The sequence below is a fragment of the Camellia sinensis genome, chromosome 1 (assembly GCF_055761805.1).
Source record: "Camellia sinensis isolate YWXY chromosome 1, ASM5576180v1, whole genome shotgun sequence".
Taxonomy (NCBI): Eukaryota; Viridiplantae; Streptophyta; class Magnoliopsida; order Ericales; family Theaceae; genus Camellia; species Camellia sinensis.
Genome location: NC_138961.1, coordinates 151,623,648 through 151,903,212, shown reverse-complemented (window position 1 = coordinate 151,903,212; position 279,565 = coordinate 151,623,648). Strand labels below are relative to the sequence as shown.

The 279,565-nt window shown below is 39.5% G+C and overlaps 6 protein-coding genes and 1 pseudogene across 7 annotated transcripts; 2 read left to right on the top strand and 5 right to left on the bottom strand.

Moving 5' to 3' along the window:
- Nucleotides 1–57,502: 57,502 nt before the first annotated feature.
- Nucleotides 57,503–57,964, top strand: LOC145820356 (putative mitochondrial protein AtMg00820 pseudogene; annotated as a pseudogene).
- Nucleotides 57,965–64,940: 6,976 nt separating this feature from the next.
- Nucleotides 64,941–85,253, bottom strand: LOC114272855 (uncharacterized). Of its 2 annotated transcripts, none has more exons than XM_082887339.1 (7): nt 85,078–85,253; nt 79,883–79,941; nt 72,953–73,071; nt 71,422–71,570; nt 68,337–68,484; nt 68,088–68,247; nt 64,941–65,345 (listed from the first exon to the last, which is right to left on the bottom strand). In XM_082887339.1, the coding sequence occupies exons 2-7, from the start codon at nt 79,893–79,895 to the stop codon at nt 65,254–65,256; spliced, it is 681 nt and encodes a 226-aa protein (XP_082743465.1). In that variant the 5' UTR covers nt 79,896–79,941; nt 85,078–85,253; the 3' UTR covers nt 64,941–65,253. The 2 variants fall into 2 exon arrangements, with proteins under 2 accessions (XP_082743465.1, XP_082743469.1); XM_082887343.1 differs by having other exon boundaries at nt 79,883–79,938.
- A 16,660-nt stretch (nt 85,254–101,913) lies between these two features.
- LOC145820355 (uncharacterized) lies at nt 101,914–102,369 on the bottom strand. Its single transcript, XM_082915733.1, has one exon. The coding sequence runs from the start codon at nt 102,367–102,369 to the stop codon at nt 101,914–101,916; it is 456 nt and encodes a 151-aa protein (XP_082771859.1).
- Nucleotides 102,370–103,873: 1,504 nt separating this feature from the next.
- Nucleotides 103,874–104,857, bottom strand: LOC114272897 (uncharacterized). Its single transcript, XM_082915729.1, has one exon. It carries the CDS (start codon nt 104,855–104,857, stop codon nt 103,874–103,876), a length of 984 nt encoding a protein of 327 aa, XP_082771855.1.
- A 7,376-nt stretch (nt 104,858–112,233) lies between these two features.
- On the top strand, nt 112,234–113,043 carry LOC114272943 (ubiquitin domain-containing protein 7SL RNA1-like). Its single transcript, XM_082887326.1, has one exon. It carries the CDS (start codon nt 112,234–112,236, stop codon nt 113,041–113,043), a length of 810 nt encoding a protein of 269 aa, XP_082743452.1.
- An 11,822-nt stretch (nt 113,044–124,865) lies between these two features.
- Nucleotides 124,866–141,467, bottom strand: LOC114272854 (transmembrane 9 superfamily member 2). The gene is made up of 7 exons (XM_082887325.1): nt 141,062–141,467; nt 131,621–131,661; nt 130,957–131,542; nt 130,708–130,845; nt 130,447–130,603; nt 128,422–128,906; nt 124,866–125,417 (listed from the first exon to the last, which is right to left on the bottom strand). Exons 1-7 carry the CDS (start codon nt 141,205–141,207, stop codon nt 125,198–125,200), a joined length of 1,773 nt encoding a protein of 590 aa, XP_082743451.1. The 5' UTR covers nt 141,208–141,467; the 3' UTR covers nt 124,866–125,197.
- Nucleotides 141,468–169,313: 27,846 nt separating this feature from the next.
- On the bottom strand, nt 169,314–188,670 carry LOC114272853 (glutamate decarboxylase). The gene is made up of 9 exons (XM_028214551.2): nt 188,489–188,670; nt 188,024–188,255; nt 187,799–187,905; nt 187,472–187,676; nt 172,620–172,820; nt 171,460–171,674; nt 171,098–171,351; nt 170,571–170,623; nt 169,314–170,033 (listed from the first exon to the last, which is right to left on the bottom strand). The coding sequence occupies exons 3-9, from the start codon at nt 187,885–187,887 to the stop codon at nt 169,569–169,571; spliced, it is 1,482 nt and encodes a 493-aa protein (XP_028070352.2). The 5' UTR covers nt 187,888–187,905; nt 188,024–188,255; nt 188,489–188,670; the 3' UTR covers nt 169,314–169,568.
- Nucleotides 188,671–279,565: the final 90,895 nt, after the last annotated feature.

Genomic DNA, 279,565 nt, shown 5'->3' with positions numbered 1-279,565 from the left:
TCTCTCTCATTATTTTATTTAGCACTCTCTATGTCTCCCGCACAGTTGGATAATAAAGTTTCAAGTACCTACTATTAATTTTCTTGGGATGCATATATCCATTCAGATTTCTCAGATGGTATGCTCCCCCAGGCAAAACTCTATGAATTTGATATGGTCCTTCCCAATTAGATGACCATTTGCCAAACTTATAGCTTTTAATTCCTATTGAAAGTATTGTCTTCCATACCAAATCACCTTCATCAAAACTAATGTGCCTGACTTGCTTATTATAGTTTTTGGCTGCCTTCTTCTTTTGGAAAAGAATACTATTTAATGCCAAAATTCTAGTTTCATCCGCATTTTCTAATTCCATGAACATGCTTTGATGGTACTGCTCATAAGTTAACTGGTCCTGGCATGTTACCCTCAAGGATTTAATATTAATTTCCACAGGCAACACTGCATCATGTCCATATACTAAGGCATAAGGAGTGATTCCTGTACTTGACTTTGGAGAAGTTCTATAGGCCCACAACACATCTAACAACAAGTTATGCCAATCTCTAGGATTGTCTTCCACAACTCTTTGTATTCTTTTTTTCAAGGATTTATTAGATGATTCAGCCTAACTATTTATTTGTACATAATAAGGGGTGGAATTAACAAGGCTAATTCCAAACTCTGCTACAAAAGATTTTATCATCTTTCCATCAAATACAATCCCGTTATCTACAGTTATGGTCTGTGGGATGCCAAACCTATGGATCAATTCCTTGATAAATCCAATAACTTTAGTTTGATCTACAGCCTTATAAGGCTTAGCTCCGACCCATTTAGTGAAGTAATCTGCGACCACTAGAATGAAACAATGTTGCTTCGAAGAATGTGGACATATTTTCCCTATCATATCCATTGCCCATCCTCTAAATGGCCATGGCTTCACTACTACATGCAAATCAGCTATCAGAACATGCCTTATCATGCCATGCTTCTAGCATGCCTGACATCTTTTTGCATACTCTATGCAATCCTTTAAGATGGTTAGCCAATAGTAGGAATGCCTTCGAAACAACCATCTCATCTTCACACCAGGCTGATGGGCACCACAAATACCTTCATGCACCTCAGCCATAGCAGTCAATGCTTCCTATAGTTTACACTGTATAAAAAGCATTGTTATACACTATATATTGCATAGACTGTAATTTAATTTTCTTGTTGGCCTTTGAAGATGGGCCAGCTAAATATTGAATGATTGGATGTCTCCAATCATGCTCTTTTAAGTTATTCTGGTTAACTTCTACCATGATACCCCTTTTAGCCAAAGGTGGTATTAACTTCTGGTATGTTGCTTGACTTATTTCCACTTGGGTATTCCCATTTCTTCTGAAATTCGAAGCCTTTTGGGCCACATCATTGGCCTTATGGTTCATGAATCTTGGGATATAAGTCACATTGGCTATCTGAAACTGAGAAAGCAAATGCAGTGCAGCAACATAATATGGTAACATGCTTGCACTTTGACACTTAAAGATTCCTTTTACTTGGTTGATTAGCAATTGGGAATCTTCAAATATATTAACTACATGAGCTTGTAATCCAATAAGTATCTCAAGTCTCATTACTAAAGCTTCATATTCAGCTTGATTATTGGAACAAGTAGTTTCATTCCCTCTGAAACCATGTGTGGTTTCTACCCCCTGTGATGATTTAATTATAACACCAATTCTAACCAAACCACTAGCTTTTGATTCATCGAACCACATTTTCCATGGCTCAACATTGACCATACCAAGGTCCATTATCTTTTGACTTTCTGTTTGACATAAATGATCTACCAAGAAATTAGCTAAAACTTGTCATTTTACTACCTTTTGGGAGACATATTCTAGATGAAATTCTGATAAAATTAATAGCCATTTGCCAATTCCTCCTCTCAACATAGGTCTAGATAACATGTACTTAACCATGTCCATGGTTATAATTACCAAGACAACAGTAGGCAAAAGATAATATCTTAATTTCATTGTTGCAAAATACAATGCAAGGCACAACTTTTCTACAGCTGAGTATTTACATTCAAAAGAATTTAAAAACCTACTAAGGTAATAAACTGCTTGTTCTTTTCCTTCTTCATTGTCCTGAGCTAGGAAAACTCCCAATGAATCTTCTGCTGCAGCAATGTATAACTTCAAGGGCTTCTCGCTCCTTGGCGGCATCAACACTGGAGGCTTGGCCAAGTAGGCTTTAATTCCTTCGAAATCAGCTTGATGCTCTGCTATCCACACAAACTCCTCTTTATCTTTTAACTTTAACAATGAAGAAAATACTTTAGTTTTCCCTGCAGTGTTATAAATAAATCTTCGAAGAAAATTAACTTGACCTAGGAACTTTTGTACTTTTTTCTTACTTGATGGAGGTTTGGCCTCAATGATGGCTTTAGCTTTATTCTGATCAATCTGTATTCCCTTCTTGTGCACTACATACCCCAAGAGGTTTCCAACTGATACACCAAAAGCACATTTGAGAGGATTAAGCTTTAACTTGAACTTTCTCATTCTTTCGAAAGCTGCTACCAAATGAACCAAGTGTTCCTCCATCTACTGGGACTTTACAACAATATCATCAATGTAACACTCTAGGTATCCTCCAATAAGATCATGAAAGATAGTATTCATTGCCCTCTGATATATTGCCCCAACATTCTTAAACCAAATGGCATTTTCACCCATTAAAAGGTGCTAATATTCCCAGGACACCTGAATACTGTCTTGTGGACATCCTTCTCTACAATGCAGATATAGTTGTAACCAGAATGCCCATCCATCATAGACAAAATCCTGTGCCCTGTTGAACTGTCCACCAATAGATCCACTATAGGCATGGGGTATTCATCTTTTGGAGTTGCCAAATTCAGATTTCTAAAATCGATGCATACCCTCATCTTGCCATTCTTTTTAACCACAAGCACAATGTTAGACAACCATTCAGCATACCTGGTTATTCTAATGAAGCCGGCTTTAAGGAGCTTAAGAATTTCCTCCTTCACTTTCTGAACCACTTCAAGGCTCAACCGTCTTGGTTTCTACTTGTATGGTTTGAAGTTAGGCTTCATACGTTGCCCCTCTTTGACAGAACTCAAAAGTCGTGATTGACAGGAGTGAATGTCAAAGCCCAGAGACGACCCATTTTTGACAAGGCCGAAGACTTAGACAAACAGGCAAGATAACGAAGGTGTGCCCGCAGGCATGGGGCAAGATGCAAAATGATATGCACAAAGCCGAACGTAACTCGTGATCATGCAAAGCAGCAAGCTGTAATGAAGTGCACACGCAACAGTTTTAAGCAAAAATGCAAAGCAACAACTACATTTCATGCAGTTTAAGAATGCGGAGAATTATTCAATTCTCGCCACGTCTCACACAGAGAAGATACAATACTTGCGCGATTCGTCTGGTTGCACCAGCTTCAAATAAACCGTACATACAATATCATGCCTGCAAAAGAGAGAAACTTAACAAGCACAACATAGTTAGCAACACATGTTCAACGCTATATCGAACGTAGACAAACAGGGTGCCGATGGGAAAGTGCATCGCAATGCGAGGAGAAATGTGCGCGACAACGCAAATTAAGCAAGGAGGTATGAAAATATCGGTGAAACGTGCACAATAATGTAAGTGACGTGCATGGGGATGCAAGTGGCGTGCATAACAATGCAGGATAAGTGCAAACTCGAATGCATGTTTGACACGAAACAATGAGCGAAGAAATGCCAGTTTTGACGAGTGCGACTCAATCGCGACCTCCGATTTACCTCCCGGAAGGGTCATAACATACTCAAAAAGGATACATCTTGCTCTTGACGAGTGATGATGAAACACGCATCGAAAGCTGGAGTTGAAGTTCCCGCGGAGTGATTTCGCGACGGACAGTGCACTCTTCTTGTACTTTCTCGGGTGCCGAGGACTCCGATCACTGCCAAAATTTGCAGAGACCCTGGAGACCATCTTGGGAACACCACCGACCAGGTTTGGTGAAGAGGGGTGGTCGGACTACCAGAAAAGGTGGTCGGTCGATCACCTAGCCCAAATTCGGGGCAATTTTGTCCTTTCACCCTCATTTCTTTAAATACACAAAGCCAAACACTTCTTGCTCATAACATCATGTCCGAAATCAGTCCCTCTCCCTTCCTAGAGTATTTTCCCTCTCAGATCTATGCTCTATACGCGTTTTCCAACGCCCCACGCAAAGTTGTTTCGCGAAAACTTTCAATTCTCTTCACTTTGAACCGATTAGATTTTTATTTCGGAGCTCTTTTCCTCATTTTCACCACTTGGGGTAAGTTTGTCTCAACATCTGGAAGATTTTCTCAAGAGTTGACTTTTGTTGACTTTTTCATTTCCCAAGAGTTGATTTTTGTTGACTTTTCTAATTTTGGCTCATTTTGCTCATTTTTGCTCCTTTTTGCAGATTTTTCAAAATGGCCGGTCACTTTCCTGAGGGTGGAGGTCCTCCAGGCGCCGGAGATGACCCAGATATTATGGCTCTACCTCCGAGGGTTCAACCATTTATTCCTGAGAGGTACGACCCTCCGACACATGTCCTTCCTCGGGCAGTTTTCTATCATTTTACGGACTTCGACGATCGAGCCCCTATAGTTTTGCTATTGCGGGAGCCGGAGTCCCATCTCTCTCATCAGGCACGAGAGGTATGTACTTCACTTTTACGTTTTCCGCAATGTATTATGCATTTTCCGTGCATTTCATGCTTTCGCTATGTTTATCTGCTCATTCTAGCACACAGCTTGTTCTGAACACTTAGTCTATAACACAGCATTTCGTTTGCATCATGAACACACAGCCCAATCACTTGAATTTCTGAACACGCAGCCCCCATATTGATTGTGAACGCACAACACACACTTGTTGAGAGTAGAACACGCAGCCCAAACTCTGAATTTCCGAACACTCAGCCCAAATTGAAGGTGAGCACACAGTACACACTTGTTGAAAATAGAACACGCAGCCCAATGCTTTTGAAATCTGAACACACAGCCTAAGTACTTGATGTTGAGCACATGGTTCAAACTTTGAGGTGAACACGCAGCCCACTGATTTTGAAATCTGAACACGCAGCCCAAATACTTGATGTTGAACACACGGCTCAAACTTTGAGGTGAACACACAGCCCACTGATCTTGAAATCTGAACACACAGCTCAAACACTTCTATTCTGAACACACAGCTCGAACTTTGAAATGAACACACGGCCCACTGATTTGAAATCTGAACACACAGCCCAAATACTTGATGTTGAACACTCGGCTCAAACTTTGAGGTGAACACACAGCCCACTGATTTTGAAATCTGAACACACAGCTCAAACACTTCTATTCTGAACACACAATTCATATACTTCAATTGTACGCAGCTCACAGCATTGTATCTGATTTGGTTTGCACACAGCTTATACATGTCATTTGCACGCAGTTTATTTATTTCATTCTGAAACTGAATACATGTGTTCATTATGAATGCAGGTGTCTTCTCATATCATACGAGGGAGTGGTACGCAGAGCTCCCGGAGGTTGTCCGCAAGTGGGTTGACCAGGCGGGGTTTGGACCTTTCTGTACAGGGATATCCCGCTACGCTGCCAGTAGGGCGTTGATGGGTGCGCTTGTAGAGAAATGGTGGGACACCACCAACTCCTTCCATTTCTCAGCTACCGGGGACATGACTATGACCCCATTCGACTTCGTTGTATTGACAGGCCTCGACATGGGAGACTGGGCGATCCCTTATGATGAGGACATGGGCGAGTGGGAGGCTGCCTGGATTTAACTATTGGGAGCTCGTCCACCAGTCGACCGATCCTCGGGTCGAGTCCGGTACACCTGGTTTTCTTCATATTTCAGACAGAGGGAGCCCGAGACTCCCAAGGAGATAGCACAGTACACCCGAGGGTTTTTGACGTTCCTCTTCGGGACCACTCTGTTCTCCGATAGGCGGAACACCGTTGGACTATATCTTCTGAGTGCCCTGGTGGACCTATCGCAGGTTAGCCAGTATGATTGGGGTGGCGCCGGCTTAGCTACCTTTTATTGCTACATGAGCGCGACCTCCCGCGGACGGGAGAACATAGTCGGTGGCTACTGGAGAGCTTGGGAGGTACCTTCTGCCCTCTTGATTTACTTTTCTGCTTTTCATTATCTGTACATTGCACACACGACACACTTTACATTCTGTACTCACATTCTGCACTCAGCATTCTGTATTCGGATTCTGCGCTCAGCATTCTATATTCTGATGGCTTTTGCCCTGTTTTTCACAGTTATAGGTTTTTGCGTACTTCCCGACGCTAGCCCTAGAGCTCGAGGTGGAGGCGCCCCTCATGACCCCCTACTCGCTTGTTTTCGAGGGCTAGTACCGGCCGAGACCTCGGGAGACTCTCCCCTACCTGCGGCAGTATTTCGACACGGTGCGGCCGACAGAGGTAACTCAGAACTCCCAGTTTTCCAAGTTTTCATCTTTGATTTAGATTGCACATTTATGATTTCTAATCGGCTTATACATTTGTTGTCCGCAGATCACGTGGCAACCTTGGGTGCCTTTGGGTGGGGACCTCTGATTTCAGCTTGCCGGAGGATGGGCTACTTCCCGGTACAGGGTCCTGTTTAAGGGGCCGGTCGGTAGGGCCTGGTTCCTGGGGGAACGCTTCATGTGCCAGACGATGGGCTACCCTCATCAGGATATCCCCTCAGCACCTCCGGTCGATATGCGGGCTACCGGGAGGCTCACTCCCCAGGAGGTTATCAGTGCCATGCTGGGTACTGACGTATTGCTATATTTGGAGGAGGGGGAGTACGCGACCTACCGTCACACATACTTGATGCCCCCGTTGACAGGTGTCCATACTCCCACGAGGAGGTCCGCTGACATGCCATCTTCGAGTCGAGCCCGGGCTGCAGGTGCCCCTTCTTCTAGCAGAGCTGGTACGTCAAGAGGTGGGGGTGGACTAGTCCCTCCGATTCCTCTGACTTATCATCATGCCGGATGGCCTGACATTCCAAATGAGTTGACGGGTTGGCGATACGGGAGCTCCTACCCGATTTCGATAGAGCCTCCTATGCCTGATCATCGATACGTCAGTGATCCTGACTCACCACCGGTATGCTCCACTGCTTTTCATTTATCACTCAGATACTTAGGCATTCATTCAGTCCTTGATGATTTGAGCTTGTATGTGCAGCCACCCAGAGAGTACATGGAGGGGAAGCTCGGATTGGTGGCCTCGATCGAGGGCATGGTCTTGCGGAGAGAGGCGCAACTGTCCATCATGGGTTTCCAGGTACTCTTTAATTTCCTCGCATTCATCATACTTCTGATGACATGTTGAACTTGAACATCTTACTGCATTGATTAATTGTATGTGTAGAGCACATCTGACACACGCCACATTCATGTACTGTATCTGCATGCACCCACTTCATGTAGTTTTCTTGCATCTGCATCTGATATACATTCTTTGGCTGATGTATTACACTCTTTCTTTTCAGATGCCTTCGCTACATACCGGACCACATGCCGGGCCATCTAGGCCTTCCCGAGGAGCTGGGCCATCTAGGCCTTCTCGAGGAGCTGGGAGAGGGGAGTCGTCTCGCAGACGAAGTGGGTGCAGAGCACATATCATAGATGAGGAGTCCAGCGAGGAGGAGGAGTCCGCTCATCCTCAGTCAGAGACATTTGCCGGCAAAGAGAATGACTCTAAATCCGGTTCCGGTTCTGGAGATGAGGCCAAGGAGGATCCCGAGGATGACAGCTCTGACTCAGATGGCGATGATGGTCCTGAGGCTGTTCCGCAGAAGAGGACGAAAAGGGCCTCTTTTTCTTGCGCTTGAGAGCACAGATGTTCCTGCTTTATTTTCCTTTTTTACTAGTAGTTGTCGCACATTGTACATTATTAGGCAGTTTTTATTTTCAGAAAAACTTGTACCCTTGTTGTAAAATGTTGTAACAAAGGGAGCATGATGGAATGAAACAACTTTTGTAAAAAGTGTTGTATTTTACGTTCTTGCATCGCATCGCATCATTTTACAAAATGGATTGAAATGAATTGTGCATTTGAAAATTGCCAAGTCAGGTAGTGAACCGATGCAACAAACAAAGCAACTTAACTTACTAAGAAAGAACAGAACCTTAGCAAGTTCACAACTCGATAAGCAAGACACAACAATGTTGATTGAACAAAGAGTAACAACTCAACATACAAAACTCAATGGCTCGACAAAACTTAACAACTCGATAAACTTAACAGCTCGATAAACAAGACAACAACTCAATAAGCAAAACAACAACTCGATAAGCAAGACTTAACAATAACTTGATAAACAAATACATTTCAGACAATCTGGGTGACGGAACGCATCCGAAACGGAGGAAAACTCGTACCTTCAACACCCCCAATGCATGGAAATGCTAGGAACTTTCTTCTAGAAGCTAGAACAAGACCAAAGCCACCTTCCCCTCTATGGCCGACCACCTAAGAGAGCTGGCCGACCAGCTTTTTGCATTGGAGGGAAGAGGGGTGGTCAACCTACCAAAAAAGGTGGCCGGCCAACCACTTAGCTTGGCAGCCACCAAATTTTCGACACGTGTCACCCGAACAGTACCTTATCCTCTATAAAGAACCTAGCGTCATGGTTCATTCATTTCATCTCAGTTTTGCACCAAAATAGAGGCATTTCTCATCCAAAATCTCACAGCTTGGATCGCTTCCCTAGATGGCTCGAAAAAGTTAAACTTCCGGGGCTTCGACTTGAATGCGCTATTCACGCTGGGCCGTACTCTGCTGCATCTTCCCTTCCTCCATGCCGCGGCGAGGTTTTGGAATCCGGTAACACACGTCTTTAGCTTTAGTGGGCAAGAGATGTGTCCTACTTTCGAGGATTTCCAAGTTTTGATGGAGTCCGAGCGTAATGAGGAAATCTTGCCTCAACTCCGATTCGGCCACGTCGAAGCCTTAGGACAAATGTGCGGCCTCTCTTTACATGATGCTCGGTCATTGATTCATGATGAGGAGCTGGACATCCCAAGCTTGGTTTGCCGGTTTTCTGATGCTGGTGACCGCGACGACCATCATTGGCAGGGCTATCGGCAACATGCGCTTTGCCTATGCTTGCTATCTCATTTCTTACTCGCCTTAGGTTCTGGAGGATCCAGTGTTCGGTTGATTGAGGTTGCCCAAGGTTTGAAGGAGAGCAAGAGCTGTATTACTATGACATTGGCCAAGACATTGATGGGCTTAGACGCTTTTCATCGCCGGGAGATGGCTAGGCTTGCGGGGAGCCCACTACTATTGCAGGTAATGTTTCCCACCCAATCTCATATATGTATTGCTCACATCACTCGGCCCTCAGGCTCGATTTTTCTCACAAAATCCTTTTCTTTCTTTTCTCTCATCATACATCTCTCTATTCTTTATTCTCTCATTTTTCAATCCCTCTCCAGGTGTGGTTAATGGACAAGTTACAGATTGTGAAGTCTTACCCAGCGTACTCAGCTCGCGGCTACTTTTTTCGACAATGCCTGCTCGATGCCTTGGATGAGGAGTGGTGGTACAACTGGATGTGCAGTTTGTCTGCAAATTGCATCGCTTGGCGCTGCCCTTGGCTCAATCTGCCGACGATGAGTTACAACATGACCCGTCAACCTGGGATTCAATTGATTGGCCTGACTCATTGTGTGTTCTACTTTCCTTTCCGGTTCCAACGCTAGTTTGGCCATGATCAGACTTGTCTGCCAGAAGGGATAGAGTACCCGACTGCATTCCCAGTCCGAGGCGCACAGCTTGCCCGATATACCACAGCATGGAGGACGAGAGAACTCTTGGCCCCTGCTCCCACTTTTAGTTGCACTTTGTCTAACGAGTGCCTAGATTGGCTTAATGAAGAGGCACAGGAAGGACCCACTTTGGCATCAGAGGCTTCGACCAGCTCTGGGAGGGGGCGCAGGAACACCTGACTCATCTATGCCCCGGATTTATTGCTTTATTAGTACTTTCAAGTTTTCTTTATGAATGTAATAAAAAAAGCAACTTCAATTTGTATGCAAGAGCAGGAGAGCTCTGTATTGAAATCAATGAAATTGAAGGTTGTGGGTACTGAAAATTTTCTGCTTTGGTCCAAAAATGGTCTGAGTTGTAAAAAGATTAATTTTAAGCAAAGGCAACTCTTATTAAAACTTTTCAAAACTATTTTCGATATGGATCGGAATTGGACACGCCTGAAATCTGTCACTGAGATGCACAACCTCGGATCCTAACAACTGGAAAGTTGCCCCTAGTCTGAATAGTACCACAACACTTCATGGCAACGGAAAGTTGCCCCTAGTTTGAAAAGCACTGCACCGGAGATCATAACCGAACTCTTGAATGCGGAATAAACAAAGATGACCGAGATGATCAAATGGACAAAGTTGATCAGGGAAAAGTTTATGGCTGAACTTCAGGATGAAGTTGCCTACGTATCCCAAAGATGGGAATCAAGCCTTACGTAGTTCAGGCACAGGTTCACTCGAGTATTTTCGCTCTCCTTTTACGCTCTAACTTTTGCCAAGGCCGCCCTTTGCAGGTTTTCAACCTTGCGAGCTCAGTTTTTGTAATTTCAAATTTTCTATGCTCTAACTTTTGCCTAGATCGCCCTTTCGGGTTTTCGGCCTAGCGAGCCTCTCAGGGGTAATATTTCTTCAACTTGTCCATGTTGATCGGTTGGGAGAACTCTAGGCCATCTAGGTCCATCAGAACCATAGCTCCACCTGATCAGATAGACTTAATGATGTAGAGACCAGTCCAATTAGGTCTGAACTTGCCCCTAGGGTCATGATGGGAGCTCGGTTATCCTTGAGCACCAAATCTCTTTCTTTTAGATTCCTAGACTTAACCTTCTTGTTGAAAGCCTTGGCAATTCTGCGCTGATAACCTTGAACATGGTACAGTGCATTCAGTCTTCTTTCATCAAAGAGCATGAGTTCCTCAAATCTGCTCTGCTGCCAATCTGCTTCGACTAACTGACACTCAGCCAGTACTTGCAAAGACGGAACTTCGATTTCAATAGGTAGAACGACCTTCATCCCATAAACCAATGAATACGGAGTCGCCCCAGTAGAAGTTCTAATTGAAGTCCGGTAGCCCCACAGAGTAAACGGCAGCTTATCTGGCCAATCCCTGTAGGTTTCCACCATCTTCTACAATATGTGTTTGATATTCTTGTTGGCGGCCTCGACCACTCCATTGGTTTGCGGCCGGTATGTAGACGACTTATGAAAAGCCACATTGTATTTTTCCAACAAATCAATTACTTCCTTTTTGAAGTGGGAACCATTATCTGAAATGACCTCGTTTGGGACCCCATAACGATAGATGATGTTGTTTCTGATGAATTTTGCAACATGTAACGCCTTCAACACCGCATAGGATTGGGCCTCAACCCACTTTGTGAAGTAATCTATCGCGACTAGGATAAACTCATGCCCATTCGACCCCTTTGGAGTGACAGCCCCGATCACATCGATTCCCCAAACCGAAAATGGCCATGGCGAAGTCATATTGTACAGCTTCGATGGCAGGATGTTCATGCGGTTTGCATGGATCTGACACTTGTGGCATCGCCGAACAAAACTGATACAATCCTCCTCCATGGTGGACCAATAATAACCTTGTCTGAGGATCTTTCGTGCTAGCATTACTCCGTTCATATGCGCACCGCATTCCCCTCCATGGATGGCCTCCATCAAGCGTTTTGATTCTTCAGCTTCAACGCATAGCTTATGCATTCCCAGATGACCTCTCTTATACAATTTACCTCCACAGATGATGAACTGAACGGCCATTCTTCTGATTGCCCTTTTATCCTTGGCATTTACCCCCGGTGGATATGCTTCTTTCTCCATGAAATTCCAAATATCATAATACCAGGGGTTCTCGTCTTGGACCTCATCTATAGCCGCAATCGATTCGTAAGCCGGCACAAATTTTTGGTCGATAATGACTGGACGCATCCGGACTCCAAACGGGATGTCTATCATGGAAGATAGAGTTGCTAGTGAATCTGCGAACCTGTTGTTTTCTCTTAGTAGGTGAGTGAAGTTTAGCTTCTCAAACCGAGGAATCAGCAGGTCCAAGGTCTGGTGGTACATTATCATCTTTCTTCTTTAACCTTCCACTCCCCCTTAGCTTGGGATACAACAAGGTTCGAGTCCCCAATGACGTCCAACCGTCTTGCCTCTAGTTCCAAGGCTGCTTCTAGATCGGCAATGCATGCCTCATATTCTGCTTTGTTGTTCGAAACTTTGAACCAAAGTTTGAAGGCTAGAGGGATACGGGAATTGTCGGGTGCTATCAGCAACACCCCTATTCCATACCCGTACTGGTTTGACGCTCCGTCAAAGTACATCGTCCAAAATTCATCGTCGATATAAAGAATGGCCTCATCTGGGAATAAGTACTCAACTGCTTCACCTCCTTTCACTCCTTCCACTGGATGATCGGCTAGGAACACCGCTACCGCTCTTCCCTTGACTGACTTGCGCGTTACATATTTCAGATCGAATTCGGAAAGCAACAGCAACCAACGAGCTAGCCTACCCATAAGTGCCGGTTTCTTGAAAAAATATTTGATGGGATCGAGTCATGAAACCAACATTACGGAGTGAGCTAACAGGTAGTGCCACAGCTTCCTGGTAGCCCATACCAAAGCTAAGCAAGCCTTCTCCAACGGTGTGTAGCGAGTCTCATACTCTAGCATCTTCTTGCTCAGATAGTAGATGGCTCTCTCCACCTTGTCCTCTGATTCTTGTGCGAGCATGCAGCCCATTGTAGTCTAGGTTACCAAAAGATACAATATCAACGGTCTCGCCGGCTCCGGCAGTGACAACACGGGTGGGTTCTGTAAGTATTCCTTGATCTGTTCAAAAGCAGCTTGGCATCGGCCGTCCCATTGGAATTTCTTTCCTTTCTTCAGGAGGCCAAAAAATGGTTCACAAGTCAAGGTTAATTTTGAGATAAACCGTCTTATAAATTGCACCTTACCCAGAAAGCCTCGCGCCTCCTTTTCAGTCCTTGGTGGTGGCATTTCTAAGATGGCCTTGATTTTGGAAGGGTCGACTTCGATACCTCTCTGTGTAATTAGAAACCCCAACATTTTCCCCGCTGTAACACCGAATGCACACTTCTGAGGATTCAACCACAACCGAAATTCTCTGATCCTTTGAAAGAACTTTTGCAAGGCGGTGTAGTGGCCCTCTCTTTCTTTGGACTTGACAATCATGTCGTCCACGTACACCTCAACCTCTTTGTGGATCATGTCATGCAATATTGTGGTCGCGGCCTGTTGATATGTAGCTCCAGCGTTCTTTAATCCAAATGGCATTACCCTGTAGCAATAAGCCTCCAACGGGATGGTGAAAGCAGTCTTTTCCCGGTCTTCAGGTGCCATCACTATCTGATTGTATCCTAAGAAGCCATCCATGAATGAAAGCAACGCATGCCCTGCTATGAAGTCCACTAACTCATCGATATGCGGCAAGGGAAAGTCGTCTTTCGGACTAGCTCTGTTCAAATCCCTAAAATCCACGCACACCCGGATCTTGCCATCCTTTTTTCGGCACCGGAACTATGTTGGCCAACCAAGTTGGGTATTCGGATACTAGTAGGAACCCTACGTCAATTTGCTTGGTGACCTCTTCCTTAATCTTGAGAGCCCAGTCTGGGCAGATCCTCCTGAGTTTCTGTTTAACGGGTCAGGCCTCGGGGTCAAGAGGGATCCGGTGCTATACAATCTCAGGATCGATTCTAGGCATGTCTTCGTAGGACCACGCGAAAACATCTTTGAAATCTTTTAATAAAGCGACTAAGTGCTCGCGTTCCTCCGAAGACAACGTGGACCCGATCTGGACCAGCCGCGGGTCCTCCTCAGTACCAATGTTCACAGTAGTGATTTCATCCATTAAGGGTTTAACAAATCTTTCCTGCTCTTGTTCAATTAAGCGTTGCAAAACCGGAGGAATTTCTTCCTAGTTGTTTTCATCAAAATTTTGAAAGTCTAAGTTAATGCAATAAATCAAGGGCACAGAAAAGTATTCAGAAACCACAGCCACATCATTCTCATTAAGCACATCCAAATCGTCCGATTCTTCGGTTACAACAGACTCAAAAGAGAAAGAAAAAGACGACTTAGACAGGACTGTGGTATCCGAGTTATCACCCCCTGGAATACCAGACTCAGACTCAAATGAGTTGGAATCTAATTCTGACTCCACAGACTCAGTGGAATCAGACTCCGACTCACTACCTGACCCGGTGCTGCTTGACAAAAATCCCTCTTCATACTGCCAAATGAGAGAGGGTGCAATTGATGCATCCAAAATGTTTGCTGGTAGGCCCGCAGCCGTTCCATTCCCGATCACGCATACCGAGAAGTTATCCCCCAAGCACTTCTGTTCGATCGGAGGATCTGAAAGTAGACACGCCAGTGCTACCCCCAATTCACTTTCGGTGTCCTCGAACTCCACTTTCTTGCTCTGCTTAGCTTCAGCCAACGAGTCTATCTGCTCTTCGGCAACATCATCCCTGGATAACGGCAGATCAAAGAAGATCTCAAAACTTGGTACGCACTTCCTCTCTGCGTTCAGCCACGGCTCTGGGAAGCCACAAAACGGAAAGTCCTCCCCCTCCCGGACGAAGCGTCCGTTTAGGGTACTCTGAATGGGCCGGTGCATTAAGTCAAAAGGCTTCCCCGCCTTCTTCGCTCTGGCTCTCCCAATCATCTCCTTACCCTTCCTTATCCAATCCTCTTTGGTGGGCAGAGAACCCAAACCAAAGGTATGTGGGTTGTGTGGTACTTCGGCCAACGCTGCAACGCCCTTTCGGCCGCTCTTTCCCAATCCTATCCCGGGGATGTGTTGAAGCTTGTTCATGAGATATACTAATTGAGCACTGACATACACCCCCTCATTAACGGCTAAGATGCTCTGCACAACCCGGGCCTCAGCGAGAGTGAAACCGGATAAGAACACATCCTCCATGCCGTGCTCAATTTCCAGGACTGGTGTAGACACCTTCAGTGGTGGATGGATCGATGAATTCCCAAAAACAATGGCTACTTCCTTCCCATGGGGGTATTTCACCATCTGATGCAAGGTGGACGAAACTGCCTTCACTTGGTGCAACCACGGCCGCCCCAAAAGCAGGTTAAAGGTCGCAGGAACTTCTAAGACGTGAAAGTCTATCTTATGCTGTCCCGGCCCAACCTTGGTCTGAATTTTTACTGTCCCCATTACTTCTTTGCTTGTGTTGTCATATGCCCGAATCACCTGGGCTGTCGGCACAAAGTCCGCGGTCTTTAAACCGATTGCATATGCAGTTCTTGCCGGGCACACATTGATGGCGGACCCTGTGTCAACAAGCACCACAGGTATCCATTTGTTTCTACACTCCACAGAGATGTAGAGTGGCTTGTTATGGGTCGTACCCTCAGGTGGCAATTCTTTGTCGGAGAAAGTCAGCATCGGGGTAGCCCCTCCCAGAAAAACTAAGCCCACCAGCTGTTCGGGCGTGGTGTCTATTGAGAGTTTGGCCTTGTCCACGGCTGATAAGACAGCTTGTCGGTGCACTCGCAATGCCATAAACAGTTCCCAGATGGAGATGTCTACCTGTATCTTTTTTAATTGCTTCAGTACAGCCTCTTCTTCGAGTTGCTTCTCTTTTTGTTTCTCAGCCTCCTTATCTTTCCCAGACGCCTCTGGCTGATCTAAGTGGGGGGGCTTGAAGTACCGCCCGCTTCTAGTCATATGATCAACTTCGCCGATGTACCAGGTATCGTCTGGCTGGTTACTCCTCCAATCCTCATCCGTATGGCCAAGACATAGATCATCGTCCTCCCACCACATTCGATCGGCAGCCAACAAACACCTGTCCGGCTCCAGTTCAATCGCACCCGCAGTACTCTCCGTCCACATGCTTGCAACATTTTCTGTACCCGTGCACACGGCACTTTCAGTTCCCACAAGGGCTTTAGCTTTCCTGATTCTCTCAGAATCTCCAAATCTTTCTTGTTCCAACTGCGTCAGTACAGCTGGCTGTTCAATAATTCATGTATTCAAAATGCCTAGATCCTGAGCGGAATTCTTAACACCGGCGCTCTCCGGCGATGCATTCTGATTTTCGGCCCTTCCGGCCACAACTGATGTTCTTGCCCCTGCCAGGCCCTGTTCTGGTTGGAACTCTTCCATAATATCCGGTTGATCATCCAGCCACCCGATAACCTCCGTTGATTCCTCAAAATCAAACCAGTTGACTGTCGCGGCCCCTGGATCTTGGTCGCTAAAAAACTGGAGGTTGGCAAAGTCCTCTTCCACAGCCGCCAAATCATCTGTCCTCTACTCCAATCCATCCCCCTAAATCATACAAAGTTCTGCCCCTGCCGGCAATTCCACATTTGGCCCAACCTGGCCCACTGATAGAATGTAGTCACTCGGACTGTATACCTCCTCTGCAAAGCTCCCAGATTCTTCGGATTCTGACTCAACAAACCCATTCTTCCTTGAAACCTCCCATGTTCTGTCTTCGACAGTCACCACCAAAGGTTCGGGTTGGGCTCTGGAGATGTCCAACATGCACAAGTCAATGTAGTCAGGAAGGAGCACCTCCGGCTTAGGTAGATGGGATGGGGTAATATATATGCTAGGATGACACTACCCCAGTCTGGATAAAGTTGATACGTTTGGGGGGCGGAGCTTGGTTGTGCGGTGGGAGAGGGTTTGTTGTGACATTGGGTTTTTCGAAAGGCACAATCACCTGCTTGTCAACGAGATCTTGGATCTCATGACGCAATCTAAAACACTGGTCAATGTCGTAACCATGTTGTTGGTGATATGCGCAGTATTTTGCTGGGTTATAAGAGGGAGGGAGTGGATTCGGCAATGGCCTCAGCTCCAGGGGCTTTAAGTGCCCTTTCCTGATTAATACCCCTAGAGCCTTGGACAGGAGCATATTTAATGGGGTGAAGGTTCTTTGGCCTCGAGGTTGGTACTTGGTAGTTTGTGTGTTGCTTCCGGACGCGCCGAAGAAAGGTGTAGCTACCATGGGTCTGGGAGGGGCAATGGTGGTGACCATGCTTACTTCTGAAGCTCTAGCATTTGCAGTATTGCTGGTGCCTGTGTTGTTGTTGTGGTTGAAGGTTCTTCTGGGTTGCTCTCTGTCTTGGTCAATCAAACCCTGTTTCATAGCATCCTCTATTTGTACCCCCATCTCGTGCAAATCTGAAAAGGTAGGGAAGGGGAGCACAATCATTTTCTGCATCAGTTTTGGCTGGAGATGGTGCACAATCATCCGGATTTGATCTTTATCTGTAGGCCTTAGGGTCATCATTGAGTCCTTTGCCCTCCACCGGGCCACAAAATCCAAAAAGCTCTCCTTACGCTCCTGCCTTGTTGTCTCAAGATCACGGGTTGTAATCTCGATTTGAGTGTTATAGGAGTACTGTGCAATGAAAGCCTCGGCCATCTCGTCCCAGTTCCACTTAACATCATCTTCTAATTTGCATACCAGATAGCGGCCACACCTGACAAGGTCCGGCCGAATAGTGAAAGCTTTTGTGGTCTGGTGAGGCCCATCGGTCGCAGTATATCTGAGAACAACCAAAGATAGACCATGGGATCCCCGGATCCGTCAAAGCGGTCGATTTGTGACATCTTGAATCTATCTGGCAGTGTCACAGCCACATCAGTATATCCATTCTCGATGTCTGGGATGGACTTCACCCCCTGGGATTTCTTGAACAACTTCTCGAGCTTGCTCAATTTCAATGTTGTATGGTCTACCTCGAACTCAAAGGGAGAGTCCAGTTTATTGACAGGCGTAGATGCCTTGGATAACTGTGGTAGAATTGGGGGCCCCGTCGGGATGTCTGTATCTCCCTGGACATTTGGTGCCTCCCTGAGTGCTGGAACTCCTGGTGGGAGAGGAGATGGGTGTGAAGCAGATGCCCTGATTTGTTGTTGCAACCGGGCAATTAACTCTGCCTGCTGGGCCATGATCTCAGCTTGTTGTTTGGCAAACTCATCCCGGCGAATAGCATCCTGATGTATGGCTCTCATGGTCTCCTGCATCTGGTGCATAATTTCTTCAACTCCTGTCGGTACCGCCATACTGCCCTGACCTGTCTGAACTACTGGTAGGTCTATCTCTATAACAACAATTAAGATCTCAGTCCAACTATCCACTGATGGGGTAATCCACTGCTTTGGCAACTTCTGCTCAGATACACTGCGTTTTCTCGGCCTCCGTCTGATAATTGGGGGTAGAGAGTGGAACACTGGTTGTCCGTCGACCAGATCCTCAGATCGATTGAGTCGGCGACCTCTTGTCCAAAATGCTTGGGGAATATCTACTAGATCTGAAGCAATTGTGCTAAACTGCCTAGCAAAAAGATAAATAAAGCAACAATAAGGAAATAAACAACTAGACAAACGGACGGCATAACGGCTTAAAATAAACACACAACACACAGTTCGGCATCACAACACTCAGTTGATAAGCTGCAAATACTGTTCTCAAATACTGATCATTATCCCCAAATTACTGTCCCCGAAGCTGAATCTGATACCCGCAGATAACTGATTCTCAAAAACTAAACTGGTGCCCGCAGGCCTGATGCCCAAACTTGCAAACTGATACATGCATTCCCTGCAGAGACGCACTCTAAAAGCACATAACAAACAAGTGAGAGTCAAAACACCCCTATGATGGGGTAAGGTTTCCCTGTCCTATTTTGTCAGGAACTAGGATTTCACTACGCACACAGCGGTTTCAAACAACCTATATCGAGTAAGCAACATGTCCTAGCTTGGAATGGTCACTATGGATTCCGAATATGCACTAGGTCGAATGGTCAAAAAGGGTGCCCCGATAAAATCGGGGTTTGTGTTCCCGTCGTGGCAGAGCCCCGCAACCGGTCAGCCTTATGGCACGCTTCTCGAAGCGAGCCTCCGGCAAACCGTTCAGGAATAGCATACGGCAAACACGGTGTCCTAGGCGCACCAATGCAAATGCAATGCAAAGAAACACATAATTGTAGTCAAAACCAGATATCATGAGTTCGAGTCAAGTTCTCAAACTCCCCAGCAGAGTCGCCAGAAACTGTAGACGCGTCCTTGGGCCTCGCTACAGTTCGGACTCAATTGGTGTCACGGTCCTGTATCTAATCTCGCAGAATGCAATGCAAGACCGATGAATCATCAAAGAGTCCAAATTCAACAAATCGTTTTTGAAAACAGATTTTTTTTTTAAAGAAATGCCAAATATGGCCTGCTTTGCCAGATACAGAGTCGCCACCTAAATATTTTATTTTGAGAAATTTAGGAAACCCTGACTCGTTGCCTAAGGCCACGTGTCCGTCATCACCAAAGTTGCCTCGGCTCGGGAACTTGGGTACGATTGGGGAAGGTCACTTCGTGAGCACCCCTGCTCGCTCGATCAAAGATCAGCCTCTACTAACCATGATATCTAGTTTTGAAAACATTATGCGTTCCAATTCTGGTTATTAGCCTAGATTTTCTATGTGATGCGCACAGCATACAAGTATAGACTGGATTGCCTGAATTGGAACAAAACATTTCATGTTTGTTTTTGAAAGCGGTTTGCTACTCGTAAGTAGGCTTAAAATGCAGATTTTGCCACCCTCGGGTGGGCTTAGAAAAGATGGTTTTGCCACTATCTAGTGGGCTTAAAACTCACAATTGATGAATTGTTCCAATCCAAATAACCCAACCTTCACCCACAGGCATTCAGGCAGTTGTATCACATAAGCACATAGCCTCATGGTAAGCATGCTATCATGGCAGTCACTCACACACATGCAAGGATGCTAAAGCATAAACACTTACCGAGTACTCCAAGCCAAAACAGAAGCTATGTTAGAGATTCATGCATGATCCTAACTATGCTAAAATGCCTAATGCAACACATGCAAAAATGCAACTACAATAGGCTCGGCTATTCTAAACATGGCATATGATGATGCTACAGCTAACACGTATTCAATTTGGAATTGAAATACAAATGCAGTTAGTATGATGCGCCGAGCCCGGCGCATGCAATACAGATGAATGAATGCAAACATGCGACCATAAGTATGCTAATTGAAACATGCCCTAATCTAACCATCATAAGCTGGTAAATAAAAGGGAGAAAGACGTGGGGTTGGAAGACAAACATCACACACACGCACACTTATTACAACATTGCCCTCGCTCAGAGGGTCCGAATAAATAATACAGTCCGAAATGAATAATGAAATATAGCTAATTATTACACAACCACTAACTAATTAACAAATTAGCTAAGTAAGCTATAAACTGGCATGCAAATGGACTGCCCCAGCTTTGTTTTGGATGATAATGGATGCATGCATGCTCCATGCGCTTTGTCGGTAAATTCCATCGCGATGCCTTGTCTCGCCATTGTTTGTAGCTGATTTTAGAAACTTACACAAAGCACCAGGAGGCTGAAACTCCACCTTGGGAAAGCCACCGACCAGGTATTGGATTAGAGAGCCCTTGCCGACCACCCCTTATGGTGGAAACCAAAAAAGGTGGTCGGCCTACCAAAAAACCTGGTCGGCCGACCACTTTCTGCCCCTGGACTCTGGTTTTTCTGCAACAAAGGCAAGAAGAAGAGAAAGCAAGGTATTTCCAACATATGTGTGCGCGACCACTCCTCCCCGTCCTTGCACAAGCTCTAAGGAGTGTGGCCCTCGGTTCTCGAGCCACCAATCAGGCATCTCGATGCATGATGGCCAAAAGACCGAATTGCACGTTTTAATATGACATGAATGCAAGTATGAACGTATGAAGCCAACAATTCTATCATAGATAATCAAGAATGTCGGGCACCGGGAATCGAGGCACGTTTTGTCACTTGGAGTACGAAACACCCCTCGTTTCCCGTGCTTGGACTAAGCCCTATTCCAAGCACCATGCAAATGGAATGGCATGCACAATGCGACTAACATGCAACCTAGCATACGCAATGCTATGTACTAAAATGGCATACACAATGCGCGTGATGTAACATGGTATACACAATGCTCTAAAATGCAACCTAGCAAACGCAGTGCTATGGATTGAAATGGCATACACAATGCACAATGGACTTATACCAACATGAGTGGACCTCAGCCACACTCACATCATTGGCCATCATGGAAATGAGAGAACCGAAATGCGTGCATACGTGCATGCATACCGAGGACCGAACTTAAGGCATAAAATGCCACTCTACCAAAGCATGGCAAGGGATGAAAGATGGCATACAAACATGTAATTTCCAGCACTGAAACATAATGCTAAATGGTCTCGAAACATGGAAATATGGCACCCGATGCATGAAATAAGCTCTGAAACTCAAAGCTAGGCACATGTATTGAATTATAACTATGCAAAGCAAGCATTATTTGGCCATGAAGCACAAAGACAGAACCAAGGCAGTCCCAAAACATGCGCATTTCTAGTTTAAAGCATGGCCAAAAAGTGCTAACATGATGGACTAAAATAGCATGCAAATTTGGCTAGCAAGCATGGTTTACATGGCATGTATATGAAGTGTATGAGAACTCATCAAACCAGCCAAAAACAGTGAATAAAACACGACAAAATATGCCCAAATAACCACTGAAATGCAACCAATGCATGTAAAAATGATGATCTCCTTTAGAGGGCCATACAAGGGGTTATTCAACACATATATGATGGACATTCAACAAGGCCAAACCAACTCTGGAAATAGCCTATAGGGGTCCTAAAACCCACTGAAAAGGGCCTGGAACAAGGCTTAGAAGCATGCAACTAAGAGGTCCTTTGGAAGGCCAAAAAGACAACCAGACAAGACAAGGAGAGAGGGGGTCACCCCCCTCTGATTTTGGCTCGCAAAATAGTGGCTAGAAGGCCAAACAAAGTATGCAACAAAGGCTTAGATGCAAGGCTCAAAACAAAAGGCAATCAAGCATACAAGGAAGCATATGACCTCAAACAGAAAAATGCCTTTAAAAAAACACCAAGAGGGGATCAAAATAAGACTTTTCCCAGTTTATAGCAAATCTCGAAAATGTTCACAGGTAAGGCTAAAATAGGATGCAAAAATAGCCCTAAAAGAGAGATTGAGAAAACAAGGAAGTAGATGACTTCGAACAGCAAAATGTCCTTAATCAATATTCAAGAGAAGCTCAAAATATGACACTTTTTAGTTTATGACAAAGTCCAGAAATACTTGCAAGTAAGGCTATCAATGGAGCAAAAAAATGCAAGTTTAAGGAAAATAGGTGCTTACCCTTGAAGAGCAGCAAAGCTGGAGCTTTTGGAACAAGTTGGTGAACCTTAAACCCCTGAAAATCAGTCCCAAAGTGTTGGAATGGATGGAGGAGGTGTGGTGCTAAGGGTTGTAGTGTAAATGGCCCAAGAAAACTAGGGTTTGGAGGCTCAAGTGTATAGATATAGAGAGAGAGGGAATTGTAAGCCTTCTAAAATTGTTCAACTCTTCAGATGGAAGAGGAGGGCCTCTCTTATAGAGAAGAGAGGCCAAAGCTTCTCTTGGAAGCTTCAAAGATCCTCCATACACGTGTATGGAGGATGGTCCAAATGCCTCTCAGCTGGCACAGCTGGATTGCATTCAGAGAGAGCAAAAAGCAAGAAGCAGGCCGGCCAGTTCAAGTGGCCGGCCGGCCACTCCCCATGGTCGGCCAACCAGGGGTCAAAAAATTCAAGAAGAATTTCTGGCCGGCCACCCCAAAAAGGTGGCCTCCCAGATGAGTGCAACACAATTGTATGGTGAAAAACCAGAAAAAAATGACCCAAAAGAGAGAAAAACCAGCTTTTTAGAGGGGTTCAAAAGGGTCAAGAAGAATTACTGGTCGGCCTACCCATATTGGTGGCCTCCCAGATGAGCACAACACAATGGTGGTGTGAAAAACCAGAAATTATGGCTCAAAAGTAAGAAAAACCAGCTCTCTGTCAGAAAAACTGGCTTTTGGAGAGAGAAAAAGAGAAAACTGGTTTTTCAGGAGAAAATGTGGCCTCCCACCATCCTACCACCTCCCTAACAATGAAAATAGGGTCCCTACCAAAAATGGACCAAGACGGATGCAAAACGAGGGTTCGGGGGCCAAAACACGCTGTCCGGGGCCCCAAAAACAGGCTGTTAGGCACCGGAAGTGGCGTATGACCACAAAAGTGGTCTCCCGGGCCACAGTGTCCCTCTAAAGGGAGGAAACAGGGTGTGTGCCAAAAATCGGAGCAAACGGATGTAGTTAAGTGGTCCCAAACTGAGGCACACGGCCGACGGCTCCGAAAACTGAAAACTAGGCTCCAAATGGGAAAAATGGCCTACGACCACGAAACGTAGCCTACGGCCACTGAGAGATGGTCTACGAGACCTCTCCCTCCCTTCGGGAAGAGAAAACAGCGAAAACAGGACCTAGTTCAAAAATCGAGGCAAAGCACAAAAGAGCCCCGAAGTCCGGAGGCAAGGCTCGCAGCCGAGACTCTGCAACCTCAAAACGAACACAATATGCAACATCACCGAGCACTCAGTTGGTGACGTCTGAGTCTTAAGGTTGGTCAAAAATAGGGTGTCTACAACAACCATTCAGCATACCTGGTTGTTCTAATGAAGCCTGCTTTAAGGAGCTTAAGAATTTCCTCCTTCACTTTCTGAACCACTTCAAGGCTTATCCGTCTTGGTTTCTGCTTGTATGGTTTGAAGTCAGGCTTCATAGGGAGCCTATGTTTCACTAATGACCTATCCAATCCTAGCAGTTCATTATAAAACCACACAAAACAATCCTTATATTGTTTTAGGACTATCAACAACTGGTTCCTGTCAATAGGACTTAACCAAGCATTAATATAAGTGAGTTGCTGTGCAGAACCTTCCCCTAAATTGACTTTTTCCAAGGGGTCTTGTACTTGAGCACTTACTAATGCTTCTCTTTTCACTTCTTCTGCCTTCGAAAAAACTTTTTCGTCATGTTCTACTCCCACCTTCTCTGGTTCAATATCATTTCCTTCTTCCTCATAGACAAAATCTGTCCATAAGGCTTCTTCTTCCTGTATTTCCTGAACTTTTGTCTCAATGCCCAATGCACAGTACTTATCAAGGGCGAAAGGCCTAGCTTTTTGTTACTCCTGATTATAGCCAACCACCATGGCTTCCCTCTCTTGTTCTTGAACCTTCTGGACTATTGACTTTATGTCCAATGCCGAAAACCTGACTAATTGCAAAGGTCTGGCTTCTTGGGTCTTATCTTCTTGCCTACAACCAGGCATCATTGTCATCCTTGGTGACGAACTCTTTATCAGCACTCTCCTACACTAAGTGTTTCAGGTGTGTTATTTCCTCATCAGCCGTCACTTTGACTGTTCCATCAGGTTTCCTCAATATACTGAGTGGTGTCACTCCTTCAGTATATAACTTGGCCTCTGCAAAATCAGCACAAACAATAAAGGATTGAGGGTTTGCGTTGATCTCCTCTGTCTCTCCATTGCATAGGGCTATCATTATTTTCTGATGTAGAAAGGAAGGCACACATTTATTAGTGTGGATCCAATCCCTACCAAGTAAAGCATTATACTTGGCATTATTGTCTATAATAAAGAATGCTATCATGTAATCTCTAGTTCCCATACTCAAGTTGATGGGCAGAATACCCTAAGCCATCTGTTTATCATCAGCAAAGCAAGCAATGGTTATGCTGGTTGGGATTAATCTGGAGTTTATTTTTCCCAATTTCTTCAAAGAGGACTTTGGAAGCAGGTTCACTGCTACCCCATTGTCCACTAACACCCTATTCATTTGTATCCCATTGAAATAAGCCTTGATATACAATGGCTTAACGTGTTGAGTCATAGATGTTGTAGGGTACTCGAAGGGATACGAGAGGTTAATACTCACCTCCTACCTTTCTTCTTCAGTTTCTATTAGTGTGGCCACTTTAGACTCATCTTGAATCATGCTAACCTGTGAATCTTCTCTAGAAACCGGAATAAGGTCATCTTTCTGGCCTTCTTGGTTTCCTTCTTCAACCTGGAACTCTTGTAGCAGTATATATATGTACCATGTTTACTGACACTGGAGGAAATGAGCCAAACTGAACTGCTAGTTGTACTTGTTTCCCTTCTAAACTAGCTTGTTTTGTTATTTCGGAAGCATCTTCCATGCTGCACTCTGGTATCTCTATGATAGCAGGTTCCTTTGAAACAACCTATTGGTGATCTACCTCCGTTGGTTTGTCAACCAAAAAGGTTTGCTTAGCCATGAAAGCCTCCAATATTCCACCTTCAGCCAATGTTCTCTCTTGGCCTAGTTCAGTCCCTTCATTTGTTTCATCGTCGTTTTCCATTAAAGCCTTCTCGAGGCCTACTAAACTGGATTTTTCTTTGGCCCTTAGTTCAGCATGAACTTTAGCCAACTGCTCCATGTTGGCACTCCTCTTGATCTTGGAAACGGGCTTTTAACCTATCCCTCCATCTGTCTGATCCTTTGCTTGTTCCATGGAAGTGCTCTCTCCACTTTCTTTCAGATCCTTCTGATACTGGGTGTGTCTTCGTTGGATCTTCCTTCTTTGAGACCTAGAAATAATAGGAACCATATCTGGCTCCCTTGTTTTTGGATTCTATAATAACACCAGTCGTTTGGAGCCACCAAGGAAGGTTTGATCATTCTTCCATGGTCTCCAAAAACCTTTCTTTGAGTTGACATTTCCTTTTCTACATGACAAACTAATCTGAAACTCCTAGGACCCACGAGCCCACTGGTCTAGTTGCTGCATCTGCTGCTCCAGTCTTTGAAGTAGTCTTCTGGGGCCAATTATCAATTCTGGTCCCATGCCTTGCACTGAATCTATGCCTCCTTTTAAGCTAGTTGTCTACTCTGTAATAATTTGGTGGCCTAGTTTCATACAGAGGCCTCTTTCCCTTTGACTGCATCCTGGTGTCTGGTGGGGTTACCAAGGACGAATGCTGTCTGGGGCCAGTTGGGTATGGCCTCTTGTTATGGGTGCTGATTATTCGGTCCCTCTATACCTCTTTGTAATGCTGTCTCCCATCAACTTGGAGCCCTTTCAACCACTTATAACACATCCTACACCTAGGGCACATCCTCTGCACTAAAGCAGCTTCGAGAAAGTCATCATCCAACATCTCTTTGCTAGAGCTTTCTTTTAGGCCTGCAGAGCTTTGTCCATCTGCTGGTGAGCTTATTGTGTTCCTTCTAAGAGCAGCCTAGCTAGCCACATGCATCTACACAGTGACTTCCTCCAATTATTTAAGGGATAGGTTTTGGAAATTTGACATCTGCACATTGGCTGCAGCCTCTCCAATTTCTGGAAATTAGTTGGTATCAATTCCCATAGCTTTCTCAGACTTGGCTGGAAACTTTAGCCTTCCCTTCCGAATCTATTCTTGGATCCTGTCTCGGAAAATGATACAGTTTTTAGTTGAATGAGACCAAGAATTGTGCCATTTACAGTATAGTTTTCCTTTAAGTTCTTCTAAGGTAAGAATCTTGACTCCCTTTGGTAACTTTAGGAAATTTACTGCAAGCAAATGATCAAAAATGTCATCTGCTTTTATTAAGTCAAAAGAATACTTCTTATGCAGGTCTTTCTTTTTAAACTACTGGTCTATTGTACTGTCTTTCTGAATTAATGCCTCACAAGTCATAGGTTCTTTTCCTACTATCTCTGCTGCATCAATTTCATAATTAGGGTCCTTATAGTAGGTCTTATATGATGCATTACTTCGATCTTGTTCTTCCTCGAGTAAAGTTTCATATCTAGACACCTTATAGGTTAACTCTACTAAGTCTCGAAACTTAGATGAATCAAACTTCTTTCGAAGCCTAAATTCCACGCCATTCTAAGCCAATCTTACAAATTCAGGCTCTAGTAGCATGACCCTGCATTTGTTTCTTAGCCTTTTAAATCTGGCAATAAATTGAGCAACCTTCTCATTGGGCCTTTGGCTCAATCTTGCCAAGTCTGCCATAGAAACTTCAGGTTTTGTTTGGAAAATTAGACATGAAAAACTTCCGTCATTTGTTGCCTAGTTTGGATAGAGCCAGGTGTAAGGTTTATATACCATACAAAGGATGCTCCAGTTAAAGAACTTGGAAAAAATCTCAGTTTGATGTAATCATTATTAGCAAACTCACCACGCTGGCTTATAAATCTAGCAATATGTTCTACTATTGACTGATTTCCATTACCATAAAAGAGAGCAAAGTCTAGTATTCTAAACCCCCTAGGATACTCGTGTACTCTATCTACCCACTCTGGGTAAGGTTTTCTATATACTAGTGTCTGGACCCCCCGAGTCATAGGTCCACACATTTCTCGAACTATATCAGCAATTTGGTCCCTTGAAACCATATTTTGTGCTTGTTGAACCACTATTGGGGGGACAAACACAGGGTTTGAAGGACCACCATGTGTTTTTGGGCCTCCTGGTCTATTTATGGGTATGTTCAGGGCCAATCATCCCTGCTGTACTGGTTGCTGTTGAAGGTATGGTTGGCCTCTTGGGGCCTGCCGTACGAAAGGCCCTGCGAAAGGTACCATAGGAGGAGAAGTAGGTGTTGCTTCTCTTCCAATTGCAAGAGATCATTTCAACCCTCTGGGTGCAAACTCAAACACGGGGTTGGTGAAACCCCTTGTGCTAGGCATGTTTTCAAACATAGGATTTGGAAATACCCTCATGCCATTACCCTGGGCTAGCCCAGATCCACCAAATTGTATGGTTTTGCTAGTAGAAAATGGTACATTCTGAACAGCCATTGGTCTCGAAGAAGTTTTATACCATGACTAAGGCACAAGTGCTGGCCTCTCATGGTTGTGACTACTAGTCTAACCATTGACTTATCCATTATTTTGCATAGGCTATTTATCTCGAGCCAATCATTGCTAAGGACTATTTACATTTTCTTCAGTTTGTCTGACAACAGTTGGTTGATGAGAATTCATTCGATCCAAAAAGGATGTTGCCCATCTTTTCATTGTTGTCCCATAACATTTACTAAACCTCCCCACGGATTCAGTGGTTGGGTAGAAAAAACATTCAAAGGTCCAGTCTCATGGCCCTGTCTAGTGTGTTGGACATGTGTTGTATATTCTCAAGTGTTGGTCTGTTCGACCATTTGCGGAGGATCTGATAGGATAGGTACATCCATCACATTGTCTTCTGGATTAGGTATTTCTACCTCTCCTTCCACACCCGCTTCCAGGCATTTATTTTCTCCTCTTGCTCTACGTCTAGCCGTTTTTAGTAGTCCCACTAGGCATACCAAAAATATATGTTGGCTTTTTTGGCTTTCGACGGTTAATAGCGTAAATTTAGGCGTGCCAGCAAAGATCAATTAGTCCTTACAGAATTTATAATTGCCAACCAATTATCAAGCGATTGTGTTGAAGTTCTTTCAGCCTCAATGAAGAAAACTGTTACTAGTGACTTGTTTAGGAGAAAATTATGAATAATAACAAGTAAATATAATTCAGAAATCAAATTTCATTGAGAAAATGAAAACTTACAATGAAGTTACAATAACCCAGCCTCGACGAGGTTCACAACAACAAACTACTGAAAAACTACTCCTAGAAATTGAAGTGCAGTACAAGAATTGAAGTGCTGAAAATATAAAGAACTGGAAATATAAAATTGTAAAGAAAATATGAAGTAATAAACTGGTTTTTGGATCTGAGTCTGGGTCCCTCATTCTGGGGCTTTCTTTGCTACTTATACTTCCCAGTGGTAACCGTCGAAGTGTCCTCCCATGATTGCTAAACATGTTCCCTCACAGTCAGTCCCACTACGCCACTCTTGCCGTTAGGCTTTCCTCCTGATTTTGAATTTAAATTTGTGAGTAACCATCAGGCCACATCATCTTGTGTCTCTCGACTGTTCCAGTGCTACGCAGATCCATTATTACCAATACGAACTGCCACGTGTCCGACTTTGATTGGCAACTTTTATTAACTCCCCGAATTGCCCTCTTCGTGCCATGTGTTAAATTGTAATTGGCGTATACAAAATATGTAGAAAACAACTACTCTCGAATCTTGTATCATTTCTTCATTTGCCCATATCTAAACTATCCTTTTTTGTTATTTTTGTGTGCTCTTTGTTCCCAACTTATTATGTGTGCAAGTGATTATCCTCAGAATCATAGGTATTTTTTAAACAAAAAAGGACAAATTATGCAAGTACTTACTATATTTTACCTCGTGTCATTTTAGTTGTTGCATTTTCTATGCGCTCAATTTTAACTTAAATTTAATGTTGTCTCATTTTGAACCAATAGGTAACATCGATTAGAATTTTTTATTGAAGAAAAAAAAAATGAGCGATATGTGACCATTGAAGCCCTAAGAAATGGTCAAACGATGCTCACGTGTCTTTTTCATCAAAAATCCTAATCAGCATTATTAATTGGACTAAATTGAAATAAAATTAAAAATTGATAGTCAAAATGAAACCAATTGAAATTATAATAACTAAAATGACACAATTGGACAAAGGCAAGGACTAATAGCACAATTTTTCCAACAAAAAATTATAGCTCACTCAAAATCAAATCAACACTTTACAAATTGAAATATTGCGATCAAAATGACAACAAAAATATCCTTTAGTAACCAAATGCTTTTTTAACCTTTGTTTTTTTCTACGGTATAATTTTTTTGTTTGAAATTGTCCTTGATTCCGACAATGAATACTCAGCGTATTGACCATGGGGATCACTTTAATACATATTTACTACTTTGGAGACAAAACTAAAGCAATTAAAATATTAGGGACCAAATATGACACAAACCTCATAGTTTAGAGACCAAAAGTGCAATTAGCTTTTAAAAAAATTACTAAAAATTAAAATATATATATATATATAACCCAAAAATATAATTTTTCTTTGTGTAAATAATTCGCAGAGAAGTTGTTGGGATATATTCTGCTGAAGTGAGGAAGTTTCTGGTGATGATTTTGAATCTATTATGTGAAGGATTGGGAATAGAACAAGGGCATTTTGAAGGAAATCTTAGCAAAACGCAACTATTCTCTGTAAATCACCACATTCCATGTCCAAACCCAAGTATGACCTTGGGACATTTTGAACACTGTGATGGCAATCTCATAACCTCTCTTTTTTGTTTTTTTTTTTATCGGCAAATGTTAGTTGAGAGTTGAGAAAATCTCTCCACCCTTGGCAAGGTACATAAGTGGTTGTACTCCCTTAATTCAACTCCCCTAAGGGGAATTGTGTGAGAATATATATTGTATATATGGTATATTAGGAATTAGGCAATTTTAGGCAATTCCCTTTTCTTTGTATTTCTTTTTTCTGTCATATATTAGGGCTATATAACTGATGCACTCTTTGTAAATATACACAATTGAATATACATAAAAGCTTTCAGGAATCTTACATTATATCAAAGTCGTCTCTGAGCCGAAACCCTAGAAGTTGACAGTGTCGTCTTCTTCATCATAATCTCACTGAGTCGTAATCATAGGTGTTCTTCTTCATCACAATTGTCTCTCGGAAATCAGCCCTCTGGTTTTATCGCTCTAAGTCACAGGTCGTAGAGCACCAGAATCGTGAGTGGTATTTGCGAAGTTCTCTCCCTCTGTGGTCATGTTCACCAAGTTCAAAGCTTTCTGATCTTTGATCGACCAAAGTTCTCGTGGCTCTTGCATAACCTTCATTCGAGTTCTCTCCCTGGTTCAGTCATCGAAGTCTCGATGTAGACACCCCATTTTTGACCGACCTTGAGACTCAGACGTCACCAGTTGAGTGCTTGGTGATATTACATAATGTGCTCGTTCAGAAGTTTCAGAGTCTCGGCCGTGAGCCCTGCCTTCGGATTTTCGAACCCTCTTCTGTGCCTTGCCTCGGTTTGCGAACCAGGCTCGGTTTTATCTGTTTCTTTTCCTGAGGGGAGGAAGAGGTCCCGTAGACCATCTCTCAGTGGCCGTGGGCTACATTTTGTGGCTGTAGGCCATTTTGCCCATTTCGGAGCCCGGTTCCCGGTTTTCGGAGCCGTCAGGCCGTGTGCCTCGGTTGGGGACCGCTTAACCACCTCTATTTGCCCCGGTTCTTGGAATGCATCCTATTTGCTCCCTTTTGAGGGACACTGAGGTCTGAGAGACCCACTTCGTGGTCGAGTGCCACTTTCGGTGCTTAACAGGCAATTTTCGGGGCCCCGAACTGCGCGTTCTGGCCCCCGAACATTCGTTTTGCATCGGTTTTCGTTCATTTTTGGCAGGTACCTCTGTTTCATCACCAGGAAGGCCGTAGAAGGGTGGGAGGCCAGCAATTGTTTCAACAACCAGTTATATATCCTCTGGCGCCCTCCGACGCCCGTTTCTCTCACTTCCGAGCCAATGTTGAACACCTTTGGGCCATTTTCTTGAACTTTTAACCACATATTTGTGATGTACACACATGGGAGGACCCTAAAAGTTGGTGGCCGGCCAGTAATTCCACCTGACCCTTTTGAACCCTTCCTAAAATTGGCCTATTCTCTCTCCTGTTTTACGGTTGACAATTTTGAACCACAGGGTTGTGTTGAGGGCACCTGGGAGGACACCAATCTGTGGTGGCCGGCCATTAATTCACCTTGGCCCTTTTGACCCTTGGCCGGCCGGCCATGGGGGGCGGCCGGCCGGCCACCTGAAGCTCCAAAAACTAGCCGGCCATGATCCTTACAATGTGTACATTACAGCTGTACACTTTTTTCCCCCCAAAAACCTGTAATCGGGGGGACAACTTTTGGGGGGAAACTTGGCTTGTTTTCCCCCCATTTTTTTCCCTCCATTTCTCCCCTATTTGGTGTATATACTTGGCTGGCTAGGTCTGTCATAAGGGTTACAAAAATTCCCCTAAGAGCTTTTGCATCATAGCTCCCTCTATCTCTCTCATTTCCTTGAAAGATTCCTAAGTCCTACACCTCATTTCTTCATCACCACCAAGCCCCACCCTTCCATCCTTCATTCCAGCAGCTGGAGGCTGTTCTTCAAAGCCTAAGGAGCCACAAACTCAAGCCAAGAAGCTATCAAAGTTTGGTCTTCAAGGGTGAGTAGCATTCCCTCTCTTTTGAGCTCTTTCTTGTATCATTTCTTAGCCATACATGCTTGCTGTTTTGAGCTCCGGCCCTAACTGAAAGTGGCATTTTTTTGAGCTCCTTTTCACTTTTGCTTAAGGGCCTTTCACTGTTTCAGGCCCCCTTGATGCACTTGCTTCATTATCCTTCTTAAATACCGTTATCTTGCATAGTATTTTTAGCCTATGTGTGATCTGTTTTGGAGCATGATGTAAACTGTAGATAGGCTTATTTTGAGCCCTTCTTCAATATTTAAGAAGGGCTCATCACTGTTTGGGACCTCCATGTGCCACTTGTCATTATACCCCTCTTTGGTCCCCATTTTTGCATGATTTGGCAGCCCATTGTGCTTCTGTTTTTGGGTTCTTTTCAGAACTTAAAATAGTCTTATTTTGGCCCATTATTCATGTTTAATTAAGAGCCTTTCATGGTTTTAGGCATATTTTATATACTTTGTGTTATATCTCCCTTTTTGACCTCATTTTTGCATAGCATCTTGGACATGTTTGCATACTGTTTTGGGTCCGGCCATCAACTGTAAAATGCTTTATTTTTGGCCCCTCTTCAACTTTGTTGAAGGGCCCCTTTGTGTTTAAGGCCAGCAACCACCACTTGCTTCTTTGGCCATCTTTTGGCCCATTTCTTACATGAGGGTTTAGCCATACCTGTGCTGGTTTTTGTGGTTTTCCATAAACTGTAAAAGATCATATTTTGGGCCCCTCTTCAACTTTGTTGAAGGGCCCTAATCTGTTTGGGGTCAGAAGCTGTGAGTTGTTTCATTATCTCACATTTAGGGCCATTTTTGCATGCTATTTTTTCCCTATTTGTGTTTGCTGTTTGGCCATGCTTTGAACTGTAAAAATGCTTATCTAGGGGATTCCTTGCTTCTGTCTTTTCATCTCATGTTCAAATTGTGCATGCATTGCATAGCTATAGGCCATTTCATGCGCCAAAATCCATGTTTCGGGGCTCGTTTCATGCATCGGGTTTCATTTTCCCGGGTTTCGGGGCTGTTTTGCATCTCATTTTACCTCTAATTATTGCATTGTGTATGCCATTTCATCCATAGCATTGTGTATGCTCGGTTGTGTATTACCTCGTGCAGCGTGTATGCCATTCCATAACATTGTGTATGTTAGGATTGTATCTTAGTTGCATTTCATGCATGTCATGCATATTGCATCGTGTTCGGGATAGGAGTTAGCCTGGGCATGAGAAACGAGGTACGTTCCGTACTCCGAGTGACGAAACGTGTCTCAATTCCCCAGTCACCGACGCTCCGGATCATCCATGATGGAGTTACGTTCTTGTTGTGTTTACACGTGCATTCATTTCATATTGAGTTGTGCAATTCGATTCCTCGGCCATCATGTATCGATATGCGTGATTGGTGGCACGAGGATCGAGGCATGCATATATCTGTGAAAATACATTGCCATGCCCCTTTCCTGCTCTCTGTTGCAGCAAAATGAAGAATCAGCAACTTTTTGGAGCTTCGCGCGCATTTCAAGAAAAAGTGTAAACAGAGGCTAATTGGGGCATCGTCATGGATTTCCGCACAAAGGCAACCCGGGCATGCATCATTCATCATCCGGAGTGGAGTCAAGGCAGTCCCTGGCTTGCATGCCAGTTTATTTATTTTCTTAGTTAATTTGTTAATTAATTAGGAATTTGTACATTATTTGGACTGTATTATTTGGACTGTAATATTCTTTTATTCGGGACTATATATTTATTCGGACCCTCTGTGCGAGGGCATAATTGTAATAAGTGTGGGTGAGTGTGATGTATGTCTTCCAACCCCACGTCTTTCTTCCCTTTTATTTACCTGCTTATGATGGTTAGATTAGGGCATATTTCAATTAGCATACAGTATGACAGCATGTTTGCATCATTCATCTGTTTTGCATGCACCGGGCTCGGCGCATCATACTAACTGCATTGTACTTTCAATTCCAAATTGAATACATGTTAGCTGTAGCATTTCATATACCATGTTTTGAATAGCTGAACCTGCTATAATTGCATCTTTGCATGTGTTGCATTAGGCATTTCTGTATACTTAGGATTCATGCATGGATTTCTAATGAGTTTCTGTTTTGGCTTGGAGTACTCGGTGAGTTTTTATGCTTTAGCATCCTTGCATGCGTGTGAGTGACTGCCATGAATAGCATGCTTACCATGAGGCTATTTGCTTATGTGATATAACTGCCTGAATGCCTGTGGGTGAAGGTTGGGTTATTTGGATTGGAATAAATCATCAACTGTTTGTTTTAAGACCACTAGATAGTGGCAAAATCATCTTTTCTAAGCCCACCCGAGGGTGGCAAAATCTGTATTTTAAGCCTACTTGCGAGTAGCAAACCATCTTTCAAAAAAAACAAACATGAAATGTTTTCTTCCAATTCGGGCGATCCAGTCTATACTTGTATGCTGTGCGCATCACATAGTAACCTAGGCTAATAACCGAAATAAGGATACACAAAGTTTTCAAAAATAGATATCATGGTTAGTAGAGGCCGATCTTTGATCGGGCGAGCGGGGGTGCTCACGAAGTGACCTTCCCCAATCGTACCCAAGTTCCCGAGCAGAGGCAACTTTGGTGATGACGGACACGTGGCCTTTGGCACCGAGTCAGGGTTTCCTAAATTTCCCCAAAATAAAATATTTAGGTGGCGACTCTGTATCTGGAAAAGCAGTCCATGTTTGGCACTTCTTTCAAAAATCAGTTTTCTCAAAAACGATTTGCCAGATTTGAACTCTTTGGTTCAGACTTAGAACCGTGACATTTGAGAGTCCTGAGCTGTAGTGACCCCAAATGAACGGAACGGGAGCTCGTTCTCCCGGGACGTTCGGGGATGTCTATAGTTTCTGGCGACTCTGCTGGGGAGTTAGAGGACTTGACTCGAACTCATGATATCTGTTTTTGACTACACTTGTGTGTTTCTTTGCATTGCATTTGCATTGGTGCGCCTAGGACACCATGTTTGCCATCTGCTATTCCTGAACGGTTTGCCGGAGGCTTGTCTTGTCAAGGCATGACCATAAGGCTGACCGGTTGTGGGCTCTGCCAGTATGGGAACACAAACCCCGGTTTTACCGGGGCACCCTTTTTGACCATTCGACCTAGTGCATATTCGGATCCATAGTGACCATTCCAAACTAGGACAGGTTGCTTACCCGTTTATAGGTTGTTTGAAACCGCTGTGTGCGTAGTGAAACCCTAGCTCCTGACAAAATAGGACAGGGAAACCCTACCCCAACATAGGGGTGTTTTGGCTCTCACTTATCTGTTATGTGCTTTGGGATGCGTCTCCATACGAATGCATGTATCAGTTTACAGGGTTTGGGCATCAGGCCTGCGGGCATCAGTTCAGTATTGTGGGTATCAGGCCTGCGGGCATCAGTCAGTATTTGAGAATCAGTTATCTGCGGGTATCAGATTCAGATTTGAGGACAGTGATTCAGGGATAATAATCAGTGTTGGAGGACAGTGTGTATTCAGCTTATCGACTGTGTGTTGTTATGCCAGGCTGTGTGTCATGCATTTATTTTAAGCTGTTATGCTGTCCGTTTATCTGTTTATTTATTTCCTTTTCGCTTTATTTATCTTTTGCTAGGGCAGTTCCAGCACAATTGCTTCCAACCCAGCAGACATTCCCCAAGCACTTTGGACACGAGGTCGTCGACTCAATCGATCCGAGGATCTAATTGACGGACAGCCAGTGTTCCATTCTCTACCCCCGGTTATCAGGCAGAGACCGAGGAAGCACAGTGTATCCGAGCAGAGGACTACCCCGTCAGTGGACAGTCAGATTGGGATCCCAATTACTGCTATAGAAATAGACTTGCCAATAGTTCAGACGAACCAAGGCAGTATGGCAACACCGACAGGAGTCGAGGAAATGATGCGTCAGATGCAAGAAATCATGAGAGCCATGCAACAGGACGCCATTCGCCGGGATGAGTTTGCCAAACAACAGGCCGAGATCATGGCCCAGCAGGCCGAACTGATTACCAGACTGCAACAGCAGAATGCGGCATCTGCTTCACACCAGGTTCTTCCTCCGCCAGGGGCTCCCTTACCCGAGCAGGCACCTACCGTTCAGAACACTCTACCTAACACCCAGAACACTGTGCCAAATCCCCAAAACTTACAAGAGGACACGAATCTTCCAACGGGGCCAGCTCCGCTCCTGCTTCCGCCACAACTGTCCAAGACCCATATACCCAATCACCCGGACTCTCCCTTCGAGTTCGAGATTGATCATACAGCTCTGAAATTGAGCAAGCTTGAGAAGCTCTTCAAGAAATCCCAAGGGGTAAGGGCTATTCTGGATATCGAAGACGGATATACCGACGTGGCCGTAACATTGCCCGATAGGTTCAAGATGCCTCAAATCGACCGCTTTGATGGGTCCGGGGACCCCATGGTCCATCTTCGGCTATTCTCAGACATCCTGCGACCGATGGGCCTAACCCGACCACAGAAGCTTTCACTGTTCGGCCGAACCCTGTCGGGTGTGGCCGCCCACTGGTACGCGAAGTTAGAGGATGAAGTGAAGAAGAGTTGGGATGAAATGGCAGAGGCCTTTGTCGCGCAATACTCGTATAACACTCAAATCGAGATCACAACTCGTGATCTCGAAACGACAAGGCAAGAGCCCAAGGAAGCTTTCTCAGACTTTGTAATCCGATGGAGGGAAAAGGCGTCAATGATGACTTTGAGGCCCACTGATAAGGATCAAATTCGGATGATTATGCGCAATCTCCAACCAAAGCTGATGCAGAGAATGATTGTAATCCCCTTTCCCACTTTCTCAGATTTACACGAGATGGGGGTACAAATCGAAGACGCAATGAAACAAGGTCTGTTTGACCAGGATAGGGAGCAACCGAGGAGGACTTTCAACCGTAACAACAATGCAGGCCCGAGTGGCGCTACAAACGCAAGAGCCTCGAAAGTCAGTATGGTGGCCACCACTCCCCCTCCCCTTCCAAGGCCCATGGCAGCCACACCCTTCTTCGGTGCATCCGGAAGCAATACTCAAACCTCCAAATACCCCCCAGAGGCCAAAGAACCTTTACCCCATTATACATGCCTTTGTCTAAGGCTCTGGGGGTCTTGATCAGAAAGGGGCATCTGAAAACCCTAGAGCCGAGGCCATTGCCGAACCCACTCCCTCTCTCTCACAACCCGGCCAAGTACTGCGCATATCACCAGCAGCATGGCCATGATACCGACCAATGTTATAGGCTGCGTCACGAGATTCAAGACCTCGTCGACAAAAATGTGATTTTGCCGCCAGAAAAACCCAACGTCACAACCAACCCCCTCCCTACACACAACCAAACTCCACCGCCCAAAAGAGTCAACTTTATCCATACTGGGGTCGTGTCTTACGATCCTAGCATCTATATTACTCCCACCCACCTACCTAAGCCAGAGCTGTTCCTCCCCGACTGCACTGACTCCTTGTGCATGTTGGACATCTCCACAACCCAACCCGAACCAACGGTGGTGACCGTGGAAGATAGTGCAGCAGAGGTTGCAGAGGGGGATAGAATGGTCGAGGCTGGGTTTGAACAGTCTGGAATTTTTGCTGAGGAAGCCTACGACCCAAGTAAATACATCCTATCGGTGGGCCAATCCGAGCTGAGTGTGGGGTTGCCAGAAAGTGCAGAACTGTGTATGCTCCGGGGGGATGGATCTGGGCTAGGGGCAGATGATCTGACAGCTGTAGAGGAGGACTTTGCCAACCTGTAATTTTTCGATGATCAAGAATCAGGGGATGCAGCAATCAACTGGTTCGACTATGAGGAATCGGCAGAGGCCACTGGATGGCTCGATGATCAACCAGATGTAGTGGGAGAATCCCAGCCAGAACAGGGCCCGGCAGGGGCGAGAGTATCAGTTGTGGCCGGAAGGGCCGGAAGTCAAAGTACATTGCCGGAGAGCGCCGGTACGAAGAATTTCGCTCTGGACGGAAGCATTGTGGATGCAAGAAAGGCTGAACAACAAGCTACACCGGTGCAGATAAAACAACAAGGTTCTGAGAGAACCGGGAAAGCTAAGATCCATGAAGGGATCGAAAGTGCTGCGGGCACAAGAACGGAGAATGCTGTGGGCATACAGACTGAAAGTGTTGTGAGCACAAACATACCCGAACCGGACGGGTGCCTTTTGAACGCTAGCGGAATGTGGTGGGAAGACGATGACTTGTGTCTTGCCCACACGGATGAAGATTGGGGAAGTAATCAACCGGATGACACTTGGTACCTCGATGAGGTGGATCACATGACGAGAAGCGGGCGGTACTTCAAGCCCCCGCACCTAGACCAACCCGAGGCATCCGGGAAGGATAGAGAAGCGGAGAAACAGAAGGAGAAGCAGATTGAAGAGGAAGCTGTGCTGAAACAACTAAAGAAGATACAAGCAGACATCTCCATCTGGGGACTGCTTATGGCATCGAGAGTACATAGGCAAGCTGTCCTATCTGCTATGGACAAGTCCAAACTCTCCATAGATACCACCCCTGAACAGCTGGTCGGGCTGGTTTTTCCGGGAGGAGGTTCCCCGGCATTGACCTTTTCGGACAAGGAACTACCGCCTGAGGGCACAAATCATAACAAACCTCTCTATATTTCCGTGGAATGTAGAGACAAATGGATACCGGTGGTACTTGTTGATACCGGGTCTACTATTAATGTCTACCCGACCAGGACGGCGTATGCAATCGGGTTGAAGCCCGCAGACGTCGTCCCAACTACTCAAGTGATCAGAGCATACGACAATGCCAGCAGGGAAGTGATGGGGACTGTCAAAATTCAAACCAAGGTTGGTCCAGGACAACACAACATTGAATTTCATGTCTTGGACGTTCCCGCAACCTTTAACCTACTTTTGGGGCGACCGTGGTTGCACCAGGTCAAGGCAGTCTCTTCCACTCTACATCAGATGCTGAAGTACCCTCACGGTAAGGGGGTAGCAATTGTTTTTGGGAATTCGTCAATCCATCCGCCGCCGGAAGTGTCTACGCCTGTCTTAGAAATCGAGCATGGCACCGAGGATGTGTTCTTATCGGGGTTCACTATGGCTGAGGCTCGAGTGGTACAGAATGTAATGGCTGTGAATGAGGGAGTGTACGTCAGTGCTCAATCTGTCTACCTCATGAACAAGCTACAACACATCCCCGGAATGGGATTGGGAAGAAGCGGCCGGAAAGGCGTCGCGGCATTGGCCGAAGTGCCACACAACCCTCACACCTTTGGATTGGGTTATCTGCCCACCAAAGAGGACTGGGTGAGGAAGGGAAAAGAGATGGCTGGAAGAGCCAGAGCAAAGAAGGCTAGGAAGCCGTTTGAGTTAATGCATAGGCCCATTTGGGGTACCCTAAATGGACGCTTCGTTCGGGAGGGGGAAGACTTTCCATTTTGCGGCTTCCCAGAACCATGGCTGAACGCGGAGAGGAAGCGCGTGCCTGGTTTCGAGATCTTCTTCGACTTGCAATTACCTGAGGATGACGTTGCCGAAGCGCAGACAAACCCACCAACTGAGGTTGAGCAGTGTAAGACAGTGGATTCTGAGAGCACCGAACTTGAGATGGGGGTAGCACTGGCGTGTTTACTTTCAGATCCTTCGATCGACCAAAAGTGCTTGGGGGATAACTCCTCGGTTTCCATGATTGGAGATGAAACAGCTGCGGGCTTTCCAGCGACTATCTTGGATGCATCTATCGCACCCTCTCTCACTTGACAGTACGAAGAGGGATTTTTTTCCAGCAATACCGGGCCAGGTAGTGAGTTGGAATCTGATTCCACCGAGTCTTGTGAGTCGAAATCAGGTTCCAGCTCGACTGAGTCTGAGTCTGGTAATCCTGGGGATGATAACCCGGATGCCACAGTTATGTCCAGGTCATCTTTTTCTTTCTCATTCGAGTCTGTTGTAACCCAGAATTCGGATGATTTGGATGAACTTAATGAGAATCAAGTGACTGTGGTTTCTGAGTACTTTTCTGTGCCCTTAATTTATTGCATAAATTCAGACTTTCAAAATTTTGATGAAAACGACGAGGACGAAATTCCTCCGGTTTTGCAACGTCTAATTGAGCAGGAGCAGGAGAGATTTGTCAAACCCTTAACAGATGAAATCATTACCATGAGCATTGGTACTGAGGAGGACCCGCGGCTGGTCCAGATCGGGTCCACGCTGTCTTCGGAGGAACGCGAGCGCTTAGTCACTTTATTAAAAGATTTCAAAGATGTTTTCGCGTGGTCCTACGAAGACATGCCTGGGATCGATCCTGAGATTGTACAGCACCGGATCCCCCTTGACCCCGAAGCCCGACCTGTTAAGCAAAAACTCAGAAGGATCTGCCCCAACTGGGCTCTCAAGATTAAAGAAGAGGTCACCAAGCAAATCGATGCAGGCTTCCTACTGGTATCCGAATACCCGACTTGGTTGGCCAACATCGTTCCAGTGCCGAAGAAGGATGGCAGGATCCGGGTATGCGTGGATTTCAGGGATTTGAACAGAGCTAGTCCGAAGGACGACTTTCCCTTACCGCATATTGATGAGTTGGTGGATTTTACAGCAGGGCATGCTTTACTTTCATTCATGGATGGCTTCTCAGGGTACAATCAGATAGTAATGGCACCAGAAGACAGAGAAAAGACTGCATTCACCACCCCGTGGGGAACATACTGCTACAGAGTAATGCCGTTTGGGTTGAAGAATGCCGGAGCTACTTATCAACGGGCCGCGATCACGATATTACACGACATGATCCACAAAGAGGTTGAGGTGTATGTGGACGACATGATTGTCAAGTCCAAAGAAAGAGAGGGCCACTACACTGCCTTGCAAAAGTTCTTCCGAAGGATCAGAGAATTCCGGTTGCGGCTAAATCCTCAGAAATGTACTTTCGGTGTTACAGCGGGAAAAATGCTGGGGTTTCTGATTACACAAAGGGGCATCGAGGTCGACCCTTCAAAAATCAAGGCCATCTTAGAAATGCCACCACCAAGGACTGAAAAGGAGGTGCGAGGCTTTCTGGGTAAAGTGCAATTCATAAGACGGTTTATCTCAAAATTAACCTTGACTTGTGAACCACTTTTTGGTCTCCTAAAGAAAGGCAAGTTCCAATGGGACGGCCGATGCCAAGCATCTTTTGAACAGATCAAAGAATATCTACAGAACCCACCCGTGTTGTCGCCACCAGAGCCGGAGAAACCGTTGATTTTGTACCTTTCGGTGACTGAGACTACAATGGGCTGCATGCTCGCACAAGAATCAGAGGATAAGGTGGAGAGGGCCATCTACTATCTGAGCAAGAAGATGTTGAACTACGAGACCCGTTACACTCCGCTTGAGAAGGCTTGCTTGGCTTTGGTATGGGCTACCAGGAAGCTGCGGCACTACTTGTTAGCTCACTCCATAATACTGGTTTCACGATTGGATCCCATCAAGTACCTTTTCGAGAAACCAGCACTTACAGGTAGGCTAGCTCGTTGGCTGCTGTTGCTCTCCGAATTCGATCTGAAGTATGTGACACGCAAGTCAGTCAAAGGAAGAGCAGTGGCAGAGTTCTTGGCCGATCATCCAGTCGAAAAAGGTGAAGCAGTTGAGTATCTATTCCCAGATGAAGACATTTTGCACATCGACGACGAATATTGGACGATGTACTTTGACGGAGCATCAAATCAATACGGGTATGGGATAGGAGTGTTGCTGATAGCACCCGACAATTCCCGTATCCCTTTAGCCTTCATACTCCAGTTCAAAGTCTCAAACAACGAAGCAGAGTATGAGGCATGCATTGCTGGCCTAGAAGCGGCCTTGGAACTAGGGGCAAGACGTTTGGACGTCATCGGGGATTCAAACCTCGTTGTATCTCAAGCAAACAGAGATTGAAAAGTCAAGGAAGAAAAGATGATGATGTACCACCAGACCTTGGACTTGTTAATTCCTCGGTTTGAAAAGCTAAACTTTGCTCATCTTCCAAGAGAAAACAACAGGTTCGCAGATTCTCTAGCAACTCTATCTTCCATGATAGACATCCCATTCGGAATCCGGATGCGTCCAGTCGTCATTGATCAGAAATTTGCGCCAGCCTATGAGTCGATTGCTGCTATAGATGAGGTTCAGGACGAAAACCCCTGGTATCATGACATTTGGAATTTCTTGGAAAAGGAAGCATACCCGCCAGGGGTAAATGCTAAGGATAAAAGGGCAATCAGAAGAATGGCCGTCCAGTTCATCATCTGTGGGGGTAAACTGTATAAGAGAGGTCATCTGGGAATGCATAAACTATGTGTTGAAGCCGAAGAATCGAAGCGCCTGATGGAGGCCATCCATAGAGGAGAAGGCGGTGCGCATATGAACGGAGTAATGCTAGCACGGAAGATCCTCAGACAGGGTTACTACTGGTCCACCATGGAGGAAGATTGTATTAGTTTTGTTCGGCGATGCCACAAGGGTCAGATTCATGCAAACCGCATGAACATCCCGCCGTCGAAGCTGTACAACATGACTTCGCCATGGCCATTTTCAGTTTGGGGAATCGATGTGATCGGGGTTGTCACTCCGAAGGGGTCAAACGGGCATGAGTTCATCCTGGTTGCGATAGATTATTTCACGAAGTGGGTCGAGGCCCAATCATATGCGGTGTTGAAAGCGTCACACGTTGCAAAGTTTATCAGAAACAACATCATCTATCGCTATGGGGTCCCAAACGAGATAATTTCAGATAATGGTTCCCACTTCAAGAAGGAAGTGATAGACTTGTTGGAGAAATACAACGTGGCTTTTCATAAGTCATCTGCATACCGGCCGCAAACCAACGGAGCGGTCGAGGCCGCCAACAAGAATATCAAACACATACTGCAGAAGATGGTGGAAACCTACCGGGATTGGCCAGATAAGCTGCCGTTTGCTCTGTGGGGCTACAGGACTTCAATCAGAACTTCTACCGGAGCAACTCCGTATTCATTGGTTTATGGGATGGAGGCCGTTCTACCTATCGAAATTGAAGTTCCGTCATTACGAGTATTGGCTAAATGTCAAATAGCCGAGGCAGATTGGCAGCAGAGCAGATTTGAGGAACTCATGCTTTTTGACGAAAGAAGACTGAAAGCACTGTACCACATTCAAGGCTATCAATGCAGAATTGCTCGGGCTTTCAACAAGAAGGTTAAGTCCAAGAATCTAAAAGAAGGAGATTTGGTGCTCAAGGACAACCGAGCTCCCATCCACGACCCAAGGGGGAAGTTCAAACCCAATTGGACTGGTCCTTACATCATCAAAGCTATCTGGTCAGGCGAAGCCGTGGTTCTGATGGATCTAGATGGCCTAGAGTTTTCACAACTGATCAACATGGACAAGTTGAAGAAATATTACCCTTGAGAGGCTCGCTAGGCCGAAAACCCGAAAGGGCGACCTAGGCAAAAATTAGAGCACAAAAAAATTGGAAAATATAAAAACTGAGCTCGCAAGGTTGAAAACCCGCAAAGGGCGACCTTGGCAAAAGTTAGAGCGCAAAAGGAAAGTGAAAATACTCGAGTGAACCTAAGCCTGAACTACGTAAGGCTTGATTCCCATCTTTGGGATACATAGGCAACTTCACCCTGAAGTTCAGCCATAAACTTTTCCCCGATCAACTTTGTCCATTTTGACCATCTCGGTCATCTTTATCCATCAGCATTTATCGCGATCTCCGGTACAGTGCTATTCAGACTAGGGGCAACTTTCCGTTGCCGCGACGGTGCAAAAGCTATCCAGACTAGGGGCAACTTTCCGTTGCCATGCAGTGCCGCGGTACTCTTCAAACTAGGGGCAACTTTCCAGTTGCAGGGATCTGGGGTTGTGCATCTCAGTGATAGATCTTCGGCGTGTCCAGTTCTGATCCATATCGAAAATGGTTTCGAAAAGTTTTAATAAAAGTTGACTTTGTTCAAATTAATCTCTTTACAACTAAGACCATTTTTGGACCAAAGTGGAAGATTTTCAGTACCACAACCCTCAATTTCATTGATTTCAAAACAGAGTTCTCCTGCTCTTGCATACAATCGCATACAATCGAAGTTGTTTTTTATTACATTCATAAAGAAAACTTGAAAGTACTAATAAAGCAATAAATTCGGGGCATAGTCAAGTCAAGTATCCCTGCGCCCCCTCCCAGAGCTGGTCGAAGTCTCTGACGCCAAGCTAGGCCCAACCTGTGCCTCCTCGTTGAGCCAATCCAAGCACTCGTCAGACAAAGTGCAACTGAAAGTGGGAGCAGGAGCCAGGAGCTCTCTAGTCCTCCATGCTGTGGCATATCGGGCAAGTTGTGCACCTCGGACCGGGAAAGCAGCTGGGTACTCAATCCCCTCTGGTGGGCAGATCTGATCATGACCAAACTGGCGCAGGAACCGGAACGGAAAGTAGAAGACACAGTGGGTTAGACCAATCAACTAGATCCCGATCAGCCGAGACATGCTATAGCTCATTGCCGGGAGATTGAGCCAAGGACAACGCCAAGCAATGCGATCTGCGGACAAATTACACATCCAGTCAAACCACCACCCTTCGTCAGGGGCATCGACTAGGTGCTGTCGAAAGAAGTAGCCTCGAGCCGAGTAGGCCGGGCAAGAGTCCACAATCTGCAATTTGTCCATTAACCATACCTGGGGAGGGATGAAAAATGAGAGAATAAAGAATAGAGAGGTGTACGATGAGAGAAAAGTAAGACAAGGGTTTTGTGAGAAAAACCGAGCCTGAGGGCCGAGTGATGTGAGCAAATACATATGTAAGATTGGGTGGGAAACATTACCTGCAGCAGCAGTGGACTCCCAGCAAATCTAGTCGTCTCTCGGCGATAGACAGAATCCAAGCCCATCAGTGTCTCGGCCAAGGTCATGGCGATGCAGCTCTTTCCTTCTCTCAAGCCTTGGGCAACTTCAATCAGACGAATGCTAGCTCCGCCGAAGCCCGAGGAAAGCAGAAAGTGAGACAGCAAGCACAAGCAAAGGGCGTGTTGCCGGAAACCTTGCCAATAATGGTTGCTGCTGTCACCGGCGTCAGAAAAGCGATGGATCAAGCCAAGGATATCCAGTTCCCCGTTACAGATCAGAGATCGAGCATCATGCGCGGTGAGTCCACACATCCGCCCTAAAGCCTGGGCATGGCCAAAGCGGAGCTGGGGCAAGATCTATTCATGACATTCAGACTCCATCAAAACCTGAAAATTTTCAAAAGTTGGACATACCTCTTGACCGCCGAAGCTAAAGACGTGCGTCACCGGGTTCCAAAACCTCGCTGCGGCATGGAGAAAAGGGAGATATAGCCGAGTACGGCTCAGCATGAATAGTGCATTCAAGCCGAAACCCCGGAAGTTCAGCTTTTCCGAGCCGTCTAGAGAAGAGATCCAAGATGTGAGATTTTCTGTAAAAAATGCCTCCATTTCTTGTGCAAAGCAGTGATGAAATGAATGTTCCCGAAGTTGAGGCTTTTATAGAAGGAAAAACACTATTCAGGAGGACACGTGTCGAAAATTGGACGGCTGCAGGGATAAGTGGCCGGCCGGCCACCTTTTCTAGCTGGCCGGCCACATTTCTCCTTTCCAACACAAAAAACTGGCCGGTGGCCCCCCTATCTGCAATAAAAGTGGCAGGCCATGCTCAGTGTATGCCTTTGGCCCTGTTTTACCCTCCGAGGGAAAGTTTCAAGCATTTCCGTGCAACAGATGTGTCAAAAGCCTCTATTTCCCTCTGTCTCGGATGCGTTCCGGTGCCCAGATCGTCCGAAGTACACTTCGTTTTGTTAAGTCTTGTTTATCGAGTTGTTGTTTTGTTTATCGAGTTGTCGTTTTGCTTATCGAGTTGTTTGTCGAGCTGTCGTATTTCGTGTTTTTGAGTTGTTACTCTTTGTTTAAGCTTTTTGTTTAAGTCTTGCTTATCGAATTGTCAACATTATTGTATTTTGATTACCGAGTTGTAAACTTGCTAGGATTCTGTTATATCTTAGTAAGTTGAGTTGCTTTGTTTGTTGCGTCGGTTCACTACCTGACTTGGTGATTACACAATGCACATTCCCATTCAATTTCATTTTTGTGCAAAATAAAATGATGCGATACGATGCTAGAAGTTTAAAATACAAACACCTTTTCAAAAGCTGTTTCATTCCATCATGTTTTACAACAAGCCAAGGCACAGGTTTTACAGAAAAATAAAACTGCCTAACAATATGCAAAGTGCTACAAACTACTAGCAAAAAGGAAAATAAAGCAGGAAACAGCAGCATCAATGCCCTCGGGAGCGGGAATGAGAGGCACTCCTCATCCTCTTCTGCGGGACAACCTCTGCACCATCATCATCATCCGAGTCGGAGCTGTCGTCCTCAGGATCCCCCTCAGCCTCGCCTCCGCTCCCGGAACCAAGACCGGAGTCCCCCTCCTCAGCAGATGTCTCTGACTGACGGTCGGTAACCTCCTCCTCCTCCTCCTCATCGGGCTCCGCCTCTATAACAGGTGCCCTGCGTCTACGAGAGGACCCTCCTCGAGCTCCTCGGAAAGGCCTGGATGGCCCAGCTCCGTGAAAAGGCCCGGATGGCCGAGCTTCCTGAGAAGGCCTGGATGGCCCAGCTCCCTGAAAAGGCCCAGATGGCCCAGCTCCCCAAGAAGGCCCAGGTGGCCCGGCCCGCGGCTGAGCGTACACAGGAGGCATCTGAAAGTGAAGAGTTCAATACATCAGTCCAAATATGTACATCAAATGCAGATGCAAGCAAAAAGGGGCTACACAAAGTGGGTGCATGAAAACACAGTGTACAAGTGGGGTGTGTGTCAGATATGCTCTACACAAAATAGCCTATCAATGCAGTAGAAATCAGCATGTCATCAGAAGTATGATAAATGCCAGAAAACTGAAGGGTACCTAAAAGCCCATGACAGACAACTGTGCCTCCCTCCGCAAGACCATGCCCTCGAGTGAGGCTACCAATCCAACCACCTCCTCCATGTACTCTCTGGGTGGCTGCAAATACAAGCTCGAATCATCAACGAATAAAGGAGTGTCTAAAGCATTTGAATGATGGATGAAAAGCAGTGGAACATACCAGCGGTGAGTCGGGATCAATGGCATATCGATGACCGGGCATCGGAGGCTCGATCGGGATTGGAGTCGGAGAGGTAGCCCCTAGCTGCCACCCCATCAGCTCAGTCGGCATATCCGGCCACCCAGGATGAGAAAGAGTCGGAGGAATCGGGGGAACCGGTCTACTCCCGCCTCTCGATGTACCAGCCCTACTAGTGGAAGGAGCGTTTGCAGCCCGAGCCCGGGCCTGGCTCGAGGATGGCATACCAGCAGACCTCATCATCGGGGTGCGAACTCCCGTCAATGGAGGCATCGGGTATGTATGACGGTAAGTGGCGTAGTCCCCCTCCTCAAGATGTAACAAAGCATCGGTACCCAGCATAGCACTGACTACATCCTGGGAAGAGAACCTATCAGCAGTCCGCATACTGACTGGGGGTGCTGCGGGATGGTCCTGAAAAAGGTACCCCCACACCTGACGTAAAAAGCGTTCCCCCAGAAACCATGCTCTACCAACCGGTCCTTCGAGTAGGAGCCTGTACTGGGAGGTGCCCGATCCTCCGGCATACTGAAATCAGAGACCATCACCCAAGGGCGCCCAGGGCTGCCATGTGATCTGCGAATAACAAGTGCATAAACCAATCAGAAATCGAGAATATGCGTGGCAAATCAAAGATGAAAATGGAAGGGACTGAGAGTTCTGAAGTACCTCCGATGGCCGCACAGTGTCAAAGTACTGCCGTAGATAAAGGAGAGTCTCTCGAGGTCTCGGCCGGTGCTGGCCCTCGAACACCAACGAGTACGGGGTCATGAGGGGCCCTGCCACCTCCAACTCCGGGGCTAACGTCGGGAAATATACATAGACCCATAACTGAGAAAAGCAGTGCAGAGTGTAAATACAAAGTGCTGAGGGCAAAATACAAACTGTAAAGTGCGTTGTGTGTGCAATGTACAAGTAATGAGGAGCAGAAATGTAAATCAAGAGGACAGAAAGTACCTCCCAGGCTCTCCAATAACCGCCAAGTAAGTCTCCCTGCCCGCAGGAGGTGGCGCTCATGTAGCAGTAAAGGGTAGCCAGGCCGGCGCCACCCCAGTCATACCGACTAACCTGTGATAGGTCAACCAGGGCGCTCAACAGATACAGCCCAACCGTGTTCCCTCTATCGGCGAACAGAGTAGTCCCGAAGAGGAACATAAGAAAATCGCGGGCATACTGCTCTGTCTCCTCAGGAGTCTCGGGCTCCATCTCCGCCCTCCGAAAATGGGAAGAGAACCAAGTGTATCGGACTCTCCCGGAAGCCCTGTCAACAGGCGGGCGGGCCCCCAGCAAATGAATCCAAGCGGCCTCCCATTCGCCCATGTCCTCGTCATAAGGAATGGACCAACCTCCTATGTCCAGGCCAGTCAATACAGCGAAGTCCAGCGGGGTCATGGTCAAATCCCCAGTGGCGGAAAAATGAAAGGAGTTGGTGGTGTCCCACCATCTCTCCACCAAGGCTGCCATCAGTGTCCTCCTGGCAGGACAACGCGATAATCCCATGCAGAAGGCCCCGAACCCCGCCAGGTCTACTAAATCCCGGACAGCCTCCGGGAGCTCTGTATACCAATCTCTCGCGGCGGTGGAGCCATATCCCCGCACATTGCGAGCACCAACCTGCATTCAGAATGAATACATGTGTCAGTATAAAAATGAATGAGTTGTGTGCCAATGAAATGAATGAGCTGTGTGCCAATGAAATGAATGAGCTGTGTGCCAATGAAGTGAATAAGCTGTGTGCAAGTAAATGGGCTGCGTGTTCAGGAAATCAGAGTTTGGGCTGGGTGTTCTACTCTCAATCAGTGTGGGCTGTGTGTTCACCTTCAACTTGGGCTGCGTGTTCAGAAAATCAGAGTTTGGACTGTGTGTTCTACTCTCAATCAATGTGGGCTGTGTGTTCACCATCAATTTGGGCTGCGTGTTCAGAAAATCAGAGTTTGGGTTGTGTGTTCTACTCTCAATCAGTGTAGGCTATGCGTTCACCATCAATTTGGGCTGCATGTTCAGAAAATCAGAGTTTGGGCTGCGTGTTCTACTCTCAATCAGTGTGGGCTGTGTGTTCACCATCAATTTGGGCTGCGTGTTCAGAAAATCAGAGTTTGGGTTGTGTGTTCTACTCTCAATCAGTGTGGGTTGTGCGTTCACCATCAATTTGGGCTGCGTGTTCAGAAAATCAGAGTTTGGGCTGCGTGTTCTACTCTCAATCAGTGTGGGCTGTGTGTTCACCTTCAACTCGGGCTGCGTGTTCAGAAAATCAGAGTTTGGGCTGCGTGTTCTACTCTCAATCAGTGTGGGCTGTGTGTTCACCTTCAACTTGGGCTGCGTGTTCAGGAAATCAGAGTTTGGACTGTGTGTTCTACTCTCAATCAGTGTGGGCTGTGCGTTCACCATCAACTTGGGCTGCGTGTTCAGAAAATCAGAGTTTGGGCTGTGTGTTCTACTCTCAATCAGTGTGGGCTGTGTGTTCACCTTCAACTTGGGCTGTGTGTTCAGAAAATCAGAGTTTGGACTGTGTGTTCTACTCTCAATCAGTGTGGGCTGTGTGTTCACCATCAATTTGGGCTGCGTGTTCAGAAAATCAGAGTTTGGGCTGCGTGTTCTACTCTCAATCAGTGTGGGCTGTGTGTTCACCTTCAACTTGGGCTGCGTGTTCAGAAAATCAGAGTTTGGGCTGTGTATTCTACTCTTAATCAGTGTGGGCTGTGTGTTCACCTTCAACTTGGGCTGCGTGTTCAGAAAATCAGAGTTTGGGCTGCGTGTTCTACTCTTAGTCAGTGTGTGCTGTGTGTTCACCTTCGAATTCGGGCTGTGTGTTCGACAAATCAGTGTTTGAGCCGTGTGCTCACTTCTTAACTAATGTGTACCATGCGTTCGCAATCAATTAATGAGCCGAGTGTTCAGAAATTCAAGTGTTTAAGCTACATGTTCAAGATGCAAACAAAGTACTATGTCATAGGCTAAACTGTGTGTTCAAGCATGGCAAAGGCACAAAATGCACGAAAAAATGCAGAAAATAAAGTAAATACCTCTCGTGCCTCATAGGAGAGGTGATGCTCTGGCTCTCGCAGAAGTAGATCTCCGGGTGCTCGATCATCAAAATCAGTAAAGTGACGAAAAGTGGCCCGGGGAAGAACATGTGCCGGCGGGGCATACCTCTCGGGAATAAAGGGTCGAACCCTCGGAGGCAAAGTCATGACATCAAAATCATCCCCGGCACCCGGAGAGCCTCCACCATGAGGAAAATTACCCGCCATTTCAACAAATCTGCAAAAGGAGCAAAAATGAGCCAAAATTGGAAAAAGTCAACAAAAGTCAACTCCCGGGAAATGAAAAAGTCAACAAAAGTCAACTCCCGAGAAAATCTTCCAAATGTTGACACAAACTCACCTCAAGTGGCGAAAATGAGAAAAGAAGCCCCGAAATCAAAATTTAATCAGTTCAAAGTGCTTGAAACTGAATATTTTCGCGAAAACAACTTGCGTGGGGCGTTGGAAAACGCGTATAGAACCCGGATCTGAAGGAGAAAATGGCTTGGGAAGCAAGGGGAGAAGATTTCGTGGCTGATGTTATGAGCTCAAAGTGTTTGGGTGAGAGGATATATATAGAAGAAGGTGAAAAGACCAAATTGCCCGCGGATTTGGGCAGGTGGCCGGCCGGCCACCTTTTCTAGCCGGCCGGCTATTTTCTTTTTGAAAAACTAGCCGGCCACCTCCCCTTGGAAAAATAACTAGCCGGCCATGTTTCCCACATGCTCACCTAGCTCTCTGTAAATTTTGAGGAAGATTGGAGTTCCCGGGACCTGAAAAAGTTCGAGAAAAGTGCACTTTCTGTCGCGAAATTGCTCCGCCGGAACCCTAGCTTCAAGTTCTGACATGTGTCTCATCATTATTCATCGAAATCAAGATGTATCCTTTTTGAATGTGTTGTAACCTTTCCAGGAAGTGAATCGGAGGCAGTGATCGAGTCGCCTTCGCCGAAACACGCGTTTCCTTGCTCGTCATTTCGTAACAAACAGGCACCTTGATTTATGCTCGTTTTGCACTATCATGCACATAACTTGCATTCTCATGAGCATACTTGCATTATTATGCACATTTCTTGATATTGCCATACCTCTGTGCTTGAGCATGCGTTGTCACGCACGTTCCTTTCTCGCATTGCGATGCATTCACTCGCCGGCATTGCGTGTGTCAAACTTTCGGAATCACATTGAATATATGTTGTTAGCATATTGTGCTTGTTGAATTTCTCTCTTTTACAGGCGCGATAATGTATGTACGGTTCATTTGAGACTGGTGCGACCAGACGAATCGCGCAGGTATCGTATCTTCTCCGTGTGAGACGCGACGAGAATTGAACAAATTCTCCGCATTCTTAACTGCATGAAATGTAGTTGTTGCTTTGCATTATTGCTTAAAATTGTTGCATCTATTTGCGAATACTTGCTTCATTACAGCTTGTTGCATTTGCATGATCATTGAGTTACCTCCGGCTCTGTGCATATCGCTTTGCATTTTGCCCCCTTTGCCTGCGGGCATGCCTGCGAGCACATCTCTGTTTATCTTGTATGTTTGTCTAAGTCTTCAGCCTTGTCAAAAATGGGTCGTCTTCGGGCTTTGACATTCACTCCCGTCACTTATGACTTTCGAGTTCTATCAAAGAGGGGCAACTGTAGACACCCCATTTTTGACCGACCTTGAGACTCAGACGTCACCAGTTGAGTGCTTGGTGATATTACATAATGTGCTCGTTCAGAAGTTTCAGAGTCTCGGTCGTGAGCCCTGCCTCCGGATTTTCGAACCCTCTTCTGTGCCTTGCCTCGGTTTGCGAACCAGGCTCGGTTTTCTCTGTTTCTTTTCCTGAGAGGAGGGAGAGGTCCCGTAGACCATCTCTCAGTGGCCGTGGGCTACATTTTGTGGCTGTAGGCCATTTTGCCCATTTCGGAGCCCGGTTCCCGGTTTTCGGAGCCGTCAGGTCGTATGCCTCGGTTGGGGACCGCTTAACCACCTCTATTTGCCCCGGTTCTTGGCATGCATCCTATTTGCTCCCTTTTGAGGGACACTGAGGTCTGAGAGACCCACTTCATGGTCGAGTGCCACTTTCGGTGCTTAACAGGCAGTTTTCGGGGTCCCGAACTGCGCGTTCTGGCCCCCGAACATTCGTTTTGCATCGATTTTCGTTCATTTTTTGCAGGTACCTCTGTTTCATCACCAGGAAGGCCGTAGAAGGGTGGGAGGCCAGCAATTGTTTCAGCAACCAGTTATATATCCTCTGGCGCCCTCTGACGCCCGTTTTTCTCACTTTCGAGCCAATGTTGAACACCCTTGGGCCATTTTCTTGAACTTTTAACCACATATTTGTGATGTACACACATGGGAGGACCATAAAAGTTGGTGGCCGGCCAGTAATTCCACCTGACCCTTTTGAACCCTTCCTAAAATTGGCCTATTCTCTCTCCTGTTTTACGGTTGACAATTTTGAACCACAGGGTTGTGTTGAGGGCACCTGGGAGGACACCAATCTGTGGTGGCCGGCCATTAATTCACCTTGGCCCTTTTGACCCTTGGCCGGCCGGCCATGGGGGGTGGCCGGCCGGCCACCTGAAGCTCCAAAAACTAGTCGGCCATGATCCTTACAATGTGTACATTACAGCTGTACACTTTTTTCCCCCCAAAAACCTGTATCCGGTGGGACAACTTTTGGGGGGAAACTTGGCTTGTTTTCCCCCCACTTTTTTCCCTCCATTTCTCCCCCTATTTGGTGTATATACTTGGCTGGCCAGGTCTGTCATAAGGGTTACAAAAATTCCCCTAAGAGCTTTTGCATCATAGCTCCCTCTATCTCTCTCATTTCCTTGAAAGATTCCTAAGTCCTACACCTCATTTCTTCATCACCACCAAGCCCCACCCTTCCATCCTTCATTCCAGCAGCTGGAGGCTGTTCTTCAAAGCCTAAGGAGCCACAAACTCAAGCCAAGAAGCTATCAAAGTTTGGTCTTCAAGGGTGAGTAGCATTCCCTCTCTTTTGAGCTCTTTCTTGTATCATTTCTTAGCCATACATGCTTGCTGTTTTGAGCTCCGGCCCTAACTGAAAGTGGCATTTTTTTGAGCTCCTTTTCACTTTTGCTTAAGGGCCTTTCACTGTTTAAGGCCCCCTTGATGCACTTGCTTCATTATCCTTCTTAAATACCGTTATCTTGCATAGTATTTTTAGCCTATGTGTGATCTGTTTTGGAGCATGATGTAAACTGTAGATAGGGTTATTTTGAGCCCTTCTTCAACATTGAATAAGGGCTCATCACTATTTGGGACCTCCATGTGCCACTTGTCATTATACCCCTCTTTGGTCCCCATTTTTGCATGATTTGGCAGCCCATTGTGCTTCTGTTTTTGGGTTCTTTTCAGAACTGAAAATAGTCTTATTTTGGCCCATTATTCATGTTTCATTAAGGGCCTTTCATGGTTTGAGGCATATTTTATATACTTTGTGTCATATCTCCCTTTTTGACCTCATTTTTGCATAGCATCTTGGACATGTTTGCATACTGTTTTGGGTCCGGCCATCAACTGTAAAATGATTTATTTTTTACCCCTCTTCAACTTTGTTGAAGGGCCCCTTTGTGTTTAATGCCAGCAACCACCACTTGCTTCTTTGGCCATCTTTTGGCCCATTTCTTACATGAGGGTTTAGCCATACCTGTGCTAGTTTTTGTGGTTTGCCATAAACTGTAAAAAATCATATTTTGGGCCCCTCTTCAACTTTGTTGAAGGGCCCTAATCTGTTTGGGGTCAGCATCTGAGTTGTTTCATTATCTCACATTTAGGGCCATTTTTGCATGCTATTTTTGCCCTATTTGTGTTTGCTGTTTGGCCATGCTTTGAACTGTAAAAATGCTTATCTAGGGGCTTCCTTGCTTCTGTATTTTCATCTCATGTTCAAATTGTGCATGCATTGCATAGCTATAGGCCATTTCATGCGCCAAAATCCATGTTTCGGGGCTCGTTCCATGCATCGGGTTTCATTTTACCGGGTTTCGGGGCTGTTTTGCATCTCATTTTACCTCTGATTATTGCATTGTGTATGCCATTTCATCCATAGCATTGTGTATGCTCGGTTGTGTATTACCTCGTGCAGCGTGTATGCCATTCCATAACATTGTGTATGTTAGGATTGTATCTTAGTTGCATTTCATGCATGTCATGCATATTGCATCGTGTTCGGGATAGGAGTTAGCCTGGGCACGGGAAACGAGGTACGTTCCATACTCCGAGTGACGAAACGTGTCTCAATTCCCCAGTCACCGACGCTCCGGATCATCCATGATGGAGTTAGGTTCTTGTTGTGTTTACACGTGCATTCATTTCATATTGAGTTGTGCAATTCGACTCCTCGACCATCATGTATCAATATGCGTGATTGGTGGCACGAGGATCGAGGCATGCATATATCTGTGAAAATACAATGGCATGCCCCTTTCCTGCTCTCTGTTGCAGCAAAATGAAGAATCAGCAACTATTTGGAGCTTCGCGCGCATTTCAAGAAAAAGTGTAAACAGAGGCTAATTGGGGCATCGTCATGGATTTCCGCGCAAAGGCAACCCGGGCATGCATCATTCATCATCCGGAGTGGAGTCAAGGCAGTCCCTAGCTTGCATGCCAGTTTATTTATTTTCTTAGTTAATTTGTTAATTAATTAGGAATTTGTACATTATTTGGACTGTATTATTTGGACTGTAATATTCTTTTATTCGGGACTGTATATTTATTCGGACCCTCTTTGCGAGGGCATAATTGTAATAAGTGTGGGTGAGTGTGATGTATGTCTTCCAACCCCACGTCTTTCTTCCCTTTTATTTACCTGCTTATAATGGTTAGATTAGGGCATATTTCAATTAGCATACAGTATGACAGCATGTTTGCATCATTCATCTGTTTTGCATGCACCGGGCTCGGCGCATCATACTAACTGCATTGTACTTTCAATTCCAAATTGAATACATGTTAGCTGTAGCATTTCATATGCCATGTTTAGAATAGCCGAGCCTGCTATAATTACATCTTTGCATGTGTTGCATTAGGCATTTCTGTATACTTAGGACTCATGCATGGATTTCTAATGAGTTTCTGTTTTGGCTTGGAGTACTCGGTGAGTTTTTATGCTTTAGCATCCTTGCATGCGTGTGAGTGACTGCCATGAATAGCATGCTTACCATGAGGCTATTTGCTTATGTGATATAACTGCCTGAATGCCTGTGGGTGAAGGTTGGGTTATTTGGATTGGAATAAATTATCAACTGTTTGTTTTAAGCCCACTAGATAGTGGCAAAACCATCTTTTCTAAGCCCACCCGAGGGTGGCAAAATCTGTATTTTAAGCCTACTTGCGAGTAGCAAACCATCTTTCAAAAAAAACAAACATGAAATGTTTTCTTCCAATTCGGGCGATCCAGTCTATACTTGTATACTGTGCGCATCACATAGTAACCGAGGCTAATAACCGAAATAAGGATACACAAAGTTTTCAAAAATAGATATCATGGTTAGTAGAGGCCGATCTTTGATCGGGCGAGCGGGGGTGCTCACGAAGTGACCTTCCCCAATCGTACCCAAGTTCCCGAGCAGAGGCAACTTTGGTGATGACGGACACGTGGCCTTTGGCACCGAGTTAGGATTTCCTAAATTTCCCAAAAATAAAATATTTAGGTGGCGACTCTGTATCTGGCAAAGCAGTCCATGTTTGGCACTTCTTTCAAAAATCAGTTTTCTCAAAAACGATTTGCCAGATTTGAACTCTTTGGTTCAGACTTAGAACCGTGACATTTGAGAGTCCTGAGCTGTAGTGACCCCAAATGAACGGAACGGGAGCTCGTTCTCCCGGGGCGTTCGGGGACGTCTACACTCGATTATACCAGATCTGTTAACGCTAGTTTGTGACCTTCAGATGCAACCTCCATCAAACACGACTTCGGCTTCTGGGCTGGAATCGCGACCCATCTGGTTCGCAACTCCTCTCGCTGGTTTGTGACCTTCAGATGCGACCTTCATCAAACACGACTTCGGCTTCAAGTTCTCTTGGCATCAGTCTCTCTCTCTCTCTCTCTCTCTCTCTCTCTCTCTCTTCTCTGGTTTGGTTCTGTCGAATTTAGTTCTCCATCAGACTGCTTCCTTAGGCTTCAGGAACACTGGTTATTATATTTTACGCTTAGACCCAAACTATTTTGGGTCTATTACACTGTGATTTTGGATTTATTTTGTTTTGCCCCATCAGTTTTTTGTGTATTACCCTTCGACCCCTAGTTTGGTTATTTTAGGATTTATTACACTTAAACCACTCAACTTTCAGATTATTATGATGTATCTGGCTTCAGATGAGTGTCCTTTTTGTCATCAAAAGAGCCATTGGAAATATCACTATCCCAAGAAAGGACATCTGTTTGCCACGTCTTCTCAACAGTCTCAAACCCAGTCCCGAGCTCTTCCTCTGAGTACTTTTCGTCCCTCTGTTAGTACCATTAAATCTACTTCGATTCCTAATCCTGACCTGGCTTCCTTGAGGGCTCAGATTAGTCAACTTCAATAAATGTTGTCTACCTCCCAACTCTCCCTGTCTGCTTCAGTTGTTTCCTCTCTTCATTCAGGTTTGCTTGGGTCTTCTTCAGGTATCTCTTCGTCTACTGGCTTTTTGACTATGGTGCCTCTCATCATATGAATCCTCATCTCCTTGAGACAGCTAGATCTCTTCTTCTCTCTGTCTTAGTTCTGGCTCCATTCTGGGGGGATGCAGTTCTTACTGTTTCTTTTCTTCTCAACTGCATGCCTACTCCCCTTCTTTCTGGTCGATCTCCTTACAAGGCTTTATTCTCCCAAATTCCTAACTACTCCCTTCTTTGTGTGTTTGGGTCGGCCTATTTTGTCTTTCTTCCTCGCAAAGATAGGACCAAACTTAGTGTCTAGTCTGTCCTCTGTGTCTTTTTGGGTTACAGTCTTACTCAGAAAGGCTACCGCTGTTACAATCTTGTCTCTCGTCGCCTTTATGTCTCTTGTCATGTTGTCTTTCTCGAACGTCTGTCTTATTTTCAGCTTTCCCCTCTCACTGCTCTAGTTTCCAAAGAAGATTTGGTTTACATTGATCCCTTTCCTTCTGAGGTCCCGTCTAATGAGTATATCTCCACTGTTCCTCTTGAGCCCATTCTTACTTCTCGGTCTACGTCACCTATGGCCCCTTCTCCTCCTTCAGCTTCTTCTTTCCCTTCATTAGTGGTCTATTCTCGTCATCAAGCTCCCCTACCACCAGTTGTCTTTATTCCTGTTGCTGCTCCTTCTGCTTCTGACTACTCTGATCCTGTTGCACACCGATATCCTACTCGTGAGTGTCGTCCTCCAAACAGGTTAGGTTGGTCTAATATATGTTTTTCTGCTTTCTATCGTACTTTTTTGTCTATTATTCATTCTTTTTCAGAACCACAGTCTTACACGAAGGCATGTCAGGATCCTAATTGGTTTCAAGCTATGGAGGATGAGTTGTTTGCCTTACAGAAGACTAACACTTGGGAGTTGGTTCATTTGCCTACTGGCAAGAACCTGGTTGGTTGCAAATGGATCTATAAAGCCAAAACTCATTCTGATGGTTCTCTCGAGTGCTACAAAGCTCGATTAGTTGCTAAGGGTTTCTCATAAGAGTATGGTATTGATTATGAGGAGACCTTTGCCCATGTTGCCAAGATGACTACTGTCTGTACCTTGATTTTTGTTGGTGCGGTTCGACATTGGCCTCTCTATCAGATGGACATTAAGAATGCTTTTCTTAACGGTTATCTCACTGGGGAGGTCTACATGCGTCCTCCCCCTGGTCTTCTTCAATCCTCTGGATAGGTTTGTCATCTTTGGCGTGCTCTGTATGGTTTGAAGTAGTCTCCTTATGCTTGGTATGATCGCTTTCAAACTGCCGTTACCGAGCTTGGGTTTTATCCTTCTGTTTCCCACTCTACTTTGTTTCTGAGATATACCTTGGCTAGTTTTGTTGCTCTCCTACTCTATGTGGATGATATGATCATCACTGGCTCTGACTCTTCTGCTATCTCTGAGGCCAAGCAACATCTCTTCCACACCTTTGAAATGAAAGATCTAGGTCCATTGCGGTATTTTCTTAGTATTGAGGTTGCTTCTTCTCCAAAGGGCTATTTTCTATCTCAGGCCAAATATGCTAATGAAGTTATTCACTATGTCGGTCTTACTGATACTAAGGTTTCTGATACACCTACTGAGCTTAATGTGAAGCTCAACTCTACTGATGGTGTCCCTCTGGATGATCCCACGGTCTATCGCGAGCTGGTGGGTTGTTTAGTTTATTTGACTATCACTCGCCCTGATCTTGCTTATGTTGTTCATGTGGTTAGTCAGTTCGTTTCTGCTCCTCGCTCTATCCATTGGGCTGCTTTGGTTTGCATTCTTCGCTATCTCCGGGGTACCATCTTTCAGGGCTTACTGTTGTCGTCTACTTCATCTTTAGACTTAGTGGCCTATGCTAATTCTGATTAGGCTGGTGATGTTACTGATCGCAAGTCCACCTCTGGTTTTTGTATGTTTCTTGGTGATTCCTTGATCTCTTGGAAAAGCAAGAAACAAACTGTTGTTGCTCACTCTATTGCCAAAGCTGAGTACCGTGCTATGGCTCATGCTATTACTAAGCTTGTTTGGCTTCGTTGTCTTCTCTCTGATTTGGGTGTACCTCAGTCTTCTTCGACCTCCCTCTATTGTGACAACCACAGTACTATTCAGATTGCCCACAATACTGTCTTCCATGAACGAACGAAACATATTAAGATTGATTGTCACTTTGTACGATAACATCTGCAGTCTGGCTCTATCTCGCTTCCTTTTGTCTCCTTGGCTTTGCAACTTGCGGACTTCTTCACCAAGACTCACACTACCGTTCAGTTTCAGTTTCTTTTTAGCAAACTCTCTGGCTTCCTGCTAAAACACTTTGAGTTTGAGCGAGGGTGTGAGAATATATATTGTTTATGTGGTATATTAGGAATTAGGCAATTTTAGGGAATTCCCTTTTCTTTGTATTTCCTTTTTCTGTCATAGATTAGGGCTATATAACCGATGCACTCTTTGTAAATATACACAATTGAATATACAGAAAAGCTTTCAGGAATCTTACAAATTGAACCCATGACCTTCTTGGGACTAAATCCAAGGAAGGTATAGTGGCCAATTAGGCTAGGCCTAGTTGGTTATCTGATAACCACTCTTCATCAATGTGATGTGCCTAGACTTCAAGCCCTCAAGGATGGCCAATGGATTAGTGTCCAACCCATTCCTCATGCATTTGTAATCATGCTTGGTGTTCAATTCAAGGTACACTACTCTAATTTTACATTTAAATTGGTAGGCATAAGGCTATTAGCATGGCTATTTCGAAATATATGTGTTGGACAATTATATTTATGAAAAATAAGGTGTGGGAAAATTTGTACTATTTTTACTAGTGGTGATGGAGGTTGAGATATAAGCCTGTTGCTTTTGTTCTCAGTCGATAATGTATGTTTTTGTTGTTGTTGTTGTTTCAAAAATATTGTAGCAATCAATGGCGTTTTGGTTTGATTAAAGGCAATCAATGGTGGTTTGGTTTTCCATTACTAGACAACCTATCTAACCTAGCCATCTAGGTCCTGTTATATATTTATGTTCAATGTTTAGCTAGGGAAAGAAGTTCTTGGTTCAACTAGCACCAACAAAACAAAAAACAAAAACAAAAGCAAAAAACAATAAACAAAAAAGTTATTGGTTACTTTTCAAAATAAATAAGAAAAATTCAATTTACTTCCTAATGGTTTAGCACTCCTATTTTTAGAGAGCCAATCACATATTGTCGTTTTGACTATTTTTTACTTTATCTTCCTACCATTAGTAGTTCCATCTAAATTTACTAAATTTGTAGCACATGCACATAGAATAAGAGTTAAAATACGATGTATGAAGACAAATCCCCCCTTATCTCCATATTCTTCTCCAAAAATCATAACCTAACTATCTTTTTTCCAAAAACCTAATTCTAATCGTAAATGGACCAGAACCACCCTTGCTTTTTTCTTTGAAGTACAACAAATCATTCCACAACATCTGTGGCATCGGTTTTCTTTGAAGGTGTTTGCACCACATTTTATTTTTCTGTCGATTGTGGCCTATTAATTATGACCAAGTTCGAAGATTGAAATCATAAACTATTTTCAAAGAATAACCTTGACCACATTTATTTTTATTATTTCTGTCAACAGGCATGCTAGCGTGGCATGATAAATGTGTTAAGCACGTAGCATGATGACATATTAAATGGAGGGTTAGAAAGTTAGCAATTGAGCAATTTGAAAGTTATTACTAAGATTAAGGAGCCAAAATCAAATCAAGCACCAAATCTGAAAAATGGGTTCCTATCAAAGATGGGATATGTATCATGTGGAGGAAATCATGGGCTTGTTGAGGAAATCGTGGGCTTAGCTAGGTTATCTCTTTCTCTCATGTGGCAAAACCTATAAACAGGCCAAGAGAAATACAAAGATCAATCAATGAATCATCAACAACCACCAATCACACTAGTAAAGAGTTATCTATGAGTAGTTCTAAGTTAGCCATTTAGGAGTAGATTAAACTAGCGGTTTTTTCCAATCCCCACTTCTATTCTTTCTGTCGATTGATGTATTTTTCATTTCTTTATTCATGTTTGAGTTCTTGTAACTGATAACAAGTGACAATTTAATTGAATAAATACATATTATTTTCTATTCAAATCCTTTTTTACTTAATTACCTCCAGGGAAATCCTTAATCTGTTTAAGGCATAGAACTTAACCACAAAACCTAATCTTTTATGTTTATTAAAATTTGTATAAGTCTGTCGATCAACCACTGTCGATTGGGCCTAAACCGAATTTTTGCTAACAAAAATTGGCACGCCCGGTTGGGCCATTCTATAATTTGGAGTAATGGCAATGAAGAAGTAGATTAACGCGTATGAAATCATGCCCTCGAGTGGCATGTTTACATCTTGTGAACCCATGGATGCAAACTGCCAATGGAGTGGCAGTGTTCCCATGGATACAGATTATCATTGGAGTGCCTCATATTCTGAAAATTGTCCGTGTTATGGTGGTAGTTCTACGTTTATTGCCAACATAATGGCATGAAATATGATGTGAAAAAAATGATTTGGCGTTATGGGGATGAAATTTATTGGTGCGAGAGTGAAATTTTAGTCCTAAGAGAAGAAATTAATTCCCTTTACAGGCAAAGATTTCAAATAATTTCATCATCTCTGTATTATTTGACGCAAAGAGATTTAAATTACTGTGATAGAAAAATTCATCGACTTAAAGGCTAAATTTTTCTAATTGATGAAAAAAATCTATGTTGGAAGCAAAAATTAGAAGGCATAATGGCTAATGAAAAATTAAGATGTGAAAATAATGTAACTCATGTGGTTATGACACATATTTTTTAAGAGCCAATCATTCATGAAGAGCCAAGGTATGTGACTCGAAGGGTTAGCACACCAAGTCATGAAAATAATATGACTTTGGGGAATTTTCATTGGCCATTAATGGCTAAAATTAAAAAACTACCCCTTCTCTCAAGAAATGTTGAGAATTCTGATGAAAAAGATTCATTTGGGGGCATAATGTTTTGCCAAACGTGACAAAAAGTGACAAACCATTAATGGCTAAAAAAGAAGAACAATCCTTTCTCTCAAAATATAAAAAAAAAAAAAATCACAAAATGATGGTAAAAATTCACTTAGAGGGTATGATTTTAAGCTAATGAAGGCTGAAAATTATGAATTTGGAGGACATGATTTTAAGCTAAGGATAGCTAAAATTAATGAACCTACATTTATTAAATGTGAATTTTTTGACATTGTTCAAAGTGTCAAAATTTATGAATTTTTCATGACATTCATTATGTGAGTTTTGGGATCCAACATCCACTTTGGATTTGTAGATCACACCAAAAATTAATTTTCATGACATGGTTTGAAAAACAACAATGGTTGAAAAATGCTATATGTAGTGAATTCTATTTAATTAACCCAAATGTGGCTAACAGAGAATTGTTTTATTTTAAAAATAAGGGATGTGATTCTTTGTTATGTCACTCGACAGAGCCAAAGATAGAGTGTTCGCCAATCGACAGTGATAGATTAAAAATTACTATGGGTGAATTACTATAGGTGTAGTATAACTCTTCAAGAATTTAAATTATTTGCACTTTTTCGTCGATTGTGGTAAACCACCGTATAAATCATTTAATTGGATTTCATTCTTCAATCCATTTAAATGAGGGGGCATTGTTTGCACCGCATTTTATTTTTTTGTCGATTGTGGCCTATTAATTATGGCCAAGTTCGATTATGGTCTGTCGATTGAAATCATAAACTATTTTCAAAGAATAACCTTGACCACATTTATTTTTATTATTTTTGTCGACAGGCATGCTAACGTGGCACGATAAATGTGTTAAGGACGTAATATGATGACATGTTAAATGGAGGGCCAGAAAATTAGCAATTAAGCAATTTGAAAGTTAGTTGCTGAGATTAAGGAGTCAAAATCAAATCAAGTGCCAAATCTACAAAATGGTTCCTATTAAAGATGGGATATGTATCATATTGAGGAAATCATAGGCTTGTTGAGGAAATCATAGGCTTAGGTTATCTCTTTCTCTCATATGACTGAGCCTATAAATAGGCCAAGAAAAATACAAAAATCAATCAATGAATCATCAACAACCACCAATCACACTCGTAAAGAGTTATTTATGAGTAGTTCTAAGTTAGCCTTTTAGGAATAGATTAAACTAGTAATTTTTTCCAATCCCCACTTCTTTTTTTTCTGTCGATTGCTGTATTTTTCATTTTTTTGTTCTTGTTTGAGTTCTTGTAACTAATAGCAAATGACAATTTAATTGCATAAATATATATTCTTTTCTATTCAAATCCTTTTTTTATTTAATTACCTCCAGGGAAATCATTAATCTATTTAAGATATAGAACTCAACTACAAAACTTGATCTTTTTGTATTTATTAAAATTTGTTTAAGCCTATCAATCAATCGCTATCGATTGGACATAAACTAAATTTTTGCTAACAGAAGGATACGAGTTTCTTTACACATTTCTTTTTATTAATATTATTATTATTAGTGAAAAGACAAGTTTTATTAATGCATATCAAAATTATAAGAAGTACAATTAAACTACATCAACAAAAATAAAAATAAAAAGGCCAAGGCAAAAGAGTATCATTGCCACGAGAACGCATCCCAACTATGTTAGTACATGCTCTAAGGCCCATCAAAAACAAAAACAAAAACAAAAACAAAAACAAATACAAATACAAATGGTATGTTGCCAACACCCAAACACCCTATAACAAAGAAACAAAAGTTTCTCCACACTTTTCTAAAATAGAAAAACAAAAGCAAAGCCAAAACTCTCTCAACCACAATCCTTCCTTTGCTATAGGGATGAGTGTTGGTCACTGGCGACGGAATAATGCGACACCAGTTGTAGATGATGGAAGGCAAACTGACGAAGTCATTTTCTAATTTCAAAAAAATTTAGGGAGTATATGAAGCAACATTTCCTAATGTGAAGTTGGTGATATTGTTTGAATAACACAACACACTCCTCCAAGGGTGTTTTACTAACTATGAATAGGACTTATTATTAGAATATATATGAAAATAACTTGAACTAAGTAAAATATAAGTGGATGAAAAAAGATATACAAAAATTGCCTCATAAATTTAAGTTTTTATGTTTTTGTTTTGGCAAGAAAATAATAACTTAATTACCATGACAAAGAAAAATTAACGGTTGTATAATTTCTACTACTTTCATATTAAACAAACTTAGAAAAGGAATTTTTTTTTTTTTTTTTTTCCATTTTTCTCTTTCTAGTACTTTCGTCCTAACCAAACTAGCAATATTTACTATAAAAAATAAAAATAAAAATAAAAAAACTTAAAATTGATATACACACATAATTTTCATGCAAAAATTAACACAATGATTTGACAATAATATTTTTACAATTACAAACCAAAGTGATAAGTATTTTGACTTCCAATGAAAAGTAATGTTATACAAACAAAATTTTTATATAAAATATTGGGCAAATTACATATACCTCCCTCGAGGTTTAACTAAATTACAAATACCCCCCTGAGATTTCGGAAATTACATCCCGCCCCCTGAGGTTTGTATTTCATAACAATTTACCCCTTGAGGTTTATATTTCATAACAAATTACTCCCTAATTTCTTATGCAAATATAGCATTCAGGAGGGAATTCGTAATTTCTCAAACCTCAGGGAGGTATCTGTAATTTAACCAAACCTCAAAGGGGATATATGTAATTTGCCCTAAAATTATTCATACAAAATAATGGCCATTCATTGATACTCAAAATGCCTATTACTTTAGTTCATAATTGTAAGGATACTATTGCCACATCATTTTGTCTTAAAATTTTTGTATGTATAGCAACGTAGCAGGTAGTTGCGAAACACCGACTACTAGTACATCAAAGAAAAAGAGGCAGAAAGAAAGGAACAGGGAAGAATACAGCTTCAAAATTAATGGCAACTAAAAATTCGGAACTTATTGATGTATATTTTATATATTTGAATGATCCACTGGATGGACTGACACTGACACAGTACAGAGAAACCAACAAACATGTAGTCTATAGACATATAGACAATTCACCACAACAAAATGTGCTTTTCAAAAATACTTTTATTCAACAGAACTGCAATTTTAACACACTCAAATCTCCATGATTTGGAGCACAAAATGCCGTAGGATCCTCGGCTCTCTACTTGAACATCTTAAAACACAAGATCCTAAGTTTCTTTGGGAGAAATCCAGATACAATGGTGTACCGCAGTTGACCAAAAAAGCTCTCACATAAAATCATAGTCGTCATAAGCATCGTAGGCATCAACTACCGCCTCATCATCCGGCTTATCAACATGTAACTGTTTCTTTTTGGCTCCTGCAGACCAACAGAGAACCCAATACCAGCAAGGTCACTTTTCAATCATCATACTAAAATACAAAATGAACATCACAAAATTAGATCATCTGTAACTAATCAAAATGGAAAAACACTCCGTCGAAATAAGACTATGCATCTAATGCAGACCTGGCTTCAGGTGGCAAAACGGTAAGTGTGCCCAACAGTCAAAATTGATGCAGGAACATGATGGGACATTATGTGGCAGCCAAATGAAACAAAAAAAAACATTTTCCTATAACTATTACAAGCTTCTTTTTCTAAATAGCAATTTCAAGAATCAAACACTAATTTAGATAGACAGTTCATCTTCAACAATCAAACACTACTTCAGAAATAAAGAAAGAAAATGTTACTTGTTTGTATTTTTAAAGAGTAAGTGCGAGAATACTACATAATGATGCTTAACATAGACAACATGACTACATAAAGGTAATTATGCATCTACAACTCTTTTACACCACATGTCAAGATAACTGCCTTTTGGGGCGTGTCCAGAGGAAGGAAACACGTATCCATGACTCAAGTGTCTAGACAGAGAAAAAAAAATTAAGGGGACATGCCACATGACAAGTTCAATACGTATCCTGGCATGTCCATGGTTTGTCGGCTTTTGATACATGTGGAATGCAACTACAATCTAAGAAGCACGGATACAAACACAAACAAAAAACAAAAACAGAAACAGCTATGTTTACATGGACTCTTCTACTTGCATCCAGATCTTCTAGAGTTCCTTCTCTAGAGTTTTCATGCAGCTTGTTCACTTTAATGCAAAAAAAACAAAACAAAACACAGATCTCTCTCTCTTCCTTCTCTTCACAGATCTCTCTCTCTTCCCTCTCTTCCTCCTCCTTCCTCCTCAAACTTTCTGTCGACGGCCATCATGGTTATCAAAATTGCAATCCGGATCCTACGATCCTAAATTGTCAAAACGATCCAAATCATTGTAGGATCAATATTATAATAGGATCGCAAATAGCATCGTATAGGATCGTAGTTAGGATCATAAGTAGAATCACTGGATTTATGAGTTTTTACTTTATTTTAATATGTATCATCCTAATTTGTATTTTTACCGTATTTTAAATAGAAAGTAAAATCTTACGATCCTCAATCTAATAGATCCGATCCACAAGACCCTCTCACCTATCCTACATAGGATCCCGATTTTAACAACCTTGGCGGCCACCCATCCCCCACCCTCTCCAGCCACTGGCCAACCCTCCATCCTCCTCCTCCTCCTCCTCCTCCCCTCTCTTCTTCCTCCTCCTAAATCGCTTTTGGGTTCGATCTATAATGTCTCCAGTGGCAGTTGAGTTCTTCAAAGACTGCTAGAGATAAGGATGTGAGGCCGGTGCTGGAAAGCTCCCGAGGAAGGAGTGATTCAGCCAACAGCGAATTGGAGGCCCACCTTCAGAGATCTGGAGACCAGTGATGGGGGGGATGGGCTAGATCTAGGGTTTGGGGGGAAGAAGAGGAGGGGGGAGCGATTGGCGGCAGTTGGCAACGGTGGGGGATAGGGTGGCCGCCGGCCGATGAGAGTGGGTTGGTAATGTACGGGCAGTCTTCTCTCTGTTCTCTTCATTCTGCGCGCCTTTTTTTTTTTTTTTTTGTCTTAATCAAACCGCCATTGTTTTGATTTCTCTTAATGAGAGCCGTTGAAACGAACGGGAGAGAGATTACTCTAGAGAAGGAACTCAGAGGAAGGGTTAAACGGTCTAGTCTAAAAAGAAATCTTGTAAAAAAAATTAAAAATTAAAAATTAAAAACAAGTCTAACAAATGAGGGAAATTATTCAATACTCCCGGAGTACCACGTGGCCATACTCCAAGCAAACGCCAATTACTTAGTCTCATGTTGTTCTTCCATTCCCAACATAAATTGTAGGCCTTTACGCCTCTCTGCCAATTAAAACCTTATGGAACACCACATGTCCATACTCCGAAAATACTGAATAATCACCCAACAAGTGATGGGTACTATGACACTGCTAGTGGTTGAAGCCTTGAAGGCGGCCCACATCAAAACTAGATGAAGCCCAAACTCCATGTTCTGGCTATAATAGCAGAGGCTCACTTGTGTTTTGCTTGCACTTGTCAGGTGCAACCAGCATTAGTTTTGCCTAGTCCTTAGCCTGGCCAGCTGTGACAGACAGAGAGAGACCAGTTTGTACTGGTTCTGATTTTCAATTTCAAACGGTTCTAGTGGTGTTCCCAGACCACAACTAGAACCAATCAACGGTCTACCGGTTAAACCGGCTGACCTGGTCCAATTTTAAGACATTTGTGTTGGTATCCGACATGTCTACAGTAACGTCCGTGCTTCATAGTCTACAATTATAATCAACTTCCCAGGATTTTATTTCTGCTTTATGGAAATCAAATAAATAAAACTAAGTGCACAGTCAGATGCAACCTGCAGCAATAAATAAGCTTACGAATTCAGCCACATGACGCAAGCTTTTTTTTTTGGGTCCATGTTAAGAATATCTGCAATACCCCGCCACAGGGAGAAATAACTTCTACGTTGATTTCAGATGGACTGGATACTTCCAGTACCTCTATATCCAAGACATGTTTAATTGACCGACACAAACACACTCACTCACAAAACAGAGAGAGAAAACCCCAAGTGAAGAAAAAAAATATCACATTTGAAACGAGGTATAGTTTCTACACAAAAAACAAAAAAAATAAAAATAAAAAAATATATATTTACCTGTCTTCTTTTTACCGGCATTGGCTTCTTTCTCTGCTTTTATCTTTTCATTTGCAATAGCAGTGACAGAAGAGGCAACCTCCTTTGCATCTGCCGCTTTAAGAGCAGTCATTGACAATCTCATCACATCTTTAAGCAATCCAATATAATGAAAGCTTTTCTGCATTGAAAATTAAATGAAGGCCAGGTCAAACTTGGCACCACCTTTTATCATCGTATCTTAAATAAAATAAAACAAATTCAACAAACCTCATACGGACGAAGTTTATGAGAAATGAGTTCTGCATATTCTAAGAAGTCGCTTTCAGATTTGGGAATGAAATTATCAAGGGTCTTCCCATCATCTCTGCTACCAAACAAATCTCTGGTAGACTTAAAATCAGCCTCTTCCACAAGCCTATGTGATGGAGACGGAAAAAACAAATATAAATCCATTATGAACCTTACAATTCAACAAAGTTAAATCAGCTCCGCCGAGATCAACCATGCTATCACATGAATTAAGCTTTCTGATTACCTATGTTAAAAAACTAACCCAAAGCACTGGCAGGAATTATGTAAAAAGCAGTATGTCATAATCAATTAAGTAGAAAGCCTATTTTATTGATCTTATCTCATACAAAAAATAAATAATAATGATAGTGATGATAATAATGATGATGATGATGATAATGATACATGGCATGCATACTGCTCCACAATATATAATCATATCATTTGCAAAGAGTATGTAACTAACACCCTACGTGTCACCCTTTCTATTGTGTATGGTTGCATTATTTTCATACTACAGTCAGTCTATATTGTGTTATTCTTGTTTTGACTGTGATTAAAACTGTGTCTAACTTATGGTTTGATGAGAAAACTTGAATAAAATGAATAAAGAATATTTATTCGTAGAAGTGTAAAATTCATTCAAGAATCCATGTTTATTATGTTCATTGTATACAGTAAAGATTTTATCAAAAATATGAATTTGTGGGTCTCACTAGGTAACACAACTCATTAGTGTTGGGTTTTTAATTTTATATCACAAAAACATTGGTGTTTCTTGTGTATCTATAAAAGCAGAATTCCCAAACATGACATAGAAATTGTTATAACATAATTAGTTACAAATAATAAGTGTTAGTAAAGCATAAAATTTGGGAAGCTTGTTCTAAGGTAAGCTTATTCTGTCTCTCGGTCTATTTAATCCCTATTCAAGTCAGGTGTAATCTCTTGGTTTACACTCTCTACTCTACATCCACTTACTTATGAACCCTAAACACGAAATCATAAACCCAAAACCCAACAATAAAAAAAAAACAACGCCCAATTAATACACATATTAATGTGTTTGGGAGGAAAAAAAATTGGGAATACACCTAACCTTTGGCATAGAGTACAAAGTGGTTGTCCCGAGACCTGATCCCATAACCTCAAGGTCATTAGGCCAAGGTTTTACCATTAAACCAATGGTCACCCCTAAAAATTAAAAAAACCCAACAATTAATTATATTTAAATTTCTATTTAGGGCAATAGTAATCTTTTTTGCTATATAAAATTAAAAACCCAATTATATATTGAATTTTAAGTAAAGTTGGCTCTCTGTAGCCAAATCATGGTGGCAATAGTGGCGGTGACAGTGGTGGTGGTGGTAGGATGGCTTTAATTTTATGTGCGTATATAATTGGGTTAGTGGGTGGGTTGGGTTTAACTTTAAATAAATGGGTTGGGATATGACAATTTTTGTAAAATCAGCACATAAACACATCATATGGGGGAAAAAAAGAATATTTTTTGTATACTAGTTACAAAATATGCAGGGTCCTAAGAATGCTACGATTGCAACCAAGGCAGACATGTATCTACCATTGTATACATCAGCACAAATTAATACAACATGAACAAACATAACAAAACATGAAAATTCAGGTCCCAAATAAATGAAATGGATTCCTTCTGCTTGGCACAGGACACGAACACAACTAGGATATGGGGGAAAAATAAATTTCATAAATTATTAATTATTATAGATATAACTATAATGTCTATTCATTTTCTTATTAAATTCTAGATGCCATTTCAAATTCAAACATCTATTAATTTTCTCCTTTGTCATGCTCCTTACATGATATAGGAAAATTTTATTTTGTTCAATAAATACTTGATTATAAAATTTATATATAAATAGTACATCAAATGAAGCATCAAATCTTGTCTGGATGAAAGGACAAAAAACAAAATTGTTGGGATGCCAATCTATTTATTCAAGTCAATGGTGGTGTAATTCTGTTATTACAGCTTATGATAATAATAATTTAACCAAGACAAAGAGTGTAGAAAGGCCTATCCACTTTTCATTTATTCCTTCACAAAAACTGAAAACACCTCTCCAAAAGGACACTCTTGACTCACAGTCAGTCACTCTCTCTCCCTCTCCACAACTACCCTATTTGCTCTAGGTTCATGCTTGGTCTACCGCTTCCCCTCTAAAACTAACCCATTTGTGCTTGGCCTGCATCCTCTTTCTCTCTCTCCCTATCTACATCCCCATGGCCCTTTTTGCTCAAAGAAAAAATAAAAGAGGGTATAAAACAATTAAAATTGATCAAAAGGGGAAAGTGCTGAGTCAATTCGGAGCATCAGAAAAGTGGACCACTTTTCTGGTCAAAGCCTACCAGATTTCTAAATCTGATTTCAAATTACAACTTCAAAATCTGTGAAAAACACACCAAAAAGAAATCCATCATAGCTTACTGATTGTCATTGCATGTGGCAGTGGCAGTGGCAGTGGAGGTTGCCAAACTGAAAATCATGCTGATGAGTCCTTACTCTATCGTTCACTCTCTTGGTTTCTCTCATTTCTCTCACCTTACGATTTCAAAGCTAAGAAGGTCTCAACAGATGCATAAGGGCAATTTTTTGTCTTATTCTATTTTGCAGCATCACATATTTTTAATATTTCATTTTGGCCACCAAAAACTCTTTTAAAATTTACGTCATCACACCAAACATGTCGATGGCGTGTCTACAAGCTTGACATGTCCCAGCCATGTCCGTCACATGTAAATGCCCAAAACAAAGACATGTCACATGGTGTGCCCAAAACAAAGACATGTCACAGGTATCCTGCCATGTCTGCAGCGTATTTATGCTTGATGTGTTGAACACAGAAACGGAAGCCAAACTGTTGTGTACATGCTTCATATTTCCACATTACCAATCACTGGATTCTAGCATGAGGTATTAACATTTCTAAATTTGACAGCATTCTTTCTCTTCTATAATAGACATCTAAATAAAAATGGCCTAGCCAAAACAAGAAGAGAAGAGATCCATATCTTTCACCTTTCTTGTCGAAGTTTTTCTGCTGCTTGATCTAGTGGCACTTCCGTTGCTACTTCAACAGTTTTTCCTTTCTTTTCACTAGTTTTTGCACTTGTCTTCTTGACGACCTTTTCTGCAGGAGGTTGAGGTAAAGGTGCAGGCGCAGGTGCCTGATCATATTCCATGAAAAATAAGAAACGATGCACCAACAGGAACAAAACAAAACACTGCTCATGCGCCGCATGAAGCATGCTTCTCAGTTTATATAAACAAGAATATAAAAGTGGCTGTGCAACACAATTTATCTATACACATAGTATACACATACCTAATATGCAGATATATTAAGTCAAACAATTCATGAAATATTCGACAGTGTAGCTAGTTTGGGAACATCTAAAAAAGGCACCTATTTTTCCGAATTTTATTGTCTTTAGTGACTTTTTTTCAAAATTATGTCAATTTTATATTTTTCCGGTCCGTCTTGTCAAGACGAATCTAAAAAGTAAATTTCTTTTGAAAATTTCTATAAAAAAAAAAAAAAATTGAAAAAGCCAAAATAACCAAAAAAAAGTCCGCTATCTTTTGCTTATTTTTGTCTTCTCTAGACTTTTTTTGGAGTTTTAAAAAATAATAATAATTTTTAAGTTTGTCTTGTCAAGCTGAATCTAGAAGCTTAAATATTTTTGAATTTTTTTTTTTGAAGTTCACCAAAGACGACAAAAAGCCAAAAAATAAGCAAACCCCAAACAACGTATAATATTCTTGACCACAATTTGGTCGACGACGACAAATATGCCTAATAAATCATGTTCTCATGCCACTCAAAGTCTATAATCTAGACACCCTTCTAGGGCATACTTTAGGATCATTCAATGGTGGCAAGAAATTGAATGAAATTTGTCATCAATCACTTGATTGGAGGGGCTAAAATCTAGTACAGCTTGATATTCACCATTTTGTCGAGTGGAAAAATAAAATAAAATGGCTCATGTAAGGAAGAAGCCTGCTGAAATTTGAGGCATCAACAAGTTTGCTAATCATAAAATCTGCAGAGAAGCTTACAGGGGAAAAACGTTTAAATAACACGACCACACAAACACGCAGAGAGAAAGAGAATCATTAACAGTGAGCATAACAGTAAAGGATAGCAGGAGCAAGCAACAGAATCAATCAGAAAAATGTAAACTAGCTCTCTCAGGTTCTTATCGAATGAACTCCTCAAGTTCACCACAAACTCTGTTCAAAATCACGTTCAGCACACTCCACAGTTACACTGTACTTTTGCTCCTGTCTTTTCTTTTTTCTTTCACAACAAATAGCATAAGCAAGTTTTGAAAGCATATTCCAAATAATGCAATGCCACATATTAAGAAGTGCAGACTAATCTAATTGACACAACTAAATTGGAATGGCTGAGAACAAAATTCAGTCATTTAACAACTGCTACCAATGTTACATGTTTTAAATATGGCTACATTGTCTCAACATCTTTTCCAGATACGATACCATATCTGAACATCTAACAAAACAAACACGTTATCAACATTACCGGCACAGGTTCATCTTCATCCTCCCAAGAGTCCTTCACATCATTGTCATCTGCATCTTCGTCCTCCCACGAACTCTTTGGTAGCTCTTTTTTGACAAGAGGTGGAATTGCCTCGTCCTCTGTGAAAATAGGATTTTGTTCATTAATTTACAACAGTCCAACACAAGAACAATAAGAAGGAAAGAAAAGAAGAAAAGAAAAGAAAAGAAAGTTGAAACAATTTTTTGTCAAGATTAAAATTCTTCAAGACAAAGGCTAAAAACATCTGTTCCTGCCTTGAGATCCCAAAAGATATCATCAAGGGGGCCTGAAAGCTAAACCTTGATTGCTGCCAATGTTCATACTAGTGTCTTATAATACTATATAGGGTATATTACACCAACACCCCATGAGGTTTCTGACAATTGCTGAAGCCTCCCATGTTTTGAAAATAACACTACACCCCTAACTTCACTAACAATATGCAAAAGAATCTATATCTCTATTAATGATCCAATTCAAGGGCTGCAAAGAAAAAGATGACAACTTTTTTCTTGTCAATGTAAATTCAATTTAAATATCGATTTATACAACAATTAACATATTTTAAGGTGTCCAAGACTCCCAATACAAATGCTGTTCTACTTTAGGGTGTTCAAGCTTGGCTTGATCTCAATTCTAGCCTAAAATTTCATTTTTGAGCTAGGCTCAATGGTGACTCGAAGGGCTTGCAACCTACCACGATTCAATCAATTATCACCAGTTATTTGTCATTGTCGATAACCAAACTAAGTATTGTGTCTCCCTGTTATATTTTTTGACAAAGAATCATAGTGCTATCATTAGGATCCGTGATACAATTCACAATTCATGAATGAATTGATGTGAATCTATAAATGGATCTACTTTGGAATAGAATCAATGATGAATATTATAATTGACAGTTCGATTCACAATTTACAATTTATGCAATTCTAAGAACCCTTCATTCTAATTGATTCCAAACTTCTTATTTAATGAAAATGCCAGAATACAAATTGTAAGAGTGTTTAGTAAAAAAATAACCAATACCCATGCATGATTTGTTATTCTTTATTCTTTAGGTGATTAGAAAAATTAATCAGTGTGTTTAGTTTCAATTTTCTGAATTCAATTTTCTGAAAATTGAGTTTTTTTATTTTTCCAATTTTTTTGTTTTTAGTGAATATTTTTAAAATTTTACTTTAACTTTTTTAGATGCACCTTACTTAAATGTATCTAAATAGTAAAATATTTGTGAAAAAATATTTTTAAAAATTAATAAATACACAAAAATATGAAAAATGTACTGAATTTGCGTTTTTTTTTTTTTTGGATATTTAGTGAATTTTTTAAAGATTTTTTCACAAATATTATACTTTTTAAGTGTATTTATGTTAAGTGTGTCTAAAAATTAAAAAAATTGCTTAAAATATTTAAAAAATTCGTTAAAAATAAAAATATATATATAAAATAGAAAAGTAGAATTTTTTGAAAGTTTTTTCTGGAAACCAAAACCAAACAAGTTGAATAGGATCTAGTCAAACTTGACATGTTTCTTTATCCTTTTTCCTTCTTTCTTTTCAGATAAGAAATTGTTAAAATACATTTTCCAAGGATGTCAGGGTTAAACTAACTTGTATTCTAAATTATATATTGCTACTTCGATGAAATTATTTTTTTGGTAGTTATTTTGGTGAAATATACATAGTTAATATGATATGGGTCGGATCAATCAACGGTTTCACTTTGAATAACAATTATACAAGACACCATTTATAATTTTTTATTTTAAGCTAGAGTTCCCAATCTATCACAGGCCGCTCTATCATTGACGGATGTGATCACACTCATGTAGGACTATTCACGGGTCGAGTCAACTCGGTTTTACTGTCGACTCGACATCCAACCCAATCATGGGGTTGAAAGAAAACCCATCCAATCCCAGCCATCGTATTTTTGAATCTGCAAAATCGAGTTGTTCGGTTCAGCTGCCGGATCGAGTGAAACTGAATAAGAGTGTGTTGTGTATATGACCCACACAAAAAAATAATAATAATAATATAGAACTAGAGAGGGGTTGCAAAGGTCATAAACATCCCATATCTAACTTAGTGAGAGAACAGTGACGGAGATCAAATCAGAGAGGAGGAAGGGGTTTCATCGCCATATTCACCGTCGCCATCGTCATCGTCATCGTCGTCCCAAATCTGAGCACCATCTTCACCGTCTTTCAAATATGAGAACCATCATCACCATGTCACAGATCTGAGCACCATCGTACTGTCGATAGCACTATCGCCACCAAGGTTCTGAAAAGCGGTTGCGGCCGCCGTAACGGTGGCGGTGGCGCGGTTGCGATTGCGGGATGTAAAGGCTGTAGCGTAACGGTTGCGGTAACTAGAACCGTGAATTTTTTTATTTTTCGCACAATTTGAAAAAAACTTACTGATATGCATATTTTTTTCCCATGATCACATATATTGGGTTTAAAATAAATATTGATCAATTTTTGTAAATTTGTAGATATAATCTAATATATTTCATATTTTTAAATCACTATAAATTGACTTTTTTACATTTTATTTTAATAGTTAATGGCTTTATATTATATAAAAAAACAATCACTAACTATTATATATAAGATAAACAATGACAAAAGTAAGAGAATAAATAAGAGCTTAAATATATATATATATACATATTTTAACTAAGCTAAATAAATAATGACCACACCTATTATTATTATTATTATTATTATTATTATTATCAAACAATATATAGATAGACACACACAAACAAAATAGTTGAGTGATAGCAGCTGAATAGAATATCATAGGTCTTACAAGTTCAACAAATCAATAACATGTTCATCTTCCCTCTTCTCTCTTTCTATCTCTTGCTCCTCCATTTTCTCTCTTTATCTTCCCTCTTCTCTCTATCCCTCTTCTCCCATTTTTAGCTTTTTTTTTCTATTTTTTCGAAAGAAACAATTTGGAACCGTTACGTAACAGTGCATAACAAGCCGTTACGACTGTTACAACACCTTTACGACTGCTACGGCAGCCGCTATGGCCGACACACCTGTGAATCTCAATCACACTGCAAAAGCGGCCGTAACGGGTGGCGGTAACCACCAAAACCGTCATGTAACGACGTTACGTAACGGTTGCGGCCGCTTTTTAAAACCTTGATTGCCACTGTGATAGAGAGAGTAAGAGGGGAATGGGTTTATAGGGAGGGAGACGAGAGGGTGTACGAGGGAGATCGTATACTGTGTGACAGGGAATGGGGAAAAAAAAAAGAAGAATAAGAAGATATGTCAAGAGACTTGTCACAATACAATATACATACATCAAAACCATGTCCCACATGTCTCATCTATGACACAGCCAAAATTGTATGCGTTATATATATTTTTTTTGTGACACGTCGATGGGTGATTCACATTTAAAGTGATTAAATGGCCATGAAATCCTTTATAATTTACAATCTTATCATTTGTTTTGTTCACAAGCTAACTGAGCTAAGCTCATAAAATTATCAACATCGGCTTGTTTAATAAAGGAGCTCGAGCAAAGCTCATCTCTCTTAAATAAACAAGCTTAAAGAAGCTAAATGTGTGCCAAGTCTGAGCTATTCACGACTTAATTAACCAAACATCTTGATTACATACCACTATGCCACACGTAACTCCTATCTCTAATTTCTCTCTTTTATTCATTGAAGCAAACCAGACACTACAATAATCCATTGTAACACCACCTAGTGTCACCTTGTTCTCTCTAAGTTATCCGACTTGACACTGTTGCTCACCACAACCATCAACATCCTCTATCTTCAAGCACTAACACCAGCACATCTATTCATATATTATTCATTTGAATCAAGCATAGACACACATACGTAAACACACATGTATCTACTTATATCTTTATAACATGTATAAATGAGCCCAATTTCCTAAAAGGTAAATTCTTAAGCCTTGCTAGACAAACCTCGATGGTTTTAGTTTCCTTCTTAAGCACAATCATTGCTTCTACTCTTGCATGATGAGCCCCAACGGCAAGAAAATATATGTTATTTCCCACAACCTCCATGTGAATCCTCACCATTCAAAGAACACTATGGGAAATGCTACCATCACTCTTTCTAAACTTGTGCTTCCTACTCCTCTTTCTTTATTAATCACTAAAGATTTTCTCAAGGACCGCTGGATATCTATATGTAGATATATATATTAAGCATATATATATGGATAAGTATGTTTTTATATATGGTAAAAATTGTGAAACGGATAAAATTAGTTCAATATGAATTTGATGTAGGGTTGACGTCGGATTGAATGGTGGGTATAACGAGGATGGTAGTCTTGGGTCAAACAAAGAAAGTGAATATCAAAGGTTGAACAGGTGGCTATGTGATGGAATGATGTTATGGCTTTGGTGCAGAACGTTGGCGGTGAAGGAATTAGGAAACAATGCAAATCTTGGGCCATGGCTGCCATTTATGGTCATGACAGCAATAGTAATGTTCACCGGTGAATTTGTAAAATGGTGTGTTCACGATTCAACTCAATGAGTAAAAATGGCTGAGCAGGAAAAAAAAGGGGCATATTTTAAAAAGTAAAATAGTACTAAACATATAAGGGGACAAAGTTGTAAATACACGACCACCGGCAGTTTTATTTTAGTAACCTTAAAGGAAGTCCTTGTAATTGTGATAAACCTCAGGGGAAGTTAAGTGTAACTTACCCTAAGATATTTGGTTCATGATCTAGTGTCAACTAACGACATACAGAACACATCAGTCATGTAAGTCACTCACTAATTTCAAAAGTGGGGCTAATCATACTTCATATTGCTAAAAAGCAAATATTTTGCAAACCCCAAGGTAAGTTCATTCTGAACCCCATAAATAAATAAATAAAACAAAGACAGCAACACATTTAAAAGAATCATTTCCAAATTTACAAATCACTACCACCTATTCATATCTCCCAAGTTCAATCCCAAGGACCAAGTCTATTCATTCACCCAGGAACCACAAATGGGATAAGTAATTGTTTAAACCTTCCAGTACACTGTAACATGTCTACATGGCCCAGTAAGGGTTTGACTTTATGTATTACTTTTAATTTCCGTGGATATAGGGTGTCGAATGATTACATGTCAAATGTAACAAAGTGCAATAATAGGCACAGAAAGTACTCATAACCACTTCTTCAATAATCACATTCTCAAACTACCATCTGTTCATCCGATTGGATGAGCTACTTTATTTGTCAGAATCACAGTCAACATAAGATTCTCAACACAACAGTGTCCTGTAAAATTTTCCATTTCAATGTTGTAAAAAGCCCTTCTTTTGAAGTTTAAAATTTAGTCAAAACCATCCACAGCCCATATACATATACTAAAATTGCAATGCATTGACATTTTTCAGGATAGAGTATCTAGCCTCAAGGCAGTTTTTTTATTAAGTATTCTAACCTTAAGACAGTTGAAGCTGTTGGAGTGTTGAAGCTACAAATTTCAAATGAAACTCAAATATAGGTAAATCTCATACAATATCGTAAGTATCTGATTTAATCAGTCCGTTTCGTGGCACGAAAACACATATTAAGAATACTCAACACAGTACAGCCTTAAAAGCATGAGAAAGACGTATGTAACCCTTAGCTCTGCTACATGAATCATGCGTCAATCATTCACTCTATTTGCATATCTTGCCTAAATCACAAGTAAACCATTATTTTTTTTTTCCTACCTCAGGCCCTAAACACATTTGCTTTTACTTAATGCTATACACTTGTGCGATTATCGGGCAATACAAGTCACATGTCAACGACTTAACATATTTCCTGTCAAAAAGTATCATATCTCATAGCAGAATTAATAAAAGAAATAAACTTTGTTATAGTATGTTGAAATAGCACATACTACAATGAAAACTACCCAAAATGATTTTTTTTTTTTATATTACATCAGCAATGTTATATGAGTCGAAATGTTGGGCAACTAAGAAACATGTAGATAAGATGAGTGTTGCTGAGATGAGGATGTTGAGATGAATGTGTGGCAAGACCAGAGAAGATAGAATTAAGAATGAGTATATTCAAGAATGGGTAAGAGTAGTACCGATAGAAAATAAGTTAAGAGAGAATAGATTGAAATGGTTTCGTCATATACAACGGAAACCAACATAAGTAGTAGTGAAGAGATGTAATACAGTAACGGTAGATAGAAGTGTTAGGGAAAGGGGCAGACCTAGATTGACGTGGACTAGTGTAGTAAATAGAGACATGAACCTTCTTAATTTGACTAACAAAATGGCCTTAGATAGAGTTAAGTGGAGAAGAAGGATTCATGTAGCCGACCCCATTTAATGTGACTTAAGTCTTGGTTTGGTTTATTATAAAAACAAAAATATAGACTGACATAAAACAATATCATGATATTTGTAACGACAATTGGTATGATTAAGAGCAGATGAACATGCAGCCATGATCAATAAATCACAAGAATTCATCAAGTAGCCAATTATGAACAAGCTCGTGATAGCAGCTTGGTGCTCCCAAAATCACAGTTTTGGCCACAGCAGCTCTCTCTCTCTCTCTCCAAGTACTGATTCCCTACTTAAGAATCTAGCAAGAGCAACAACTACCACCAAACCAATAATCATCCATGCCACAACATGCACCTGTCTCAATCTGAGCCATTTTGACATCCATGTAGTTGTATGAACTAGATGAAGCATCAAATTCCTGTTTTTGCACACCTCCATCCAAAGTTATAAATAAAACAAATAATTTCAACCATATCTTAATTGGAGTTCTAATAAATCATAACCATATAAAATTAAATAGGCATGACAATACTCCATCACATTCAGAAGCAGATGCATTGCAAAATTAAAGCCAGGAAGTATTACCCCAGTCCTCCATCTATTTGTGCTCCTCTAGAAACAAAATTTGTAACTTGGATCTCCTTCTATCATCAAGACAAACAGTAAACTTGCTTTAGCAGATATGCCAACAAATAAATGATCGGAAATCGAGACAATATATAACAGAAATTTAATAACATAACTCAACGAAAGAAGAATAGAAGTTGGGAATAAAACTGTCCTCAGTTTGACAAATAATAATGCTATCAGTTTATTAATTAGAACAGTCAACAACTATATATTTTCTGCAAAATTAAGATCAAGGGCATCATTTTCTCTCTTCAAAAAAGAAACCAAAACCTATCAACAGGAAGAAACAATGTGACCAAAAGACATTAATACCCTAGCGAATTACATTTTGGAACACACGTTCAGAAACATGGTTACACTTGTTTCAAAACAGTAAATTTAGCGATCCAAAATGATCCCAAAAGCAGTGTTATTAAAGGCGACAGGTGCACCGAGGTGCTACAATTTCCTGGGGCCTAGGCACAAGGCACAAAGCAAGGCATGGGCTTCATCGATCTAAGGCACACGTTGTAGGTTAAAAATATATATTAAAGGCACATAAGCAAATAATTTAGGGTTCGACATAAGCAAAATAAAATATTGAACATTTTAAAACATCAACACTTTCAACATAAGCAAATAATTTATTGAACATTTCAGATGCATACAACCCAGAGAAGATGAAGACCGGAGAAAAAGGAGAAGAGAAGAGGGGAAAAAAACAGAGAAGGCTGGAGAAGGAGGAACTGGAGAGGGGAGAAGAAGAATAAGCAGAGAAACAAAACAAACAAGTCCAGAGAAGAATAGCAGAGAAGAAGAGAATGAGACAGCAACAGAAGAAGAAAAGAAGTGAAGAAGAAGAAGAAGAAGAAGAAGGAGGAGGAGGAGGAGGAGGAGGAGGAGGCAGAGGCAGAGACAGCAGCAAAGAGTTTCAGTTATTCAGAGATTAGAAATTAGGGCAAATTTTTCTTCTATCGTTGATTTGGGGCTGAATACCCAATGTATTGGCATGTATAGCTAACCAATGATAAATCAAGGGTCAAATTTCAACAAAACCAATCAAAACAAAACAAAAAAAATCAAGGCCTGCGCCTAAAGCTAGTCACACGCCTAAAGGGCGACTTATTGAAGTCGCCTCACTTAGAACACTACAAGGCACAACGCTTGCGTCTGGATGGAACTTGGGCCTAGGCGCGCGTTTAATAACACTGCCCAAAAATCCAAAAGTAATATATTTCCTCACAGTTTCCTTAGGAGGACAAAAAATCAAATATATTGATCTAAAATCTAAAGTAACTGAACTTTTAACATGCCAACATCAAAAATGAGTCATAATGTTCATAAAAAAGTGTTTCCATATGTCTAATTGTTTAAAGAATTTTTCTAGTCTAAAAGCACCTTGAATTCTTATAGTGCAAACTATAAAAGCCTACCCCTATCGAGCCACAATATAGAGCATGTAGCATACTGTGTTCCCATTCCACATACAAGAACAATCCACATTCCAGGTAACTATACAAGCCTACCCTAACTGAAACGTTCCAAATCCCTCTAGAAACGAGGATTCTAAACCACTCCGCCCTCAAAAATCAACAAGTAATCATGCACATAAGAATCAATGGCCAAACGGAAAAGGATAGGGAACACCTCCCTAAGAGGTCAACAACCACACCACGGATCAAGCCAAAACCTTATTTTCCTCCCATTGCCTACTTTGAAAAAGACCATTTAGAAAATTCATCCTAAATCCTCATTACATCTCTCCCATGTCCCTACCAATACAATAGTTACCCTAATTTTTTCCATAACTCCCTTCCATAACCTCCCTTGCTTCAACGCAAATCTCAATCGCCACTTTCTCAACAGAGGTTTGTTGAACACCTCCAGCTGACAAACCCCAAGCCTCCCCTTTGAATGGACAAGAACATTCTATCCCAATCAACCAAATGATAATTAAGTTCCTCCCATAAACCCCCAAAGAAAGTCGCTTTGGTATCTCTCCTCCCTCCTTGCCACAAAACAAGGATAGTGAAGATGGACATTTAGTGTAAAAAAACAAGAGAGAATGCTCTCAATTAGGGGTAAACCTACCCCCTTTAGATAAGTGTTGTTGCCTCTTCCAAGAAACAACTTTCTTTCTTTCAAATCTCCTCACCACATCATCCTTTACAACTTTAGCATTTTAAGAGGACCCTAGAGGCATTTCCAAATACGAGGAAGGCACGGAATTAACAACTAGTATCTTGAAAAGATCCCAATTGTGCACCTCCACACCACCTTAATGAGGGCACTCTTAGCTAAGTTAATATGCAACCCCGAGACTGCCGCAAAACATAATAGCATATACCTCAACTCATCGCCCTTTGCTTCATAAAGAAGAAGAAAATTATCAGCAAAGACACTAAACCCATTGATAAGACTCCCTTAACAATCTTCTCCAACATAGAACTAAGGGCATCCGTACAGGTACAAGGATCAAACTTTCATTTCAGTGTTTTGTTTTGGTTAGATTGGACATGGAAACATTTTAGAAACACTTCAAAAGTATAACAAAAATAATAAATGTTTTTGAAAACGAAAGGAAATATTTACCAACAAAATCTAAAGCCTATAAAAATATTTATACAAGCTCAATGACTGACTAATTTAATTTGTTTGAGGTTTACACATCCCTTTACATAAAGGGTAAGTAAATTCAATGTTAACCAACAATCATCAGATTAATGTCAAACACATAGACGTTATAGTTATAGTTATAGTTTTAACTAAACCCTAAACCATAAAAGAACAAAAAAGACGAATAGTTTTAGCTGATAATAGATATTGTTTCAGAATGTTTCGTAACTTCCAGTAAATTTGTGTGTGTTTTGGTGTGTTTCAAAACACAAGAATTTCAATTTTCCACTTATCTTTCATGTCTATTTCCTAGGAGACAAAAAAGTTTCATCCATTCAACAAAAAGAAAATGAAATTTTGTCCCTTGCCTCCATAACAATAATTAACAAAAGAGGAAAAATAGGATTCCCTGCCTCAAGTGGCTAGAACTTGCAATAAAGCCCCTATGGATTAAATTAAATAACTGAAAACATAACAGTAGACGCACATAACCCACCCAACTCCTTCATCTGTTTTCTTTCTGTTGAAACGGATGAAACATAACAGTAGACGCACATAACAGTAGACGCATGAATCATGATAATAGTACCCTACATAGCTCCAAAAGGTTGTCATAACGAAAGATTAAATGCTCCTTTCAACAGTACTATCAATTATGGCGTCATACTATAATGAAGGCTACAATTGAATTCCACCTTATATTATTAACACCAAAAATCTTTGAATTTGGTCAAGCATGGCCAAATTTTTATTTCCATTAAGAGAATTCCATGAGTCAATGATTCCACTCTTCAATCAACTGCAATCAAACACTGATGCCATGATCACATATTCATACCATAGCACATTCAAAGAAACCAATAAAAATATAACAAACTAAAGCAAAACCAAGAGAGGTTTTTTTCTCTCTCTTATCTCTCTTATCTTATAACACTTATATTGTGAAAAATTTCTAAATTGCTCATAAATTTTGTTGTATTACACCAAAGACCCAAAAATGTTCCTAAAACTAATTATTATCTACACAACCCCCTTCCAAAAAAAAAAAAAAATCAAAACCCATGCAACCCCACAAATTTAAGAGGTTTTAAAAAGATGTATCCGTACAATCCATGCAGTTTAATCACCAGCTACAGTACAAAATCAAGCCCAAAAAAAAAAACCCTAATCTCAGTTGTACAATTAGTAAATTCATATAAATAAAGTAGAGGCAATCATGCTGCCCTATCTCTGTTTCCGGCAGTAGAATGTAGAATCAAGCAGAGCAGCGAAGCCAAGTGGACTACTGTATAATCATTGGAATTTTGACAACTCCAACTCAGAATCAATTCATTAGAATTAACAAATTAAAATATTTTAAAAATTAAAAAAAAAAATAAGTAATATGATTTACCTTTCTCCGGAGGGTAAGTTCAAGCACGAAGTGTACAATCAACTCGAAGAAACCCTACCATTTCCATAGAAATGTTGAGAGATGAGAGAATCTAGAGAGATTGACGGCTTGTCTGCTTCAAGGAGAAGGTGAGTTGAGTTGTGATATCGTGAGAATCAAATGGCTTTTAATGGTAGCAGCCATTTTGTTATTACTATTTGCATTTTGTGTGAATGTGAACATATTAGTGACTTTATTAATGCAACAAAATTAGCGTTTTCAATTGGTTTTGGCACATACCCCATAAACTAGCGGCTAGGGGTGGGCGCAAATCGATTGCGGCCACGGAACCTCCAATCCGCCATCCATCCGCCAAATTAGCGAATTGAAAAAAATCAATCTGCATCTGTCCGCCAATCCAACGGATGCGGATTGGCAAATGGATACGAATCGGCTTGGTGCTTTCAAAAAAATGTTTTGGGCTCAACATTAGGACTTACAAAAAATGTTTCTTCGCTTGGAGGATCCATGACTAAAAGATTATCAAATATACCACCAAAAACCAATAAAAAAATCATTCAAAATATGCTTTTCAAATTCAAAGAAACTAGAAGCATTCTCAATATCCTATGAAGAAGCATTCTTAATACATTGATTTCATAGTTAATGTATTTACCATTTTTATTTTTCTTTCTTAATGCAGATTGACTATGACTTTGTAATGAGAAAGAAAAAAAAAATGAAATGCTACAGGCAGGGCTATTCCTCTACTGCTACAAGCTTAAACATAGCTCTGCAACCTAAGAAATAAGGGGAAGAACAAAAAGATGCCCTTGAATACTAAAAACAATATAAAAATAAATGTTCTAACATTGCAGAGAGTCAAAGACTACTAAAGGCAACATATAGATTCCCAGGAAAATCTAAAAACAGAGTGGTAAGCTTTAACCAAGGAAATTAAGGCTTACCTGTACATACACACATAATCCTTAACCTTTCTAGGCCTAGTAAATTATCAATTCCAAGTATATAGCTATTTCAACATCAATAAGCTAGAGAAAGTTTCAGTTTCAGTTTCAGCCAGCACTTTTTTCTTTTGAAATCAATACAATAAAGAAAACAACAAAGAAACAGAGTTCCTACATAAAGAAGCATGAATAATTAGGTAATCTACAAAACTAACCCGGCGAGAAAGGTCAAATTGAGACAATATAACCTCTGCCGCTTTCAAGGTCTTATCAATGTTCTCGCGAACTCTCCGAATCGCCTGTGTTCTAATCTAGAAAACCCAAATTTAAGAAAAGTCATAAGATCAAGCAGATGTGTTTTATTGGAAAAAACTAACCCAGATACGTTTACCTACTAACAAATCATAAAACAAAATTAAACAACCAGAACGTTGCAGTACTTTTTCTCGGGAACCAAACCCAAAGGTGAAAAAATCAAAAACCCAGAAAAGGGGGAGAAGAAGAGAAGAGAAAAAGAGAAGAGAAGAAGAGGAAAGAAGAAGAAGAAGAAGAAGAAGAGAGAGAGAGAGATACCTCAGTGATCGCCGTTCAGTGCAGATCGTCGGACGATGGGTAGGGTAGAGAGAGAGAGAGAGAGAGAGAGAGAGAGAGAGAAGAGTGTCTGTGTGTGTGTTGTGTTGTGTTGTGTTGTGTTGTGTCTGTCGAAGAAATTAGGGTAAAACGAAAGAAAAGGGGGTGAGGCGTAAAAGAAATAAATAAATAGGGCATGTTCGGGTCGGGTTTCTAGGTAAGACGACGGGTCACCCACTACCCGACCCGAATCCTGAAAAGCGCAAAAAAATGGACATGGGCCCGCCCCAGCGCCCGCCACTTCTCATGCATCCACCCATTATTGATCGGGTCGGCGGGATCTGGGGACCAATGGATCCGCTGCATAGCCCTACTAGCGGCACATTGGTCCATTGGCCTGCTCAGTTCATTCGGCCCAATCTTATATTTTTTTTAGGGATTGAAAATATTGTTTTATCCTATGGGAGCAGATTTGATCAATATTTTTAGTTCAAAATATTAATGAGTTAAATTTTGCATATATATATACTTTTAATTCAATTCGGCTTAATCTGTTATTAAATTAATTAATTAATTATTTATTTATTTATAATATATTATATTTTTTTTTTAAGATTTACACTTTATCTTTATCTTTATTAATTTTATTAAAACTCATATTTGTGCTGGTGTATGATTTAATTTAGATTATTGATTGGTAGCTTGAATGAAAGGAGGCTCGAGTGGCTCGATTTCTTTGTACACTCCCAGATTCCTTGTGCAACCCCAGCTTTGTTCAGCCACACCTTTAAATTTTTTTTTTTAAAAAAAAAAAAAAAAAAAAAGAATAGAGTAGAGAGAGAGAACTGAGTAACCTAGCTAAATACTGAGAGGAGATGAGAGAGAAATAGTCTATCTTCTCAATCTCCACTGTCTATCTTCTCGATCTTTCTGTTCCCTTAGACCTGTGGAAATATGTTGTTTAAAATACGATTTTGCTTCAAATCTTTTGTGTTTGGTTTTGCTTTAAATCTGTAATCTTTTGAGTTTATACTTGTGTTTTCAGTTTTGCTTGAAATCTGTAAAATTATATATCTGTGTTGAAATCTGTAAATCTATATGTTGAAATATGTAAATCTGTATTCACCCAACAAAAAATATGTAAATCCGTTGATCTATATGTTGAAATATGTAAATCTGTATTCACCCAACAAAAAAATATGTAAATTCATTATAATAACTTCTAAATATGTGTTGAAATCTATTATAAATATGTTATAAATCTGTTATACAAATTTGTAAATTTGTTATAAATCTATTAAAAATCATCTGTCATACAAATCTGTAAATCTGTTAAAAATTAGTTATAAATCTATTAAAATTTTGTTATAAATTTGTTATATGAATCTGTAAATGTTGTGAAATTTGATTTTAAATGTGTGTTGAAAGTTAGAAGAGCAACTTGAGCATGACTTAGTAATTGGTATCTGTTACCCAGTTATTTCTTCTATCCTCTCACTGTTTATTGATCTCATCTCTTTTTACTCTCTGTTTGTTTTTTTTTCTTTTTCTTTTTTTGAATAAAAGGTGTGGCTGAACAGAAATGGGAGTGTACAAGAAATCTGGGGGTGTACATAGAACTCGGGCCATTTGAGCCTCATTACATTCAGGCTACCAAGCGGGACCGATTTAATTTATTTAAAAAATCTTTCAATTTATATACAAAATCTTTCAATTTATAATGATGGCAATATAATTATTTAATATAAGAAATATAATGTGTGATTGAATTTAATTATAAAATGTTTTATTTTTTTTAACATATAACTCAATGGGCGGGTTTGATATATTTATAATTATTTTTTAGACCAAGTTTTGTAGATATATAAGCCCGATGTTAGAGTTGAACCAAGTTTAGACAAACACAAAATTTTTTATTATGTAGTGTTGGCCTGGGTCAAACTCGGCCCGACGTTTGTCCACCCCTATGATAAACCTTGTAGCTCTTTTTTAGTTTAACCCAAATCCAAACTAAAATCAGGATTTTTTTTTTTTTTTTTTTAGAAATTACAAATAAATTTTCAATAATCAATTACACTGATCACCTTGAATAAAATAAAGGTTTCATTTGGAAAGAAGGGTTAAGGCTATTTGAGTCGCAAAATGACAAAATAGGCTTTTTAGCCCGACAAAACATCACATCCAACCCATAATCATTACATTCTTTATCTCACAAAAAGTCAAAAAGCTAAAAAGTCCTTTCCAAATGAGACTTTTAACCCCGGGCTAAAATAGCCAAAAAGTCAACTCACTTCCCAAACGAACCCAAAGTAAGTTTTATAATTATATCAATCGGATTTGGGCTGGACTAGTACTACCTAATAACAGACTTTATGTTTGTTCAAATTTGGCCCGGTCTGGATATCGCGCCTATCTAGTCAACGCAAGCGTAGTTCTATAAGAACTTATAATTTTCAAATCCATCTATTGGGTTATATATGTATAATGGCTATTGAATGGGGAAAAAAACTCCAATCACAATAATTAAAATAAGAATGTACAGAATTAATATTACATTACAATTTTGGCCTAAAAATAAAAATAGATTTTCTTAATGGCCAAAAAAAAATTCATACATGCAAGCTATTTCAAGTGAAATGTAGCAAATGGCAGTAAATGGTTTTTATATGCACATTATTTAGAGAAAAGCTCTCACATAATCAAGTATGCTACCCTCATGATATATACACTTTATTTTGCAACTCAATGATAGGAATATAAGATTGGCTAAAATATTTAGTTTATATTTCAATTGAGCTCCCTTGCATATATGACTATGCAAAGAAATGTAATATATTTTTTATTATATTATATTCCATTATATAAATAAATAAAATAAAATTATTGTATTATACTTGCTCGTCAGGTTGGGCTAGACACTTAGAACTGACATAGGTGGGCCCAACTGAGGTTTTTGGCCCATCACCTAGAGCCCAACACACGGTTCAAACACTAAAGCCCAACATTACTGGAACCTAACGTTACACCAAGAACCAATGGCATCTAAACACTTGCCAAGAAGAGAACTAGCCACGTAGGCAGAAAAAGATCCTGCAGAATTATTGTACCACACATCAGCCATTAATGAGGCCCCCTACAGTATTAAATGCGATTATCCCTTCACGTCAGAACAGGACAGCCTCATCATGAATAAGGCAAGTTAGGGCATAGACTTTCGGCCAACATGACAGGTCAGAGTGGACAAGGAAATGATGAACAAAGGATATAAGGAGGCTTTCAAGACACAAAGAAAGTTAAGTTCCCTATCATTACTTTATCTCTACACACCATCAATCTCTCTCTCTTCTAACTTGCTCGTCGGAGGGTTCGCTGGGGGACTCTCGTTGCCCGTTGAACTTTTGTGCAGATATCTCAGTGAGCCCAGCGACCGGACAACGGTGTTGGAGAGCGTGGATCAGCCTAACCCATCCCCCAAGGACAAGTAATACCATCAATTGGTGCTGTCTGTGGGAACCTTTCACACCGCATGACAATTGTGCTCATTATTGCCAAAGACCCGTTCCCGATAATTCCTCTTCGCCACCCACCAAGGTGGGTGGTCACAACGAGATCCATGGCTTCTCAACACATTGTTGCCGACCCCCAAGCCAACCCTCCTAACCCAAACAACCTACCTCAGTATTTCACAGAACTAACTAACAACATCAACCGTTTAGCCGAACAAAACCAAGCCTTGATCAATGTTTTGCTTCAACGAGACCTCCATGTGCCTCCTCCACCACCACAAGATATCCTACCTAACCGAGAACGAACCTCGAACCATCATCTCCAACAAGCCCACCTCTCCAACCTGGAGGGTTTGCAACCCCTACCTCAAGACATGAACCCACCACCTCGGGGTCTACATCTATCAGTTCAAGCACCTACTCCTGAAGGAGGGGCTCGTAGTGTCCAACCTCCACTGCATTTTGGTGGCGACAATGTTCCTATCTGGGATGCGGAACTCCGAGCCATGAAACTCCAGCTTCAAGGAGTCATGCAGAACATACAGAATAAACCCTGCACAACAACCAATTCCCCGCTTGTTGCCTCCATCAGAGACAAACCCCTACCTTTCAAGTTCAAAATGCCCTCAATTGACTCTTTCAACGGCATAACGGACCCAGTTGACCATTTGGAGACTTATAGAACCCTAATGATCCTCCATGCTTTTCCTGATGAGATCATGTGTCGGGCTTTCCCTGTAACGCTTAAAGGGTCGGCTCGATTGTGGTTTAGTCAGTTGCTGATGGACTCCGTTTCTACTTTCCAACACCTAAGCGATTCATTTCTTAGCCGTTTCATTGGTGCTCAGCACCAGCGGCGCCCAGTGACTTAGCTCCTTAACATCCGTCAGACGAAGGGGGAGTCGTTACGTAGCTTTGTCACCCGTTTTAACACCAAGTCCTTACAGGTTGCAGAAAACGATGACAAGGTCATTCTCATGGCTTTTATGGCTGGTTTACAATCATTCGACTTCCTCTTCTCCCTCTCCAAAAACCCTCCAACCTCCATGGCCACCCTCCTTTCCAAAGCTCAAAAATATATGAACGCCGAAGATTCTCTAGCAGCCCGCCAAGATACCACAACTAAAAACCTAACCCCTAAGGAGAAGAGAAAGGAATCTGAAACTAGACCATCCCAATATACACAGCACACCCCTCAGTATACCGACCGACCGGCACCTACCCGACCGCCTGGTCAATTCGAGCGGTACACTCTCCTCAATTCCCCCATGGAGCAAGTCTTAAACCAAATCCAACTAGATTATAACCTGAAATGGCCCCAGCTATCACGGTCTCCTTCCAACCGGCGAGATCAATCCAAATACTGTCGTTTTCATCAGAACTACGGCCACAACACTGAGGAATGTATTAACCTTCAAGACCAGGTAGAGAGTTTGATACGCCAGGGTGCCTTAGTTGGTTCACGGCAGCCCGTCCCCAACAACAGCCAAGGACCGAACCTACCGAGAGCAACCGTTGACACACTCACCACCACCTCGAGCACAAGGCAACCCCACTCCCCCGGTTGAAGAGATCAGAGTCATCGCTAGCGGGCTTGCATGTGGAGGACCATCCCATTCAGCCCAGCAAGTCGAACTCAGAAAAATCAGACAAGACTTCGACAAAGAAGTCACGAAGTTGGATCGCCCCTTCAAACACCCCAAACAGTGGATTGAACCCATCACCTTTACGGCGGCTGATTGCACAGGTGTCCGTTACCCCCACCATGACCCCCTCATCATCTCTACTCTCCTGTCTAATTACAAAGTCAAACGGGTGCTTGTCGACAACTGCAACTCTTCAGACATCATCTTCCTGAACACTTACCACTAGCTCAAGGTCAGAGAAGAAAAATTGTCCCATCTCCAGACCCCGCTGATCGACTTCACGGGGGATCAGGTAACCTTCATAGGCTCCATCAATCTTCCCATCACCATCGAAGAGTATCCACGGCAGACCACCAAGTTAATCACTTTTCTTGTCGTCGATTGTCCTTCTGCTTATAACATAATCCTCGGCTGCACAACCCTTAATGATTTTCAAGCAGTCACATCTACATACCATCTAGCCATGAAATTTCCCACCGACCTCGGGGTCGACACCGTTAGGGGAGAGCAGACGATGGCCAGAGAATGTTACGCCGCCTCACTCAAAGAGGTCAAGCTAAAGGAGGCTATGATCATCGAAGGACTTGACGCTAGAGACGAAGACGAGTTAGTCAGGAGGGAACCAGTGGAAGAACTTGTCGAAGTCCCCATCGACCCTACCAACTCAACAAAAATAGCCAAGATTGGCAGCTAACTATCCTCCCAGGCCAAAGCCGACCTCACAGCCTTCATAGTAGAGCACAATGATGTATTTTCCTGGACCCATTCCGATATGCCGGGCATCGATCCCTCTTTCATCACTCATCGTCTCAGTATCGAGCCCCACTTCCGACCGGTCCGCCAGAAGCAGCGTATCTTCCACCGGGAACGCAATGCCCTCATTGCCTCTGAGGTAGACAAACTATTGAAGACACAGTTCATCAAGAACGTAGACTACCCTAGATGCTTGTCCAATGTAGTCTTGGTCCGTAAAAACAACGGTAAATGGCGACTCTGCGTCAACTACTCTGACCTTAATAGAGCTTGCCCCAAAGATAGTTATCCCTTCTCCCGGATAGATCTGCTAGTCGATGCCACCGCTGGATATCAGATGCTTAGTTTCATGGAAGCCTTCTCCGGTTACAATCAAATTCTAATGCACCCGGCTGACCAAGAACACACCTCCTTCCTCACAGATAGAGGAACTTACCACTATCGTGTCATGTCGTTCGGATTGAAAAATCCCGGAGCAACTTACCAATGTTTGGTCAATGTCGTCTTTCACCACTAGAAAGACCGGAACATGGAAGTCTACATCGATGACATGCTAGTCAAGAGTAAACTCTCTTCTGATCATCTGGCAAACCTGCGAGAAACCTTCGAAACCCTACGCAAGTTTCAAATGAAGCTGAATTTGGAGAAGTGCGCCTTCAGCGTAAGATCTGGAAAGTTCTTGGGTTTCATAGTCAGCTAGCGGGGTATCGAGGCCAACCCTGAAAAGATCAAGGCCCTGATAGAAATGCGGTTTCCCAGAACGGTCAAAGAGGTTCAACGGCTTACCGGCAGAGTTACCACCCTCAACCGTTTTATTTCCCGCGCTACAAACAAGTGCCTTCCATTTTTTTAAGTCTTTCGACAGGCTTTTGAGTGGACCACCGAATCCGATGAGGCCTTTCAAGAACTGAAGCAGTGCATGGTCAACCCCCCTACTCTCTCAGGTACTCTCAAGCGAAACCCTCTTCCTCTACTTAGCTGTATCAAACACCGCAGTCAGTGCAGCCCTCGTTAGGAAAGACAACTCAGTACAACGTCCGGTCTACTACATTAGCCGGGCTCTCAGGGGGGCAGAACAGAACTATCCTCTGCTGGAAAAAATGGCCCTTGCCTTGGTCATAGCCTTAAGGAGACTCCGACCTTATTTCCAAGCTCACTCCATAGTGGTTCTCACTGACCAGCCTTTGAAGAAGGTCATGCAATAGCCAGAGTTGTCGGGCAGACTTATGCAATGGTCCGTCGAGCTCAGCCAATTTGAAATCTCTTACTGACCTCGAACAACGATCAAAGAATAGGCTGTCGCCGATTTTATTTTGGAATTCACCAATCCCACTCTGACCGTGCCCCTTCCACCAACGCAATTCAACGCTGAGGCAGAAGACCCCCATTCCTGGACCCTCAATATCATGGATCCTCCCGCAAAGAAGGTAGTAGGGCTGGTCTCATCCTTACCGCCACCGAGGGCGATTATTTCAAGTGTGCCCTCCATTTTCTGTTCGACGCGAACAATAATGAAGCCGAATATGAGGCCTTGATAGCAGGTCTTCGTCTAGCCAGAGACATTGGTGTAAGCCATATCCAAGTGTTCAGTGATTCCCAATTGATCGCTAGGCAGATTACGGGGAGATTCGATGCGAAGGAAGATACGATGCGAGCCTATAGGGACATTGCACTCCCTCTTGTTCGCCTTTTCAATACTTTTAATATCAAGCACATCCCTCGGTCAGAAAACTCCAAGGCAGATGAAATGGCCCAATTAGCCTCGGCCGACCAATCCGACCTCAACCATGGCATCCACATTGAATACGTGGCCCATCCGGTTACTTCGCCAAACCAGCAGGAAGTTCACTTCCTCCAAAACGAACCTATTCCATGGGCTGCAGACATCCTTTTGTTTTTGACAAGTGGGGAGTTGCCAGACGATAAACAACAAGCTACCAAAGTCAGAGCCTGGTCGTCCAATTACATTCTCATCAACGGCCTACTGTACAAACGCGGATTCTCACGCCCATGCCTCAGATGTTTCAGTCCTACTCAAGCGACCTATGTGATGAGGGAAGTCCACGAGAGCGTATGTGGTAATCATTCGGGTGCAAGGTCACTGGCCCATTAAATCCTCCGCATTGGCTACTTATGGCCTACTCTTAACCAAGATGCCACCGAATTTGTGCTTAAGTGTGATAAATGCCAGTGCTTTGCCAACATCCCACATGCTCCACCGACAGAACTGATTACACTCTGCAGTCCCTACCTTTTCGCCAAGTGGGGCTTCGACTTAGTTGGTCCATTGCCCACCGATAGGAGCCAAACCAAGTTCGCTATAGTTGCCATCGATTACTTCACTAAATGGGTGGAAGCGGAACCCCCCCTACAATCACTGAGCAGAACACTACTAGATTTATCTGACAGTCGATCGTATGCTGATTTGGAATCCCCCAAGCCATCTCTCAGACAACGATAAACAATTCGACAATGCCAAGCTCAGAAAATTCTGTGTAGAGCTCCACATTAGGCCATGCTTCTCTTCCCCAGGTCATCCCCAAGCCAATGGGCAAGTCAAAATCATCAATCGCTCTCTCCTAAAGATCATCAAAACTAAGTTGGAAGCCGCTAAAGGACTCTGGGCTGAGGAGCTACCAAACATGCTTTGGGCATACCAAATTTTCGCCCGAACCCTTATTGGGGAGACCTTTTTTCACCTGACATACGGAGCTGAGGCCCGACCCCTCAGGTTTTGTACCAAGATCCAGAACTAACCGAAGAATTGCGTTGGGCTGACTTAGACCTGATTGAAGAGCTCCGAGAGACAACTGCTGTCAGACAGGCGTCATATCAGTAGCAAATGAGAACACATTATAACCGCAAAGTCCAATCGAGAGAGTTCGCAGTGGGGGACCTAGTCTTGTGGGAAGCAACCCTTGCCACTAAAAATCCCACCGAGGGCAAGCTAACAGCCAAATGGGAAGGACCTTACATTGTTAAGGCCAGACCCCGCATGGGCACTTACCGACTCCAAGATATGAAAGGCAGAGACCTCTCCCATCCATGAAACGCTGAGCACTTGAAGCGTTATTTCCAGTAACATGGCGTCCCCTGTTTTTGTAGTTTTCCATTGTTGTATGTTCTTTTTGCCGATCTGTACACTTGTCTATTTTCACCCTTTCCATACATGGTGTAAACTTGTGATCAACATGTTGTGCCTTAAATGACAATAACTTCATATCTCTGTTATCTGCGTTGCGTTTCAATGACAACTTGTTAACTTAAGCCTCAGCCAGACTGAGCACGAAGAGCTCAGCGAGACTGAGTTAACTTAAGCTTAGCCAGACTGAGCACGAAGAGCTTAGCCAGACTGAGTTAACTGTAGCCTCAGCCAGACTGAGCACGAAGAGCTCAGCCAGATTGAATTAACTAAAACCTTAGACAGACTGAGCACGAAGAGCTCACCCAGACTGAGTTAACTAAAGCCTCAACCTGACTGAGCCCTTCAACTCTCAGTCAAATTAAGCATGAAGTCGCTGCCCGATTTAGTTATAATCCAAGTTCATGACCATCAATTTTTACTATTCATACAGGCCAACCTGCTTGGCCATCTTTACCATTTTTGCAATATAGGTTATTTATCAAATTTCATATTCCCAAATTTTTCTTACCCATTTTTATCTAATCCTACTCAGTCATTCTTACCGTTTAAAAAATTTACAACACAAAGCAATAACAACAACAATAATAATAACTGAACTCGTCGTTTTATTCACAAACTTGCATTTTTGTACAAATTCATTACAGAAACTACCTCTGTTACAAAAAATAAATAAATAAATAAATAATTTCATACACTTAATCCCCCTCGCTCGACGCGAGATCTTCCTCTTAAATCCCCTTATCCAAGGGGGTTTGTGCAACATCGTCTTCTCCTACTTTCACGAGACTAAAGTCCACGTCTGGGAACAACTCTTGCACCTTATACTTGAAGCCCATCCAGCCGCTATCACAGAACTGGCTCATCTCGTGCTTGTAGAAGTCAGACTGTCGGAAGCTTTTGATCACTTCTTCTTCGCTCCTACCTCCAGCTGCTGCTCCCGATGGCCTAGCACCCCCCTTCCCCTCCTTCGCCAGGCTCCGAGCAACCGCGGCGTCCATGGCCATCTGGAATTCTACGGACCCCTTAAATTGCTCTATGACAGCCAAACACAAATCAGGGTACGCCACCCTCTCCGTTGCCAACTTGGCCCTCTCTGCCAAGGCCTTCTTTAAGTTTACAATTCGTCCATCTGCTTCTTTTTTCTCTTTAATCGCCTGGTCCCGCAGCTTTTCATTGTTAAGTAGGGCTTCCTCCAACATTTTCTTGGCAGTGTTGCAGGCCTCTTAGATTTTGCCTACCTTTTTCTACTCGCCCACCAACTCAAACTCCAGCGACACCGCCTTCTAGCACACCCCTTCCAGCTCTGATTTGGTCTAGGCGAGCTCAACGGCAGCACATTCTGCTATATAGCACTGCACCACTGCCAGGACTTTCATCTTCTTTGCCCTCTGCGTATATTCCAGCTCATTCGCGCAGGCACTCCGCGCGGCTTTCCTCCAACCCACTGTCTCAACCTTTAGGTTTTGCAGCTGTGCTTTCACCCCTTCCAGTTGGGCCCTTAGCGGCTCTACCTTTACCTTCACGCACGTTGCTTTATTCATCAGGGCAGCCGCCAGGGTCACCGCCTCTATCTGCGCTGAGCAAAACCCCTTCAGGAGGTTGGCCTCTGTTAATCGCGCCATCGATCGCACGGCCGTATACTCCACTACTCCAACAAGACGATCTACAACGACACTGGCTTCCCCCCTTTTTCTACCGACTGACCTGTCAGCGCGCGCGGCATGGTGGTCTTCAGCGCGACATTCGTCTCTAGTTCGCTAATCCCAGTTTTCCCTTCACCAGAACTGGGGGTTACTTCTGGTGCAGACCCTACTATTGTCACCACTTGGGCACTTGGGCCTCTGTCTTCTTTCCTCACTTGGGCACTTGAGCCCATGTCTTCTTTTAGCACTTGGGCATTTGGGCCCATGTCTTCTTTTACCATTTGGGCGTTCTCCCTTTCTGAAGCTTCCCCTGCCCTCCCCTCCTTCATCTTTTTTAAAACAGGGGCGCCCTTACTCCCCTCTACCGCCGCCCTCTTTTTCTTCGTCTTCTTTAACACCGTCTCTACCTCCTGTTTGCCCCCCTCCTTCAGCGGGTCTACTAGGGGCGGCAATGGGACAAAATCTATCAGATCTTTGTCCCCTAACGGTTTAGGCCGTGGTTGGACCCACTCCCTTATCACCAGTCTCAGCACAGGCCCCAACTTCAATTCCTTATACTTTTCTGCCTTGGTGAACATCTGTCGCTCCTCCGCCTCCTGAGCTTTTCTCCTTGCCTCCAACTCCTCCCTTGCTGAATCTTCCTCAGTCGACTGTAGCCCCAGACTCAAGGCAAACAGAGTTGAGGGTCGAATTAGGTCATCCCACTTCGCACCCTCTTTCTCCTTCCCCTTCTTAACTCGCTTTACCCTGTTCTCAGCCTCTGCCTCTAACATTGGTTCCACCGATTTTGTGGGCACCTTTCACGTTGTTCGCACCCCCCTCCCATCATTTGCTGGCACATAGAACCACCTCGGTCTCCACCCATTCACCGATAATAGCAAGCCCACCACTAGCCCTCTACCCGTTACCACTTGCAAGGTCACTCACGTCTCTTGTTAACCAGAGGCCTTATAGCAAGAAAAGAATTCCTCCACTGTCATCGTTGCCCCCCCGATCGCCTGTGGCCATGCAATCCTGCAGGCCATTAATATTTTCCATGCGTTGGGCATTAGCTGCCCTGGCGCAACCTCCAATCGGTTCAGTACCTCCACCACTATTTGGGGGATCAGCAACCTCAACCCCCATTGCAATGCTTCCTCGTACAGTGAAAATTCTGACAGTTGTGCATTCGATGCCCTCTCCTTAGACGTAGGCAACCTCAGCTCTATCTCCACCGGAATTTGGTACTTCCTTCGTACCTCCTCCAACTCCTCTGCCATGAACGTAGACTTGTCGGCCTTGGTGTACCTGTAGTCCGGTTCCACTTGGCTAATTGGCCTAGCGGCTATGATCATCGTCTCCGGGCGAGCTCGTGCCGCTTGCCCAGCCCCTCTCTCTGCTTTGTATTGTTCAGCCAACTCCGCTGCGTCGTCCTCTCCTAATGCCTCTAGCCTCATGGCTGACACTTCATCTCGAGCAATCCCTCCTACGCGTCTGCGTATCGCTTCAGACGCTAGCACAAGGAAATTCGCAAAGTGTTGTAGAGGCGTGTCATACGAAACAAATGAGTTCACCTGTGGGATGTGTTGGTTTTTCGCGAAAAGATAATAAAACGAATAACTCTAAACGCCCACGGTTTCCCTATATTCCAAGGATCGAGATTAAATGACGCTAGTTTGAAAATTTTCGAAAGCTTCCGCCCTCGCCTTTTCCACGCCCTCTATTAATCCTTCCCCTTCGTTTCCTGCCAACATATCACCTCCCTTATTACAGGATCATGCCACGTGTATGACCACGATTCACTACCCTCTTTCCCTTCCCTGTCTATTCCACTTCACATCACCGCGTGCCCCGCCGCTCCTCGAGCCCCATGCGCCGCCACTTTTTCCCTCGGCCCCCTTTGCGGTCAACCCTCCTCTCAGTCGGTCTTTTTGCTCGATACCCCTCTGCAGTTGGCCATCCTTTCAGTCGGTCTTCTAGCTTGGTACCCCTTTGCGGTCGACCATCTTCTCAATCGGTCTTTTCGCTTGGTACCCCTTTGTGGTCATCCCTCCTCTCAATCAACCTTCTCACTCAGTAACCCTTTGCAGTCGGCCTCCTCTCGGTCGGTCTGACCCCTCGGTCCCCCTTTGCGATCGGCCCTTCTCTTGGTTGATCTCCTTTCCCGATCGTTCTTCGCCGTCGACCTTCCCTCACTCGGCCACCCATAATCCCCATCTGCTTCCTTATTCTTTTTGTTGGACTGAAGCTGCACTTGGGAATGGGGGACTACTGACATAGGTGGGCCCAACAAAGGTTTTTGGCCGACCACTTAGAGCCCAGCACACGGTTCAAACACTAAAGTCCAACATTACTGAAACCCAATGTTGCACCAAGAACTAATGGCATCTAAACACTTGCCAAGAAGAGAACCAACCATGTAGGAAGACAAAGATCCTGTAGAGTTATTGCACCACACATCAGCTACTAATAAGGCCCCCTGTAGCATTAAATGCAATTATCCCTTCACGTCGGAACATGACAACCTCACCATGAATAAGGCAAGCTAGAGCATAGACTTTCAACCAACATGACAGGTCAAAGTGGACAAGGAAATGATGAACAAGAGGATATAATGAGGCTTCCAAGATACAAAGAAAGTTAAGTTCCCTATCATTACTCTATCTTTACACACCATCAATCTCTCTCTCTTTTAACTTGTTCATTGGAGGGTTCGTTGGGGGACTTTCGTTCCCCGTTGAACTTTTGTGTAGGTATCTCAGTGAGCCCAGCGACCGGACAATGGTGTTGGGAGCGTGGATCAGCCTGACCCATCCCCCAGGGACGAGTAGTACCATCAAGAACAACCACCTCAATAAGTTGATTATGATTTATTTAGTACAAGTTTCGTAAAAAATTAAAAAAAATCACTAAATAAACCATACCTAAATCATCCCTTAAATTCCAAATTCAATCCATTAATTTTGCGGTCCAAAATTTTTAGCCCAGCCCATTCCTGTGGGTTAAATTATTGTTCCTAAACCTTAAAAAAATAGCACTGGGCACGGGCGAGTCTACCCATTTCTCTATTTTATTAAGTTTAAAAAAAAAAATAAAACCAATGTAAATGGTATGAAAGTACAAACAATGACCACTGTGAGAAAAATAAAATAAAATAAAATAAATAAAATTTAAGTGGGGTCAATAAAAAATTTAAGTACTACAAAGCATAAAAACAAAAAATAAAAAATTGTACTGTCCTATCTATATGTCGGAATTGGGGATGCTGTGTAGCCTGCGCAGCAACACTTGCTGTGTGGCAAAATGAGCTCATTTTGGGGTCTATTTTAATAATTTGAACCGCTCACATTTTAACATACATCAAGTAGAATATTCTTGTAAAAAATCGAGTTAATCGGATATCGTTAATTATTCATCCACTCATATTTGTATTCATTTTAATACTTTAAATCACAATTATCATTTATTTTTGTAGATACAAATGTGAGTGGATGAATAGGTAAACGATACCCGATTAACTTGATTTTTTGCAGGAATGTTCTACTTGACGTATGCTAAAATGTGAATGGTTTGGATTATTAAAATAGGCCCCAAAATGGGCTCATTTCACCGCACAACAGGTGCTATTGCGTAGGCTGTGCAGCAGCATTCCCAATTCCTATATGTATCATATGTTTCCAATCATATATATAAGGAAAATGGTATTTCTAATGACAAGGCTTGTGGGAACTCTAAACCCTTAAACTAAATTTTTTGATTTTTTGATTTTTAAATAATAAAAAACATTCTATTGGTTAAACTCTTATTTAATCATAACAATTAAACTCTACTATATATAGAAGCAACCCACTAAAATCTAATTATTTTTTATTTTAAAAAATGCAACAACCCGAAAATTTAAGTTGTTCGTTAAATTTTATATTATTATTCGAAATTATTTTTTGAGTATTATAGTATTTTTATTATATTTTTCGATATATTTTTTTCTAAACCAAAATATACTGAAATATATCATTTTCTGTACAACAGACGACATGTGCCCCTAAGACTGCTTGCCGCCCACGCCTCCTTTACTATATAAATAGCTATCTATCGGCAGCATCATGATCACCAAACTCTCTTATTCTCTCTCTCTCTAGCGTCCAAGTTTTATATATAAAACTTTGAGTTTAATTTGGAGTATCTACTGGGTCGTAATGAATGAAAGGTAAAAATTAGAATTAAAGTTAAGGTGAGTTATATTATACCTTAAGTCACTATCATATATTTTACATATGTTTTGAGTTATCATAATTTATTTTACGTAATTTGTATTTTATAAATTATATTAGCATTTTTAATTTATGAACCTAATTTTATATAATAGGGAAAACCCATGGATATAATTGTTTATTAAAATGTGTTTTGAATAATTATTTTATAAGTACCACCATGGAGGTCCGATGCCTTGGGAGGACTTAAATAATCATTAGCCTTCTGATTAGCCACTTTGTGAACCTTTGTCTGTCATGGATCCACTGACATTCTGATTTCTAGTATGGAGCAAAGTGTTATACGGAACTAAGTGCTACACTATTGTAGGAGCTACTTCTTGAGTCCATATATTTGCTATGTTCTGTACCGTGGTTGTAATTTTTGCTGTGGAGCAAACTGTTGTACGGAGCTAAGTGCTACATTATGATTTTTTTTTATTAGCAAAGAAAATCTTTATTAATGATGAAACCCTACATTACATGTGGGAAAACATCAACAAAGATGAGAAAAAAAAAAAAAAAAAAAGGAAAACCAAGCATGGTATTGGTGAGAAACCAACACTAGCTGAAACCAACACCCAGAACTTTTACAACAGCAATATAAATAATTCAGCAGCCTTCATTAACAAATCAACAGCCTCCATATACCTTCTCTATCCTTGAGTCCAAGCCTTCCATACAGCAGCCTCCATATACCTCTTCAGCAGAGCTTTTTAGGAGAAGTTTTTCAACCACATCAATAACAGCATATAGGGCACATAATGCATGGAAGTCAAGAGATCAATCCAAATGATGTATTGGAACAATTGTCAAAGTTCCAAAGCTATGCTATAATTCCACCTACACAAATCAACCAGAAGCTTTGTTGAACAGAGCACCAGAGCAACTGATTTAGCAGATCAGTGACAAAGTAACAGCAACTAGCATTAGACATCAATCTACAACCATCAATCAACATAATGCATTAGACCTCAGGGCCATTCCAAATGCATTATTACACTTGATGCATGTTAGACACAAGGTCATTAATAGAGAAACCACAGCCATTGAAGAAGCCTTGAAGAAAGTCACCAACACAAGGTTAGTAAGATACCCACAGTTGCAAATACACCTCTGCACAATACAGCAGCAAGTCACCAACCTTCAAGAAAACATTATATTCAGCAGATAGTTCCAAGAATGAAGGAAACAGGGACAGAACCCTACAACAGTAGACTAAGAACCATACAACAGGACCCTCAACCAATGCAACAGACAGCAGACAATAGCCAATGCAACAGACAGCAGCCTCGGCCAGTGCAACAGATAGCAACCTCAGCATAAACACCTCAATATACCTGATTGTATGCTCAGTAACTGGTTTAAAGAAAACTCTCTGCATTCCCATTTCAATGATGCCCAAAACAAAATGCGAAACTTGATTGAATCCAACAACTCCTTCCAATTCGGTTGGATGTTCTCAAAGACACACTGATTTCTCAACCTCCAAATCGACCACATGACAGTACAAGGGATAATCTCCCATATTATTCTTCTTTTCCTTCTAAATTTCTAACTCATCCACCATTCAAACAAATAGTCATTGAACCAGGAACCACCCACGATAGCCCCCACCAGTGCAAAACTACGGTCCAGATCCTCCACACTTTCTCACGCCATATTAAGACATGTTTCAAAGTTTCATTTTCAATGCCACAAAATCTACACTGCCCATCATTTTGGTTGTCAAGAATCCCTAATCTAGCAAGCCTATCCGAGGATTTAACTCTACCCCTCCACGCCAACCATCCAAAGAACTTCACTGATGGTGGCGCTCCATTCCTCCAAATCAATTTTGGTACTTCTATATTATGACCCATATCAGCAACAATACACTCATACATTGATGCCACTGTATAAACACCGCAGTTATCAGCCTTCCATCCAATTATATCATCCTCTCTCTGATTAAGCTCCGTAACCCCCATTAAGAAGTTGTTTAGAGTAACAACCTGTTCTTCCTCCCAAGCCATCAATGGTCTTCAAAACTCCACCTTCCATTCATATCTATATCTGAGAGAGACCAAAAAGGCTGCAACTTTACCGTATTTATTAGAACTGATTTGGTACAATCTTGGGAAAACATTTCGTAATACAATTTCCTCTCTAACCCACTCATCGCTCCAGAACTGCATCCTATTTCCTTTGCCAAGGCTAAACTTGATATTATTCAAGAAAGTAGCCAAAGCGTCAGGCCATCGAACACTTACCAAAGAGATGTCCGACCAGACACTAGAAACAATGTGAGATTGGGCTGGTAACCAGCATCTCACATCAATTTTGTGAACATCGCAAATAACGTTTTTCCATAGACAATCTTTCTCCGCTACAAATCTCCACCAATAACAGTGTGATGTTCATAACTCTAATCTTCCTAATCCCAAGGCCTCCCACATTCGTACTTTAGAAACTTTATCTCATTTTACCATATGCATCTTTTTTCCATGCTCATTGTCTCCCCCAAAGAAACGCACTCTAAATTTTGTAATCTCCTTTGCCACTACCACTGGAATCTAAAAGATTGACATAAAGTAAATTGGCAAGGTGCATAGTGCTGATTTAAGCAGAGTTAGTCGCCCCCCAAAAAAGAGTAACCTTTTCTTCCATGATGCCAATTTCAACTTAACTCTATCCACCACTGGTTGTCATGTCCTCCTCAATCTTGGATTAGCACCTAAAGGTAGTCCCAAAAATTTCATTGGAAGCTTCTGCACTTTGCATCTAAGAGCTGCTGCAAATTCATTCAACAACGCATCATCAATACCCACTCCTCCTACCAAACTGTTATGAAAGTTCACCTTTAACCCTGATATAATCTCAAAGCATCTCAAGATTCTTCTAATATTAACTATTTCAACCCACTTTGCTTGATAGAAAATGGTTGTATCATCGGCGAACTGCAAATGCGTCAAACAAATGGTTTCAACTTAAACTCCTTTCAATAGCCCCAGCTGTGTGGCCCTAATAAACATAACGTTCAAAATCTCTGCTCCAATGATAAAAAGAAAAGGAGAAAGCAGGTCCCCTTGCCTTAACCCCTTTTGCGGATTGAAAGAATCTGACGGAGATCCATTAACTAGTATAGACAAAGAGACTATAGTTATGCATTCTTTTACCCATTGAATCCATTTTGAATGGAAGCCAAACCCTTCCATAATGGCAATCAGGAAATTCCAATTAATACTATCATATGCCTTCTCAAAGTCTAACTTCAGCACAAGGCCCTCCAACTTTTTAATCTTCCAATAATTAATAATCTCATTGGCTATGAGGACCTCATCTTAAATATGTCTTCCCTCTATAAAAGCCGTTTGAACCTTACCAATAATGGAATGCAAAGCTGGCTTAATCCTTGTTGCCAGAACCTTTGACAACACTTTATAAATACACCCAATCAAACTGATGGGTCAGAAATCCTTAATTGAAACTGGGTTATCGCTTTTTGGAGTTAATGCAATAAAAGATGCATTCAGGCCCTTAAAAGTTTCCCATGAGCATGAAATTCTGTAAAAAATTGAACAATATCCCCTTCATGATTTTCCAGCACTTCCTCAAACAAAGCATGTTAAACCCGTCTGAACCCGACGCTTTGTTACTGTCACAACTCTTAATGGCTGACCATATTTCCTTCTTAGAGAAGTTCTCAACTAATAGCCTGTTCATGTCCTCACTAATTACAGACCCAAAATTACCTTCCAGATATGGCCTTTTCTTCCATTTTTCAGAAAAAACGGATTTGAAATGATTGAGCACTGCTAGCTTGACCCCATCAGGATTTTCCACACTAATATCTTCCACCATAATAGAGTTCAAGAAGTTTCTTCGTTGTCTACCATTGGCAATGATGTGAAAATATCTAGTGTTTTGATCCCCTTTAAGAGCCCAATCAACCCTTAATTTTTGATACCAAAGCCATTTGGCCCTTTTCAAAGCACTCCAAAGTTCTGATTTTAACTCTTTGCTTTTTAAAATATCCACATCATTCAATGGGTTATTCTCTACTACAAGATCCAGAGAATGTAGTTGATCGTCAATGCTCTTCACTTTATCATGAATATTGCCAAAGACAGAATAATTCCACTCTTTCAATTTACCCTTCAATTCCTTCATTTTCCTGAACATCCTAAACCCTGCCCAACCTTCAATAATATTATACTCTCCAGATTTCTTTACTACCTTCCTGAAATTGAGATACATAAGCCAAGCATTAATAAATCCGAATGGACGGGGCCCCAAATCGCGATCATCTTCTTTGAGGAGCACTGGATAGTGGTCAGACAAGCATCTTTGCAATCCCCACTGTTTAACCTTGAAAACCTCCACCCACTCCGGATGAAGAAGAAACCTATCAATACGGCTCCATCGTTCGCTACCTTGAGAATTTGACCAAGTGTAGTTCTTCCCCATCAATGGTAGATCCACTAATTCCATCAGGTCAACAAATTCATTAAAATGCCCCATACCTCTTTCTCTCTCTCTCCTCATACTTCCTTGCCTTTCACCCAAAGTTCGATCTCATTAAAATCTCCCCTAATGCACCATGGGTTTACATAGTCGTTTTTAACAGATAACAGTGTTTTCCACAACCTTTGTCTAGCAGCTACATCATTTGGGCCATAGATATTCACAATTGTGCAGGAGGAATTAGGGGAAATTGTACCTTTTAGAAGGATAAAATTGCAATTACCGCTCAAACTCCTGAGGCTAAAGTGATCTGGGTTCCAAATGCAAAGAAGTCCTCCAGCGCTCCCGCATGCATTCACTTCAACACAATCAAAAATAGTGCTTGGCCACACCAATCTCACGAACTTTGCTGAAACAACTTCCCTTTTCGTTTCTTGAATCAAAACCATGTCTATCTCCTATTCTTTTAGTTTTCGCTTCATGTTACACCTTTTAGACTTCCTCCTCAAACCTCTAATATTCCAGATTAATATCTTCATTTAAAACTTAGACAACACCCAACACCCTAAATAGGCAGTCAACTAAACAGCTAGCCCTTTCCTCTAATTTCGTTTTTCATCATCAATTTCTTCAAGTTCAACGATCCTATTAATGATTTCCTTATCTGGCATTGATGTTTTCACCCCTAACACCTTGCCCATCTCCCAGACTGCCTAGGCCTTAGATAGAATGATTCGATTTCTATTGATAATTGACCCCGACGAGATTGATGAGGAGGTTGCATCAGCCGCTGCTCGAAGAATAGCCTCTCTTTTCAAGATTCTCTTCGCTTTTCTTTGCTTACCCTTGTTCATACATGAATCTCCTAAGATTTCTTCCACCAATTTCACATTTCTTCTCTTCTTATCGTCGATAAGCTTGTGACGACAATTGAACAAACCATGTCTGTTGTTCAACTTTTGGACCCGCCTAATGTTACCTCATGAGCCTGGAGCCTTAGGCAACACCTCTGACTGTGATTCAATTTCCTCTAGGCTAGACTGATTTGGTAAAGAAGAATAATTTGGGCCCAAACTCATACATGGAGCAAAAGGGACAAGGGGCCAATTTTTGGAGCCCAAATGGGCCAAAGAAATCGATTCCAGTCCATCCTTCAGGCCCTCAAAGCAATCAACCTCATCATCCACTTTTTGAGCCGTTGCAATACACATGGGTAGCTGTTCAACTTCCAAAGCCACCTTTGGCTGCTTTTCATTTCTCAAATCAAAATTTGTTTCTCCAACCAATGATGGGTTTGTCTCTTCTGGACAACACTCATCACCTCCGACCCTCCGATGCCTTAAAGCCAGCTTAGCTGTGGACACCAAGTCACCATCCACATTACCATCCACCCTTGAATCCAACTTAGCTATGGGCACAAAGTCACCCTCTATGTCACCAACAGCATTTTGACATTCATCCTCCTGTATACTTTCGGCCACACTTTCTAGAATTTCCGACGAGTTGCCAGAAGCAACAGTTCTGCTAAAATAAAAGTTCCTCCCTACTGCTTCTTCTATCACTCGAATTGGATATGATATCCCTTTGTACTCCACAGTCATCATTTGATTAATCATCTCAAAATGTTTTGTAAAGATCAACACTCTCCCAACTATAAAGGACATGTCTTTCAGAGTTTCATCTTCTAGTTGGATAATCCCCCCCCCATACTTTACCAATATTGGAAAATGTGATTGAATTCTAGAAATTTAGTGGAACACCATAACAATTCAACCACACTAATCTTCCAAATTCATGCATCATAGATGGGTTCTATTCAACAAAATTCTCAAAGCATCCATCAATCCATCTCAGTTTATCCTGCAACGCCCTCTTCATGGCTTCTACTATTGGAAAAGTAATGATCATACTTTTGCCACCAATTTCACGAACTTGTAGATTAAGGACCCCTACATTTTTTAGAATGTCTTCTACCGCTTCGACTGTACAATAAGAATAAGTTTTTCCCACTGCACTTCTTCGAAGCCATTCATTACCATACTCATCAGCTTTAATGGATAGGAGTAAAACTTTGTTACAGACCTTATTGCAACCTCTCACCACGTCTGCAAAGGATTGATTGTGAACATTCCTCCTTTGGGGTTGCCCTATTGTACTCCGGTGCGCTCCATTAGGATCATCAAACCTTGTTCTACTCGTGCCATTTGACTTCACAGTTTCCCTTAAAACTTGCCCTTCCTTGCAAAAAGAGCCAACTTTGCGAACAACCTACAATTCCTCATTGTTACCCCATTAATCGCTTTCACAGCTCTCACTGCCTCATTCTTGGATCTGAATCTAACAAATCCAAACCTGCATTTGAATCTTATGCTTAATTTTTTTGGAATAAAAACATCCTGAACCTCCCCTGCTCCTCTACATAATTGTAGCAGCCATTCCTTATCCATAGAATCTGGCAAGTTATCCACGAACATAGTAACCATTGGCATTGGCCGATACCCATTACTTGAAAAACTTGCTCTTCTATGACTTCTCACCACCTTTTATTCTTCTTCCATGTTTCTTAACAAGTGCTAACTAAAATCCATTTCCTCTTGAACTTTCGATAGCATAGCATAAGTGCTACACTATGGTGGGAGCCATCTCTAGAGTTCATACGAGCCACCTCTTGAGTCCATACATCTGTTCTGTTCCATTTTGTATCGTGATTCTGATTATTTTGTTTATATGATTTCTGTATTATATATCAAATGATTTCTATATTATATGCTCTGTATTTTAATATCAAGCTCTGTTTAGTCAATAATTATCTATGCTCTTAGTATAATATTTCTTACTCTGCCACGTACTTATAGCTATTTACCAATTTTTAGGAAACAATGCAAGTTAGAAGAGGAGCAGGGGAGGAAAACAATGCAAGTTAGAAAATTTTGATTTTCTCAATTTTCTCAATTTAGCCAATTTTGATTTTCTCAATTTTGTAGCTATTTTTATACAATGTTTCCGTTATACTTATGTTTTGTAGTTTCAATTTTCTCAATTTTGATAGGGACTAAATTGACACATTGTGAAAAATACAAGAGCCAAATTGACACATTATTTGACTTTTCGTCAAATTAACTTAACAACCGTTATTTATTGAACTAAAATGACATAATCGAGCAAATTGAAACTACATGGACCAAATTGACATATCGTGTAAATTACAGGGACTATTAATATAATTTTTCCTATATTTTATTGTGTGACTAAGTTTATTTGGTTGTAATTTTAAATTATAATTAATTCGATATTTTTATAGCTTATTTGGCTAAAAAATAGAGGTTTTTTAAATTACAATTTGTAACTTCTTTTTTGTTTTTTAACTTATTTGAAATCCTTAAATACATATGAATATAAGAGTCTCACATTTTTCGTCTTAGTAATAACTTTTGAGGCATTATGTATATTTACACAATAAAAATGTTATATAGATTATCAAATGTTACATTGCACCAAATAAATTTACAACTTATTTTAAGTTAATAATTTAAAATTTTAATTGTTAATTTATAACCATTTTATGGGTCATGCCAAACATTAAACAAAATTAAAAAAATACAAGATATATTTAGATTAGGGCCTAAGTTACATAAGCTTAATAATGACCGTAAATATGGTGCACTAACATATGGATAGTTTTCCAAAATAAATATTTGCCAAAATTTTGAATGAGAAAATTTTGTTTAAAAAATAAGTTGATGATTAGATTTAAAGCATATTTGATAAAACTTAATTATTGATTTTGTAATGCTAAAATTTTTAATAAAGTATAAAATTTTTAGATTACATAAATTTATTCATAAATTTTAAATGTGAAAAATGTTTGGCATAGAAAATATTAAATTTATTCAAAAATATTAAATTTTCAAATGTTAGAAGAACTATTTGAATGGTTTATTAATAAAGTTATTTTATAGATATTTATATTGTATCATGTCTATTTTTTTTTTTTAAAGTTTGTGATTAACTCTTAAAAATTTATAAAATTCTTATTTGAAATGTGGATTATGCATAAATTTATTAACAAATGAGAAAACAAAATTATAAATTCACATATAGTACATGAATTACCTTTTATATTTGAACCATGCTAACTATAAGCGAAGTAATCGTTCTGACTCAAGTTACCTACTGAAAAAATATTGAAATTTAGGAACGAGCCATTTAAATGGTCTAACACATTTTCAAACAAATACACTATAAAAAAAAACTTAAGCTCATGGGTTAGAATTAAATTATTTTATATTCATATTCAGTTTAGAATATTAGTTCTAAATTTTTTTAATATAAAACAATTAAAAAAATATAAAAAATCAAAAATTAAAAATGATCTATATAGAGTTTAAATTAAGAAAATGACTATGGGGTTTGTAAAATGTTCAATTGGTCCGACCTTTAAAATATTATTAAATATAATTAACTAATATTTAGTGAGACTATTTTAGAGGTTGGGGTCACTAATACTCTATTTTTTTTTTCTATTTTTTTTTTATTCTTGAATTTTGATTTATTGATAAGGTAATTGATTTTACATAATAGATATGAGATAATTGGTAAATTGAAAAACTAAAATTACAAAATTCATCAAGATGAAATATATTTATATTTTATCGTAAATATAATTATTATATGGGAATTAATTAATGTTAAATAAATTTTATTTTATATTATAAATAAAGTTTTTGTTATAATTTAATTTTAAAAATAATTTTTACTTATTTATTTTAACTTGTGCATAGTATGGGTATTATACTAGTAAAATAATAAATAAAATTGCACTCTCCTATCTATGTGAAGCTTTTTTTAATTTACTTTTTATTTTTTATTTTTGTAATTAAGTAACAAGTTTAATTTTATCTTTAAATGAAGTTTAGTTTATATTTGTTTCTTTCTATTGATTCATTCCAAAAAAGTTCTTAAATGCTATTAAGGAATGTAACTCAACCATATTGCTTGATCATTTTTTGTGTGTGTGTGTAAATTTCGGTCGATTCTGATCAGAGTAGCAATCTGCTGGAGTTCTTTCTGAATAACTGTAAGGTGAAAGTGGGGAATGGCCATAGAGTTAAGTTTTGGGTGGATAAATGGTGTAACAACTTATGTCTCAAAGATGAATTCCCACTCTTGTATAGGTTGGTAGGTGAAAAGGGTGTGACTCTAGCTGTAATGCTGGATAGGAAGGAGGATGCTGGTGAGTGGGTGTTCCAGCTTAGAAGGGAATTGTATGATTGGGAAAGTTTGGAGGCAACCAGATTGATAAACCAGCTAGAGGCAGGCTCAGTTCTTAGGAACTCTGAAGAAGATACACTAGTTTGGCTGGCTTCAAAAACAGGGAGTTTTTCGGTTGAATCAGTGTACAGATTTATCGCAGAGGGTTTCGATAGCTTCAGTCCAATCAGTAAAAGGATTTGGGTAAAACACATTCCACCTAGAGTTCAATTTTTTGGATGGCTTGCTTGGAAAGGAAAATTAAAGACTTCTGAATTTCTTACCAGGATTGGTGTTCTGCATGCTAATGCACCCTCAGTATGCTGTCTGTGCAAGTCTGGGGTTGAGTCACTTAACCATGTGCTACTGTCATGCCAAGTGGCTTAGAGTGTATGGTCTGCAATACTAAAATTGTGGGATGTTCAAGGTGCTCTGCCAAATTCAGTGGAAGCTGTTCTTGACTGGTGGGCCGGGGTGAGGTTTAGGAAAAATGTGAGGTTGATGTGGAAAGCTCTACCTTTGGTTGTTATGTGGACTCTATGGAACCATCGCAATGAATGCTTATTTCGAGATGTTACCCCAAGTGGGGAGGGTGTTTCTGATCTGATTAAGGTAAGAATGGCTGTCTGGTTTAAAGAGGTATTTAAGGATAGTAGGTTCTCTATGCATGATTTCATTTTTAATTTGGAGCACATCAGATTTTGCTTGGGGAATGGTTCCAGGGGTGTTTCTTGATGCTTTGGTTTGCTGCTGTGATATTAATCTGCTTCCTCTATTCTGATCTGTTTAATCTACCTCAACTGTTCTGCTATTTTGCTTCTTCTGATCTGGTCCATTGGATTAGTTAATCTATTCTGATCTGGTTCCTAGTCTGCTCTGTTATTCTGTCTTGTCCATTCTGGTATAGGCTGGTTCTTTCTAATCCCATGCGGTTATGAGCTGCTCTGTTATTCTATGGCTTATTTGGCTCTCGGAGGGTTGCAGTGTATGCTTCTGGTTACAGTGTAGGTCCTATTGGATGCTTTGCAGTGGTTGGTTTTAGGCTGCAGAGAAGGTCTGTTCGTTATGCACTGGCCTAGGAGCAGTGTGGTGGTCTGTTTGTGTATGTTGATTTTGCTCCACTCTTTTTGTGTTTCTGTCTCTCTGTCTCCTTCTGGTTTTGTCCTCTTTGTTGGTCACCAACTAGGAGGTTGGAGCTTTTTAAGCTCCAAGCTCCTCTATATTGATGTAATCTTCCATTCTCTGTATGCGTTTTCATTAATATAGTCTTTTCTTTTGCCGATCAAAAAAAAAAAAAACTAATGTCAATTGATCCCAAATCATATTTTTTCTAACAGGTTTTAAAACACATTTTGTAGAGTTGCTACAATAATGTAGCGGAAGATATGCTACAACAATATGGAGCAGGCAAAAAATTAGTAGGTTGTACCGGTATATCATGTACTATTGTTTATGTATTAAAATTTGTAAAACACATTTTATCTACCAATTACTCAACAAAAATGGGTTAATATTATTTTACTTATAAATTTTTTCGTTACGTCACACATTAGATGAATTTTCTTTTATCTCCCAACTACCGGATTAGTAATTCTTCACTCGTAAAATCTTTCGTTACATTATTACTAGTTTATAGCATTACATAAAAAATATTACATGATACTCTAAAATTACTGAATGATTATCTAAATTTCACTCGATTTTTCTTTTCTTTTCTTTTCTTTTCTGGGGAAAAGCTCAATTAATTTCATTAATCACTATTAAATAGATTTGATTTTCTTTTATTTGGCTCAATTTCATAGATGATTAAAGGGTTGTTTGGGATGTTCTAAATAAGTGTACTTTTTGACTTTTTATAAAATATGGATTGAGTATAAGTATAAGTTGGGTTTGAAATGATGTGGTAAAGAAATAATATGACCTAAATAAAATGATGTGACTTAAATAAGATAGTAATTTTTTGACTTTTTAACTTTTTTTTAATAGATGACCATGAGACCTAAATTTCAGCTTAAAAGTATTGACTAAAAATTAAGAGACGGCAGATTATCTGTATATATCTCTCCACAACGCGTCAGATAATATCGGATGTTGTTACAACTTACTTCCTTGAAGTTACTCTCTCTCTCTCTCTCCCCACTCACACGCTTGCTGATCCATTGATCCACCATTGAAGAAGATCTATGGATGTGTTCTTTGAACCCACAAAAGGCAGGCCATTCTCCATTGAAGTAGGTTATTTTGATACAGTTTTAGAGATCAAAGAAAAGATTCAAAAAGATCAAGGCATACCCATTTCTAAACAGACTCTGATCTTCAATGGCCAGGTTCTTGACGAGGAGATCAATGTCCACTTCTCCCAAATACTCGATCGCTCTCGCATTCAACTTGTCATCACCCCAGAATCAGAAAAACTTGTCACCAAGAGGGAGGAATCACCGCAGCCTTCTTCTTTCAAGAAAATCCAACTCCTCCTCAAGATGCCGACGTCCAAGCTTTCTGTCATGCTTGAAATGGACGTAAACGATACAATCCGCCGCCTAAAAGAGAGAATTCACGAGATAGACGGTGCTCCTATTCAAAGATTGATTCTTCATGCGAATGATTTTGAGTTACACGACAATAGGGTTTTGCAAGATTACGAGCTTCCGGATCGTTCAGAGATCGAAATCAATGTCAGACCGTCGCCTACCACTTCATCATCGACAGGATCAGGAAATGCGAGTAATTCAAAGAAACTACGAGTGATGGTGTTGACAAAGTGCGGGACTAGGAAGATTCCGGTGGAGGTGAATGCTGGGGATAATGTGGGTGAGCTGAGGAAGGAGTTGCAGAAGTTGCACCAAAGGCTTCATATTCATCTGCCATCAGAAGGGTATTTTTTTATATACAGACAGAATGTGATGGATGAAGATAGGTCCTTTAGATGGCACCATGTTGGCCAAGGTGATACAATTGAGATTTTTAGTGGAAGTGTTACTGGTGGCTCATGAATTCATTTCCTTAATTTTCTTAAATTTTGTTATAAATTTGTTAGGGCTATATATATGAAATAAGTGATTGATATCGTGACATTCACATTTATGCAAGGTGCATGCTATATAGTTAAGCAATGGTACAATATCGAAGGGGGAAAAAAAATCTTTATAATATATATACTAGTGAAGATAATATTATTCTTGAAACAAATGTAAGAAACTCATAAAAAGTGGTGGTGGTGACGGCAGTGGCGGAGCTAAGAAATTAAATCAGAGGGCACTTATTAATTACAATATTAAAATTTTTTATAAAAATATTTCGCATAAATTTTTACCATTAACTTCATGAAAGATAAAAAAAAAGTTAATTAGTGTGTTTGATTTTAGTTTTCTGAATTCAGTTTTCTGAAAACTATAAGTATTTTATTTTTCATATTTTTTTGATTTTAGTGAATATTTTTTAAATTTTAAATAATTTTTTTACTTTTTTAGATGCATATTACTTAGATATGTATCCAAATAGTAAAATATTTGTGAAAAAATATTTTAAAAAATTAATAAATACACAAAAATACAAAAAATGTACTGAATTTTCATATTATTTATATATTTTTTGGTAATCAGTGTATTTTTTTTAAAAAAAAAATTCACAAATATTATACTTTTTAGGTATATTTATGTTAGGTGTGTCTAAAAATTAAAAAAAAATTGCTTAAAATATTAAAAATATTTATTGAAAACATTAAAGGGGGATGCACCAATAAATCCCAAATTAATAACTTATACACTGTTTAGTCCTAAAAGTTTTCTTATAGACTGAAAGGTCCCATTACAATGTTTCAAACATTAGATTAATGTTTCGAACATTAGATTAATGTTTCGAACATTAGATTTCAAACATCAGATTAATGTTTCGAACATTAGATTTCGAACATCAGATTAATGTTTCAAACATTAGATTGATGTGCAAATGGGACTAATTGGAGCATAAGAAAACTTTTAGGACTAAATGGTTCAACTTTTTAGAAACTAGGACTTATGGGTAAATTTTCCAACATTAAAATACAGAAAATAAAGATGTTGATTTTTTGAAAAATATTTTTTGAAAACTAGAACCAAATAAGCTAAATATTATTTGTAATTAATGTATCATAGACAATATTAAAAAAAGTCATGGATATAAAGTTTTAAAATAAATTATATAATGATAAAGTAATTTTTTATACAAAATATGCGTGAAAATTCAATATAATAGTTATAACACGTCATCAGTAACATGTGATATCATCAACTAATAGTAAAAAAACACATGGAGAATGAACGCTACATGTTAAATGTAACTAACAATTCAATAAATTCTATATTTTCATTGAAATTAATTATGTTTGCATGTCAATATTGATAGATATCACCATTATATTGGAATTTTCATAGATAATAATATCGTAATCACTTTATTTTCAATCAAAATAACAATTATTATTCTTATTATTTTAAAAATGTCATTGACATTTAAAATGATATTTTTATAAATTTTTTTATTTAAAATATTTTCTTTATGTTTGCTTGAAAAAAAAAAAAAAAAAAAATTTCCAAAACCCGGGAGGGCACGTGATCCCCTGGGCCCTTGTTAGCTCCGTCCCTGGGTGGTGGCACCGATTATAATAGAAATGTTGGTGGTAGTGAAGTGGTGGTGACAATGATCATAGAAAAATATTTTATGTTAATTTTTATTTTCAGTCATACCAAATGTAAGTGTCACGATCCAACCCCAGGGGTTTAGAGTTGGAATCGCAACTTACTAACTTATTCTATTCCTAGCAAATTAAACTGCGCGGGCGGAAACAAAAATAATTAAACAGGAAATTACTCCATTCTACTATTTTAATAAGAGAAAATACATTTATAGGGCATTTATTATTTTATTATTCAGTGACCGGCCCTGAGTAGAACAAAAGGGAGCAAAAATATATTAAAAAAAAAAGGAAGAAAGATAAAAAAATAAAATAAAAAGTGGTTCAACATCAATCCATGTGCGGGTTTCATTTCGTGAGGTTATGGGTTTCCTCTACATCTCGTCACCTGAAGGGGTAACAGCTATAAACACACAATAGAGTGAGAAATATTATGCCAAGAGTATAGGGAATACAAAATAACCATGGATAGTTAGTTAAGCCAAAACATATACATAACTCAATTTGGTAAATAAATCATTTAAGTGGCAGAAACTGAAATACAAAAATTATGTAAATACCTAACTATAACCACGGTACAGAACAGAACAAAACAGAGGTCACAGAAGTGACGATCAGAACAGAGGTCAATGGATCCATGACAAATAGAGAACCACAAAATGGCCAAACAGAGGCCAATGGTTATTTAAATCGCCTAAGGCATGAGACTCCCGTGGTGATACTTACAAAACATAATTGTTATAAGGTTATATTCAAATATTTTTTAAAATTTAAACAAACATATCCATGGATTTCATTTTTAACAAATAGAGTTCAAAAAATAATTCACGCAACTGAAATATTAATATAGTTTATAATAATTTATAAAACATAACTTGTATAAAATAAATTATGATAAATTAAAACATATATAAAATACATTATGATAACTCAAGATATAATATAATTCACCTTAATATTGACCCTTAGCCTTTCTTTTACTACCACAACCTTCTTTTTTACAGACCTCTCCCTCTCTTTCCTTTTCTTTTCTTTTCTTTGCTTTCCTTCACAGGTTGATCAACTCTCCCTATTTATAGGGAGGAAAACCCAATATCTGGCCAACACGTGGCCAGCCGAATCAACCCGCGGATCTGCTTCATAACTTCACCTGATTTGCTTATTACGAACCTAGATTTATATTTATCTTATAGTTAAGATAATTATTCTTTGGCCCAACTTCCTAATATAACTATATAAATAAATTAATTCCTAATTAAATTATATTTTATCGTATACTCATAAAAAATTAATTATTTATTTTACTACCACACCCACTATTATTATTATTATTATTATTTTTTATTTATTTACTCTTACTTTTGTATTTATTTATTTACTATCTTTAACTCTAATTTGGCCCAACTAGTATTATAATTCCATATTTGTGTTAATTTGGCCCTAAATAATAATCCCTAATTAATCTCATATTTGATAACCTAATGCTGAGTTAGATTTATATATTTATTATTATTTATTTATTTATTTAATAATATATCATCACATACAACCATAATTATATTTAACTATAATTATTTATGTGGTATTTAATTAAACGTTTAGGATATCACAGTAAGGAGATATAAATAATATTTTATGATTTTTAATTGAAAGAAACGAAGTAATACATCGAACAAAAACTCATGAAGGTTTGGCATATATATAAACTATCGAATGACCCATGCTTGTGACACTCCATAGTTTAAATAAATAAATAAATAAAATGCATGATACTAGAAAAAGATCAAAAGATCCATTTGCGAACCTAGTTGACCTTTCAAAGGGAATTACAGCCTCGCAAACTAATATCTTTCAAAGGGAACCCAATTGATCTTTTCACTTCAGAAAAATTCATTCTATCCATTAAATTGTACACATACATATATGTACGTATTTATAGAATTTAAAGAATCGAATGGCAATAAAAAGAGGCTTTTTACATTAGATGTTGTCTCCCAGTTGCAATCAATGTCATCCACTTGTATATTCCATCACCTAAACAACCTACAATTCAGGTGATGAAAATGAACTATAGAAAAAAAAAAAATTAGAGAAAAGTGGAGAGGGATACTTGAAGAAGAGCCATTTGAGAAGGAAGTAACGCTACATGCTGGAAAAGAGGAAAGACTGAGTGGGTGCATTAGCTATCGGGCAAGTCAACACCGTTCATTTCTCTGTATCAAACTGATATAGATCAACCCAACTTCGGTTTCGATGGCTAATGTTCAATATGAGAGAGAGAGAGAGAGAGAGAGAGAGAGAGAGAGAGAGAGAGAGATTTGGTGGGAATGGGGTATAGATCACTTATTGTGATTCACAAAAAGAGAAATAACACTGAACCAAACTCAATTTAAATTCACTCAAATATTTTAAAAAAACACAAACAAAGCATATATTACAAATCTCTCTCTCTCTCTCACACACACACACAACTTTCTTTCTCTCACACTCTTATCAAACAACTAACTACTCAAACTATTTATACACTAATCCCATAATGTAAACAAACAATCTAAACACAAGAAAAAACACACAACAGCAAACCAAAACCAAATTGAACTCCTCTTTCTAGGAGGTTCTTCAACCTTCATTCATGACTTTGCAACCTCCAAATACACAGTGATGGGCAATGGTGAAGGTTCCTAAATTCTGCTTCTGCTTTGAATCAGGCTTACTTTCGACATTCCCTCCTTAAGCTTGATTCTCCATGTTATTTCATTTCAAGCATTGCTTTTAATCTGACAAATAAATCTTGCTTGAGGGGCTTGGTAAAGATGTCCGCAATCTGGTCATATATTCTGCAAGAAATAAGTTTCACTTCTTTGTTCTTCACATGTTCTCTGATGAAATGATATCTAGTATCAATGTGCTTACTTCTTTCATCATATACTGGATTGTTTGCTAGAGCAATTGCTCACCGATTGTCAACGTAAACTGTGAGGCCCCTGAAAATTTTACTTTCTTAAATGTCCCTTACTTTTAAATTATTTCCTTGAAGTCCCTCAGTTTCTTGATTAAATTTTAACCCTAGGATGAAAATATATGCGCCAATTGAAAACTCGCAGACCCTAATTGATTTCGGTAACTTAGGAATCAATTTTAATACCCTAATACCGATTAATGGACTCCATACATGTTTGTCGATAGATATAGCCTTTTTATTCGAAACAAAAATACAAATCGAATTAGATTCTCTAACCCTAATTTAATTTAATTCTACACTAAAATAAATGTTCCGATTCATAAATTAAACCGAACGCCCTCACGTTTTTATTAAATAACAAATTGACCCCAAACAAGTATCATTATATATATATACACTCGTACCCTAAAATCTATTTTATATACCATACTTTACAATTTTCAACATTTATACAAAAAAATATATATATAAAATAAGTCTCTCAAATCACCATCTATGGCCGGCCATTACCTATATAGATACAATGAGTGTACTTTTGAGACAAACTTGCATAATTTAAGGAAAATCTTTGACTCTGGTTACAAACTTATATATACAAATGTATATATACATTGTACTTGTAACTAGGTTGGTTTGATTAAGATAAAACCCTAACATGATCATGCTTAATACTCAATTAAGCCCTCTAATCCTCCATTATTCTGTTGAATTCAAACTAAATTCAAAATATCTAATCCAATTCCAACCAATGAGCAAAATGGACCTTTTGCACCAATTTTCCTATAAAAGAAACCTCACTCTTAGCTTCTTGCACACAAGAACAACACAAATACCACACCACACAGCTGAAAGAAAAGAGAGGGAAGAGAGTGAGCTTGGTGGAGGATAGGAGAGAAAGAGAAAGTTGCTAGCAATTCAATCAAGCCTCAAGTAAGTCACAACACAACTTTCCCTTTCATTTTTCCTTTCAAATACATGCTTTTAGAGGTTCTAAACATTAATTTCAGATGTGTTTTAAATGGTATTCTTGTGTTAAACCAAAAAAAATGAAAAGAGTTGAGTCTTGTTCCACTCTTCTTGTGTTTTTCCTTAATCGGTAACAAGCTATCTTCTTCTACATCGTTTTCTCAAAATTTCCAAAGGCACACTTTCAATTTAAATTTCTGAGTTTAATAAATATTATTTATCATATTTTCATCACAAAAGAATTGAAAATTTTTCCTTAGTTGGCTTCTTTTCTCACCAACCTTCTTATTTTCCTTGATACTTACACTTATGCAAATTTATTCTTGTTACTTGCCTGTACTAACCATCTTAAAACATTAATCTCAACGGAAAACTTAATAGGGTGGCTAATGGGGTTTCGATCACGTGAGTACTTTTATGAGATAAAGTTATGTTCAAATTGAATTGATTAGCGGGATGTGTTCCCCTTGAAAGTAAAGTCTTGAGCAAGCGGTTGTTTCGGAACTGAGAGGGTGATTTATGCTCTGGCGTTGGGCCGAGGTATAAACCGAACAAGTTGGGGGCCCAGCAGAGCAGTGGGCCGAGATGATCGACTGTTCACCCGGAGATGGGCTGCCAGAACTTGGGCCGGGCAGAGTTTGGACTATGTGCTGCCCCGAACCGTGCAGAAGGTGCTCGGCCAGGAAGTGACCGGTCAGACCAGGATGCTCGGTCCGAGGATTGTCGAGATCAGACAGACCGAGAGGCCGGCGCTCGGAAAGGCGCGGTCAGCCGAGGTAGTTGACTGACCGGCGAGAAGACCGACCAAAGGAGGATCCCGGGCTAAGCTTTGCCGAGATGCCGCCTAGCCCGGTCCTTCATTCGGTTATCCGGTCGGGCGCTTAAGGTATGAAGCATGGTATGACCGAGGTAGGGCAGCTCGGCTGCCGAGCTCCAGCAATGCTGGCAGGCAGTTGAGAGCAGGTGATGAATGGCATGGTTTATGCTGACAGATGGGATAGCAGAGCCACATGTCAGGAGATGACAGGGAGTGGATATGGGGCTCAGAAGGTATATAAGCATGTCTGCGCCCCCCATACGCGAGAGACGAACACTCTGTAAGAAAATCCTTACACTCAAACACTCTCTCCCTTCTCTCTATTCCCTCTAAGGTGTGTGCTAACTTGACCGTCGGAGGGTTTTTCCGGCCACACACCGCCGGGTAGCTCATCCTTATTGACTCGCAGGTGATCGGACATCGACGGAGCTCGGAAGAAAGGAATACGGGCACGCCGGAATATTTGCTCCCCGTACAGGAACCCTTAAATGGAGTGGTTATATTCAAACCCTAGGTATTTGGTGTAAGGAGGGATTTGAGCAAGGCCTATTATTACCGCCTCTTTTGAGGCCCTGCGGTTGGCGTTATGCGGTAGATAACCGTTGGTAGGCATTCGAGGTAAGTTTTGCAATAAAACAGCAAAAGAGGGGGTATACTGAATAATTCACGTTCAATTCTTGTGGTTGGAAGGATGAAGTCTCTTTGGGGATTTCTAGTTTACTAACAACTAACCTTGTAACCTTTGTTATTTTCTTAAATATCATTTTTCTTTCTCTAGCGTTGTAATTGCCATTGTGTATTGAATTGGGAAAAATGAACGGGGTGTGTGTGCATTTACTGGGCATTCAATACTCATGGCGTTTCATACCAAGTATCGAAGAAACATACGAGGCTAACAAAGAGCTAAAGACATTTGAAGACTTATATTTGCCTTAGAGAAAATTAGAAGCCATTTTGCTTATGAGTCTGTTCGTGTTTTTTTTTTTTTAAAATGTAATAGTAATGGAATTCGTTTTGAGTTTTGGAACACTGTAATTATTATTTGCTTATATATCTTTGTAATCCTATGACTATCTCTGCGTTACTTATGAGACCTTGCGTTAATATCTCTTAAGATCTGTTAAAAAGATAGCTTGCTATCTAAGGTGGTTGGACTTAGAAGGGAGGCTCTATTGGCTTCTCTGACCTTCCTGAGATCTTACCTGGCTATTAACCAAAGGACTCTTTAGTAATGTTACCCTAACCCTTAGAGTAGAAATTGGGGCGTCACATAAACTTCTGTGGGATTGGTTTGTGGAAATCCCAAATATTTCAATACATTCATGATCTATATACAATGCAGACAACTAAGTTGTCGGCAACATACTCAGCATCACAAGATAACAAGGTCACAATAGCTTGCTTGTTTGATGACCATATAAAAGCTATCTTCCATGAAAAATGTAAATATAGTTGTGTTTTTTCTTTCACCCAAGTCTCTTCCCCAGTTGCTATCTGAATAGCCAATAAGTCTGAAGTCTTGACTCTTTGTATAGAATAGTCCATCATCGATGGTACCCTTGATGTAACGGAGTATTCTCTTTGCTGCATTTAGATAACACTGGTTAGGGGTCTCAATGTACTTGCTGACAAGTTCAACTTCATAGAGTATATCTGGCCTAGTACAGGTCAAGTATCTCAAGCTTCCAATCAAACTCTTGAAATATGTAGGATCAACATCTCCTTGCTAATTCTTTCTTAACTCTGCTCATGTTTCAACGGTTGAGACAGATTTACAGTTCTCTATGCCAAATCTCTAAAGAATATCCTTTGCAAAATTACTTTGTGAGATGAAGATTCCATCATTGCTTTGAACTACTTCGAAGCAAGAAAATGACGCATCAATCCAATATCCGTCATTTCAAACTCTAGGATCATATTCTTCTTGAAGGATTCAAACATTGTTGGATTATTCCCGGTGAATATCAAATCATCAATGTAGAGGCATACACATAACAAACTTCCATAAACTTCTTTCTTCAAATAGAGTGCATGCTCGTAGGGACACTTCTCGAATCCATTCTCTTGGAAGTAATCATCAATCCTCATGTTCCACACACGAGAAACTTGCTTTAATCCGTATAAGGCCTTCTTAAGCCTGTGTACCTTGTTTTTCTGGTCATTATTCACATATCCAGGTGGCTGATCCACATAGATTTCTTCTTCAAGAAATCCATTTGGAAATGCTAACTTGACATCTAGTTGGTAAATTTTCCAACTCTTTTGTGCTGCTAATGATATTAGTAATATGATAGACTCTAATTTGGCAATAGGGGCAAAGACTCCTCCATAATCAATTCTTTCTTTTTGCCTGTAGCCTTTTGCAACAAGTCTTGCCTTGTATTGTTAAACTTCTCCTTCAACATTTATTTTAGTCTTATAGACCCATTTCACTCCACTACTTTTGCGGCCCTTTGGGAGAGTAGTTAACTCCTAAGTCTTGTTCTTCTCAATGGATTTTATTTTTTCATCCATCGCAATCTTCCATTTATCTTCATTGTTAGCCTCCTTAAAGCTAATTGGATCACTGCTCATCAGTAGACAAAATAGATTGGTATCTTCATCCATTATTTTTGTATTTTCATACAGATCTTGTAGATTGCGAATCCTTCTGGGCCTCATATCTAAAATTTCTCGTTCTATTAGTGATTGAATTTCATTCCTCTATGATGAAGGGAAAACACGAAGAGATATCTCTTGTTCTCTAGGTGATGGTGGCTCTCTAACCATTTCTCTTGGCTGATCTGATTCTTCATCTACAATTGTCAGCTCCACATTTGTAGAGGATTTAGACTTGTCCTATTTGCAAGACTCATTTTCTTCAAAGTTGACATCTCGGCTAAAAAACATTTTCTTTATGATGCGGTTGAATACTTTGTACCCTATTGAACTGTCACTATATCCAATAAGGATACACTTTTCTCCTTTATGTTTAAGCTTTGTTCTTCATGCTTCTGGGATCTTGGCGTAGGCAAGGTTGCCAAAGATTCTGACATGACTCGCACTCGGCTTGTGAGTGCTCCATGCTTTATGCGGTGTCTTCATTATCAAGGATTTTATGGGACATCTTTTTAACAAATAGACTGCACACGAAACTACTTTAGCCCCAAAACTCTTGGGCATATTCTTGTCTCGTAACATGCTTCTAACTATGTTTAGGATAGTGCGATTGTTTCGTTCAGCTACTCCATTCAATTGGGGGTATAAGTTGGTGTAAATTGTCGCTTGATTCCTTGCTGCATAAAGAATTCTTCAAACTCATTCGTCTCATATTTTCCACCTCGATCTGATCATAATGTCTGGATATAACAACCGCTTTATTTCTCCACAAGAGTTTTGAACTCTTCGAACTTTTCAAACACTTCTGACTTCCTTTTGAGTAAATACACCCAAGTCTTCTTGATGTAATCATCAATGAAAGTGAGGAAGTATCTGTTATGTCCGTTTGATATTGGTTTCAACGGACCACACATCTGTGTGAACTAGTTGGAGCGGCTTGGTTGCTCTCCAATTTGCTTCCTTTCTGAAGTTGTTCCTGTATTGCTTGCTAATAATACAAGTTTCACACATCTCAGTTGGTTGTGAATGTTGGGCATACCTTTCACCATGTTCTTGGTTCCCAACTACTTCAAGCTTTCAAAGTTAAGATGTTCGAATCTGAGATGCCACATCCAGTCTTTGTCATGTATTATCGCACTTAGACACTTTGGTGTGTTATGGTGAATGGTGAAAGGAAACATTTTATTCGTCGCTATCTTTACTCAAGTAATCAGCTTCCCTCGAGTGTCTAAAATTGTGAGTAGCATATCTTTCAGGCTAATTTGATAGCCTCTTTTAAGGAGTTATCTAAGACTCAATATGTTGGTTTTCATGTTTAGAACATAACAGACATTGGAAATGAAAGCATGATCTCCATTCTTCCTCTTGATCACAATATCACCTCTTCCTCGAACTAGGACTTTGGAGAGGTCGCCAAATGAGATTTCTCCGTGAACTTTCTCATCAAGCTTAGTGAATAAGCTCTTTCTGCTAGTCATATGATTACTAGCTCCATTATAAGATTATACTAGTTTAAGAACAGAGTTAAAAAAAATAAAATAAAAAAATAATTAATAGTTTTACACTAAAAAATTGGATGTCAAATTTAGATAAAATTAGGAGAAATTACATATAGGTGGGAGAAGGGAAAAAAAAATAACCAACACATGAGGAGTGCAATTGACATTTGCACCCCCACCACCTTTCATTTGCACACCATCACAAACACACTTGAACTTCATTTGTTGGTTTTTTTTTTTCCCTCTTCTACCTATTTGTAATATCCCATAAAAATATCCCTAAACACAGCTCAATAAATCCAGAGCTTCTTGTCATTTAAAAAACTGTTTCAAAACATAAAAATAAAAAAAATAAAAAAAGCAATAATTTGTAAAATAGGAAAATTTAACAGTGTTCAAGATAGTAAGATTTTCAATTGAGAACCAAAAATAGTAAAAATTGTAAAGTGAATGCCAATTGCAAAAATTAAGAACTTATATATTAATTTAGGCATAAAAACGTCAAGTTGAGGGCTTTAAAATTATAAATTTTGCACTTTCTCCATTCTAAAGTCAATGAAATTTCATTATTTTTGAAATAGTTAAATTTTCAATTAAAAACTAACTATTGTAAAATTAAGGCCAACAAAATTTGACTATTTAAAAAAAAAAAAAAAAAAAAAAAAATCAAATTGAGAGAAAATCACAAAATTGATGGTGAACTTAAAAAATTGGTTACTTCATTTTGAATTTAGAGCTAAAATCTCAAGTTCAGGTATTCCAAAATGACAAAATTTGAAAATTTCACTGTTATGAAACAGAGAAATTTCTCTGATTTTCGAATAATCAAATTTTACAACTTTGAAAAATTCTCACTGCTTTCGATACATACGCACACACTCGCATTCGGAGTTAATCTTCTGATCAATTAGAGTGGGTGAAGCCCCATACAAGCTGCAGAAACAGCGGCTAGGCAGCCCTTTCCCCAGACCTCAAGCACATCACCCACCCTACTTTGGGAGATTGCAATATTCTTGACACTAGTTGGAGCAAAGTCCCCAATACCCTTGGTTGTGACACACACAAAATCACCTTACTTTAATGTCTCTTGCAATGGACCACCATTCATTTGTACCCACAACACATACACACACAAACAACAACAAAAGCAAAATAAACGAGGGGGATTTGGGAATAATTAACCAGCTTCCATTTAAGTTCAGTTCACCTTGTTATGGAGATTGCTTGGTAAAACCCAAAAAACACATGATAACAAATCATCTTAAGGACCTCTTTAAATTGGCCAGACATGCCAATATAAATGGAACAAAAGAAAAAATAATAATAACATTATAACAATGACGACGCCAAAGGGGGATCAGTGTGACATTTGCTTCCCTACATCTAAGTAACAAATTAATACAAAAAAAAAAAAAAAAGAAGAGGAAAAAGAAACTAAACTAAAACATATCATGGTAAATAAATTGTCAACCTGTAGAGGTGAAAAGAAGAAGAATTGTTTCTCAAAACGTCAGATGTATTTAGTACAAGCTTCCTCCTTACAAGTCCTAATGTTCCTCTTTGATCAGGGATGCTTCCATCCCATATTTGTAAGACATAACAGTTGGAAATAGAATACTAATCAACTGACACACTACTCACACTTGATTGAGCGGTATATGTGACGGACAAAGAGTAGTGCTGCACGGAAACCTATGCTCCCAAGCATGAGAAAGAAACCATAGCATATGCAAGCCATGTACCCAAAGAAAAATGAGGTTTGCATGAAACCAGACATATCTGATCGTGCATAGTAGTAGTATAAGCAGTAGGCATAGATGAATAAACCAGTTGATCCACCACAAAGGAAAGACCTGATAGGAACAACCCAAAGCCATACATACCCGTCAGTGCTCCAACAACCACAGCCAAAAAAAACCCCTAAAAATTAAATAAATTTTTATGCAACGAAATTATCATACAATGCCTTGGCACCACCAGAAAGCAATAACATCAAAATAGCAACAACAAAACACGAAATCCTAGATATATATTCTGACAAATCCTAAGCACCCACAGGCAAATAATAATCTGAAAGGATGTATATTCTAAAACAATTGATCTTCTCTAAGGACCTATGCTTAATGGAAACATTTATCCTAGAATGTGGTTGAATGTCGCACAAAAAGATGTAATCAGTTATTGAGAACTTAGTACATAACCACTTTTGTCTTTTGAAAGACCAAAACAGAGAATATTTTGGTTGGCAGTAACCTGAAGAGAGAAACATGGATGGGAATGCTCACATATGCATCGAAGTGACACAACAAAGGCTAAACACCCTTTCTATGTGCAATGCTATGTTACATGGACTCAAATATGAGAATCAGATGCAGGTGTGTGTACAAGTGAACACAAGTGAATTTTCAATTACTATAGGATTACACCAAGGTCAGTCTTGAGTCCTTACCTATTTGCCGTAGTTATAAACAAATTAATTCGACACATTCAAGATTGTGTACTGTGGTATATGTTATTCACATATGATGTTTTGGTGGATGAAACTAAAAGAGGATTTAACACTAAATTAAAAATGTGGACAAAAGCATATGGGTCTGAGTGTTTTAAATAATGACTTAAACTGAATATTTGAAATGTAACTTCGCTAACAACACAAGTAAAAATAGTGGAGAAGTGAAGATCGAAAATCAAGAGATAACTAAGAGTGAACAATTCTATTATCTAGGCTTGACTATTAGCGAGGATGGAGAGGTTGGAGCAGATGTGATCCATAAAATTAAAGTAGGTTAAAGTGGAGAAGTGGTTCTTGCATATTATGTGATCAATGTATACCAACAAAATCTTAAGGAAATTCTATAGAATAATTATAAGGCCAACAATGCTTTACGGGACAGAGAATGTTGGATAACTAAGAAACAACACAAGTAAAATAAGTGTAGCTGAGATGAGAATGTTGAGGTGGATGTATGGCTAAACCATTGTTGAAATGGTAGGAGTCTTGCCAATTCAAGATTAATTTAAATAAGTTAAAGAATAATATGGGTTGGTCCTGTACAACAAAGACCAGTAGAGACAACAGTGAGGAATTGTGATATGATCACGGTTAATGGAAACTAGGGGTGGACATAGTGGGCCAGGCTTGCACTACTAGTAAAAGTGTATGTGTCATCTCAAATTCGACCTGGCCTGACATTGAGCTTAATTTTGCCATCCTAAATCCAACTCTAAACAAATTTCTAAATCAAGCTGTCCCACTTAACCCAATATATATGGGTTATTTCTAAGACGCACAGACGCTTCTAAGAAGGTAACATGTCTTGTCCTACATCGTGTTAAGAACCGACACAACACACTTCAGATACCACCCAACACTTACACATGGAACACATTATAAGTTTGAATTAAATAACTTGGAATCGAATGATAACAAAAATAATGTGAATTTATATCTGTTCTTCTCATTTATACTCCGTTTGGATCATAGGGTGAGAAAAGAAAAGAAAAGATTATGTTTTCTCACTATCATGTTTATATGAGTTAGAAAACAAAGCATGTGAAAGAGGGATACAAGCGAGATTTATTTTTTGTTCCTTTGTATTTTAAACTCAACTGATAAACCAAACATAAGAGAAGAGTTCTCTTTCTCATCATTTCTTATCATTTCTCATCAAATCATCCCATCCAAATGGACTTTAAAAATAATTATCTTTGATTTAGATATCCATATATATGACATTTAACAATTAATTATCCTTCTATATGATACAATAAATATATAAAATTCTTCATCCCAAGCCCAACCCGAAAATTAAACAAGCTCAAAATCTCAATCCAACCTGGCCCTATGGGCTAAAATTTATGCCAAGCCTTAAAAATATCATATTGGGCTAGGTTGGGTTTGGTGGGCCATTGAGCCCATGGCCACCCCTAATGGAAACGCTAGAGGAAGGATAAGACTAAGATTGACGAGGGATACTATAGTAAAGAAGGATAAGAATTTACTTAATTTAATTGAACATATGATCCTTGATAGAGCAGAATGAAGAAAAAGAATTTGTGTAGCCGACTCCAATTAATTGGGACACACTTGGTTTGATTACATATAGGAGATTTATTTACATGCAGCTTAGGTCATGGTAATACACCAACATTACAATTAACCAAAGAAATTCTAGAAATATCTCCATCAGTTGGTTCAATTAAGTATTTCATAACAAATGGAAATTAAACAACTGGACATATGTCAAAAGAACCACAATTCCCTTAACAACCTATGGCAGTGAAAACTTACCAGCGCATTAATATTTCAGTCTATTATGCTGTAGCAAGTCTCTTTCTTTATTTGTTGACTCAAATTTAATACTAAATGCAAAATAACCATCTTCAGTGTGAAAAACCCACATACATCACAATTCTTACAGATACTTTGTTTTAGCTACCTCCACATGAAATGCCATGCATGTTGTTTTTGAGTTTCTAGAAACAAATAAACTACCAAAACCAACTCACAAAAGGAGTTCAGACAAGAAAGCTGCTAAATACTGAAATACATATAGCATGATCAAATCAAAAAAAGAAATTCACTTGACATTAAGGGGGAGAAAATAAATAAGCAATTGCAAAGCCAGTGGTTAAAGTTTATAAACATGTTGCAACACAAAATAACTACCAAATGATAATCACATTATGGAGACATATGTAATAAAAAAGATCATCGCTACCAGATAATCACATGAGAAAAAGAGTCATCAGAATAAGAAAATTGTAATAACCAGTTAATAGCATCTACTAAAGCATAAGAAGTACTTCACTGAGCAGGATGAAGAAATAATAGAACGCAGTGAACTGCACACATACCTCCACCACCACTCATGATCTTCAGCAGCAAGTTGAAAATATATCAAAGCCACAGTAATAAAAGCCGTAACAATTACGAGAATGATGAAGACTATAAATAAGATGCTGTATATAGTGTAAATCCTGTGACCCCAAACACTAGCGAATATGTAGTAGAGTTCAATATAGATTGCACTAAAAGGCAGGAACCCAGCCATTGCCATCTGAGGAAGAGTTCCACGATACCAAGGCGATGGCGGGATCTCTCTAGGATATTTTGTTGTGCGTACAGGAGCCTGAAACTCAGCCTTGCTATTTTTCCCCGCAATACCACCCAATACTAGCAAAGGTGATGTAACAAGAGTCCATATAAGAACTATCACCACAATGGTACCAAATGGCAATGCAGCTGTGGCACTGTAAAAAATTGCAACAGTGTTGAGGAAGCAGAACGTGAGAAACAGAGGTCCACAAAACAGACATCCGGTCAATAACAAATTTCTCACCTGCAAAGTCAGGGATAGAATATTAGATAGGCATTTTTCCACTTCAGTTAGGCAGCATTTGCTAGGACGAAAAGAACAAGTGCAAAAAGAAAAATTACACATCCCAATAGTCTACATATCTGATTGTCTAGTGGTTACTGACATCATGCACAATGTAGATTCGATTAAAAATATATTGCCATCCATGTTAAAATAACTTCCAAAAGAAAATGACCCAGAGAGAGAGAGAGTGAATTTTATTCATTTTGGAGAACAGGAAAATATGAGTTATTATTAACAAGACAGAAAATGTGTGATAAATATCATTGTATTCACTCCAAACACATAGTGAGACCCCATTTTGAAAATTTTAAAAATAAGGGGTGTGTGTGTGTTTGGGGGGGGGGGGGGGGGGTACTCTACTTCCGGTCTCAAACGATGTTTAAGAGAAATTTTTTGGAAAAAATTGCTTTCCATTATAAAAGCTCAATGATTTATGCTATAAGCTCCAACGCAAAAGTAGCAAGATGTTTTCCATTAACAATTTTCAAATCAGCTTTTCCATGGTCCTAAATGAAGTTATATAGAAGTGCTCTTTAGCCTCTCCGTCTCTATCACTCTCTCAGCCATAGTAATACAAAAGTCTGAACTTGTTGCAGGTGTGCAAGAGAGAGTACAAAATCAGGAACTAGATAATACAAAAAACACAATGCAAGCACAAAATTGATAGGAAAATCTTTTGAAATAGCAAAAAATTGGGACAATTGTATTTCATTAAAACCATAGTTCTCTAGTTCCCCAATTCCCAAAACAATAGGCTCTAAATTCAAATGATATATAGAAAATTTATTTTCCACTTTCCGTATTCAAACAGATTCCCTAAGGACCAATAACTTACTAAGGTGTATGTGGGTGTGACGAGATTTTTTGGCCTCGGTCATTCTTCTACGAAATATAAATTCTATCAATCATTCCAATTCAAAATCAAGCACCCTCCTGAATAAGGCCTTGTGATTCCCCAAACCAGCTTGTGGCCCTACCCGGAAGAACTGGCCAAGGGTAAAGACCCTGGTGCAGGAACTTTAGTAGGTACATTTCCAGTAGTATGCTAGGGGCTGGTGTAGAAATAGCAACCAAGGAATATCGATTGGGAAAACAAGAAGCATTAGACTCAAAGGGAAAGTCATTAAGGCTTGGTTTGGCATAATCAAAAAAAGTTAAAAAGTCACTATTCTGTTTAAGTCACATCATCTTATTTAAGTCACATCATCTCTCTATCACATCACTTCAAACCCAACCCATACCCAACCCATATTTTATAAAAAGTCAAAAAGTGCACTAATTTAGTTTATCTCAAACAACCCCTTAGTGTAACAATCTTCTGAGATTTCTGAGGGTGAGCGGATGGCGTAAATTCTTGATGAGCCTTTCCCTCTATCCCCAAAAGCCCATTTGACTCAACTATTTATCCTATCTTTTTTTTTCATTCTCGAAAAGTTGGAAACAAGAACTCTAGAAAATAAATCTACACAAAGGAAAAACAAAATCCAAGGCCATATACCCAATTTGATCCTTCCAGCTGGTAATAGAAAGAGGCTGCTGTATAGCCTGCAATCCCAGATGTAAGCGCATATATGACAACCAGTGCAGTGAACAGAGCTCCCCTGTTGTATGGATAGAATACACCAACCAGTGCAAGTAGAAAGATAAAAATTGCACTGACAGAAAAATGCACACATGTTAAAATCAATAATTGATGAAAGCAAACTTGCTCAATCAAGCTGAACCTAATTGAACAAAACAGCTTTAAAAACATATTTACAGGGTAAATAGCTGGGTTCCAGAACCAAGAGCTGCAGCAAACAATGACTTGTACTTCGGGAACCTAAAAACGTCACCATGGATGTATTTCCAGCCAGTTTCTTCTTGGTCATCGGCTGCCTCCTCATCATGGGCATACCTTTTACAAATAAAAACATATGCATAAAGACAAATACAAACACAACAACAACAACAAAAAAGGTTTAGAGCATATAGAAGATGACAATAATGAATGAGAAATGTTCCTTACTTAATAAAATCATTCTTCAGGACCCGCATGAGAATCGTGGCAAGAAAACCAGTCAAGAGGAGAACTGTCACACAGGAATTGATTATTGAAAACCAATGGATTTCTAAGTGATGTGGTAGTGAAGAAGATTGTGAGTACTTCTCCATCCGCTTCTCAAAAGGAGTGTTAGTGTGTTTCCACCTGACACTGTACACGGAATTGACTTCAACTTCCTTATCCTCAGTGAGGTCAACAAGGGCATTAGGATCAGTCTTCGCATTAATTTCAATAACACGGTCCTTATTGTAAAGGATCTCAAAGTGAAGATGCTTAAATAGGTAATATTTGTACTCGCTGGCATCAGCTTTGTCGTCCTTGTCAACCTTCCCTAAGAAACCCCAGAAGGGCAAATCATCATAGTACATTTCAAAGTAGTAGTCCTTTGCGACAGCATTTCGGAACTGAGCAACTTCTTCCTTCGACAGCTGCTTTTTGCAAACAATTTCAGAGTCTTTGTCAACTAAAAAATCAAGTTTATAGGGGGCACTAACTAAACGGTCTCCATTCAATACTTCACCAAGAGCTTCTCTTTTTTCTTTGATATCATCTGGCACAAAATCACACTAATGATGTAAATTATCATGAACCAAAAAATAAACTCAGAGAAGGATGACCAAATTCGAACCTGGCATACAGAAAGGGAGATCAAAATAGCGGTATGTTTCACTGGAAAACACAAAAAGTAGCAAGCCATTAGCCCATCATCAGTAAGAAATGTGTGTACACACACACGGACAAGTGAAAAATCTTACATTGTTCTTCCCCTAGTTCAATATAACAAGCCCACACAAAATTAAAATAAAATTTGATTGCATTATGTTTCACAGTGATTCCACCAATAAATTCAGACAAAAAAGGACTTCCCATCCATCTTGCAGTGGCTCAATTTCAATTTCAATTTCAAAATGAAACTAAAAGTTCATATGAGCCCATGTCAGTTGCAGTTCATGTTTTCATTTCACAACAGGTTATCCATATGCTCTGGCCCTTGGAGATTATGTTCTTGGGTCATTCATTTCATTCTTCAAAGAATACACAAAACCTAATCTTTTGGGAAACTCATCTGAATAGGACCTTAAAATTTGATCGCATTATGTTTCATTCAGACAAGAAAGGACTTCCCATCTATCTTGCAGTGGCTCAATTTCAAAATGAAACTAAAAATCATACGAGCCCATGTCAGTTGCAGTTCATTTTTTTCATTTCACAACAGGTTCTGTATACTTTGGTCCGCAGAGATTATGTTCTCTTGGTCCTCATTCATTTCATTCTTCAAGGAGTACACAAAACCAATGCACTTTTTTGACCAAATAAAAATAAAATATATATATAAAAAAAAAATCTTTTGGTAAACTTGTCTGAAAAGGACCTTAAACATATACATCTAAGTCGACTAAGTTCACAAATTTCCAACTATCGACCTTGGATTCAAAGAATATACAACTAAGTAGAAGACATTTCACAATTTCCAAATATCTTTTGAAAATTTCTTCTTTTTCTTTAGTCCTGTTTGGTGCAACTTTTCTGAATGCTAGAAGTTGATAATAAAAGGATAAATTACAAAAACACCCTTGCGATTTGCTTCAAATATAGATTGCTTCTTGTGGTTCTGAAAATTGCAAATACACCCTAATCAGAATTTGTCATTCAACAGAATTGACAAAATAAATGAAATTTTTAACTATTCTCCAATACAACAATGAAATTACCAAAAGTATTAATTGAAATCTATTGTTGACATCATTAAAAACTGTTAATTGGCTTAATGGTTGAGTAATGAAAGGGTTAAGGGGTGAGAACCACTGGGGACAATTAGGGCTTGTTTGGTTTGTGTTTGTAGAGTAGTTTTTGAGATAAAAAGTACGAAAACTTGTTTGATTTGCCTTTTTTCAGAGATGGTTTTGGGAAATTGTTTTGGGGAGAGAGTTTTAAAAAAAGTGATTGATTTGATGTGTATGAGAGAGAAAGTGGTTTTGGAAAGAAGCAAACCAAACAAAATTTTGAGATTTTTTTTGAAAAAATTTGTTTGGTTTGATTACTCTTGAAAATTTGTTTGTAGAGAACTTTTTCCAAAAATTTTTCCCAAAAACAAACCAAACAAGCCCTTAGTATTTTAAATAAACCTAAATAAACCTCAAGGGGGGTGTATTTGTAATTTACACAAAATAAAAAACATAAGCTAAAAGCATTTCTCCCCCAACACTGGCACAAATTTCAAAAATAATAGGTGTCATAAGCAACAAGCTACACCAAACAGGGTTTTTTGCTTCTTACTTCTTTGGGTAAATTACACTGATAGTCCCTATATTTTGGTTTTTGTGTCATTTTGGTGTCTGTAATCTCAATTGGTTTGATTTTGACCCTGAATTATAGTTGTCTCAATTAAGTCCAATTTCTTACAATTATTAGCATTTTTTTAACAAAAAATATGCATAAAAATGGCATATGTCATGCTTTTAGAGGCAAAATTTTAAACTTGTTCAACTTAGTGAGTTAACCTTGACCAATTCAATGATCATTTTTAGCCAAAAACACTAATGACATTATCAATTGGACCAAATTGATACAAAATCTAAAATTAAGGGTCAAAATTGAATCAATTGAAAATGTAGGGACCAAAATGACACAAGAGGCAAAATGTAGGGACTACTGGTGTAATTTACCCTACTTCTTTTCATTTTTTTAATAGGAAAAATGCAAACCCATGTCCGAACTAAAATTGAACAGTACACCTCCCCTTTTGCATTGGCAAGATATAGAACATAAGCAAATAGCTCTAGCCAAAGGGGCTTTTTTTCTCCTTATGTTAGAATTCTAATATGAAACATCATTATATTCAATTTTAAGAAGACTTGAGCGGAGAAATAAACCTTTTCTTTGTCTTCTTTTTGTTCAAGCTATTATGTTGTTACTCTATTTCAACTTTCCCACTTCTCTATGCATCATTTTGCTATCCTTCTAAGCATAGTGAGTTTGGCCAAGGGCAAGCCCAAAAGTAGCTTATTTCATAAGCAATATCCACTCATGTTGGGCTTCAATATTCACTAAGTTGAAAAGGTTTAAAATATAAATAGTGTCAAAATATAGATATAGAAGAATTTTTAACTTAGCGAATATTGAAGTCAATTTGTTTATTCCATATACTTCTGGTGTCCTTTCAACACCTATGCTTTAAAGTTGTGTAACTATGATTTTATTGAGCTAGGTCTTTGTGTTAGCTCTCATTCTCTAAGAGATTGTGTTTATGTGTCTTAGGGTGGTGTGTTAAGCTCCATTGTAAACCACAGCTATCTATCTTGGGTAATAAAGATTCTTCTTAACTACCCAAATACATACATATATATACACATACATATATTTTCATGTAGTTGGTTGAATTTAATGTTGTCACAATATAAATCCTTGCACTTGAATTTGAAAGCATAAGGCACACGATAAAGTGACTAAAAGAATTGGACAGTGCTTCACTTTTTCACTAAATTTTTTTTTATACTTTCCTATACATCGAGGTTAACACGTGTACTTTCTTTGCAAATTAAGTCCCAACCAGTGATATTTGACAATTCACTTCCAACAAGCAGCTGTAAAGCTACTTCTTAACACATCCTAGCTAGCATAATATTACTAGGATATCTACAAGTTACATGTAGTTAAAGGTTACGTTAGTCATGGACTGCATTGATAACAAAATTAAATAAACTCGACTTGGTATCAAAAAATTTCGAAGATATTTCAAAATGTTATAAAAACTAATTGATAGCAAATTGAAATACTCATCAAATCAATACGATGCATGGTTGCTTGATCCACTAAGAAAGGGCATTTTATAACATAGCTTTTGATAAAAGTTAGAATTGCTATGGTAAGGGTATGAGCTATAAAGCACGGACACCTCACCAGATGCAGCGTATGGGTGTCTGACACGCGTCGGACACACAGTGAACACATGTCGGACACTCTACCTAACGTGTCCGCTTTTTTTTTTGAATTTTTGCAGCCGGACACGCTTGGGACACTTTTGGACAATTATGGACACGTTGGAGAGAGAGAGAAACCCTAACCCATCGAAGAGAGAGAGAGAGAGAGAGAGAGAGAGAGAGAGAGAGAGGGTGAAGAACCTATCAAAGCCCTAGATCGAGGTATGTTCGTCTCTCTGTTCATCTTCTTCAAATCTGTTGGTCTCTCTATTCATCTTCTTCGAATTTGTTCATCTCTCTCTCTCTCTCTCTCTGTTCGTCTCTCTCTCGCTGTGTTGAACTCTCCTTCTCTCGCTTTCTACCTTTTATTAGTTTTTTTTTTTTTTAAAACAAAAACCTATTCTTCCTCTCTCTCTTTTTCTTTTTTCTATTTTTTTTGAATATTCTTGTTTGTTAAACATTAACATACATAGAAGAAATTATTTTTATTTGTAGAAAAAAAAATTAATTTATGAATGATGTTTGATATTAAATAAAATAAAATAAATAAATAAAAATAATATATTTTTTAAATTTTACATATAATAAATCAAATAAATTATATATATTGAGTGTGTCCCCAGCATGTCATATCCCCCGTTTTTTAAAAATTTGTGTGTCCGTGTATCTGTGCTTCATAGGGTGTAAGGCCCCAAGCGACATGAAATGGACAAGAAATGGTGAGTCCAGCACCGTGTCATGCCGTCAAAAGGCCTTTTATGATGATCAAGTTAAAGAAACCAACTTGGAGGGCAAGATAAAGAATTAGTGCTTTTGGGTATTTTGTATTGGCTTACCTTAAGAGTTGGATATGCCATTGTTATATAGCTTGGCCTACATCCGCTAGAGAGTGGTCACTACTAGTGGTCCCAAATTCCTATTGCCTATTGTGCTTGTCTGTGTTAATCATGTCAGTTATAACTTATAAGTACCGTAAGGACACCCCACATGGTACAATGAATCTATCACCAACTCCTCTGAAGAACTGACACTTCAAAATGGGTGTCGTGTCTGTGTCAAACAAGTATGGGACACCGACACCATGGGGACACGTGCACCCATGAACACAGGCCATGTAGCAAGTCATTTTTTTAATTATTATTATTTGTAGGACACTTTGGGGACATTTCATGTACACACATGTCCTGTGTTTGGAGACACTTCAAGACACCTTTGTCAATTTCATTTTTATAATTATAGAAAGATTATTTGGGGGCAAAATAAACAATACAAAAGCAAAGACAGAGGAAAGTGAATATATATATACCGACTTATACCTTGTTACCTCTTATATCACCATGCCCTAAATTTGTGTTCATATACATAGCAAATATACATACATACTTTTTCTCGTATTCCTAACATGTCTGATTACATTTTATTTTTATTTTTTTAAATCATTTTGACTTGTGTTTGTACCTGTGTCCATTTTTGTAGCCATTCTTCTTAGACCAACTCTGACCTGACCTCGAGGTCTAGTAAACATTGACCTCACTACAAGGTCACTGCTAGGCAACACCAAGCCCACCAGCATAGTCACTGGGCACAAATTGGGGTCAGTGCACCATGGCCTACCAACAAGTCTAGTGTTTTAAAAAGTTCTAAGCGCACCGAGACAATAAGGTCTCCTACAGCCTAAGCGCGAGGCAAGGCACACGCCTCACCAAAGCGAGGCACAAGTTGTAGAAGATAAACAAAACTTTAATATAGGCGAAGTTTTCAACATAAACAAATATATATAGAATTCCAAAAGTCATAAAGCAAGTTTCACCATTTGAAAAACCAAAAAGTAAACATTCAGTTGTTGGCTACATAACAACCTTGTTTGGGAAATTGGCTATTTGAGTTGACTTTTTGGTTATTTTAGCTTGGCTAAAATAGGTTGTGTTTGGGAAGTTGATTGGCTTTTTTTATTTTTATTTTTTTTTATAGTTGATTTAATTGTTGTGAGAGAAAAAGTGAAATGATTATGAGTTAGATGTGACATTTTGTCTTATTATCTATTTTAATCTATTGTCTTTTAGTAGTCTATTTTAGCCCAACCCTCTTCCCAAACACCCCTAATGAAGAAGATGAAAACAAGGTGGCTGATAGAGAGAACCCAATGACACAAAGGGGGAACAATGGTTGGAGTAGAGAAGAAAAAAATAAGAAGAAGAATAATAACAATGGTTGGACCAAAAAGAGAAAGAAAAAAAGAGACGAGAGAACCAGCAAAGAAGAAGAAGAGAGATAAAGAGAACACAGAGAAGAAGAAGAGAAGAGGACCTGAAGAAGACGACATCAATCGTTGATGAAGAAGACCATGTTGTTCTCTCTTCCACGCCAGTCGATCATTTTTATTAATCGCTAGTTTTTTATTTGTTTTTATTTTTATATATCACTTTTTTGATCTCTTTTCACATATTTGTTCATTTTATATTGAAGGATTGTAATGCCCTGTGGGTATGCACACAAGAAATCACTTAAACCAAGTGGTGGAGTAAAACGCTACGTAAAGCCCATAAGGCCCTCGTCTTGCGCCTCAGCGCCTTTCGTATGCCTTCTGTTTTGTGCCTCGCCTCGACCTGCTTCGAGAGCCTTGTGCCTAGGCGCACGCCTAAATGCTGTTTTTAAAACACTGAATAGGTCCAACGACTCTAACACAAACAACACAAAGACTCCCTAGGCCTTTTGTCACAAGTTGTACCCATACTTGGTAAACGGGTTTAGGTCATGCTTAGATCACTCTAATATATCAAGGCCCCCATTCCTGAATTGAGACTTGCTTCAGTGAGGAAAATCTTTGAATTATATTGTTCGACGCACTTATTAATTTGCACCCCACAACAGGTAGGAGGAGTCTAGCACTGCCAGGAACCACTCTTTGGCACATGGTGGCCAATCTATAAAATGATGGCATATCCAAGCATTAAGGTAAGCCAATACAAAAAAAAAAAAAATCAAAACCCCAATTACTTTCTCTTGCTTTTCAAGTTGTCTTCCCTAACTTGATCGTCGGCATCGCAAAAATGCCACCCAAGACTCATCATTTCTTGTCCAGTTCAAGTTGCTTGGAGCCTCAGAGTAACCACCACACCAATTCTAACTTCCATAAATTTTGATCTTTTAAAATCAATTGAAATTGCTCCCACTGCATTGCACAGGATTTCTAGCAGCACGTACATACATTCTTTTTAGCAACACGTACAGAAATTAATGTAGGGGTAAACCCCCTTGTAAAACCAGGTAAGAAGTCAGCACCATGGGGCTTTTCCCAAATTAAGCCAAATTAGCAACTTAATTCACAAACTAGGCCTAGTTTGGACAGAATTTCCAAACTAGGCTAAAACGCTATTACAAACCACGCTTTCATTGTTCCTAGGATACTGCCGCAGGAAATTTGTGAAATAGAAAAAGCGTGGTTACAAACCACGCTTTTAATTAAGAAAACGTGGTTACAAACCACGCTTTTAAAGAATTTTTTTTTTTCCATAAAACGTGGTTTCAAACCACGCTTTATAATTTTTTTTGAGAAAACGTGATTTGGAATCACGCTTTCAATACACTCTACGCACTCACTCTTCCCTTCTCTTCTCTCTCTCTCTCTCTCTCTCTCTCTCTGACACACAAACACTCATCACACCAAACCCCCCACACACACCAAACCAACATAATTTTTAATATATATAAATTTTATTTTATAAAATTAAGACCAATATTAATATATATATATAATAATAATTTATAATAGCACATAATAATCAACTATATGAAATTAAGACCAATATTTTCAAATAATTTTTTTTCAATTATTTTTTTTTCTATTAATTTTTTTTTTCAAATTTTTTTTTTCCCAATTAAATTTTTTTTCAAATAATTATTTTTTTCAATTAATTTTTTTTAAAATTATAATATGTGTGATCCCATTGTCATAAATAATAAAAATAAATATAAATATTTTAGGCTTGAATAAACATATTTTTTATTTTATGTTTTAAATTTTTTTTAAACATTTTGTTCAAACCAAACGCGTTTGTAATTTATGTTTTTCTAAAAATAAACAAAAATCAATTTATAAAATTTTTGTAAACATAAACCAAAAACATAAACGTTACCAAACACGCTACCTTAGTGTTTACGGATAAAATTTATTTATTTTAGGGTTTAGGATTTATAGTTTAATTCTTAAAATTTATTTTTTTTATAAAATTGAAGTTAAAATAAATTTTAAGAATTAAACTATAAATCCTAAACCCTAAAATAAAAATAAATAAATTTTAAGATTTAAACCCTCAACCCTAAAATAAAAAAAAATAAATTTTATCCCTAAACGCTAAGGTAGCGTTTGGTAACGTTTACGTTTTTTGCTTACGTTTACAAAAAATTTTATAAACTGGTTTTTGTTTATTTTTAGAAAAACATAAATTACAAACGCGTTTGATTTGAATAAAATGTTTAAAAAAATTTAAAAACATAAAATAAAAAATATGTTTGTTCAGGCCTAAAATATTTATATTTATTTTTATTATTTATAACAATGGGATCACACATATTATAATTGAAAAAAAAAATATTTGAAAAAAAAATTAATTGGGAAACAATATATTTGAAAAAAATTTAATTGACATAAAAGATTAATTGAAAACAAGATTAATAGAAAAAAAATTAATTGAAAAAAAATAATTGAAAAAACAATTATTTGAAAATATTTGCCTTAATTTCATATAATTGATTATTATTTGCTATTATAAATTATTATTATATATATATTTAGTATTGGGTTTGGTGTGTGTTTTGGGGGGGGGGGGGGGGGTTTGGTGTGTGTGTGATGAATGTTTGTTTGTCACAGAGAGAGAGAGACTATTGAAAGCGGGATTCCAAATCACATTTTCTCAAAACAATCTATAAAGCGTGGTTTGGAACCACGTTTTATGAAAATTTTTTTTTTTTTAAAGCGTGGTTTTGTAACCACGCTTTCTTAATTAAAAGCATGGTTTGTAACCACGCTTTTACTATTTCACAAATTTCCCGTGGGAGGGTCGTAGGAACAGTGAAAATGTGGTTTGTAATAACGCTTTAGCCTAGTTTGGGAATTCCGTCCAAACTAGGCCTAGTTTGGGAATTAAGTTGTTAATTTGGCTTAATTTGGGAAAAGCCCCCAGCACCATCTCCCCCTCTCCTCGCATTAATTTCTTTTATTTTCTCTCATTTAATTTTCCCAAACAAGAGGGGATAAGTTGCGTTTGGTTTCAATTTTCTAGAAATTAAGTTCTTTAATTTTTGTATATTTTTATTTTTAGTGAATATTTTTAAAATTTTAAATAATTTTTTTTTACTTTTTTAGATGCACTTAAAAACTAAAAAATTTGTAAAAAATATTTTAAAAAATAAATAAATAGACAAGAATATGAAAATATATTGAATTTTCATATTTTATTTTATTTTTGGTATTTAATAAATTTTTTTACAAATATTATACTTTTTTAAGTGTATTTATGTTAAATGTATCTAAGAATTTAAAAAAAAAAATACTTAAAATATTAAAAAGTTTCAGTGAAAAAAAATTTTCAATTTTCAAATACTTAAAACCCAAATCAAACAAGCTTTATGTCCTAAATTATCCAAACAAGGAGAGAAAGCACTGTCTATTTTCCTTCTTACCAAATCTTTTTGCCCGTCTACATTTAGGGTTGGTTTGACATGTTTGAAAAAAAGTTAAAAAGGTAAAAAGTCAATATAAGTCACATTATCTTATTTAAGGCAGATTTCCTCTCTAACACGTCACTTCAAACCCAATCCAAACCCATATTCCATAAAAAATCAAAAAATACACTTATTTAGATCATTCCAAACAACTCCTTAAAAACATAGACACAGGTAATATATATATAAATATATATATATGCAAGTAAATATGCTTGTTTTGACCAAAATCCAACCAAGCCATACACAAAAACAGTAATTTAATCAAATACAAGGCAAAAATTCAATCCAAACTACAACAGTGAAATGGTCAAATAGGATGAAAACCCTTGTAATTGAGAAGAAAAACAAGATAAAATCAGAAGACAAGGGAGAGAATAGATCAAGGGGTGATTAAAGTAAAAAGCGGAAGAAGAGATCTGTACCTTGGATTGTGAAAGGGACCGACCTTGTTGGCGTAAAGAGGAACCAGACCTCCAAGTTTGTACCTGTGATCAGATCCATCCGATCTCACTTGCGATGCACAGCAAGTTAAGAGCCAAGCGACGATGGCCACGACGACGATCTCCATATCTATCTAGAGAGAGCACAGATCTGGATTGCGCTGAGAGAAGGTAGTGGTAGTGCAAGGAAGCACCCAAAAACGAAGGGAGAGTAGACGTACAGGGAAGGACTTATGTGGAGGGGGTTTTCATGTGCGTTTGTTTGTTAGCTTTTTACCACGCGCTTTTGGAGGGGACTTTCTAGTGCCAATCAAACCATGGAATCGACCGTCGAACCGACGACGCCACCAGAAAATGACTTCTACAATAATATTATAAATTAATCTTTATCAATTCAAAATTTACTTAAAAACAAAAGAAAAAATTATTTATAAGTCTTATTAGAGACTTATAATACATATGATCCCATAAAAAAAATTTGTATTCTTATAAATTCTCTGTGAAGTTCGTTGACACATTTGATACTTACATAAACATTACGTGACGTGACACCTATATAAACGTAACGTGAAACTTGCTAGGTTTTTTATTTTTTTAAGAAAAATTTACCCATAAGTCCTAGTTTCTGAAAAGTTGAACCATTTAGTCCTAAAAGTTTTCTTATGCTCCATTTAGTCTCATTTACACATCAATCTAATGTTTGAAATATTAATCTAATGTTCGAAATTTAATATTCGAAACATTAATCTGATGTTCAAAATCTAATGTTCGAAACATTAATCTGATGTTTGAAACATTGTAATGGGACCTTTCAGTCTATAAAAAAAACTTTTAGGACTAAACAGTGTATAAGTTATTAATTTGGGATTTATTGGTGCATCCCCCTTTTTTTAATTGAATGTGAAAATGTTACTTTTTATGGTAACATTCAATTTTCTATATAACAAATTAAATGTTATCACGTTTCGCAAATTTACTAAGTTTTTAATTTTTTTAATTGAATGTTAAAATGTTACTTTTTATGGTAATATTCACTTTCTTATATAGCAAATTGAATATTACCATAGATTAAGTTTGCGAAACGTAACGTGACACCTACATAAATGTAACATAACGTGTCACGTTACATTTCGCAAACTTAATACCATTTATTTGCAACTCATGGGATCTTATGGAATACATTCCTATCTAAATAGGGCTTGAGACTCTATAAGAAATTATACAGGACTTAGCATAGTATAAGTGTCCGAAAAAGAACTTATAAATAAATCTCTCAAAAAAAAAATATATATATATATATATAGTCTCCGTTTGGGAAGTGGATTGACTTTTTGGCTATTTTAGCCTGAGGCTAAATAGCCTGGTTTGGGAAAGACTTTTTGGCTTTTTGGCTTTTTTGACTTTTTTTGTGAGAGATGAGTGTAATGATTATGGGTTGGATTTGATGTTTTGTTTTTTGTGCCTAAAATAACTTATTTTATTTTTTGTGACTATTTTAGCCCCTAACCCACCAAAATCAACTTCCCAAATTATGCCATATTATACTTTATTAATTAATCTCTGCATTAACATACAAGTTCCTAACATTTTTCATACTTAGATCTCACATTGTTATGAAAGTTAATTGTAAACAAAATGGTACATTACATTTTATCCCTTAGCTATTACTTTTTTTTATTTTACCTTCTCAAATTAAAAATTAATACAATTTGCCCTTTTTATTTTTGAAAATTTTCAATTTAACATTTATGTCTTCATTCTATTAGAAAATAAACGAAAAATGTGAATGTAATATGCATATGGCATATTTATGATAAAAAAATATCCTTTAAAGTTCTGTCATAAATATGATATGTACATGAGAGGGAGATTTTGTGCTGAACAGTGAGCCGAACTATACTAACATGGAATATGGTGTTGGGCTGTGCCAGAGGAACATGGAATGTAGTGTTGGGCCGAGCTGTGCCAGTGCGGAGTTTGGTGTTGTAGCAGTCTATTTCGGCCGGGCTACCTTAGCATAGGCCCTGTTCCTGGACTAGGCTATCTTGTAGCACCACGATTGTAGAGATCATGGCAACGTCACAAGATCGGCTAGATTAGGCGTGGCGTAACGCTGCGCTACGCAGTCGAGATGAATGACTTCGCGCCCATGGCTGATCAGCCTGGAGGAGGCCGCTGAAGCATTGATCGAGCGCGGCTATGACTCAAAGGCCGGCCTAGCGTAGCTTGGCGTGGAAGTTTTCAGAGGCAATAGCTTTGGTGCAACCCAAGTAGTAGCACATTTATGTATTCTACGTGGACCAATGCAGAGGAAACCGCTTTGGGTGTGTGTCAATATCGTTTGGCAATTTAGGGATGCTGTTGTGTAGCCGCGTAGCAGCATCTGTTGATTTTTTGCAGGCATATTCTATTTGATGTATTCTAAAATATGAACAGTTTGAATTATCAAAATAGGCCCCGAAATGGGCCCATTTCGCCGCACAACAGATGCTGCGCGGGCTGCGCAGCAGCATCCCCAAATTCAATCTCACCTTGTTATGAAAGTTAATTAATTGTAAAAAAAATGATAAATTACATTCTATCCCTCAACTATTACTATTTTTCATTTTACCTTCTCAAATTAAAAATTAATACAATTTGGTCCTTTTTATCTTTTAAAAAATTTCAATCTAATATTTATGTCTCTATTCTATTAACAAAATAAACGAAAAATGTGCATGTAATATGCATATGGCATATTTATGATGAAAAATATCCTTTAAAGATCTATTATAAATATGATATGTACACATCACATGCTCCTTTTCCGTCTATTTTGTTAACAAAATGGAGACATAAGAGTCAGATTAAAAAAATTTAGAAGATGAAAGAGATACATTGTATTAGTTTTTAATTTGAATAGGTAAAGTAAAAAAAGATAATAATTAAAAGGGGTAAAGTGTACTTTTCCCAAAAAAAAAAATATACTCCTATTTGAATAGTTATGTAAAATTTGAAATAACTATACACATATAAGCAATTTAAGAATGGAAAAAAAAAATTGTGATAATTAACGTTGATTAAATAATATGTGTCTATACCATATATAAGTTATGTCATTTATGAATTTGATTATCATAAATGATATGACTAAATACTATGAGAGCCATAACTAAAAAATAATTGAGTTATAAATCACATTAAGTATAACCAAACAACTTTTGAATCATAACCAAAATTTTGTTGTAACTAATATTATAATTTAAAATTTCATTTCACTGGCTGGTGGGCTTTCCCTACACTCATGCTCAGGAGCAGGTGGTCGTTTTGTTAGAGTAGCAGTATAAACTCCATGTTGTATTTGATGTTTTGAAAATCTAAGTCCTTGGACAAAAGAGTCATTTCGAACAGAAGATACAGAGTTTCTAGAGGTTTGAAGGGATTCTATCTGATACGGTAATTTCTAGATATGTTGGTAGTAGACATACTTCTTCCTAATAGTTGAGAGGTTGGTCTTCGGAAAATAAGATACACATATAGAAATTTGATTATCATAAATAATATAACTAAATACTATAAGAGTCATAACTAAAAAATAATTGAGTTATAAATCACATTAAGTATAACCAAACAACTTTTGAATAGGTAAATAGTGAACTCATATTAGCCGTACAAAGTCTCCCTATTAGTTAAAAAACCTGGTGTGAATGGTGTGAGTGGTGTGATTGAGGGGGCATTGTATTAATATTACCAGCGCCCCCCTCCCTCTGCGCTGATCTGGGGCATCCATTGCTGTACTTGTGGACACGTGTATGGATGGGGTTAAAAAAAAGTCACACCCGGGCCCAGGTGTGAGTGGTGTGAGTACTTCTGATTCCTTTGCCGGATAGTGCGATACACGTGTCGCGTTTCTGGTGGTTTACGTGGTTGTAAAGTAAAAATTCTTGTAGAATGATAGACATAAAGCAAAGGTGGGAAAATGATTATGCTTTTGAATTATTTTGAATAGGGCATCTTCGTCTTTGCTTTATCATTTTTCAAAAAAATTCAAAAGCATAATCATTTTCCCACCTTTACTTTATGTCTATCATTTTGCAAAAATCTTTACTTTACAACCACGCAAACTACCAGAAATGCGACACGTGTATCGCACTATCCGACAAAGGAATCAAAAGTACTCACACCTGGGCTTGGGTGTGACTTCCTTTTAACCCCATCCATACACGTGTCCACAAGTACAGGGAAAATAATTTAAACCCCCCGTACCTGTTTGTTGTTAATTGAACAATAACCATTCCCATAATAAACTAATTTGCATTGGCAATCCACAGGGAAAATAAAGTACGCCTGCAAACTGTCGTTACTATCTAACCTCCTATCGTACATATTTACTCTGACACTAGCATTGGATGCGCAAAAAGGGGAATATTTTATCAATATTTTATCAACCTTAATATTCTTTTGTTTGTATCTCAACCATAACTGAGAAAATAAATTAGACAAAGCAAGTTCAATACAACTGAAATCACTTGCTGAAACACCTTCAACAACACCAGTTCTTATATCGTCTACCTCTATTCACTTGAACATTACAAATAAAAAGGATGAAAAAGCCTCATTCAAAATAATTCAAAAGCATAATCAATTTCCCGCCTTTGCTTATGTCTATCATTGTGCAAAAATCTTTACTTTACAACCACGCAAACCACCAGAAACGCGACATGTGTATCGCACTATTCGGTAAAGGAATCAAAAGTACTCATACCACTCACACCTGGGCCCGGGTGGGACTTCCTTTTACACCCATTCATACACGTGTCCACAAGTACAGTAATGGATGGCCCAAATCAGCGCGGGGGGAGGGGGGCGCTGGTAATATTAATACAGCGCCCCGCCCCCCAGTCACACCACTCACACCATTCACACTGGGTTTTTTAACTAATAGGGAGGCCTTATACGGCTGGTGTGAGTTCACTGTTTACCTCTACAAAATGCCTCGCCAAGCCTTTTTCCATTTCAGTGCCAAAAATGTTTTCTTCATATACCCACAATGCCCATGCCCAAAAGAACAACTCTTAGATCTCCTCCAATCCCTTCTCCAACTAGCCTGTCAGCCATACTACATACTTGTCACAAGGGAGCTCCACGAAGATGGAAACCTTCATTTTCATGCCACGGTTCAATGCACGAAGAATATCCAAACCTTCAACCCGAGATTTTTTGATCTCACTGGAACCAACGGAAGGATCTATCATCCAAATATAGAAAAACTTCATTCTTCAACAGCAAGTCGACAGTATATGTAGAAAGGGGGCGACTTCGTAGAATGGGGAGAATTTTCATTGAAGGGGAAAAGTCCCTCGAAGAACAGAGACGATCTCTGGCGAGAAATACTTGCAGAAGCAGAAACAGAGGAATAATTCTTTGTACTCTGCAAAGAGAGATGTCCCACCGATTACGTCACAAAATAACCCCAATTAAAAACATCACCATCCTTATTCTGAACAACTTCTTGAATTTCATGGTGAACTACGGGAATATGAGGTACAACTTGCTAAAATTTTCAACGTTTAGGAAATTCAATTTGGTTCCATTGTATTTTTCTGGGAATAGAAACATTAGATGCATATATATTTGTTTCAATTAAAACTGTTTCTCCAGAAGTATTCTTTTTCCTAACCTAAGGAGAGTGTGTGGTAAGAACCTTAAAATAAATTCTATAAATAAGAGATATGGGTCGAGTTCCCGACTTAAAATTATAAGCTTTAGTAAGAATTCTGACATTTAACACATCAAGTATATTTGCATCTTTTAAGGCTATAGTTAAATGAGGATAAACATCAAAATAAATTGGTTCTTAAGACAAACTAGTCTCTACAATTCCCATCAGGGAGTCTTACCAGTCCAAACATCTATCATCTCTCAAACTGAGAGTCAAACAAATATTTTTGCCCAATATAGTCATAGGTTTGAGGGCTATTTTAACAAGACCAATATGAATATAAACATATTTCCTATAATAAGGAAGTAAATTTGCAACTTTAAATAAATTATGGCTTTCATCATCATGCTCAATATGGATGTTTGATTCTATAGTTTTAATTATTGTTTTTGATTTAAAATCAAAAGTTCCAATTTTATAAATTTGTTTTGGGGCTACCTTCGGTATAGTCCATTTATCTAATTTTTCTTGAATTTCTTCAAATTCTATTAATTCAGCATTATTCACTAATCCTGACGATCCTGCGGTTGATACGGGTAAAATTTTTGCAATACTTGATGCAGCTTCAGTAACCTCATCACTCATATGGTTATATTGTGACCATATATGCTTAATTTATCACTATTATACCATTTATATAAATATTAATAAACATGACTCTGATACCAAATATCAGAATTTTAGGGAATGGTATTGTAAAAAATTTAAATCCAAACAATTACTTTTTTATAAAAATCAATTTTGTTATCATTTAAATAGATATCAGAAAATAATTCCTTTTACCGAATGGTTTTATGAATTTATTACTGTTATGCAAACTTTACCCGCAATTGAAATATATATATTAGATAATTTCTATAAAACTTGAACTACTATTGAAGGTAGAACGTTTACTTCTTTACATCCTCTCACTGAATCTATTGAATTAATTACTAATAATGCTAGTACATCAGAACCTTTGTCTATCTCTGCTTATGTTCGTCCTACTACTAATGAACAAAAACTAGGACAATATGCAAAAGCTAGTGATATAAATGTTCTTATTAAACAGAATAATTATTCCAATCTTCATTTTCAAACAATTGGAATTCAATTAACCCGTATTGAAGAATCTATGGAAATCTGTTAATTAAAAATGATATTCCCAGAACTATTCATTCTCCTCCAATTCAACATGTTAATCTCAAACCACCCCTAGCAATTTCTAATTTTAAATTATCTTCCACTGCTAAAAATGAAGAATTTGGTAATTCTTTACTTTCTAAAATGAAAGATCTGAATATTAAGGGATCCTCTTCCATTAATGTTTTAGATTCTAATCCAGATAATTTGGATCTTAATCAAATCCTTCAAATTCAAAACAATTTCCAGCCTCAGGATTTGATTAAAAAAACGTCTTTTACTAATAAACTTGCTCCAGATCGTTATTATTACCCTCGACCTACTCCGCAGGATATTCTTTATGAAGAAGATTTTTTCATGAGCAAAAATCTTATCATGGTAAAAGTATATATTCTTGGAATATTGATGGTAAATCTGAACATCAAATTTTTAAAATTGTTCATGAAATGCTCATGTATAGTTCCGTTTGTCGTCAGAATGGCAATACTGATAGCCAAATTGCTCGTTTTATTACTACTAGTTTTACTGGTATTACTGGTATTCTCAAAGGGTGGCGGGACAATGTACTCACTTCTACTTAACAGATAGATATTTTGCAATATGTTAAGCAGGAAACTAATCCTTTGACTAATACCCTTCAGTAGGTTGAGGATGCGGTTTATACCCTTTCTCAAACCATTCTTATTCATTTTATAGAACCAGGTGTTGGTATATCTAATAGAGGTTGCACCTTTCTTCAGAATCTTCGTTGTCCTTCTTTCACACATTTTCGTTGGTATAAGAATGTTTTCCTTATGAAAGTAACGCAACCAACTAATTCTAATAGTGAATATTGGAAAGCTAAATTCATTGATGGTTTACCTACACTTTTTTTTGAAAAAATCCGTAAAAAGCTTAGAGACCAAAATCGTGGTATGAATATTCTTTATAATAATTATACTTATGGTCAATTAATCGCTATTATCATTGAAGAAGGATTATCTCTCTGTAATGATCTGAAATTACAATATCAAATGAAAAGAGAAAATCTTACTAGTAAAAAAGAATTAGGACACTTTTGTGATCAGTTTGCTTATGGTGTAAATATTTCCTATCTGAAGAAGCATAAGAAATCTAGAAAAATAGTAAACGATTATAAATCTACTTATAAAAAGAAAAAGAAATATTTTCCTATGAAAAAATCCTCTAATCAGAATAAGGGAAAAACAATCACGAAAACTACAATACCTTTTCAGAAAAAGGATAACTTATCAGCAAAATGTTATAAATGTGGCAAAATAGGACATTATGCCAATAAATGCAGAACTAAACAAAAAATCAAAGCATTAAAAATTGATGAAGGATTAAAAGCTCAACTTTATAAACTTATGATTAATTCATCTGACTTCGAAGACAATTCTGCTCTAGATAGTGATGAAATTGCAGAATTATATTATGATAAAGAGACTTCTTCTGAAGAGCCTGGCTAATCTGAACGAGAAGTAGGGTGTAGCAAGGGTTGTTGCAAAAATATTGAATCTAATTATTAGAAAGCTATTGTTGAAATTAATAATTCATCTACAGGACCCAGTATTAAGGTTCTTACTGATGAACAAAAAGATGTTTTGAAACTTATAGATCAAATTAAAGATCCTGATTTAAAACTTAAAATGCTTGAAATTTGTTATAAAAAATCTCAAGAATCCTCTGAAGAAAACATGCAACCTAATTATTACAGTCTTAAAGAAGTAGTTCAATGAATGGAAAACACTATTTCTAAATTTTAAACCCCTGCTAATCTTAATGATATCCGAAGAGAAGTAAATTTACTTAAAGTAGAAATTAAAGAATTGAAACTTCATCAGCAAAAAAACAAGCAGGACATGACCCAATTAAAACAACAAATTTCTACATTAACTGACCAAAAAAATAAGGATAAAATGATGTATCCGAAGAATCCGCATCTGAAAATAAATATTTAATGTTAGTGTAGACGTCCCCGAACGCCCTGGGAGGACGAGTCCCGTTCTGTTCGTTTTGGGTTCACTACAGTTCAGGACTCTCAAATTGTCACGGTTCTTAATCTGAACAAAAAAATCCAAATCCGGCAAATCGTTTTGAGAAAAACAGATTTTTAGAAAAGAAGTGCCAAACATGGATTGCTTTGCCAGATACAGAGTCGTCACCTAAATATTTTTTATGGGGGAATTTAGGAAACCCTGACTCGGTACCAAAGGCTACGTGTCTGTCATCACCAAAGTTGCCTCGGCTCGGGAGCTTGGGTACGATTGGGGAAGGTCAGCTATGAGCACCCCTTCTCGCCCGATCCGAAGATCGGCCTCTACTAACCGTGATAGCCGTTTTTGAAAATATTATGTGTTCTTATTCCGGTTATTAGCCTAGAATTACTATGTTATGCGCACAGCAAACAAGTATAGACCAAATCGCCTAAATTGGAACAAAACATTTCATGCTTATTTTGAAGATGGTTTGCTACTCGCAAGTAGGCTAAAATGCAGGTTTTGCCACCCTCGAGTGGGCTTTTAGAAAAGATGGTTTTGCCACTATCTAGTGGGCTTAAAACTCACAGTTTTAATGCATTATTCCAATTTAGGTAATTCAACCTCCATCCACAAGAATTCAAGCAGTTATATCACATAAGCAGCTAGCCTCATGGTAATCATGTTGTCATGGCAACACTCACACGCATGCAAGGATGCTAAAGCATAGAACTTACAGAGTACTCCAAGCCAAAACAGAAACTAGTTAGTAATCACATGCATGATCCTAGTTCATGTTAAAAATGGCTAGTGCAACACATGAAAAGATGCAATCTAGACAGGCTCGGCTATTCTAAGATGGCATATGATGATGATACAACTAACACGTATTCAACTTGGAATTGAAGTACAATGCAGTTAGTATGATGCGCCGAGCCCGATACATGCAAGACAAATGTATGGATGCGCTCATGCATAGCATAAGGTATGCTAAATTAAATATGCCCTAATACTAACCATCGAAAGCAGGTAAGTAAAAGGGAGAAAGAAGTGGGGATTGGAAGACATGCACACACGCACCCACACTTATTACAAATTCGCCCTCGCTCGGAGGGACCAAAAGAATAATATAATTAATTAACTACGAGCTAACTAATTATTACAGTCCGTTAACTAGTTAAGATAGTTAAGCAAATTAACTAATCTAAGAAAGCAGTAAACAGCCTCGGGAAGAGGGCCCAATGCAATGCGTGTTCGGGTTTGCTCGGAAATCCAACGCCATGCACAAGTTTGCCTCTGTTTTCCCTGCTCTGCTCCTCTGAAAATTGCACAAGTCCCAGGGAGCACTCTATGGACACTGTGGAACACCACCAGTTGAGATAGAACACCACCGGCCGTGTCCGGATGGTCATCGACCATCTGTAAAGCCATTGGCCAACAATGGATGGCCAGTCGGCAGTATAGATGGCCAGCCGGCCAAAGCTTCCTGCAGAACCTGTTTTGATAGCAGCAGAGGGCAAAACATAGCATGGCAATGCATGTCAAGCAAATGTGTGCACCACCACATCCCTTGTCATGTTTGTGACTCAAAAGGGTATGGTGCTCGATTCTCGGACCACCAATCGTGCATTTCAATGCGTGATGGCCCAAAGAGTCAAAGTGTGCAATTTCAATATGGAATGAAATGCACAAAACAAACAATGGGCCCCAACCTCCATCATAATCAATTCAAGAGGCAAGAGATGCATGCTTAATGTTATGCAACCTAGGCATGGAAGCTAAGCATGCAATATAAGCATGTGAACAAGCAATGTAAACATGCAAGCATGCAAGTTATGCAACCTAACAAGCATGCAAGATGGATGAGCATGCAACGACATGTAGGAATGGTCTTAAACCAAAATGGGCAGCTCTCAAATAGGCCCAAATCAGTGGCCAAATGCCATGGAAATGAGGGCCAAAACACATACAAGCATGCATGCACACAAAGTCCAACACTTAGGCACCAAAGAGCAACTTTTAAGCACACTTAAAAGAGGATAAACATGGATACATGGCATGCATAGAAAGCTCTGAAATCATATTATAGAAGGTGCAAAACCAAGTAAACAAGACAAGCTAAGTATGCAACAATGGTCTAAAACGCAAGGCAAGCTAAGGGGGATTACATGGTAGCTATACAAAGCAAAGCATGGATGACCCGAATGACCAAAAACAGACCTCAAGCACACTAAAACATGCACAAAAGCTTCACAAAGCTAAGCCAAAACAAGTAAGCATAGTGGTCTAAATGCTAAGCACATGTTAAGGCAATTCATGGCATTACAAGACAAGTATGCATAGCAAGCATGGTGTGTCTAAACCAAGTAAAACCAGTGCTATATCATGGCAAAATAAGCACAAATAACACTTAAGACATGGCCAACATGAACTTAAAAATAGTGCTCACACATGAGGCTAAAATGGCACTTTTTGAAGACAACAAGGAGAGGGGATGACCCTCTCCTTCTTAGGACCTTAAACCACCATCCTCACCACTGAAATCCCACAAGATTTCAGTGGTGAGGAGGCCCAAACAAGGTGGTCCCGAAGCTCACCAAAAATAGCACAAAATGGGGCCAAACAAGGCCTAAGAGGGGGTAAACGATCCCAAACACAAAAGTGACCTTAATGAAGTATCTTAAACACAAAAAAAAAACTTTTTTATGTTATACATGAAGCTCAAAACAGCAAGCAAGATAGGCTAAAAGTGTGTAAAAAAACGGGGAATAAAGAGGTAGAAGGAGTTACCTTTGTAGCCAAAAGGGGACAACAGCCTCTTGGTCCAAAAAACAATCCCTTAGCCTCTGAAAATGGCCTCCAAGCTCCTTAGGTTGATGATGGAGGTGTTGTGCTAGGAGGTGTAGTTCAAATGGCCAAGAACTAGACCCTTTTGCACCCTCTAACCCACACAAATGTAGAGAGAGAGGGAGATATAGAGAGGGAGTGATATATATATGATATATATAAGATTTTTCTAACCCTTTAAAGGGGAGGAGAGGCCCTCTTTTTATAGAGAAACCAAGGGGGCAAAGCTTCTCTTAGAAGCTTTGAGCAAAAAGGCCAAGCTTTTCTTAGAAGCTTGGAGCAAAAGGACCAAGCTTCTTGGAGAAGCTAAGCAAAGGGGTCAAGAGGTTCAAGCTTCTTCAAGAAGCTAAAAAAAGGATCAAGCTTCTTGGAGAAGCTAAAAAAGGGGTCAAGCTTCTTGGAGAAGCTAAAAAGGTTCAAAAGGTTCAAGCTTCTTGGAGAAGCTAAAAAAAAAGATCAAGCTTCTTGGAGAAGCTAAAAAGGGTCAAGCTTCCTCAAGAAGCTAAAAAAAAGGTTCAAAAGGGTCAAGCTCCCTCAAGAAAAGGTCTCGGGCAGGAAAAGTGGCCGATTGATCAAAAACAGTGGTCGGCCGACCAAACACAATGCCGACCGACCATCAATAGTGCCGACCGGCCATCATCAATGGCCAGTGGCAAGGAAACAAGGCCGGTGGCCTTAAGCCATGGCCGGTGAGGTGTGGGGATGGCCTACAAGCTACTTCCCACCCTTAGAAGCAAAACTACAAGTGTTTGATGCAAAACCAAACACAAAACAAACAAGTCGAGAGGTCTTGAGGTAAAGCGCGTAGCCGAAACCTCCGAGAACTCAAGACGAACACAAACAAGGGTAATCATCGAGTGTTCAAACGATGACGTCCAAGTCTTAAGGACGGTCAAAAATGGGGTGTCCACAGTTAGTAAATCAAATTACCTATCAAAAATGGTATATTAAAGTTAATTTTGTTATTAATAATAGATTTGTTATTAAAGATGCTATAGCCCTTGTTGATAGTGGGGCTGATATGAATTGCATTCAAGAAGGTCTTATTCTCTCTGAATATTTTGAAAAAACCACACAATCTCTAACTAGTGCAAGTGGTACCAGAATGACTATTAAATTTAAATTATCATAAGTACTTATCTACAATCAAGAAATTTGTTTATCAACTTCATTTGTTCTTATTAGGAATATGTCTCAGACATTAATCCTAGGAACACCCTTTTTATGCCTATTGAAAAAATTGATTCTCAAGGCATTCATACAACTATCAGTAATCAACATATTGTGTTTGAATTTATAACCGAACCATATACTAAAGAGTAAGATCAAATAAAGGATTTAATCATTTTTAAAGAAAAACAATTAAATTTTTTTACCAAAAAAAAAAAAGAGAGTATATATTCTTAGTATTGAACAAAGACTTCAACAATCTTCTCTACAAAATAAAATAAAAACTATTGCTTCAGAATTTGAATAAGAAATTTGTAGTGACATCCTGAATGCTTTTTGGGATAGGAAAAAAATATATTGTCGGTCTTCCTTATGAGCTTGATTTTGATGAAAAACAAATTCCAACAAGGGCTAGACCTGCACAAATGAAAGAAGAATATATGGAATTATGTAAAACTAAAATAGCGACTCTTCTGAATAAAAAATTAATCAGAAAAAGTTATTCTCGATGGAGTTGTATTGCTTTTTATGTTAATAAAAATGTTGAAATTGAAAGAGGTGCACCTAGACTTGTTATTAATTATAAACCTCTTAATGATGCTCTGAAATGGATTAGATATCCAATTCCTAATAATAACAATAATAATAATAATAAGATCTTTTAGACAGTTTACAGGATTCTGTTATATTTTCTAAATTTGATCTTAAATCTGGATAGTGGTAGATACAGATTGCTGAACAGCATAAATATAAAACTGCTTTTACAGTACCATTTGGACATTATGAATGGAATGTTATGCCATTTGGTTAAAAAAATGCTCCTTTAGAATTTCAGAATATTATGAATATTGACATATTCATACCTTACTCTGCATTTATTATATGCTATATTGATGATGTTCTTATTTATTCATCATCCATTGAACAACATATTAAACATCTTAATATTTTTAAGAATGTCATTATTAAAAATGGTCTTGTTGTATCTGCTCCAAAGATGAAACTTTTTCAAACAAAAGTTAGATTTCTTGGCCATAATATACATAATGGCACAATTATTCCTATTGACCGAAGTATTGAGTTTGCAAATAAATTTCTAGATGAAATTAAAGATAAAACTCAATTACAAAGATTTCTTGGATGTTTAAATTATATTGTTGATTATTATTCGCATTTAGCCACTGATGCTGCAATACTTTATCAACGTCTCCGAAAGAATCTTGATCCTTGGTCATCTGAGCATACTCAAGTTATGTAAGAAATTAAGCTTAGAGTTAAACAATTGCCTTATTTATCTATTCCTAATCCTAAATGGAAGAAAATAGTTAAAACTGATGCTTCTGATTTAGGATATGGCGGAATATTAAAACAAGTCAATCCGAAGACTTCAAAAGAAAAATTGGTCAGATTTACTTCTGGTGCATGGAAAAGGCATCTTTAAATTATCCTACAATTAAAAAAGAATGTTTTTCCATTGTTAATTGCATTTTAAAATTTCAAGATGATTTACTAAATCAACATTTTATTATCCGAGTTGACTGTAGTGCTGCCAAACAAATTTTTAAAAAAGATGTTGAAAATCTTTCTAATAAACAAGTTTTTACCAAGTGGCAAGGTGAATTATCAATGTTTAATTTTGACATTGAATATATCAAAGGAACTAATAATTGTCTTCCTGATTTTTTAACACGTAAATGCTTGCAGGGATCAAATAAGTCGCCTGGCTAGAGACAGAGGACGAAGCCAGGGCAGAGGATTAACTCCTTTTGCCCACGGTAATGTGTATCCAGATCTCACAGAATTTCCCTAGATTACCGTAAATAAGAAAAATCTCTCCGCACAGGAAGGCCCATCTTCTATTACCAAATCTGCTAAAGATGCACTTCTTACCGAAGAGTCTGAATCATATCAAACAAGTCCGCATGAAGAGACAATTTTATATTTTGAAAATATTAACATTAAATGGATGATTGATCCTTGGAAAATTAAGGATCGTTATTTGCATAATTAGAATTTTCAACTACATTTTGATTAGTATCAGTATATTTATGAGCAAATGCTCAAAGATACTGCCTCCGTAGACTTTACTCATACATATTCCGAAGAAGGTAATCCGAAGTCTGCCATCAAATATAGCAAGGCAGTTATTAAAAGAATAATAAAGCCGGAGAAATGGGGTCTCAATCCAATCAATCCCTTACCCTTTCTATACATGATCAGAAATATAATTATTGGGATTATGTCCAAGCATTCACTACAGCTTTTTACTACATGAATCCTAGCCGAAGTCATTCATAGTTTATTAAAGTTTGTTTCTAAACATATCAGTCTGGTCTTCCTAATTGGTTTTATGTCTGGTGGGACAAATTTGAACCAGATTCTTCTATCTTACCCAAAGCATACCAAATTCCTTTTAATGCTTGGATCAAAGCTTTTCAAGCAATGCCTAATAATCAAAACTTTTCTGTAACAAAGTCCTTTGCCATTTTTATGACTCACTTCAGTATCTCCTGGATTTGGCGGTAAGTATTATCTTGTAATTTTTAGAATAAAATCCCTCGCCTTAAACGAATTTTCTTTTTTAAATGGTGGAAAACTCTTGATTCCTCCCAATCTGAAATTATTGAACAAATCAAGCTTAATACCAAAGCTTGTTACGACGTAGTTCTGAAGCCCTCTCTTCCTGAATCATCTGCTATTAATCATTTTCTTAAAATTCAATTGGAAATTAAACAAAAACATCCAAAGATATCTGATAAAGATCTGTTGATTCAATGTATGGCATACATGAAAGAACAATTCCTGCAATCTATGGAATCTAATGTCAGAGATGACGTCTCAATGATTTCTGTAGCTAGTCAAGATAAGGATCTAGAGAAAGATGATAATAATGCATTTACTATTCTAGTTGGAGAATCCCAAGACCCTGATGATGATAATGACAAGTCACTTGGAGATTTTTGGGATTCCCTCACTGATATCATTATTGAGACAGTGGAGAGAGATAAGGCCCGCAAAGGTAAGGCAAAAGCTAATCAGTAAAGCTTTTGTCTCCACTATCGCAATTATCGGAACTACTTTTGGTCAACTATCCATCAATCTATCTATCTATTCTATCTGTATATGCTGAAGTTAAGGCTATATAAAGGGAAGGTCTCACCCTTGTTGAGACATCTTCAGTTTTCTACTCTTTTTCTCTCTTGCACTCACTCTTGTAAAATTTCTCTCAGTTTATGCTATATAAGTTTTGTGTGGAAGATTTAGCATGTTTTGAACACTTCTTCGAAAACCTTTTGTAAGTATTATGTTTTATGTCTGCTGAACTTCTGTATGAATTAAATGAAATATTACAATTTCATATAGATAGACTAAATACTTTACCACCTCTGCAGCATATTCCTACTGTAGCTAATTGGATTTCTGAAATTAAACAATTAAAAGATAATACTAAAAAAGCTACACAAGAAGAAATAATTCATTGGGCTTGTAACCAACGATTTTTCTCTCCTCCGTAGTAAATTCATTAGACCATATAATTTTAAGTCGGGAACTTGACCCACATCTCTTATTTATAGAATTTATTTTAAAGTTCTTACCACACACTCTCCTTATGTTAGGAAAAAGAGTGCTTTTGGAGAAACAATTTTATTTGAAACAAATATGTATGCATCTAATGTTTCTATACCCAAAAAAATACAATGGAACCAAATTGAATTTCCTCAATGCTGGAAACTTCAGCAAGCTGTGCCCCCTGTTCCTGTAGTTCACCATGAAATTCAAGAAATTGTTTAGAATAAGAATGATGATATATATCTTACTTTGCGAAGACCAACCCCTCAAATATTAGGAATAAGTATGTCTACTACCAGTATATCTAGAAATTTACCGTATGAGATAGAATTCCCTCAAACCTCTATAAACTTTGTATCTTCTGTTCAAAATGACTCTTTTGCCCAAGGACTTAGATTTTCATAAAATCAAATACTGCATGGAGTTTATAGTGCTACTCCATCAGAACGGCCACTTGCTCTTGAGCATGAGCGCAGGGAAAGCCCAACAGCCAGTGAAATGAATTTTCAAATTTAGTTTTATGGATTTTACACTAGGAAGTGAAATTCAAAAACAAATTAATCAGGAATTTTAGCATCCTAAATATTAGAATTTTAGGGAATGGTATATTAAAAAATTTAAATCCCAACAATTACTTTTTTATAAAAATAAATTTTATTATCATTTAGATAGATATCAGAAAATAATTCCTTTGACGGAATGGTTTTATGAATTTATTACTGTTATGCAAACTGTACTCGCAGCTGAAATACATGCATTAGATAATTTCTATAAAATTTGAACCAAAATTTTGTTGTAACTAATATCATAATATGTCATTACTAATAACACAATAAATAAGTCATAACTATTGACTCAAATATCGTAACCAAAATTGCATATGATATACACCCTAAAAAGGGTGTGCACCATAAAATTTCCCATATATAATGTAGTATAATATAATGTTTGTTTTAGTGCAAGGTATTGATAAGATTCAACTAATAATCAAGCGAGCTTCACATAAATCATGTTTGTTTTGGAATAATGTTGTAGGACTCTTAAGAGTCTGGTAGGATTGGGACTAAAAACTTGAGTTTATTAAGGTAGTCTTGGATAAAATTGAAAACTGAAAATTAAATATTAAAAATTGAATGTTGAATATTTTTAGTTAAAAAGTTGTTTGATAAAAATTTAAGTGCTAAATTAAAAATAGGGGTACTTACATGTAAGTCCTAATAAGTGGACTTATTGTCTAATAGGTCCTATAGGAAAAATTTGTCATAAAAAAAGTCACTAATTGTAAGTTTTAGTGACAATTTACAAAAATCATGGCAAAAAAAGTTACTAATTGTCAATTTTTAGCGACATATATAAAAAATTGTCACAAGAAAAATATTTTTAGTGACAATTTTATCAAGACTTATTTTCAATTGAACTTGATGGGAATTAAGTCCAACTATTAGAACCTATTGGTAGTTTACCCTTAAAAATATGCAATTTGGTTTGTGTAAGATAAAATTTGAAATTTATTATTTTTAAATTATACATTTTAATTTTTATATTGTGATGGTGGTAGTGGTAGTAGTGGCGGTAGCGGCGGTGGTAGCATTGATTGTAGTAGTAAAATGATGGTGATATTCATGACAATAATGACAATGGTGATGAAGGTGATGGTAGTGGTGGTGGTGGTGGTGGTGGCGACGACATTATGGTGGTGGTGGTGGCGGCATGGTGGTAGTGGTAGTGGTGGCATGGTGGTGGTGGTGGTGGTGGTAGTGGTAGTGGTAGTGGTAGTAGTGGTGGTGACATGATGATGGTGGTGGTGGCAGTGGCGGCATGATGGTTATGGTGGTGGTGGTGGTAGTGGTAGCGGTGACATAGTGGTAGTGATAGTGATAGTAATGGTGGTGACATAATGATGGTGGCGGTAGTGGTAGTGATGGCGGTAGCGGTGGCGTGGTGGTAGTGGTGGCGGTGGCATGATGGTTATAGTAGTGGTTGTGGGGGTGGTAGTGAGTTTCTAATAGAGTATATCGATATTTATGTTTAATATTTATAAATTCAGTCAGAATTAATAAGTTGTATTTGACTTAATTTTTTTTTTAAATTTTAGCCTATATTTTAAGAGACACTTAAATTTTTAAATAATATTAATTGTAGTTATCAATTTAATATCAAATGGACTTAATTAATTATTAATTAATCAATTTAATTTTAAATGTTGAATCATATTATTAAACATTTCTAATCCAATCTCATAAGATTAGAAGCGAAAAGATTTTATTACCCCACCCTTAATGAAAACAATAGTCACATTTTATGTAATGTTAGTAAATATATATATATATATATATATAAGAAAAAAAAAATACATACTTCGTTAGGATTTAAATTAAAATATTTATCAAAAATCAAATTTTATTTTACTATTGAATTTCGTTGATGTTCCAAATTCAATAAATAAAAGAATTTAAATAATTTAATATCAATTCAAAATAAAAAAAAAATTTAATGACGCATATCTTTTAAGTTAAGTAGACAAGCTTGGTATTTAATTTTTTTTTAAGATTGGATTTAAAATGATTAAATTAGATTTGATATCAAGTTGAATTTGAAATAATAGATATCCTCTTATTATCTAGTGCAAACTCAGCCTGACCTGACTCGAGATTTGTCCATCCTTACTGATAGCAGGGTGGTGTAACATAGTGCAATGGGGGTAGGTAAGTGCAGAGAGATTAGGCAGGAATTAGATAAATCTGGATGTTTGAACATAGTTGCAACTTATAAGAGACATTTTTAAAAATGGATCTTAGCCATTGCAGAACCTTAAATACCCAAAACCATCATACATCCAGAAGAAAAAATCTGCAATTTTTTTGAAGAGCTCTGTAGATAATCTTCATCGACTAAAAAGAGAGACCCAAAAGGCTAAAACACCGACCCACGCACATACAATGATAGAGGGGTTAGGTTATGGGGCAGCCATTAAAGACAGAGGAAAGTGGAGGAACAGAGAAGAGAGGAGAGAGGAGAGAAAAAGAAAAGGAAAGGTTGGAAAGTGGAAGTGTGAGAGAGCTTTGGGATGGTTATGCTTAGGAAAATGAGTGAGAGCACTAATTAGTGCCACCACTAGGGATGTTCGTGGATCGGTTTTGTGCGGTTTGCGGTTTGGTTTTGACCCGCCCGCATCTATGCGGTTTGGGAAAAAGTCAACCCGCAACCGCCCGCAGTGCGGTTTGCAGTTTGTGCGGATAGGGTTTGCAAATGTGAGGGCGGTTGCGGGCGGTTTGCGGTTTACATTTTTTTCTTTAAAAATTAATTTTTGAGTTTTTTTTTTCCCATCGAATTTAGGCATCAGATTCATTTTATATATTTGTGATAACAATTTTCTGATGAGTTTACAAATAAAACTTGAATATCAATGCATTAAATGAAAGTACCAAAAACAAAGAGACCCTGCACTAGCATTTTTGCCACGAAAAAAATGTATATCAATGCATTAAAGGTTGTACTCAATTAAAATTGCCAGTTCAGTAATTAATAATCAAACTAGATGTTCCATCGACCACCAGAAGGAAAATTTTATTAGGAAAAAGTGGATGAATCACCAATGAAAATCATATAAGAAACCAAGTTTAGGACTTGATAACTCTACAACATTAAGAAAGTTGAGAAATACTTAAATATAAGGATCCTAGTGTCATAGAGAATATAATGGTGCTCCTATAAAAGTTACAAAGTTGGTATATATAAAAAATAATAATAATAATAATTAAAGTGAGGGCAATTTTTGCGGGTTGCGGGTTTAAACCGCGACCCGCCCGCAACCCGCAAATTTTTCATATTTCAAACCGCATCGGCCTGCATTATGTTTGCGAAACTGTCCATTTATATGCGGGTTGGGCTGTTTGTGTAAAGACCCTAATTTTTTTTTATTACATTTGAAAACCCTGAGCCTTAGGTTAATAGCATTTTAACCATAGTTCTGTAAAAATCTGTGTAAGGGCCCAAGTAAAGAATAATTTCTCCGTGTGTTACCATAATGAAATCATAGAACACCACTTTATGATTGGAACTATCCTAAAACTTGGTTTTATTCATTTACCTCATAATTTCTAAATTAATTCACACATTTATTCTTATTTCTATTTTTTTTTATTATTGTTCTTTCATTAATTATTTATTTGAATGGAATATTATTGTGTACTTGAATATATACATAGTTTATATATATATATATATTATTGGTGGAAGAGTGGATTGATAACAACAAAGAAGTAAATAAAATAAATAAATAAATAAATAAATAAATATCTAGATATTTAGTCCTTTAGCCATTAAGCTACCTATATTATATAAATTGAGAGTTGGTCCCAATCCACACCCACGTTTTTCATCAGCTCAAGGAGAGGGTGAGAAAGGGAGAGTTTGCTCAAGGGAAGTCAAGGGGAGTAGAGAAGTGAGAAGAAAAAAAAAAAAAAAGAAGACTTCTTGAAGGTAAAAATACACCTCTCCCTTGTCTTCTCAAAATTTTTTTTCTTTACCCATCTCATCCTATTGTCCAGATGCTCCCTTGGGTTATGTATTAATGGTAAATTGCGTTTTTGGTGTGTATGCATGTGTGGGTGTGAATTGGTGACATTGTCTTACAATTTTATTCAAAATATGCACTGCTGCAATTTCTAATATTTAAAAGAAATATCAAACCTGTCTATTTCTCAAATCTGAATTTATTGTAAGATAATTGGTGTGTTTAGAGCTTGTGACAATTTTATTAGCCCCTAATTGTGTGTTTTTAGGGCTTGGATAATTTGTTGAAAAATCTGGTCCTGAATCTCTGAAAAACAGTCCACTTTTAGTAATTTTATAAAATTCTAGAAAAATCATCTCGTGTTGGTTCTTTTGTCAAAATTTATAAATCTGAGTCCTCTTTCCAACAGATTTTATTTGAGTGAAAACCATCGGGTAGATTGAGAGAAACGCTAGTTTTCCCAATGGGTGACAAATCTGGACAGGTTTTTGAATAGAGCTTGTGGATGAATTTCTGGAGGTGCTATGCACATTCTGTGAATTGGAATTGAAACTAGACAGGTTAATTATTATTTCTGTGCAATTTCAGCCCCTAATTTGACCTAGAAGTATTTTTACCAAAGCGTTCTTGTTAGCCCTGCAGAACCGACCGGTGCTGGAAATTGTGTTCTACTATGTGATTTGTCTCTAAGTGTTTCAGGCCTTTTTAATGTTATTTCTTGCTTAACTATACTTCTGTACTTATGTATGATGATCATGGACTATATTTCCTCTAGTATGTTTTTCCCATACTCGTTTAATTGACCAAATTACCGAATGTGACTAAATCACCCAGCAAAAGATCTAATAAACGGGAAATGATAAGGGGTTGGCAATGGGTGACGTTTATCTTAGTGTTTTAGAACAACTTTATACATATGCATGACATGAATTATGATGGGGTTAATACCAAATGAGTTAAGTCTTGCGTAAGCAGTTTAAGCGTGCCCCTAGGTTGACCTGGATGTATTCAGACTCTATGCGGCGGTTTCAGGGTGTAAGCGAGCCCTTTGGTATGGTATGTACAGGGTGTAAGCGAGCCCTTTGGTATGGTATGTGCAGGGTGTAAGCGAGCCCGAGGCACGATTTGGGTGTAAGCGAGCCCACTTGTTGGCCGTCCCTTTTGAGGTCCATCAATGCCACTGACAGGTAAATAATCGGAAGGTGGGCATAGGTGGTAAGGTCTGCAAAGCAGCAAAAGGGAGAGTTCTAAATAGTCTGGTGTTCAATCCTTGTGGTTGGGTGGAAGGATCACTTTGGGGGGTCCTAAATGCTTAGTCTAACTACTGATTTATAAAACCTTAATGTAAGTATGTTATGTTACTTGATTTGTTTTGTGTATGATTGATTGATAGAAGATATGGGGGTGTGTGTGTTTTTACTGGGCATTCCAAGCTCATGGCGTGTCATGCCAGGTGAAAAAGCAACTTATGATGGGGAAGGTTATCCCGAAGACAATCAAGATGAAGTTTTAGAGCCATGGTTCACTTGAAAATTAGACTAGTAGTTGTTTTTTTGTGTTCTCTCTTCTTTTACTTTTTGGTTTGACAATATTTGTGAACCTCTAGTGGAACTCAAATCAGTTATCCATGTTATAACTTCGCTTGTATGTGTATATTAACGTATTGTGGTTATCTATTTTGTTTGAGTTGTACTTTATATATTTCTCTTGCGGTCTCAAATTTTGGGGCGTGACAGTTTGAGCGGTTTGAGTGGTTCAGATAAACCGTTGCTCACCCCTAGCCACCACTAATGATGTGGCAGTGGGCCCCACAGTGTTGTTGTGCCTTTTTTTTTTTTTATAAAAAAAGTGGATGCCAACACATCAGTGATACTTTAGAACACCACTTTTAGTGGTTTCTATCATTGCTGGTTATGCTTATGCCACTGATGGTGTGAAGAGAAGAATTGGTGGGTCCGTCAACACATTCGGGCCATTCGGAGGTTTTCAATTCGAGCTACGGAACTCGTAATTTTTTGAGTTATTTATTTATTAGATTCACTGTTTTTTAAAATTAACATTTAGAGAGATAGCTTTTAAAAAAATTATGTGAGAGAGATTTAGGAGAAATTTTAGAATACAGTTTATAGTTATATTGGGTAGAAATTTTGACAAATTTTGATGAGGCAGTATTTTTTGGGATAAGAATTGAGAAATTATGGAAGATAACTACGGATGATTGCTCTTAGAAAAATAGAACAAGTGATAGAGAGACTAATTTCAACTAGAAGGTCTGATGGAATAATGGATAGATTTATAGTGGAGAAATCTTTTAAGATTATATGTAACAAAAAGATTAGGAAAAATTTTAGTATGCAATCTTATAGTAAAGTGACATTTTAATTTTCTAGATTTCTAAAATTTTAAACAATAATTTTTTTTTTCTATTGACTAATTAGTCCATGATTTTGAAAAAGAAAGTATATAATAAATTTCAAAATTCAATTAAAAACAAAACAATTGCTTTGTTTTTTCCTTATGATTTAGGTTTTAAAATGAAACACTTGCTATGGTATGATTCCGTATATATCTACAACTACACTATATATTAAGTAAAGTGAATTTTTTGTCCAAAAAATTCTATGAGCTTCAAAACATTAATCTAAAACATTTTTAATTTTTTTTTTAAATTTTAAGTGTTAAGAAATACATATAGCATAGAAATTTTAGTTTATCTAACCACATCCATGATTTCAAAATTTTAAATCTTAATATAGAAAAAAAAATAAAAATTTAGCCATATGTAGCACTATATATTTGAACCATATCTAATTTGAAATTTAAAAAATCTTTAAAAGAAAATTCCAAATGTAATTTAGTCTCATATAATTTCTAATTTTAAAAATATTTACATTGAATTTTTTATTTTATTTTTAAAAACTAAACAATACACGTTATGTTTAAAGAACTAAGAATTATTTAAGCATCAAAATATTTATGACACATTTATTAATCACAAAGAAAATTTTGTATAGCACGTATAAAAAAATTAAAAAACATACATGTGCAGTGCATATTTTTATACCATGTCCAAAAATACATATGCCGTGCTTAAAAAATACATGTATTTTTAATTATATCATTTTTTAATTTATATTTAAGTCTTCTATTTATTTTTTATTTTAAAATTTTAAAATGTAGCATAAAATATATATGTATTAAATTATTGGCTTCACTATTTTTTTAAATTAAAAAATTTGTAAATGAAAAGTCAAAAATAAATTTTAACCATGTCTATGTTACATCTCATTTGAGATTTAAAAGAAAAATTAAATGAATGTTTAATTATATATAATTTAAAAATATTTAAATGAAAATAAGAAATAAAATTTTTAGCTATAAATTATAATTATCAAACAATCTAATTCTATTAAGAAAAAGATTAAATACAAAAAATGATACAATTTAAATTTATAGTTATAAAATATTTTTTAAACTAAGCCATCACTTTTTGTTCATGTTTCAATATATAGAAAGAAAAACGGAAATGCCTCGTAGCTCGATTTTTCAGGCTCGAGTTTGGCTCGACAGCCCAAAACGACGTCGTTTTGGGCTGTCTTTTTTTTTTTTTTTTTTTTTTTTTTTTTTTTTTCTTTTTCTTCTTCTTCTTTATTTCTTTCCCCTCCATTCGAACACAGAGACGGAGAGGGAAGAGAAGAAGGTCGCCGTCGCCCGTCGCCCGTCGCCCGTCGCCGCCGATCGCCCAGCCGTCGCCCAGCCCATCGCCGCCGATCTCCCAGCCCGTCGCCCAGCTCCGATCGTCGCAGCAGCCTCCTCCTCCTCCTTCCTCCTTCCTCCTCCTCTTCCTCCTCCTTCCTCCTCCGCCCCGCCTCCGCCTCCTCCTCCCCCTCTGAATATGCCCCCTCCAGTCCTCCTCCTTCCTCCTCCTCCTCCTCCTCCTCCTCCCTCTCTTCTCCTTCTCTTCTCCACCTTTCTTCGAGCCACAGATTCGAGCTACGAATCACTGCCGAAAGAAAAAAAGGACTAGCTTAAACTGGTCTTAAATAATTTTTCAAATGTATATATACTTTGATATTGGTACAATAGATATATTAGACATATTTTAAAAATAAATATATATTTTCTTAATTAAAGTTAAAAAAATGTTAATATAAATGTACATATTTCTTATTTATGTTCGAATGTATTTATCAATTAAAAATTAAAAAAATAAATGTACCAAGTAACTTATGTGAAGGAAAATGTCTTGTAACTCAAATTTTGTGGCTCAAAAGTGGCTCAAATGGCTAAAACGACGTCGTTTTGGCCATTTTTATGTTGTTCTGTACTCAAAACGACGTCGTTTTGGCCATTTGAGCCACTTTTGAGCCACAAAATTTGAGTTGCGTAGCATTGTCGCTTATGTGAATTAGATATGAACCAAGATAATTCTCTAATGATTAGGCTTTAACTAAGAATTATTGGCATAAAAATCGATTCGAACTTAATTTCTAAGCGACTTTTAGTATTTTAATCCAATATTGAAACTTTAAAACTAACCCATGTTGGTCACAACCTGAGAAATAATGATATAAATTATATATATATAATGTAATTTTAATTTTAAAATTTTAATTATTTATTTATGTTGGAAATGGTGGAAAAAATTCTGGGTAAAACCAGAATTTTTCCTCAAGTTTGGTCTATTTTTTAGGTGGGCCCCGAGTGTCGATTTACTCGGGTCAAAGTGGTAACGCGTTCTATGCCGCGTTGTGATTCACGTGGTATATTTGGTTGCTTAAAACCATTACCGAGTGAATGGGAAATTGAAGCCAAAGTGTGCTCCATAGAAATGGAGTTTTGGTGGAAATTACTTAAGGTGGTAAATTGGCTTGTCCTACATTGATTTGGTGGGAAGTTTTGAAAGGGTTTATAAGGCTTAGGGTGAGATACTTGGGGTGTGCCCCAAGGGGTACCCAAGTGTTTTAGAGGGAGAGGTTATGGGCAAAATGGGCTAGACCCATTGGACCCAAAAATCACCACACACACGCGCCGTCCGGTCGGGCTGGCCTGGGCTTGGGCACGGGTGTGTGGTGTGGCTTCTAATCTTTTTGGGCCAAAAACATTTGAATTTTATTTTATTTTTTATTAAAATAAAATCCATAATTCAAATTAAATTGGTTTGAATTTTTTGTTCATCCAAACAGGGCCCTTCCCGTTTTCAAACAGAATTAAACTGTTTTGGATTTATTGCTCATCCAAACAGAGCCCTTCCCGTTTTCAAACAGAATTAAACTGTTTTGGATTTATTGCTCATCCAAACAGAGCCCTTCCCGTTTCTATCTGTTTGAATAAACAGATTCAAATCTGTTTAAATTTGAATCTAACAGGTTTCATACCTGTTCAATTCAAATCCAAAAGCCATCTTTACATCTATAAATAGACTAGCCTCCCATTTGGATTTAATTCCAATTTTTCGTACTCCATACTCTGCAAATTATATTCTTCATCTTGCTGCATTTTATTTCCGAAAGAAAGAGTGTAAACACTTAGTGTGTTCGTAAGGCAAACAATTTGTAGTACTGCTATTGTTTGTGGTAGATCAATTCATCCTGGGAGATAGACGTCCATATTCTGAAAGCACCGTGGAGAGGACGAATCTGTCTTAAGGACACAGTGTTAAACACTGGACTTGATCAGAAAAATTATTCACATAAATTAACCAAGTAAGTTGTTTAATTTAATTCTGTTTTTATTTGTTTATTTAATCAGATTTTAATTTTGTTTTTGTAACAAAATAAAATCTGTGGTTTTATTTATTTATTTTTTATTTTGAGTTTGATTTTTATAATCAAACATATTCTCTCATTTTCTCTATTTCTTTTATTCTTGTTGTTGTTTTGTACACAACAGAATTAAATCTTTTTTAATACAGTGAAGATTGTCCTACAATTTATACACATGCATAGTAAGTATATTATGCTAATTTATTATATAGAAAATGGGCCGTAGGATTACAGGAGAAACAATCCTACCCATTGCACGAAGTGTATATGAAGATTCAAAGCCCACCCAGCGTTGTTATATAGATTTTACTTACTTTTTTATGGAATTGTTATTATTTTTCCAATGTACCACGTACATGCTCCGTGTTTACCACATAGAGGAATTAATTAAGCAAATATGATTAAAATTTTTACTTAATTAATTCCTTTTGATGTCATCCATTAGGACGTGAGTATTCAATTTTGTAGGTACATTCAAATTTTTTTATCAAAAAAAGTTGAAAATTTAAATTTATAGTATAGATTTAAACTTTGTATTTTTTGGCAAAGAGGTTAAAAGCAGTTTTTTAACTTTTAATTTTTTTTTAGATCATATCACCTTTTTACTTTTTTACATTATTTTTCAACAAAAGCCAAAAAAAAAAAAAAAAATCAAAAAGTTAATTTTTGACCTACCTCCCAAAACAACTTGGTATAAGTTACACGTACAATACACATTTCATATTTTGAGCATTTTGATGAATATGTTTTTTGGGTATATTAGCATTGCTGCAAACGAAGTCTTCCACATTCCGGCCCCGTTTGGGAACAAGCTAATTTAAGCTCCGTTTGGGAAGAAAAAAGTCAGGCTTTTTTGGCTAAAATAGTCACAAAAAACAAAATAGGCTATTTTAGCCACAAAAAACAAAACATCAAATCCAACCCATAATCATTACAATCCTCTCTCACAAAAAAACCTAAAAAGCCAAAAAGCCCTTCCCAAACCAGGCTAAAATAGCCCAGGCTAAAATAGTCAAAAAGCCAAAAAGCCAACCCACTTCCCAAACGGAGGCTTAGTAACTTTTTGGCTATTTGGCTAAAATATGAGCTAAAAAAAATTAGTATGTTTAAGATGAGCCTCCGTTTGGGAAGTGGGTTGGCTTTTTGGCTTTTTTGGCTATTTTAGCCTGGGCTTAAAAGCTTGGTTTGGGAAGGGCTTTTTGGCTTTTTGGCTTTTTTGAGTTTTTTTGTGAGAGAAGAATGTAATGATTATGGGTTGGATGTGATGTTTTGTTTGTTATGGCTAAAATAGCCTATTTTGTCTTTTGTGGCTAAAATAGCCAAAAAAGCCCAAGAATCAACTTGCCAAACAGAGGCTTTTTAGCTTTTTATGAAAAGATGTGCAAAAGTAAAGAGAAAAGATAATTTTTGACTTTTTGGTATGAATTGTTGATTTTTTGACTTTTTTAATAACTTTTTGACTTTTTGACTAAACTGGCCCCCCAAACGAGGCCTCAAGCATATTGCAAAATCGAATTGGAGCTGATGTTTTGAATCAGTCAAAATTATAAGTAGTTTAAGAATGTTTTTATGAAGCAAATTTTTCAGCATATTTGAACATTTAAAACAAAAATAAGCTAGGGCACAACATTCCATAAATTAGTAGTACACTACACGTCTACATATAGTCTCCCGTTCATAAAACACTTCAAACAACTCATGACTTGGCAACCCATAAAAGCCAGACAAACCAAATACATAGGTGGTAATAAAACAATAATAATGAACCACCAAGGTCTATGACTGTGGCCTTCAAAGCCATTTCTCTTCAATCAATTAATTAGCAAACACCATTAGTCTTCTTCCTACTGAGGACAAACCTTTTCCAAGCATCAGTGATCTCCCTCTGCAGCTCAAGATCAGTTTTCTTGACAACTGACTCTTGGACTACAGCCATCTTGGCACTAACCCTTGCAGGGAGGCTATCCAGCTCGAGCAAGACTTTCTGGATGTCACTAACAAGGCGCTCTGCAAGGGTGCGCGAGAAGTCTTCCCTAATGACAACTCGCAGCACGGTTATGTGTTGGGCGTCGGGGGGCATGGTGTAGGCGGGGACGATCCATCCAAAGCGGCGCAACAAGTCTGACACTTCGAACTCGTTGTGACAGCTGTTGTCTTTCAGTGAGAAGGCCACTAGTGGGACTCCATTGTCCTTGGACACTATGTCGAACCGTCCTGTCTTCTCCAATCCTTCTTTAAGCATCATTGCATTTTCTTGGCAATTCTCCATTATGTTCTTGTATCCCTGCAGGTAAGTATACAAAATTATGAATACAAACGAACAAATTAAAGAACCAAAAACAAAATGTTTCATTTTGGAATTTGGGTGTGTTGCAAAGCAAATATCACCAGATACACTTACCATACTCCTTTAATTTCACAATAAAAGGAACGCAATTTCACGGTTTTCACCATTAACTTTGAACATATTCGTGGAGCAAAAAACAAAGTGTACTAACAAAACACATTCTAACCATAGTGTAGTATACGTTGGGTTAAAATAGAATAATGTTATTTATATTATATCCTTGGAGATGCTCTGATGAAATGAAATTGATATATCAATTCCATATGCAAAATGAAGAGGTTCAAAATCCAGTGATCAATCCCGTGCACTAAACATTTTGAGGTTGTAATTGATATTAGCCTCATGCTGATTGTAAAACTAAGGACTTTTTCAAATTCCTTCTTCCATGAAACATGGAAGGACATTATCCACTAGCAAAAGCTATGTATTTCAAGCTATATATGAGATTCATTTAATATTCAAGAGGGAGCTCACCTCAAAACCCAAGCGAATGAGTTGATAGTACTGAGCAATTACTTGACTAGAACCTGAAAATTTAAAACCAAACCAATATATAAATGCACATCTTAAAGAGATACATAATACATAACCCAATTATAAGCCGCAGCCAATTATATATAACAGGGCAAATTACCTTAATAGTTTTTTACATTTTGTCTCTCGTGTCACTTTGGTCCCAACAATTTTAATTGGTTCGATTTTAACCATTAATTTTAGATTTTGTGTCAATTTGATCCAATTAATAATATCATTTTTTTAAAAAAAAATTATTTTAAAAGCATGGCACGTGCCCCGCTAATCAGCGCATTAACAACAGTAATTCATTAGATCAAATTGAGATAAAATCATAAATTTAGAGTTAAAAATGAACCACTTGAAATTACGGAAACCAAAATGATGCAAGGATCAAAACATTGTGGCTCGGCAGTGTAATTTGGCCAATAGCGCTTGAAGGAATGAATTAGAAGCAAGTAGGAAGGAAGGAAGGAAGGAAGGTGTACCTTTGGAGAAGTTGAGGGTAAAAGTGGGTTGATCAGCTCCAAGATAGTTGATATGAAAGATGAGTTCATCAGGCAAGTTCTCTTTGCTCCTCCAAATGCACCAACCAATACCTGCATACACAAGTCCATACTTGTGTCCGCTAACATTTATACTCTTCACCAGTTCCAGCCTGAAATCCCACTCCAGCTCCGGGTACAAGAATGGTGCTATGAATCCACCACTTGCTGCATCTACATGTATTGGTGTATCCCATCTACATACATGCATGCAATTCATTCTTCTTAAGAAAAAAAAAATTATATAATCTCTATCTACTAGTACTAGTAGTTAGTGAGTGTATAAATATGTTCGAAATGTGTACCCTGTTTGTTTGTTCTTCTCTGTCAAGAGGTCATTCAAGAGCTTAACGTCCTCGAATTCTCCATTTAGTGTGGAACCCAAAATAGCAGCAACACAGATAGTGTTCTCATCAACCATCTCCACAGCCTTAGTTGGGTCCATCACATAGTACCCTTCCCTCAGCTTCACCTCCTTCAACTCCACTTCAAAATACCTTGCAAATTTCTCCCAACACACCTATATTCACACACACACCATACTCATATTACTTGTATTAATCACTTGAGCTGAGCATAAATTAGCTAGTTGAACATGAAGTACAATGTGACCTATCAGTCAAAACTTTTTGTAAAGACAAAAAACACTTTCAGAAATGACATTTGTGAAAGAACCAAGCTCGTCTCCAGTTGTGTAATTCACGTTGATCAGATAATCATAACCACATGATCAAATCACATTTATTTTAAAACAAAAAAATGGGTAACAAGTTTTTAGACTAGACCATCCATTATTTTTACTGAAATCCTCCTAACTCGGAAAATTGTCCATATTTTTATCCAGAATGTGTTTTTGTAGTAGAGATTGAATTAGTATAGTGTAGAGTTTATATATGTATAGAATGAATATAAGCCATTGATTGCTATTTCTAGATTGAATTCTCAGTATGTAGTATTGCTGATATTTTTAAAATATATCTGCCCTCATTATTTTATAATTTGAAAATGAACTGTTAGATATAACATAATTGACCAATCCAAGATATACTCCTACAAGTATTGGGAGTTTGAATATATTGACCATGCTCGAAAGGTTATAAATCGATTGATAAGTCCAATCACTACACAAAATTAAAGTTTTAGGGACCAAAATTTAGGGATAAAATTATTTTTTAAGAACCAAATATTTTTATTGCTAAAAGTGTCATTATTATATTTTTAGCAATGAAAATTAAACATCAGTGATGAATCATTATCTTTTTGGGACCAAATTTTGTCCTTAAAAATCTATATTTATTAATGACATTTTCAAAATTCTGTCGCTAAAAGCTTTATTTTTTGACTTTTTGGGACGACCTTTTAACGACTATCCTCATTATCATAAAAATTGGTCCTTAAATGTCTTTGATTTCGAGCAGCAATGCATCATGCGTGTATATATAATATGTGAATGTAGTAGTTGTACCTGAACATTGGCACCGGTGACAATGTTGGGATTATCATAGGGTTTGCCAAGAGCTTTCATCTTGTTCTGCCACTTTCTCTTGAATGCTAAACCAGCCAGCATTATTGCCTCCGATGATCCAACTGTTCCCACTCCTACTGCAGCCTCTCCGTCTCCCAGTGGTGCATGAAATAAATCTGCTATCATGTTTACACACCGGTTCTGCATTCATTCATGCATACAGTTAATTAATTAATTGAAACAATTTGTCACCTGTGCAGGATTATATTTTGACCTACAGTCACGAACCCAAGATAAAGACAGTCACGAAATCACTATCCAATTTCAACATTTTACAAGTTGTCTTTTTTATTTTTTAATCGGTGAAAGTTTGTGGTTTGTTGTTAGATTAGGCCTATTGGAAGAGTTAAAACTCACACCCCCATACACCTTGTAAGAAAATCTTATCTTTCCATTTCTCTCTTAAGAGTAGAACCAAATCTCCCTTTAAAAAAAACTTAATAGCCAAAAGGCTTAGCAGCCAACTAAGTTAGAGCCCTTGATTCATTTTACAAGTAGTCTATCAACTAGTCCTCCATCTTGTTTATACATTTTTAAACTCTCTGCATAAAATATATTTTTATGATTAGTCAAAAATAGTAAGTTCGAATGAGGTGAGGTTGGTACAATCTTTTACTGTGAGTCATTATTTTAGACTAATAAATGTTGTATTTTATTCACACAAACATATATCAAGACAAACAAATTTTTTACTTTTTGAAAATTAAAAGAATAAATTTTTTTTTTACTTAATTTCTTACTATATCATCTTTTTATTAATTTCTCCCACCTTCATGATTGTAATTTTGGTTACGTTGCTATTTTATTCTTGGAAAAATTTAGAGACAAAAAATAAATCTAATGAATTTATATTCGGTCATTGTTTTTTATATTTATTTATTAATATACTATAGGGTAATGTTAAGCGTGTATCATATGCAAGTTATTATATTCATGGAGTTGATTACCACAAATGTCATAATTCAATATTATGGGAACTATAACTAAAAAAAATTATAATCAAACACACATAAGATACAATAAAAAAGCTCTTGAACTATAATTAAAGTAATATTATAATCAATATCACAATAAATAATAATTGACAATACAATATATATAAGTAAATCATAACTAACATTTCAACATATCATAATATAAAAATTGTAACTAAAATGCATATACACACCATATAATTTTCTATAGATATACATATATAAATCGTAACTAAAATGTATATACACACCATATAATTTTCTATATATATATATGTATATTAAAAAAAATGAGATGCCCACTAAACTTGCTTGTTCAATGTAGACAAATTTCGTGCAAAAATTATAGTGATTCCAAATAAATTGTCAAATATCCTATACAAAACTTGTACGGAAAGTCCTATATATAATTAGGGTAAATTACACTTTACCTTCTTCAATTATTATTTTTTTTCACCTTATTATTTCAAACTAAAAATTAATATAATGTACCCTTCAACAATCTTTTAAAAATTTATTATAAATATAGGGAGCAACTTGCCTCCATTCCTTAATCGAATTGGACGGTGTTGTTCGGTCCGTGGGGGATCACCATGCGTCCCGTTTTGATAATCCGAACCGTTGAATATGTAGAATTCGTCGAGTACTATATGCTTATAAAAAAATCACATTGATCGGATATCGATAGCTATGAGATCAAATCATTTTTTTGTCAACCATTAATTTGTTCACCATCCATTTTTTTTATTATACAAAACTGATTTGATCACATATCCATCGATATCTGATCAACGTGATTTTTTACAAGCATATAGTACTCGACGAGTTTTGCATATTCAACGGTTTGGATTATCAAAATGGAACCCGTGGTACATCCTTGCGAGCAGTGGCGAAGTTAGAAATTCAATGTAGAGGGGGGCACACATTAATCACAACATTGAATTTTTTTTCCCCATAATAAGTAACAACGAGATATTATTAAACTTATACATTTTTATTTTTATTTTCATTTTTATTACAATTATTCTGAGATTTACATTAATGTGACTTATAAATCCACAATCAATAACTAAATTCTATGAACCAAATTATCAATAAATTTAATCCTATCAACTTAAAAAAAGTGTCGCACTATGTGAAGAAATAAGCAACTAAACAAATTTCATAATAAATGAATTATCAATTGATTCAATTATTGCTTTGACCTACCAATTAAAAGTGTACAAGAATAATCAAAATAATAAAATAGAGAATTTTAAAAATTTTAAAAAAGCAAAAGGTTTAAATATTGAAAGTTTAGGAGCGGCACATGACCCCTCTAGGCCTTAGCTAGCTCCGCTGCTGCCCACGGGTCGAACAGCACCGTTCAATCTGATTAAAGACTAGAGGTAAGCTGCTCCCTAAATATAATATGTGTATATCTCACATGCATATTTTTTGGGGGGTCTATTTTGTTAATAAAATGAAGATATAAAAGTTAGATTAAAAATTTCTAGAAGATGAACGAATACATTATATTAATTTTTAATTTGGAAGAATAAAATAAAAAATAATAATAATTGAGAAAGGTAGAGCCTAATTTGACCATATAACTATTATGTATAATACTTAAAAATTTACGATGGTTTGCTGTGAGCACTTTTTCATAAGTTATGTTACGACTCTTAAATAATTTATTAAATTTTTATCAAATTTTTTACAAAGATATTAAATCCACACGTATAAATTTATGTGAATCTCCCACTACTAAATAAAGGGGCATTTTTTTATAAGGGTATGGCTTCTGTCCAGTTCGGGATCAGATTGGACCGTGCTGTTGGGCCCGTAGGGGCCCACCACGGGTCCCGTTTTGATAATCTAAACCGTTCAATGTGTAGAACTCGTCGAGTACTATATGTCTGTAAAAAATCATGTTGATCGGATATCGATAGCTATATGATCAAATTAGTTTCGTATTAAAAAAATTGGACGGTGAACAAATTAACGGTTGACAAAAAACTGTTTTGATCACATGGCTATCGATATCCGATCAACGTAATTTTTTACAGGCTTATAGTACTCGACGATTTCTACACATTGAACAGTTCAGATTATCAAAACGGGACCCGTGGTGGGCCCCCACGGGCTCAACAACACGGTCCAGTCCAATCCCGGACTTCTGACTGGACAGAAGCCATACCCTTTTTATAAATCTCTTTTCATCTACTTATATTTTATTTAATTCATATTATTTTTTTATATTCTAATAAGTCCTATGAGTGACATAGTTACCAAAATACTCCTAATAATATTCACATTTACAATGTGAATGTTTCGTGATGTGAATGTTCACACTGTCAATGTGAAGTGAATATTTATATTGTAAAATATAAATGTTCACATCACCAAATTATTAACCATTCAAAAAATATTTGTAAGGACAGAAATATTCATACAATACTTTAAATATGAAAATTAAAATTTAATAGATCAAATATTTAAATAATAAAACTTATTAGAATATAAAAATATTTTATAAATTAATTAAGATATAAACACTTAAAAAAAAATTCTAATAAGTCTCCCTTAATTAATTTTTTTTATAAATTACTTAGTTGGTATAGAATTTTGCTTTTTCCATTGGATCCCCAGATCCGTAGACTGATCAATGGTGAGTACACTTCTGTCTGACACCCTAAATAAAGCATTCGATAATTAGATAACAGGTGTCCTTTGTTTTTTTGTTACATCAAAAATAGAAGTGAACATCCTCTCCTCACACTTCTTCCTTCCACTTCTTTCTTGTAGGGTTATTGGGCCTACTTTTAAGTTTAATTTTAATAATTCTAACCATTTATATTTTAAAATTTATTTAGTATATCATACCTGTAAAAAATTAAGTTGATCGGATATAAGAAAATATGTGTTCAGAGAACTGTTTATTAAATTTAAAAAAAAAATAATTTTTAGTTCGATTTTTCCGAACATATATTTTTTGATATCCGATCAACTTAATTTTTTTACAGGTATGATATACTGAACAAATCTTAAATTATGAACAGTTCAAATAATCAAAATTAGACCTAAAAGTAGGTCCAATAACCCTACAAATAAGAAATAATGCAAATAAAAAATAATGCTAGAAGCGGATCCTTGCTCCAAAAGTAGATGACAGGCCCTCTTTGTTTTTTACGTAGTCGGATAGAATAAGGATCCTCCTTACTCTCTCCACTTGTTCCCTCCTCAGCACGGTCAAGAAAATTAATGGCTCAAATCACTTTATTAAAAAAGTTAAAATAGTGACACGGTTTTTGTTCGTATACTATTCGAGTCGGTCAACAATAAATGAAGGCCCCGTTTGTTTTTCTGGGCAAATTACACACAATAGTTCTTATAATTTGGAATTCGTGTCAATTTAATTCTTGACTAAAATTATGACACTTTCATCATGACTTTTCAATTATGAAACATTTGATCTTGAAATTTTAATCTTGTTTCAAATAATGGCAAATTGAATATATTATTGTTTAATTTTAAGAAATAAAATCGTCAATTTAATAATATATAAACTAATTTGATATAAATAAATATCAAACAAATATTTTTAATTTTTAAAAAATTATTTTTATCCACCAATGATAAAATTATGTAAAATTGATAAAAGTTAATAAAAATTATATGATTAATTTTTAAAAATTAATTTTACATAATTATCATCCAAACACATAATAAAATTTAATTTGGTAAAAAAAAAAAATAAATGTCTAAAAAATTTATCAATTTTACATAATTTTATTTTTAGTGGGTAGAAATAATTTTTAAAAATTCAAAAATATTTCTTTGACATTTATTTTTGTCAAATTAGTTTATATTTTATCAAATTGACGATTTTACCCTTGAAAAATCTAATGATATCTTCAATTGTCCTTATTTGGAACAAAATTCAAAATTCAGGTTCCAATATGTCACAATTAAAAAATCAGGGACCAAAATGACACAAATCCCAAACTAAAGGGACTATTAGTGTAATTCCCCCTTTTTTTTAATTTTTATTTTTTTTATAACTTTTTAAACTAAAATAGTTAATAAAAATAAAATAAATCAAAATAATTAATAAAATAAAATGTTATATCTAAACTATAATTAGTTTATTTTTTTCTCTCACAATTATCAAATTAACTAAAAAAAAAAATCAATTATCCAAAATATAGCCTTTTTAGCTATACTAAAATATCAAAAAGTCAATTAAAATAGCTAAGTTTCTAAACGAGGGGTAAAAAAATCTAGGAAAATCTTGTATCAGAAATTGACGTAATTTTATTATAAAATTTATAATATTAGTCATAAAATGAGTAACTTTATCACAAATTAGTATATAAAATATTTAAATTTTTGTAATTTATGTAACAAAAGTACAAAAATTTGTAACTTAATTACAATATTTTTTATTATTCTAATTTATGACGAGATTATGCATTTTGTAATTGATATTAAAAAAATTTATAATAAAATTATGTCAATTTATAATAGGGTACATATCGGATTTCCCTACCGTCTAATATTACAATTTCTAAATATAAAATAGTGGGATCTATAGTTTTGAGTAAAGTTATTATAAATTTTTAAATATAAAGTCTATATTATTGAACTAATCATATTTAAGATTAAAAACGAGTCGAGTCGAGTTAAGAGATAAATAATTTAAAATTAGTTTCATAAATTAATGAGGATAAAATTTTATCCAAATTTGACATATTTATATAATATAACTAATTAATTTCGAAAGAATTTTTAACAAATCAAATACCAATCGAGTTTGAATAATTCAATTTTTTAGTAAGCATATAAACTTATCAAACTAAATAAACATATAAACTCTTCAAATTTATCTTGAAAACTTGACAAATTTAAAATTATATTTATATTTGAATCGTACATATAACAAATTAATCTTAAACAAATTTTTAATTAGTCAAACTCAAATATTTTGATTCATTCACATCTCTAATCATATGTCTGTTTTATTCCATCTACTTTCTACCGGCCAACAACTAAAAGTCCAAATTTCATTTATTTAATTTTCCCTCGAAAGTGAATGGTAGATCGCAAGTTTTTCTGTTTCCTTCTCGATGAAAGAATTTAATTTAATACCATAATAATTATTTATTTTTTTATTTTTTAAATATAAGATTAAAAAAATTAGTATGTTTAGAATAATTTTTTAATTTTTTATAAAAAATAATATCTAAAATATAGGGGTGTTTTTGGATGTTCTAAAAAAGTGTATTTTTTTAACTTTTAATAAAAAAAAATGTGTAGAAAAATAGAAAAAAAATGAGTAGAAAAATAGAAAGGAAATATTAATAGATGTGGATTGATATGACCTAAATAAGAGTATGTATACAAAAAAAGTAAACTTTTTAGTGCATACCAAACACCTATTAAGTCTAATTGATTATCAAAATAAATACTTTAAATAATCAAATCTTAAACAATGAAATAGACCCAAAAATCAAAAAAAAAAAAAAAAAAAAAAACAAAACAAAAAAGGCAAGTAGGGCAAAAGGGGATATCAAAAAAGAGCAAGTGGGGCAAAAGGGGACATGGATGGTGCTGTAGACTCACAAAAAGGCCAAAAAAAAGGGAGGTGGGTGGCCAAGGAAAAAAGCTTATTAAACAAAAACGGCTAAACGACAAAATATTATTATATTTAGGCTATTTTAGATGATTAAAAGTTATCTTTTAATTTTTAATTCGTTTTGAATCATATCATTTCATTATATTTTTTATATATTTTTTTAAAAAAATAAAGAAATAAAAAAATTAACTCTTAATCATTATCTCAAAACAACCATTAGTTGTTATTATGCAAAGAAAATGTTTGAAATCCTTAAAAAATATCTATAATTTTATCTATAATAATGTGATGAGATATGTATTAATTTTTAATTAAAATGTTTGAGGACCACAATTTTTGTGGCTACAATAGCTCAAGACTGTCAAAACAGCGTCATTTTGGCATATTTTGCACTTAAAATGACGTCGTTTTGACAATTTTAAACCATTATGACCATAAAAATTGTGGTCCTTTAGCCTTACTGTTTATCAATATCTTTGTAAATGAATCTGTGAACATAAATGTAACCGCCTCAATCAATGTAACGGCCTCGATCATTACAGTTGGAGAAGGCAAAAATGACAAACCAAAAATGCATTATTACGCTCTAGCCACCATTCCCACCTAACTTCATAATTATTGTATATATGTACTAGTCGTATGCATGAATTAAAAAAAAAAAAAAAAAAATTAAGAATAATGATAAACAGAAATATATATGAGTTATTTAAGTGGCAAGGTTTTTTTTTTTTTTTTCCTTCGTGTGTGTGTTAAACTCTAATCTTTATTTCAAGTCTTATGTTCTTCTTAATGTGATTTTTACATAAGCACTAAGGTCCGTTTGTTTAGGGTTATAGGGAGGAGATTGTGATTGATAGTGAGGTGAGACTACTATATAGGGTGTTTGTTTTGAGAGATAAGGAGAGGATTCATAATCCCTTGGTATTAGTAAAGGTCTTGGAAGGGGGATTGGGAAGGAGGAGGTAGAGATGGTATTAGAAAAATAGTGAGGAGATTAAATTTTTTTTTATTGGGAATTTTTTTTAAAATATTAATGTTTAATTTTTTATATTTTTTTTATTTATTTTATTATTTTATATAAAAATAATTTAACAATTCATCACTATTAATCCCTTCCATTCTACCTCTGAAAACAAACGGGCCTTAAGAGATTTTTTAGAAAGAGTTTGGTTTTTCTCATATTGAAATTCTAACTTAAGAGAATATTTAAATTTAGTAGGCCCATTGTGAGATCGTTTAATTTTTAGTGTCTCTCAAATAAATCATTTGTAAAAAATATTAAGTTGATCGAAAAATGCCTATTTTTTAAAATCATAATTGCCATCAAAATTTGTAAAAACAAATATAATCTAGATATGTGACTATTAATATTCAATCAACTTGATTCATATGAATGATCTATTTAAAAAATACTAAATATTGAACGACTTCCATCATCCAAATAGATCTCAAATGACCCAATAATAGTTCTTGGACTAATGCTATCTATCAATTAACATCTCTTATGTTGTCTTTTGTAATACTAATATAAAATTGATTAATATAATGTCTAGATCAATAATTATCAAATTAGAATAAATTTGCATAAAAATTACTAATTTTGTGTTTAGTTCATAAATTTAATTTTTCTAATATATAATTCCTTCACTAGTAAAGCTCTCGCACACTTGATTGAGTAAATCTTGGGTATAATGTTAGACTATCAATCAATTAAAATTTTCATAGTATGATAATAAAAACTACACAATAGGGTAGGTGGGGATAAAAAAATGTCATCTGATTTTATTTAATTTTTTTTAGCAATGGATGAGATCGTATGCATAATAACCATTACAATTAAGGATTGATGTGGGTATAGTATCATATGATATACGCAACGTGATGGGAACCGTGAATAAACTTAGTTGGCCACCACATTTTTTTTAAGATTTAATCCTTAGGGAGGTCATAAATTCAACTAATCTAAGGAAAATTAAATTAAAAGAGTACAAATATTTTAAGTGCTTTGTCAAAAAAAAAAAAAAAAAAAAGATAGAAAAAATTTCTTCCATAGATGTTAATTTAACAATTAACATATAATATTTTTTGATCAAACTATCTATTATTGATTGATTCATTTATTTCTAGTCTAATAGATCTGCGGTTTCAACTCGAACCAACCAAGTTTTGTTGCCTTAATTCGATTTACTTACAGTGCATGATTAGTTGTTGTCTTGGATTAATGATAATAATTAAATTGATTTAAATTATGTTAATACACACCTCTACTATTACAATTTTTTGCTTCATCGTTTGACTTTTTAGCCAACATACTATATATATATATATATATATATTTTGTGTGACTTGTTCTATCAGCCCCAAATATCTTTATTAGAGTTTGTCGGCATAAGATTTGAAGCAAGGTAAAGGATAAAGCATTTTCTTCTTAGTAATTCCCATTAATTGAAAATCTTGACTTATATATATCTTTACATGATTCTACATCCACACATATGTTGGTCCCCACTTTAATGAAATCAATTGGCCCCTTGTCCTGTTAACTTAAATTGATTAGCTGTCTTGTTTTCTAACTTCATTCCATCCACTCTTTCCTCTTTATTAAAAACCAAATTATCAATGTCCTTAAATCTCTTTTTTTCAAGTGATAGCAATTCTCTAGCATTTCTTTTTTCAAGTGAAGTTCAAAGTGTACCCTAACTCCATGTACATGATTCATGACTAATTTTACTGTTCGATAACACTAATGATTTTTATCAAATGTGACGTGAATGTGAGATGATGGATGACAATCATTTGTCCACCATTAGTGTCCCATTAGGTAAAAGAAAAATGATTCAGTGCTCTAAAATAGGAACACTAATGCCATCTCATCTCTAATGAGTTTGCAGTGTAAGAAGAAAAAAAAAAGCTAAACTATCACATCAGTGGTGGGATCCACATAGTGTCACATCATTAGTGATGTATTAATGGTGTTAAATTAGTGATCTGAAGTATTTTTCTTTAAGTAAAAAGTGCACTTCGCTTTTACTTTGAACCATTTTTAAATGGCATCTTGATAACATACAACTCCATTTTATTAAAAACAATATTCCAATTTGGTTGTCTTTTTTACACCTAATTTATGTTAATTTTTCTTTTGAGGGATAACTGGTGTGGAAGGTTTGGCAAGGCAATGCAAACTAGCTAGATTTGATAAGATATATATATATATATATATATATTTTTTTTTAAACAAAAAAACTTAGCGGCATTCTCCATTGTTAAAATGAGCAACAAAGATCAACAAGGCATCAAAAACTTTTTCTTTCATTTCTTTTTTCCCCCTTTACTTGGGGTGATTTAGAAAGTTGGTTCTAATTTTTTTGACTTTTTAATTTTTTTTATATGAGAGATAATGTGATTCAAAATAGATTAACAATTGATTTTTTAACTTGTTCCCAAATGACAATATTATTTTATTTATATTATAATTGTTTTTGGGGATACCGTCACCTTTTTTAAGGGTTGGAACCAAGTGCAACTATCCATAAATTCATAGAGATAGTAATTTGCAAACATATAATCTATCTATCTATCTATATATATATATATATATGAGATTATCTTCTCTACAGTGTCCACTGGACTGTGCTATTCGGGTCATGGGCTCATTACAAATGTCGTTTTGATAATTTTAATTGTTTATTTTTTAAATCATGTATAGATTTATCTATGAAAAAAATATGTCGATCCGATAACCGAAGCTATATTAGTTTATAACATTTATTTGCAAAAAAATAAAATAAAAAATTGAATGATAAATATTATTTGAAAACTACACCATTCATTTTGAGCAAGGATCTTCTAGAGTTTTTTTTTTTCCTAAAGTTTCCTAGAGTGGTGTGTTGTATGGTTGAGATTTAATGACAAGTCACATCAATTTTTTAGCATTAAACCTCACCCATACAACACACAACTTTAGGAAAAAAAAACTCTAGAGGATCCTTGGTGATTCATTTTTGGAGAGATATATGTAATAAACTAATATGACTACAGTTATCGAATCCACTTGATTTTTTTTATGTATGATCTATACATTGTGGTTTAAAAAATGAATGATTTGAATTATAGAGAAGGGACTCGTGATAGACTTGACAGGCCTAAACCACACGGTCCAGTGTGGACCGGAGACAACAATTGCCAAAAAAAAAATATATCTAAAATAATGTGCTAATAATATTTATGATAATGGTGAAAGTTTTAATCAAAAAATAAAGGGATCGCAAAAATCACCTCCTTAAATATTAATTTTTTTTTAATTTTTTTTATCTGATATCATTAAATTCATAATTAAACGACCCCATCTATGATGTGATCCACCATTCAAGGCTTCAATTGGGTTCACGTACCGGGCAGTCTCACCTTTAAATTATTAAATATTATATTTAACTTTCAGTTAATATTTAACTTCAATTGGGTTCATAAAACAAGCTAGTCTCACCTTTGAATTATTAAATAATTAATGATTCATTTATCGAATTTATTTAGTCTTTATTTGTCTAAATGAGTCTCTTTTTAAGAAAAGACTTGTGCAAAGGCGATTCTTTATGAAAAGAGAGTCATTCAGAAAAATTCAAATTAAATAAATTTGATAGATGTAACGGTATTATTATTAACATAATATTAAAATGAGCACAGTAGAGAAATAGACTATTATAGAGGGCAAGGTCTTGGCTGTAATTATGATCTGCTTGGTCATGAATTAATCGTAGACCATTATAGAGGGCAAGGTCTTGGTTGTAATTATGATCTACATGGTCATGAATTAATCGTCATTATTTTTTAAGAATAGAACATAATATTTTGTGAAAATGTAAAATTTGATCAGAGTATAAGTATGGGCTCACGTGTACAAAAACATTCTACCGCTGAAATAAAAAACACATCTAAAAAAAAAAAAACATTTATTTGAGAAATTAAATATTTCAAATTCTACGAATTAAACTAATTGCTCATTTGGAAAGTGACTTTTTTTAATTAAAATATGAGATGACAGTGTCTAAGAATAACTTTTGAACTTTTTATAAAATATATATAAATATAAAAAAATGAAAAAATATTACTTTTTTTTAATATGATATATTTATTTATTAATTAAAATTTTGACTTTCCAATATCAGCTTAAATGTTTCAAATTCTATAATAGTACAAGAATAACATATAGGGATAATTTGGAAACTGATGAAAAGTTAATTTTTTTTGACTTTTTAAGTTTTTTACACAAAAAAACTACAAAAAAGTCACAAAAAAACTAATTACCAAATTTTTTTTTTTACCAATTTTCTAAAACATCACATAATAGATAGATGAATAAAAGCAAAACTCAAACATCAAAGCAAAGCATAGAGGGTGCGTTTGTTTGGACGGACTAGATAAGGAGAGATTGTAATTCATTGAACTATTAGTCCTAGGATATATTATCCCGGGACTATTTGGTTGGACTAAATTTGTATCCTATGTTTGTTTAGTCATGAGATTAGATGTTTGGATTGGACTATTTTTAATTATCCAATATTTGTTTGGGATATTATGGAGTACGATAAATGCTCAAATGACTATTTTATCCTTTTCAATTATTTACTAAGTAATAGCAATATTAAACATAACTTTAATATTTTAATTATTTTTAACTAGATTAAATAAAAATTTGTTTTATTTTATTTTTTGCACAATATTTTAATATTTTAGTTTATTATTTTCAATTAAATTAAATTTATAATTTATAATTTTTATTTAATATATAATTTTAAATTAACGACAATAAAAAATAATTTTATTTAATATATAAATTAAATTTTCAACAACACTAAAAAAATTTAATTTATAGGACCATAATTTATAATTTATTATTTTTAAATAAATTTAATTTATAATTTATATTTTTTATTTAATATATAATTTTAAATTAACAACACTAAAAAAATAATTTAATTTAATATGTAAATTTAATTTTTTAACAACACTAAAAAATTAATTTATAAGGTCATAATTTATAATTTATTATTTTTAATTAAATTTAATTTATAATTTATAATTTATAGTTAAAAAATTTTATTTAATATATAATTTGAAATTAACAACACTAAAAAAATAATTTATAAATGTTCAAAAGACTATTTTATCATTTGCTAATTGTTTGCTAAGTAATAACATGGAAGGTAAAATAGACATTTTACAAAATAATCCTATGGGATACCAATCCTATACTTTTTATCCCACCCTCCTCCATGGGATAAGATAGTCTCATATTTGTGGGACTAATAGTCTGGAAAAACTATTAATCTAAAACAAAAAAAAATGAAACAAACATTAAATTATTAATCCGATGAGACTAATAATCCAATCTCACCCTCTAATCATTCGAAACAAACACACGCCCAGAGTATTTTTAAGGCAACTTAGAGGTGCCGGTCAATCTTGCGTGAACCAGTTGTATTGGTCAGGTGAGAGATAAATGTCCACAAAACAATAGTCCTATTATAAAGGAAAAAGACCTACACCCCCTTCCCCGTGACCTCTCTTGCTCTTATTGGTTAAATTATTTATTTATTTATTTTTTTCAATCACCACACGTCACGTGTATGTGAAGGAGTAGGGTGGTGATTGGAGGAAGTCTCTATCAAAGTCCTATTTTAAATAGGAAAATATTTGATAGTTCAAAATTTTATGATTCAAATGGTTCAAATTTATCAAAACGACGTCGTTTTACACTTATTTACACTTAAAACAATGTCATTTTGAGTAATTTGAACAATTTGAACCACAAAATTTTAGACTACCTAATATTATTGTTTTAAATATCTTGGTCCACCATACGAATATACATAGCTAAGGTTTCTAAGGTTTATGTATCGTAATATGCAAGTCATAAATATTATTATATTCTTATATAACAATAAATAAACAAATATACTCCAAAAAAAAAAAAAAAAAAAAAAAGCACTTGCAATTATCTTTTTTATATACCTTTCCTAGGCTGGGCTTGCCTCCTGGGAGGTCTAATCTGATCCATTGCGTTTATTTTTGAATTCTTTTTTTGATAATTTAAATTATTTATATTTTAAGATTTGTTGAGTATATTATTTCCGTAAAACAGATACTATCTATTCGAATCATTTTTCTGACTATCCATTTTTTTAGATAAAAATGATTTGAATACATAGTATCCGTTATCAGATCGATCGACGTGATTGTTTACAGAAATAATATACTCAACAAACCTTAAAATATGAATAGTTTTGATTATCAAAAAGGGTCTAGCTTGTCTCAAGTTGAGATCAAGACTGGACCCGTCCAGTTCGGCCCATGGGGCCCATTTTTTGGGTCCGTTTTGATAATCCGAACCGTTTAATGTGTAGAAATCGTCGAGTACTACATGCCTGTAAAAAATTACGTTGATCGGATATCAATAGCTATGTGATCAAATTAGTTTTGTATAAAAAAAATGGACGGTGAAACAATTAACGGTTGATAAAAAATTATTTTGTTCACATAACTATCGATATCCGATCAACGTGATTTTTTATAAGTATATAGTATTTTATGAGTTCTACACATTGAACGGTTCAAATTATCAAAACGGGACTCGTGGTGACCCCACGGATCCAACAGTACGATCCAATCCGATCTTAAAGTGAACCAAAGCCACTGCCTATCAAAAATGAGTTCAAAAGTGAACTCAATGAACCAAACTAAATCGGACTATTTCAAATTTAGACCGGAGACGGTCCGGACACCTTTTCTAATATTCATTGGCATTAAATAGGAGTAAATTACACACTCGTGATGTCAGGAAAAACATATTTATATTCATTAAAAAAATTTATAATTTTAATTATTAATATTTATGAATTTTTGATGACTTCTAAATTATTTTTTAAAATCTCCCTCTGTGATATTTTTTTAATAATATTTTAAAAAGTCAATAATTGACTAATTAAATCACATTAGTTTTTTTAATTTTTTTACTTGTCTTTCTATAATAAATAAAAAAATTCAATTTATAAATCATAAACAACACAACCTTAAATGTGGCATAATATATATATATATATATATGTAAATTATGAGAGAGATATATATATATATATATATGATGTATGTATGTATGTGTAAATTGTAATGTATGGTGTAAGAAATAAAAAAAAGGGAGGGCATGCCTGGAGTTCGGTGGTGACAGGGTACTCATCCATATCGACATAGTTCTTGTTAATGGAAGCCATAATGAGCTTATCGCACTCTGGCTCCATCCACGTTGTCACGAACGACGCCAAATTTAGCCTTGGATTCCCATCCAGCATCAACTCGTCATTTATTATCTGCGATGCCGCTTCCTTTGGTATTGAATTTTCCGGCATTTTGAACCTGCATGTATGTATATTTTTTCATATTATTATTATTAACCATTCAATATATTTATTCAAAAAAATAAGAAAAAAAGAAAAATAGAGAGATCAGATCAGATCAGACGATGATAATGAAACTACCTAGGAAGCGGTGTTCGGACGTATCGAGAAGCGAAGGTTGAGTGGACGGATACATCGCTCGCCCCCGATGTTGTCTTTGACAGAACCATCTTCAACGACTGATAGATCTACAAACAAATACCAGATACCAGAAGAGAGAGAGAGATGAATTGTTTCGAGAAGAGACCAAAACCAGTACGTCTCTATTTATAACAGCTTTAGATTAGTGGAAGAGGCGAAACTTACTCAATAAGTGATGATGTTGTGATTTGGTGAGAAGTGTGAACAATTGAGAGGTGATTGAGACCCACCCTCCATTCATACGTGAGGATTAGTAATTGGGGAGATGGAAAAAAAAGAAAAAAAAGAAAAAATTGGCCAATCAGAGGAGGTCGTGGGAGTCATTTCCTGTGGGATCCGGATTTTTTCCATTCAGAATTTTATTTTGAAACATAGAGAACAGCGAGGAGCATCATCCCTAAAAATTCAAAAAAAAAAAACAAAAAAAAAAGAGAGCATGATTTTATGATTGGTGAGAGACAAGGAATTTTTGGGTGTTTGCGGATAACCCTTACGTGATACCTTTTTTTAATTATAATAAATTTAACAGAATGATTTATTACATTTAAGTGTTTAAGAAATAATAAAAAAAATATATTTATTTATAATTGAAAAAAAAATATCACTTAACAATGACATATCAGATAGTACCCTCCAACATATAAAAATTTTTGGCGAGAAACCTAGTTCCATTGCACTCTAGTACGCCCAAAACATTTGTCCTGACCGAAAGTACAGGGGCAAGTTTATAGGCATAATTGTGGCGCAAAAAGTATGTTTGACATATATACGGGGATAGGGGAGCTCCAAATGAATTGAGCTGTGTTGAGTTTGATTGAACTTGAACTTGACTCATTTAGTTTTCGTTTGGAGAGTGAGTTAGTTTTTTAATTTTTTTGACTATTTTAATTTAGGTTTAAAAGTTTGGTTTGGGAAGGACTTTTTAACTTTTTAATTTTTTTGAATTTTTTTGTGAGTGAAGAATGTAATGATTATGGGTTGGATGTGATGTTTTGTTTGTTATGGCTAAAATAGCCTATTTTGTTTTTTGTGGCTAAAATAGCCAAAAAAAACCTGCAAACCCACTTGCCAAACACAGGTTAAACTCGTTTATTAAGTTAAAATTTGACTTGATAAGAAATTGAGCTTGGGTTCAAGTTTGGCATGATTTGTTAATATTAATAAAACTCGAACTCGAACTCGTCTCGTCTCGGCTCGGCTCGACTCAACTCGGCTCGATAATTTTTTTTAATATTATTTATATTATTTAATATAAAAATAATATATTTATTATATAATCTAAATAAAAATAAATGAGTCAAACTTAACGAGTTGAGTTTATACGTGTTTAAGCTTGACTCGTTTACTAAACAAGTCTAATATTCGAACTCAAACTCAGCTAATTGATCTGAGTCAAGTCGAGCATGTTCATAAATAACTCGGTTCATTTGTAATCCTAAAAATAGAGAATTTGCGGTCACGTAGTCAATTTTGTTGTTGTTGCACGTTTTGTAAGGCACATATTTATTATTTTTTAAAAAATATTAAGTGAAGTATGTATGTAAAATATTAAATTAATCAAATATTAATAATTTTTTCATCAAATTATATTTATATGTTAAAAACTAATAATAACTGCAATTTTTAATATTAAATTTATTTAATTTTTATGTGTACATTTTATTTAATAATTTTATAAAAATAAACCATTTTATTTAAATAATCAAAAGTAAGACCGAGATAAGCTCCGTAACACGCGTAGTAGTGATTTCAAATCCTATAATATGTGGGGAAGGTAGTGTTGGGTAGGGCCAAGACAGAAAAATATTAGTTGATTTAAAGGTGTTACATCACGATATTTCTTACTAATTATAAAATATTATATTTTTTTATTTTTTTAATTATTTAATATAAAATTATAAATTTTAGTTCTTTCAGAAATCACGACACAGCTTGAGCACTACGCGATAGTGCCCCGGTTGCAACCAATAACTTCTGCCCATACAGGGAAGGTAGTGTGGGGTAGGGTAATTGTGGACGGTTGCTCCCTACTTCTCACAATAATTAATTTAATACCTACCGCCCCCAGTAACATATCCAATTTGGCACTTTTTTTATTTATTTTTTATTTTTTATTTATTTTGGGAAGTGTCCTTTTATTTGTACTTGGCTAAATTATACTTTGCACTCTTGTATTTTATATAAAATTTTATTTTAGTCTTTACACATCAAATTGTGACACTTAACTCCTGTACTTTTAGTCAAGTGTCACATTGGTCCTTCTGTTAATAGTGAGACTAGTAGAAGTTGTCCTTTAGGGAGCTAAGTGTCGCAATTTTAATGTGTAGGAACTAAAGTGAAATTTTGTGTAAAGTACAAGGGTGCAAAGTGTAATTTATCCTCACATATTTTTCATGTGACTAACCTCTGATAACAATGATGCTAACAGATGGGCCAAAGTGACACTTGGCCAAAAGTACAGGGAGTTAAGTGTCACAATTTAATGTGTAGGGATAAAAATGAAATTTGATGTAAAGTATAAGGGTGCAAAGTGTAATTTATCCATTATTTTTTTTCGTAAAGTTTATAATGATAATCTAACTTATTTTGGTAATATAGTTAAAAGTTAGTTTTTTAATTTTTAAATTTTTTTGAGTTATATTATTTTTTATACTTTTTTTAAAAAAATTAAAAAAATTAAAGATAAAAAGTCAACTTTTAAATTCTTATTTGTATTTTTTTCTTCTTATTTTTTTGAGATTTACGTATAGATCCTAATAGGTGAACTTATTGTCTAATATGTCTTATAATAATTAATGATATTTTTTATAAAAGATTATCAAAAAAGTCACTAATGATTAATTTTCAGCGACAATTTAAAATTTTTATTACAAAAAACGTTATTAATTTTCAACTTTCAACCACAGTTTAAAAATTGTCACAAAAAAGTCACTAATTTTTAACTTTCAGCGATAGTTTCAAAATTTTGTCACAAAAAATGTCACTAATTATAAAATTTAGCGATAATTTATAAAAATCATGATAAAAAAAGTCATTAATTGTCAATTTTTAATGATGTATGCAAAAATCGTCACAAAAAATCATTTTTAGCAAAAATTTTACTAGGACACTGGATATGAATTAAATCCAACTATTAAGACTTATTGATAATTTACAGTATTTATTTATTTTTGACTATTTTAGCAAACTAGCAGTTGATTTTTTTCCCCATTCCATTTGGTATTACTTACCATGGGGGCATATTTTGTGAATGACAACACGTGGCTAAGGTGACGCCAAAGTATCAGCCGAGGCGCCATGTGGCTTGGTCTTGATGCTGAGATGATCTCGGCTAGGCCAAGGCTATCTGCAGAGATATCGGAATCCGAGATAAATGGATATGGGACAAGAGTCTTGGAATAGGGGAGGATCTCAGTTTGGATAAAGATAAAGCTCTTAGGGAGTTTATCCCTATCTAGTTGAGAGTCTAGGATAAGCATTGAGCTTGAGTCCACTAAAGTGGGGCTTTTACAAAGATCAGGTCAGTGCTGGCTATAAAAACAGGGTACCCCCGTGGGTCTCAGGTATGTGTGATATACTATGAGCAGAAAGTTCTTTCTTGTGAGTTAAATACAATTTCTTATCTTTGAGAGATATTTGATTACTGACTTGAGCATTGGAGTGTCCCTAAGTGAACGAACCACCGCCGAATTCTTATCTTTCTATGACGGGTTGTTCGAGCTTAATCTATTCTGCCAGTGTTCTTCAGCTAAGTTCCCCCTTTGGTTGTGTGGTCAAAAATCAACACCCATAATTTGACGCCGTCTGTGGGAACGTAAGGAGAATAGATGGCCAACTATGGGCAAAAGGAAACGATCGAGGACGACGTCCCATGTGGGAGTGGTAAACATGCCGATCCTAACATCGAGGAAGAAAATCGTGATAAAGGAGCACAGGATCCAAACCTTGTGCAGAAGGACGTCGATAACGAGGGTAATGCCTCGAAGAAAGTAGGCCAAGAAGAGTATTACAACGAGAGTGACCTCTAGGTATGAAAAGATAGATGCTTGAGGAGGGACGACGAGATGAAGGAGATGGCCAACAAGTTGGCCAATCTACAATCGGTTGTCAACTTCATGATGCAGAACAATGTTATGCAACCACCATTCCTGTTGCAGAACACGCCGATGCTAGGGGCCAAGATTGATGCCCAGAAAGGGAGGTAAAAAGCAATCCCAGCAGTCCCTCAACATGACAAAGAGAAAGAATGTTCACATCGGTCTTCATGGGATGTCGAGCGAGCAGAGTCAGTGAAAGGTGAGTGTCAGAGGACACTTCATACCAAGGGAACTAATGTCAAAGAATATTGGCACATTCAGGGGAAGAGACTTTGTTTTGACACGGTGAATGAAGAGAGGTCCAAGAGGACACATAACGACATTGGGAGTAGCGTATCAAAAAGACTGAAATTCGTTGATAGCTGAGCTCCTGGTTGGACTAAGGAGGATTTGAGGGACTACCTCAAGAGGAAGCGGCAGAATGCCGAGGTCACATCCCTCATCAAGCCGAGAACACTGTTCTCAGTGGAGTTGGACAGGTTTGAGGCCCTAAAAGGTTCCACTTGCCGAGGTTCCAAATTTGTAACGGTAAATCCGATCCGAACTTTCATGTCGGCTTATATCTAAATTCAATGGCTTTGTATATCGGGAACAAATTGTTGTTGTGCAAGGTGTTCCCCTCATCCTTTAGGAAAATTGCATCGGATTGGTTTCACAAGTTACCGAAAGGAACAGTGAAGAGTTGGGAAGACCTGACCAAGATGCTTGTGGCCAGGTTCGTTACAAACAAGTTATGGCCACTAAGGGTAGACTCCCGATGGCTCTGAAAATTAGCGAGGGTGAAAGCCTTAAGGCTTATGCCAAAAGGTATTATGAGGTGTTCAATAGAATATCGGGATGTAACCAGGAGTTGGTGGTCGTGTCTTTTAAGAACGACCTGGAGGATGAATGCACGCCTTAGAAGTCGCTGACAAAAACTCTACCAAAGAGTATGAAGGAGCTCATGGCACGGATCGAGAAATATGCCAGAGCAGAAGAAGATACGCCAGGAACGAAGGCACCGAAGCAAGAGAAGAGAAATAGCTCGCCGAAGCAAGGCCAAGGTAATACTAGTTTTAACAGTCAAGAAATAGGACTAAGGGCTGCACAGGCAGCCACCACTCTGTTTCGGATCCTGGTTTATAAAGTTTTAGAAAGGATCAGGAACTAGCCGTATTATAGAGCGCTGGAGAAGATTCCTAGTGAGTTCATGAGAAGGAGCCTTGGAAAGCATTGTACTTATCATAATGAGAATGGGCACCTGACTCAGGAGTGTAGAGCCCTGAAGACGCGCTTGGAAGACTTGGTCAGACAAGGTCACTTGAGGGACCTAGTAGATGAGGCTAGAACGAGGGAAGAGCATGCAAGGCTTCCCCCGACACCAACGGCACCACCACCGGCACAACCGTAGCCAGTAGAACCTCGGGTGATCAATGTAATCCACTCAAAGGTTAATGAGAATGATATACGATGAGAGATCCAGAAGGTGAGACACTCATATCATGTGTGTCAGGTCTAGCAAAAGAGACCTAGGACAAATGAGTATCGGGGACCAATGGTGTCTTTTACTAAGACAGACCTAGACATGGTGCAGCATCCACATAATGATGCTTTGGTGGTGACCCTCAAGGTGAAAGAATACCGGGTAAGGCACATTCTGATTGACCAAGGCAGCTCTTATGACATCATGTATATCAAATGTTACAAGGAGCTTGACCTCCATCAAGATGATTTGGAGTAGTCTAACAGCCCAATGGTCGGGTTCAATAAAACGTCGACATGGCCCCTGGAAGCAATAAATTTTGAGGTGCAGGCAGACACTAGGAAGGTAAGCACAGAGTTTATAGTGATTGACACCCATTCCCCTTACAATGTTATCTTGGGAAGACCATGGTTGCACGCAATAAGGGTTGTTCTCTCAACACTGCACCAACTATTGCGATTTCCAACTGAACAGGGGATTGAGGTAGTTAGAGGTGATCAAGTGCAAGCAAATAATTACTTTATGGCAGCAATGAAATTTAACTACAGTGTGCGAGAGGCAGAAAAAGTAGAAGTCGAGGACGAGGACATAGAAGTTTTAGATGATGTCGGCAAAGAATCAGGAAGCCTTGAAGAAAATTCTGGTCCAAGAAGGGGATGAAGAGCGCTTCTTCCTTCTCGGCTCAAGATTGGCCGAGGATGAGGAAAGGGAGTTAGAGGCTTTCTTATGGGCCAACATAGAAGTATTTGCCTGGACTCCATATGAGATGCCAAGTGTGGGGGCCGAATATATAGGAAAAATCAGATGGTGCGTACCATTGGAAGACTGATATTAATCGGCTATATCCTACGAGAGTGGGGAGCTGAATATAATATATGTGCCGAATAAGTGTAAGTCCTTAGTGCCGAATAGATGAAAGAATAATGATTAAAATGTAGGCCCTGGCCCCGAGGATCAAAAAGAATAGGTATAAATATAGGAACAACGGTTATAGAAAGGTATGTAAGAATCACTTCACAAAAACTTAGTAAAGAAGCTACCCTGAGTATCTGAACTAACTTATCCGTTGGAGTGCTAATTCCGGCACCCCCGACCGAAGAGTTTGTATCCTTTCAGGTGACTAGTTGAGGATCACTAGCGTCTCCCAGGATCTGAAGAGTTTTTTCGAACTACTTCTCCACAATTGGCGCCGTCTGTGGGAATACTCAAATACATCTATGGCAGGCGTGACTGAAGATCCTCCGGCAGCTATTGATGAGACCGCACAGGGAGATGACCTCACTCCAGCAAATATGCTCGGAAAAGAAACCATCACTGCAAGACGCGCCTTGAACTTCGACTCACCAACGACCTCAGCGCAAGAGACAATGCAAGCGATTATCGAACAAGCAAAGCATAATGAACAAAGGCTGGAGAACATGATCGCTGAAAATGAACGTCTCTGTTAAGATTTGGTCCTCGAAGTTGCAAAATCGAGAGAAGCCATGCGCCAAGATCCCGAACGACCTCCGAGGGCCGGTGGACAACGACCTCGAGCCCGACCAAAGGATACCGATAGCGACTCCAACTCATTAACCACGAAGCTCAACAAGAAGGGACGATCCGAAACTTCCAGCTCCTCCGAAAAGAGTCTACATACAAGGAACAAGCGCAGGAGGAGCAGTTCAGATGAAGAGGACCATCACGATCCTTTTGTCCGACGGATTGCAAGGGTGACCCTGCCCAAGAAGTTCAAAGCTCCATCATTCACTCTCTACGATGGAAAATCAGACCCCACTGATCATATCCGTCACTACAAGCAGGCCATGACATTGCATGCAGACAACGAAGCTCTTATGTGCTGAATATTCCCCAGCAGCCTGGGGCCATTAGCTGTCAGGTGGTATTACAAGTTAGAGCCGGCCTCGATCAAAAGCTTCCATCAATTATAGAAATCCTTTAAGGTGCAGCCGAAATAGGCTGACTCTCTCTGGGCTATGCAGATTCAGTCAGGAGAAACGCTCATAGCGTATTTAGCGCGCTATTGGGAGCGCTTCAACCTCGTCGATGACGCTTGCAACGACTCCATAGCCATCACCGCCTTCAAAATGGTACTACATCCTGACAGTCCTCTTTGTAGTTCCCTAACCAGAAGACCCCCAAAAACAGTCTGGGCGTTAATGAAGAAAGTTGAAGAGTATTGCAAAGTGGAAGATGATGCCTTGAGAATAAAAGCCGGCCAAATGTCCAACAAAACGGCCCCCCTTGAAATTGCTCAACCAATAAGCTCTGCACCACCTCCTAGCCCAGAGCCTCGACAACGCGCTAAACGAGACAAAAGGCGGGATACTCACCGATCAAGCGATCAATGCTCCCACCGGACGAAATGAACAACTGCAAGTCGACAGCAGGCATTCGAGGTGTGTCGACAAGAAGTACGCAGAGTTGTCAGAGCCAATCGCTGCAATAATGACCAAAGTCCAACACCTTCCATTCTTCAAATGGCCGTCAAAGATGGTGGGGCCGCCCGACATGCGAGGAAGGGATAGGCGGTGCGAATATCACAAAGATCACGGCCACGAAACGGAGAGTTTCTACGCATTAAAAGATCACCTGGAAGAACTGGTTGAAGACGACTAACTGCAACAGTATGTGAGAAAGGGAAAGCCAACCACGGCACTGGCCTTGAGGTAGGACTCACCTCCACTTGGCGTGATCGATATGATCTACAGCCTGCCTGCACCCCCAACCGTGCACATAATTCAATTGCATCCAATCCCCCAAAAGCAATGTATTCCGACTGAATGGCCCAAAGAAGCTCTGACAATTACTTACAATGACTCCGATCTTAGCGGCACAACAGCTTCCCACATCGATCCGTTGGTCATTAAATTACGCATAAATCGGTTCACCATTGAACGCATTCTCATAGACCCAGGGAGTACTTCGGAGGTTATGTATTACCAAACTTTCATCAAACTCGGCCTCAATGAGTCAGATCTGTCTCCGGCGCCTCACCCATTGTTCGGCTTTAATATGAATCCTGAATACCCGTTAGGGAAGGTCATACTACCTGTTCGAGCGGGCTCCAGAACGGTCGAAGTAGAATTCCTGGTCATAAAGCTCCCTTCGCCGTATAATGTCATCATGGGTTGAACCTAGATATATATTATGAAGGCCGTACCAAGCACTTATCATCAGCTTGTGCGCTTCCCGACAGCCCATGGCATTGAAGAGATCCGTGGCTCCCCCCAATCGGCACAAGCAGAGATTTAATGAAAACCCTATCACTGACCCGACCTGTGGGCTTTGATACTTGTATATATATCATTTCTGCAATGCAAACCATATTTCTTCGTGGCTCCATTCATTTCTCAAAGCCCCCTTGGGTGCACGACACCTTAGGGCTGATTAAAGTCTCCGGATTCGGAGCCCCCTTGGGTGCATGACACCTTAAGGCCGACTAAGTCTCCGGATTCGAAGCCCCCTTGGGTGTATGACACCTTAGGGCCGACTAAGTCTCCGGATTCGGAGCCCCCTTGGGTGCATGGCACCTTAGGGCCGACTAAGTCTCCGGATTCGGAGCCCCCTTGGGTGCATGACACCTTAGGGCCGATTAAAGTCTCCGGATTTGGAGCGCCCTTCGTGGATATCACGATTGGCCAAACTAAGTCTCTGGATTTGGAGCCCCTTTGGGTGCATGACACCTTAGGGCCGACTAAGTCTCCGGATTCGGAGCCCCCCTTGGGTGCACAACACCTTAGGGCCGATTAAAGTCTCCGGATTCGGAGCGCCCTTCGTGGATATCACGATTGGCCAAACTAAGTCTCTGAATTCGGAGCCCCCTTTGGTGCATGACACTCTAGGGCCGACTAAGACTCCAGATTCGGAACGCCCTTCGTGGATATCACGATTGGCCAAACTAAGTCTTCGGATTCGGAGCCCCCTTGGGTGCATGACACCTTAGGGCCGATTAAAGTCTCCGAATCCTTTGGGTACATGACACCTTAGGGCCGATTAAAGTCTCTGGATTCGGAGCCCCCTTTGGTGCATGACACTTTAGGGCCGACTAAGACTCCGGATTCGGAGCGCCCTTCGTGGATATCATGATTGGCCAAACTAAGTCTCCAGATTCGGAGACCCCTTGGGTGCATGACACCTTAGGGCCGATTAAAGTCTCCGGATTCGGAGCCCCCTTTGGTGCATGACACCTTAGGGCCGACTAAGACTCCGTATTCGGAGCGCCCTTCGTGGATATCACGATTGGCCAAACTAAGTCTCCGGATTCGGAGCCCCCTTGGGTGCATGACACCTTAGGGCCGATTAAAGTCTCCGGATTCGAAGCCCCCTTTGGTGCATGACACCTTAGGGCCGACTAAGACTCCGGATTCGGAGCGCCCTTCGTGGATATCACGATTGGCCAAACTAAGTCTTCAAATTCGGAGCGCCCTTCGTGGATATCACGATTGGCCAAACTATGACTCTGGATTCGGAGCACCCTTCGTGGATATCACGATTGGCCGAACTAAGACTCCAGATTCGGAGCGCCCTTCGTGGATGCCACGATTGGCCAAACTAAGTCTCCGGATTCGGGCCTCCTTTGGTGCATGACACCTAAGTGGCGATTTAGCCTCCGGATTCGGAGTACCCTTTGGCACGAACAACGAACAAAACAAAACTCGCTAACATCACAAATAAGGTGCTTAACTAAGCATATAAAAAATTCAAAATAAGACGCAAATGTTCGAAATAAAGCTTTTTATTCGATCAAACAGTTGTTACATAAACGCAATCCGCATTTGAGCATTACAATCTTTATTTAATCACACAGTTGTTACATAAACGCAACTGGCATTTGAGCATTACAATACCCATTTCCAAACTTAAAAGCTAAAAAAGGGAGAAGACGCATTGGTAAAGTGGCAGCGCCGAATCAACTCCCGTCACCTGAAAGTCCTCTGCGGTTTGCAATGCCTTGAGCCAACCGTGCCCAGGTCCTCCCCTGATACCATTGACAATGTCAAGGCAAAGATCCAGGACAAGGAAGGATAAAAAAATCCAAGGCTCGTTGCCTTTCCTTTCGGGGTGATCTGCTTCGACAACTTGAAGATTCATGCCAACTTTTGGATGCCCTACTTCCCATACGGATGGGTCCTCTGCCGCACTCCATGGCAACACCAAGATCGGCTGAACTCCAGTCTCTCTAACTAACATCCCCACTTATCCCACCACACATGAGTGATTGTTTATCTGCGCGAAGCACCCACTCCTTTTATTTTCAATACTGGCAGCGATCTCGAGGCCCCAATCCCGAGGCAATTTCACTAACACTAAACTCCATGAGAAAAACGTCGGTTGACATTTGCCACGGCGTAGTTATCCAAACGACTTTTTGAAGCACGTGCACTGGCCGAAAATCTAGGCCCCGAGCCGAGTTGAATTTGCCGCAGCCACTCTACCCACTAGCTTTCGGCTTCCTCAAGTTACAATAGCCTCATTCAAGGATAAACGGCCATCACATATGGGTCGACCCTGCCGATCAACATTTATACATTCATTCAAACATATACAGTAAAACGAAACGCATACATACCAAATACGAACTGCAACAAAATATTTATCATATAACGCTTTTTATTCGATAAAACAAGCAATATATTACATAGTTTTGAACGCGATCTGCGTTTCAACCTTACAATAAGTATACTTATACAGCATCACCCTCATCCTCACTCTTCTCGACTTCAAAAACAGAAAATGAAAAATGTTTACTGTGGTAGAGTGGCGATGCCGAATCAATGCCTGATGCTCGAAGAGCTTCTGCGGCTTGAGATGCCTTGATCCAACCGTGCCTAAATCCACGATTTTCACATCGGCAAACTTCTTCGGCAAGTTTTTCCTTGGTCTTTTCGATTCCAACTTTTCGGTCATCATGAAAACCTTTCTCATAGGCCCTCCCCTTCGCGTTCTCCATTGCGAACATACTCGTCGTCTCACGATCGGCAAGGCGGAACTGATGAGCCGACTGGTAACCCTTTCTTCCACGATTGGATTTCCATGCCCGGCGGGTTGTGCCTGGGCTGCCTTGGTCTTCCTTAACTCGCGCTCAGCCGCCTCCGCACGAGCCTCCAAACTTTGAATACGTTCCTCTTTCTTCTCCATCTCTCGGCGGGCAACACGCAACCGCATGCCGATTTCATAGGCAGTGTAAAGCCCCTTCACCGCCCCGTGAATGCCTTTGCGAAATACTTCGTAGTCCTGATGACCTACCATCGATTGTTGAACCTCAGGAGAAAAAATTTGTCAAGTAAACTCGACCTCTACATTTGGGTCTCGAACGATCGAGTCCGCCCCTGTCATGGGTCTATTTCCCACAAATACCACAAAGCTTAATGGGCACGGATTCGAGTCAGATCCCTTCTTGACTCGAGGTTGAGAAGATCTGCCCTGCGACTGCTTGTCCTGCCTGGGCGACCTACTTCGATGTCGAGGAGACTGACGCCTCTCTCGATCCCTGGAACTCCTACCCCCTGTGCGCGAAGGGTCACCACCTCAATGCATGTCTCCACCCAGCTTAGCTAGCGTCCTCGCTTCCCCTCTGCTGTTAAAGAAAAGTCTGTTCGACATTCACACGATACCTTCAAAATCTGGAGTCAGTTGTTTACTGTGTTCATAAAAGTTGTACCCTTAATCATTTATCCTTTACCGAGGCAGCATCCTCGAGGAAATTTCATTAATTGTGAAAACCTCAATCGCCTAGCGCCGACTGGATAGACCCGCCGGCGCTCGAATGATCATGCCCCGCCTAGGGCAAGGGCGTGATAGATTAATCAATCTATTCGGCTTAGGTGCCCCAGCTGACTCGTGAATTGACTTCAGAATTATCATGCGCCGCCTGGGGCAAGGGCGTGATAGATTTATCAATACATTCGGCTTAAGTGCCCCAGTCGGCTCATGAATCGACTTCAGAATGATCATGCCCCGCCTGGGGCAAAGGCGTAATAGATTAATCAATCTATTCGGCTTAAGTGCCTCAGTTGGCTCATGAATCAACAACAAAACTAAGTTCGCCTGCTCCGGCGCCCGAATGATCATGCACCGTCTGGGGCAAGGGCGTGATAGATTTATCAATATATTCGGCTTAAGTGCCCCAGTCGGCTCATGAATCGACTTCAGAATGATCATGCCCCACCTAGGGCAAGGGCGTAATAGATTAATCAATCTATTCGGCTTAGGTGCCCCAGCCGGCTTATGAATCGACTTCAGAATGATCATGCCCCGCCTAGGGCAAAGGCGTGATAGATTTATTAATATATTCGGCTTAAGTGCCCCAGTCGGCTCAGGAATCGACTTCAGAATGATCATGCCCCGCCTGGGGCAAGGGGATGATAGATTTATCAATATATTCGGCTTAAGTGCCCCAGTCGGCTCATGAATCGACTTCAGAATGATCATGCCTCCCCTGGGGCAAGGGCATAATAGATTAATCAATCTATTCAGCTTAGGTGCCCCAGCCGGCTCATGAATTGACTTCAGAATTATCATGCGCCGCCTGGGGCAAGGACGTGATAGATTTATCAATACATTCGGCTTAAGTGCCCCAGCTGGCCCATGAATCGACAACAAAACCAAGTTCGCCTCCTCCGGCGCCCGAATGATCATGCACCGCCTGGGGCAAGGGCAGATTAATCAATCTATTTAGATTAAATGCCCCAGCCGGCCCATAAATCGTTTCAGCATAATACCAACGAACTATTCGGCATATGAATGATAAGATTGCCATGATATTCAATCATAGAAAAGTCAACAGAGTAGTCATTCTAACTAAAGTAGTGAAAGGCAAACATTCTACACCAACATAACATCACAAACTGCGCATTAGTAGTAAAACAAGAAGATAATTTTCATTAAAAAATTGAGCGCAAACAGTAGCCAATTTATACATGCAAACTACTCGGAACCAACAAAAGTCCTAAAAACAAAAACACACATTAAAAGGGAAAGTATTTCATAAAATTCGAATGACTCCCAGATCAATCCTCGGGGTCAGACTCAAGTGGCTCAACGTCTACCTGCTCATAAGGAATTGGCAAGGCCAATGTAACCCTAGCGGTATCAAGGGCCTTGAGCCATCCGTGTTTAAACCCCCGATTCTCAAACTTGGGGACTTCATCTACGTATTCTTTGAAGGTGGCACCTTTTCCTGCCTCGAATGCGACAGAAGCCTCAGATTCTGCCTTTTCCTTGGCCGCCTTCAACTCTGCTAACTCAGTCTCCATCCTGTTAAGCGCCTCCTCGGCTAGCCTAAGCGATTCTTTGCTCGCATTCGCCCTATCTTCGGCATCAGAATGGTGCTGATCGGCAGACCGAGCCCTTTCCACTTCGGCTTCGGCTCGCGCAGTCTCCATAGCGGCCCTTATTATCTCAAACTCGGCCCTGCTCTTTTGATCGACCACTTCTGACTACAAACGCTCAATCTTCTCAAGGGCATCGTGTAGGCGGCGGCCCAAGTCGGCGATCCTGTCAACCGTCTGCAAAACGAGTTGGGATCGTTAGATGCCATAGGCAACCAAAATCAAAACAAGTCAAAGTTCACCTACCAAAAGGGCTGACTGCGTAGATAGGGCTATGGCTACTAAATCCGGCACGGCATGAAAGGATGCCTTATCAGCTGGTAGGGAGACTGACGCTGCTAGGCTCAAGGCTACCGCTGGGTCGGTAATGATGGATCCATTAGAGGGAATCGGCGTGTCTCTAATCTTTGGCTGAACAATAAAAGAAAAAACCATGTCCGATTCTTCTAAGCGAGGCCTTTTGTCGGCAAGACTATCTTCTGAATCGGCCTCTCCCTCGGCGCTACCCTTCTTGCCCCGCTCTTCCAGAATCAACCGTTCATCAATGACCGGTTGTTCAACCTCTTTCGCCGTTTCAGCTGCAACAATCTTAGCCGACTCTTCAATAACGGGTTCGGAAGACTCAACCAAGGCAGGTCCAAAATGGGCGATCTCAGCCTTTTTTCGGGCGGCCATAGGCTCGGCATTTTTCTTTCGAGCCATCTGCGTGAGGCTTTTGCCAGCCATACCTTCAAAAAAATCGCCGGGTAAGTCTCCCAAACCTCCAAAAATATCTCCAAAATAAAACTCCGCCCGACCCGAAGTGGACGGCGAGGTAAGCTGACTACATCTGGCTGTCTCAAACGCCGAGTTTAGGGCCTCGTCAACCTCTTCGGCCTCCTTAGTGAAATCTCTGTCTGGTTCGGTGACCACCTCTACCACCAGCTCTATGTCTTGCCCCGAGTCAGAGGCTTCGAGACCAACTTGTCTGAGACTCTTGAAGCTAGGGAAGATAAGAGCCGCAAGCTGTCGATCGCTGGATGGAATTGGAATATTGTCAGCGGCCAAATAAGTAGTGTAAGTAGGCTCGTATCGAAGAAGTATGTGGGCCGCCCTCCCTTGCTTCTGTAAGGTTGGACGGCCGAAGTATCCTAGTGCAGTCGCAACCTGCGCACGGACCGCGTCGTCGGTAGAAACCAGAATCTTCTTCAAATTACTGCCTACAAAGGCAAAGGGTTAGACACAGGGGGAAAGCTGAGTAAAAGAAAAGTTCAGTAACACGAGAAGACACACGGCAACCTGGTTCACCCCTCCGTCTGGGAATAGGGTCTAGGCGATCCTCGCCTTTGCCAAATTCCCAGTTCCCTCGGATATTGACCATTACGTCATCCACACGCTTGCCAGAACTGGCGAGCATGGTTACCAAATGATGGTCAGTATCCTTGGCTCTAAGAAAGTACCGCCCAAGCCGACCAGAAGATTTGGCTAAAGCATAGCAGTGCCGAATGGCCGGAATCTCAAGGTCGATCCTAAGGCACCGGTTCAACTCTACGATCCCCATTACGATTCAAAAAAAGTTCACGTTGGGTTGAGAAGGAATCAGACCCCAATAGCAAAGGACGGCCCTAAGGAATGGATGTAGGGGAAAACAGACCCCGCCCTCTGTAATGGATAGGAGAAGAAAGACGATTGAATTTTGATCCTCTCTCTCCGTATCCAGAGTGTTGTCCGTCACTAGAGATAGATGAACATCGTCAGGGATAGAAAAGTGTCGCCGGAATCCGGAGACACGACCCTCAGAAAGGAGGTCTTTCAAGTGTTTGGCCATTTTCACGAGGAATAAAGGGTTCACCAAAATGAAAATAATAAACAAAAAGTAAGATTGCAAAGAAAGGAGAAGAAGACTTACGAGGAGCAAGGGAGACGAGGGTAGACGGAGAAGAGTTGTAGAGAATGCGAGTCAGAGAAGGGATATCTACTGGCGGTCCAAGAGTCTCGAATACTCGATGAACTGTGCATTCGAAAGGACTGAAATTTCAAATCACAATAAATGCGAGACGCACGATTGAGGCGGGAAAACATAATGATGAACGAAAAGGTGTGCACATCCTGACATCTATATTGGGGTACGCGAAGCCGCCTGACCTATTTTAACCTTTCCAATTCAAGACCAAACACGCCGGTTAACTTTTGTCAATAAGGAGTTCGGGGGGCAATTGTGGGGGCCGAATATATGGGAAAAATCAGATGGTGCGTACCATTGGAAGACTGATATTAACCGGCTATATCCTACGAGAGTGGGGAGCCGAATATAATATATGTGCCGAATAAGTGTAAGTCCTTTGTGTCGAATAGATGAAAGGATAATGATTAAAAAGTAGGCCCTAGCCCCGAGGATCAAAAAGAACAGGTATAAATATAGGAACAACGGTTATAGAAAGGTATGTAAGAATCACTTCACAAAAACTTAGTAAAGAAGCTACCCTGAGTATCTGAACTAACTTATCCGTCAGAGTGCTAATTCCGGCACCCCCGACCGGAGTGTTTGTATCCTTTCAGGTGACTAGCTGAGGATCATTAGCGTCTCCCAAGATTTGAAGAGTATTTCCGAACTACTTCTCCACACCAGGCATTGACCCTGAGGTCACATGCCATATGCTCAATGTAGACAAGTCGGCCAAACCTATCATCCAACAAGCAAGGAGGCTGACATTAATGCATGTTGATGCAGTTGAAAAGGAAGTGGACAAACTGCTAGAAGCCAAAGCCATTCGCAAGGTGAACTACCCTACTTGGCTATCCAACACAGTGGTTGTGAAAAAGAAGAACGGCAAGTGGAGGGTTTGTGTTGACTTCACCAGCTTAAATAAAGCTTGCTCGAAGGACAATTTCCCACTCCCTAAGATTGATTAGCTAGTGGATGCTACTTCAGGGCATGGGAGGATGAGCTTCCTGGATGTTTACAGAGGATACCACCAGATAGCCCTCCTGACGAGGAGAAGACTGCATTTATCACCCTAAAAGGGCTGTACTGCTACAGAGTGATATCTTTTGGGTTAAAAAATGCAGGAGCAACCTATCAGAGGTTGGTGACCAAGATGTTCAGACATCTTATTGGCAAAACAGTAGAAGTGTACATTGATGACATGGTCATGAAGACCAAAGAACCTGGAAATCACTTGGCCGACTTGAAGGCAGTTTTTGATATCCTGAGAACATATCAGCTCCGTCTCAATGCTTAGAAATTCATATTTGGAGTCGGGTCTAGTAAGTCTCTGGGATACTTGGTTACCAGAAGGGGCATTGAGGTACGCCCAAATCAAATGAAGGCCATTCTTGACTTGAAGAGTCCGATGTTAGCTAAGCAGGTCCAGATTTTGACCGCAAGGCAACAACCCTAAACAGGTTCATTAGCAGAAGTTCAGATAAGTGTAAACCATTTTTTAGTTTGTTAAAGAAGGCCACATATTTTTTGTGAACAGAGGAGTGCAAAGTCGCCTTGGTCGACTTGAAAAAGTACCTAACAACAGCTCCAGTTTTGTCAAATCCAATACCTGGAGAAGAATTGTTCCTATACTTGGTAGTTTCAGAGCACGCAGTGAGTGCAGTGGTAATCAGAGAAGAGAAATGAGAGATAAAGCAGCAATTCGGATGGAGGCATACCAGTAGCAGCTTGATAGGGCTTACAACAAGAAAGTCCACCCAAGGGAGTTCAAAGTTGGGGACCTCGTCCTAAGGAAAGTTGTCGGCAACAAGAAGGATCCTAGGGAGGGCAAGCTTGGCCCAAACTGGGAAGGGTCTTATAGAATCATCTTGGTTGCTGGTAATGGGCATATTGGCTTGAAGACTCTGATGGCAAAGAGTTGCCATGACCTTGAAACACTTGCAATCTGAAGTGTTTTTATCATTAGTTTTTCGTTTTTCAAAGTTTATGTCAAAATTTTGTTAGCCGAAGTAATAATAAAGTGCTAGTTTGATTTTTATGAATTTAAAATTTATGTGATAGGACTGATTAGTCGTATGACGATGTTTTCGACTGAAACATGACGAATAACTTAGACTTATTATATGGCAGAGTTGAATTATGTTTGCATATAATAGAGTTGAACTAAGTTGGCGATGTTTTTGAATGAAACATGATGAGTAACTTAGACTTATTATATGGTAGAGTTGAATTATACTTGCATATAATAGACTTGAACTACGTTGGCGATGTTTTTGAATAAAACATGACGAGTAACTTAGACTTATTATATGACAGAGTTGAATTATACTTGCATATAATAGAGTTGAATTAAGTTGGCGATGTTTACGAATGAAATATGATGAATAACTTAGACTTATTATATGACAGAGTTGAATTATACTTGCATATAATAGAGTTGAACTAAGTTGGCAATGTTTCTTAATGACACATAACTTAAACTTAGTATATGGCAGAGTTGAATTATACTTGCATATAATAGAGTTGAACTAGGTTGAATTAACCTTGACTTGCCATGTCAGCTGAGCTGAACTCAGTGTGGAACCGAGCTTGCTTCAGTTAGATTAACAAAGAAACCAAGGTTGAACACCTCAGCTAGTCTTTATTTGAATTTTACTTCAGCGAAAGACCATAAATGCATAATGTGAACTTAAATGGAACTTAGGTTCACATTAGGAGGCAGGGAGAAGAAATGATAAATAAACTTGAGAACTTGGGAATTGTTGAAATTTTTAGAAAAATTTGCAAGTTGAAGATTAGCCGAGGTAATGATGAAAGGTGTATCCAAGGTGCATATTACCCGAGATAACCAACTAGGTTGTTAAACTTGGAAAGGTTGGAAGGGTGAAGTCTTAATAGAAGATAACAAGTGGAAGTGAAGAAGCAATACTTGACTGAATAAGTTTAAAGAAACAAGCACTTGTAAAAATGTTTTGAAATATTTTTAAGTGTTAGCTAAGGTATTCCAATTGTTAGCTGAGACAAACAGTCAAGGTTTATATCGAAGTACTCTATCCTGAAGTGATAGTATACTTTGAAGAAATGCAAAAATATTCCAAGTATGGAAACGTGTATAGAAGGAAAGCAGTAAGCATACATGAGGCAAAACATTTAACACTTAGGAAAGAAAGAAGAAGGCAAACATGCATTTGAAGAAGGAACTTATTCAGAAACAAAAAGGCACTTTGGCCTGCCAAAGGAGATTACTTGTCCAAAGTTACAAAAAATTACAGCTGTTCAAAAGTAAAGTTCAAAGTAAAGAAAAAATTCCTAAGTGTTGGAATTATGGACATTGATCTCAGATTGCTCAACCTCAGCTGTTAGCGTTATGTCAGCCTTGGTTGGAATTGTGACTTCTTTCTCTGCTGCTATCTCGGCATCAATTTCCAGCAAGGTCTGGTCCAAGTTCTTCTCAGCTGCCTGGACCTTAGCCTCAGAAGTTGTTTGTTTGGGAGAGGCACCATTGGAAACTAAGTCTTCCTCCTCATCATGAGTCAAGTCCAGGACTTGATCATTCAATGTTGGAGACTTGGCCCCATTAGCAACCTGATCCTCTTCTTCGGCATCCTTTACATCGGTTTCCTCCTCGTCGGCCTCGCCAACCGATCCTTTGGGAGGCAGAGGGAAAGGAACTTGTAGTTTATTGATATCTCAGAGGTTGGAATCCATTGGGATGGAAAGCTTGTTTAGAGCAGCTGTCCAGCCGAGATAAAATCCTTGGTTGCAGGCTTGGTTTACTTGTTCCTTGTAGGCATCATGCACGTCGGCTTGGCCTTCGGCGTATGCCTTTTTGTCAGCTGCTTTAATTTCGGCCGCCTTGGCCACCAAGGCCTCTTGCAACTCCGCCTCGACTTTGGCAATTTTGGCTTCAGATTCTTTGGCCTCGGCTCTAAGTACATCGGTAATCACTTTAGCAGCCTCTGCCTTTTCCTTGGCTTGATCTTGAGCTTGTTTGGCAGCCTTGGCTTGATCTCGCAGCATCTTTATTTTTTCCTCAGCGTTATTGAGGGAGGCAAGGAAGCTAGCAGCCTCTTTGGTCTTGTGGATTAATTCTTTCTTGAAAGCCTTGGCTTTCATTGCAAAGGAATGAGCGTGCTGGATTGCCTGAAAGAAAAGGAATGAACAAGTTAGTAAAATTTCTAAGTATGAGAACTTGAAGTAAAAGCTAAAAAGGACAAGAGTGGAAGACTTACCAGAATAGAGTATTGCATCATTAAGGAAAAGTTTTCATATTCGGTGATCTTGGCCATTCGATTGAGATCGGTAGGCAGAAGAACAACGGTGGAGAGAGCGGTACCGACTTCGATGTTGTCAATTGCACTGTCACCAGCTGTCATCGGCCGGTCGCTGATCGAAATCGTTGGGGCCTATGGCTAGTCGGCCTTGAAAATCCTCGGCCTTCTTCACCTTTGGACCTCGGCCGTTTTGATTGCCAATTGTCAGATATCTCAGCCTTGGAAGGCCTCTTCTCAGTGATGGAAGCATTTTTCTCGACCTCTGCCAGTTTGGAGATTGACAAGGTGTCATCGGTGTCCACTTGGATAACTAGGGCCTTTGTCTTAGCCCTTTTCACCCTCTTTGGTTTTGGCTTGGGCTGGGACTCTGATGGAGAAGATTGAACAGTCACCACTCCTGGCAGGTCGACTAGGAGGTCCTCCACAACGGCTTTGCTCTGGCCCATCTCTTCGGCTGTTGTAGTAACGATGATTTTTGTGCCAAAATGAATTGCTGGCAGAGCAATTGGTGGGTTTGCTGGGTTGTATGCCGATTCCTCAAAATCTCGTCATTTGCGACTTTAGGTTCTGCCGGCAGGGACGTTTGGTGGAGCTTGACGTCGGCGTCGACGTCGGCGTTGGGAAGGTGGAATCAATTGAGGGATAGATGTGGATATAACCTCAGCTGGATTTGAAGAAGAGGCCTGGTCTGGCTTGGGTAAGGAAGCAACTGGTGGAGTTATTTCAGAATGTCGAGTCTTGCTTCGGCGAAGAACGTTAGGCATGGCCGACTTGTAGGTCGGAATGTAATCAAGCAATAGGGGTGCCTTGCGTTTTTCAACTGGCAAATCCAGCAGCTTTTTTAGATCGAGGCTGGGGAAGAAAGTTCGTCGGAAATCCTTTGCTGGCTGGGAAAGAGCTGCAAAAGAGAACAAGAAGAAAAACATTCAAAAAGAGGTATATGAGTTGACAAGTCCTAGCAGAAATAAAATTGAGAGGATGACGCAATTCTTACCATCATCCTCTTTAAACACTGATCGACGCAGAGGGAAGAGATGAAGATCATCATGAGGAGCAAACTCCCAGTTGCCCGAAACGATCAGGTAATCATCTTCAACAGTCTTGTTGGAGTCTGGGAGGTTGGCTATGATTTTATAGGCAATGGATCTGGGCTTGAGGTAATAAATGTAGCCTTTTTTTAGACTTTAGGCCATACATGGTATAACAAAATTGGATGTCGGCTAATGTGATCCTAATTTTTTCTCGGTGGGCTAGGGCGATTATACCATTGATAACCCTATAGGAATTGATGGCTAACTGCATAGGGTTGAGTTTGCAGTAGTGGAGGACTTCCTTACAGAGAATGTCTAAAGGAAACCGAAGTCTACACTCAATGAAAGCAACAACGGGGAAGGGCACGGAGTCTCCATCAGGTATGATAGAGTCCTCCTCCCCAACTAACTTGATCTGAACATCGGCTGGGATAGAGAACTCTTTCTTAAAGTACTCATGTTTTTCTAGGGTGTTTACTCTCCACCTAAACATACCTATGATCTTGGCTTAAAGCCTTACGTGATGGTTTTTTAGAGAGAAGAAACTGGTAGTGTTTGAAAACCTTGGCTAAACCCTATACGGTACTGGGGCAAGGGCTTTGAAGATCTAAGGGGAATTTGTTTCAATTTTCCTAAAAATGTGATTTTTATCAAATCCCAAACCAAGAAACTACAGAAACAGGAATTGAAGGCAAAAATCTGGAAATACAACAAGAAAAGTAGAAAAAAAAGCATGATTAAGAAAGCAATCGATATTCAAGAATAAGGAAAATCCAAAATTACGCAAAACACTGAGTGAGTATGTGCAAGGCAGTATGCAAGAACCATAAGCTATACGATGCATATAATAGATTCAAGAACTAAGGTGCAATGTTTTAAAAATGACAAAACAGAATCAGAGAATGAGTAAGGAGATTGAATAGCAAGAGACATACAAGTAGTTGCATAATAATATTCAAGAACATTGAAAGACTAAAATTGAAAAAATCAGAGGATTTACCGATTGAAGTCGAAGTGAGATACGCCAGAGTCAGACGACTTGAACGATTAGAGTTAAATGATAAATGGTGCGCCGACGGTGACGGAAAAGGTAGTTGCAAAGCTTGAGAGCTTGAAATATGGCGATTTGGAAGAGAAATGTTAGAGAGAGAGTTTGAGAGACGAGGGAAATTGTGAATTACAAAAGTGAAAAGACGGAGAGAGAAGAAAGAGTTTTGTTAAATATACAAAAAGGTGGCAAAACATAATGCCTTGGACGACGTGCTTTTCAGGCAGTGTGTGCAGAAGCAACGCAACTTGATGGCGCGTGTCAGGTATGAACCAATGAGAAAGGGATGCATGAAGGAAATGGTTGAGTAAACCGTGTGTGACAGGTCATGCGCAGTCAAAACTCTTAGAGTTCTTAATTAATGAAGCAAAAACCTCGGCTAAAGAAGCGATCTCGATTAAGATATTAAAAGAACTTGACTTTTGGTTCTTGATCATTGGTAAAGATGGACAGTCGAGTCCTGGGTACTTAAAACTGATGAGTCATGATCTCGGTCGAAGGAAAGAATGCATTTTAGCTGACATAATATATGAATAAGCGATGTAGGTTCCATCACCTCAGGTTGTTGAGGTAATAGAAGGGGGCAGTTATGGGGGCATATTTTGTGAATGACAGCACATGGCCAAGGTGACGCCGAAGTGTCAGCTGAGGTGCCACGTGGCCTGGTCCTGATGTTGAGGTGATCTCGGCTAGGCCGAGGTTATCTGCGGAGATATCGGAATCTGAGATAAGCGAATTGGGGACAAGAGTTCTGGAATAGGGAAGGATCTTAGTCAGGATAAAGATAAAGCTCTTAAGGAGTTTATCCCTATTTAGCTGAGAGTCTAGGATGACTATTGGGCCTAAGTCTACTGAAGTGAGGCTTCTACAGGGATCAAGTCAGTGCTGGCTATAAAAGCAAGGCACCCCTGTGGGTCTCAGGTATGTGTGATATACTGTGAGCAGCAAGTTCTTTCTTGCGAGTTAAGCACAATTTGTTATGTTTGAGAGATATTTGATTACTGATTTGAGCATCGAAGTGCTCCTAGGCGGACGAACCACCGCCAAATTCTTTTCTTTCTGTGACAGGTTTTTCGGGCTTAATCTATTCTTTCGATGCTCTCTAGTTGAGTTCCTCCTTTGGTTGTGCGGTTGGAAATCAACACCTACACTTATTATATTTCTCTCTTTTTAAATCGTTAGGACCATAGACGTAAAAGTCTATTTTGACAACTAAGAAAAAAGTTAATTTATTGACTTATTTAGGTCACATTATTTCTTTATTTTTTTTTGTAAATTTTTTTTTCAATAAATCAAAAAAAAAAAAAAATCACTTCTCAAAATAGGCCAAAGTCAGTGATTTAAGGGGAAATTATAGTACATTTATCGTTTTTAAAAAAAAATTCAAATCAATGATAAATTTTATAAATATTAATAATAAAATTTACAATTTTTTTCATTATTCTGTATAAATGTTTTTCTTATTATCACAGACAAGTAATTTTTATCTTGATTTAATGGGACAATATTTATATAATTGGAAATTTGATGTAGAAGTAACTTGTATATTGTTGAAAATTTTAAAAGTGAATGAGAATTAACTCCATTCTTATGAAAGAGTGCAACCTTTTATGATGACTCTTCATATGAAAGGGTGGGACCCAATTGTGTCTTTTCATATGAAAGGGTATGACCCAAGAGTCATGACACTTCTCCATTCGAATATGGTGTCTTTTCATATGAAAGAGTATGACTATTTTAATGGCCACGAATACTTCTATAAATAGCCTTCACCATTTTCTGAATTTATTCATTCAATTCACATTCATTTTCTCTTATTTTCGTTTATTTCTTTTTGTGTTTTGTTCTTCTTCATTGTGCATATATTCTGCAAGTTAGTATTAGAAAGAGTCTTTGAGAAAGAGAGAGTTATAACATTGGTTTAGTTCGCTAGGTTTGGAATTGTAGTGTTGCATTTCCAAGATTTAGTCGTTACATCTTGGGAAGCAGGCGTTGGTAAATCTCAAAGCACTAGAGCGAGGGTAAAATCTATTTTAAAGAGATTGTGTCCAACACAAGTCTCGACGTAAAGTTTTTTTTTAAATCTCAAAGTACCGGAGTGAAGGTAAAATCTATTTTAAAAAGATTGTGTCCAACACAAGTCTTGACGTAAAGTTTTGTATATTTAAAATTGTTGAGAATACTACATCTACATTATCTAACACTTCTCATACTCTCAGCTCAGAAGCTCAGCCAAAGCCAAAGCCAAAGCCAATCCCAAGTGCAGATATTACAGCCGTAGCCATATTAGCTCAGTTGATTACACAGTCAGTTAGCATAGGAGTTGGTTAGTGTGTATGTAACTAGTGTATCAGTAGTTTGTTGTAACTAACTCATAACTCATATATATATATATATATGAGTTGTGATATGTATTTGTAAAAAAAAAAACAAACAATTTGAATGAATAAGAATTCTTGATTCTCATTTTCTTCATGGTATCAGAGCTATAAAGCTTTTACAAGCACAGATCTATGGCTAATCTATCTTCTTCTTCTTCTATTCCATCTAATCTTTCAATTTTAATCTCAAATCTCTCCTCATTCATTAATGTGAAACTTGATTTTAGTGATTTTGTGATTTGGAAAAGCCAACTCCAGAACATTCTCAAAGCTATGGATCTGCTTGGATATGTTGATGGCACAATTCTATGTCCTCCTGCTATAATCACAGATTTGACTAGAACAGAGGTCTCCAATCCTAATCGAGTTTAATGGAGTCTTATCGATGTTCGTCTTTTGAGTTGTATTTCTACAACTCTATCTCCTTCGATCTATTCAATTGTGTTACAGTGTCAACATTCTTCTAAAATCTGGCTTGCTTTGTACAAGCGTTTTACAACATTTTCCAGATCACACATCCATCAATTGAAGAACAAATTAAACATTATTGTGAAGAAGATATGTTCAATGGAAGAATATTTGTTCAAAATCAAAGAGATTGTTAATCAGTTAGCCCTTACTTCAGTCATCATAGATGATGAAGATCTTGTTTTACTTACATTAAATGGCCTTCCAGATGAATTTGATACTTTTAACACCTCTATTCGATCTCGATTGAAAACAATCACCATGGATGAGTTGTCCTCTTTGCTTTGTTCTAAAGCCATTCATATGGAGTCCAAAACTAAGAAGAATCTCTTAGAACCTATAGTAACTTTTTCAACTGTTAAAGGTTTCTTTTCTTCGTTAACTTTCCAGTCTCGAGGGCAAAACTATGGCAATTTCAAAGGTAGAAATTCCTACAGAGGAAATAGAGGTCGGTCTCATGGTTACAGAGGTGGTCCTTCTGGTCGATTCTCAGGTGGTTTTGTTAGAGGTAGAGGTCGAACTTCACAAACTTCACAACCATTTCAAATTTGGGGTGGATTTAGCCACACTGCTCTTGACTGTTGGTATAGAATGGATCCTTAATATCAATCACATAAATCTTCTTCTACTTCTGTTCCTCCACACTCCAAAGCTTTTGTCGCTTCATTTGGTTCTTCTTCTGTTGCTTCTTCCCAAGTTCATTGGTATCTTGACTCTGCAGCAATAGATCACATCACTAATGACTTGACCAATTTGACTTCTTATCATCCTTATCAAGGGACAGATCACATCACCATTGGTGATGGTAATTCTGTACCCATTCAACATACTAGTAAAGATCTCTTACCTACACCTCATTATTCTTTCAAACTTAATAATGTTCTTCAAGCTTCTTCAATTTCTTCTAGTCTTGTTTTTGTTTAGAAATTAGCAAAGGATAACAACTGTTTTATCACATTTGATGATGCTAATTTTGTGATCCAGGACAAGCATTCAAAGAGAGTGCTTCAACAAGGCTCTAATATCAATGGTCTTTGTCATTTCTTGCCTTTTGCTGCATTTTCTAGCTCTTAACATCCACTGCATTTTAGCTCTTCTTATTCATCTTTACCTGTTAACGAGAATACTTGGCATAATAGACTAGGACATCCCTTTTCCTTAAAGTTTCAATTTTTGCATAAACATTTACATTGTACTTCTAATAAGCAAGCATCTATATCATGTATTGATTGTTGTGTTGCCAAGAGCCATAGGCTTCCTTTTCAGTTGTCAAACTTTGCTACTGCTTAACCACTTTCTCTTATTCATATTGATGTGTGGGTTCCATATACTTCTAATTTTGGCTACAAGTTCTATGTCATTTTTGTGGATGACTTTACTAAGCTTACATGGTTATATCCATTGGCCTATAAAAGTGAAGTCCATACTAAGTTTGTAGAGTTTAAGGCTTATGTAGAGAAGCAATTTCACACATCCTTGCACATCTTGAGAACTGATGGACGTACTGAGTATCTCAATAATAAAATGAAGAGTTTTCTTTCCACTCAGGGTATTATTCATCAACACTCTTGCCCTTACACACCTCTACAAAATGGAGTGGCAGAGAGGAAACATAGATACATCATTGACATAAACATTGCTCTCCTGTATTATACTGCAATGCTTTTGCAATTCTAGTTTGATGCTATGGTTATTGCCACATTTTTTATCAATAAGTTACCTTCCTCTAAACTGAGTAATAAGTCTCATTTTGAAATGTTATTTCATTCTTTGCTAGGTTATTCTCAGTTGAGAGTTTTTGGTTGCCAATGCTTCACTTGGCTCAAGCCATATGTCTCTCATAAACTTCAACCCAAATCCATTTTCTGTGTGTTTCTTGGTTACCATCCATTTGCCAAGGGCTATGCATGTTTTTTTAATGAGTCTATTTGTAACAACCTGTAGACACCCCATTTTTGACCAACCTTAAGACTCAGACGTCACCAACTGAGCGCTCGGTGATGTTGCATATTTTTCTCGTTCTGAGGTTGCGGAGTTTAGACTGCGAGCCTTGCCTCCGGACTTCTGGACTCTTTTGTACTTTGCCTCGGTTTGCGAACTAGGTCCCGTTTCCTCCGTTTTCTCTTCCCGAAGGGAGAGAGAGGTCTCGTAGACCATCTCTCAGTGGCCGTAGGCTACGTTTCGTGGTCATAGGCCATTTTTCCCATTTAGAGCCCGGTTTCTGATTTTTCGGAGCCGTCGGCCGTGTGCCTCGGTTCAGGACCGCTTAACCACCTTCGTTTGCTCTGGTTTTTGGCACACACCTTGTTTCCTCCCTTTTGAGGGACACTATGACCCGAAAGACCACCTTTGTGGTCATACGCCACTTTCGGTGCCTAACAGCCTGTTTTTGGGGCCCTAGACTGCGCGTTTTGGCCCCTGAACCTTCGTTTTGCATCTGTCTTGGTCCATTTTTGGTAGGGACCCTATTTTCATTGCTAGGGAGGTGGTAGGATGGTGGGAGGCCACATTTTCCCCTGAAAAACTAGTTTTCTCATTTTCTCTCTCCAAAAGCCGGTTTTTCTGACAGAAAGTTGGTTTTTCTCACTTTTGAGCCACAATTTCTGATTTTTCACACCATCATTGTGTTGTGCTCATCTGGGAGGCCACCAATATGGGTAGGCCGACCAGTAATTCTTCTTGACCCTTTTGAACCCCTCTAAAAAGCTAGTTTTTCTCTTTCTTGGGTCATATTTTTTGTTTTTTCACCACACAGCTGCATTCTACTCATCTGAGAGGCCACCTTTCTGGGGAGGCCGACCAACTTTTTTTCTTAAGCCTTTTGACCCCTGGTCGGCCGACTAGGGGGAGTGGCCGGCCGACCACCTTAGCTGGTCGGTCAGCTTTCTGCTTTTTTCTCTTCTCAAGTGTGTTCCAGCCGTGCCAGCTGTTTTGCACTTGACCCACTGTTCGAGGGTTTTGTCCCTGTTTTGGTCCTTAAAAGGGGGTTTTGACCCCTTTGCTTGGTTGGTAGGAGGAGTTTGACCCTTTTGGTCAAGCTTCTTGAGGATGCTTGACCCTTTTGGTCTAGCTTCCTCAAGAAGCTTGACCCCTTTGGTCAAGCTTCTTTTAGAAGCTTTGAACCTCACTCTTGGCTTCTCCAAGAAGCCTTGCTTCTCTCCCTCTATATAACCAACCCTCCATCTCATTTTCCAGGGGTTAGACATTTGGTTAAGACATACACACTCCATCCTCCATAGCCTTCTTCTCTAAGCTCCAAACCCTAATATTCTTGGCCATTTTACACTACACCTCTAAGCCTAACACCTTCACCATCCATTCCAGCACCTTGGAACTCATTTTCAGAGGTTCAAAGCTTACTTTCTTGGTCCAAGGTTGGCTGCATTGTTGTGCTACAAGGGTAAGTCCTCATTTCCCCCATTTTTGTATTATTTTTCTCTGTACCTTATCTCCATTTGCAAGCATTTTCGAGCCTTGGTGTAAAATGAAAATAGTTTTATTTCGAGCTCCTCTTCATGTTTGTTTAAGAGTACTTTCTGTTTGAGGTCTCCTACCCCCTTGTATGCTTTATCTCTCTTTTAGGGCTTATTTTGCATGATATATTAGCCTTATTTGTGAGCATTTTTGGACATCGACGTAAAATGAAGAAAGTCTTGTTTTGACCTTCTCTTTAAGTTTGATTGAGCTCACTTTTCTGTTTGGGGTCATCTTCTTCCTTGCATGCTTCATTTCCTCATGCTTTGAGCCATGCATTTGAGAATTTGCATTGGTCTTGTTTTGGCATCTTGGCCACTGAAATCCAGTGGATTTTCAGTGGCCTTGATGTATCTTCGAGCCCTGAAATCATAGAGGAGTGACCCTCTCACCCCTCATTCTCTTTACTAGCATGGTTGGCCTTCCAAAGGGACCCTATTTTGCATGCATTGAAGTCATGTTTCAGGCCTCATTCTGAGGGTTTTAAGGTTTGCCTAAGCTCTGTCAAGAGCCCATTTTTCCATATTTTATGTCTATGATGCATGTATAGAGCAATCCCATTCAAGGCCTTTCAAAGGGGCCTTTCTTTGCATGTTTCCGAGACTGATTTTAGGGCCTATTTGGTGGGTTTTAGGGCTGTCATAACTCATTTCCAAAGGTGGTTTTTCCATGTTACATGTCTATCTTGTATGTGCCTAATAACCCCTTGTATGGCCCTCTAAAGGAGCTTATCATTTTTGCATGCATTGGTTGCATTTCAATGGTTATTTGGGCATATTTTGACATGTTTTGTTCATTGTTTTTGGCTGGTTTGATGAGTTCTCATACGCTTCATATACATGCCATGTAAACCATGCTTGCTAGCTGAATTTGCATGCTATTTTTGTCCATCATGTTAGTACTTTTTGGCCATGCTTTAAACTAGAAATGTGCATGTTTTGGGACTGCCTTGGCTCTGTCTTTATACTTCATGGCCAAATAATGCTTGCTTTGCATAGTTATAATTCAATACATGTGCCTAGCTTTGAGTTTCGGGGCTTATTTCATGCATCGGGTGCCATATTTCCATGTTTCGGGACCGTTTAGCATCATGTTTCAGTGCTGGAAATTACATGTTTGTATGCCATCTTTCATCCCTTGCCATGCTTTGGTAGAGTGGCATTTTATGCCTTAGGTTCGGTCCTTGGAATTCGTGCATGTGTGCATGCATTTCGATTCTCTCATTTTCATCACATGGCCACTGATGTGAGTGTGGCTGAGGTCCACTCATGTTGGTGTAAGTCCATCGTACATTGTGTATGCCATTTCGGTCCATAGCATTGTATATGCTGGGTTGTATGTTAGAGCATTGTGTATGCCATATTACGTCGCGCATTGTGTATGCCATTTCATAGCATTTGCGTATGCTAGGTTGTATGTTAGTCACATTGTGCATGCCATCTCATTTGCATCGTGTTTGGGATAGGAGTTAGCCCAAGCACGGGAAACGAGGGACGTTTCGTACTTCAAGTGACGGAACATGTCTCAATTCCCGGTCGCCGACACTCCGGATTACCCATGATGGAGTTTAGGTCTTGTTGTGTTTTCATGTGCATTCATTTCACAGTGAGTTGTGCAATTCGACTCCTCGGCCATCATGCATCGAGATGCGTGATTGGTGGCACGAGGATCGAGGACTATACTCCCTGAAGAGTAGTCATGCATACATATGTGAAAATACTTTGCCATGCCCCTTTGTTGCTCTCTGTTACAGCAAATCAGAAATCAGCAGCCTTCTGGAGGTTTGTACAATATTCCGAGAACAATTGCAAACAGAGGCAAACCGGGACATCGCAATGGATTTCCGCGGAAGGCAACTCAAGCATGCATCATTCATCATTTGGAACAGAGCTGAGGCGGTCTATGGATTTGCGTGCTAATTTACCTGCTTTCCTAGATTACTTTGTTAATTAATTAGGATTTTGTATTTATTAGGACTGTACTATTTGTTCGGACTGTATATTATTTATTCGGACCCTCTGAGCGAGGGCGCAATTGTAATAAGTGTGCGTGCGTGTGATGTATGTCTTCCAACCCCATGTCTTTCTCCCTTTTATTTACCAGCTTATGATGGTTAGATTAGGGCATGTTTCAATTAGCATACAGTATGATAGCATGTTTGCATTCATTCATCTGTCTAGCATGCACCGGGCTCAGCGCATCATACTAACTGCATTTGTATTTCGATTCCGAGTTGAATACTTGTTAGTTGTAGCATTTCACATGCCATCTTTAGAATAGCCGAGCCTATCTTAGTTGCATTTTGCATGTGTTGCATTAGGCATTTCTGTATAGTTAGGATCATGCATGGATTTCTAACATAGCTTTTGTTTTGGCTTGGAATACTCGGTAAGTGTTTATGCTTTAGCATCCTTGCATGTGTGTGAGTGACTGCCATGATAGCATGCTTACCATGAGGCTATGTGCTTATATGATATAACTGCCTGAATGCCTGTGGGTGAAGGTTAGGTTATTTGAATTGGAATAATTCATCAATTGTGAGTTTTAAGCCCACTCGAGAGTTGCAAATCATCACGTTTTCTAAGCCCACTTGAGGGTGGCAAATCCACATTTTAGCCTACTTACGAGTAGCAAACCGTTTTCAAAACAAACATGAGATGTTTCGTTCCAATTCAGGCGACGCAGTCTATACTTGTATGCTGTGCGCATCACATAGTAAATCTAGGCTAATAACTGGAGTAAAAATGCATAATGTTTTCAAAACTAGATATCATAGTTTGTAGAGGCCGATCTTTGATCGGGCGAGGGGGGGTGCTCACGAAGTGACCTTCCCCAATCGTACCCAAGTTCCCGAGCCGAGGCAACTTTGGTGATGACGGACACGTGGCCTTAGGCACGAGTCAGGGTTTCCTAAATTTCTCCAAAATAAAATATTTAGGTGGTGACTCTGTATCTGGCAAAGCAGTCCATGTTTGGCACTTCTTTCAAAAAAATCTGTTTTCAAAAACGATTTGCCGGATTTGGACTCTTTGACGATTCATCGGTCTTGCATTGCACTTCGCGAGATTAGATACAGGACCGTGACACAAATTGAGTCCGAACTGTAGCGAGGCCCGAGGGCACGCCTACAGTTTCTGGCGACTCTGCTGGGGAGTTTGAGAACTTGACTCGAACTCATGATATCTTGTTTTGATTACACTTATGTGTTTCTTTGCATTGCATTTGCATTGGTGCGCCTAGGACACCGTGTTTGCCGTATGCTATTCCTGAACGGTTTGTCGGAGGCTCGCTTCGAGAAGCGTGCCATAAGGCTGACCGGTTGCGGGCTCTGCCATGATGGGAACACAAACCCCGGTTTTACCAGGGCACCCTCTTTGACCATTCGGCATAGTGCATATCGAAATCCGTAGTGACCATTCCAAACTAGGACAGGTTTCTTACCCGATTTTAGGTTGTTTAAAATCGCTGCGTGCGTAGTGAAACCCTAGCTCCTGACAAGATAGGACAGGGAAACCCTACCCCTCCATAGGGGTGTTTTGGCTCTTACTTGCTTGATACGTGCTATCAGAGTGTGTCTCTACAGGTTGTATGTATCAGTTTGCAAGTCTGGGTATCAGGCTTGCGGGCATCAGTATTTGGAAGAATCAGTTTTACCTGAGGGTATCAGTTCACCGGCAGAATTTTGGGTAGAATTCAGTACAGAGCACACTCATTCAAATATGCTCATATCTGTTCAGGTGAAATCAGGTTGAGATGCTGTCTGTTTTCTCTTTTGCTAGGTAGTCTTGGAACCATAGCTTCAGAAGGCTCTAATATCCCCCGGGTACACCGAACTTGTGTTAATAGACTTTGTTGGGTCAGAAATTCAGTTCAAAAGCAATCAGTGTTCCTTTACCAGAGGCAGGGTGAAAAGGTTGGTCAGGCACAGACCACCAGTACAGCAGCTACCAGCTCAGTGGTCCTTGAACAGCCCGGTTGAGATTTCGAGTCTACTGCAGAGATAGATATACTGGTGGTTCAATCAGATCAGGACAGTATGTTAGGCTTAGAAAAGATGGTGCGCCAGCTCCAGGACAGTATGAAAGCCATGTAGCAAGACACTGCCCGTCAAACGAAATTCGCCAAGCAACAGGCCGTGGTCATAGCCTAACAGGCAGAGACAATTGCTAGGTTAGAGCAGCAAACTGGTGTATCTACTTCACACCAGGCTCCTCCCCCACCAAGAGTTCCCATACTCGGGGAGGCAACCCACGTTCAGGATGATACAGACATTCCAGGCAGTCCAGCTCCCCCCCCGGTTCTACCCCAACTATCTAAAACACTCACCAACCTACCAGACTCCCCATTTGAGTTCGAGACAGACCCCACAGCATTGAAAGTGAGCAAGCTTGAGAAATTGTTCAAAAAGTCTCAGGAGGCCCACTCTATTCCTGATATAGAGGATGGTTATACCGACTCAATGGTGACCTTGCCGGAGTGGTTTAAAATGCCGCATATCGATCGGTTCGATGGCTCTGAAGACCTAATGGTGCACCTCCAACTGTTTTCTGATATCTTGAGGCCAATGGGTTTGACCACAGCCCAGAAATTGTCACTATTTGGCCGAACCCTGTCTGGGATAGCCGCAATCTTGTATGCAAAATTGGAGAACTCTGTGAAACAGAACTGGGAAGAGCTGGCTGAGGCCTTTATTGCTCAATACTCCTACAACACACAAATTGAGGTCACAACTCGTGATCTTGAAGTCATCCGCCAAAAGCCAAAGGAGGGTTTCTCAGAGTTCGTGACGAGATGGAGAGCAAAGGCCTCAATGATGACTACAAAACCTTCCGACAAAGATCAGATCAAGATGATTGTTTGAAATCTGCATGGCAAGTTGCTGCAAAAGATGGTCGTTCTACCTTTGTTTACCTTTCCAGCCCTTTATGAAATGGTGGTTCAAATCGAGGATGCCATCAGACAAGGGATCTTTGCAGAAGATAATGAGCCTTTGAAGAGGAATGTTGCTCGCAGTTCCAATACTACTACTGATGGTAGCACAACTGCGAAATGCTCAGAAGTAGACACTATCACCACTTCCCTCAATGGCCAAGAACCAACCACTTCAACTCGGCCCCAAGCCCGAAAATTCCATTTCTTTACATGAGTCTCTCTCAAGCTTTGAAAAAGCTGCAAGAAGAAGGGCACCTAGAACTCTTAGAACCCCAACCCCTTCCAAATCTTCTTCCACCAAGGTATGACCCAGCTAAAAACTATGCTTATCATCAACAACACGGTCATGATACGAACCGTTGCATCCGCCTCCGTCATAAGATTCAGGATCTTATTGACGAAGAGACCCTAGCTCCACCTAAAGGACCTCAGGTTAGTACTGACTCGTTACCTCCCCACCTCAACCTCATCCATACACTACCATCCACCTTCGACCCCAGCATATACATCACCCCAGCCCATCTACCCAAACCTGAGGTGTTCATTCCAGAAAGCATGGACTTATGCATGATGGATGCACCTGGACCCCAATTATCTCAAACCCGTGAGCCTACTACTTCTGAGCTGAAGAGAATGATCGAAGATCTTCAGAGAACTGTGACAGATCTGGCCTCTGGGACATTGGCTTCGTCATCAACCACATCACATACTAGGGAGTTCAGGTCAAAAGGCTCCCCAGTCTTGGAATGGGCTGCATTTAAGGAATGCCAATCCCCTGGCAAAGTGGAGGCAAGTGGAAAGAACAAGATAGGGGCGGACATGGATCCCCATGAACATCTTCTATTGGCTGTTGATGCTTTGAAAGCCGAGGGACTGAACAAAGAGCAAGTGCTCGCAGTTGTTGCGAAAATTGTGGACGACATTTTCGTCACTCAAGTTGGGGGCAGTTGGAATCAAGGGGCAAGCCAGGAGAAGGGCCGTTGTACCAAGAATGTTCCTTTCAGCTCTAATCCCGTGCTCGGAAGAAATCAACAAACCCAGTCAGCGCTTGCCAATCCCTTTACTGGTGCGTCCAGCAAAAATCCACAAACCTCGAAGTATCTACCCCGAGGATAGAGGGTCTTCCATACCCTCTATATGCCTTTATCCAAAGCTCTCCGAATCCTTGTTGAACAAGGCCATCTCAAACCCCTTGAGCCTTGGCCTCTCCTGAACCCTCTTCCGGCTACGCATGATGCTACCCAGTACTGCGCGTACCATCAACAAACTGGCCATACTACCGACAACTACTTCCGTCTTCGCCATGAAGTACAGGATCTACTTGACAACGGGGTCATCCTCCCGCCGAGCTCAGCAAAGTCTATCGGCACTGGAACGGTGAACTTGGCGGATAATGTGATGTGATCGGGGGATGAACCAGCTGCGGGTGGCACTCGATTAACTCCAGACGTGGGAATGGCACGCACTATTCTGAGCAATATACAAACACTAGTTTTTGTGCTTTCTGACTTGGGTATTGAGTTAGTCTTGTTATTTTGTATAGAGTCAGTCTTTTCTTACTGAGTCAGTTGGGTCTGTCTTGTTTTACCGAGTCAGTCCTGTTTTGTTGGAGTCTGGTGATTTTGGGGGTGTTACCTCGGATATCACTTACTTGTTTTGTGTCTATCTTTCCGTTTTCTTTTGAGTTTGTTTCTGCCAAGGAGCTAGTTGTGCCAACAGATCTGAATGAAACAACAGTAATTTTCGCACTCTTGTGTTTGCTTCTGTTGTGTGCTAGTTGCGCCAGGATTTAAATGAAATGACAGTGCATTCCACCTGCTCTCTTGTGCCCTGAAATCATTGCATTGACCTAAGTTTTTCAAAACTTTTTCTAACACTGCGGTGAAAACAAAGGGGGAAGAACTCCTCGGGTTTTGCAAAATTTAATCAACTGAGAGGAAGAGAGACATGCTAAGCCCTTAATGAATGAAATCATGTTTGTTAATGTGAGTACTGAGAAGGATCCTGGCTTGATCCAGATTGGTTCAACATTGTCTTCCACGCGAGCGATTAGTCGCGTTCTTAAAAGATTTCAAAAAAAAAAAATGTTTTGTGCAGTCCTACGAAGACCTGTGTGGAATCGCTCTTGAGATTGTGCAGCTTAGGATCGCTCTCAGCCTTGAGACTCGACCCCCCTTTGCTTTCCAACCTTGAGCCTTAACTCATAATGTTCAACGGTCAACCGCAATGTGAGGCCCATGTGGCCAGATTCGAAACATCCCTCGACCTAGAGGTAGAAAAATGTCCGATTGTGCTTGAAGAGCCGAAGATGGATCATTCCGCAAATCAATGAAGATCGGCAAGAATGCCAAATCCCAGAAGGGAGGAAAGAAGAAAATACTGTTAAAGGGCAACTGAGTTCCTATCCACAACACTAGAGGCAAATTCAGCCCCAATTGGATGGACTCCTGCATCGTCAGGGTACGGCAGCCATTCTCCTGGATTCAGATAATTTCAGGATCTCAAAACCATTTGACATGGACAAAGCTACACTTTTACCCTTAAGAGGCTCGTTGGGCCGCAAACCCGAAAGAGCGACCCAGGCAAAAGTTAGAGCAAGAAAAAAAGAAGAAAAAGAACAAAAAAAAAATGCAAAAAAAAAAAAGAAGAAGAAGAAAAGAAGAAAAACGAAGAAAATGAAAGGAAAAGAAAAAAAAGAAATGAAAAGAATTGAAAAGAAAAGAAGAACATAGCTCGCAAGGTTGAAAACCCGAAAGGGCGGCCTTAGCAAAAGTTAGAGCGCAAAAGGAAAGGTTAATACATGAGTGTACCTTAAACCCGAACTACATAAGGCTTGATTCCTATTTTTGGGATACGTAGGCAACTTCATCCTGAAGTCTAGCCATAAAACACTTCAAATTGATTGTGCCCATGTAATGGTTTTGATCATCTTCGTCTTTTCTGTATCTAAGAATTTGGTTGTGTTCGTCACTCTGAGGACTGACTACAATGCGCTGCGGTGCCATTCAAATAAGGGGCAACTTTCCGTTGCCATTCAATGCGCCGCGGTGCCGTTCAAACAAGGGGCAACTTTCCGTTGCCATGCAGCTCTCTTCAAGCAAGGGGCAATTTTCCTTCGGATCTGAAGTGGTGCATCTCAAGAGTAGGTTTTGTGCTCGTTGAGCAGTGACCATTTGCAAAAATAGTTTTTTGAGAATTTTTTTTATGAGGTTAACTAATTCTCTCGAAAATTATTCCATTCTTCTAAAACTGGACCATTTCATGGACCCAAAAAAGAAAAATTTTTAGTGCTCATAGCCTGACTTGCATGATTTTAAATTAGAAAATTGAACAAGCATGTTAATCTAACTCTCATTTTGGTCAAAATTGTTTTAACAGAAAGCCAAAAACAAAAAAATGGTCAAAATGATGAAGTGGGGGTACAGTTGAGTCAGGTGTTCTGTCTTTTCCCCATTGTCAACACACTTGTTAGAAAGGGCACTCTGTCTGCCAGAAAGGGCATTCTACCTGCCAGAAAGGGGCACCACTGAAGCTGACCACAAAAGGGCAGAAAGCTCTCACATCCTCCAAGCAACGAGGTATCAACCCAAGTGCGAAGCACAAGCTGGAATGGGGTAAGATATTACACTCCCTCATCTGGACAGATCTGATCACATCCAAACTCCCCAGCAAAGCATCGTCAACCGATGTCAGCTGCAGATTTGCTACACACCTAGTTATAGCGCAATTCCTTTGTGGGAGGAATTCACTAGCTGTGCGCAGAAGAAAGAGAATCTAGCAGAATGCTAGGGGCAAGAGCCCGCAACTTCTTGTTTATCCATCAACCACCCAGGGGAGAGATAAAAAATGAGAGATTAAAGAATAAAGAGATGTGCGCTAAGAGAAAAAGTGAGGAAAAAGGCTTTGTGAGAACAGTCGAGCCTGAGGGCCGAGTGATGTGAGAATCACAAATAAGAAAGGGTGGGAAACAATACCTAGAGAAACTGGCTCCTCGTGCACCAAGAGGTATCTTGCCTTTGTAACACAGCTGAGTGTTGTGTCTATGTGTTTTGTTTGTCTCGATTCTTGTTTTGAGTCGTTTGAGTGTCAATAAATGTGTTTAGGTTGTTTTACCGCTTTTTTTCTTTGTTGAGTTGTGTTTAGGTTGTTCTACCTTTGTTTTCTGTTGTTGAGTCATTTTGGTTGTGGTCAGTTGTAGGCTCAATACCCGGTTAAGAATTCATTTTTCAATTTCAAAATGAATCGTTTTGTGCTTAGGAGTGGCGTGTCATTCTCCACATTTGTGCAAAACAAGATTTTGTTCTTTCAAAAAAAAAAAAAAAACACAGGGTTCGACCCAGGTCATGTGAGAACAGTAAAACCAGGACCTATCTAAAGCTATATGGGTTCTAGGCTGCAAAGCAAAAGAAAAGAGGGAAAATTTGGAGCATCTGAGTTTGTTTCAACTTCTACAGGTTCTGTTTTTGCATCCCGTCTTTTCAGATCGGACTGTCTGTTCAAACTAAGCTGTGTGTTGAGTAAACCGAATACTGTGTTATGAGCTGCGTGTTCAGAATGAGCAGTGTGCTGATACGAGCTGTGTGTTCAAAGTGAACACAATACTATGTTGACTGTTTGACTGTTGCAAGCCAGAATGGCGATCAGAAGTGCTCTCCCTGAGTACCATTCCCCGTTAGAGTAAAGCGGTTTACTGCCACTCACTCCATGAGGTCCTTTCTAGAGTGCCGCTTTGTTTGTTTATTGCATTCCCTTAGCATCATGTTCCACATTACTTGTAACATGTACTGTATCATCGCACTTATTGCATTCATTTGCATTTTGTATTATCTCTTATTGTTTATCCTTTTACGCCGGGCAGCGTTTAGGATCGTGGTCCCTCGGGACTTAACTTAGGATGCGTGGAACGCGCTCCTGAGTTACCAGGCCTCCTCTCACAATTTTAGCGTGGTTAGAGTGTCTCATTTCCTCACACGATTTCAGCGTGTTTGGAATTTATCCCAGGTTGTGTTGTAGATGCGCTGGGCGGATTGTTGGGCCTCCTCTCACGATTTCAGCGTGGTTTGAGTACCCGTTTCCTCACACGATTTCAGCGTGTTTGGAATTTATCTCAGGTTGCGTTGTGTACATACCTGGGCGGTTGTTTTCAGGCCTCCTCTCACAATTTCAGCGTGGTTAGAGTGTCTCATTTCCTCACACGATTTCAGCGTGTTTGGAATTTATCCCAGGTTGCGTTGTAGACGCGCTGGGCGGATTGTTGGACCTCCTCTCACGATTTCAGCATGGTTTGAGCGTCCCATTCCTTATGCGATTTCAGCGTGTTTGGAATCTATCTCGGGACGCGTGAAGCGTGAGCCCGAGCAATTGTTTTCGCACCTCTTCTCACGATTTCAGCGTGGTTAGAGTGTCTTCTTTCCTTACGCGATTTTCAGCATGTTTGGAATTTATCCCAGGTTGCGTTGTAGACGCGCTGGGCGGATTGTTGGACCTCCTCTCACGATTTCAGCATGGTTTGAGCGTCCCGTTCCTTACGCGATTCCAGCGTGTTTGGAATTTATCTCGGGATGCGTGAAGCGCGAGCCCGAGCAGTTGTTTTCGCACCTCTTCTCACGATTTCAGCGTGGTTAGAGTGTCTCCTTTCCTCACATGATTTCAGCGTGTTTGGAATTTATCCCAGGTTGCGTTGTCGACGCTGTAGACACCCCATTTTTGACCGACCTTAAGACTCAGACGTCACCGATTGAGCGCTTGGTGATGTTGCACATCGTGCTCGTTCAGAGGTTTCAGAGTCTCGACTGCGAGCCATGCCTCCGGACTTCCGGACTCTTTCATGCTTGGCCTCGGTTTGTGAACCAGGCTCTGTTTTCTTTTCCCGAAGGGAGGGAGAGGTCTCGTAGATCATCTCTTAGTGGCCGTAGGCTATGTTTCGTGGTTGTAGGCCATTTTGCCCGTTTGGAGCCCGGTTTCTGATTTTTCGGAGCCGACGGCCGTGTGCCTCGGTTCGGGACCGCTTAACCACCTCCGTTTGCTCCGGTTTTTGGCATACATCTTATTTGCTCCCTTTTGAGGGACACTGTGGCTCGAGAAACCAACTTCATGGTCGAACACCACTTCCGGTGCCTAACAGTCAGTTTTCAGGGCCTCGGGCTGCGCGTTTCGGCCCCCGAACCTTCATTTTGCATCCGTTTGGGTTCATTTTTGGCAGGGACCTCTGTTTCATTGTTAAGAAGGTCGTAGAAGGGTGGGAGGCCAGCAATTGTTCTGAAAACCAGTTTTATTCCTCCATCGCCCTCCGTCGCCCATTTTTTCTCACTTGAAAGCCAATGTTGACCACCCTAAGGCCACTTTTTCTAGCCCTAAACCACATATTTGTGTTGTACACACCTGGGAGGCCACCAATATCACATGGCCGGCCAGTAATTGTGTTTGCCCCTTTTGAACCCCTCCTAAAAGTGGCCTTTTCTCTTTCCTGGTTCACTTTCTCCAGTTTTTGACCACATGGTTGTGTTGTGCACACATGGGAGACCCTTTTTTTTGGCATGGCCGACCATTAATCTTCATTGAGCCTTTTGACCCTTGGCCGGCCGGCCATGGGGAAGGCCGACCGGCCACCTAAACCCTAGCAAACCTGCCGGCCTTGATCCTCTCTCTAGGTACATTACAAATATGTATTTTGTTTCCTCCCAAATTGTGTATCCGGGGGGCTGCACTTTTAGATTGTGTATCCGGGGGGCTGCACTTTTGGGGGGAAATTTGAATTCATTTCCCCCCCTTTTTTCCCCCTCTTTTTCCCACACTTTTTCCTATATATCAGGCCCTCCAGCTCCCATTTGAAGGGTTACAAATTTTGCTCTAAGCCTCCTATATTGTATCTCTCTCTCCCTACACTCCAACCCTCAAAACCTCCCAAACCCTACACCATTTCTACACCACCACATAGCACCACACCACCACCATCCTTTCCAACACTTGGAGCTGGTTTTCCAGAGGCAAGGAGCACCTTTTCTCAAGCCAAGAGGCTGTTGAAGTTTGGTCTACAAGGGTGAGCAATACTTTCCCTCTTTTTGAGCGTTTTTGCATGTTTTCTAAGCCATACTTGCTTCCATTTTTGGGCTCTGACCCTAACTGAAAATAGTCATGTTTTGATGTATTTTTCATGATTTATTAAGAGTCCTTCCATGTTTAAGGTCTCTAGCTACCACTTGCATCTTTACCTCTCTTATATGCCTCTTTCTTGCATAGTATTTTAGGCTCATTTGTAAACTGTTTTAAGCTTGGTTATAAACTGTAAAGTGGATTATTTTGAGCCCTTCTTTAACACTGTTGAAGGGCTCTTCACTGTTTGAGGCTTCCTTTTGTCACTTGCCTCTTTATCCCTCTTTTGGCCTTATTTTTGCATGTTTTGTTAGCCCCTTGTGCTTGTATTTTTGGGCTCTGATCCGAACTGTAAATAGCCTTATTTTGACCCCCTCTTCATTTTTGATCAAGGGACCTTTTCTGTTTGAAGCTCCCTTTTGGCTCTTTGTGTTTAAACCTCTTTTTAGGCCTTATTTTGCATAGTATTTTAAGCTTGCATGTGCACTGTTTTGGGTATGATCATAAAATGTAAAATACCATTTTTTGGGCCCCTCTTCAGCTTTGTTGAAGGGCCCTCCTATGTTTGAGGCCAGAAACCATCACTTTCTTCTTTGTCTCCCTTTTGGCTCATTTCTTGCACAATGTTTTAGGCCTGTTTGTGTTTAGATCTGTGGCTTGTTGTAAAGTGTAAAGTACTTCATTTTGAGCCCCTCTTCAACTTTTTTGAAGGGACCTTGGCCATTTAGGGCCAGAAGCTGCTACTTGCTTCATTACCTCTCTGACGAGGCCATTTTTGCATGCTATCTTAGTCCTATTTGTGTTCATTGTTTGGCCTTGATTAAAACTGTAAATATGCTTTTCTTGGGACTGCCTTGAATCTGTATTCACACTTCATGTTCAAATAACGCATGTTTTGTATAGCTATAGGCCATTGTGTGTGCCTAGTTTTGCGTTTTGGGTTTCATTTCATGCATCGGGTACCATATTGCCATGTTTCGGGGCTGTTTTGCATCATATTTTGGTACTGAAATTTGCATGCTAGTATGCCATATTCCACGCCTTGCCATGTCTTGTTAGAGTGGCATTTGGTGCCTTAGGTTCGGTCCTCGGTTTGCGTGCATGTGTGCACGCATTTCGAGTGTCTCATTTTTCATCTCATGGCCTCTTATGTAAGTGTGGCTGAGGTCCACTCATGTTGGTGTAAGCCCATATTGCATTGTGTATGCCATTCCATTTCATAGCATTGTGTATGCTAGGTTGTATGTTAGCGCATTGTGTATGCCATGTTATCTCGTGCATCGTGTATGCCATTTCATAGCATTGTGTACGTTAGGTAGTATCATAGTTGCATTCATGCATATCATGCATATTGCATCGTGCTTGGGATAGGAGTTAGCCCGAGCACGGGAAACGAGGGACGTTTCGTACTTCGAGTGACGGAACGTGTCTCAATTCCCAGTCACCGACACTCCGGATTATCCATGATGGAGTTTAGGTTTTGTTGTGTTTATATGTGCATTCATTTCATATTGAGTCGTGCAATTTGACTCCTCGACCATCATGCATCGATATGCGTGATTGGTGGCACGAGGATCGAGTCATGCATACATTTGTGAAAATACATTGCCATGCCCTTTTCTTGCTCTCTGTTGCAGCAAATCAAGAATCAGTAGCCTTTCAAAGGCCTTGCACAACATTCCGGCATCAATCGCAAACAGAGGCTAATTGGGGCATCGCAGTGGATTTCCGTGCCAAGCAACCCGAGCATGCATCATCCATCGTTCGGAACAGAGTCGAAGTAGTCCCTAGCTTGCATGCTAGTTTACCGCTTTCCTAGTTAAATTTGTTATTTAATTTGGATTCTGTACATATTTGGACTGTATTATTTATTTGGACTGTACTATTCATTCGGGACTGTATTATTCTTTCGGACCCTCTGCGCGAGGGCAATGTTGTAATAAGTGTGCGTGTGTGTGATGTATGTCTTCCAACCCCACGTCTTTTTCCATTTTATTTACCAGCTTATGATGGTTAGATTAGGGCATGTTTCAATTAGCATACAGTATGATAGCATGTTTGCATTCATTTCATCTGTCTTGCATGCACCGGGCTCGGCGCATCATACTAACTGCATTGTATTTTCAATTCCAAATTGAATACATGTTAACTGTAGCATTTCATATGCCATGTCTAGAATAGCCGAGCCTGCTATAGTTGCATTTTTGCATGTGTTGCATTAGACATTTCTGTATAGTTAGGATCATACATGGATTTCTAACCTAGCTTCTGTTTTGGCTTGGAGTACTCGGTAAGTTTTACGCTTTAGCATCCTTGCATGCGTGTGAGTGAATGCCATGATAGCATGCTTACCATGAGGCTATGTGCTTATGTGATATAAACTGCCTGAATGCTTGTGGGTGAAGGTTGCGTTATTTGAATTGGAACAATTCATCAAATGTGTGTTTTAAAGCCCACTAGATAGTGGCAAAATCATGTTTTCTAAGCCCACCCGAGGGTGGCAAATCCACGTCTTAGCCTACTTGCGAGTAGCACCATCAAACCATTTTCAAAATAAACAAACATGAAACGTTTTGTTCCAATTCAGGCGATTCAGTCTATACTTGTATGCTGTGCGCATCACATAGTAAATCTAGGCTAATAACCGGAATAAGAACACACAATGTTTTCAAAACTTGACATCATGGTTAGTAGAGGCCGATCTTTGATCGGGCGAGCGGGGGTGCTCACGAAGTGACCTTCCCCAATCGTACCCAAGTTCCCGAGCCGAGGCAACTTTGGCGATGACGGATACGTGGCCTTAAGCAACGAGTCAGGGTTTCCTAAATTTCCCAAAATAAAATATTTAGGTGGCGACTCTGTATCTGGCAAAGCAGTCTATGTTTGGCACTTCTTTTCTAAAAATCTGTTTTCTCAAAACGATTTTCCGGATTTGGACTCTTTGGTTCAGATTAAGAACCGTGACAATTTTAGAGTCCTGAACTGTAGTGAGCCCAATATCGAACGGAACGGGGGGACTCGTTCCTCCTGGGGCGTTCGGGGACGTCTACAGTTTCTGGCGACTCCGCTGGGGAGTTAGAGAACTTGACTCGAACTCATGATATCTGTTTTTGACTATACTTGTGTGTTTCTTTGCATTGCATTTGCATTGATGCGCCTAGGACACCGTGTTTGCCATCTGCTATTCCTGAACGGTTTGCCGGAGGCTTGTCTTGTCAAGACATGACCATAAGGCTGACCGGTTGTGGGCTCTACCAGTATGGGAACACAAACCCCGGTTTTACCGGGGCACCCTTTTCGACCATTCGACCTAGTGCATATTCGGATCCATAGTGACCATTTCAAACTAGGACAGGTTGCTTACCCGATATAGGTTGTTTGAAACCGCTGCGTGCGTAGTGAAACCCTAGCTCCTGACAAAATAGGACAGGGAAACCCTACTCCAACATAGGGGTGTTTTGGCTCTCACTTATCTGTTATGTGCTGTCAGAGTGTGTCTCTACAGGGATTGCATGTATCAGTTTATGAGTTTGGGCATCAGGCCTGCAGGCATCAATCAGTGTTTGAAAATCAGTTATCTGTGGGTATCAGAGATTCAGTTTTCGAGGACAGCGATTCAGGGATAATGATCAGTGTTTGAGGACAATGTGTATTCAGCTTATCGACCGTGTGTTGTTATGCCCGGCTATGTGTCATGCATTTACTTTAAGCTGTTATGCTGTCCGTTTATCTGTTTATTTATTTCCTTATTGCTTTATTTATCTTTTTACTAGGGCAGTTTTAGCACAATTGCTTCTGACCCAGTAGATATTCCCCAAGCACTTTGGATAAGAGGTCGTCGGCTCAATCGATCTGAGGATCTGATTGACGGACAGCCAGTGTTCCATTCTCTACCCCCCGTTGTCAGAAGAAGGCCAAGAAAATGCAGTGAGTTTGAACAGAGGTTACTAGAACAGTGGTCTACCCTAGCAGTGAACAGCCGGGTTGAGGTGTCAGTTTCTGCCATCGAGATACACATACCAGTCAGTCAGCAAGATCAGCAGAATACTGCCAGGATGGAAGAAATGATGCGCCAGCTCCAAGAGAGCATGAAACAAATGCAGGAGGACGCTGCCCGCCAAGTAGAGTTCTCTAGACAGTAGGCCACAGTCATGGCTCAGCAGGCCGAACTAATCACTAGACTGCAACTGCAAAATGCAGCATCTGCCTCACATTAAGTTCCTCCTCCACCAGGGGACCCGTTACCCGAACAGGCACCTACTGTCCAGAATGCCCTGCCAAACACCCAGAACACCTTACCCAATGTCCAGAACATCCAAGAGGACATAGACCTTCCAACGGGGCCAACTCCGCCCCCGCTTCTGCCTCAACTGTCCAAGACCCATACACCCAATCACCCGGACTCTCCCTTCGAGTTCGAAATAGACCATACAGCTCTGAAACTGAGCAAGCTCGAGAAGCTTTTCAAGAAATCACAAGGATTAAAGGCTATTCTGGATATCGAGGACGGATATACCGATGTGGCCGTAACGTTGCCAGATAGATTCAAGATGCCGCAGATTGATCGTTTCGACGGATCTGGGGATCCCATGGTTCACCTCCGATTATTTTCAGATATACTGCGGCCAATGGGCCTAACCCGACCACAAAAGCTTTCGCTGTTCGGCCGAACCCTGTTGGGTGTGGCCGCTATTTGGTACGCGAAGTTGGAAGATAAGGTAAAAAGAAGTTGGGATGAAATGGCCGAGGCCTTTGTCGCACAGTACTCGTATAATACCCAGATCGAGATTATAACTCGTGATCTCGAAACAACGAGGCAGGAGCCCAAATAGACTTTCTCAGATTTCGTAACTCGGTGGAGGGCGAAGGCATCGATGATGACTTTGAGGCCCACTGATAAGGACCAAATCAGGATGATTGTGCGCAATCTCCAACCAAAATTGATGCAGAAGATGATTGTACTCCCCTTCCCCACCTTTTCGGATCTACATGAGATGGGGGTACAAATCGAGGATGCAATGCCGCAAGGTCTGATTGACCAGGATAGGGAGCAACCCCGGAGAACATTTAACTGCAACAATAACGCAGGCCCAAGTGGCGCTGCAACCGCAAGAGCTTCGGAGGTCAGCATGGTCACCACCATTCCCCCTCCCCTTCCAAGGCCCATGGCAGCCACACCCTTCTCCGGTGCATCCGGAAGTAATACCCAAACCACTAAATACTAGCCCAGAGGCCAAAGAACCTTCACCCCACTGTACATGCCTTTGTCTAAGGCTCTGGGGGTCTTAATCAGAAAGGGGTATCTAAAACCCCTGGAGCCGAGGCCATTACCAAATCCACTTCCATCCTCTCACAACCCAGCCAAGTACTCTGCATATCACCAGCAGCACGGTCATGATACTGACCAATGTTTCAGGCTGCGTCACGAGATTCAAGACCTCGTTGATAAAAATGTGATTCTACCTCTAGAGAAACCTAACGTCACAACCAATCCACTTCCTACACACAACCAAGCTCCACCTCTCAAAAGAGTCAATCTTATCCAGACTGGGGTCGTGTCTTACGATCCTAGCATCTATATTACTCCTACCCATCTACCTAAGCCGGAGGTGCTCCTTTCTGACTGCACCAACTCTTTGTGCATGATGGACATCTCTACAACCCAACCCGAGCCAACGGTGGTGACCATCGAAGATGGGGCAGGGCAGACTTCAGGAAAGAATGGGATTGTTGAGTCTGGGATTGAACAGTCTGAGAGTTTTGCTGGGGAAGCCTACGATCCAAGTGAGTACATCTTGTCAACAGGCCAGATTGGGCTGGGTATAGAATTGCCAGAGAAGGAAGAGTTGTGTGTGATCCAGGGGGATGGATTTGAGCAAGGGGCAAATAATCTGACAGCTGTGGAGGAGGACTTTGCCAACCTACAGTTTTTCGATGACCAAGAATCAGGGGGTGCGGCAGTCAACTGGTTTGATTATGAGGAATCGGTAGAGGCCACTGGATGGCTGGATGATCAACCAGATGTGGTGGAAGAATCCCAACCAGAACAGGGCCTGGCAGGGGCGAGAGTATCAACTGTGGCCGGAAGGGCCGGAAGTCAGGTTACATTACCGGAGAGCGCCGGTACAAAGAATTTCACTCAGGACAGAGGCATTGTGAATGCAGGAAAAGTTGAACAACAAACTGCACTGACGCAGGTAGAACAACAGGGATTTGAGAGAACCGGGAAAGCCAAAATCCATGAGGGGATCGGAAGTACTGTGGGCACAAGAACAGAGGATGCTGTGAGCATGCAGGCTGAAAGTGCTGTGAGTACAAACATGCCCGAGCCAGACAGGTGCCTTTCGAATGCCAACGGGATGTGGTGGGAAGACGATGACTTATGTCTTGCCCACACAGACGAAGACTGGGGAAGCAATCAACCAGATGACACCTGGTACCTCGATGAGGTTGATCACATGACAAGAAGCGGGCGGTACTTCAAGCCCCCGCACCTAGACCAACCCGAGGCATCTAGGAAGGATAAAGAAGCTGAGAAACAGAAGGAGAAGCAGTTTGAAGAGGAGGCTGTATTGAAGCAGTTAAAGAAAATACAAGCAGACATCTCCATCTGGGGACTGCTTATGGCGTCGTGAGTACACAGACAGGCTGTCTTATCTGCCATGGACAAGGCCAAACTCTCTATAGATATTACACCAGAACAGCTGGTTGGGCTGGTTTTTCCGGGAGGAGGTTTCCCGGCATTAACCTTTTCAGACAAAGAACTACCACCTGAGGGCACAAATCACAACAAACCCCTCTACGTTTCCGTGGAATGTAGAGACAAGTGGGTGCCAGTGGTTCTTATCGACACGGGATCCGCCATTAATGTATGCCCGTCAAGGATGGCATATGCGATCGGGTTGAAGCCTGCGGACTTCGTGCCGACTTCTCAAGTGATTAGAGCCTATGATAACAGTAGCAGGGAGGTGATGGGGATTGTCAAAATTCAGACTCAGGTTGGTCCAGGACAACACGACATTGAATTCCATGTCTTGGACGTTCCCGCAACCTTTAACCTACTTTTGGGGCGACCGTGGTTACACCAGGTCAAGGCAGTCTCTTCCACTTTGCATCAGATGTTAAAGTACCCTCACGGGAAAGGGGTAGCTATTGTTTTTGGGAATTCATCAATCCATCCACCGCCAGAAGTGTCTACACCAGTCTTGGAAATCGAGCACGGCATGGAGGATGTGTTCTTATCAGGATTTACTTTGGCTAAGGCCCGGGTTGTGCAAAATATCATGGCCGTTAATGAGGGAGTATACGTCAGTGCTCAATCCGTCTACCTCATGAACAAGTTACAACACATCCCCGGGATGGGATTAGGAAGGAGCGGCCGGAAGGGCGTCGCAGCATTGGCCGAAGTGCCACATAACCCTCATACCTTTGGCTTGGGTTATCTGCCCACCAAAGAGGACTGGGTGAGGAAAGGTAAAGAGATGGCTGGGAGAGCCAGAGCAAAGAAGGCTGGGAAGCCTTTCGAATTAATGCATAGGCCCATTCAAGGTACCCTAAACGGACGCTTCGTCTGGGAGGGGGAGGACTTCCCATTTTGTGGCTTCCCAGAGCCATGGCTAAACACGAAGAGGAAGCGCGTGCCTGGTTTCGAGATCTTCTTCGACTTGCAACTATCCGGGGATGACGTTGCCGAAGAGCAGACAGACCCATCAGCTGAGGTTGAGCAGTGTAAGAAAGTGCAGTCTGAGGGCATCGAACTTGAAATGGGGGTAGTGCTGGCGTGTCTACTTTTAGATCCTCTGATCGACCAAGAGTGCTTGGGGGAAAACTTCTCGGTATGCGTGATCGAGAATGGAACGGCTGCAGGCCTGCCAGCAACTATTTTGGATGCATCTATCGCACTCTCTCTCACTTGGCAGTACGAGGAGGGGTTTTTGTCCAGCAGTACCGAGTCAAGTAGTGAGCCGGAATCTGATTCCACCGAGTCTTGTGAGTCGGAATCAGGTTCTAGCTCGACTGAGTCTGAGTCTGGTAATCCTGGGGATGATAACCCGGATGCCACAGTTATGTCCAGGTCGTCTTTTTCTTTCTCGTTTGAGTCTGTTGTAACCGAGAATTCGGACGATTTGGATGTGCTTAATGAGAATCAAGTAACTGTGGTTTCTGAGTACTTTTCTGTGCCCTTAATTTGTTGCATAAACTCAGACTTTCAAAATTTTGATGAAAACGACGAGGAAGAAATTCCTCCGGTTTTGCAACGTTTAATTGAGCAGGAGCAGAAGAGATTTGTCAAACCCTTAACGGATGAAATCATTACCGTGAATATTGGTACTGAGGAGGACCCGCGGCTGGTCCAGATCGGGTCCACGTTGTCTTCGGAGGAACGCGAGCGCTTAGTCGCCTTATTAAAAGATTTCAAAGATGTTTTTGCGTGGTCCTACGAAGACATGCCTGGGATCGATCCTGAGATTGTACAGCACCAGATCCCCCTTGACCCTGAGGCCCGACCTGTCAAATAGAAACTCAGAAGGATCCAACCGGACTGGGCTCTCAAGATTAAAGAAGAGGTCACCAAGCAAATCGATGCAGGCTTCTTGCTGGTGTCCGAATACCCGACTTGGTTGGCCAACATCGTTCCAGTGCCGAAGAAGGATGGCAAGATCCGGGTGTGCGTGGATTTTAGGGATTTAAATAGAGCTAGTCCGAAGGACGACTTTCCCTTGCCGCATATTGATGAGTTGGTGGATTTCACACCAGGGCATGTTTTGCTCTCATTCATGGATGACTTCTCAGGGTACAATTAGATAGTAATGGCACCTGAAGACCGGGAAAAGACTGCATTCACCACCTCGTGGGGGACATACTGCTACAGAGTAATGCCGTTTGGGTTGAAGAATGCTGGAGCTACATACCAACTGGCCGCGACTACAATATTGCATGATATGATCCACAAAGAGGTTGAGGTGTACGTGGACGACATGATTGTCAAGTCCAAAGAAAGAGAGGGCCACTACACCACCTTACAAAAGTTCTTTCAAAGGATCAGAGAATTTCGGTTGCGGCTAAATCCTCAGAAGTGTACATTCGGTGTTACAGCAGGAAAAATGCTGGGATTTCTGATTACACAAACGGGCATCGAGGTCGACCCTTCAAAAATCAAGGCCATCTTAGAAATGCCACCACCAAGGACTGAAAAGGAGGTGCGAGACTTTCTGGGTAAAGTGCAATTCATAAGACGGTTTATCTCGAAATTAACCTTGACTTGTGAACCACTTTTTGGTCTTGAAGAAAGGCAAGAAATTCCAATGGAACGATCGATGCCAAGCTGCTTTTGAACAGATCAAGAAATATTTACAGAACCTGCCCGTGTTGTCGCCACCAGAGTCGGGGAAACCGTTGATATTGTACCTTTCAGTGACTGAGACTACAATGGGCTGCATGCTCGCACAAGAATCAGAGGATAAGGTGGAGAGGGCCATCTACTATATGAGCAAGAAGATGTTGGATTACAAGACCCACTACACTCCGCTGGAGAAGGCTTGCTTAGCTTTAGTATGGGCTATCAGGAAGCTACGGCACTACTTGTTAGCTCACTCCGTAATGTTGGTTTCACGACTCGATCCCATCAAATATCTTTTCGAGAAACCAGCACTTACGGGTAGGCTAGCTCGTTGGTTGTTGTTGTTCTCCGAATTTGACCTGAAATATGTGATACGCAAGTCAGTCAAGGGAAGAGTAGTGGCAGAGTTCTTAGCCGATCATCCAGTTGAAGGAGGTGAAGCAGTTGAGTACTTATTCCCAGATGAAGCCATTTTGCACATCGACGACGAATATTAGACGATGTATTTTGACGGAGCGTCAAATCAATACGGGTATGGGATAGGAGTGTTGCTGATAGCACCCGACAATTCCCGTATCCCTCTAGCCTTCAAACTCCGGTTCAAAGTCTCGAACAACGAAGCAGAATATGAGGCATGCATTGCCGGTCTAGAAGCAGTCCTGGAACTAGGAGCAAGACGGTTGGACGTCATCGGGGATTCAAACCTTGTTGTGTCTCAAGCAAAAGGAGACTGGAAAGTCAAAGAAGAAAAGATGATGATGTACCACCAAACCTTGGACTTGTTAATTCCTCGGTTTGAAAAGCTAAACTTTGCTCATCTTCCAAGAGAGAACAACAGGTTCGCAGATTCTTTAGCAACTCTATCTTCCATGATAGACATCCCGTTTGGAATCCGGATGCGTCCAGTCGTCATTGACCAGAAATTTGCGCCAGCCTACGAGTCGATAGCTGCTATAGATGAGGTTCAGGACGAAAACCCCTGGTATTATGACATTTGGAATTTCTTGGAAAAGGAAGCATACCCGCCAGGGGTAAATGCCAAGGATAAAAGGGCAATCAGAAGAATGGCCGTTCAGTTCATCATCTGTGGGGGTAAGCTGTATAAGAGAGGTCATCTGGGAATGCATAAGCTGTGTGTTGAAGCTGAGGAATCGAAGCGCTTGATGAAGGCCATCCATAGAAGAGAATGTGGTGCGCATATGAACGGAGTAATGCTAGCACGGAAGATCCTCAGATAGGGTTACTACTGGTCCACCATGGAGGAGGATTGTATCGGTTTTGTTCGGCGATGCCACAAATGTCAGATCCATGCAAATTGCATGAACATCCCGCCGTCAAAGCTGTACAACATGACTTCGCCATGGCCATTTTCAGTTTGGGGAATCGATGTGATCGGGGCTATCACTTCGAAGGGGTCGAATGGGCATGAGTTCATCCTGGTTGCGATAGATTATTTCACGAAGTGGGTCGAGGCCCAATCGTATACGGTGTTGAAGGTGTCGCACGTTGCAAAGTTTATCAGAAACAACATCATCTGTCGCTATGGGGTCCCAAACGAGGTCATTTCAGATAATGGTTCCCACTTTAAGAAGGAAGTGATTGACCTGTTGGAGAAATACAACGTGGCTTTCCATAAGTCATCCACATACCGGCCACAAACTAACGGAGTGGTCGAGGCTGCCAACAAGAATATCAAACACATACTGCAGAAGATGGTGGAAACCTACCAAGATTGGCCAGATAAGCTGCCATTTGTTCTGTGGGGCTACAGGACTTCAATTAGAACTTCTACCGGAGCAACTCCGTATTCATTGGTTTATGGGATGGAGGCCGTTCTACCTATCGAGATTGAAGTTCCGTCATTGCGAGTGTTGGCTGAGTGTCAAATAGCCGAAGCAGATTGGCAGCAGAGCAGGTTTGAGGAACTGATGCTCTTTGATGAGAGAAGACTGAAAGCACTGTACCATGTTCAAGGTTATCAGCGCAGAATTGCCCGGGCTTTCAACAAGAAAGTTAAGTCCAGGAATCTAAAGGAAGAAGATTTGGTGCTCAAGGACAACCGAGCTCCCATCCACGACCCAAGGGGCAAGTTCAGACCCAATTGGACTGGTCCCTACATCATTAAAGCTATCTGGTCAGGTGGAGCTGTGGCTCTGATGGACCTAGATGGCCTGGAATTTTCCCAACCGATCAACATGGACAAGTTGAAGAAATATTACCCCTGAGAGGCTCGCTAGGCCGAAAACCCGAAAGGGCGACCTAGGCAAAAGTTAGAGCACAAAAAATTGGAAAATATAAAAACTGAGCTCGCAAGGTTGAAAACCCGCAAAGGGCGACCTTGGCAAAAGTTAGAGCGTAAAAGGAGAGTGAAAATACTCGAGTGAACCTAAGCCTGAACTACGTAAGGCTTGATTCCCATCTTTGGGATACGTAGGCAACTTCACCCTGAAGTTCAGCCATAAACTTTTCCCCGATCAACTTTGTCCATTTTGACCATCTCAGTCATCTTTATCCATCAGCATTTATCACAATCTTCGGTGCAGTGCTATTTAGACTAGGGGCAACTTTCTGTTGCCACACGGTGTCGCGTTGCTATTCAGACTAGGGGCAACTTTCCAGTTGCTAGGATCCGGGGTTGTGCATCTCAGTGATAGATCTTAGGCGTGTCCAGTTTTGATCCATATCGAAAATGGTTTTAAAAGTTTTAATAAAATTTGACTTTGTTCAAATTAATCTCTTTACAACTAAGACCATTTTTGGACCAAAGCGGAAAATTTTCAGTACCACATCCTTCAATTTAATTGATTTCAAAACAGAGTTCTCATACTCTTGCATACAATCGAAGTTGCTTTTTATTGCATTCATAAAGAAAACTTGAAAGTACTAATAAAGTAATAAATCCGGGGCATAGTCAAGTCAAGTATCCCTGCGCCCCCTCCCAGAGCTGGTCGAAGCCTCTGATGCCAAGCTGGGCCCAATCTGTGCCTCCTCATTGAGCCAATCCAAACACTCGTCAGACAAAGTGCAACTGAAAGTGGGAGTAGGGGCCAGGAGCTCTCTAGTCCTCCATGCTGTGGTATATCGGGCAAGCTGTGCACCTCGGACCGGGAAAGCATCCGGGTACTCAATCCCCTCTGGCGGGCAAATCTGATCATGACCGAACTAGCGTAGGAACCGAAACGGAAAGTAGAACACACAGTGGGTCAGACCAATCAACTGGATCCCGATCAGTCGGGACATGCTATAGCTCATTGCCGGGAGATTGAGCCAAGGACAACGCCAAGCAATGCGACCTGCAGGCAAATTGCACATCCAGTCAAACCACCACCTTTCATCAGGGGCATCGACTAGGCGCTGTCGAAAGAAATAGCCTCAAGCTGAGTAGGCTGGGCAAGAGTCCACAACCTGCAATTTGTTCATCAACCATACCTGGGGAGGGATGAAAAATGAGAGAATAAAGAATAGAGAGATGTATGGTGAGAGAAAAGTGAGAAAAGGGTTTTTGTGAGAAAAACCGAGCCTGAGGGCCGAGTGATGTGAGCAAATACATATGTAAGATTGGGTGGGAAACATTACCTGCAGCAGCAGTGGACTCCCAGCAAATCTAGTCGTCTCTTGGCGATAGATAGCATCCAAGTCCATCAGTGTCTCGGCCAGGGTCATGGCGATGCAGCTCTTCCCTTCTTTCAAGTCTTGAGCAACTTCAATCAGACGAATGCTAAATCCGCCAAAGCCCGGGGAAAGCAGAAAGTGAGACAGCAGGCACAAGCAAAGGGAGTGTTGCCGGAAACCTTGCCAATAATGGTTGCTGCGGTCACCAGCGTCAGAAAAGCGATGAATCAAACCGAGGATATCCAGTTCCCCATTACAGATCAGAGACCGAGCGTCATGCGCGGTGAGTCCACACATCCGCCCTAAAGCTTGGGCGTGGCCAAAGCGGAATTGGGGCAAGATCTCTTCATGACATTCAGATTCCATCAAAACTTGAAAATCTTCAAAAGTTGAACATACCTCTTGCCCGCCAAAGCTAAAGACATGCGTCATCGGGTTCCAAAACCTTGCCGCGGCATGGAGGAAAGGAAGGTGCAGCGGAGTGCGACTCAGCGCGAACAGTGCATTCAAGCCGAAACCCCGGAAGTTCAACTTTTCCGAACCATCTAGAGAAGCGATCCAAGCTGTGAGATTTTCAACGAGAAACGCCTTCATTTTTGTGCAAAACTAAGATAAATTGAATGAGCCACGGAGCTAAGGCTTTTAAAGAGGAAAAGACACTATTCGGGGGACAAGTGTAAAAAATTTGACGGTTGCTGAGCTAAGTGGCCGGCCGGCCACTTTTTCTGGCAGGCCGGCCATTTCTTTTTTCAAAACCTGGCCGATGGCCTCCCCTTTACAATAAATCTGGCCGGCCGACTCCCAAAAGTGGCCGGCCATGCTCCAATGTGTGTCTTTAGCCTTGTTTTACCCTCCAAGAGAAAGTTTCAAGCATTTCGGTGCAACGGGTGTGTCGAAGGCCTCTATGTCCCTCTGTTTCGGATGCATTCCATTGCCCAGATTGTCCGAAGTACACTTTGTTGTGTTAAGTTTTTGTTTATTGAGTTGTTGTTTTGTTTATCGAGTTGTCGTTTTGCTTATCGAGTTGTTTGTCGAGCTGTCATGTTTCGTGTTTTTGAGTCGTTACTCTTTGTTTAAGCAATTTTTGTTTGAGTCTTGTTTATTGAGTTGTCAACACTATTGTGTTTTGCTTATCAAGTTGTAAACTTGCTAAGGTTTTGTTATATCTTAGAAAGTTAAGTTGTTGCGTCGGTTCACTATCTAACTGGGCAAAATGCACAATGCACATTTCCATTCAAATCTCATTTTGGTGCAAAATGATGCGATATGATGCTAAGAGTTTAAAATACAATACTTTTTTTTTTAAAAAAAAAAAAAAGCTGTTTCATTCCATCATGTCTCGCTTGTTATAACATTTTATAGACTAAGGCACAAGTTTTGCAAAGAATAAAACTGCCCGATAATGTACAATGTGTTACAACTACTAGCAAAAAGATAAATAAAACAGGAAACAGCTGCATCTGTGCTCTCAAGAGCAGGAATAAGAGGCCCTCTTCACCCTCTTCTGAGGAATAAACTCTCCGCCACCATCGCCATCATCATCATCTGAATCGGAGTCGTCATCCTCGGGATCCCCCTCAGCCTCACCTCTACTCCCGGAACCAAGACCGAAGCCGTCCTCTCTGTCAGCAGATGTCTCCGACTGACGATCTACAGCCTCCTTCTCCTCCTCATCCTCACCGGGCTCCTCCTCTACAATGTGTGCTCTGCGTCTATGAGACGACCCCCCTCCAGCTCCTCGAAAAGGCCTGGATGGCCCAACTCCTCGAAAAGGCCCAGATGGCCCAGCTCCTCGAAAAGGCCCGGATGGTCCACCTCCCCAAGAAGGCCCAGGTGGCCCGGCTTGCGGCTGAGCATATACCGGGGGCATCTGAGAATAAAGAGTTCAATTTAAATACATCAGTCCAAATATGTACATCAGATGCAGATACAAGAAAACTACATGAAGTGGGTACATGTAAACACAGTGTATAAGTGAGGTGTGTGTCAGATGTGCTCTACACAAGTAGCCTATCAATGCAGTAGAAATCAGCATATCATCAGAAGTATGATAAATGCCAGAAAACTAAAGGGTACCTGGAAGCCCATGATGGAAAACTGCGCCTCCCTCCACAGGACCATCCCCTCAAGTGAGGCTACCATCTCGAGCACCTGATCCATGTACTCAACAGGGGGCTGTAGATGCAAAGGCAAGGGTATCAGTAAAGGAATGAACGTCCAAGTATCTGAGTAATGAATCAAAGCCGTAAAACATACTGGTGGTGAGTCAGGGTCTCTAACATATCGATGGCCGGGCATCGGAGGCTCTATTGGGATCGGAATCGGAGAGGTAGTCCCATATTGCCACTCCATCAACTCGGTCGGCATGTCCGGCCATCCAGGATGAGGATAAGTCAGAGGAATCGGGGGAACCAATCTACCCCCACCTCTAGATGTACCAGCCCTGCTGGTGGAAGGGGCATCTGCTGCCCGAGCTCGGGCCTGGCTCGAAGATGGCATGCCAGCAGACCTCATCGTCGGAGTACGAACTCCCGTCAATGGAGGCATCAGGTATATGTGACGGTAAGTAGCGTAATCCCCCTCCTCAAGATGTAGCAAAGCATCAGTACCCAGCATAGCACTAACAACATCCCGGGAAGAGAGCCTATCAGCAATCCGCATATCGACTGGGGGTGCTGAGGGAGGGTCCTGAGAAGTGTACCCCCAGACCTGACGCAAGAAGCGGTCCCCCAAAAACCAGGCCCTACCAACTGGCCCTTCGAACAGGATCCCGTACCGGGAGGCACCCCACCCTCCGGCAAACTGGAATCGGAGACCTTCACCTAAAGGCGTCCAGGGCTGCCATGTAATCTGCGGATAACAGACGCATAAACCAAGCAGAAATCGAAAATGTACAGAACAAATCAAAGATGAAAACAGAAAGAACTGAGAGTTCTGAAATACCTCCGTCGACCGCACCGTGTCGAAGTACTGCCGAAGATAAAGGAGAGACTCCCGAGGTCTTGGCCGGTGCTGGCCTTCAAATACAAGTGAGTACGGGGTCACAAGAGGTCCCTCTACCACCATCTCCGGGGCCAATGTCGGGAAATACACATAGACCCACAACTGTGGAAAACAAAGCAGAATACGAAGTGCTGAGGGCAAAATGCAAGATACAGAGTATAAAGTGCGCCGTGTGCGCAATGTGCAAGTAATGAGGAGCAGAAATGTAAATGAAGAGGGCAGAAAGTACCTCCCAGGCTCTCCAATAGCCGCCAAGTAAGTCCCCCCGTCCGCGGGAGGTCGCGCTCATGTAGCAATAAAGGGTAGCCAAGCCGGCGCCACCCCAGTCATACCGTCTGACCTGTGACAGGTCCACCAAAGCACTCAACAGATAAAGCCCAACAGTGTTCCCCCTGTCGGCAAACAAAGTGGTCCCGAAAAGGAACATCAGAAAGCCGCGGGCATACTGTGCTGCCTCATCAGGAGTCCCGAGCTCCATCTCCACCCGCCGGAAATGGGAAGAGAACCAGGTGTATCGGACTCTCCCCGAAGATCTACCAACAGGCGGGCGAACCCCCAGCAAATATATCCAAGCAGCCTCCCACTGGCCCATGTCCTCGTCGTAAGGGATAGGCTAACCTCCCACGTTAAGGCCAGTCAGTACAACAAAGTCAAACGGGGTCATAGGCAAGTCTCCCGTGGCAGAAAAATAGAAGGAGTTGGTGGTGTCCCACCATCTCTCCACCAAGGCGGCCATCAGCGTCCTCCTGGCAGGACAACGAGATAGCCTAGTACAGAAGGGCCCAAACCCCGCCAAGTCAACCAAATCCCGAACAGCCTTCGGGAGCTCGGCGTACCAGTCTCTCGCCGCGGTAGAACCATATCCCCGCACAGTGCGAGAAGTCACCTGCTTTCAGAATGAATACATGTTTTAGCATAAAATGAATAAGCTGCGTGCAAATAAAATGAATAGGCTGCGTGCAAAGTAAAGTAAGTGAGCCGCGTGTTCAACTCTCAATCAGTGTGTGCTGCGTGTTCACCTTCAATTCGGGCTGTGTGTTTAGAAAATCAGTGTTTTGGGTTGCGTGTTCAACTCTCAATCAGTGTGTGCTGCGTGTTCACCTTCAATTTGGGCTGTGTGTTCAGAAAATCAGTGTTTTGGGCTGCGTGTTCAACTCTCAATCAGTGTGTGCTGCGTGTTCACCTTCAATTTGGGCTGTGTGTTCAGAAAATCAGTGTTTTGGGCTGCGTGTTCAACTCTCAATCAGTGTGTGCTGCGTGTTTACCTTCAATTTGGGCTGTGTGTTTAGAAAATCAGTGTTTTAGGCTGCATATTCAACTCTCAATCAGTGTGTGCTGCGTGTTCACCTTCAATTTGGGCTTTGTGTCCAGAAAATCAGTGTTTTGGGCTGCGTGATCAACTCTCAATCAATGTGTGCTGCGTGTTCAACCCTCAACCGGTGTGTGCCGTGTGTTCACAATCAATTTATGGACTGAGTGTTCAGGAATTCAAGTGATTGAACCGTGTGTTCAGAATGCAAACAGAATGCATGAAAAATTCATAATATGCTACAGAAAAGGTAAGAATGCAGTAAATACCTCTCATGCCTCATGGGAGAGGTGATACTCTGGCTCCCGCAGAAGGAGATCTCCGGGTGCTCGCTCGTCGAAATCGGTGAAGTGATAGAAAACAGCCCGCGGAAGAATATGTGCCGGTGGGTCGTACCTCTCGGGTATGAAAGGTTGAATCCCCGGAGGCAGAGCCATGATATCGGGATCACCTCCGGCGTCCGAAGGACCTCCACCGTGGGGGAAATGACCAGCCATTTCAAAAAAAATCTGCAAAAGGGGCAAAAATGAGTAAAAATGAGCCAAAATTGGAAAAAGTCAACAAAAGTCAACTCTCGGGAAATGAAAAAGTCAACAAAAGTCAGCTCCCGAGAAAATCTTCCAAATATTGAGACAAACTCACCTCAAGTGGCGAAAATGAGAAAAGAAGCCCCGAAATCAAAATTTAATCGGTTCAAAGTGCTTAAAACTGAAAGATTTCGCGAAAACAACTTGCGTGGGACGTTGGAAAACGCGTATAGAGCACAGATCTGAGGGAGAAAATGGTTTGGGAAGCAAGAGGAGATGTTTTCAGAGCTGCACTTGTGAGCACGAAGTGTTTGGGTGATCATATTTAAAGAAAAGAGGCTGAAAAGACAAAATTGCCCCGAATCGGGGCTAAGTGGCCGACCGGCCACATTTTCTGGCAGGCCGGCCATTTCCTTTTCAAAAACTGGCCGGTGGCCTCCCTCTCCCAATAAAGATGGCCGGTGGTGTTCCCCACATGCCCCCAAGGTCCCTGCAAATTTTGGGGAGGATTGGAGTCCCCGGGACCTGAAAAAGTACAAGAGAAGTGCACTTTCTCTCGTGAAATCGCTCCGCCAGAACCTCAGCTTCAACTTTCGATGCATGTCTCATCATTACTCATCGAAAGTGAGTTATATCCTTTTGAACATGTTGTAACCTCTCCGGGAGGTGAACCGGAAGCCGCGATCGAGTTGCCCTCGCCGAAACGCGCATTTCCTTGCTCATTATTTTGTGACAAACATACATCCTGGTTTACGCTTGTTCTGCATTATCATGCACATAACTTGCATTCTCATGCACATACTTGCATTGTTATGCACGTCACTTTGATATCACCGAGCCTCCGTGCTTAAACTCGCGTTGTCACGCGCGTTCCTTCCCGCATTGCGATGCACTTTTCCATCAACACCGCGATTGTCTGCATTCGATATCACATTGAACCTATGATTGTTAGATATGTTGTGCTTGTTGAGTTTCTTTCTTTTGCAGGCACGATATTGTATGTACGGTTCATTTGGAGTTGGTGCGACCAGACGAATTGTGCAGGTATCGTATCTTCTCCGTGTGAGACGCGACGAGAATTGAATAGTTCTCTGCATTCCTAACTGCATGAACTGTAGTTGTTGCTTTGCATTCTTGCTTAAAACTGTTGCATCTATTTGCGAATACTTGCCTCATTACAGCTTGCTGCATTTGCATGATCATGAGCTACATTTGGCTTTGTGCATATCATTTTGCATTTTGCCCCTGCCTGCGGGCACATCTCTATTTATCTCACCTGTTTGTCTAAGTCTTCGGCCTTGTCAAAAATGGGTCGACTCTGGGCTTTGACATTCACTCCCGTCACTTATGACTTTCGAGTTCTGTCAAAGAGGGACAATTGTAGACACCCCATTTTTGACCGACCTTAAGACTCAGACGTCACCGATTGAGCGCTTGGTGATGTTGCATATCGTGCTCGTTCAGAGGTTTCAGAGTCTCGGCTGCGAGCCTTGCCTCCGGACTTCTGGACTCTTTCATGCTTGGCCTCGGTTCGCGAACCAGGCTCTTTTTTCTCTGTTTTCTCTTCCCGAAGGGAGAGAGATGTCTCGTAGATCATCTCTCAGTGGCCGTAGGCTACGTTTCGTGGTCGTAGGCCATTTTGCCCATTTGGAGCCCGGTTTTTGATTTTTCGGAGCCGACGGCCGTGTGCCTCAGTTCGGGACCGCTTAACCACCTCCGTTTTCTCTGGTTTTTGGCATACATCTTATTTGCTCCCTTTCGAGGGACACTGTGGCTCGAGAAACCAACTTCGTGGTCGAACACCACTTCCGGTGCCTAACAGTCAGTTTTCGGGGCCTCGAGCTGCGCGTTTCGGCCCCCGAACCTTCATTTTGCATCGGTTTGGGTTCATTCTTGGTAGGGACCTCTGTTTCATTGTTAAGAAGGTCATAGAAGGGTGGGAGGCCAGCAATTGTTTTGAAAACCAGTTTTATTCCTCCATCGCCCTCTGTCGCCCGTTTTTCTCACTTGAAAGCCAATGTTGACCACCCTAAGGCCACTTTTTCCAGTCCTAAACCACATATTTGTGTTGTACACACATGGGAGGCCACCAATATCACATGGCCGGCCAGTAATTGTGTTTGCCCCTTTTGAACCCCTCCTAAAAGTGGCCTTTTCTCTTTCCTGGTTCACTTTCTCCAGTTTTTGACCACATGGTTATGTTGTGCACACATAGGAGGCCCTCTTTTTGGCATGGCTGGCCATTAATCTTCATTGAGCCTTTTGACCCTTGGCCGGCCGGCCATGGGGAAGGCCGACCGGCCACCTAAACCCTAGCAAACCTGCCGGCCTTGATTCTCTCTCCAGGTACATTACAAATATGTATTTTGTTTCCTCCCAGATTGTGTATCCGGGGGGCTGCACTTTTGGGGGGAAACTTGAATTCATTTCCCCCAATTTTTCCCCCCTCTTTTTCCCACGCTTTTGCCTATATATCAGGCCCTCCAGCTCCCATTTGAAGGGTTACAAATTTTGCTCTAAGCCTCCTATATTGTATCTCTCTCTCCCTACACTCCAACCCTCAAAACCTCCCAAACCCTATACCATTTCTACACCACCACATAGCACCACACCACCACCATCCTTTCCAACACTTTGAGCTAGTTTTCCAGAGGCAAGGAGCACCTTTTCTCAAGCCAAGAGGCTATTGAAGTTTGGTCTACAAGGGTGAGCAATACTTTCCCTCTTTTTGAGCTTCTTTTGCATGTTTTCTAAGCCATACTTGCTTCCATTTTTGGGCTCCGACCCTAACTGAAAATAGTCATGTTTTGATATATTTTTCATGATTGATTAAGGGTCCTTCCATGTTTAAGGTCTCTAGCTACCACTTGCTTCTTTACCTCTCTTATATGCCTCTTTCTTGCATAGTATTTTAGGCTCATTTGTAAACTGTTTTGAGCTTGGTTATAAACTGTAAAGTGGCTTATTTTGAGCACTTATTCAACATTGTTGAAGGGCTCTTCACTGTTTGAGGCTTCCTTTTGTTACTTGCCTCTTTATCCCTCTTTTGGCCTTATTTTTGCATGTTTTGTTATCCCCTTGTGCTTGTATTTTTGGGCTCTGATCCAAACTGTAAATAGTATTATTTTGACCCCCTCTTCATGTTTGATGGAGGGACCTTTTCTTTTTGAAGCTCCCTTTTGGCTCTTTGTGTTTAAACCTCTTTTTAGGCCTTATTTTGCATAGTATTTTAAGCTTGCATGTGCACTGTTTTGGGTTTGATCATAAACTGTAAAATACCATGTTTTGGGCCCCTCTTAAACTTTGTTGAAGGGCCCTCCTATGTTTGAGGCCAGCAACCATCACTTGCTTCTTTGTCTCCCTTTTGGCTCATTTCTTGCACAATGTTTTAGGCCTGTTTGTGTTTAGATCTGTGGCTTGTTACAAACTGTAAAGTACTTCATTTTGAGCCCCTCTTCCACTTTTTTGAAGGGCTCTTGGCCATTTAGGGCCAGCAGCTTCTACTTGCTTCATTACCTCTCTTACGGGGCCATTTTTGCATGGTAGCTTAGTCCTATTTGTGTTCATTGTTTGGCCTTGATTAAAACTGTAAATATACTTGTATTGGGACTGCCTTGAATCTGTCTTCACACTTCATATTCAAATAACACATGTTTTGTATAGCTATAGGCCATTGCGTGTGCCTAGTTTTGCGTTTCGGGTTTCATTTCATGCATCGGGTACCATATTGCCATGTTTCGGGGCTGTTTTGCATCATATTTTGGTACTGAAATTTGCATGCTAGTATACCATATTCCACGCCTTGCCATGTCTTGTTAAAGTGGCATTTGGTGCCTTAGGTTCGGTCCTCGGTTTGCGTGCATGTGTGCACGTATTTCGAGTGTCTCATTTTTCATCTCATGGCCTCTTATGTGAGTGTGGCTGAGGTCCACTCATGTTGGTGTAAGCCCATATTGCATTGTGTATGCCATTCCATTTATAGCATTGTGTATGCTAGGTTGTATGTTAGCGCATTGTGTATGCCATGTTATCTCGTGCATCGTGTATGCCATTTCATAGCATTGTGTACGTTAGGTTGTATCTTAGTTGCATTTCATGCATATCATGCATATTGCATCGTGCTTGGGATAGGAGTTAGCCCGAGCACGGGAAACGAGGGACGTTTCGTACTTCGAGTGACGGAACGTGTCTCAATTCCCAGTCACCGACACTCCGGATTATCCATGATGGAGTTTAGGTTTTGTTGTGTTTATATGTGCATTCATTTCATATTGAGTCGTGCAATTTGACTCCTCGGCCATCATGTATCGATATGCGTGATTGGTGGCACGAGGATCGAGGCATGCATACATTTGTGAAAATACATTGCCATGCCCTTTTCTTGCTCTCTGTTGCAGCAAATCAAGAATCAGTAGCCTTTCAAAGGCCTTGCACAGCATTCCGGCATCAATCACAAACAGAGGCTAATTGGGGCATCGCAGTGGATTTCCGTGCCAAGCAACCCGAGCATGCATCATCCATCGTTCGGAATAGAGTCGAGGCAGTCCCTAGCTTGCATGCTAGTTTACCGCTTTCCTAGTTAAATTTGTTATTTAATTTGGATTCTGTACATATTTGGACTGTATTATTTATTTGGACTGTACTATTCATTTGGGACTGTATTATTCTTTCGGACCCTCTGCGCGAAGGCAGTGTAGTAATAAGTGTGCGTGTGTGCGATGTATGTCTTCCAACCCCACGTCTTTCTCCCTTTTATTTACCCGCTTATGATGGTTAGATTAGGGCATGTTTCAATTAGCATACAGTATGATAGCATGTTTGCATTCATTTCATCTGTCTTGCATGCACTAGGCTCGGCGCATCATACTAACTGCATTATATTTTCAATTCCAAATTGAATACATGTTAGTTGTAGCATTTCATATGCCATGTCTAGAATAGCCGAGCCTGCTATAGTTGCATTTTTGCATGTCTGGCATTAGACATTTTTGTATAGTTAGGATCATGCATGGATTTCTAACCTAGCTTTTGTTTTGGCTTGGAGTACTCGGTAAGTTTTACGCTTTAGCATCCTTGCATGCGTGTGAGTGAATGCCATGATAGCATGCTTACCATGATGCTATGTGCTTATGTGATATAAACTGCCTGAATGCTTGTGGGTGAAGGTTGGGTTATTTGAATTGGAACAATTCATCAAATATGTGTTTTAAAGCCCACTAGATAGTGGCAAAATCATGTTTTCTAAGCCCACCCGAGGGTGGCAAATCCACGTCTTAGCCTACTTGCGAGTAGCACCATCAAACCATTTTCAAAATAAACAAACGTGAAACGTTTTGTTCCAATTCAGGCGATCCAGTCTATACTTGTATGCTGTGCGCATCACATAGTAAATCTAGGCTAATAACTAGAATAAGAACACACAATGTTTTCAAAACTTGATATCATGGTTAGTAGAGGCCGATCTTTGATCGGGCGAGCGGCGGTGCTCTCGAAGTGAACTTCCCCAATCGTATCCAAGTTCCCGAGCCGAGGCAACTTTGGTGATGACGGACACGTGGCCTTAGGCAACGAGTCAGGGTTTCCTAAATTTCCCAAAATAAAATATTTAGGTGGCGACTCTGTATCTGGCAAAGCAGTCCATGTTTAGCACTTCTTTTCTAAAAATCTGTTTTCTCAAAACAATTTGCAGGATTTGGACTCTTTGGTTCAGATTAAGAACCGTGACAATTTTAGAGTCCTGAACTGTAGTGAGCCCAATATCGAACGGAACGGGGGGACTCGTTCCTCCCGGGGCGTTCGGGGACATCTACAGACGCGCTGGGCGGGCTGTTGGACCTCCTCTCACGATTTCAGCGTGGTTTGAGCGTCCCGTTCCTTACGCGATTCCAGTGTGTTTGGAATTTATCTCGGGACGCGTGAAGCGCGAGCTCGAGCAGTTGTTTTCGTACCTCTTCTCACGATTTCAGCGTGGTTCGAGTGTCCTGTTCCGTACGCGATTTCAGCGTGTTTGGAATTTATCCCAGGTTGCGTTGTAGACGCGCAGGGCGGATTGTTGGACCTCCTCTCACGATTTCAGGGTGGTTTGAGCATCCCGTTCCTTACGCGATTCCAGCGTGTTTGGAATTTATCTCGGGACGCGTGAAGCATGAGCTCGAGCGGTTATTTTCGCACGTCTTCTCACAATTTCAGCGTGGCTAGAGTGTCTCATTTCCTCACACGATTTCAGCTTGTTTGGAATTTGTTTACCACTTCTCATGATTTCAGCATGATTGGAGCCTCCCATTGCTCACACGATTTTCAGCGTGTTTGGAATTTATCTTAGGTTGCGTGGAATGCGCTCCTGATTAATTTTTTTTGTTCTGTCTCCACTCACGAGTCCAGCGTGGTTAGAGTATGCCACCCTTTGCATCTATTGTGCTCTCTGTTGCATCGCATCTATTATCTATTGCATCATATCTGTTTCATCGTCTGGTCTAGGAGACCTTAAATCCCGCATCTTCATTCGCACTGTCTTGTGCACTCTCTGGTCTAGGAGACCTTAAATCCTCTAAAGGTGCAATTCCTTTAGTGTTTATTGTGCCCGAACGACTTCTGGTGGTCTGGTATAGCCACCTGTCTGTGTTTGCGGTGAGTTCCTAGGAGACCAACTAAGACGGTGGAAACTAGAGTTTGAATGGCTTATGCCTATAACGCAAAGGTTCGGGATTTCCGAGACTAAAGTCTGGTTTAAATACCCAGGGGTATATCCTCGGCTTGAAATCTGTATGCCAGCCCCATAGATTGAGATAGCATGTGTATGCACTTCAATTCTGGATACTGAACCAACCTAGTCTGTCACCCGGTTGGAGAATAGGGAAAGCTGCGACCATAGTCAGGGAGAAAAGTAGTACCTGTGGTTCAACTAAGAAGAAGCGAAACACCCCTAGCAGCATGAGGCACGATATTGTATGTACGGTTCATTCGAGGCTGGCATGACCAGACGAGCCGGACATGTATTATGTTCTTTGTGTGAGACGTAGCGAGAATTGAATAATTCTCTTACATCCTTTCTGCGTGAATTGTAGTTAGATTTATATTTGCTTGCTTAAAACTGTTGCATGACATGCTTCATTACAGCTTTCTTTGCATGATCATAAGTTATGTTCGGCTTTGTGCATATCATTTTGAATTTTGCCCCCTGCCTACGGGCACGTCTCTGTTTATCTTGCCTGTCTGTCTAAGTCTTCGACCTTGTCAAAAATGGGTCGTCTCTAGGCTTTGACATTCACTCCCGTCAATTACGACTTTCGAGTTCTGTCAAAGAGGGACAACTGTAGACACCTCATTTTTGACCAACCTTAAGACTCAGACATCACCAACTGAGCGCTCGGTGATGTTGCATATTGTGCTCGTTCCGAGGTTGTGGAGTCTCGGCTGTGAGCTTTACCTTCGAACTTTCGGACTCTTTTATATATTGCCTCGATTTGCGAACCAGGTCCCGTTTCCTTCATTTTCTCTTCCCGAAGGGAGGGAGAGGTCTCGTAGGTCATCTCTCAGTGGCCGTAGGCTACGTTTCGTGGTTGTAGGCCATTTTTCCCGTTTAGAGCCCGGTTTTCGATTTTTTGGAGCCGTCGGCCGTGTGCCTCGGTTCGGGACTGCTTAACCACCTCCGTTTGCTCTGGTTTTTGGCACACACCTTGTTTCCTCCCTTTTGAGGGACACTGTGGCCCGGAAGACCACCTTTGTGGTCATACGCCACTTCCGGTGCCTAACAGCCTGTTTTCGGGGCCTCGGACTGCGCGTTTTGGCCCCCGAACCTTCGTTTTGCATCAGTCTTGGTCCATTTTTGGTAGGGACCCTATTTTCATTGCTAGGGAGGTGGTAGGATGGTGGGAGGCCACCTTTTCCCCTGAAAAACCAGTTTTCTCATTTTCTCTCTCTAAAAGTCGATTTTTCTGACAGAAAGTTGGTTTTTCTCATTTTTGAGCCACAATTTCTGGTTTTTCACACCATCATTGTGTTGTGCTCATCTGGGCGGCCACCAATATGGGTAGGCCGACTAGTAATTCTTCTTGACCCTTTTGAACCCCTCTAAAAAGCTGGTTTTTCTCTCTCTTGGGTCATATTTTCTAGTTTTTCACCACACAGTTGTATTCTACTCATCTGGGAGGCCACCTTTTTGGGGAGGCCGACCTGGCTTTTTGCTTGACCCTTTTGACCCCTGGTCGGCTGACCAGGGGGAGTGGCCGGCCGGCCACCTTAGCTGGTCGGCCAGCTTTCTGCTTTTTGCTCTTCTCAAGTGTGTTCCAGCTATGCCAGCTGTTTTGCACTTGACCCACTGTTCGAGGGTTTTGTCCCTGTTTTGGTCCTTAAAAGGGGGTTTTGACCCCTTTGCTTGGTTAGTAGAAGGAGTTTGACCCTTTTGGTCTAGCTTCCTCAAGAAGCTTGACCCCTTTGGTCAAGCTTCTTTTAGAAGCTTTGAACCTCTCTCTTGGCTTCTCCAAGAAGCCTTACTTCTCTCCCTCTATATAACCAACCCTCCATCTCATTTTGCAGGGGTTAGACATTTGGTTAAGGCATACACACTCCATCCTTCATAGCCTTCTTCTCAAAGCTCCAAACCCTAATATTCTTGGCCATTTTACACTACACCTCTAAGCCTAACACCTTCACCATCCATTCCAGCACCTTGGAACTCATTTTTAGAGGTTCAAAGCTCACTTTCTTGGTCCAGGGTTGGCTGCATTGCTGTGCAACAAGGGTAAGTCCTCATTTCCCCCATTTTTGCATTATTTTGCTCTATACCTTAGCTCTATTTGCAAGCATTTTCAAGCCTTGGTGTAAACTGAAAATAGTCTTATTTCGAGCTCCTCTTCATGTTTGTTTAAGAGTAGTTTTCTGTTTGAGGTCTCCTACTCCCTTGTATGCTTTATCTCTCTTTTAGGGCTTATTTTGCATGATATATTAGCCTTATTTGTGAGAATTTTTGGACCTCGACCTAAACTGAAGGAAGTCTTTTTTTGACCTTCTCTTTAAGTTTGATTGAGGTCACTTTTCTGTTTGGAGTCATCTTCTTCCTTGCATGCTTCATTTCCTCATGCTTTGAGCCATGTATTTGAGCATTTGCATTGGTCTTGTTTTGGCATCTTGGCCACTGAAATCTAGTGGATTTTCAGTGGCCTTGATGTATCTTCGAGCCCCGAAATCATAGAGGAGTGACCCTCTCACCCCTCATTCTCTTTAGTAGCATGGTTGGCCTTCCAAAGGGACCCTATTTTGCATGCATTGAAGTCATGTTTCAGGCCTCATTCTGAGGGTTTTAAGGTCTGCCTAAGCTCTGTCAGGAGCCCATTTTGCCATATTTTATGTCTATGATGCATGTATAGAGCAATCTTATTCAAGGCCTTTCAAAGGGGCCTTTCTCTGCATGTTTCCGAGACTGATTTTAGGGCCTATTTGGTGGGTTTTAGGGCTGTCATAACTCATTTCCAAAGGTGGTTTTGCCATGTTACATGTCTATCTTATATGTGCTTAATAACCCCTTGTATGGCCCTCTAAAGGAGCTCATCATTTTTGCATGCATTGGTTGCATTTCAGTGGTTATTTGGGCATATTTTGACATGTTTTATTCACTGTTTTTGGCTGGTTTGATGAGTTCTCATACGCTTCATATACATGCCATGTAAACCATGCTTGCTAGCTGAACTTGCATGCTATTTTTGTCCATCATGTTAGCACTTTTTGGCCATGCTTTAAACTAGAAATGTGCATGTTTTGGGACTGCCTTAGCTCTGTCTTTATACTTCATGGCCAAATAATGCTTGCTTTGCATAGTTATAATTCAATACATGTGCCTACCTTTGAGTTTCGGGGCTTATTTCATGCACCGGGTGCCATATTTCCATGTTTCGGGACCGTTTAGCATCATGTTTCAGTGCTGGAAATTACATGTTTGTATGCCATCTTTCATCCCTTGCCATGCTTTGGTAGAGTGGCATTTTATGCCTTAGGTTCAGTCTTTGGAATTCGTGCATGTGTGCATGCGTTTCGATTCTCTCATTTTCATCACATGGCCACTGATGTGAGTGTGGCTGAGGTCCACTCATGTTGGTGTAAGTCCATCGTACATTGTGTATGCCATTTCGGTCCATAGCATTTTATATGCTGGGTTGTATGTTAGAGCATTGTGTATGCCATATTACGTCGCGCATTGTGTATGCCATTTCATAGCATTACGTATGCTAGGTTGTATGTTAGTCACATTGTGCATGCCATCCTATTTGCATCGTGTTTGGGATAGGAGTTAGCCCAAGCACGGGAAACGAGGGACGTTTCGTACTTCAAGTGACGGAACGTGTCTCAATTCCCAGTCGCCGACACTCCGGATTACCCATGATGGAGTTTAGGTCTTGTTGTGTTTTCATGTGCATTCATTTCACAGTGAGTCGTGCAATTCGACTCCTCGGCCATCATGCATCGAGATGCGTGATTGGTGGTACGAGGATCGAGGACTACACTCCCTGAAGAGTAGTCATGCATACATATGTGAAAATACTTTGCCATGCCCCTTTGTTGCTCTCTGTTGCAGCAAATCAGAAATCAGCAGCCTTCTGGAGGTTTGCACAATATTCCGAGAACAATTGTAAATAGAGGCAAACCGGGGCATCGCAATGGATTTTCGCGGAAGGCAACTCAAGCATGCATCATTCATCATTTGGAACAGAGCTGAGGCGGTCTATGGATTTGCGTGCTAATTTACCTGCTTTCCTAGATTACTTTGTTAATTAATTAGGATTTTGTATTTATTAGGACTGTACTATTTGTTTGGACTGTATATTATTTATTCGGACCCTCTGAGCGAGGGCGCAATTGTAATAACTGTGCATGCGTGTGATGTATGTCTTCCAACCCCACGTGTTTCTCCCTTTCATTTACCAGCTTATGATGGTTAGATTAGGGCATGTTTCAATTAGCATACAGTATGATAGCATGTTTGCATTCATTCATCTGTCTAGCATGCACCGGGCTCGGCGCATCATACTAACTGCATTTGTATTTCGATTCCGAGTTGAATACTTGTTAGTTGTAGCATTTCACATGCCATCTTTAGAATAGCCGAGCCTATCTTAGTTGCATTTTGCATGTGTTGCATTAGGCATTTCTGTATAGTTAGGATCATGCATGGATTTCTAACATAGCTTTTGTTTTGGCTTGGAGTACTCGGTAAGTGTTTATGCTTTAGCATCCTTGCATGTGTGTGAGTGACTGCCATGATAGCATGCTTACCATGAGGCTATGTGCTTATATGATATAACTGCCTGAATGCCTGTGGGTGAAGGTTGGGTTATTTGAATTGGAACAATTCATCAATTGTGAGTTTTAAGCCCACTCGAGAGTAGCAAATCATCACGTTTTCTAAGCCCACTTGAGGGTGGCAAATCCACATTTTAGCCTACTTACGAGTAGCAAACCGTTTTCAAAACAAACATGAGATGTTTCGTTCAAATTCAGGCGACGCAGTCTATACTTGTATGCTGTGCGCATCACATAGTAAATCTAGGCTAATAACCGAAGTAAGAATGCATAATGTTTTCAAAACTAGATATCATGGTTAGTAGAGGCCGATCTTTGATCAGCGAGCGGGGGTGCTCACGAAGTGACCTTCCCCAATCGTACCCAAGTTCTTGAGCCGAGGCAACTTTGGTGATGATGGACATGTGGCCTTAGGCACGAGTCAGGGTTTCCTAAATTTCTCCAACATAAAATATTTAGGTGGCGACTCTGTATCTGGCAAAGCAGTCCATGTTTGACACTTCTTTCAAAAAAATCTGTTTTGAAAAACGATTTGTCGGATTTGGACTCTTTGATGATTTATCGGTCTTGCATTGCACTCCTCAAGATTAGATACAGGACCGTGACACAAATTGAGTCTGAACTGTAGCGAGGCCCGAGGGCGCGTCTACACAACCCCGATCCGTAATTGGCCCATAATCTGTGATTAAGAATGCTAATTAAGTTTTTAGAATAAAATTATGTGTTAATTGTATGATTTGCATGTTATTTGAATTCGTATCTGTTAGTTGTAGGAATAGCTGTCCAGAATTCTGCCTTGTTCTAATAATTGAATGCCTTATCGGTATCCGAACATGAAATTGACTTCGTCAATGTGTTAATTTGGATTTTTAGAAATTTATGGTAAGTTTAATTAGAATTCGATTTGGAATCAAATAATTAGAATAAATTAATTATTAAGTTAGATTAAGTTAACTGTAATCACATTTAATTAACCTAAGTTAATACAACCTATAAATATGTGATATAAGCCTAGCAACTCATCTTTTCCATCATCTTCTTGAACTCAAATTTAGAGTTAGAGAGAAGAGAAGGAGGAATTGGTGAGATTTGAAGCCAATTTGGAAGCTTGAACTAAAATTACACATACATTCAACCATAGGTATGCTTCTCAACCATAATTCTTGTATATAATCTAAGATAGAGTTGAATCCATTAATTTTATGAGCTCAGTGGCATAAATTGGGGAAGTATGTGTTAGAATTAAGTTTAGATAGGTGAATTTGAAAGTTACCCATACATGCATGCATATTCCTTTGCATTTTAAAGTTGTTTTCCAAGGATTCTCACATGCATGGGATGATTCTAGTTTTGTTTGGAAAATTCATCATGTTTTATACCATTTCATCATAATTGTGCATGATTAAAAGAGTTTGAGCTCAAATACATGCATGCATTTGCTACCTATTGTAGACGTCCCCGAACGCCCCGGGAGGAACGAGTCCCCCCGTTCCGTTCGATATTGGGCTTACTACAGTTCGGACTCTCAATTTGTCACGGTTCTAAATCTGAACCAAAGAGTCCAAATCCGGCAAATCGTTTTGAGAAAACAGATTTGAAAGAAGTGCCAAATATGGACTGCTTTGCCAGATACAAAGTCGCCACCTAAATATTTTATTTTGGAGAAATTTAGGAAACCCTGACTCGTTTGCCTAAGGCCACGTGTCCGTCATCACCAAAGTTGCCTCGGCTCGGGAACTTGGGTACGATTGGGGAAGGTCACTTCGTGAGCGCACCCCCGCTCACCCGATCAAAGATCGGCCTCTACTAACCATGATATCTAGTTTTGAAAACTTTATGCGTTCTTATTCCGATTATTAGCCTAGATTTACTACGTGATGCGCACAGCATACAAGTATAGACTGGATCGTCTGAATTGGAACAAAACATTTCATGTTTGTTTATTTTGAAAATGGTTTGATGGTGCTACCCGCAAGTAGGCTGAGACGCGGATTTGCCACCCTCTGGTGGGCTTAGAAAACATGATTTTGCCACTATCTAGTGGGCTTAAAACTCACAATTAATGAATTGTTCCAATTCAATAACCCAACCTTCACCCACAGGCATTCAGGAAGTTATATCACATAAGTAATTAGCATCATGGTAAGCATGCTATTCATGGCAGTCACTCACACGCATGCAAGGATGCTAAAGCATAAAACTTACCGAGTACTCCAAGCCAAAACAGAAGCTAATTAGAAATCCATGCATGATCCTAATTATACAGAAGTGCCTAATGCAACACATGCAAAAATGCAACTATAGCAGGCTCGGCTATTCTAAACATGGCATATGAAATGCTACAGCTAACATGTATTCAACTTGGAATTGAAAATACAATGCAGTTAGTATGATGCGCCGAGCCCGGTGCATGCAAAACAGATGAATGAATGCAAACATGCTATCATACTGTATGCTAATTGAAACATGCCCTAATCTAACCATCATAAGCTGGTAAATAAAATGGAGAAAGACGTGGGGTTGGAAGACATACATCACACACACGCACACTTATTACAACATTGCCCTCGCACAGAGGGTCCGAATAAATAATATACAGTCCCAAATGAATAATATAGTCTGAATAAGTACAAAACCCTAATTAATTTACAAATTTAACTAGGAAAGTAATAAATTGGCATGCAAGCCAGGGACTGCCTCAACTCTGATCCGGATGATGAATGATGCATGTTCGGGTTGCCTTGCACGGAAATCCATTGCGATGCCCCAATTAGCCTCTGTTTGCAATTGTTCTTGGGATGCGTGCCAAGCTCCGGAAGGCTGCTGACTCTTGATTTGCTGTAATAAAGAGCAAGAAAGGGGCATGGCAAAGTATTTTCACATATGTATGCATGACTACCCTTCAGGGAGTGTAGTCCTCGATCCTCGTGCCACCAATCACGTATATCGATGCATGATGGCCGAGGAGTCGAATTGCACGACTCAATATGAAATGAATGCACATATAAACACAACAAAATGTCCCTCGTTTCCCGTGCTCGGGCTAACTCCTATCCCAAGCACAATGCAATATGCATGACATGCATGAATGCAACTAATATACAACCTAGCATGCACAATGCTATGAGATGGCATACACAATGCACGATGTAACAAGGCATATGCAATGCTCTAACATACAACCTAGCATACGGAATGCTATAAAATGAAATGGCATACTCAATGCACAATGGACTTACACCAACATGAGTGGACCTCAGCCACACTCACATTAGTAGCCATACGATGAAAATGAGACAACTCGAAATGCATGCCCACGTGCACACGAACTGAGGATCGACCCTAAGGCACCAGATGCCACTCTAACAAGACATGGCAAGGCATGGAATATGGCATACTAGCATGCAAATTTCAGTAGCAAAATATGATGCAAAACGGCCCCAGAACATGGAAACATGGTACCCGATGCATGAAATGAGACCCGAAACGCAAAACTAGGCACACGCAATGGCCTATAGCTATACAAAGCATGCATTATTTGAAAATTAAGTGTAAGGACAGGATCAAGGCAGTCCCAAAACATGCATATTTCCAGTTTTAAGCAAGGCCAAAAAGTGAACACAAATAGGGCTAAGTTAGCATGCAAAAGTGGCCCCGTAAGAGAGATAATGAAGTAAGTAGCATCTACTGGCCCTAAATGGCCAAATCCCTTCAAAAAAGTTGAAGAGGGGCTAAAAATGAAGTACTTTACAGTTTACAACAAGCCATGAAAACAAACACAAGTATGGCTAAACTATTGTGCAAGAAATGGGCCAAAAGGGAGACAAAGAAGCAAGTGATGGTTTCTGGCCTCAAACAGAGGAGAGCCCTTCAACAAAGTTGAAGAGGGGCCAAAAACATGGTATTTTACAGTTAGTGACCAAACCCAAAACAGTGCACATGCAAGCTTAAAATACTATGCAAAATAAGGCCTAAAAAGAGGTTTAAACACAAAGACCAAAAATGGAGCTTCAAAAATCAAAAGTTCCTTGATAAAACATGAAGAGGGGGTCAAAATAAGGCTATTTAAAATTTGTACCAGAGCCCAAAAATACAAGCACAAGGGGCTAACAAAACATGCAAAAATAAGGCCAAAAGAGGGATAAAGAGGCAAGTGACAAAAGGAAGCCTCAAACAGTGAAGAGCCCCTCAACAATGTTGAAGAAGGGCTCAAAATAAGCCACTTTTCAGTTTATGACCAAGCTCAAAACAGTTTACAAATGAGCCTAAAATACTATGCAAGAAAGAGGCATACAAGAGAGGTAAAGAAGCAAGTGGCAGCTAGAGACCTTAAACATGGAAGGACCCTTAATCAATCATGAAAAAGACATCAAAACATGACTATTTTCAGTTAGGGTCAGAGCCCAAAAATGTAAGCAAGTATGGCTTAGATATAGAACAAAATAAAGCACAAAAGAGGGAGAATGAAGACTCACCCTTGTAGACCAAGCTTCAGCAGCTTTCGGCTTGAGAAAAGGTGCTCCTAAGCTCTGAAAAACCAGCTCCAAGTGTTGGAAAGGATGGTGGTGGTGTGGTGCTATGTGGTGGTGTAGAAAGGGGTGTGGGATTTGAGGGGTTTTGAGGGTTGGAGTGTAGAAAGAGAGAGATGCAATGCAAGAGCCTTAAAGCAAATTTTGTAACCCTTCAAATGGGAGCTGGAGGGCCTGGATATATAGGCAAAAGAGGGGAAAAAAAGGGGGGGGAATGGAATTCAAATTTCCCCCCAAAAGTTGGCCCCCCCGGATACAAAATCTGGGGGGAAACAGAGGGTATTTTTTGTAAAGTATCTGGAGAGAGGATCATGGCCGGCTGGTTTCCTAGGGTTTAGGTGGCCGGTCGGCCTTCCCCATGGTCGGTCGGCCAAGGGTCAAAAGGGTCAATGAAGATTAATGGCCGGCCATGCCAAAAAGAGGGCCTCTTATGTGTGCACAATACAACCATGTGGTCAAAAACTGGAGAGAATGAACCAGGAGAGAGAAAATGGCACTTTTAGGAGGGGTTCAAAAGGGTCACACACAATTACTGGCCGGTCATATGATATTGGTGGCCTCCCAGGTGTGTACAACACAAATATGTGGTTTAGGGCTGGAAAAAGTGGCCTTAGGGTGGTCAACATTGGCTTTCAAGTGAGAAAAACGGGCGACGGAGGGCGATGGAGGAATAAAACTGGTTGTCAGAACAATTGCTGGCCTCCCACCCTTCTACAACCTTCCTAACAATGAAACAGAGGTCCTTGCCAAAAATGAACTCAAACCGATACAAAATGGAGGTTCGGGGGCCGAAACGCGCAGCCCGAGGCCCCGAAAACTGACTGTTAGGCACCGGAAGTGGTGTTCGACCACGAAGTTGGTCTCTCGAGCCACAGTGTCCCTCAAAAGGGAGCAAATAAGATGCATGCCAAAAATCGGAGCAAACGGAGGTGGTTAAGCGGTCCTGAACCGAGGCACACGGCCAACGGCTCCGAAAAACCGAAAACCGGACTCCAAACGGGCAAAATGGCCTACGACCACAAAACGTAGCCTACGGCCACTGAGAGATGATCTACGAGACCTCTCCCTCCCTTCGGGAAGAGAAAACAGAGCCTGATTCGCAAACCGAGGCAAAGCACGCAAGAGCCCCGAAGTCCGGAGGCAAGGCTCGCAACCGAAACTTTGAAACCTCAGAACGAGCACAATATGCAGCATCACCAAGCGCTCAATTGGTGACGTCTGAGTCTTAAGGTCGGTCAAAAATGGGGTGTCTACACCTATTAAGTTTAAAGCTTGATTTTGAAGAATTGACTTACATTTGGGCTTGATTTTGAGTGTTGAACTTCATTTCATGCTTTTTACACAAATTATTAAGTGTTTTCTAAGGTTTTGGTCCAAATGGATGAGTTTCGATGCTTTGAACTTGAGTTTTGAACATTGAACAGTATTCTGGAAATTTTAGAATTTTGCTAGATTGCTCGAGCAACGGTTCCTTCGCTCGAGCGTACTTTCCATGCTCCTAGTATTTTTGCAGTCAAGGCAGTTGGCTTGAGCGACTGAAGCATCGCTTGAACGAACTCACCTTTGCAAGGTATATGGCTCGAGCTACTGAAAGTTGGCTCGAGCGTAGACTTTGCAGACCGCTCGAGCGAACTACCCTATTTTCTAGTGCCTTGCGCTTCATCATCATTGGCCAATTTGATAGCTTGATATTTCCAATGCATTTCTTCATGGTGTACTTGAAGAAGAGGTTTACATGTTGCAACCACCTGGTTTTGTGCAATCTTCTTCTACCTTCCAAGTTTGCAAGCTTCATAAAGCTTTGTATGGATTGAAACAGGTTCTTCGAGCTTGGTATTCCACATTTTTCGCATTTCTTCTCTCACAAGGATTTTGAAATAGCAAGTGTGATACCTCTCTATTCATTTAGTAGACTGCCACCACTTTTATTGTACCATTGATCTATGTGGATGATATTTTTCTTATAGGCAACAATCCCTCTCATATTCAGTTACTCGTTGCTCAGATGCACGAAAGAATTAGGGACCATTGCATATTTTCTTGGCATTTCCCTCCAATCCACTAGTGGCTCTGGATATTTTTTTGTCCCAACATAATTGTGCTCAAGATATTCTTACCAAAGCTGGCATGGATGATTACAAGCCTTGTTCGTCACCTATTACAGTAAAACCCTCTCTTCTTCTTAATGTTGGTTTACCCTTTGATAATCCCTCTTTATATTGCAGTATTGTCGGAGCCTTGGAATACCTTACCATTACTTGACCAGTCTTTCTTTTGCTGTGAATCAGTCTTGTCAACACATGCATGCACCTACTTGTGGTCATTTTTCAGCTGTTAATAGATTATTATGGTATGTTAAGGGCACCATTCATCATGGTTTGACATATCAACCTAGTACTTTTGATTTTCATGCCTTTTCAGACTCCAATTGGGCAGGGGATATGCTTGATAAGAAGTCCACCTCTAGTTATTGCATCTTTTTGGGTTCTAATCAGCTTGCTTGGTTCCATTTTTTCAAAAATACTTTTCAGAAAATTTTACTTTCTTATTTTTCATTTTTTTTTGTTTTTACTGAATTTTTTTTAATATTTTAAGCAATTTTTTTTACTTTTTAGACACACCTAACATAAATACACCTAAAAAGTAAAAAAAAATGCAAAAAAAATCTTTTGAAAATTCACTAAATACCAAAAATACAAAAAAAATAAAATACAAGAATTCACTACCTAAAAAGTAAAAAAAAAAATGATTTTTTTTTTTAAAAATTCACTAAATACCAAAAATATAAGAATTCAGTACATTTTTTTTTTGTATTTTTATGTATTTTTTAATTTTTAAAAATATTTTTTTACAAATTTTTTACTTTTTAGATACATCTAAGTAAGGTGCATCTAAAAAAGTAAAAAAAAATGTTTAAAATTTTAAAAATATTCACTAAAAACAAAAAAACACGAAAACCAAAAAATTCAGTTTTTAAAAAACTTAATCTAGAAAACTCAAACCAAACACACTAAATCTTATCTCATGGTTTGTTAAGAAGTAGGCCACTGTGTCTCGTTCCTTTACTGAGGCAGAGTATCGAGCACTAGATCATGTTGTTGGTGAATTGACTTGGATTCAAATGCTGCTTCAGGATTTGGCTATTCCATCTCCTACTTTACCCATTTTGTGGTGTGCCAATGCCTCCTCTATCACTCTTGCTTCAAATCCAGTTTTTGATTCTCGTTCCAAACATATAGAGGTGGATTGTCACTTTGTCAAGGATAAAGTGCTTGCTAAATAGCTGACTTTGCAATATATTTTTACTCAAGATCAATTGGCTAATATATTTACAAAACCTTTATCTGTGGCTAGATTTTTGTATCTCAAATCCAAGCTTATAGAGTTCACACACCCCATCAACTTGTAGGGGCATGTTGAGAATACTACATCTACATGATCTAACAATTCTAACATTTCACCTTAGCTCAGAAGCTCAGCCAAAGCCAATCTTAGCTGCAGATATTGCAGTCGCAGCCACATCAGCTCAGTTGGTTTTAAAGTCAGTTTACATAGGAGTTGGTTAGTGTGTATGTAACTAGTGTATTAGTAGTTTTTTTGTCATAACTCATATATATATGATTTGTGATCTGTATTTGTAGAAAAATTCAATGAATAAGAATTCTTGATTCCCATTTTCTTCAAAAGCACTGTAAGTATTAAACTTAGAATTTAATATTTATAATTATTTTCTAAATTATTTATTTTATCGTTTATTTTAATTATATATTTAAATTACACATGCATTATATAGAGAATTGCTAGGTTCTAACATATATATATACACTGTACTGTTGCTTTTATGGAACATCAAACTATAAACAAATAATAATAATAATAATAATAATAATAATAATAATAATAATAATAATAATAATAATAAGTACAAATTAATTTTGGTATAAAAGTGTGACTGATTTTGAAATGTGCAGTTGAATCATGGTTAGGAGGAGATAATTGGTTTGAGAGACTTTGGCTCCATTTGAGAATTAATTATTTTAATTAGTGTTTTAATTTTTAATAAATATATATATACACAAAAAAAATAAAGAGGGTGATTTAAATTTAATAACTTATTTTTACTAAAAACTCCAACTCCCCAAACGGGGCCATTTCATAAACAACCAATCGCAGGGCACCAATTTTCTCTCAGTAGTATGTATGTAAATATATGTATGTATGTATGTATGGTGTGAATGTGTGATTAAAATTCTAAATACGTGTGCGACCATCAAACTTGCTTCGATATTATCAGCGTCACACTATTTGACAAAGAGAACACTCCCAAAAAATATAATAATTATAACAATAACATCATATATTCTCCGAAAAAAGTACTCAAAAAATTTCTATTTATGAATTATAATTATTTTATTTGTGATTTATATATTTATTAATTTTAATTTACACTATATATTTTATTTTTAAGTAAATATTTTGGTATAAGAATGTATTATTTGGTCTGAAAATAATAACATTTTATAATTTTAATGCCAACTTAATTGAGATAATTTGCAATGATTGTCTGCACTGGCCTCTTCTTCTTTATTGATGGTTGTACCTTTTTTGTTGTTTTGATTAATAAAAGTTTTATTTTTCACTGTTTCAGACCCAAAAAAAAAAGAAAAAGAAAAAAGAAAAAAAAGCCTATCAAACCATGTGTCACACTATTCAGCAACACGGTGGGAATGATACAAAGACATCTATGGGCCAAACAAGCAAAAACCAAAGCCCAGAACAAGTCATGGAAGGTGACGGAGTAGGCCAGATCAAATATGGGCCCTGAATGAAAGCCACAAATCATAAGAGGAAGCCCAAGGGCCAGGCGACTAATAGAGGCAACCAAGTCCAAATGGGCAGTAGATATGACATGCTAAGAGAGGCTGGTGAGCTAGAAAACCAGACCCAAGGAATTGAAGAACAGGGCCAAACGAGTAGAAGCACAGATGAGATAGGCTTTAAGTACAAGACCCGTGTAAGCCCAAATGAGAAGAGGATTATCCTAGGTGGGTCAGTTGAAAAAGCCAAGGATAAAAATAAAGAAGAAACCAAACTGGAAAAGAAGGCATGTCAGAAACCCCAAACACGTCATCAGAACTCAGACAACAATGGTGTGGTTCATACACCAATGCCAGCCTCACCAACACATCCAACTACCTCCATACCTATCACCACAGACACTCTATCCCTGCTACAAACAAACCCTCACACCATAACTAGAGAGCCTCCAGATAAGAATGGAAGACGAAGGCGAGAACTATCCAATGGAGTATCACGTAGTGAATTAGAACAGAATCATAGAGTACCTCACTCCAGAGAAAGAAGCATTTCACCGCATCGCCTCAGAAGGGTGGATCGAAGAAGTAAAACTAAAGATTCAACCATGGTGACAAATTGAAGTGGGATAGGAAAAGCCCATGCTATTCGCAATGGCAGCACAAACGATACTGGACAATCTCAAGACAACAAAAGGGTATCTGGGGATTGCTGACCAGAGCCCACCACCTAACCACATCAATACTCACATGGATTTGCTTATTTGGAATTGTCGGGGTGTTGGAAACAAGAAATTTAAAAGGAATCCGCGTGAATTAGTTCTGATCCATAAACCAGATTTGATGGTCCTTATGGAAACTAAAGTGGATCTAGCCTCAATGGGTACGTTCTTCAACCAAATGGGATTCACGACCTTAACCTATGTTGATTCTATAGGCCGAAGTGAGGGTATCTGGATGCTTTGGAACCCAATTTCTGTTAACGTAAGAGTAACTGAAGTAAGTTCACAACTTATCACAGCTAAGATTGCAAAACAGGAGTACCTTGAGTGGCTTCTCTCGGCTGTTTATGCTAGCCTTGTGCACAGCAAGAGGGAGGAACTGTGGAATAGTTTGGAGAACATTGCTCAGACCACTTCAGCGCCATGGATGATAGCTAGTGATTTTAACGACTTTGCTAGCCAAGAGGAAAAAAGAAGCTTTGCAGGCAACCCTAATAGCAGCCAAGATCAGAGGAGGACTAAAACTTTTGCAGATAGAATGAATTGTTGTAATATTATGGATCTGGAGTGTTCTGGACCACAGTTGACCTGGACAAACAACAGGAAAGGATAGGCTAATACAATGGTAAGACTCGACAGAGCTATGTGCAACAGCGAATGGAGAACTACATTTCCCGAGGAGCTGGTTAGAAATCTTCCTCGAACATATTCTGACCATTCCCCAATGGTAATCTTTACCCAAGGTAAGTCCCCTTATAATCCTTCTTGTAAGCTTTTCAAGTTTGAGGTTGCCTAGATATCTCATGAAGAGTTCCAAACTGTGGTGGAGGATAATTGGTTGAATAACCAAGAGTCTTTCTTAAGTAAATTAGATAACCTAGCTCACACGGCTAGTCATTGGAATAAAGAATTTTTTGGTAACATATTTCGAAGGAAAAGATGGTTGCTTGGGAGGATTGATGGCATTCAGAAATCCTAAGCAAACATCTATTCCCATAACCTCCATGTGTTGGAGATGTATCTTATTGATCAGTATAATAAAGTCCTGTACCAAGAGGAAATTCTCTGGTTCCAGAAATCGAGATCTAAATGGATCACCCAAGGTGATAAAAACACCAAATTCTTCCACCTCCTCACCCTGACTAAAAAGAGGAAAAGAAAGATTGATGTTTTAAAAGGGCAAGGTGGTGTTTGGGTTAAAAGGCCTGAAGATTTGAAGATGTTGGTGACTAACTACTTCACTAATTTGTTCACTCAGAGTTCTAACACCACTTTGACTCACTGGAATAATTTGGCCCTTCATGCAATTAGTAATGAAGAGAATAGTGATCTTATGATTGATGTCACTAATGAGGAAGTGTGGAAGGCTGTGAGGAATATTAAGGCTTTCAAAGCCCCAGGTAGAGATGGATTCCAGGCCATTTTCTATCATACTTATTGGCAGGTGATTGGTTCGGCTGTGTGTGATTTTGTTAAAAATTGTTTTACTACCCATACCATACCCTTAGTCATCAATAGAACCTTAGTTGCTCTTATTCCTAAATTGGAAAACCCTGAGACCATTAAACAATTTTGACCTATCAGTCTGTGTAATGTGACTTACAAGATCATAGCTAAAATTTTGGTTAAGGCCCCTTCTTTGTAATCTTGTATGACCAAACCAAAGCAATTTTGTTCCTGGCAGATCCACTAATGATGATATTATTATCTCTCAGGAAATCATCCATACCTTAAACTCTAAAAAAAGAAAATTGGGAGGAATGATTCTTAAAATAGATTTGGAGAAAGCGTATGACAACATCTCCTGGGCATTCTTGGAACAAACTCTTGAGGAATTTTGTTTCGATAAGAAACTTATTGATTTGATTATATGTTGTGTTACCACTGTGAACATGGCTATTTTGTGGAATAGGGAGCCTTTGGAGGAATTCAAACCTAAAAAGGGGTTGAGGTAGGGAGATACCCTATCCCCCTACTTGTTTGTCTTGTGTATGGAAAGACTATCTAACATGATCAGTGCTAAAGCCGCAAAGAAAAAATGGAAAGGCATTACAACCTCTAGAGGGGGTCCATGCCTAACCCAATAATTCTTTGCTGATGACTTAATGCTATTTGGAAAAGCTGATATGAGAAATTGTTCTACAATTATGTCCACTTTGGAGGAATTCTGTGAGATTTTTGGGCTTAAAATCAATGCCCAAAAATCTAAGGTGTTTGTGTCCTCCAATATTGATAGAAGGGTGGCTAGAGACTTGAGTGCTAAGTGTGGTATCCCTTTAACTTTTGATTTAGGGAAGTATTTAGGGGTCCCTCTTATGCATAGGAGAGTCACTAGAGGCCATTTCAATTACATCATTGAGAAAATGCAAAAGAATCTGGCTGGGTGGAAAACTAAGGTGCTTTCCATAGCTGTAAGTTCTGCCATCCCTGCATACACTATGCAAACCACTGCTATTCCTAAGAACGTGTGTGATGAAATTGATAGAATAAACAGAAATTTCTTGTGGGGTGATACCCTAGAGAGAAAGAAAGTTCACCTGGTTAAATGGGAGAAGGTGTGCAAGTCTAAAAATGCTGGTGAGCTTGGTTTAAAGAAAGCCAGAGATCAAAATCTGGCACTTCTTGCTAAACTTGGTTGGAAACTATTGAATAAAGAGGATAGCTTGTGGTGTAATGTCCTTAGAAACAAGTATTTGACGAACACTCACCTCTATCACTGGCCCAAAGGGAAGAATGTTTCCTTTGTGTGGAGAAGTATCTTTCAAACAGACATATCCTTAGAAAATGGGTGAAGTGGAAAATTGGCACTGGTGCTTTGGTTGATGTTTGGAAAGATTGGTGGTGTGGGGACAAATCATTTGAGGATGAAATGTCTACCATACACCAATCTAACCATACACTTACTGAGAATTTTGGCTCTGTGGCTGAGATTGTAAATGATCGAGGAGGGTGGGATGTGGACAAAATTTCCTGGTTGTTCCCTCCTAATATTGCCACTCTTATTTTGAGAACTCAACCTCCTACTAATACTATTCCAGATAGTCCAACTTGGAAAGGAACTCAATGTATGGAGTTTCTAGTGGCCTTTGCCTATGATTCAATCACTGGTAATCAAAGAAGTGAAGAACACTGGAACTGGATGTGGAAAGTGAGACTGCCTCAAAAACTTAAATCTTTTATGTGGCTGGTCTTGCATGGAAAACTACTCACAAACCAAATGAGAATAAAAAGAGGTCTCACCTCTGACCCAAACTGTTCTTGCTACTAGGGGGTGGAGGACATGCAACACCTGTTTAGAGACTGCAACAAAGCTAAAGCCATTTGGCTGGCTTTATGTGGTAGCCAGTGGTACAGGGATATGCACAAAAAGAATTGGACTGAGTGGCTTCTTTCAAATTCTAAAAATAAGAAACTTTTTAATGATCATGCCACACGGTCCTCTGTGTTCATTGTGACATTATGGAAAATTTGGAAGAGTAGGAATTCATTCATATTTGACAACTTATCATCTACTTACCAGGAGAGCATCAAATTTATTCTTGATTATTCTAGAGATATTGACTTGGCTTTTGATGCTTCTATTACCATCCCAAGGCCTGCACTTCGATTGATTAATTGGGTTCTACCTTCTGCAGGAAAAACCAAACTGAATATTGATGGCAGCAAAAGAATGGGAGTTGGCGGAGACTTCGGAGGAGTTTTCCGAGATAAAAGAGGCAGCTGGATATGTGGGTTCTTTACAAGGGACTAACAGTGATTCTGCAAAAGGGGATGCATGAGGTTATCATTGAAACTGATGCATAACAGGTGGTGCAACTAATGGAAGAAGACACCACTAACAAATTCCCACTTAAAGGGTTGCCAGAGGATGCCAAAATTATATTCAGGGGCTGTGAATGCACAATACAACATGTGTACAAAGAAGGGAATTTGTGTGCAGATAATGAACCACCAGCCGAGATTAGGAGCTACCTGGTAGGTGACATGATAGGGCTCTCTAGTAAAAGAGCCTAGTTTTGTTTTTCTTTTTTGCTGTACCAAAAAAAAAAAAAGAAAAAAAGATAATGCTAATAGTATATACCATAGGTAAATTATGACATTTATGGAGTTTAATATTATAAATATCATAACTCAATTTTAGTCATAATTATAAAAAATAATAATAAAAAGAGTTATCACTAAACATTACATAAGGTATAATTAAAGCATTCTTGAATTACAACCAAAATAACGATAAGTCATAAATGACACACCAACAAGTCATAATTATGATTAGTTACACCTATAGTTGTAGGATTTTCAAAATTTCAAATTTTAAGATGTCAATCTAAGAAATTTTCTCATATTTAAATTTATTAAAATTTAGTTTAATCAGATTATTAATCTTAGGTAGTGTTTGGTTGTATTTTGGAATTGTAATTCTAACACAAAAATTTCAAAACTGATAACCAAATAAATCTTTTCAAAACTCAAAACCTAATTCAAAAACTATTTTCAAAACTCATAAACAAACATATAACTCAAAATTCAATTCAAAACTCAAAATCAAACTCTTTTCAAAACTCTATTTAAAAATAAAAAAAATTCAATATTTAAAAAAAATTATTTTTAGAATCATGATTTGAGTGTGAAATCATTTTTTGAGTTATGAGTTTTGAGTTGAATTTAAAATGAGAAAATTTATTTAGTTATGAGTTTTGAGTTGTATTTTGAAATTTTTGGATTTATTTTTTTAAATATTTAAAATTTTTCTTAATTTTATTTTTTTAGTGTAATTATTTTATATTTTAAATATTTATTTATTTATTTTAATATGCATTATATTTCATACATTTGTGTGTTGTATTTTTAAATATATAATTTTTATTTTAAATATTTTATTTTATTTTATAAATATATTTTTAAATATTTTAATTTTTTTGTTATGTGTTTGGTTACGATTCGAGTGTGGAGTTTTGAAAGTAGTGTAGAGTTTGTTAGGCAATCTTCACTGTATTTAAAATTAATTAAATTCTGTTGTGTACTAAACAACAACCAGAATATAAAGAAATAAAGAAAAGGAGAGAATATGTTTGATTACAAAAATCAAACTTGAAATAAAAATATATAAATAAAACCACAGATTTTATTTTGTTACAAAAACAAAATTAAAATCTGAATAAATAAACAAATAAAAACAACACTGAAAGTAAATTAAATAACTTACTTGATTTAATTTCTTCGAATTATTTTTCTGATCAAGTCCAGTGTTTAACACTGTGTCCTTAAGACAGATTCGTCCTCTTCATGGTGCTTTCAGAATTTGGACGTCTATCTCCCAGGATGAAATGATCTACCACAAACAATAGCAGCACTACTAATTGTTTGCCTTACGAACACACTAAGTGTTTACACTCTTTCTTTCGGAAATATAATGCAGCAAGATGAAGAATATAATTAGCAGAGGTGAAATACGAATTTTCTGAATGGAAAACATCAAATGAGGGTGGTCCTATTTATAGATGTGAAGGTGGCTTTTGGTTTTGAATTGAACAGGTATGTGGCTCTTGGTTTTGAATTGAACAGGTATGATACCTGTTGGGTTTTGAATTTCAAACAGATTCAACAATTCAAACAGATAGTAATTACGGGAAGGGCCCTGTTTGGGTGTGCACTAATTCCAAAACAGTTTATTTCTGTTTGAAAACGGGAAGGGCCTTGTTTGGATGTACAGAAAATCTAAATCAGTTTAATTTGAATTCTGGATTTTATTTTACCAAAAAATAAAATTAAATTCAAATGTTTTTGGCCCAAAAAGATTAGAAGCCCAACCCAACCACACACCACGCACCCGCGCCCAAGCCCAGGCCCAGCCCGACCGACCGGACGGACGGCGGCGGCGGCGGCGCGCGCGCGCGTGGTGATTTTTGGGTCCAATGGGTCTAGCCCATTTTGCCCATAACCTCTCCCTCTAAAACACTTGGGTACCCCTTGGGGCACACCCCAAGTATCTTACCCTAAGCCTTATAAACCCTTTCAAAACTTCCCACCAAATCAATGTGGGACAAGCCAATTTACAACCTTAAGGAATTTCCACCAAAACTCCATTTCCATGGAGCACACTTTGGCTTCAATTTCCCATTCACTCGGTAATGGTTTTGAGCAACCAAATATACCACGTGAATCACAACGCGGCATAGAACGCGTTACCACTTTGACCCGAGTAAATCGACACTCGGGGCCCACCTAAAAAATAGACTGAACTTAGGAAAAAATTATGGTTTTATCCAGAATTTTATAACCATTTCCAACAATCCCCCACATGAATGGAATTTGATGACAACGGAAATGCAACAATATGCAGACTTTAACGAAAGAGTATAAGTCGAAAATATCTTGCATCAGGATAGGTAGTTTTCGGTTTTGAACCTTCCCTAGTGATAACCTATCGGACTTACTGGCTAACCAATGGACGCGATGCCTTGAATTGTTCAGCCGTTTGTGTAAGCCAAGACAATAGATTTCACACAAAATATCTTCTAACACATCGTGGTTCTCACTGTTGTGTTCATTTTGGCCTTGAACGCACCTGGTTTTCATAAGTGTTTCTAGAGAATTTAGCCTTTTCATTCTCATAGAACCGGCCCCAGTTCAACACTCATATAGGTGATTCTTATTGTGAGTATCTCTTTATACTCGTCTTGATTTTATGCCTTAAACAAGATATAAATAATCATTAAAAGCAAAGCTTATCCTTATACCCCTGCAGACAACATATGTTGCAGATATCACTCTCACCATAGGAATGGGTAGGAATTTTAATCCCTTGGTGATTTCTGGCGAGCCATACATAACTTAGTTGTCCCTTTGAACTTAGTTCTTGGGATCTCCAGTCATATAAGTAGGGTTACCATTATGACGACTCTTTATGTAATAGGCTTTAATCCCATCCCCTTCGATGAACTATACACTAGCTCTTTTGTCAAACCTTTTGTTAACGGATCCGCAATATTCTCTTTAGATTTTATATAATCTATTGAGATTATTCCGTTTGACAACAATTGCCTTACGGTATTATGTCGACGACGTATATGTCGTGACTTACCGTTATACATGTGATTCTGTGCCCTGCCTATTGCAGATTGACTATCACAATGAATGCAAATAGCTGGCACAGGTTTTGGCCACATTGGAATGTCTTCTAAGAAGTGACGAAGCCATTCTGCTTGTTCACCTGCTTTGTCTAAAGCAATGAACTCGGATTCCATTGTGGATCGTGCGATGCAAGTTTGTTTCGTGGACTTCCAAGAAACAGCAGCGCCTCCTAGAGTAAAGACATATCCACTAGTGGATTTTGAATCTTTAGTATCCGATATCCAATTGGCATCACAATAACCTTCGAGTACTGCTGGATATCGCATAAAGTTCAAACCATGATCACGAGTAAATCTTAGATATCTAAGAACCCGAATGATCGCTTTCCAATGGTCTTCTCCAGGGTTACTAGTGTACCTACTCAATTTACTGATATCATAAGCTATATCAGGACGAGTACAATTCATTAGGTACATTAGGCTTCCAATGATTTGGGAGTATTTTAACTGAGACACTGCATCACCTTTATTTTTTGATAAATAAAGACTGATGTCTACAGGTGTTCTAGCTAAATTCAAATCATCCTTGATAAATTTATCAAGAATTTTCTCAATATAATGAGATTGAGATAATGCATATCCGTCAGATGTTTTAGTAATTTTCATTCCTAATATAACATCTGCGACCCCCATATCTTTCATATCAAATCTTTTGTTAAGCATCTGCTTAGTTGATTTGATCATGTTTTGACTGCTTCCAATGATAAGCATGTCATCCACATAAAGACAAACTATGACATATCCTTGGTCAGTGTTTTTAACATAGACGCATTTGTCACATTCGTTTATCTGAAACCCATTAGTAAGCATTGCATGATCAAATTTTTCATGCCATTGCTTAGGTGCTTGTTTTAATCCATAAAGGGATTTTACAAGTCGACAAACTTTCTTTTCTTGCCCTGATACTACAAACCCTTCGGGTTGTTCCATATAGATCTCTTCATTTAGATCACCATTTAAGAAAGCTGTCTTAACATCCATTTGATGTATTTCTAATTTAAACAACGCTGCTATAGCAATAAGCATGCGAATGGATGTTATTCTTGTCACAGGGGAATATGTGTCAAAATAATCCAGACCTTCCTTTTGTCTGTAACCTTTAACTACAAGTCTTGCTTTATACTTGTCAATTGAACCATCTGCTTTCATTTTTCTCTTGAATATCCATTTGTATCCAAGAGATTTAGAGCCTGGTGGAAGATCCACCAATTCCCAAGTATGATTTTGCATAATGGATTTAATTTCATTATTAACAGCCTCTTTCCACAAAGGTGCTTCAGGACCTGTCATTGCTGCCTTAAAGCTTTGAGGTTCATTTTCTAACAAGTATGTCAGAAAATCTGGACCAAAGGATTTTGATGTTCTCGCTCTTTTACTTCGTCTTGGTTCATCATTAGTTAAATCCTGTTGGTCGAGACTATTACTAGTCTCTTGTGTTTGATTGTCATTAGTCTCTTGACTTTGTGTACAATCATAAGTTCTTTTCTGTGAACTTAATTCCTGTCCTTTCTTGTAAGGAAAGACATGTTCAAAAAACACAGCATTCCTTGACTTTATAATAGTGTTCACATTTATATCAGGTATTTCTGATTTATAAGTCAGAAACCGATATGCACTACTATTTTGAGCATAACCAATAAATACACAATCTACTGTTTTTGGTCCAATCTTTGTCTTTTTAGGAACAGGTACTTCAACTTTTGGCAAACACCCCCACACTTTTAAGTATTTGTAGGAAGGTGGTCGACCTTTCCACAATTCATAAGGAATGCTTTTGGTTTTCTTGTGGGGTATTCTATTAAGAACATAATTAGCAGACAATATTGCTTCCCCCCACAAGTTCTGTGGTAAGCCTGAACTTAGTAACATGGCATTCATCATTTCTTTTAGGGTTCTATTATTCCTTTCAGCAATTCCATTTTGCTGTGGAGAATAAGGGGCTGTCGTTTGGTGAATAATGCCATGTTGTGCACAAAATTCATTTAATGGTGCATCATATTCACCACCCCTATCACTTCTAACCATTTTAATGGTTTTACCAAGTTGATTTTCAACTTCTGTTTTGTAGAGTTTAAACATTTCTAAAGCTTCATCTTTACTTCTAAGTAAATAAACATAACAATATCTTGTGCAGTCATCGATAAATGTTATGAAATACTTTTTGCCTCCTCTAGTTTGAATAAATTTTAAATCACATACATCAGTATGAATTAATTCTAGAGGTTCGGTTTTTCTTTCAACCGATTTAAATGGAGCCTTAGTTAGTTTCGCTTCTACACAAATTTCACATTTATGATTAGGATTAATTTCAAACTTTGGTATATAATCTAAACCAATTAATCTACGCAAAGCATCAAAATTCACATGTCCTAATCTACCATGCCATAAATTTGACTCAAGAATATAAACAAAAGATGTGTTATTCTTATTCATAGCAACTTTCGGTACAACTGTCATTACATTCAACTTAAAGAGACCATCACTCATGTATCCCTTACCAACATACATACCACTCTTTGTTAATACAAATTTATCAGACTCAAAAACAAGCCTAAAACCATTTTTACTTAACAAAGACCCAGAAACTAAATTCTTCCGGATGTCAGGTACATGCAGTACGTTGTTGAGGGTCAGTTCTTTCCCTGATGTCATCTTCAAGATTACTTTCCCTTGTCCAGCCACAGTAGAAGTAGAAGGATTTTCCATGAAAAGTTGTTCACCATTTGCAGCCTCATTGTAGGTAGTGAACATCTTCTTGTCCGCACAAATGTGACGAGTTGCTCCAGTGTCAACCCACCACTCTTTGGGATTTCCAACCAAGTTAGCCTCAGACACCACAGCAGAAAGGTTGATGTCATTCACTCCGTCAGAGATGTAATCCAATTATGTTACATTGGCCTGATTGGTGGTCTTCTTACTTGTACTTCCATGATTCTTCTTAGGGCGGCGGCAGTCAGAAGCTCGATGTCCAGTTTTGCCACAGTTATAGCATTTTCCTTTGAACTTCTTGCTACTATCGCCTTGTTTAGGACCATCTCCAGTAAACTTCCTCTTTTTGTTATGTGGTTTTTGAACTTGTTCAACCACATTAGCCTTGGACTCAATGGGATTTTTCCCATTCCTCTTTTTAGCCTTTCGGTTATCTTCTTCAATTCTTAATCTTACAATCAATTCATCCATAGTCATCTCTTTGCGTTTATGTTTTAAATAATTTTTGAAATCTTTCCAAGCCGGTGGTAACTTTTCCACTAAAGCAGCGACTTGGAATGACTCGCTAAGAGACATACCTTCTGAATGAATATCATGCAAAATTATTTAAAAACTTTGAACTTGAGATATTACCGTTTAGGAGTCTACCATTACAAAGTCCAGAAATTTACCGACGACAAATTTCTTCGTGCCGGCATCTTCTGTCTTGTATTTCTTCTCCAAAGAATCCCACAATTCTTTTGCTGTTTTCAGAGGACTGTATACATTATACAGCATATTGTCAAGGCCATTTAGGATGTAGTTTCTGCACAAGAAATCTGAATGTTTCCAAGCATCTACAGCGGCAACAACTTGCCGATCATTTTTACCCTCTTTAAGTGCTGGAGCCTCTTCATGGAGAAACCGGGTCAAATTAAGAGTTGTAAGATAGAACAGCATCTTCTGCTGCCATCTCTTAAACTCGGTACCATTAAATTTTTTCGGTTTTTCTCCATGATTGATTGGTACATGAACATGGTTCTGGATAGGGACCGATGTAGGTGTAACAATAGGAGTACCACTGCCAGATGCAGTTTCAGTTGTAGTAGCCATAATCTCCGATTACAAAAATCAGAAAATATTAAAACACAAATTAATTTTCTAGTTACTAAAACCAGAAAATAATTATAACAACAAAATAATTTTATTTTCCTTGTTACTAAAACTAGAAAAATAAAATATCACAAGAATTTTCTGTAATACCAAATAATATTCTGAATTGTTAATGACACTAGTATCGTACTACTAGTTGTTGTCAAAGAAAAGAGACAGTATATTACTACTATCTGTCAAATAGCATAAATCACTATTTGTTTTTCCAACCAGAATATTAATTTGAAAACACAGAAAATTAAATACAATGAAGATACCCAAAAAGGAGTCTGTCTTAAGATTGTTAGGCAATCTTCACTGTATTTAAAATTAATTAAATTCTGTTGTGTACTAAACAACAACCAGAATATAAAGAAATAAAGAAAAGGAGAGAATATGTTTGATTACAAAAATCAAACTTGAAATAAAAATATATAAATAAAACCACAGATTTTATTTTGTTACAAAAACAAAATTAAAATCTGAATAAATAAACAAATAAAAACAACACTGAAAGTAAATTAAATAACTTACTTGATTTAATTTCTTCGAATTATTTTTCTGATCAAGTCCAGTGTTTAACACTGTGTCCTTAAGACAGATTCGTCCTCTTCATGGTGCTTTCAGAATTTGGACGTCTATCTCCCAGGATGAAATGATCTACCACAAACAATAGCAGCACTACTAATTGTTTGCCTTACGAACACACTAAGTGTTTACACTCTTTCTTTCGGAAATATAATGCAGCAAGATGAAGAATATAATTAGCAGAGGTGAAATACGAATTTTCTGAATGGAAAACATCAAATGAGGGTGGTCCTATTTATAGATGTGAAGGTGGCTCTTGGTTTTGAATTGAACAGGTATGTGGCTCTTGGTTTTGAATTGAACAGGTATGATACCTGTTGGGTTTTGAATTTCAAACAGATTCAACAATTCAAACAGATAGCAATTGCGGGAAGGGCCCTGTTTGGGTGTGCACTAATTCCAAAACAGTTTATTTCTGTTTGAAAACGGGAAGGGCCTTGTTTGGATGTACAGAAAATCCAAATCAGTTTAATTTGAATTCT

Bases quoted from the DNA above. Each gene is read 5' to 3' on its own strand.
- LOC114272855 (XM_082887339.1), bottom strand. The intron at 68,485-71,421 runs GTGAAAGATATG...TCCATCACATAG, and splicing joins GAAAAACTTCGACAAGAAAG to GCTTGTGGAAGAGGCTGATT. The intron at 68,248-68,336 runs GTTTGTTGAATT...TTTTCAATGCAG, and splicing joins ATAAACTTCGTCCGTATGAG to AAAAGCTTTCATTATATTGG.
- LOC114272854 (XM_082887325.1), bottom strand. From the start codon at position 141,207: ATGGAGATCGTCGTCGTGGCCATCGTCGCTTGGCTCTTAACTTGCTGT. The intron at 131,543-131,620 runs GTTCGAATTTGG...ATTTTGTGCCAG, and splicing joins TCTCCCTTTCTGTATGCCAG to ATGATATCAAAGAAAAAAGA. The intron at 125,418-128,421 runs GTATGTGTGCAG...TGTTCCTATCAG, and splicing joins GATCATGAGTGGTGGTGGAG to GTCTTTCCTTTGTGGTGGAT.
- LOC114272853 (XM_028214551.2), bottom strand. From the start codon at position 187,887: ATGGTTCTGTCAAAGACAACATCGGGGGCGAGCGATGTATCCGTCCAC. The intron at 171,675-172,619 runs GTACAACTACTA...GTGTGAATATAG, and splicing joins TCACCGGTGCCAATGTTCAG to GTGTGTTGGGAGAAATTTGC. The intron at 170,034-170,570 runs GTGAGCTCCCTC...ACTTACCTGCAG, and splicing joins TCATTCGCTTGGGTTTTGAG to GGATACAAGAACATAATGGA.
- LOC145820355 (XM_082915733.1), bottom strand. From the start codon at position 102,369: ATGGCTTGGGAGGAAGAACAGGTTGTTACTCTAAACAACTTCTTAATG.
- LOC114272897 (XM_082915729.1), bottom strand. From the start codon at position 104,857: ATGGGGCATTTTAATGAATTTGTTGACCTGATGGAATTAGTGGATCTA.
- LOC114272943 (XM_082887326.1), top strand. From the start codon at position 112,234: ATGGATGTGTTCTTTGAACCCACAAAAGGCAGGCCATTCTCCATTGAA.